This window comes from Panthera leo, chromosome C1 (assembly GCF_018350215.1).
Source record: "Panthera leo isolate Ple1 chromosome C1, P.leo_Ple1_pat1.1, whole genome shotgun sequence".
Taxonomy (NCBI): domain Eukaryota; kingdom Metazoa; phylum Chordata; class Mammalia; order Carnivora; family Felidae; genus Panthera; species Panthera leo.
This window is the reverse complement of record NC_056686.1, coordinates 16,622,389-16,866,181: the sequence shown is the minus strand read 5'-3', so window position 1 is coordinate 16,866,181 and position 243,793 is coordinate 16,622,389. Positions and strand designations below refer to the sequence as shown.

The 243,793-nt window shown below is 53.2% G+C and overlaps 3 protein-coding genes and 1 long non-coding RNA gene across 5 annotated transcripts; 1 reads left to right on the top strand and 3 right to left on the bottom strand.

Annotated features, from left to right (window-relative positions):
* Positions 1 to 1,036: 1,036 nt before the first annotated feature.
* On the bottom strand, positions 1,037 to 127,169 carry EPHB2 (EPH receptor B2). The gene is made up of 15 exons (XM_042951641.1): positions 127,072 to 127,169; positions 123,367 to 124,051; positions 46,289 to 46,444; positions 44,781 to 45,116; positions 26,950 to 27,074; positions 18,041 to 18,203; positions 16,042 to 16,150; positions 15,224 to 15,288; positions 7,858 to 7,980; positions 7,065 to 7,312; positions 5,872 to 6,087; positions 4,835 to 4,984; positions 3,676 to 3,869; positions 1,934 to 2,089; positions 1,037 to 1,425 (listed from the first exon to the last, which is right to left on the bottom strand). The coding sequence occupies exons 1-15, from the start codon at positions 127,126 to 127,128 to the stop codon at positions 1,317 to 1,319; spliced, it is 2,892 nt and encodes a 963-aa protein (XP_042807575.1). The 5' UTR covers positions 127,129 to 127,169; the 3' UTR covers positions 1,037 to 1,316.
* LOC122227275 lies at positions 61,827 to 72,569 on the top strand. 2 transcript variants are annotated; one of them, XR_006205951.1, is made up of 6 exons: positions 61,827 to 62,409; positions 62,655 to 62,771; positions 64,723 to 64,887; positions 67,173 to 67,245; positions 71,866 to 72,013; positions 72,260 to 72,569. It is a non-coding gene; the product is annotated as an uncharacterized LOC122227275 (long non-coding RNA). The 2 variants fall into 2 exon arrangements; XR_006205952.1 differs by lacking the exon at positions 67,173 to 67,245.
* Positions 127,170 to 227,050: 99,881 nt separating the features above from the next.
* C1QB (complement C1q B chain) lies at positions 227,051 to 232,170 on the bottom strand. Its single transcript, XM_042953071.1, has 3 exons — positions 232,048 to 232,170; positions 228,940 to 229,146; positions 227,051 to 227,773 (listed from the first exon to the last, which is right to left on the bottom strand). The coding sequence occupies exons 2-3, from the start codon at positions 229,121 to 229,123 to the stop codon at positions 227,199 to 227,201; spliced, it is 759 nt and encodes a 252-aa protein (XP_042809005.1). The 5' UTR covers positions 229,124 to 229,146; positions 232,048 to 232,170; the 3' UTR covers positions 227,051 to 227,198.
* A 4,036-nt stretch (positions 232,171 to 236,206) lies between these two features.
* On the bottom strand, positions 236,207 to 240,728 carry C1QC (complement C1q C chain). Its single transcript, XM_042951195.1, has 3 exons — positions 240,596 to 240,728; positions 240,114 to 240,307; positions 236,207 to 237,002 (listed from the first exon to the last, which is right to left on the bottom strand). The coding sequence occupies exons 2-3, from the start codon at positions 240,292 to 240,294 to the stop codon at positions 236,446 to 236,448; spliced, it is 738 nt and encodes a 245-aa protein (XP_042807129.1). The 5' UTR covers positions 240,295 to 240,307; positions 240,596 to 240,728; the 3' UTR covers positions 236,207 to 236,445.
* Positions 240,729 to 243,793: the final 3,065 nt, after the last annotated feature.

Here is a 243,793-nt window from a genome sequence, read left to right as displayed (position 1 = left end):
GCAGAGGGCGGGTGGAGAAGTGGGCAAAGTCGTGTGATTCTGCAGCCCTAGGGCTCACTTCTTTCTCAATCTGGTGCTTTCAAAAACAGCCCTGGGTGGGGTGCCCCTCCACCTTGGCCCCTCATCCTCCCAAATCTCACTTGGTCTCTGAACGGCCCAGATGGCCCCGTGGCAGTTGGCTTTGGTGAGGCCTGGCAGCAGGGGGGAGCTCTCTGCAGGGGGAGGAGGGAAGAGTGTCAATGAAAACCATATAAAAAATCCAGAAATGTGCATATAAAATCTCGCCCTTGGTGTATTGCCTAAGTCAGTAAGCAGAAAGCACCTTCTTCTTGGAGAAGGATCAAGTCCTCAAAAGGTAGGAAATGTCAAAGTGTCACTTCATTGTCATAAAAAAAAAAACCAACCCAACAAACAAACCCCCCAAACCAAATCCACCCCTGACCAAAATACCCCCAAGTCCACGAATTGCTGTAAACAAACCCAAATGCAGGAGCAATCCTTCTCAGTGGCAGTCGTCACTGCAGCATCGGGCCTGCAGGCAGGGCTATGCATCCTCAGGAAGGTTGACCTTGCCGATGTCCCCGTGGTCTCCCCGACCGAGGAAGACAACAGCCCCCTTTCGGTCCCATGAGCCGACAGGAGAAACAAGTCTTTTTCACTGGAGTTTCTAAAATATTCTCCAAAGACAGAAAAATTCTTCTGTTTGCCCAGTGGCGGCAGGAGTGGAGTTTCCCCGAGTGGTTCCCGCGGTGGCTGCCTGTCCGCCCGCCTGCCCCGTCTGCCTGCCGTGTGGCTGTTGAGTGAGGCCTGGAAGAACAGCCCAGGGACAGGAGAGAAGGGTGGCCCCTGTCTCCCCCTTCACATTGGTTTTCCTGAAAGTGTTTCTTGGCTCTGGCCAGGTCGCCTTCCCAGAGGGAGTTGGAGAGAAACTGCTTTTGGTCTCCAATTGGGACAAATCGCGTGGATCTCCCAAGCCCTTTTTTTTTTTTCTTTTCTTTTCTTTTTTTTTTTTTTCCCTAAGAACAATGATCACTTTCCTTATGAGAATCCTCTTTAAAAAATATTCCTTGTATTTCCCGCCCCCTCCCTGGATCTATTTTCTTTTGTTCCCGTTCCCTTTTTTCCATCATCTGAGTTGCACATATTCTTGGTGACGTCTCGTGGCTGGAGCGCTGCTCGGTTCTTCCTGCTGCCCGTGGCCTCCTGGCAGGTGGCTGACCCTGCGGTGGACGTGGACGGAGAACCAGGGGGCTGGCGTGTGGGGCGGAGTGGGGGGGGTGGGGCTGGAGGAAGAGGTGAGCCGAGGCGGATGAATGTCAAACCTCCACAGACTGGATCTGGTTCATCTGTGCCCGCATCACCTGGATACTGTTCAGGATTTTTTTCTGGTGGCCAGCCAAGGTGACCCCAACCCGGAGAATGTCCCTTTAGGAGAGAAGCATGTGCGTTAGGAAATGTGGGGATGGAGGGGACTTTGGGCCAGGTAGAGAGCTGTCTGGGCTTCTCCAGGGATGTCCTGCTGAAGAGAGCAAGGGAGGGGGGTGAGTGGGTGGATGTCTGGAGCAGGAGTGATGGGCTGGGGGTGGAAGGAGAGCGTGACTGGGAGTGAGGACACTCAGGGGGCACTGGTCTCCCCTGCTACGGGGAGGGAGGAGGGAACTTGCACTTAGGAAGCGCCCGCTCACTTTATATCCCTTTGATCGTCCTACCAATCTCCCGTTTACAGAAGAAAACTGGGGCTGAGGGAGGTTCTGATTGGCCCATGGTCACAGGCAGACCTGGGTGGTGTTCTGAATATGACCCCAAGCTGGCCATCTTGTCCTACACATCCCTACTGGACACTGTCTGTCCCTCACCCTCCAGAGCCCCCCACTTAGTGGGATGGGTGGGGAGGGGTATTGATGATGGTGGGCGGAGGCAGCCGGGCACTTACTCCATCATCATCTGCGACACGACGTCGAAGGAGGTGAAGCCGGCATTGGCGAAGCTCTCCTTGTACTGCCCCATCTTGATGGCTTCCAGCCACTCATCCACGGTGTTAAAGCTGGTGTAGTCGGGGATCGTGCGGTCCAGCAGCGGCAGGTTGATTCTGGGGGTGGGGTGGGCAACAGAGATGGTCAGGGCATGAGCTGGGAGGGGGGGCGGGGGTAAGCATGGGCGTGGGCACACCCGTGGGCTGTGTACCTGCATCTGTGTATCCATCTGCGTGAACAAAGGTGAACGAACGTATACGTACGCGAGTATTTCTGTGTGATGTGAATGTGATGTGGATGTGAATTTGCACCTATGTAAATGAGTACACGTATATGTGTGGCTATGTGAGAGTGAGTGTGTGTGCAGGACTCCACGCTGAGGCCACCTGGAAAACCCAGGGAAGCCTCTGTGGGGACCCCTGGAAGGCTGGACCACCATAGTGAGGAGGGAGACGCTTCTCCAAGCCTCCTATTTGCAGGAGGAAGGAGTCTAAGTGTGCAGGACTAAGTGTGGCGGGACTAAGTGTGCTACTATTCTGTATTTCCTCCATCCTTCTCCACGCTGGGTGTGCTGTAGGAAGCTATGGGCTGCACCTCCAACGTCCAGACAAGGCTGGTGGCACTCGCGAGAGTGAAATGACTCTCACGGGGCTAAAAGCTCAGAGTGATTTTATCCGGAGAGTCAGGAGTAGCTGACGCAGGGCCACGGTGGGGATCGACAGGCAGACGCAAACACAAATTTTTGGCCACAAAAACTTGGCAGGTGAAGGACTTGGGCCCAAAGAGTCTCTGGATACAGCCAGCCCTGGATCCTGAAGATACCTGGCTGGACACCCCTCAGAAACCCTGTGCGATAGTGTCCTGGAGAGAAAGAGTGTACAAGGCCAGGAGAGACAGGGGTCTGGGACCGCCACACAAGCAAGGCAGTGGTGACCTCAGGTCTGATGGAGCATGCCCTGGACCCCCAGGAGAAGACAAGCCCCGGATCACTGGAGCTGACAGTCTCTCTGATTCAGGGATGGTGACCTGAGTGTGGGCCATGGCATGTGTGTGTGTGTGTGTGCGCGTGTGTGGCTGGGTTGGGGAGGCTGCAAATGTAAGTGAGAGGGTCTAGGTTTGAGCGTGAGGGTAGCTAGGAAGGAAACCTGGTGACCAGTGAATATGTCTACCAACCAAGATTCTGGTAATTTTTCTTCAATGCTGTCCTCTCTGACCATGCTTTAAAAAGTGCTTCCTGGGGCGCCTGGGTGGCTCAGTGGGTGAAGCGGCCGACTTCAGCTCAGGTCACATTCTTGGGGTTCAAGAGTTGGGGTCCCGTGTTGGGCTCTGTGCTGACAGCTCAGAACCTGGAGCCTGCTTTGGATTCTGTGTCTCTGTCTCTCTCTCTGCCCCTCCCATGCTTGTGCTCTCTCTCTCTCTCTCTCTCAAAAATAAATAAATATTAAAAAAAAAAGTGCTTCCTTTACCACCTTTACCACTTCCTTCTCCTTTTCTGTGTCCTGGGCTCCTCCACACCCCCAAGGCAGGGCAAATGCCCAGTGAACATTAGTGCTGGCCTTCCCTGACCCCAAGCTGCAGTGTAGATCATCTGCCCGAGGCAGGTGGAGCTTGAGGGAGTGGAGATTTGGAGACAGGAAGGGCTGGCTGGGGATGGGGTGGAGATATACTGGGAGGAGGGAGTGGGGCCAGACCAGAGCCGTACCCGGAGGAGAGGGGTGCCATGGCTTTGAGGCTGTTGGGGTTTCGGATCATCTTGTCCAGCGTGTTGACGATCTGGCCAAACTTAGGCCGGTGGTTTCGGTCCTTCTGCCAGCAGTCTAGCATGAGCTGATGTAGGGCGCTTGGGCAGTCCATGGGTGGCGGCAGCCGATAGTCCTGCTCTATGGCATTGATTACCTGGGAACAACACAGGGGCAGAGTTGGTGGGGTGGGTGGGGTAAGAGCATCTGCCTCTAACCTGTCCTGTCTTTCCACCCCCCACTCTGTATTGCAGGAAAGACCTATTTGGTTGCCGTGGCAACTGCTTTCACCTCCTGGATACAGCCCCAAGGACGGGCCTCACCTGAGTTCCCACCATCTATGGCCTCAGTCTGACGTGCAACCTGGGTGCCTACCGCCTCTCTCCAATCTGTCCTGCCACTAGGCCCAGAATCACTTTCCCTAGCTGGACCGTGAGTCACCCTCCATGCTCAAGAAGCTTCTTCAAGTCCTTCCCGTTTTGTGTTGCTGCAAATCAGGATTTGCTGGCTTGATTTTCCAAACACCCCATTATTGAGCCTTATCAACCTTTCTGATCATCTTTCCTCTCTACCGATCCCCAGTATGATCCCTTAGTTCCCATCTCGGGGCCTTTGCACGGGTTATCGTTCCCATTTGAAGTCCTCATGTCTCCAAGTCCCACTGCTGTGAGCATCCCACCTGTCCTGTGAAGACTTCCTGATTTTGTTCATGCTGCCCTTGCCTCAACACCTACAGGACTTGACACCTGCCTTCTCCCATTTAACAGCTGATCATAAAGTTCCTGATGACAACATCTTGTTCCTGGAATAAGCGTCCTGTCCCCCAGTTATGTGGAAAACACCTGAGACAGTCTCACTCAGGGCTGACCACAAAGTGAAGGCATCTTGAAGATTTGCTGAATTGTGGATGTGCAGGCCTTTCCTGCTCTTGACCTCTGGAGATTCCAGGGTCCTGTGCAGACATCTGAATCAGCCACCATTGGGCTGGGAGCTGCCTTGGCCCGGTATCTCAGAGACCTTGCTCCCATTCCCTGGGAGATCAGGAAAAGGCCAGAAATTCTGGATCTTCCCCTCCCATCTGGCTGGCCACAGAGGCTCTGCCCAGCCCCCTTGGATACTCACATCCTGGTTGGTCATGTCCCAGTAGGGCCGTTCCCCGTAGGACATCACCTCCCACATGACGATACCATAGCTCCACACGTCACTGGCTGAGGTGAACTTCCGGTACTGGATGGCTTCTGGGGCCGTCCAGCGGATGGGGATCTTCCCACCCTGGGGAACACAATGAGGAAAGTTAATGGGTGAGAGGCTGATCCATCTGGTCTCTGCTCTCAAGATTCCTCACCCTATGCCCTGGGCGTACCAGTCACACGAAGCCCCTCATTCTTCCTCAAACTCACCATGCTACTTTAGGCCTTGAGAATTTGCACGTGCTGTTCCCTCTGCATGAAATGCCTTTCCTCACTCTGCTGTCTGAAAACCCCTTCTTATCCTTTAAGTATCTCTGAAAGTCTCTCCCTAAGTCCCAAGTGCCAAGGAGTTGCTCACTCTTTTTAATCCTCCAATTGGGTCCTCGATCTCTGTCAGGGAGGCACTTCTCATACAGAGCAGTACTGAAATCATTTTGCCTGTGTGCTTGCCTCTTCTTATGCTATAGATTCTGAGTTCTTCGGGCAGGGGCTTCGTCTTGCTCCTTTCTGTTTAAAACCCTTCAGCAGGGGACAGTCCTGAGTTTAGGCATTCCAGGTCTCCAAAATCAGCCCTGCCTGCCTCTCCAGTCTCACTGCCCACCACCTCCCCTCTTAGGGTCTGTGTTCCAGTCACAGCTTGGCTTGAGAACATGGCATCTGACAAACTTTTACTGGCCCTTCAGCTTTCAGCTCGCATCTCACCCCCTCTTAGCAAGCCTTCCTGGGCCTCCCAAGACTGGTGTCCTGACTTAGAGCTCTGTTACCCTATGTTTCTCTGCACATCTGTGTCCCCTGCCAGCCTGTGAGCTCCAAGAGGGCAGAAACTGTGATTTATGCCTCTATGTCTCTTGGGTCCGGCACAGTGCTTGGCATGAGCAGGTGTCGGTGAAAAGGTATTGTAGGGAGAGATGGACACCTATGTCCTCTTTCCTGGCACCATGACCCCGCTGTTCTCTGCCTCCATCTTACCAGCGCACTGGTGTAGGTGGGGTCTGAGGTATCATCCTCCAGAAAGCGTGAGAGCCCAAAGTCAGACACCTTGCAGACTAGGTTGCTGTTGACGAGGATGTTGCGGGCGGCCAGGTCGCGGTGGACGTAGTTCATGTCTGCCAGGTACTTCATGCCAGCCGCGATGCCCCGGAGCATGCCCACCAGCTGGATGACTGTGAACTGCCCATCATTTTGCTTTGGGAGAAGTGGAGAAAACACATAGTGAATGGGAGGGCATCAATCAGAGCTCTGGATCATCGGCACAACAGGAAACCAGAGCAGGACCCTGCTACCCTGGCCTCATGCTCCCTGTGGGAAGAATTCAGATGCTTGGGGGTCTTAGAGAGGCCCACGAGAGGCCAATTTCACGGTGGGGGAAAGAACATGGGCTTTGGAGTAGACGCACCTGGTTTGACTCTGGCTCTGTCCTTTGCTGGGCGTGCAACCTTGGACAAGTGACCTAACCTCTTGAGTCTGTTTCCTCATCTGTGTATTAAATGGGGATAAGTTATATCCATCTCCCAGGGCTGTCTGAGTTAAATCAGAAGGCGCACAGAGGTATGTGCATGGCACATAGGAGGTGCTTAAAAACATTTGTTAAATGGCAACTAGTCTAGCAGCATGTTTCCATGCTTTTTGTCTAGCTGGTTATCTGTGATCTCCTGGGGGGTCTGAAAACTCTCTTCTCTTGGCCTTGTGCTCTGGACTCCTCCCACTAGCCCATATGGCTTTGGAGAAATCCAAAATCTGGTGAAAATCCTGGACTAGGGTTCAAGAGACCTGGTTCCAGTCCTGGCTCTCACCCTGACCCCCTAGGTAATCCTGGGCAAACCGTACCCATCTTTGAACCTCACTTTTCTCTCATGCATAATGAGAAGGTTGGCTAAAAGCATAGATGATAACGGATTTCAGGCTGCGTGCTAACTTTGACGGACTGGCTGTGGTTTCCTAGATTGAAAGGATTCTGAGACCGCTACCTGGTTCAGGGGGACAGAGTTCTGGGGTGATTAGCAATGCCTGCCACTGGTAAGAGGATGGAAAGAGGCAGCATACGAGCCCCTCCTGACACAGATTTTCCCCAAGACCCCGTCAGGCTCTGACAACATGAAGTTATATCCACCACTCCTTTTCCTCCCCACCCATGGGCCCCTGGAACTCTTGGCTTTCCCTACCCGGAGGAAGGAGTCCAGGGAGCCATTCTCCATGAACTCAGTGATGATCATCACAGGCGTGCTCTTGGTGACAACACCCTCCAGGTGGATGACATTGGGGTGGTCGAACTGGCCCATGATGGAGGCCTCGCTCAGGAAGTCCCGGCGCTGCTTCTCAGTATAGCCTGACTTGAGCGTCTTGATGGCCACAAAGATCTCTCTCTTGCCTGGCAGTTTTAGGTGGCCACTGCATACCTCACCAAACTCCCCTGGGACACACACACCAAGAAAGGCAGGATGTCACTTGCCAGCTGGAAATGTCACCTTCCCACTCCCTGTAACCTCTGTTCCTGGGTCCTGAATGAACTTTTTCTCCCCAGTGGTCAGCTCATCCTCTTGACAAAGAACCCCTTTGTAGAATGTGGGCGCCCCTAAGGTCTCAGTAAACTCTCCACAGCTGCCCCATGGTATTTGGCTGGGTATGGGGTAAGGCTGTAGGGGAACCTGGGGGGGATGGAGAGAGGGACAGGAAGGACACAGCACTAGACCGAGTCCAGAGAATTGGGTTCTAGACCTAGCTCAATCTCTGACATGATATGCAAGCTCCTTCCCAGCCCTGTGCCTCAGTTTCCTCATCTATCGATGAGGTAGTTTTCCTGGATGACCCTTGAGGGCTTTTCCACCTTGGCTATTCTGAACCTTCAGGCCTTGGAGGGTCCTCTGAGGCTCCTACCCCACATGCTCCCCTCTGCCCCTAGAGTACTCCCCCCTCATGGCTGAGGCCATGGTACCTGGGAGAGCACCCACCACCTACCTGCTCCAATCACCTGCTCAATTTTGACACAGGAGATGTCAATTTCCTTGGCAAACTCCCGCACTGCCTCATTGGGGTCCTCATAGGTGAAAGGGTCGATGTAGATCTTCATGCCTGGGGTCACTGGGGGACAAGACCAGGCTTGGTCACATGCACAGAATCAAGATGTGGACAAATGGAAAGGCTACAGTTAGTCCCTCTGTAGAGGGAAATACACTCCCATATGGCCCCATAGGAACTGGGCAACCCTTTGCAGGTTACTTGACCTCTCTGAGTCTCGGTGAGCAGATGGGCACTGAGCTGAGTAGAAGGGTGAGGAGAACAGAGAGCTCGGCAGAGAGAGCAAATAGGTTCTAGTTCTTGTTCCAACTCTAATTGATTAGTAATGTCTTCCTGAAGAAGCTAAAAGACTGTCAGTGTTGTTTAGCAATGTCTACTATGGGTGTGGGCATAAAAGGATAGATAGGTTTGTCACTCTTGTGTTAGAGAATCAGGGGGTGCAAAGAAAAGGAAGAGGAAGTCAAGAAGGAAGAGAGAGATTTGGAAGATATAGAGAGAGGAGGCAGGAGTCCATGTTCTTGGGCAGCCGCTAAGGAGCCTTTGCTGTCTTTTAAGGCTTAATTTAAGCATCCTCTCCCTTCAGGGAACTTCCTGGCTGCCTCAGCTCTCCCAGGCACGCCCCAGAGCCTGGAGGGGCTGCCTACTCACTAGGGTCGGAGGACCCATCACTCGGCCCACTTCCCAGGTCCCCCACTAGTTAGTCCTAAACCACGCCGGATCTCAAATTTCCTGGTGATCAGCATGTGGCTGGACATGGGGCATATTAATTTGATTCTTGATTTGGATGTACTTTTTTATTTGATGCAGAAATTAAGGATGTAACTTGGATATCAAAGACCTAATTCTGATCCTAGCACTGAGCCAACAAAACACTTGGAAGGAAGGGAAAGGTGATCAATCCCATATTCTCCCTCCCAGATAACTCGTCTTCTGCTGCCCAGGCCTCCCTCTGGCTTCCCCAGCTCCCTGCCCACATTCTCCATTGCCCCAGGGGCAGCGACTTTGGAGGCAGCAACTCTAGGAGGAGGGAGCTGGAGTCCCTGGACCATAGTAAGGCTTGGCTGGTTGGTGAATGGGGGCATCAATGCTGCTCAGCTGTGTGACCTTGGACACGTTAGTTGATCACTCTGTTTCTGTTGCAGATATTCCAGGAATCTAAAATTGGAACCTCTAACACACAGGTTGGCAAACTGGCCCACTGACCGTTTTGTAAATAAAGTTTTATTGGAACATAGCTGCGTGCATTCCTTTGCCTGGCGCTGCTTTCAGCTACAGCGACCAAGTTGAGTAGTTAACAATAGAGACCCTATGGTATTTTTACTCTCTGGTCCATTACAGAAAAGTTTGCCAACTACTGTTCTAATACATTAGTTGTTTTTTGGATTGTTTATGTAGGTGTTTGTCTAGCCCTTTAGTCAACTAATTAACTTATTTATTTATTTATTTATTTATTTATTTATTTATTAAGATTTTATTTTTAAGCAATCTCCACACTCAACATGGGGCTCAAACTCACAACCCCGAGATCAAGAATTACATGTTTTACCAATTGAGCCAACCAGGGGTCCCTGTCTAGTGCTTTAGGTGAAGGTTTCTTAATTTGGGTCTGTGAACCACTTGACAGACCCAGGATGAGTTTGGTGGGACAGGGGAGTCTGGTAACCTCCCAAATGGAATGCATGTATGTATGTATGTATGTATGTATGTATGTATTTATTTTAGAGAGAGAGCACAAGTGGGGGAGAGGGGCAGAGACAGAGAGAAAGAAAGAGAGGAGAATCTTACTGGCTCCATGGCTCCATGCCCAGAGTGGGGCTCAACGTGGGGCTCAGTCCCACAACTGTGAGATCATAACCTGAGCCAAAGTCAAGAGTGGGACGCTTAACCAACTGGGCTATCCAGGCACCCCTATTATTACCATTTTGAATTAGAAAAGTGACTCATACTCTTTATTTATAGTCTAAAAACTATGGAAATAAATATTGTGAAAGTTGAAGTTCTTCCCAAATCCATCCCTGAGTTTAGATTTTTCTGTTTTATAACTTTATATACACACGTGTATGCATATTTGTGTTTTTCTGGCCATAGGATCTAAAATTTTCAGCTGACTCAGAAGAGCCTGAGACCCCAAAAGAAATTAAGAACCACCACCTATAACTGTGGGAGCCTGGGTGGAGGGGGTGGGTGGGTGCATGGTCTTTCCTCGTTTTTCTCTCCCCTAGAATAATGCGTAAAGTTCTACATGGAATATACACTCAGTGTCTATAGAGCTGAGCAGAATCCATGTGACAGAGACAAAAGAATGACAGCAGCTGCCATTACCCGAACCCTTTGTGTCAGGCACTGGGCAGGCTCTTTATATGGATTATCTCATCTTCTGCACCCAACAACTCTTGGAGGAAAGGATCATTATTTTCATTTCATGCATGAGGGAACTGCAGCTCCGAGAGCCTAAGTAATCTACCGAAGGCCACACAGCTAGAAAATGGTACAGCCAGGACTTGAATCCAGGCCTGTCAGATTTGAGCCAAGGGCCACTACTCTTAATCATCATGCCCGTGGCCTCCCAGATGCAATCCAACCAGATCTGGTCCATGCCTTCTCCTCCTCCTGGACTGTTCAGCCATGACCCCTTCTCTAAGTCAGCCCTCCTCAGACTGGGGACATCAGCTCCTGGGAGATGCTCCCTTTCTTGCTCAAACGCTGAGCCTGGCCTGTGGTTCTTGGTGACTGACTTTCAACCTCCCTCCGACAGAACTGGGGGAAGCCCTTTCCGCCAGGCCAGCTGTGGAGGGAGGACAGGAATGGGTCAGCTCAGGGAGCTAAGGAGAAGCAGAGCAGGAGCTCAAAGCTGACTTGGGCCCTGTCAGCCGATCACATGCCATCCCCAAGCCTTGGCCAGGAGTGTTGGTCAGGAGGGCGGCTCTCTATCGCTTGCAGAACAAAGGCAAGTGCCTTCATCCGGCCTTCCAAACTCTCTGGGTTGGGCTCCAACTTCAGCTCCCTGATCCTCTACAGCAAAAAGGAAGTATTTACCCAGAGGTCCCACACACCTGATCATTTCTGAACTCTGTGCTTTTGTTCATGTGGTTCCCTCCACCAGGAATGCACTTGTCTTCCTCTGTGTGTCTAGATCAAATGCCACCTCCTCCGTGAAGGCTGCCTGGATCCTTCTAGTGGAGATCCATGCTTCCTCTTCAGGTTCCCGAAGCCCTGTCTCTGCACCCACTCCCACGGCCGTGACATCTGTATGGCTCTCCTCTTCTATGGGGTCTGGCAGATATGCATCCTGCCACCCCTTTCTGGAACACTCGGCTGCCTGTGAACGCTCGCTTTACCCTCTCTCCCTCAGGGGGACAGGGGTCATGTCTGTCTAGCTCACGCTAAATGCCAGAGCCTGACCCATAGAGCAGACTCGAGAAATGCTTACTGAAAGAATAATAACATTACCTATTGAAATGTCCTTTTTCTCTTTCCACCTGTTTGCGGTCATGAATACCTTTGAGAATTTGCCAAAAGCTACGGATCTGCTCCTTGGAAAATTATTCACATGTGTGTCACACTCCCATACCCAGCATACAGTTTTGGAATGCTCACCGGCCCTTTTGAAGCTCTTGGGGTTTGTGAACCCCCCATTACGAGCCCTCGCTCTAGAATGTTTTCTCTACAGTACACAAGTGAAGGAGCATTCAGTAGATGCTTAATAAACGCTTATTGATTGTATGGCTCTGAGTAAAACTGTCTCTGCTTCTGTGACCCTTTGGTTTCATCTCACCATTAATAACACAATCTACTCACAGTTCAGTGTGGATTCACCAGGCACTAGGCCCCGTTCTAGGTACTTTACAGGCGCCTATCCGATTAATCCTCCTGACATCTCTGCCAGGTAAATGCTATTATTAGGCTGAGCCGTATGAAATTGTTAGTATTTGGCTGTTTACGACCTACAAACATGGCAACTCCATTGGGTCCAACCTAATATTATCCCCATTGTTTGGATGCGGACATTGAGGCATAAGAAAGTTTAGATGGCCTGCCCAAGGCGACAGCCCGTTGGGGGCTGAATCCAGGTCGTCTGGCTGTGAGTTTACACTTGTAACTGCCCGCCTACTATTTTCTTCCGGGTGCTTCCCCATCCTGTCTCCTGGACTGGAAGGTGATTATTCAAGGCCTGGCTCCCAGGACAGGTATTTGCTGAACTGAAGTTGGATAAGGATCTCTGCAGTCAGAGTCTTCAGAAAATACTGGTCTGCTGTTTGGATGACTTATGACTGTCAGGACCTGCTGTCCTGGACCCAAATGGGAAATTCAAGTGGAAGGAGGAAGAACCAGACATTCAGAGACCAGGTATGAGTTCTGGATCTGCCAGTAATAATAGTCACAAAAAGGCTGCGTTATGAGTTTGAACGGAGGATCAACCACTGTATTGATACAGCTGTGTGCCCTTAGGCAAGTTACTTAACCTCTCTGTGCCTCACTTCTTTTTCACATATAAAACGGAGATCACAAATAGCACCTACCTCATAAGGGGACTGCAAGGGTTAAACAAGAATCTTTTTAAGGGGCTAAGTATGGTTGTTGGCAAATAGAAAGCACTGAATAATTGTTACCTGCTATAAAGAAGAGTTGGCTATTATTAAATATTATTAGGAAGCACTTTAATATCCATTAATTCATTTAATCCTCACAATTCTGTGAAAGAAGCATCATTCTTGCTACTTCCCATATAAAGATGCCAAGGTTCAGAGAGGTTCGATGACTTTCCCAAGGTCACACAGCTGGCCAGGGGTAGAGCAGGGCAGAGAAACCAGGTTGGTCCCTCTGGTCCACATCCAGGTACCATGGACCCTGGTCCTCACTCAGCACCTGCTGGACGAGGGAACACATGAGCCGGTGAGGGTGACTTCAAGCCAGTCACACACATCTCCGGGCCTCAGCTTCCTCCTCTGTCCCGGCGACACACGGTTGCCGGGGGGTGTGGGACCCCAAGGCTGGCAGGGCTTTGAAGAAAACAAAGTCCTTTTTAGATTCAGGGAGCAGGAGTCTGAGCTTTAGAACATGTTGATCCATGAACAAATCCTGGGCTCTATTTTAAAAATAAATCCCTGCTGTCACCTGTTTCCTTGTTACCCACTCACACTCTAAATAGTGAGGCTTCCACATGGCTCCAGGTGACGAAGCATGTGAGCCACCTTAGTCCAGCTTCGTCCACCTTAGTCCACATTTAGTCAGGTGTGGACAGCACGGTGTGGTGAGGAGTGTGGACCTCCGTCCTGGCCCTGAGCTGCTTTGTGACCTCTCTGGGCCTCGATTCCCTCATGCTCAAAGTTGGCAGTTATAAGGATTAAATGGACAAATATATGTACCGCATGAAAACAATTCCTGGGCATACTGTATGCATTTAGCTATATCTACAACCATGATTTTATTACTTGGGGAAGAGGAGGGGGTGATGTAATTTATGGCTTTTATTTTTAATGTACAGGTGAATTTTTTATTTTGGTGTAGCTAAATTTGCCTTTTTTTTTTTTTTTGAGAGCTTTCCATTGCTTTCATGCTTAGAAAGTCCTTTTCTTTTTATAATTTTTTTCATGTTATTTATTTTAGAGAGAGAGTGTGCAAGCAGGGGAGTGGGGCAGAGAAAGAGAGAGAATGTTAAGCAGGCTCCACACTCAGTGCGGAGCCCTGGATGCGGGGCTCGATCCCATGACCCTGGGATCATGACCTGAGCCGAAATCAGGAGTCGGATGCTCAACTGACTGAGCCACCCAGGTGCCCTGAAAGTCCTTTTCTATCCACATATCCATTACATAGTTACCGAAATTGTCTTCTGGAAATTTTAATGGTTTAATTATTTTTTACATTTATGTCTAAAATGATTTTTTAAGCTCAGGAACTTTTCCTTTAAATTGACTGTTACCCAGAGGCTTAATATCTAGAACTGCTCGACTCGGCTCTTTCTTGCACGCTCCACACATCCAATCCTGCAGGAAATCTAGTGCATCCGCTTTTTGGAAAATGTCAGAATCCAACCGCCACTGCTTCCACTCTGGTCTAGGCACCACATATCTTCCCTGGATTATTCCAACAGCCACCTCTCAGGTCTCCCTGCTTCTGTCCTGCTTGGCACCCTCCAGCCCCCTCAGTCCATTCTCCACACAGCAGCTAGAGAGGTCCTGTCAAAACTGTAACTCAGAGCATGTCAGTCTTTGGTTCAGACCCTCCTAGAGGTTCCCTATTTCACTCGGAATAAAAACCAAGGCCCTGCAACGGCGGACAACAATCTGCATGTTGCAACCCCTCGTACCTGCCCCTCCTGCCTCCTCACTCTGCTCCAGTCACACTAACCTCCTGGCTGTTCCTGAAACCTGCCAGGCACATTCCAGCCTCAGGGCCTTTGCACTGACTGTTCCTTCTGCCTGGGAGGCCCTTCCCTCAGGTATATCTACGCAGCTCACGCCCCTAGCTTGTTCGTGTCTTTGCTCACCCGAAACCCTCTTGAGGCCAGCTCTGACTGCCCTGTTTGAAAAGGCAGCCTTGACCCTGCAACTCTGGATCCATCGCCCTGTTCTACTTTGCCTTTTGTTCTAGTGCTTTTTCGTCTCTAGGACACCATGCGCTTTTCTCATTTATTACCTGTGTTTTTTGTTGTTGTTGTTCCCTGTTCCTTCACCAGAGTATAAGTTCCACAAGGGTAGGGATATGTGGTTTGCTTACTTGTGTATCCCCAGCACCTAACACAGTGCCTGAAGTGGCTACCAGAAGAGTCACCTCTTGGGCCAGAGCCTGGGGTCCTCATCATCTCATTTAACTCATGTGTTTATTGTGCAAATATGTATCTAGTGTCTTCTATGTGCTGGGCAGCGTGCTGGTGTTGGGGGGCAGCAGTGAGTGTCAGACACGCTTTCCGGTCTCCAGATGTTCCCGCTATACTGTTGGGGAGACAAGGAAACGGCCATCACGGTGCGGCCAGGTAAGGGAGCGCTGTGCAAACACTGATGGGGCCCTGAAGCCAGGGCGGGATGGGGGGGTGGGGTCCGGGGAGGCCGCTCAGAGCGGTTTGTATGTGCCGCGGCTGAGGAAGAGGGGAGAGTTACACAGGTTAAGAGAAGGCGGGGGATGCCCCAGGCAGAGGGGGCAGCATGTGCAGAGGCTAAGAGGGAAGAGTGAGCTTGGCCCATTCGGGGAACAGCCTAACGTTCAGTCTGGCTGCGGCATGGTGGGAGGCAGTGGAAGGAGGCTGGGAGGCTGCTGGGAGCTAAGAGTGAGGGGCCCAAGGGCGCCGGCCCAGCTGGGGTGTACGTACTGTGGCCACTGGTATAGTGCTGCAGCTTGTCCGTGTACTCCGAGTCAGCACGCTCAAACCCCCGTCTTCTGGAACAAGAGCAAAGGGCTGGAGCCACCTGGAAGCCCCCGGGGAGCTGGGAGCCACAGTAGGTGATAGGAAGAGGGAGGGCAGGCCCTCAAAACCACACCCCTGCCAGGGGGCTCCCTGCCTGCCCCTGGCCTAGCAGCCTCACCCCTCCTGGCCGCCCTCATCCCTTCCCACCTCTCCCACCTCAAATCCAGGCTCATCATTTCCCCATCCCCTCTCCAGCCAAGCCCCTTTCAAAGTTATCGCCCGTGGCCCCAGACATCCCAGGGGCTTCTGTCCATCTGACCTTACAGCCCAGTCTATTCTAAAGTGGGGACCTAAGGAGGAAGAGAGGGTGTTTGCATGGTGCCCTGCAGAAGGCAGGAACAAGTCCCACCTCCTGCCTGGGCACATGTTGTGCCGGCCACCTGGGATGTCCCTTCCCCTTCCCCCACCTCCTCCCATCTACATCCTTTCTGTCTTTCCTGCCACCAAAGCCAGTGGGCCTTATCTGAGCTCCTCAACCTCCCCTCTGACACCCCACTTGTGGCCCTAGTCATGTAGGGGCCTCAACATGTAGTCATGTTCTGAGCCCAGAGGGATGTAGCCAATGGCAGCCATTTAGGTAGGAGGGAGGGTATCCAGGCCTGTGCGAGCCTCTCCCTGGCCCTGGGGATGATGGGAATATCTCCTTGGCTCACAGACGCTATTCAGGAATGGTTGAATAGATGCTCAGCCAGCCCTGAAAGGGGCTGGAGACACCCACCCACCTGTTACACACAATGGCAATGACGACCACAGCAATGAGGAAGACCAGGCCGGCCGCCGAGGAGCCGATGATGAGTGGCAGCTTCTCCTGGATGCTTGTCTGGTACTCGGCTGGGGGAGAAAGCACGTTGTTGTCAGCCTGGCTCTGGGAATCCTAATGTTCCCCACCTGGCTGGGTCTCCTAGGATCCCCAGACTCTCTTCCTGCTCCTGATAGAGCACCTGTCACATGCCCAGATGGAGAACTGGCCGGTACTCGCTCAGAGGTAACCTTGGACAAGTCCGTGGACTGCTCCAACCCTCAGTTTCTCATCTATAAAATGGGCATTATACCTCAATGTTGATATGAAAATCAACAATGATAAGAAGCTGACTTATAACTACAGAGAGGCAGTTATAAGCACGGACTCTGAGGCCAGACTCCCTGGCTTAAGTGGCAGTACCACTTACTATCTGTGACTTCTGGTAAAGTGACTTACCTCTCTGTGGCTTAGTTTCCTCATCTGTAAAGTGGGAAATCCTACTTTACACAAAGTGGCCAAAGCCAGCATTTGAACCGAGGTCTCTTTGACCCAAGGCCACGGGCTTATATGAGATAATGCATAAAATGCCCTCAGCATTGGTCTGGCTTTTGGAAACCACTCAGTACATTTTCAATGCCATCAACACCATCATTGTTTTTAATTTTATTATTATTACTTCTCATTTACTTCCATGACCAGACAGGAGCTCATTAAAGTCAGGGACCAGATAAGTCCTGGGTCCTTAGCACCAGCACATATTTGTTGAGTTAGTAAGGAAAGCATCTCGGGACAGTCCCCCAAGGCTCCAGGTCAATGACACTCATCCAACACGCAAGAGGTCTACAAAGGTGAAAATGCTGGCCACGAGGAAGTGGGGCTTTATAGAGGAGGTACCATTAGCGTCCTGGAAGAGATGGTAAAGCCATTAGGGAGAATTTTTGTGATAAAACAAGAATTCATGGGTCTAAGCCTCTGAGACATTCAGCTAGGCAAAGGCCAAGGCCCATGGCCAGTGATTGAAGCTGATGCTAAGAAGGGATGCTGGAGTCTGGTTATAAGGAAAGCTGCCTTGGGGCTTCATTGGTTGGTGAACTCACAGCAGTGACAACAGACTCACAGCAGTGACAACAGACTCACAGCAGTGACAACTATGACATTAACTATGATTTGGCGAGCGCTAACTACGTGTGAGAGCTACGGCCAACCCTGTGCCAGGTTCCAGATATTTATCCCCCATCTTCACACTAATTTGATAATGATGATGATGTTGACAATGAGATAGCTGTTATCATCCCCATTTATAGATGAGAAAACGGAGACTCAGAGAGGTAAGGTGAGTTGCTCAGGGCCACACAGTTAGGGCTGAATCAGCACTGTAATTTCTCTGTCTGGCTGGCATCAGAGCCCATACTCTTAACTCTGCTGTTCCTCAAAGACTATTAGAATAGGAAGGGTACTTAGAGACCATGTGGTCCCGCAATGGGAGACACACAGCACATGGGCTGCAACCTCCCATTTTCTTGTCCAGGGCAGACATCACTAATCCATCCTAGCACTTCTTGCTGCTGAACTTTAGAATTCTTCTCAATCCAACTGCAAGTCATGGGAGGAGTGTACGGATGAAATAGGTGTGCTCTCAAAGACCGAATATGATGCTTTCATTTTGTGGATGAGAAAAATTTGGACCAGAAGAGGGAAGTGACTTGCTCAGAGTGTGTCTGCAAGTTAGGGCTGAGCTCCTGAGAGTCCTGTGAAAGGGAGTGGCTGACACGATAGCAATGGAGGAGCCCATATGCTTTCCAAATCACAGAAACTAGCACCTCTGTATGATTGGCTCCCAACCGGCAGGGAAGGTTGACATCTAGAAGAGGGGGTGCCTTTTCTAATTTGTGCGAAGGCACTTTGAAGGAGCAGTTGCCTTTAAATGTATTCTGTTTGTGGAGTCAGTGCCCGCCTCTTGCCCTCTGGATGCTGCTTACCTTCTGTCATGGTCTGGAAGTACATCTTGCCACTGTAGCGCCCGTAGCCTGCCACAGTGCGTGCCCGCACCTGGAAGACATAGATGGCGCCGGCTTTGAGGCCCTGCACAGTGACCGTGTTGGTGGGGCTTTTTATGGCTGTGGCGTTGTACTCACTGAGCTCCTGCCGAGGAACAGAGAAGACCATTAGCAAGGTTGTTGCCCACGGTGGGCCCAGAGCCCAGTGCCCACTCCTGCCACTTGTGGTGGGGGGGTTGGTCACTGGATAAACATCTGTGGTTTCCAATTCTTCATTCTCTCCCTGTGACTAAATTGCACACCCACGCTTTTTGCATGTGACTTCCCAACACCTCCCACAAAAGAAGGCAGAGTGTATTTCTCTTCCTTGCGGATGCCAAATTTGTCCATGGTCTTGTTTTGGCCCATGGAACATTCTAGAGGACATGATGCAAGCAGAGGTTTTATATGTGCTTGTTGAGTTGGCTTGGCTTCTTGTGCTCCTGCCTTCTGCCATGATGGGACTTAACCTGGGTAGCGGCTGGTTCCAGAATGAGAAACATGTAGGGAAGATCTTGACCTTATTCCTATGCTGAAACAGGGCCACCTCAGTTGACTTGCAGACTCCAACCAATGACCAAGAAAAATAGCCACTTGGAAGCCATCGTATTTAGGGGATTGTGTATTTTGTAGCATTATCCTCAGTGATAGCTGACTGATACACAGATGCTGAGGGGTCACTATGTGCAGACTCTGAGGTCTAGGTTGTGAGTTCTTGGGAGACAGCAGGAAGAGGGCCTCCCTTACCCACTTCTGCAGCTACTTCCCTGCCCCATGCCTTGATAGGTTAAGTGCAAGGACCCCTGTTCCGCCACAGCACACTCGAGTGAGGCAAGATTTAAGGCCCAGACAGGGAAAATGATGCTCAAAGTCACATATTAGTTGGTGGCTGCTTTGGGACTCAAAAGCAGGTTCGTAGGGGTGCCTGTGTGGCTCAGTCAGTTAAGCATCTGAGTCTTGATTTTGGCTTAGGTCATGATCTCACAGTTTGTAAGCTTGAGCCCTGTGTCAGGCTCTGCATTGATAGTGTGGAACCTACTTAGGATTCTCTCTCTCCCTCTCTTTCTCTGCCCCTACATCCCTCCTCAAAATAAATAAATAAGCTTAAAAAAAAAAAAAAAAAAGAAAACAATGGAGTACACGGAGCTACCTCTAATGTCCAAGGCTTTGAGTACCCAGGACCTAATGTTCTTTCCTTTGAGAGATGCAGAATACCAATTCTTTTTTTTTTTAAGTTTGTTTGTTTATTTATTTATAAAAAAAATCTTTATTTATTTTTGAGAGAGAGACAGACTGCAAGCAGGGAAGGAACAGAGAGAGAGGGAGACACAGAATCCAAAGCAGGCTCCAAGCTGTCAGCACAGAGCCCAACGCGAGGCTCGAACCCACAAACAGTGAGATCATGACCTGAGTTCAAGTCGGCCACTTAACCAACTGAGCCACCCAGGTGCCCCCCTTTTTTAATGTTTATTTATTCTTTGAGAGAGAGAGAGACAGACAGAGTGTGAGGGAGGGAGGGGCAGAGAGACAGGGAGACACAGAATCAGAAGCAGGCTCCAGGCTCTGAGCTGTCAGCACAGAGCCAGACGCAGGGCTGGAAGCCACGAACTGTGAGATCATGACCTGAGCCGAAGTCGGACACTTAACCGACTGAGCCCCCCAGGCACCCCGCAGAATGCCAGTTCTGACCTGAACACTGCCCAGGGTGACCCAAGGAGCACAGGACAAGACACAGATTAGCTGCTGTGGGAATGGGGATGTGGTTGAGTTGGATGCAGCTGTCTGCCAACCTAGATGATGCTCATTCGGGCATCTGTCAGCTACCCTTCAAACTTTCCCCAAACGCCCTCTTTGCACTTGGCCCTGGGGACTCCAAGGGACTAAGGCACAGGCACTGGGTTCACAGAGCTCAGTTCAGGAAAACAGTGTGGAGACTTCAACCTTGAGGACCATGAACCCCTCTGAGAAGTTGATGGAAGGTAGGAGCCTTTGTGCAGAAAAATGCCCACCTGATTGTACGTGCCAATCATACACACGTGCAATGCACAGAGCCCTTGCAAAAACTCTCTCAAAACAATTAAATTCAGTGGGCGCAATGTTATTACAGGAATCATAGCATGGAAGTTAAGATCACAAACTGGGGGGCGCCTGGGGGGCTCATTCGGTTGAACATCCAACTCTCGCTTTCAGCTCAGGTCATGATCTCATGGGTGGTGAGATTGAGCCCCGCATTGGGCTCTGTGCTGACAGTGTGGAGCCTGCTTGGGGTTCTCTCTCTCCCTCTCTCGCTGCCCCTCCCTGGCTCATGCTCTCTTTCCTTCTCTCAGAATAAATAAACTTAAAACAAATGTTAAAAAAAAATCACAAACTGGAGCCAGACTTCCTGGGTTCAAGTCCTGACTCTATTACTTATTATCTTTGTGACCTTGGGCAAGTTTGTTAACCTCTCTTGCCTCCTTTTCTTCATCTGTAAAATGGGGATAATAATAATGGCAGCTACCTCAGAGGATTGTTTAGAGAATAAAATGAATCCATATGTATAAAATGTGGATATTGGTAGTGTAAGCACAATGAGCATGGGACCTCACCTGGGTGGGGGACATCAGGTGAAGTCCAGGAAAGCTATCTGCAGAGTGGGGCTTACGTAATGGAATTTTAAAGAACAAACAGAAGTCACCCACGTCAAAAAGGGGGAGGGCATTCTTGGCCAGGAGCACCAGGTGCAAAGGCAAGGAGGTGAGAAATGGGATGTGGGGCTGGACAAGGGCTGATGTGCAAGTGCCTCCTCCCAACCCCCTCACCCTTCCCAGGGGGCAGCAGCACCTAGGAAGCCTCTTTTCCTGAGTCCGCTCCTCTGCCCCCTCCTCCAGGAAGCCTGTTTGACCTCTCAGCCAGATGTGCCTCCCCTCCTCCGAGCCCTGGAGCACTTGCTGTGGACGCCCCAGGAGGGGTTTCTGTTCCACCCCCTTATCCTGGGCCCAGGCTGATCTCACAGCCTTGACTGTAAACTCTTGAAGGAAGTGGCTGTGTTTTGTTTCCCTGTACTGAGCACAGAGGCCTGCACAAAGAGACCTGGCCCCAGGGTAAAGGCTGTACTCCTTGGCTTGGCTTTCCAGACCCTTCATGACTTGCCCTTTGCCAGTCTTGCCTGCCACCCCCTCCCCCAAATGCTTCCCTTCCCTTTCTTGGTAGGACTGCCAGATTTAGCAAGTAAAAATACAAGATGCTCAGTTAAATCTGAATTTCAGATAAACAATGAATAGGGTGTTTTTTTTGTAAAAGTTTCCCCCATGCAATATTTAAAACATACTTATACTAAAAAATTATTTAAAACAATTTAAATGTAATTGGTGTCCTATATTTTATTTGGCAACCCTACCTTCCCTGGACACTCTGATACTTTGCAAGTGCTGTTTCTTCTATCTGAAATATCCATTCTCCATCTGCCTGGCAGTTCCCTATTCATCAAGACTCAGTGCAAGCACCACATTTGCTGCAGAGACTTCCCAGATGTCCCAGAAAAGATTTGCAGGTCCGTTTTCTCCTCTCCCACCTGTTGTTCCGATATGCACGTGTCTTCTCTAAGGACTGTGGGTTTCCTGAGGGCAGACACCTTGTCCCATCCATCTCCGGGACCCCCAGGCTCAGCACACAGTAGGTGCTCACTAACTACTGCCAGCGACAAATGAAAAACAGGAGAGACCATTCAACACCTACGAACCCAGCTTGCAGTACCAAGATTGCCCACTAGGTGCCACCAGCCAACACGGAATCTGCTCGGATTCTGCAGCCTGAGTGGGTGGGTGTCCACTCAGAGAGGATGGAAGTTTTAAGTTCCAGATTGTAGGATGGCGATGCGAGGTAGCTGCCAGTGGCACAGGTGCCTCAGATTGAGGAAAGAAACTAGCAGATCCCTTCTCTAAAGCGGGAACAGGACAGAGCGGGGGATTGGGAAGTCATTTCAAAGGCAGATTCTTCCACTAGCTTGCATTGTGACCTTGGGAAAGACTCTTCCCTCCCCTGAGCCCCTGTTTTCTACTTCAGGAAAGGAACACTAAATGCCAACCTCCCAGGGCTGTTGTAAAGATGAAATGTGATCAGGCAGTGTCTGGCACAAAGGAGCTGCTCTAGAGCCCCCTACCTCCTCCCTCGTGGCTGGAACACCTTTACCTGAATAAGGACTAAGCACTGACAGGTTAGGAGAAGACATCTAGTATGAAATCTACCGGTCCTCAGCTCAAAAATCCTTACCCCAAGACTATGGGCCAATGAGGCACTGGGAGCATTTCTTAAGCCCTATGAGACTCGGTCTTCTCATCTTTAAAATGGGATAAAATACTATAGGCCACACAGAGTGGGTATGGATATTCAACAGGAAAAAGAAAACGGGCAAAGCTTTTAGTATCGTTTCCGGTACACATAAGGACTTCACAAACATTGGCCATCATAGTTATCGATGCCATGACAGAGAAGCCTTCCTCAATGGTCATTAAATGGATGAATGAATGCAAGAATAAATGAGTGAGTGAATAGATCTCTCCATGTAGGTACCACTCCACGTACACTGGGCAGAGACCTATGCAGCCTGGACTTTCACTGTTCATCCCCGCCTCCCCCACCTTCTCTTCCCCTTTGCTCTGCCAGCTAGAAATTTCTGTTGAACAAACACCAATCGATGAGGCCTATAGGGACCTGTCCGCCATAGGTGGCCTCACAAATGAATCTTCTCCCGGAGCTCTGGGGGAGCCAAAGGGAGCACGAACCTGTGTGCTTTGGTGCAGCTGCCAAAGGAGGCCACCTCCCCCAGGACGCTGGAACCGACGGAAACAGCCGGCCCTGGTCTGGCCAACACCATTTGTCAGCGGCATCCAGGAGCCTTCCAGCAAAGTGGTTTTTTAGCTCCGGGCTCCGGGCAGGCTGGGAAATCCCAGTGGAGCTGGGGAAAGGCCAAATGGAGAGCCCGCTCCAAAAAGAGCCCTTTCTTTTTATTTTTATTTTTATTTTTTTATTTTTTTTATTTTATTTTTTTTAATATATGAAATTTATTGTCAAATTGGTTTCCATACAACACCCAGTGCTCATCCCAAAAGGTGCCCTCCTCAATACCCATCGCCCACCCTCCCCTCCCTCCTACCCCCCATCGACCCTCAGTTTGTTCTCAGTTTTTAACAGTCTCTTAAAAAGAGCCCTTTCTAAAGAAGGAAAGGAGGAGTGGAAAAGATAGTGGCGGTGGGGCCCACACGGGACTGCTCAGTGCCTAACTTCCCTACCTGGGAAGATTTGGAGCATTCATTAAAGAAATCAATTGCAGGTATCAGGAGCGTTCCCAAGTGTTAGGTAAGAGCCGGCTGTGGACTTGTCAGAAGCCATCTTGCGTCCTGGAGGTCCCTCCCTGATGGGACAGCCAGGTTGACCTAGGAAGCCCGAGAGGTTGGGGACCGAGACTGCTCCTACCCCTGTGCTGGCATCCCCTCTGACATTTTCATCAACTCCTTTTTCCTTCTCCCCTTAATTCCGCCACACTCTCCTGATTCTATCCGTCCGTTTCTTTTTCCTCTACACACTCTCCTGTCTGTTCTTGGTTATACCTTTCCACTCCTGGCGAGCACCATACCTACAGCTGCGAATCGCGAACCCACACTGGCCCCAGGAAAAGGCACCACCATCCACTGGGAGTTGTCCTTCGCACTTCCCTGGTCCCCTGAGTTTCAAAAGGTTGTCTGAATCTGTAGGCCTCTCACCACCTGTGCTGCCAGCCCTTACTCCATCATGCCACTATCATTTCTCACTCTGTGTCCCACGAGAGCCCTCAAAAGGGTCTGTGTCTCCGGGACCCCCTTATAGTCTGTTTCCCACATAGCAAGATACAGGGATCTTAAACATAATCTGAGTCAGATCACATCATTCCAGAACCTTCCACCGGCTTCCCAGAGTACTTTAAATTGAATCCAGACTCCAAAGGCATGGAAGGCCCACCACAACCCAGCCCTGCTTCCCTCTCCAACTCTTTCCCCGCTAATCTCTCCCTTGTTCATATTGCTCCTCCACACTTGCCTTCTCCTGCCCCAGGGCCTTTGCGTGTCTTGTTTCTGCTGTCTGGAATGACTTTGCTCTCATCACTTGTCTGTCTGGTGAACTCCTAGCAACTTTTGAGGCTCAGCTCAAATGTCACTGGAATGAAGACTTCCCCTCACTTATATTCAGACCATGGGTCCCTCCTTGGTGCCTTGACAGATCTTTGCCTGCCCTTCTGTGACTGTGTCACGCCCATCTCATGGCTATTTGTGTCTGGAGGTGTCTTTTCCCCTGGACGGTGAAGGCCCTGAGGCCTCTGGGCATGTCTGGCTAATCTCAGTACTCTCAGCGCCCAGCCCAGGGCCCAGCCCAAAGTTGGTGACAGTGAATATTGAATGAACCAGGGTCCATCTCTCCCACTGGCAGATTCCAGGCTGCCCCTCACTGCACCCCAGGCCCAGCAGGAGGGGCTGGCAGGGTAGCGCCATGTCTTATCACAGCTGTACCTGAGGCTTGTCCCTCTCTCGCCATTTGTATCTAAGATCCCCCCTCAGAGCCTGGCCCTGTCTGCCCTTTAACAGTCATCCCAGAAGCACCCCTGGGAGGGTGAAAGGGGAGGGAGGAAGCAGGAGAGCCAGGCAAAGAGTGAGAACGCAGGTCCAAATCCTGTTTTCTCTGCCACTTAGCAGCTGGGTGGTCTCGAACAGGTCACACACCTTCTCCGTGCCTCAGTTTCCACTCCCGTCCAGGGGGGTGAATGGCCTTGCTGCAAGGAGGAACGAGACGACGGAGGTGGCGTGCTTGGCACGTGCTCTGTGCTCATGAAACGCGAACAGGTGGTGGCCGCGGCCGCTGCAGGGCCTGCTGGGCCTGCCACCTCGGCAGGGGCCTGGGGAGGCGGGGCAGCGGCAGAAAGTAGGGCAGAGCCGCCTCCTGGTTCACACCTCCATCAGCCTCCGCAGCCCCTCCCGCCTCGGTAGGAAATGGGTCGTAGGCAGGACCCGCGCCGGGATTCCTCATTTCCGCTCTAGTCTTTGGGGACAAACACTTTCAGTTTCGTTTAATCATAAAGCTTCTTAATTAGTTTTTTTTTCCCCCTTTCTTTCTTGAATTCTGAGGTGCTGAACTGTCCCCACCAGAGGGGGTGGAAATGCTGGCTTCTGTAGGGGCTGGGGCTTCCTGGGCCTGGGAGCAGCTGGTCTGGCTAAGGCTACAGGATGCCTGGCTCCTTCAAGGCCCTCCAGGGCCCAGAGAGGGGTGGGGCTGCTTCCCTCACATTGTCCTCACCTTGGGCCATCCAGCAGCACCTCGTGAGCACCTACTGTGTGCCAGGCTGGGGAAGAGGCAGAGGTAAGGCAAGGTCCCCACTCTGGAGGAACAGGCCATGGGAGGGGATTCATTCACTTATCCATTCAACCAATATTTACCAAGTGTCTCTTTGGTGCTGGGCCCAGGGTATCGGGGAGAAGATGGTGAATGGGACAGATGTGGTCCCTGGCTTCTCAGAATGCACTGCCTAGAGCAAAGGATGAGCGAGGAAACAAGCAATCACAGACCGGCTGGGTGAGGCTGGATAGGTGTTTGAAAACGTCTTGAGGCTCACCAGAGTTTGGCTGAGCCGGCAGTTAACAGAGTGGAAGGGCGGGGCCGGGCCTCCGAAGGCTGGGCTCCAGCAGCGGTGGCTGGTACTGTTTCTACCTCTTTTCCTCTCAACCCTTACGGAGAGACTTTCTATTCATTTCCAGTTCCCAACCCTCAACTAAAGCACTTTCTGTAGTCATTTACACTTTAGTCTGAATGAGGTCCAAATGACACCTTTCCCAGGGGCTCTTCCAGCCTCTGTGGCTGTTTGATGCTTTAGGCCACAGGTAAGAAAAGTCTCCAGTCAAAAAGAGAGTTTTCTGAGCCTCTGATGTCCAGCTGCTGCATCCACCCCCTAGCCCCAACACCGTGCATGCCCCATGTTCAAATGTACTGGCCTCTCCTGGCCTCATGTTGTGTAGCTCTTGCCCACCATGCAAAAGGCAGGGCAGAAGGGAGGAAGGAAAGTACACTCTGTTAGGGCCGGGAGCCATTCCGGGTACTGTCCCTGCCTTTTCTCCTTGACCTGTGCAGCCCCCAGTCTTGCCAACAAGAGAGGCAATCTTGTTTGCATCTGACACAGGAGGCAACTGAGGTTCAGAGAGAGAATGATGGCTGCCCAAGGTCACACAGCTGTTATGGTTGGAGCTGGGACCCGAACCTATGGCTTCTCACTCCCAGTCCAATGCTCCTTCTACAACACCAGTGGCTTCTAACCCTTGGTCCCTGGGTCCTAGGGGTCCCTGAGAGAGAATTAAAGGTCTGAATTAAAAGCTCAAAGAGAAACTGCTCTCTCCCGCTACAAATGGCACCCAGGCAAATGGAAACAAGTGTTTTAGCTGGAATCAGAGCAACATGGGGAGGAGGCTCTACTCCTGCCCTGTACAGAGCTGTCTGGAGCACTTTCAAATCTCTGCTTCAGAGTGGGGGAAGCTTTCTGGGAAACCAGCTCTTTCAGAACATCAGGCCCACTGAAGTCAAGAGGAAGGGGGTCCTGGTGAGGAAAGGGCCCCGACCATTGCATTTTACTGAGATTGCTGGCCTGATGCCCCAGACCAGAAAAGTGCAGCTCGGAGAGGTCAAGGCACCTGCCTGAGGTCTCCCAGCTGGGGAGGACTGGAGTCAGAATTGAGCCAGGCGGCTTGACTCTGAGGCCAGTGCTCTTTCTGCTGTACCAGGGCGTCCAGTCTCGGAGGAGGGTAGAACCGCAGGCCCAGGGGTGTGGAGGTGGGGAGTGGGCCCAGGAGCACAGGTACCTTCTCATAGTACTGCAGCTCATAGTCCAGGATGACGCCGTTGGGCTGGTCAGGCTGGGACCACGACAGGGTGATGCTGTCCACCGTGCGGCTCACCGGGTGCATGATGGACACAGCCGACGGAGCTGGAAGACAGGTCAGAGGCCAAGGGTCAGGAGCAGCAGTGAGAGGGTACATACAGATTCTGTCCCAACTCTAGAGGTGCCCAGACAGAGTGTGGGATCAGAGAGGGGAAGGCATCTGGCTGAGGCCACACAGCCTGCCTAGGGGGCTGACAGGGGCCAGCAGGACTTGTGCAGGGCTGTGGGTGCTGCACCTTCAGATTTCAGACACTGACAGTTCTGGCCATCCCTGGGGAGCTCAAGCCGCACCAAGTGAGAGACAGATGCACTGGGCCCTTCTCTGGCCTGGCTCAAAGTGTTTGGATGAAAGGTGTTCATTCTCTCTTGGAACTTACAGTCTACTGGACTAGGGAACTTACAGACCCAAGACATGGTGATGGGGCTCTGGGAGAGGGGAGCAGAGAGGGTGGGAGATTCATTTGTTCCTCCAGCGAATGTGCACCGAGGGCCTACTATGTGCCCTCAGCACTGAAGAAAAATGACTGCCAAAAATAAATCCATAAAAATAAATCCATAGCTACTATGGAAAGCAGTTTGGCAGTTACTTAAAAAATTAAATGTAGGGGTGCCTGGTGTCTCAGTTGGTTAAGCGTCTGACTCTTGTTTTCAGCTCAGACCACGACCTCACGGTTTGTAGGTCTGAGCCCTGTATCGGGCTCTGTGCTGACAGCATGGAGCCTGCTTGGGATTCTCTCTCTCCCTCTCTCTGCCCCTCCCCCGTGCTCGTGGACGCTCTCTCTCTCTCTCTCTCTCTCTCTCTCAAAATAAATAAATAAGCTTAAAAAAAAAGTTAATGGGGCACCTGGGTGGCTCAGTCGGTTAAGCATCCGACTTTGGCTCAGGTCATGATCTTGCGGTTCGTGGGTTCGAGCTCCGCGTCGGGCTCTGTGCTGACAGCTCAGAGCCTGGAGCCTGTTTCAGATTCTGTGTCTCCCTCTCTCTCTGCCTCTCCCCCGCTCACACTCTGTCTCTCTCTCTCAAAAATAAATAAACATTAAAAAATTTTTTAAAAATAGTTAAATGTAGGGGCGCCTGGGTGGCTCAGTCGGTTAAGCGTCTGACTTCGGCTCAGGTCATGATCTCACGGTTCGTGAGTTCGAGCCCCGCATCGGGCTCTGTGCTGACAGCTCGGAGCCTGGAGCCTGTTTCAGATTCTGTGTCTCCCTCTCTCTGACCCTCCCCCGTTCATGCTCTGTCTCTCTCTGTCTCAAAAATAAATAAATATTAAAAAAAAAATAGTTAAATGTAGAATTACCCAGCATTTGCACTCCTAATTTTACTGAATTGAAATCAGGTACTCAAATGAATACTTACACATGTCAGTACACATAACAGCAGTATTATTCACAACAGCCCAAAGAGGGGAACAACCCAAATGCCCACCGACAGATAAATGGACACACACATGATGGTTTACACATACCATAGAAGAGTATTTAGCCATAAAAACGAAGCAACTACTGACATGTGCTACAATGCGGATGAACTTCAAAAACATGCAAAGTGAAAGACAGGCACAGAGGTCACATATTTTATGATTCCATTTATGTGAAATAATTCAGAACAGGTAAATCCAGAGAGCAAGCAGCTGGCGGTTGCCAGGGCTGAGGGTAGGGGAGAAACAGAGAATGTTGAGCACAGGTTTTCCTCTGGGGCGATGAGAATGTTTTGGGCCTAGACAGAGGCGGTGGTCACACAAGCCTGTGAATGTACTAAACGCCACGGAATTGTACACATTAAAATGGTTAATTGCAGGCGGGCCTGGGGGGTTCAGTCGGTGAAGCATCCAACTGTAGATTTTGGTTCAGGTCATGATCTCATGGGGCATGAGTTCGAGTCCCGCATCGGGCTCTGCGAGGACAGCGCAGAGCCTGCTTGGGATTTTCTATCCCCCCCTCTCTCTATGCCCCTCCCCTGCTTGCACTTTCTCTCTCTCTCAAGATAACAAACTTAAAAAATAAAATAAAATGGTTAACTGTATGTAAACCTCAATAAGATCAATCCCTCCTTCCCTCCCCCTAGTGTTGCTAGAGCCATCACGGAGGGTGGTTAAACGAAGGAGACAGGAAGTCAGGGGCGGCTTGTTTAGTGCTGGAGGCTTCTGAGAAATAACCCCATTCCTGCATCTTACTGATGTGGAAACTGAGGTCCGGAGAAGGGTTGTGAGTTGCCCAAGATCACATGGGGAGTTCACAACACACAGCCCTTTTACTGATTCCTGACTCATGAGGCACCCAGGGCCGTGTCTCTTGCCTCCTTCTCAAATGGACCAAACCTACTATGTGTCAACCACAGCCCTGGGCCCTTCACATGTGTTTCCTGAGCTGACCGTTGGTGAGGGAGCAGTATTAGCCCCACTGACAGGGGAAGAAACCGAAGTTCAGAGGGGCAAGGGGGTCCTGAGATCCCAGCGCCCCCACACCCTCAGTAGGGGAGCTGGGATTTGAACCCAGGTCTGCTAAAGCAGTGTTTGCCCCATGATTGGACAGAGCAGGGGTAGATTCCTGACACAGTCCCTCCCTAGGCGGTCACTCCTCACTGCAGTGAGCCTCCCTGCCTTTCCGGGCTCAATGTTTTCATGGTCTCGGGAGGGGCTGAGGACTCACCAGGGTGAAGGGAGCATCTTGGGCAAGTGTGTGACCAGCAGATGCCCTGTCTCGGCCCACACCAGCGTGTCTGAAGGGTGAGAGGGACCCTTTTCCCCCTCACCCCAATCTTGCTTCTCAGCGGCTTTGTCCCGATCTGAGTGTGGGGTAGCAGCCAGTAGGAGCTCATCGGGACCCGAAGCTCACCTGGTCGCTGTTCTGTTTCTGTCCCTTCCTCCCCAGGGTGTTGGTTAGAAGACCCAGGCTCTGCTCTCTGGCCTGCTGCTCGCTGACTGTGTGACCTTAGGCAAGCTGTCGCCCACCTCTGGACCTGGCCTCTTCCTCTGGACCATGAACAGGCTGGAAGGTCCCTGGGGTCCTGCAGCTCGAACGCTCCCTGCCTGTTCTTCCTGGGCAGCCCTCGGCCTGGAGTTGGGTCAGCCCAGAGGCCAGCGTGAGTCTGAGCGGGTCTGGCTTCCCCCCAGCGCCAAGTACCTGTGGGAAACTGGCCCAAGACACCCGAGACAGGGTGGCAGCACTGTGACCTTTGACTTGGAGCTTGGTCCAGGCATCGCTGACAAGCCTCTGTTCTTTCTGCACCACAAGAGTGCTGTCTGGCTCTCAGCTTGGCCCTAGCCCTGCTGGGGCAGCAGGCCTCTTGGGAAGATCAGGCCCCTGCTCCCTGCAGTTTCTCCCTCAGTCAAACAGGGTACTCTGTCTTCCTTATTGCTTCCCAGAGAATCAGGAGACCCCGACGTGAGCGAAGGGGCCCTACTACACGCTGGGCCCTGTGCTATGCCCTTGTGGACGTGCATATTACCTCATTTAATCCTCACAACAGCCTAGGAAGCAGACCTCCTTCGGCCCATTTTGCAGATGGGAAGCCTGAGAACCAGAGTAAAGTGTCTTGCCCGAGGCTATCCAGATAGTAAGTGGCCGCGCAAAGCAACGCATTCTCACCAGATGCCTGGGGACGGGAAGTGATGTTTCTCCTGCTCCACGAAGTCGCTTGAAGGGCTTTCAGGGCTGTGCAGATGTGTATAATAATAGCGATGATAAAGCCACTAACCTAACACTTATTGAGCCCTTACTCTGTTCCCAGCGCTGTTCCAGGCTCTTTACGCCTATTAACATAGGTGAAGCAGAGAATTCTCACAACTGCCCCATTAGCTAGGGGCTATTAGTATCCCCAGTTTACAGAGGGGGAAACTGAGGCTCAGAGTTGTTGCATAGTCTGCTCAAGGGTCATGCAGCAAGGCCGTGGAGGCTAGACTTGAACCCGGCACCTCAGGCTCTTCACTAGTACAGCACCTGCTACTGAGCCGTCAGCTCGGCTCCAGCCAAATGCTCACCAGAAATTGATGAGGTTAATTGTCAGAGCACAAAGGAGGGGCAGTCAGAGCTCTCAGTGTCCCAGTTTCCTTATCTGTAAAATGGGCCTGAGGGCAACGTGCCCCCTGAGGGCTGTCGTGGGGAGCGGGTGTTTGAGATCCTGTCCAAAGCTCAGCGTGGCTGTGAGCGTTCACCAGGGTCACTGGGGTGTTGCCACTGTGCACTGAGCAGCTGCCCCACGTCACCTGATTCGGTTCTCTCGACAACAATGTGGGATGGGGGTTAAGATCCACAATCTGCAGAAGAGGAGACTGAGGCTAGAGAAGCATGGTGACTTCCCCAAGGTCACACAGCTAGTGACGAGCTCAGTCGGGCCTGGAGCTGAGCTATCCTGCCCCCAGCTATGCTCCCTGCTGGCCCTCAGAGCAGTCCCTGCAACTGTGCCCTCATTCTCTGACCCCGTGTCCAGCCCAGCCCCGTCTCTCCCTTCGGAGCTGCCTCTGTGTGGAGCTGAGCACCCTGTTCTTCAGGACTGCCGGAGGCCCTGGCCCCCCTGTGAGGCCAGGCTGTTCACCCTCCTCTCCCGCCTGCTGCAGCCCGCTTCCACTGACAGAGTGTGCCGTCATTGCACGTCCGTCGTATCTGTGCAGCATCGGACACACACAGCACCCACAAGCCTGGGTGAGCAGTATTGCCATTAAGCCACAACTACGTGAACTCAGTCACCTGGCGCTTTCCGCGGAGACCCGTAGAATCTTCCCTGGTGGGAAGGTTCCAATCCAGCCCCAGGAAGGCGGTCCGGCTTAGTGGTTGGGAGCCGGAGGGTGGAATCAGACTGCCGGCAAATCCTCATCCCTCCCCTCCCCCGTGCTGTGGCCTTCAGCAAGCTCTCTCAACCTCTCTGAGCCTCAGTTTCCACACCTGTCACATGGGGACCCTTACCTGGCAATAATGCTATGAGCATAAAAGGAGAAATACGTGTACAGAGTTGACCACGGTGCCTGGCACCAGCAGGAGGGAGATATCATTAAAAACATTTCCAGGGGCACTTGGCTGGCTCAGTCAGTGGAGCATGCGACTCTTGATCTTGGGGTTGTGAGTTTGAGCCCCACACCGGGCGTAAAACTTCCTTAACAAACAAACAAATAGAAACAAACAAGCGAACATCTCAACTGGGTAGGACGGTACCAGGGGCTGTGGGCCAGGACATGCTGGTCAAAGGGTATAAACTTCTAGCTCTAAGAAGTTCTGGGGAGCTCACGGATAGCTTGGTGATTATAATAAACAGTCCTGTAGTGCGTAACAGTTAAGTCGTAAAGAGAGCAGATCTTAAATGTTATAACCACACACCCGAAGATGGCAGTTACGTGAGCGGTCGGATGGAGGTGCTAACTAACCTTACTGTGGTAATCGTTTTGCAATATATACATGTATCAAGACATCACATCATATACCTTAAACTTTCACATGTTACATGTCAATAATATCTCAATAAAGCTGGAAAAAAGATGTCAATTCACAGAATTGCTATGATGCCAGCATGACGCCGGGTTCTGGGGCCCAAGAGAGGAACCTCTCAGGGTCCCTGCCTTCCAGGTGCTCGCAAGCCTAAGGGGAGAAAGCATATTTGTTTCACACAATGAGTGTCTGCTCCAGGCTGGAGATCCTGGGTCCCAGCCCCGTGTCAGGACTCGGCCAAGGTGATGCAGGCCTGAGAAGGGGCAAGGCTGTTCCCTTCCCCTCTTTCCCTGTGATTTCAACTCCTATCCCTAAAGATGATTGCACTTTTCAAACTTGAGAGGGGATAAGGAGATAACCAGACTTTGTTAAAACCCAATTGCTGGGCACCTCCCCCCCCCCCCCCCCCACCAAGATACATGGTGGGGCCTGAGGATTCGCGGTTCTAACAAGCTCCTCGGGAAGTTGATGCTGCTGGTTTGTGGACCACACTCTGAGTAGTAGATGTAGGACCAGAGAAGGAAAGTGATTTATCCAAGATCACACAGCAGGTAGGGGCTGGCATAAGATCTCAGACCATCTGAATCCCGGTTGAGTACATCTTCCATCCACCAAATTACTTCTCACGGCCTGGCACCTGCAGAGACTGCCCCTCTCATCAGCCCAGGCTAACTCCCTCTGGAGCCTGCAGCTCTGGAGGGTCTTAAAGCAGGGGGACAAGAAGTTGTAGGCTGCCCAGGAGCCTGCCTTGTCCTGAAGGCACTGGGGAGCCACAGAAGGGCTGCAGAAGGAGTGGCAACCTGCTCCTCAAATGACATACGAGCTTGTTATCTCGACAATGCCTGTATGCCCCATGACGCCCAGTGGAAAAACGTAAGGAAGGCCCACACCTGACTCTCACCTGTTCACTCTATGCCAGGTGCTTTTCCAAATGCGTTACATAGTGAACTCCTTTAACACTCATACTAACCCCATGAGGCTGGTATTCTTATTATACCCATTTTATAGAAGAGGAAATGGAGGCATTGCGGTAGGAAGTAACTTGCTTGCCCAAAGTCACACGGTTATCAGGCGGTGACGCTGGGATTTGAACCCAGGCCCACCCAAGTCCAACACACCCTTCCCTTCTATTGGCTGCAGCTGATGCAGACTGAGCAGGGGGGTCTGGAAACCAGGGGACTTCAGAGGGCCTCTGAGGACATCCTGGGCCGGCTCCCATCCTGTTGCTGCAAAGCTAACTCCACTCGGCTCCCGCTGACTCACCTTACCCACCACCGCCCGGCCCTCCTCGGCTCCGGGAGCTCAGCTGTTATGGGGGCGGGTCCCACACGGCCATGGGGGTCTGGGCTTGGGGGGCTTAGCCGGCAGGCTTGGGTTACAGGCAGCTAACTCGGGCTCTGATCCCATAAGTCCCGTAACCCTGGGCGTGGCAAGGAGGCGGCATTTGCTGGGAAGATGATCAAGGCGGGCCAGTGGGGGCCAAGCGGGTCTGGCCTTTCTCCTGGAATCCAGGGGGATTAATGGCGGAGAAGAGGGAACAGCTGGATGTTCTCCCATCCCTCCTGCTGTCCACCGCCCACCCTGGGGTATCAGATTTCCCTGTAAGTTGGTCTTCAGGGAATTCTGGTATTTTCAATTACCAGCAGGGCACACCGGCAGGGGGCTGGGGTCAGTGGTGCCCTGTGACCCCTGCAAGGAGATGGAGCCCCAGGGAGTAAGCACAAAAGAGGCTTGTGGCCGAGAGGGGAAGAGGGGAGCCTGGCCAGGCAGGGCCTGCTTGGCTGGAGCAGGTGGTCAGGGGCCCTGCTGTCCCCAGCGATGCCTGGGGGAGTGTCCAGTCCCTTCATCAGTTGAGACTTGAGGAAGTGCTTTCCGCATGTGCCCCGTCTCCCTCTCAGGGCACGAGGGGGGTTGAGTCAGGTGGCCTCTCAGAGCCTTCTGGGACCAGGAGCCTTTGACGGGCAGGAAGACAGGAGGCCTGTGACCCTGGCTACTTCAAGAGGGAGTGGGTTTGGACCTTGCCCAGCTTGACCTCCGCAGCCCTGAGCTCTGAGGCAGGAAGGAGACCCCCGAGTGTGTTTGGCCTTTCCCCTTTCACCAGTAAGGAGACGACGGGAGCTTAGAGCAGTGGGGAGAAGGCGCTGAGCACTGGCAGTGTGAGACCCCACCCCAAGCCCCAGTAGCAGATCCCGCTGCATCTGTGACGTCTTCACTGCACCTGACTTCCCACCACCCCCTGAATGACGCACGGATGCCCCACGTGGCCTCAGGGCCCACCTGCCCGGCACCTGCCAGCTACCTGCAACTTGCTCCTTTACTCCCAAGTGCCATCCAGACTGGCCGCCTTTCTGTTTCCAATCACACCAAGGTCATCATTTTTCTCTCAGGGCGTTGGCCCCACAGTGTTTCTGCCTGGACACCTCGTCCCCCAGATCTCCATGGCCTCCTCACTCACATCTCAGCTAAACCGCCCCTCCTCGGAGAGCACTCCCTGTCCACCCACCCTGCCCCCTGTCACTTGCCTTCCCCCCCAGCTTTCTTTACTTTGTAGCACTAACACTATCTGAGGGCAGGGATCTCATCTCTCTTATTCAACCCTTTATCCCTCGTGCCTGGAACAGTGTGTGGCTCAGAAGAAGCATTTATCAATATACTGGAGGAAGGAAGGAAGGAGAAAAAGAAGGGCGGCCTCTCACCTTTCCTGGCACCCTCAGGAGGCTGTCTGAGTCACTGACCTTGGGGGCTGGGACCTGGAGTAATGTCTTCCGGCAGCGGCCGCGGGAAGGCAGCACAGCTTCTGTGATGGGCGTCACAGTTGGCTCTCCCTCAGAGCCCCTGCCCACTTGCGATGTCACACGGAGCCTCCTGCCAACCAGTCAGCCAACAATGCCACAACAGTCAATTATTACTGTGCTTGCATTCTCCAGGGTCTCTAGCAGGAACACCTTCCCCGTGACAAGACTCCTAGAGTATTTCCGGTGGATAATGGGAGAGCTGTTTTGACTGTAGCCATACAGTAAACTCCTGACAATCCAACTGCAGTTCTGGGTGGCCTGATCATAACTGTCACAACAGAATTTCCACAAATAAAACACGTCCAGAAAACGGGCCTCGTTTCTCTCTGATGGGACCAAACAGGGCGGTGGACAGAAAAGAAGGAATAGTTGGGAACTGGTGCCAAGGTGGCACTTTTCTACGAAGCAAAGGAGCTCTGTGGCCAAGAAAGTCAGAGAAACACAGAGGTCTAGACCCCTGCTACACTCATACTGCACACTCCTTTGTTCAAGGCTCTGAGATGTCCTGCAGGGGAGAGACCCGGTTAACCGGGTAGTTGAGGTCTCATTTGGCTTTAGAGCCTCTTTTTCACATAACAGCTATTAATGTGTTTTGGAAGTAGCAGTTTGTGAAATATATTTTTGGGGAAAAAAAACCCCATAACAACAAAAATCAGGTCCAGGAGATAATATCTCTTTCCTTGAACCTGAGAAAGGCTCCTGTCTAGGGTGGCTGTTCATCTGCACATTCATTCTTCCCTTGATTCGGCATAGATTTAACAGCACCTGCTGGGTGCTACCCAATCAGATGGAGTGGGGTTCATCACATCCACTTCACAGATGAGGAAAGCGAGAATCAGGTCAAGTCTCCTGCCCATGGTACCTCAGCTGGTGGGATCAGGACCCAGGTGGGATCAGGTGGGATCAGGACCCAGGCCTGCCTGACTCTACAGCCCAGGTTGTTTTTTTTCTCCCTGAGTACTTGTCGGGAGCCATAAGCACGATCCGAGCAGGCTAAGGCCACGCCTTGGGCTTGGTATGGTGGAAACATCCAATGGCCCACTGCCTAGGGGGCTGCTGAACAGCCTTGATCTTACCTCTGGCTGCTGAGTGGGACCCAGTCCTACCCCAGCACCCGGACTAGCAAGATGGTGACAGCCCAAGTTTCAAATCCGGTAGCCAAGGCAGCATATCTCACCCCTCAGTGCCTCAGTTTCTCCTCTATAGAATGGGGACAATGGCATGGATGTTGGGAGGTTAAATGAAAACCAGCATGTAAAGTGCTTAGCATAGGACTTGGTCCAGAGTAAGGGGCCGCGGGACGTCGGCCATATGTCGTTGTCTGGGCTGCTCAGACCCTTTTTTTTTTTTTAATTTTTATTTATTTAATTTAAGTAATCTCTACACCTAACATGGGGCTCGATCTCACCACCCTGAGATCGAGAGCCGCCTGATCCTCCAACTGAGCAAGCCAGGTGCCCCTGGGCTGTTCAGACTCTTAAGCAGCCCTGTGAGTAGCTGAGAGCTCAGAAAGGCTCTTGAATGGTGGTGACGGTGGTCGAAGGGAGAAGAGGCAGCATTCAGGGTTCAGATCCTAGCTCTCTAATGCCCAGGTGACTGTGTGACCTCAGGCAAGTTACTTTTCACTCTGAGTCCAGTTTCCTCACTCATAAAATGGGATGTGGCAGATATGACTTACTGCCTACCAAATACCCATTCTTTCTTTGTCAAATTAACAAAACTTGGTTCTTAGCTAGGCACATTATGCCCAAATAACAGACCACATGTTCCTAAACTCTCTAGTAGCTATAAGTGGCCATGTGACAATATGTGTGCCAATGAGACATAAAGCTAATGTAATATGTGGGACCTCTAGGAAGTTTTTTTCAAAGGGAAGAGCCTTCTCACTCTCTTCCTTCCATCCTGCTGCCTGGAACATGGATGTGATAGCGGGAGCTCTTGTAACCATTTTGGCCTGTAAGGGACAAGAGGCTGTGCGCTGGGGGGCCTGGATCCATCATGATTCCATGGAGTTGCCCAAACTCCTATCTTCTGACATCTTTTACATATAAGAAAAATAAACCTCCGTTTTGTCTAAGCCATGATGGTAGATTGGTTGTATTATTAACCACCTCATTGTATCTATACTCTTTGCCCTATAACTTGTGTAATCCTGCCCCCCAACTCTAGGCTTAGCCATGTGACTTGCTTTGGCCAATGGGATATAAACAAACATGATATAGGCAGAGCTTGAAAAGCCCTTGCATATGTCTGCCGGCTGTCTTGGTTCCCTGTGATTGCCATAAGAACATGCCCAGGCCGACCTGATGAAGAAGAGACACAGAGAACAGAGTTATTGCCCTTGTTGTCCCAGCCAGGACCATCCTGACAGTCTGACAGCAGTCAACCTCAAACATGCCATAATGCCCTGAAAATATCCCAAGAGCTGCCGAATACCCTGGAGTAGAGGGAGTGCAAATGTATGAATATGCCTGCCCACCCCCCCAGCCCGCCCCCCGCAACCCACCTGGCCAATCTGGAGACCTGTGAGCTAGGTGAACGCTTGTTTTTATGCCGTTGGTGTTGTGGTTGATTGTCAAACAGCATCTCTTACTTTTCTTCCTGTTATATGCAGCCAAACTCAATCTTAACTGCTACTCTAGACCAGCAGTGCCTTCCCTGCAGAAAGCTTGGGGGGATCAAAGAGGCCGATGCGTGCAGAGGGCTCGGCCTGGGGAGGGAAGTGCCCTCTCCCTCTCTCTTCATTTCCCCAGGCCTGGGCCTCACTGGGGGCTCTCTTGGCCCATATCTCCTTCTGATCCTCTTGGCCCCCAGGAAGAGAAGTAGGTGAGTACACGCTCGTGCCAGTTCTAGAGACGAAGCCACTGTATGCCCGCCTCCCAGGAGGGCGGGAGGATCAGAGGAGAACACGCTGGCAGAAGGGGCTTTGGAAAGTTGAAAGTCTTTCCATGAGAAAGCCATGTGGAGTGGTGTCACGGGCAGGGGCCGTGACACCGGGCCAGGGTCTGGAGACTGGCTCTGCCACGGACCTGCTGTGTCATCCTGGACAGCTACTTAGGAACCTCTCTGGGCTTCAGTCTTCCTCTCTCTAAAAAAAAAAAAAAGGTTTGCCCTGCAGGGCCCCTGCCGATGCTGATGTGCTTTAATTTGGCTTATGTTACCTTCGACGACAGGCAGACCCCCGAAGATACCCACATCCTAATCCCAGAATCTGTGAATATGTTACCTTACGTGGCAACAGGGACTTTGCCGATGCGATTAAGGTTATGGCCCTTGAGATGGGGAGATTATCCTGGATTATCCAGGTAGACCCAATCTAATCTATTGAGCCCTTAAAGGAGGAGAACGTTTCCCAGCGGAGAGTCAGAGAACCGGAGAGCTGGAGCGTGAAGACACTTGACGCCCTGTTGAAGCTTTTGAGTTGGGGGGGCCACGTGCAGGGGCTGGAGAGAGGGTCTTGCGGGCTAAGGGCAGCTGCCAGCTGGCGAGGAAAGGGAGACCTCGCTCCTACCGTGCCGGGGCACTGAGTTCTGCTGGCACCTGACCGAGCAAGGAAACAGATCATCCCTTAGAGCCGTCAGAAAGGAATGTGGCCCTGCCGACAGCTTGATTTGGGCCTGAAGGGATCCAGACTAGTCTTCCGCCTACAGAGCTGTGAGACAGGAGCTGCGTCTCATTCTAAGCTGCTGAGTTTGTGGTATTTTGTCATAGCACCAGTAGGAAACTGAGACACCTTCCGATTTTGTTTGAGGCCTAGCTGACATGTCTTATCCACGTACTTACCGTGTGCTAGGCGCTCTGTCTACATGATTGCTAATCCGGACACCATCTGGCAAAGCTGCAGTGATAGATCAATACCCATTTTGAAGGTGAGGACACTGAGGCTCGGAGAAGAGACGTCTCCCATGCAGCCTGGTCACACAACTCAGAAAGGGCGGTGTGGGACGAGGGCTGAGCTCAGCACTGAGGACGCATTTTTGCCCACACGACCCGCTAGGATGTGACAACAGGGGAGCTTCCTAACTGGCCAATCTACTGTTGAGTATAGGAGATGCCAAAGACTGCATTTGCCAGCCAGGCTGTGGTGTGAATGGGCCCATGCGCACAGCCTGCCCCACTTCTGCAGAAGCTTCAGTCCGGCCAGCACGGGGCCCCAAATATGCGGTGACGTTAGTCACTGTGCCGCTGCCTGCCTGGTGACTGCAGGCAAGTCCCTATATTCCCGATGCCTTACTGTCCTTACCCATGAGACAGGATAAGAAGAGAGCCCACCTCATGGAGTCGATGTGAAGATTCACCGCCAAGGACTTGGGCCCGTGTCTGGCACACAGTAAACACTCGTTAGATGCGAGCCATTATTATGACCCGGGTGAATAAAAGACGAGCTCTGCTTTCTGCCTGCTGCAGGCAGGCAGCCTGGGAGGCAGCCTGGGAGGCACCTTGAGACATGACCTCAGAACATCCCAGACGTCCCGCAAGGAGGGGCGGTGACACTCACGAGGAGATGCATTCAGATGTGGGCTAAGTGACTCGGCTAAGGCTTTGTGCCAGCGAGCATCCAGGCTTGATCCTAAGCCAGGTTTGTGTGCCAGACTCCCAAACCCAGACCCTTCCCGGCCCGTCTCAAACTGGGCAGGGGCACGGCTGCCCGGAGCTTGCTCCGGGTGAGGTGGTATCCATCACAGCCCCGGAGGGCGGCCAAGAGTACTGGACGCTGTCCCTGAGGACGAGCCCCACGTTACAGAAGTGCCACACGCGCCCCGGGTCTGCAAGGCCGTCACCGCCTTGTGATTTGGATCTCCGCTTAAATACCACCTCCACAGAGAGGCTCTCTTCGGACGCCCGCCCCGATGCCCGTGCTCCTCCCTCTCATCCCCTGGGTTGTCTTGCTTGTTTGTGTCGAGGGCCACAGACTCTGGACAGCAGACTGCATCCTGCGTCTGCCCCTTCCCAGCTGAGTGGCCCTGGGCACATGCTTGGCCTCTCCTCATGCCTGTTTCTTCCTCCTTCAAGTGGGGATGTGCGGCCCAGCCTGGCCTCCTTTCTCCAGGGGGCCCTGAGAGCACGCATGAAAACAGGGTGGAAAGGCGTTCCAGGATGGCGGAGTGTGGTTCGAAGGTGGCATGACGGCTTTATGAAGTCAGAAGGCAGCTCTGGCCCCAGTGAATGCCAAGGGAGTGTGAGCAAGGCCCAGTCACTTGCCCAAAAAGAATACTTTTTCCTTTTAAGGCAATGAGTTAGATATTTATATGTTGAATTTTAGGGTCTGATTAAAACCGACCACTGAATGCATTTGTCTGGAAATCAAGTCCCCAGCCTTGCTTTCCAGCCTATCGTAATTCTCTACACCCCACCTCACTCCATGCTTCCCTGAGCCCTTCTGCAAATGTTCACTGAGCATTCACTGTGGTGTGCCCCTGGCCAGGTGCCGGGAAAACCGTGGTGAGGAAAAGCAGACCCATTGTGTACCATCACGTGCTGATGGCGGGGGAGACAGACAGGAACGCCACGATCAAAGGCATAAGGCTAAAATCTCAACCAGGGAAGCTTGAGGGCCATGGTGCTGGGGGTGTGACCAAGTCAGGAAGGCCAATAAAGATGAGCTAAAGTCTGAAAGAAGAGTGAGGAGAAAAGCAATCCAGGCAGAGGGAACATGTGCAGAGGAACAAAAAGAACTCTCCCTCCGGCTTGCCTCCCGCACTTCCCTCCCCTGGGACACCTTCCTCCCTGCAGGATTCCATCTCTTTTTCTTACAAGCTTCTCCATTCTCCAAAGCCAAGCTCAAATGCCTCTTCTTCCAGGAAGCCTTCCATGACTTGCCCTCCTCCCGTTCTCCAGGAGGAAATGATCTTTCCTGCCTGTGATCTCTCTCACCTCCCCATATACATCCTTGGGCCCTTATTCATTCCATCTTTAATGTAGATGCTGTATCCAGTCTTTCCAACCAGGGCATCAATCCCCAAGGGCAGGAACTCTGTCTTCTCTAGTATAGATTTGCAGTCACATAGTTCTGAGTTTATATCCTAGTTGAGGCCACTTACTCGTGGGACTTCGCATAAATGGCTCTATCTCTCCGGGTCTCTGTTTCCTTATCTGGCAAATGGGGATAATGTGCTGAGGGCATGGTGTGGCTGCACAGGCCCCAGCTGGGCTCTGACCATCTGTGAGAGAGTCAGCTTGTCAAGGGGCTTGAAACAAAGAGGAGGGAGATAGGGTGTTTGTGATCTAGAAAGCCCCAGGGCTTTGAGGGCATACAGGGGCTTAGACCCGCTTAGACCCGGGTTTCCCGAGTTTGTCTCACGGTAAGGAATACTTGAGCCACTTGTTACAAATGCAGATTCCTGGAGCCCGCCCACTCCAGGAATTCTGATTTAGCAGGTCTGAGGTAGGGCCAAGAACTTGTGTTCCGGAAAAGCTCTCGTATAGTTCTGATGCACAATTTGGTGGAAAAATGGAGGCCCTGAGGGAGGCAGTGGTTTTCACGAGTGTGATGGGTTGGATCCGTTATCTCAGCTCTGCCTCTTGGAACAGGATTGTGCACCCACACCCTTTGCCAAGTAACTCTGCAGGGCTCATTTGCTGTTGGTGACTGTGTCCCAAGCAGAGGCATGTGTTTGTGTGGCATGGCTTGGCCCGGCCACTTGTGCTCCCAGCATTCACCATAAGAGAAACGAGCCTGGGTGGCTGCTGGTCCAAGGGGAATGGGAGACATATGGAACAGACTGAATCCAACCCACATTCTGGAGTCCTGCCCAGAATAGAGAGCCCTGCTGCAGAGTAGCTAAACCCTAGCTGCCCCACAGACTAGTGAGTGAGAAAATAAATGTTCATTGTTGTAAACTACTAAGTTTTGGGGTGGTTTTGTTATGCAGCATTGTTACAGCAATAGCTGACTGATACACTGAGGTCATGCAGCAAGTCAATGGCAAAGCTGGGATTCAAACTCAGGTTTGAATCTGGTGCTTGTTTCTCACTGCATCTGTCTTTCAATCCTGAGGGCTCCCCCTTGCACCTTCTCCTCTGGAAGCCTCTCACTTCCACTCTGTTCCATCTCTAATCTCTGGGAACTAGGGTCCAGCTCAAGCAGCCAGACTCTACTCCTTGCAGCTAATAAGCTGAGGCTTCTTGAGTAGGCCTCCCTCAGGGCTCCCAAATAGGTCCAAGAGAGGCTGCTACAGCCAGGGAAAGAACTCCCTCTCCTCTACCTCCATTCCCCCCTCTACCAGGAGGCTGGGCTTCCCTACCTCAGAGCTTTGTCCAGTTGGACAGCCTCACAGCTGAGGCTTCATAATCTGTGAGGTGTCTTTACCAACAGCTGTTGGTTCTCTCAGATTGCCTGCCTTGAGTCAGCTCCATCCGGACCCCCAATCTGAGCGGGGCTTAAATGCACCCATGACCCCACAAGAACTGCAGGCACATGCTCACAAATATGCCCTGTTGGCCACAGCGAGACCGCAACCATTCACAAACAAAACCACACTCCTTCTCATACACAAACACACAGAGAGGCATGGCCACATTCATACGTATAAATTCGTGCTCAAACACACCCCCCTCCAAGCCCCTCACATTCAGACACACCCATGCTCATGAACGCATGTATAAATAAGAAGCCACATGGCCACAGAACATGTAATCACAATCATAAACACATGGTCGCCCAAACACATACAGTAACACACCCACACATTCTCACACATGCACTCGCTCTCACACACCATCAAACCCAATGTCCTCGGACATACCCTGGATTGTGCCCAAGCACCATCTGTTTGTCCTAGTTAATTCCTGTCTCTTACCCTTCCTGCTTTGTGACTCAACTTCTCTGACCATCATCTGTCAAATGGGGGCATGGATGTCTCCTACTCAAGGAAGCTGGGGGTATGCAGTGAGGTCATGTATAGAAAGTACCCCTCAGCCAGGTGGAGCTGGTTGGCCCCTTTCCTTCCATGTCCTTGTTCATGCCTTTCCTCATTCTTTTTTTTTTTTTTAATGTTTTTATTTATTTTTGAGAGAGAGACAGAGCATAAGCAGGGGAGGGGCAGAGAGAGAGAGGGAGACAGAGAATATGAAGCAGGCTCCAGTTTTGGGGTGGGGCTCGAACCCACAAACCATGAGATCATGACCTGAGCCAAAGCTGGACGCTTAACTGATAGAGCCACCCAGGTGCCCCATAAGACATTTCTATCACTCCCTTAAAATTTTTTTTGGTCCTTTAAACTACAGGTCAAATCCTGCCTCTTACAGGAAGCGTCCCTAGACCTATATCTCTGGATCCCTTGTGCACTTACTGTGTGGGTCTCACTTGACATCAGAAGGATAACCTGAGAGATTGTTAGAAATGCAGCTTCTCGAGCCATACCCAGACCTACTGAATGAGAAACTCTAGGGAATGTTTAGCCCACTCACCTTTTCTCCTGGAGCCTGGCCTCCCTTGGCTCTTCCTTGGACAGGGCCCCCCAGACCATGCTCACAGCGGAAGCTGGGCAAGGGTTGTTGACTGAATAACTGAGGGGCACACTCAGTTTTCAGCCTATAGGTCCCATGAGGTCCTTGAAAATCTCATGTGGCCCTTGGTTGGGGGATGAGGCTGGGAAGTGTCTCCTGGACCTGGGCACATGGGGGTCACTGGCGACCCAGAGGACAGTGGTCTTGGTGGAGAGAAGGGGCCAGAAGCCTGCGTGGAGTGGACTGAGGAGGGAATGGCAGCAGTGGTGAGACTGCCTTGTTTGGCAACTTTTTTTTGCTCTGAGGGAAGTAGGGCAGAAGACGGAGTGACGTGGGGTCCCAGAAAGGATTATGAAAGGCGAGCTGAGGGAGGAAAGTTTGCCTGAGTTGAACTGGAGTGGGCGGGAGGCTCACAGAAGACACCTGTGGAAACTGCTAGATGTCTCCTGGCTGTGTCCCCACCGCCCACTGTGAGAGGTCTAAGTTAGGCTTCGAGGGGTCGCATCCCCTGGCCTCCTCCGTGGTTCGGTGAGGCCACATGACCAAGCTCTTTCCGGGGGAAGGTGCACAGAAGTGACAGGTGCCACTCCTGCTTACCCGGCTTGGAACATTACTCTGGCCCTGCGTCCTCTCTCTCCCACCCTCCCCGCAGGCCGGAGCACAGACAGGCCTGCACCTCAGCGTCGGTCGTGCACACAGGCAGGGGGCGTGGGGGGCGCTGACGCACACGGAAGAACCCGGGCCCCCGCGTCTCCAAGTGGATCCGATCTACCCACTAACCTGGATTGCTCACCTGTGGACTCTCACAGGGGAGAAGACTGAATTTCTGTGTTAACTTTAAGCCACTGAACCCTTTTTGTTATAGCAGCTTCACGCATACCTTCAACGACACACATTCACCAAACAACAGCGGTTATCACGAACACCATGACAACGGACAGGTAAACGCTTACCCTCCCAGGTGAGTACAGCCTTGGGAAAGCAGAAGCCACTCCACAGGGGCGAGAGGGTCTTTGATGAGGGCTGGCGGGATACTGGTTTGCACAGCAGGGCGCCGCCCTGCCCCCGGAGCACGCATTTGAAGTGCTTACCTGCCTGGTTGGTGGTGATGTTCACGGAGGCGAACTGAGGCGAGAAGGGGCTCTGGTCGGTGACACCGTTCACGGCCTGGATCTCGAAGGTGTACTGGGTGTGAGCCAGCAGGTCACTGATGTAAATGCGCGGCTCGGTCAGGCCCAGCTGGCGGGGTGCATACTGCACGTTGTCCCCACAGCGGGTGCAGGCGCCCCGGCCTGAACCACAGCTCTTGCAGATGATGTTGTAGACGAGATCCTCACGGCCTCCTGAATCGCGGGGCGGGGTCCACTCTAGCATGAGGGAGGTCTCGTTGACACTGGAGATCACCGCCTGGGGTGCGGAGGGGATGGCTGAGGGTGGGGAGAGGTTTCGGTCAGTGGGGGGCTGTGGAGGTACGTTCCCCAAGAGACGGCTCTCTGCCCACTGCCCTGGCTCCAGCCCAGGCCCCCAAAGGCTTCCTTCGCATCCTTTCTCCCCTCCACCCATCAGAGAGATGCTTCTAGAATATAACTCTCATCTTGCTGCACATCTGCTTAACCCTTTCTCCCTGGACTCCAACCTCCTTGGTGTTTGTTACCGGGACCAGGACCAGTCTTTTTGTGTTGGGGATTACACCCACCTGATATCTATTTCCCCTTCTTCCTTCTAATAGCATCCCGATTTTATTTGGGGGGGGGGGGCAATATGTCCAGCCAGAAGACTATATTTCCCAGCCTCCTGTGATTAAGTGCTGACCACTGAGATACGGCAGAGGTTTTTTGGTTAGGACCTTTTCTTAAAAGGGCACAGCTATAAAATGTGCCTATGTCCCTTTCCTCCTTCCTCCGTCTAGAATGTGTGTGATGGCTGGAGCTTCAGCAGCAATGCTGGACTAGGAAGTGACCCGAAGGAGAGGAGCCACATGCCGAGATTGGCAGAGCAGGAAGAGTGAGCCGGGTCCCAGAGAACTTCGCGGATTTGCCACAATTATCCCAGGGGTACCTATCTTTGGGGTTCTGTGAAGTGAGAGAATAAATCCTTATGGTTTACGTCACTGGGGTCAGCTCTGTCTCTTGTCGCCTGCAGCTGAATGCCATTCCTGTCTGATCCAGGGGTGGGGAGATTGCCCTCGTAGTCATCCCTTTCTTTGAGAACGCTGGCCTGTGATTCAGGCGGCCGCCACCAGGTTAGAACACCGGGCAGCCTCTTCTGTCACAGACACCAGGTTGGCTCTCCTTCTGCCAAGCCTCCCATTTACTGTCCCTTTGTGAATCGAGACCTTGACTTTATCCTCCATGTGACTGGCAGGAGGAGGTAAGGAGCCAGATGCCAGCTCCCTGGTAGCTGCTTGTTGGCAATCCAACCACCCCAGGATGGTCCTTTTCCAAACGGCTTTTCATTTCCCCTCCCACCAGGTGATTGGCTGCTCCCCTCTCGGGAAAGGCTGGCTGCAGCCTGACGGCTGTCCAGCCCTTGCTCTGAGCTTTCTGCACGTGGCCTCGGGACTCGGTCAGGCATTGCTCCCGAGAGGCCCCGAACGTACTTGTGCAGGGCATGTCCAGGGGGTCCAGGTCTGCTCTGTAGTAGCCGTTGCGGCAGACGCAGTTGGTCGCCCCTTCGGAAGTGGTCCGGCTGTTGATGGGGCAGTGGGTGCAGGCCTCGTCCCCTTGGTTGGCCTTGAAGGTTCCAGATGGGCAACCTGGGACAGAAGACAAGGAGAATTGCTGGAGAAACCGGAGGAGGGCTCAGAGGTCACAAGGCATGGAGAGACCCTGCAGTTTCTCGTAGACGCCACACGGCATCATGGAGGGGCCGCAAAGTGCAGTTGTTGGGAAGTCCCGTCTCCTAAAGCTCCTGGGGGCCTCCAGGCTCCAACCTGGCAGTCCCTTCTGTGCCCAGAAGGTTCCAGGCTAGCTGGCGTCTTGTCTCTGAAGCTGTCTATGGGTTCAGCTGGGGCCCCTAGCAATCCTTCTTCAAATACTGCAGGTTGGCTGAGCCACAGCTTCCAGGGTCAATCCTGACTTATTCCGAAGACCCTGAAGGGGTCTGGGGAAGCGCCCATGGCCCAGTCTTGCTCACTAATGTCTGGCTGAACCCTGATTCTTGTAACTAGATTCCTGGCTTCCAGATGATTGAGGATGATTACATTACAGTAGCAAAGTGCGGGGCATGTAGAAAGATGACGTGGGTATAGCAGGAAAGAACACTGACTTTGGAAGTGGACAGGACTGGGTCCTGGGCCTTTTACTAGCTGTGTGGCCATAGACAAGCGGCTTACGCATTCTGAGACTCAGTTTCCTTATTTGTAAAATCATGATCCTAAGACCTATTTCTGAATCTGGCATAGTGTGTAAGGTACATGGCACGAGGCCTTGCACAGTGTGGGTGCCCAATGAGTACTAGCTGTTAGTGCAGCAGGTGTTTGATCAACTTATTTCGCTAAACGGAGCCTGCAATACCGGGGACAGCCTGAGGAGGGAAGTGTTTGCACTTGATGGGCATGTTCATCTAAGAGGGCTCTTCCAGAGGCTTCCGCCTTCTTCCCTGCTCTGGGGGGACTGCTCAGGATCTGGGTTCAGGCCCTGCAGCTCAGGGCTCAGGTTCTACAAGAAATGACCAGTCCTATGTGGACCAGTGTGCAAATCCACCCTACCGTCTTCCTCCTAGCCCTGGGCTGGGAATCGGGAGGCCTGGGGTCCAGGCCCTGTCCCTTTCCTGGCCTGTCTCTTTTCCTGCTTACTGGGGTTCATAATCCCACCTCTGCTGTGATCTTGGGAGGGAGGATCATGGAAGGGGTAACTGAGAAGGCGGATGGGGAAGAGCTTTGCAACAGGCAAGTTCCTCCTTGGAATGAAATGCGGCTACACTGTCCCCGGGCCAGGGACGCTCACATTCCATGCCTGTGTGCTGTGTGACCTTTGGCAAGCCATCTCTGCCTCTCAGAGCATCACTTTCCTCATATGTAAATGGCTAACATAAATTTCCCTCGATTATTTTTCCAGCCCCAGTCTCCAAGCTTATCCTCCAAGTTCCCATCTTAGCAAACTGCCCTCCTCTCAAGTCTTCAACCGGCTCCAGCCTCGGAGACCGCACCCTCTTTGGGGCTTCTGTTACTTGAGATCGGAAAGCTTTACTCCCCTGCCATAATTATTCATCAAGGGGTCCCCTGGCCGTGCTCTTGGCTCCCTCAGGATCGGAGCCCTGTCTGATTCACGGCTCCTTCCCCTGTGCCCAGCACAGAACCCAGCACTCAGCAGATGCTCCATTAACACCGCTTGAAGTTGCCTTGCCTAAGCAGGAAGAGCTTGGGCTTTGGGGATCGTGCGAGCAGGAAGGCAGTGGAGAACGGTGGCTGGTGTGCAGGCTGCTTGGCCAATCCCCAGCAGTATGACCTCGGGCCAGTCGCTTAAGCTATTTCCTTCCTGCAAAATGGGGACAACAGCATCTATGTTCTATAATTGCTGTGAGGATCACACTGGTTAATTTAGGCAAAAATGCCCGGAATAATTCCTGGCGTTATTGAACGGTATCTGGTTCAAATACCAATCTGCTGGGTGACCTCAGACAAGTAGTTCACCTTCTCTGAGCTAAAGTTTTCTCACTGCTGAGAGAGCATCTACCCCATAAAGTGGACTCCATGCGATGGCCAGTGTCTGGCATGGGGGTGGGGAAAGGTTGTGGTTACAATCTCAGGGCTTTGCTGGATGACACAAGCGTGCAGTAAATAAGCCACACACAAGTCCCCCTGGGACACTAGGAAGCAGCACCCTCCCCCTGGGGTCCTAGTTTACCTGCCATTTGGAGGGGGCTTCCAGAAGGTGGCAACCGACTTAACAGACAGCGACACTGGCTGATGTCACCTGGACCAGGCCCTGTGGGGATCCCGAAGAGCCAGCTCCAGTCCAGTCCTTAAGAAACTGCCAGGCAAGGGCCAAGTCAGGACTTTGACATAACCATTCAGGCCACAGTGACACCAAGGAGGATGGCAGTGAGTGCTCTGGGGAGTTTTTAGGGCTTCTGCTGTACAGCTGGGGATACCAGGCCTTCAGAGTGTAAATACGAAGCAGCCAACATTTACCGAGTAGTTTTTGAAAATGTTTATTTATTTTGAGAGAGAGAGAGAGAGAGAGAGAGCAAGCCAGGGTGGGGGTGGGGGGGCAGAGAGAGAGGGAAAGAGAAAGGGAGAGAGAATCCTAAGCAGCCTCCGTGCTCTCAGCACAGTGCCTGATGTGGGGGGCTCGATCCCACAAACCACAAGATCAGGACCTGAGCTGAAATCAAGAGTTGGATGCTCAGCTGACTGAGCCACCCAGGCAGCCCTTACTGAGTACTTACTAAATACTGGCACTGTGCTAAGTACTTAACCCATAGTAACCCATCCAGTCCTTACCCAGCCCTGTGATGGAGGGAGTGTTATCGCCTGCATTTTCAGATGGAGGCACGAAGGCACAGAGGTGGAGGAATTTGCTAGGATGTGAGCTTACCGTGGCACAGTTGAGATTCAATCTTGGGTGGTCTGACTCTAGAGGCTTCCCTAACCACCACACCACACTGCCCTTATGCAACTTGCATTGTTGTCAAAGGTCTGTGAGTGCTGGGCAGGGATTGGCAGCTCCTGGGTGGGTGCCCAGAGCTCTCTCCACTTGACTGCACTGGCTTTGGGGTCCTGAGTCCTCCTGCCCTCCTTCCTTCTTACTTTCCTCTCAGGCACCAGAGTTTCCCTGCTGTCTGGATAAAGAGGGCCATCTTGGCACTATCCAGTCAGCTCTGGCTCTCGTTAAGTGATTGATCTCTCTGAGCCTCAGTTTCCTCTGCTGTAAAGTGGGGGTACAGGGCTCCTGTGAAGGGGGGGGGGTCTAGGACCATCCTAATAGATGCCAAAAGGTTTTGATCCCAAGATCAGGACCCTCCTGGCTCCCTTTCGGGCAAGAGCCGGCCCAGCTTAGCACATCTCTCCCATCTGCTGGTAATTCCCGGGGCCTGGCTGGTGAGTGGCTGCCCACAGTCTCCTCTGTGCCGTGCCAGCCCCTCCATCTGGGCCACCTTCCTGGCTGTCCTTCCCAGTCACCACATCCTGGCCCCATCTCAGACTCCCCAGGCTGCCTCCTTCAGAAGCCTTCCCTCTTTTAGGTGTCCGGCTGGACGCCCCTCCGCCTTCTCACTGGGCGGCTATGGTTTCTGTATCTCTCAGCACCGTGCTTCACAAAACCCACTCTTTCGTCTTGCAAGGTGATGTCACTCTCCACCCAGTCCCCCGGAACCCTGGATGCCTCCTCCCTCCCCTCACCCCCTGCGGCCAATTATCAGGTCTTCCCCCCACTCAGCAGTGCCCCGTCCTGGCTCTTCCCTCCTACTGTTCCACCTATGCGGGCATCCAGAAAGCTCTTCTTACCTACTCCTTAGCCTCTCATGGCCATCTGGCCTCCTCCTGCCCACGCTCCAGAGCCAGCTTTCTAAAGTACAAACCTTTTTGTGCCACTTAAAAATCCACAGTGGCACACAATGGAATATTATTTGGCCGTAAAAAGGAATAAAACACTGATACGTGCTACAACGTGGATGAACCCTGAAAACACTGTGCTTAGTGAAAGAAGCCAGTCACAAAAGGCTACATGTTGTATGCTTCCCTTTATCTAAAAGTGTCCAGAGCAGCGATCTCTAGAGACAGAAGTAGCTTAGTGGTTGCCAGGGACAGGGGAGAGCAGAGAATGGAGAGTGACCGCTAATGGGCAAGAGGGTTTCTTTCTGAGGTGATGAACATGTTCTAAAATTGACTGCAGTGACAGTTGCACAATTCTATGAATACACCAAAAATCACTGAATTGTACAATTTAGCTGAATTCTATGGTATGTGCCTCACGTCACAATAAAACTGCTATTAAAAAAAAAAATCCGCAACAGCTCCCCAAACTGCTCAGGGCCCCCAGGCCCCCAGGGCTGGCACCTGCCTGCCTCTCACTGCCCACCACCCTGAGCTTTGTGCTGTTCTGCACAGTCCGCTACATGTGGTGCCTACCCCAGGCCTGCCTCCACACCTCCGGCCTCTGTCCACCCTGCCCTCATTCCCTGCAATGCCTTCCCCTTGTCATCAAACTCCTACACCCCTTTAAGACCTGGCTTAGGTACTCCTCTTCCAGGAAGCCTTTCCTGGAGGGAAGGCTTCTTTCTCTCTCTCTTTTTTTTTTTTTAATGTTTATTTATTTATTTTGAGAGCGAGAGGGTGTGTGGTGTGGGTGTGTGAGCGGCAAAGAGAAAGGGAGAAAGAGAATCCCTAGCAGGCTCCGCACCGTCAGCACAGAGTGTGTGATGCAGGGCTCGGGCTCATGAACTGTGAGATCACGACCTGAGCTGAAACCAAGAGTCGGAGGCTTAACCGATGGAGCCACCCGGGTGTCCCAGAGGTGCCTGTTTTGCTTACTTAGTCATGAATCTGTAAGTGCCTGGCTGGACTGTGAATTCCCAGTCCGATGCCGGGTGCCTAGCAGGTGACGGGTAGTGATAAAGCTGCAAGAGCGTCCAGTGCAACCCCCTTATCCGACGTTGGGGGAAACTGAGGCCCAAAGAGGGGCAGACACACCTGGCTCTTCAGCAGCAGAGGCAGATTCTGATACCAGGTATACTGTGTGAGCGGGGGAGGCCCTCAGCTCTGGTCCGCCACCTCTTTGCCCACAGAGAGGTCAGGAACCGCGGCCCGCCCTCAGTGCCCAGTGCCCTAGGGGACGTGCTACTCCTAGCTTCTCAGCTGGGAAGGCATTCAGTCCTGCCAACATCCGGGTTTCATGCACAGAACTGGGAAGAAAACGGACCTGGAGGCCGTGCCTCTGACAGGTGCCTTCTCTGAGACTCAGTCCCCTCCTCCGGAAAGGGGGCTGATGATACGTGCAAGGTATGGATGCAGTCAGAGTCTCTGCGTGGCTCTCCCTGACCCACTTCTGCCTCCCCTCTAATCCCCCACACTCACGGGAGAGATCTGAATGAATCGGACCCACCACACTCTGCTTATTTTAAACTCACAGGTGGCTCCCCGTGGCACTGAGAACTACCCCACACCCAGCCCTGGTCCGAGAAGCCCGCCGGGCTGGCTCTGTGGTCTTCCTGGCATTTCTGGACACTTCTCTCACTCAATTGCACTCCAGCCCCTCGGTTGGCAAGAGTGCCCCTGCCTCAGGGCCTTTGGCCGTGCTGTCTCTCTGCCTGGAGCACTGTCTCTGCTTCCTATGGTTGACCTGCTTCTTCTTTCAGGCCCCAGCTTTCTTTTTTTTTTTAATTTTTAAAAAATCTTTATTTATTTTTGAGAGAGAGAGAGAGAGAGCGCAAGTGGGGGAGGAACAGGGAGACACAGAATCCAAAGCAGGCTCCAGGCTCTGAGCTGTCAGCACAGAGCCTGACATGGGGCTTGAACTCACCAACTACGAGTTCATGACCTGAGGTGTAGTTGGATGCTTAACCGACTGAGCCACCCAGGCGCCTCTCAGGCCCCAGCTTTAATGTCACTTCCCAGAGAGGCCCTCCCTGACCACCCTGGCCAGAGTGATTCTCTCATTACACTCTGTCTCAGTCTGTTTCCTTTGTTGACACTCATCTCGAATTGTAATTATATTAGAAAACAGCTTATAAACATGTGTGATGTCTTTTCCCTGCCTGGGAAGTGCCTGCAGAGGGGAAGAGGAACTAGGTTTGTCTGGCTCTCTCGTTGGTTCCCTAACTCCTGGCAAAGTGGTGGGAGCATAGTAGCTGCTCAATACATGTACTTGTCGCATAAACGAATATGCCCTTTACAGGGTGCCATGAGAAAATACTTGGCCAAGCAAATGCCAGGCTCGGTGCCACCGTCACCATGTCAATTTCATCTGGCTCCGTGGCTGCTCAGATCCCACTCCACTTCCCATCTTCTGTCCCCATGGGTCATCCCAGGGGGCTGTCCCCTTATGGTGACAACTCATCCTGCTTTTCAAACTGGAAGTCCCGTGTCCCAGAAACGTCCTCGGTCTCTGGTAACCTGACCCTCTGGTACACTTCTCTGGCCCTATCTGGTCACCTCTCTCGCCTGTTTGCTGTTCCCTAGATGCCCTGGCTGCACGTGCAAGGGCCCCTTTGCTTGAATGTCCTTCTGCCCATCAGGGATGGGGTTCTGAGATGGACGCCTCTGGGAGGCCGGCCTCCACTCTCTACAGCAGACACCTCAGACCCCTACTGTGGCACATCAGACACACTCTCTGGGCAGTGGTGTCCTGCTCAATGGCCCTCTGGGGCAGGGAAGGGGGGCGGGAAGCCCTGATTGGTCACCTTTGTCAATTTCGGTGGCAAAGCTCCCACTAGGACAAATTTCAAGCTACCAGTCTGAGATAACTGAACGTGGAGTTGGGAAGAAATGTGCATGGCTGGCTCTTGAAAGCCAGGCTGGTACCAACCAGCTCCATCCTACCACAGACCTCACCCCTCCGCCACTTATCTGTGTGCTGCTCCCGGGTGGATGGACCCTGGTTGGGGGAGGGGCTGGGTCTTCAGTCTCCACATCCCCAGTGCCAGGTCTGGCACATAATTGGTGCTCAGTCAGCTCAGTTTGCTAGCTGAGGGCAGGTCTGTCTCCCCGAGTGGATGGTGGGGGGCTCAACAGCAGGGGCTGTGGGTTTGGTGGGCTAATATCCACACAGAACACACAGCAAGTTCTGTACCATATACATGTTAGCTATTATTACTCACCCAGAGTGCAAGGGTGGTAATAATTCTCATTTATCATGTGCTTTCCAGGTGCTGAGGCCAGTGCAAGTGATTGGCACGGAATCTCTCATTAAATCCACCTGACCACCCACTGAAGTGGTACCATTATCACCCCCCCCCCCACTTTTACGCACGAGGAAACTGAGGCTTGGCAAGGGGGAAGGTGAAATGGCGATGCCGAGGTCACATAGCTACTAAATGACAGAGCTGAGGTTTGACCCCAGGTCTGTGGGATTCCAAAAACCTTGCGCTCAGGTATTCCTGGACGTAGAAATTATCGCACGGCTTGAACGTCATTACTGGAGACCCTGTCGTCAGGCCTAAGAGGGGACAGGGCTTGCCGGGTCACTCAGCAAGACAGAGGCGAAGCCTGGCCCCACACACCTGGGGACTTGGGACCAAAGCAGCCAGTCAGCGCCCGCCTTCTGCAGACGCCCAGATCCCTTGGCCAGGCAACCCCAGGCAGGGATGGCAGCTGGCCGGGAGAGGGAGGGAGGATTATGGGGAAACAGATTTTCTCCCCACCTGCCCCCTGGGCTCCGGGATAGGTGATAATTGACCGAGTGAGCCCTGAGTCAGGCCGAGGCAGGGCTCCATCTGGACCTGGCACGGCGGGGCCGCTAATTGGTGCTGGGTGATCTTTGCAGCCTCCCTGCCAGGCTTGCAGGTCCTTTGCTGTCTTCCCAGAGACTCCGGTTTAATCCCCAGACGACCGATGCCACGGTGGAGTCAAACGCTCCGTCAGGCCCAGTGTGCCAGGCCTTGGGGGTGGGGAAGGAGCTTCTCCGCCTCCCTGGGGGTCCCGTAGAGCAGAGGGCTCTGTCCGGGCAGAGGCGGCTTCACCTTCTAGCTCCCGAGCGCCCGAGCAGGAGGTCTGATGAAACGGAACCTGGGTGTGGACCGTGGAGCCGGCTGCCCGGGCTGAATCCCAGGCCTGCCTCTGGCTAACAGTGTGACCAGGGACAACGTACCTCACTCTCAGCACCCTTGTCTGTATAATGGGGAGAATGATAACACCGACCTTCTATTTGGTGGGGAGAGGACGTGAGTTAATCTAGAAAAAGCACGGGCAGCAGTGCCTGCCTAGGGCGCACTGAGCCCTCCACAAGTGTCTGCTGTTACTATCTCCGTTCATTCTTGGCCCCCCACTTGCTGTGTGCCAAGCCTTGGGGGTACAGAGACAAAAAAGATGTGGTGGTCCCTGCCCTCAGGAGTCTGTGTCCAGTCGGAGAGATGCTGAGTTACGAATTGATTCAATAGGCATGTATTGAGTCCCTGTTATGTGCCAGGCACGTGACACGGAGACAAAGGCCCAGGCCCTGCCTGTAAGAGGCCATGACTGAGCAGGGGGCCGGCACACCTTCCCCTGACCAGACCTGACTGCTGGCCACTCTGGGCAGAGGGAGCGGGCTCCAGGCTCAGCAGTGCCAGGTTGGAAGGGCAGCCGGCTCACTTTCCTGCCTTGGGGTCTCCAAGAAGTTCTGGGTTTGGGTTGGGGAGAGGAGTTTGAGCGGGCGGCGGAGAGTTCTGGGCCCAGAGAGGGGAGGCTGGGCTAGGCTGCCCCTGTGGCTCCCTGCTCCCCTTGCTCTGTGAGCCTGGGGCCACTTCCTGCCCACTCTGGGCTGGCCTCTACGGCCTCTCCCAGGTGTGGGACTCCGGCTACGGCCAGGCTCAGGCACCCAGTGCTGGGTCCTATGTTCTTCAATTGTGGATCAACCGATCTGTGTATTTTCAGGGCGTTGTGCTGTGACTATGTCTGAGCGGAGCTTGCGGTATTCCCGTGGTGGAGCAAGGGGAGTTTGGGGGGGTCTTCCCCATGCAAAGTGGCTTTTGCATTTTGCACGCTTCCTCCTCTTGTGACTGAGGTTAAACCAGTGGAATCAGTCCCCCTGGACTGAACTGGGCAGGGTGCCTGATCCTTTGTGCCATGGGCACAGCCACGCTGGAAGCCGGTGGCAAGCTTCTGGGCTAGGAGGGACTTCCCACCACTGTGTACCTACCAGGCACCTGCCTGGTGCTGGGCCAGCAGCTTCCTCAGCTCCTAACCTCACTCAGTCTGCACAGTCACCCTGTGCAGTAGGAGGTGTTGTCTCCATTTTAGAGATAAGGAAACTGAGGCTCACAGAGAGGAATGCCTCGTCCAAAGTCAGTCAGAGGCTGTGACCCACAGTTCTTCCTAACTCCTGTCTCTGAGGCTCTCAGTGTTCCAGCTTGACGAAGGGTGCTCCCCGCATCTTCTACCTTTCTCCCTGTCTCCTCCCCTGAGAAGGGGGGCCCTGCCTGGCCAGGTTAAGTCCAGGGAGCGCCTCAGGCTCATTCCCCTGCTGTGGTAGCTCCTACTGGGACCACCCAGGGGATGTCAGTCATCCTGCCTCCGCCGCCCCCCCACCCCAACTCCCCCACATGCCCAGGCTACCCCCGCCTGCCCCTGCCGGGACCTGGGCTCTGTGGATCCCTGCCAGCAGCTGGCAGGATGACAGAAGTCAGAAGGCAGCGGCAGGAACTGTGTTAACACGTCTCCTCTTTCCCTGAGGGGGGGGATCCCAGGGCCTCCCCAAGCCAGCTTCCACACCGGCCATCTGTGGCGTCCCTCCTCTGCTCGAGACCCTTCAATGCATCCCCGTGCCTGTGGCGAGCCCAGCCTGCTTTGGCCTCCCCTCCATGGTCCACCTTGCCAGCCGGAGCTCCTGGCACCTCTTAGCCGCACCCTGGGCCCCAGTTGCAGCCAGCGGCTTCCAGCTCCCCCACCAGCTGTGTTCTGTCCTCCTTCTGGGCCTTTGCTCAGGCCGTTCCCTCTGCCCCAGCACCAGCCTGGCTAACTCCTTTTTATCCTTCCAGCTTGGCTCCACCCAAATCACCTTCTGGCCTTCTTCTAGGATACCATCCCGGACCGGGCCTGGGTTTGGGGCCTCTCTCCCATGCTCCTGAAGCACTGTCACTTTGCCTCTGCTGCCGCATGATTAAATGGTTGTAAGTGTCTGCCTCCTGCACTTGGCCCTGCGCCTGGTGGCAGCAGGCACCCACAATGTCTGGAACCCCCCAGCACCAGTGGCCGAGAGGTGACGGACAGAAGGCCTCAGGAAGTGTGTATTGACTGACTGACTGAGGTTCAGAAATACAGAATCTTATGCTCAAGGTCACTCAACTGGTGGGCGGACTGGAGACTTTGTTCTAGGCCTCCAGAGCTCTCCAGACCATGTCAGAGCCCCCAGAGCTCTTTCCTGTGCCCCAGGGATGGGGTCTCAAGCCATCCCACCTTCCTGCTTCTTGGCACTTGGTTAATACCTGTCTCTATCTCCCACCTTTCCACCTGCCCAACTGTGAGCATCATGAGGCAGCCACACCGTGCCTGCCCTGCTCACTGCCTGGCACAGAGCAGGCCCTCTGGACACCTCACTGAACGACGGGCTAGAAGGCCTGTAGGTCCCACAGCCCCAAAGCCAGAGTAATCAGAACTTCCATGACCATTGTCATGTGTCTTTTGACCTCTCTGCCCTAGTTGTATTTGTGTGTATGTGTGGAGTAGGAGTGGAGCTCACAGTCTCCTGGGGAGCCACGCCCTGAACCCCACATCCTGCAAAGGCAGGTTTCACGCCTGGCCTGTCCAGGCCCTGGATCCTATGTGAGGGCCACAGGTCCCGGCTCTGGCCGCCTCCCTTCGTGCCGTCCCCACACAGGGGCTGAGAGCTCCTGCACGCCCCGCAGGCAGCCCCATTCCTCCAATTTCCTCCCAATTAATCAAGCTCTGAACTTTTTAATTATCTGCCTGCAGGGTGACTCCCCACTCTGGTGAAGCAATTAAGGACATTTTCAAGTGCTGAGTGGCTGCAGGCAGGCAGCTTTGACCAGGCCCTGATGGAGGAGGTGAGCGGAGGGACTGGCTGGTGACAGGAAGGGTGGACAGGAATGCCCCTGAGCCGTGGGGCTGCTGGGAGGCTGTCCTGGAGTCCTGGCCGGGGCCATTCCAGGAATCTGGGGCCACACTGTCCAGGGCCACCCCCATCTTCATTCGACAGCCCAGTCTCTGCAGCTATCTGGCTTCACAGGTCCCGGACAGTGACCACGTGCTGGGCACTGGGTTAGGGGCTTTACATTCTTACTGAATCCTCACCTTGACCTTGGGAGTAGGAAATATAATCTCTGTTTTAAAGATGAGGAGGGGCACCTGGGTGGCTCAGTCGGTTGAGCGTCCGACTTCGGCTCAGGTCACGATCTCCCAGTTCGTGGGTTCGAGCCCCGCATCAGGCTCTGTGCTGACCGCTTGCTCAGAGCCTGGAGCCTGCTTCAGATTCGGTGTCTCTTCTCTCTCTGCCCCTCCCCCGCTCACGCTTTGTCTCACTCTGTTTCTCAAAAATAAATAAATGTAAAAAAAAAGAAATTAAAAAAATAAAGATGAGGAAACAGAGGTTCGATAACATTAGGTGATTTCGGAGACGCAGGTGGCATTTGAAGCCAGCTCTGAGTCCACATCCACTCTATTCTAATGTCTCTCGGAGATCAGGATGGCCCTTCAAAGTGCCCAGGGTCACTGAGGAAGGTGGGGGTGGGTGGGTCGGGGGAAGCCTTTGGAGATGCCACCTGAGCTTGAGATCTGCTGAAGAACATGGCTCTCCACGTGCAGGGTGGATGGCGGGAAAGGGCACTGCAGGCAGAGGGGACAGCCTGTGCACGGGCACGGAGGCATGAAATGGCATGGTGTGTGTGTGGGGGGGACTACAAATATTTCAGGGTCACTGAAGCATGAAGTTCGAGGCTGGGAGAGGTGGGAGATGAGGCTGGAGAGGCAGGTTGGGGTCTGGGTCACTGGAAATCAGGAGAACCTTCACGATCTTCTGGTCCAAGCTCCTCATTTTATGACTACAGAATACACAACCTAGACGGCACCAGTGACTTGCCTAAAGTCACCCAGCAAATTAGTGGCTGACGGAGACTGGGCTGCAGCCCAGGAATCCTGACACGGAGATTGGAAGGGAAGAGAGAGGGGTGGAGGGGTGGTGGCCGTCAGATCACTGCAGGAGCCTCCCACCTGGTTTCCTGGCCTTCCCCCTTGCCCTCTTACCTCTCTACTCGCCTCTGGCTGCAGTCTGTTGTTGACATATCAGCCAGAGGGATCCTGCAGAACAGGAATCTACTGTGTGTTGCTCCTCTGCTCAAAGATCTTCCACAGCTCCCACCTCACTCTGACTAAAAACCAATAGCCTACCAAAGCCCCCTTTACCTCTCTGGTTTAATTTATCCATGGTATTTTATTCTGTGTGATGTCATTGTATCCCTCTCACCTCTCTGAACTTACCTCCTACTACTTTCCCTCCTGTCTACTCCACTCTAGCTGCCCTGGCCTCCTGCCTATCCTGGAAACATCAGGCCTCCTCTGGACTCAGGGCCTTTGCACATGCTGTTTCCTCTGCCTGGTTCAAGTCCTAGCTCAGCTACTTCTTCACTGTGTCCCTCTCTGAGCCCCATATCCCTCATCTATAAATGGGGTTAATGCTGCACACCTCACTTTCCTCCCCAGGCTAACAGGGGATCCTAATGAGAAAGTGGGGAACAGATAGAGCTCCACAAAAGCCCTCCCTCCAGCTCTAGGCTATCACTGCGAGAGGGCTTGTAAAGGTCCTCACTGGGTCCTTGAGGAAACAGGCCCTTTGATGAGCAGTGGACTCCAGGCCCCCAGACCTTAAGCTGGATCGGCACGCTGGAGCCTCCCAGCCTGTAATCCTCGGGACTCACAGATGCTGGAGAAGCAAGTGTTAAATAATAATCACGATGTGCCGGAGGGGAAGCCGGATGTGTTGGAAAGCTTGACACATCTGGCAGGGCCAGCCCCAAGTCCCCCAGCACATCTGGCTGCTGTATTGACAGGTGGTGTAGCGGGTCACTGAGGAAGGGCCTTGTGGGCCCGGTCCTGGTACCATGAGGGGCTGATGGCCGGATGGAGCTGGAGAGCATCTCCCAAGCTGCCCACGGACCACAGCCCCCTTGTGGGTCCCCTTCAGGCCTTCCACTGTACTTCGGTGGCTGTGTTCTAAGAGGCCGACTTAGGTCCCCGAACCTGGTCTGCCAGATTCCAAAACCCCTGCCTCGTTTTGTGGGCCCGGCCGCCCCCGCTGGGGCTTGGGGAGCCGGGAAAGCCCCCTCCCCTCTCCAGCCTGGGGGGTGTATTTTCAGGGTCACCTCATGTAGCACTTCCCTTTCTATGGGATCCAGAAATGCGGTCATCAGCTCCACCTGAGGGAGCCCCCTGGGTTGAGACTGGCCTCCTCCCTCCGCCCACCTGCCCCAAGAAAGCCATGGTCATTAATAAAGGACACAATTAGCTGTCAGCGGAGAACATGTCTGGAATTTTTTACCTGCTCCGTGCGCCCGGTTAAGGCAACAAACCCTGGACCCCCCGGGGAAGCAGCTACCACACACCTTTCGGGGGCCCCCTCGCCTGGGCCCACGGCAGGAGGGGCCTGTGACTTTTCCAGTGTGGGCTCCACAGGCCTGGGCCTGCACTGGGCAGTTTTTTCCAGGCCAGTGGAGAAAGTGACACAGTGAGAGAGATTTCCTGGCACAAGTTGGTTTTTTCAACCCAACAGGCAATACAATTCAATACAATCTTCTCCCCCTTTCTGTGCTCACTTAGAGTCTTTAGGGCTAGAAGGACTTTAGAGAAAAGCTAGTTCAATCTCTCATTTCACACCTCATTTTACAGCTCGGGAAACAGAGGCCCAGGGAGGGGAAGTGACCTTGTTTGTGGCGCAGGGAAATAAATACGCTTCTCTTTAACGCAACCTGGGTTTGTAGCCAAAGTCCAAAGGCATGTTCCAGAGACTCTCACAGTCACTCTCCACACACCGCCAAGTCCCGGCCGTGCTGAGGCCGGGGAGGAAGAGCGGCGAACGAGGAAGACGGGGGCCCTGCCCTCATGATGCTGAGGGTCTAGGACAGCAAGGGGGACAGAAGCACCGGACAAACATAAACACTGTACACGGTTCGTGATGGCCACGAAGGTGACAGCCACAGGCTGAGGCAGGTGTGGGGCGTCTCTGTAGGGAGTGTGGCCTTTCTGAAAAGTGGCGTTTAAAAAGGCAGTCCCTGGGGAGAGAAGCACACTTGGCCGAGCGGGAGCAAAATTTGCAAAGGTGGTACAAGCCCAGTGCCTCAGTTTCTCATTCATTGTAATGGGGGAAGAGCCGGATGTTATTGGGCACTTGGTGCCCACTTGGCCCCAGCTATCTATGACCCCACACAGACACTACTATGCCTGTGAAGGCACTTCCTGCTTGGGCACCTCTGCCCTAACAATGCCACGGGGTTGGGATTTGTCACCCCTATTCCTCAGATCAGCAAGAGGCTCAGAGCAACGAGGGGCCTTCCCTGGGGCATATGGACATCCAGCTCAGGAGCCTGAGCCTCCGATACCTGCCCCTCTCTCCCTGACCTTCTGGGTGTTTTCCCCAGTAACCCAAAGGTTGGTCTGCATGCGCCCTGGTGGCCTGTGACTTGAATGCTAATGAAAATCCCATTCAAGAGGTCCCGGCATTTGATGCCTCAAGGAAAAGGGCTTAGAAACACAAACAGGGAGAGGGGGAGCTTGCCCACGCTCACACTGAGGCTCTTGGGTTGGGGGCCTGCAATCGCTCTCCTTCCTAGGGGTACAGAAACCGTCGCCTCCTCCTGTTGGCTTCTGGGGAGCAGGAGTGGGCCTCAGCTAACCCAAGCCATAAATCAAATGCACAAGATGTGGCTTGGCAGCCATCCCAGTGAAAAAGATCTGGGGGTTTGAGTTGACCACAAGCCAAAAGCTGCTGAAAAAGCCAATGTGGTCTTACACTGTAAGAGTAGAAGTAGAGTGATAGCCCAGCTTCCTCCCTGTTGCTCAGGGAGGGTCAGTCCTGAGTTCCACGTTTTATGGAGGTCCATTGAGTGATAGTGGACAGGTTTCCGGCTTGTTTTCTGACTGCAGCCATCTCTGGGTTGTGCTGGAGGGGTTTGGAGTGGGGTCCCAGGCATGAATTCTCCCAAGCAACATTTTCTAGGCCCACAGCAGAGCTCCCGAGCCCCACTTGCCCCAGAACATTCTCTTGTCTGGATCCCTGGGAAGGATGAGTTCTCTCCCTAATGCTCTAGCTCTCCTGGACACTGGAGATTTGAGATCATGTGTGTGGTTTCACTAGGGTCCGTCCTTGATTTGAGGATGGATTTACTCAGTAAAAAAAGCCCAACAATTTTTTTCTAAGCAGTGACTTTGTGTCCTGCTCTGTGTTGGGCAACAGACACAGTCCCTCGCCTTGAAGTCCACTTCAAGAAGGGGAAGAATGAATATGATCAGCGAGGGGTATTGACGAGGGTTTTTCAGGCCATTTGAACTGGGTATTAAAGGATGAGTAGGAGTCCATCAGGGCCAGGAGAAGCGAAGGGCATTTCAGGCAGATGAATAGTGTGTGCAAAGGTATGGAGGAGTGAAGGGCAGGGCAGGGTGGCTAGGGCATGGGATGTGTTGGGGAAAAGGCGAAATCTAAGACAAGAAAGGTGATCTGGGGTTACACCACAATGGGCTTTGTGTGCTCGGTGATGGGAGTTTGGGCTTTTATTTTCCAAGAGCAGGAAAGCCAGTGGTAGTCTTGTGTTAACCGTTCAGATGGCCACACCAGTGCCCTGGGCTCCTTCCTCCCAGCAGCCTGCCGAGGTCCTCGCCAACTCACGCCCCAGCCCTGCTGCTCTGGCCTCTGTTGGCCCACCCCCCAGTCTCCACTCATTCCCCATCTCCTCTCCTTGTTTCCCCCTAACCTTCCCCTCCCCCAGCTCTCGAGCCCTTCTTCCTGTGTTGTGACCAGTCCCATCTCTTCCATGTAAAAATCAACTAAAAACTGAATGGAGCTATTAACAACTCTCAAGTGACAACAGCAGCCACTCTCTGTATTGAGTACCCACTGTGTGCCAGGCTGAGGGCTTCATGTAAGTTTTTAGGGGCCATGCATCATAGTGGTCATGGGTACGGGCTCTGGAGTCAGGGTCCATCTGGCCTTGAACTCTGGCTTTCCCACTGACCTTAGGCAAGTTACTGAACTTCTCTTTGTGCCTCAGTTTCCCATCTGGAAAATGGGTCTGCCAATAGGACTTAACTTGTGAAGATTCAGAGTTAATGCCATAGAGTGTATTAGTGTTCATCAACAGTTTTTTTTTTTTTTTATTTTTTTCAGTAATCTCTATACCCAACATGGGGCTCAAATGCATGACCCCAAGATCAAGAGTCACATGCTGTAACAACTGAGCCTGCCAGATGCCCCCAACAACAATTCTTAGAGTAATTCTATGAGGTAGGTAAGTACCACTGATAGTCCCATTTATAGAAATAATTAAGGTTCAGTAAGGATACATAACCGGCCCACAGGCAGTGTCAGGGCTGGGGGTGGGGACAGCAGTGGAGAACTCCACGTGAGTCCAAAGGCGGGGTCTTAACTATCACATGGCCTCACGTCTTCCAGGCTCGTGCCTGGGCTAGGCCTAGGGACCCAAAGCTCAATGGGCTCCCAGCCTGGTGGGGAAGGTGCCCAAGTAGACAGGCAGTTTCCACACAGTGTGTGATTAGTGCCAAGGCATGCATGGCGGGGAAGAGGTGCTGGGCCTGAGAGCCCAGAGAAGGGACCTTAACATTGTTTCCTGGAGGTGCTAACACTCGAGCTATCTTAGAAGACAAAGAAGGACAAAAGAGTGAAAAGAGAGGCATGTTGGGCAGAGAAACAGTCTGCAAAAGAGTAGAGATGAGAAACTGCACAGCAAGACTCAGGGCCGTAGGTGGAGCCCTGAATTTGTGAACGCAGGGGTGCAGGAAATGAGGCTGGAGAGGCAAGCAGGGGCAGACAGTGACAAGCCTCCCGCCCAGGACTATGTGTCCATGCCTCCGGGACCACCTGCAGGTCAAGTAGTCCTGCGTGTGGCATGACAGTTTGTGAACCCACAGAGAATCGGGAAGAAGCCTGCCCAGTCCCTGGACTAGAACATTCTTGGACTGTAAAGTACCCCCATGGCAGCACAGGGACCCAGGGATCCTACCTCCTCCGCAGGGTTCCTTCGAGTCCAATCCCAGAGTTTCCTGGGGATAGATGGCTTCTTAAAAAGTTATTATTATTATTATTTTTAAAGATTTTAGTTTTAAGTAATCTCCATACCCGACATGAGGCTCGAACTTACAACCCTGAGACCAAGAGTCGCACGCTCCACTGACTTGAGCCAGCCAGGCGCCCCTTTAAAAAGTAATTTTAAAACCACCGCATCCCCAAAGCTTACAAAAATCCCACACCTCAGTTTTAAAGGGTCAAAAGTTGAAAATGATGAGCCAACAGCAAGATTTGCAGGAAAAAATGATCTCTGGCAACAGCCAGAATACTTCATGACAAATTGCCCAGACGTGGTCATTTTAGAGTGATCACCTTTAAATATGCTCCATCCTCCCCTAAATATGTCCTTTATTCGAACAGTGTGTTTATAGGGCCTGGGGCTGCTGCTCCCAGCTTGCACTTTGGATTTTTAAAAGAGGAGGAAACTGAGAGAGAGAGAGAGAGAGAGAGAGAGACAGACAGACAGACAGACACCAAAGCAGAGGATGATGACAAACCTCTAATCTCATAAACTCTTCGCTCAGTCTTTATAAAAATGGGGAGACCTGGTTGTCTCTGAAAGCTCATAAATTTGACAAACAGCTCTAGCACCCACAGGGAAGGGGTCTCATCCTTGGTGAAGACTGGAGATGTAGAGCAGGGAGGCGACTTCTGCTGAAGGGCAGCCTGCAGAGATAGCCCACGCCGTCACCAAGCGAGGGCTTGAGAGCACAGTTTCCTACCTTAATTTCTCTGACCTCATGGCAACCCTGTTGGAGAGAGTCTCCTTGGTTACAAGAGAGGCCAGAACTAATATTTTAACATTTGTAAGCTTCTGATAAATAACAGCTCACACTTAGAGCTTATTCTAGGCCAGGCACTGTTTTAAGTACCTTATGTGGATTAATTTATGTAATCTCAAATTATACTATAATTATCCTCATTTACGGGGGAGTATAGGCACAGAGAGGTAAATCACTTGCCCAGCACCACTGGTTCAGCGAGTGGTGGCGCAGAGATTTAAGCTGAGGTGGAAATCATGTGCTCTCCTTTGCCCACTGCTTGTTCACTACTTGAGGGGTCGGGCTCCAGACTGGGTGGGGGGCTTTACTCAGCTCTGTCATCTCCTCTCATTACAACATCCTGATGAACTCCTGGCCCCGTTTTACAGCCGAGGGAAGCCACGGCTCTGGGCTGCAGGCTTTGTTTACTCGGCCAGGCTTGGAGTGCTCTTCTTAGCCTTGGAGGGCTCTGGGGTCCTATCCTGCTTTGTCTCCTTGGAGAGGCAGTACAATGCAGTGGTTAGCCGCAACACTTCCTAGCTGAGTGACCCTGGGTAAGTTGCATAACCTGTCTGTGCCTTAGTTGTGTCATCTGCAAAATGGGGGCAATAGAGCTATCTCCCTCCTAAGGTTGTCAAGAAGATGGGTGACACTCCTGAAGCTTTTGGAATGCTTGCACCCCAGCAGTAAATGCTCCATATGTGTTAGATATTGCTTTACTGTCCTCCCCTCCCTAACGGGGTGCTCTGTGCCCTGGATCCTGCTGCCAAACCAGATAGCTCCCGCCTAGTCCAAAAGCCCCTATGTAACAGACAGCGAGTCGGCTGGGTCCGGCCGTCTCTGTCCCTGTAGAGAAGGCAGCATTGGAGTTCAAATCCCAACCTCACTTCTTTCTGGCTGAGGCCTTTAGGTACCATGGGGACATCTCTCAGAGTCTCCGTTATTTTGTCTGTAAAACAGGGGTAATAGCATCTGTTTTATTATTTAAAAAATGTTTTAAGGGGCACCTGGGTGGCTCAGTCGGTTGAGCGACTGACTTCGGCTCAGGTCCTGATCTCACCGTCTGTGAGTTCGAGCCCTACGTCGGGCTCTGTGCTGACAGCTCAGGGCCTGGAGCCTGCTTCGGATTCTGTGTCTCCCTCTTTCTCTGCCCCTCCCCCACTTATGCTCTGTCTCTGTCTCAGAAATAAACATTAAAAAAAAATTTTTTTTTTAGATTAAAATTTTTTTTAAGTTATTTATTTATTTATTTTGAGAGACAGAGAGCATGAGCAGGGGTGGGGCAGAGAGAGAGAGAGAGAGAGAGAGAGAGAGAGAGAGATGGGGAATCCCAGGCAGGCTCCATGCTGTCATTGCAGAGCCTGATGACGTGGGGCTCGAACTCACAAACCATGAAATCACGACCTGAGCTGAAATCAACAGCCACTTACCTGACTAAGCCTCCCAGGTGCCCCACACCTGTTTTAATAACACAGTGGTAAAAGCAGAGACTTAGGCAGATCTGGGCCTCTGCTTGTTGCTCTCTGCATGACCTTGGGACAGTTGCTTAAACCCCTGGGCTCTCAGTTTCCTCAGCTGTAAAATGGGGACACACCCTTGCAGGGTTTTATACTGTGAGGACAAAATGAAGTTACAGCTGGATGACGCCATAGGCCCGGCAGGACTTGTCAGGTGGCTGTTAGTGTGTCTCCTCTAGGGATCATTCAACAGACCTGAAGCCCTACTATGTGCCAGGCACTGTTCTGGCCGCTGGGGACACGACAGCAAACAAGGCAAGCTAGTTCCCTACTCGCAGAGCATCTAATCAAGTGAGGAAGATGGACAATAAACAGATAGCAAATAAATACAGGGTGACGTGCTAGAGGGTGCTGAGCGGGCACTGCTCTAGCCGGGGTGGTAAGGGAGGGCTTGTCTGAGAAGGTGACACATGAGGTGAGACCCAAAGGCAGAGAAGATTTGGTAGTGGGAGTCCATGGGGAAGAGGATTCCAGGCAGACAGCACGTGCAAAGGCCCTTCCTCGGGAGGGACTAAAAAGGCCCTTGTGTCAAGAGCCTCAAGGACGCCTGTGTGGCTGGAAAGGGGAGCGAAGGGCATGGTGGGAGGAGGGAGCTGAACCACAGGAGATGAAGCCAGACTCTGAGTCAACGGAAAGCCATTGCGCCGGGCTCTAAAGGGACCTGTTGTGTGAACAGGTCCCTGCCTGCTGGGTGGAGAGGGGGCCGTGCAGAGGGCGGGGAGTCTGTGCTGTGGTCCAGGCAGAGGTGACACGGGATGGACAGGGTGATGACAGTGTGGGTGGAGGCGTGGTCAGGTGTCATGAGGACCCACGAGCAACCTCTTCTGCCCCCGGGAACACCCCACGCGAATGAGAGGGGCGAGAGGGGAGACACCAGGCTCCGCTTCTGTGAAGGAATATGGTGTTTCCTCCACCATTTCAGCAGTGCCTTGTCCCCAAGGACTCTCAATCAGCGAGCTGACTGCCCACCGAGAGCCAGTAATTAGGCTTCTGGGACAGGTGCCCGGGGGGCTGGCAGAACCTCCTCTCTGGGCCGCGCTGCTCCTTGGCAGAAAGTTGAAAGGGAAGCAAAACAGCTCCCGGCAGTTCCTTGCCCCATTTTAAGGGTCCTCCTGTCGCCTCTCACCCAGCCCCAGGCATGTGACTCCCCAGGCTGCCCCAAGGCCCCAGAGGACCCCTGCTCAAGGTCTCAGGTCTCACCACACCCCGGTGTGTGCCCTCTGCCCCCAGCTGTGTCTCATTCCCGCTCAACTCGGCCCAGGCCGAGAGAGGATGCGTCTTCGCCAGGGAATCAGAATGCTACACTGTGTGTATTCAAACAGGATCCCTCCCGGAGACGCCAGACCTCCATCCCAGGAGTTAGTCAAATGGTGGACATTTCAGGCATCGTGACAGGTATGGGAGGGGTGACCTTGGGGCCGACAGGGCCCCGGGGACGGCCATTCATATTTCCTATGGTTCCCTACTGCTCCCACCTTCAAGACTGACCCACTCGCTCCTGAAACCAGACGATAAATCACAACTTTCCAGAACAACCCCACCTCCTGTCTCCATGGTTCCTGAGCGTGGCCACAGGTGCGCCTCACAAGGACCTGCGAGAGGGACGTTATTTCTATTCCCCCTGGGGCTGAGGAGGACAGTGAGGCTCAGAGAGAGAAGTGACTGCCTAAGGTCACATGGATGGCGGGGGCAGAAAGCGGGCCAGGATGTCCACCTCTGGCTTCGATTTGAGCCTGGTCTCCTTGGCACAAGGCCGTCTGCCAGCCAGGCTCCCCGCTGCTCTCTAAAGACTGACATGATGGCAGGAGGCTCTGGCTGGGATCAGAGGAATAACCGACAAGGCCACACATGGGCAGCAACAGACAGGAATGGGCAGCAGAGTATGTGTCCTAAGCAAGCTTTAAAACGACCATGGCCTTCACTTAGATATGACATAGCCATCTCAGATGATTTAGGCACTAGCCACTGCCCTTTGTCTACTGATCAATAGCACTATGAGAGCCTGTCACAATGCTCTAAGGGTGGGTTGAGTGCAGATTCGTTCATTGTTTTGTTCATTCATTCACTCCATAGACAGTGATTGAGAACCTGCCACTGAGACAGAAAGAGGTCAGACACAATGCCTGTTCTTAGGTACTGCTACCTAGTGTATACTCTGTTTCTTCCACTGGACTGAGAGCTTCTCAACAAGTGGTTAAGAAAGTGGCCTTAGGAGTCAGACCATGTCCTGGCCGTGTGCTTTGGCCCACTTACTCTCTGTGTCTCAGTTTACCCATATGAGAAATGGAGATAATACCAAGGCCTACCACGTAAGGTCATTGCGGGGGTTAAATGAGTTACTATGAGTAGAGCACTTAGAACAGTGTGTCTGCACAGAGTACGTGCTTAAGTCTGTTCTTTCACGTTCTCAGGGACTTGTACGATTTCCCAGCCAAGGTGTTACTGTCCCGATGGGAATCACCGAATTTTATTTCTAACAACTGTTACAAATAATAACTTCAGGCACCCTCCTTTTTTTTTTTTAAAGCATCCTGGCAGAGAGCACATGCAAAATTCATCAGTCAGGATCTATCTGCTGAGATTACCTTTAAAAGCTAATCATTATCCCTTCAATAAATATTTTTTTTGAACACCAAGCACTATTCTAAGGGTTTTAGCTGCATCGTCTTATTGAGTCCTAACAATATCCCTGTGAGGTTGGCACTGTTTCCCCTATTTTGCAGAGGAGAAAACAGGCTTAGAGAGGTTCCATGGTCATCCATCCATTTATCCATCAACCCATCCACCCACCCACTCATCCATCCATCCGCCCACACACTCATCCATCCAACCATCTACCCACCCACACACCCACCCACTCATTCATCCATCCACCCACTCATCCACTCATCCATCCATCCATCCATCCATCCATCCATCCATCCACCCAGCCACCCACTTACCCATCCATCCACCCACCCATCCACTCATCCATCCACCCATCCATCCACTCACTCTCCCATCCATCCACTCATCCATCCACCCATCCATCCACTCACTCTCCCATCCATCCACTCATCCATCCATCCATCCATCCATCCATCCATCCATCCACCCACCTTCCCACTCATCCATCCATCCATCCATCCATCCATCCATCCATCCGCCCACCTGCCCACTCATCCATCCATCCATCCATCCACCCACCCACTCATCCATCCATCCATCCATCCATCCATCCATCCATCCATCCATCCATCCATCCAAGGTTTATTGAGTACTCATTATGAGCCAGGCACGCACTATGCCAGGGCTAGGTTCAAGTCTCAGCTAGTAAGAAATGAGACCCAGTCTTTGTCCTATTAAGGCTCCAGTCTAGCCAGGAAAGACCTACCTCCATTAAATAACAGGCAGTCTGATCAGGGCCACAAGTTAAGGAGTGCACAGGTGAGTTCAATAGGGGCTTGACAGTATATGTTGTTGGTTTTCAGCCTAACTAAGAAAGCAACATAGAAGCTTCCCCTTCTCCCCCCTAAGCCACTCCTCCTAAGCTCCATCTTTGCCCCTTGTCAACATTGCAAACTCCTGTTCATCGGGTCAGTGGCTCCTCCTGCAACACTTTCTTATGATCTCTTAGGCCACAGATGTCACTGATCCCCTAGGAAGCCAAATGTATCTGGACTCTATATTGGACCTCATATTTGTCATGTGTTTGCTGGCTGAGTGCTGCCTACCACGTCCCCACTTTGGGAAGTATTCCTCAATCACCACCTAGCCCCCCAACCCTGTCCCTGGGCCATCAGGTTGCTCTCTTCTCTGAGTTCCCACAGGAATATGTATGTATCTCAACAATCCCCCCATAATTATTTTCCCTTCGGCTTTCTTCCACACTAGACTATGAGCCTGTAAGCAGACCTTACTCGTCTTTGAGTCCAGCGCAAAGCTGGGTACATGGTGGGCACTCAATACAAGTTGGTTTCTGGAATAGATGGAGAGGCAGAGTGGGTGAGAACACCTAGGTCTGAGTCCCTACATGGATGATTCTGGTCAAATGGCCTCAGACCAGTGCAAGATGAGGATTTAGGGTTGGTATGCAAATGATTTGGTTTTGACCTCCAACTTCATCCCGTTGATCAGTAGCTTTCTAGAGTGTTGTGTTGAGAAAGATCCTGAAGTAGCCCTGGATATAGTGGGAAGAGTATAATGATTGAGTCTCAATATCTGGCTTGGAATCAGGTAGGAATGGCAATGGCACTCCCCAGTTCTGATATCCTGGGAAAGCCATTTTCTACTTTAAGGCTTTGTTTTTGTTTTTGTTTTTGTTTTTTCCTGTCTGCAAAATGAGGGGACTAGACTCAATTATATCTGATACTTTAGATCTGAGCCCCACGTCTTCTTCTAGAGTTATTTTTCTTTGGGGACAAGAGCCACATGCCAGCCTAGCCCAGGATTGGTACATAGCAGGTGCTCAGTAAATGCTGGTCGGATGAATAGTCCTCCTTGGTCATTGTGAGACTTTAGGGAGAACAGCCTTTCCATGCAGACAAATATGAGGAAGGTGGGGCTAACAGAGAAGTGAAGTGAAGGTTCATGCCCAGAGTCAACTAGAGACTACTCTAGTCCCTGGGTCTTCTGACTCCCAGGCCTGTTGTTCCTGCCCCTGGTTGGCTGCACGTACCTATCTGAACAGATACTTCCCCTGACGCCCATCAAGTAAGGGTCCCAGTCTCGAGCTGTGTTGCATTTTGACTCCACAAAGCATTTTCACGATCATTATTAGGCTCGAGCTGCATAAGGACTCTGGCAAGAGGGAGGGCTGACCCTCACCCTCAGTCGACAGATGGGGACACTGATGCTCAGAGAGGACATGTGATTTGCTAGGGTCACACAGAGCTGGGTCTCAAACCCAGGTCTTCTGTTGTAAATCTCATGCTCTATCCACCTGCCCCTTCCTAAAACCAGCTCCTCTGTTCCACAGCACTTCTTCCCTCAAGGCCACCTCTGTGTTTTCAGTAAAAATGAAAGAGCAGAGACATAAAGGCGATGTAACAGGAGCCAAGCTCTCCTCTCCATGAGGCCAAACCCCACCTTGGGTCACATCTTTGAGGGAGAGGCCTTGGAGGGGAGAGAGGGGTCATAAGACCTGAGCAGCGGGGCGCCAGCTGGACGACAGGCCTCCCGGGTCTTCCCTGCGACCCCGGCCTGGGCTCACACCAGCTGGGTAAACAGGAGTCAGCCTGTCCAAGGGCGGGGGGCATTCCTGCCCCTCTCACACTGCCTGTCTGTTGCTAAGGATTCTGGGAAGGAGGCGGGGAAGGCTAAGGTGAAAAGCTGCCCGGGAGCAGCCACACGGAAGGACTGATCTGGAATTGTCCTCAGGAAGACAGTGATGACCCGGGAGCAGACAGGAAAATGGCTAGACGTGGTCTGGCATCTACACTCTCCTCTCTCTTCCTGCTCCCTACAAGCTTGGTTTTACCTTATTCTAAATACTCTACAACTCTGGCTATGTCACTTGGCCTCTACTTTCCCATCTGTAAAATAGGCCTAGGGATAAATACTTCAGGACCAGAGATACTTTTTTCTCTCCCATTGCCACCTTCTTGTCAGAGACCCAGACCCTCCAGGCGGTGCAGCTCCTATAAACTTATGGCTCTGTAAACATCACATCGCCCCCATCCCACATAGCAGCCGACCAGACCAGGGAAAGTAGGTGTCTCTGTGTGTCTCTTCCTACCTCCTGCACCCCTTTAGGATTTTGTCTGTATCTCTGAGAACATGAAAAACCTTCTGCCTTTCTTATCAGTGCCCTGGACTACCCACCTCCTGGGACTGTTGGCGTTTAAAGGCAGGGCTCTGTCTTATCCTTCTTAGTGTTCAGCACAGGGCCTAGAGCATAACAGGTACCCACCATGGGGTAGTTCACTGGACAGAAGAAATCAGAAAGAGGGCTCATCACACCCCCTCCCGGGCCCTGAGTGTAATCTACAAGCTGGCACCAGCTCTGAAATCCCCTCATTTTCTTGAAACCTACAGAAATGGTGAGACAAAATGTGAGCCCAGGCAGAGAGGGCTCAGGGCAAGGCAGCCTTCACTCCGTGTCTGGTTCATCCTTGTGCCTCGAGTGCCCGGTGCAGAGCAGGACTTGGCCGAGCTTGGGAACGAGTGGCTGACCCCCACACTGGTATGTGAGCTGAGCATTCAGCATGCCTCCCCTCGGACAACACACGCTCTGTGAGTGTAGACGATCAGAAGGCTTCGGGGAAATCAAAAGCAGCTACTCAGGAAAGGCCAGGGCTCCGCTGGAGAGACCGCTCTCTGCGGGGCTGCTGGGCCCCCGGGCCGGTGATTCATGTCTCGCTTGCTCGGGGTGGGAGCACAGGCCGAGTATGAGCTGAATTCATAAGACCTTCTCTGTTTTATCTCACAGATGTTTCTGGGATGGATGTGTCAAGGAAAAAAAAAAGGCTGAAGTTGAAAAATTCCAACTCAGCACATGTCCTCCAGCCCCTGGAGACGTGACAAGGGATTAAAACGCCTTTCTCCTCATTTGCCCAACATCTCAGGAGAAAGCTAAATTGCATCCCCGTCAGGGCTGTTCTGGGCACCTGCTGGCTACGAAGACGACCTCCTCATTAGCCCAGTTTTCCTCTGGAAACAAGCTCACAAAAACGGCGTTATGGGTACATGTGTGAATGTGTGTGAGCGGGCACGGCGTCACGTACCCGTTTCTCCAGAACCTGTTCCCATGCACAATAAAAGCTAACTTCTGAATGCCTACTACGTGCCAGGCAGCCTCTCATTTTATCCTTACTGCCCAATGAGATTTATGTTATTTTCCCATTTTGTTTTTTTAATGCTTATTCGTTTTTGAGAGAGAGAGAGAGAGAGAGAGAGAGACCGAGTGTGAGCAGGGGAGGGGCAGCGAGAGAGAGGGAGATACAGAATCTGAAGCAGGCTCCAGACTCCAAGCTGTCAGCACAGAGCCCGATGCGGGGCTCGAACCCCTGACCCGTGAGATCATGACCTGAGCCGAAGCTGGACACTTAGCCGACTGAGCCACCCAGGCGCCCTTTATTTTCCCATTTTATAAAAGTCTCGCCTACACGTAAAAACACATGTTCGTGCACATACACGTCTAATTGTGCACAAAATGTGTTCGTACGTGCACCTCACTTTTTATATATCCATATGCAAACAGATCCACACACGGCCATATGCCTTTGTACACACATGTATATGTGTGCACACACCCTCATGTGATGTCCCTCTGAGAGGCTGTCTATTGAGCTCATTCTATAGAAGTTGCTCTGTTTCTATTACTATTCCTTACGTCATCCCTGATCCTGGCAAGGCAAATGGTTTCGTCTAAATCGAGGGTGGACAAACTACGGCCCGCTGGCCAAATTCACCCTGCCACCTGTTTTTGAAAATAAAATTTGTTGGAACCCAGTCATGCCCATTTGGTTATGTATTGTCTATGGATGCTTTTATGCTACAATGGCAGAGTTCGGTTATATATTAACTCTCTGGATCTTTACTATTTGCTGATGGCTAATCCACATTTTTCACATAACGAAACAGACCCAGCTAGGGTGTTTAACTGTCCAAGGTCATGGACCAGGTAAGTGTTTGGCTGGCTAAATACCTGACCATACACCAGACCCCTCCCTCCCACTTTTGGGTGTCTTTGTTGGCATGAGCTGCAATTGTGCCTGTGTACTCGTCGCTTTCTGTCCCTGTGTGCCTAAACATCCAGGGAGAGGTCCATGGGTCTGCATGGCCCTATGTGTGTGTGTCAGGAATAAATGTGCAGTGTTTGTTTGTTGGATTCAAGGTTCTTATATTTAGGTCCTTTGAGCCTAATAATTTGTGTCTACTTAATTTCTGAAAAAGCTATGCTACAATATCTTCCTAAGAATGTGAACTCGACAATTGCTTCTTGCAAATACAACATTTCGTGTGTTTTTAAAAAACCGTTTTGATACTGGGGCACCTGGGTGGCTCAATCGGTTAAGCCTCCGACTCTTGATTCAGCTCAGGTCATGATCTCACGGTTCATGGGTTTGAGCTCCACATCAGGCTCTGTGCTGACAGTGTGGAGCCTGCTTGCGATTCTCTCTCTCCCCCCCTCTCTCTCTACGCTCCTCTGTTCATGCTCTCTCTCTCTCTCTCTCTTGCAAACAAAAAATAAACATTAAAAAAATATATTAAAAACTGTTTTGAAACTATGTTGGGAGTACATGCAAATTCAGGATTATTATATTTTCCTAGTGAATTATTCATTTTGTCATTAGTAATGTCTCTCTGTGTCCCAATAATGCTTCTTAAAGTCTTTTTATTCCCTAATATTTACTTGCTACCAGTTTTATTACAGAGAAAAATTTCTGATGTGTTGTTTTATATCCTTTTACTTATACCCTTTGTGCATCATTATCTTTTAGGTGTGTCTCTTATAAACAGAGATAGAATTTTTCTTCAACTAAACTAAGAATTTCTGGTTTTAAACAATTGAGTTTAATCCATTTTTATTCATTGTGATTACGAATATTCAGTTGACCCTTGAACAACACAGGTTTGAATGTGTGGGGCCCACTTATATGTGTATTTGTTTTAAATACAGTGCAGTATTTTATTTTATTTTTTTTTAATTTTATTTTTATTTTTTAATATATGAAATTTACTGTCAAATTGGTTTCCATACAACACCCAGTGCTCATCCCAAAAGGTGCCCTCCTCAATACCCATCACCCACCCTGCCCTCCCTCCCACCCCCCATCAACCCTCAGTTTGTTCTCGGTTTTTAACAGTCTCTTATGCTTTGGCTCTCTCCCACTCTAACCTCTTTTTTTTTTTTTTTTTTTTTTTTTTTTTTTTTTCCCTTCCCCTCCCCCATGGGTTTCTGTTACGTTTCTCAGGATCCACATAAGAGTGAAACCATATGGTATCTGTCTTTCTCTGTATGGCTTATTTCACTTAGCATCACACTCTCCAGTTCCATCCATGTTGCTACAAAAGGCCATATTTCATTTTTTCTCATTGCCATGTAGTATTCCATTGTGTATATAAACCACAATTTCTTTATCCATTCATCAGTTGATGGACATTTAGGCTCTTTCCATAATTTGGCTATTGTTGAGAGTGCTGCTATAAACATTGGGGTACAAGTGCCCCTATGCATCAGTACTCCTGTATCCCTTGGATAAATTCCTAGCAGTGCTATTGCTGGGTCATAGGGTAGGTCTATTTTTAATTTTCTGAGGAACCTCCACACTGCTTTCCAGAGAGGCTGCACCAATTTGCATTCCCACCAACAGTGCAAGAGGGTTCCCGTTTCTCCACATCCTCTCCAGCATCTATAGTCTCCTGATTTCTTCATTTTGGCCACTCTGACTGGCGTGAGGTGGTATCTGAGTGTGGTTTTGATTTGTATTTCCCTGATAAGGAGCGACGTTGAACATCTTTTCATGTGCCTGTTGGCCATCCGGATGTCTTCTTTAGAGAAGTGTCTATTCATGTTTTCTGCCCATTTCTTCACTGGGTTATTTGTTTTTCGGGTGTGGAGTTTGGTGAGCTCTTTATAGATTTTGGATACTAGCCCTTTGTCCGATGTGTCATTTGCAAATATCTTTTCCCATTCCGTTGGTTGCCTTTTAGTTTTGTTGGTTGTTTCCTTTGCTGTACAGTGCAGTATTTTAAATGAATTTTCTCTTCCTTGTGATTTCCTTAATAATATTTTCCTTTCTCCAGCTTACTTTATTGTAAGAATACAGTATATATTATGTATAACGTACAAAGTATGTGTTAATTGACTATGCTATAGATGAGGTTTCTGGTCAACAGCAGGCTGTTAATAGCAGTTAAGTTTTGGGGGAGTCAAAAGTTATGTGCAGATTTCTGACTGTGTGTCAGGAGGCAGGGTCAGTGCCCCTAACCCTGGTGTTGTTCAAGGGCCAATTGTACTTGACTTTATTTATACTATTTTATGTGTTTTATTCATCATAAATGATGAAATCATTTAAATCTTTTTTAAATCTTTTTAAATTTTTTTTAAATCAGTTTTAATCTTTAAATAAGTTTAAATCTTTTAAAAAATATATTTTATTTATTCATTTTTAGAGGGGGTGGAATCCCAAGCAGGCTCCGTGCTGTCAGTGCAGAGCCCAAGGAGGGGCTCAATCCCACAAACCGTGAGATCATGATTTGAGCCGAAATCAAGAGTTGGACGCTTAACCAACTGAACCACCCAGGCACCCCTATGTATCATCAGTTTAAAACCTTTTTTCCTTTCTTGCTTTCTGTGGAATTGCTTGAATTTCCTTTAGGTCTTTTAATTTCCTCTACTGGTTCAGCAGTTATATATTCTAGTTTTTTATGGCTGCCCTTACATTTTTAAAAAAAAAAATTTTTTTTTAACGTTTATTTATTTTTGAGACAGAGAGAGACAGAGCATGAACAGGGGAGGGTCAGAGAGAGAGGGAGACACAGAATCCGAAGCAGGTTCCAGGCTCTGGGCTGTCCGCACAGAACCCGACGCAGGGCTCGAACTCACGGACCGTGAGATCGTGACCTGAGCCGAAGTCGGACGCTCAACCGACCGAGCCACCCGGGCGCCCCTGCCCTTACATTTTTAACATGCACATTTATCTCAACAAGGTCAAAAGTCACTTGATATTCCTGTCTACTTTCCAAACAATCTTAGCGTGTTTTAATTCCAATCTTATTCCTCCTATCTTCCATTTTATGGTTGTATTTTTGTTCTACCTATTATTTAAAAAAACAAACAAACCTAAATTAAAAAAAGAAAGTCACCCAAGGAATTTCCTTTTTTTCCAAGCTTGCATCAATATCATCTCTGGTACTGTTGTGTGTTTGTATGCATGTGGGGAGACGGGAGGCATCCACATCAGCTCAATCTACCACATTCCAGAAAGTTCATCTTTCATCTGTGCACATGTGTCCTCACCAACCCACACGCATGTAACTGTGTACATGCAGGACTGAATACTTCTATGTGACTCTACGTAGACCTGTATGCCCCTCAGTGTGGGAGCAGCTGCAGTCATTAACAAAATATTTATTGCAGCCCCTTCCCTTCTATAAAAAGCATGGGCTGGGCCCTCAGAGTCTTAGGTGGGAGTACCTAACAACTGTGATAAAACAATGTCTGATAAATGCTCTAATAGAAGAAGCCTGGAAGGCTGTAGGAGAAGAGGAGTACTTAACCAGGCTGTGTGGTCAAGGAAGGCTTCCTGAAGGAAGAGGCACCTGACCTCACTCCTGAGAGGAGTGGCCTGGTGGGGGTGGCCCACTCTATGAACATCAGTGGGTTGCATCCCAGCCCAAGAGTTACAAACTATGTGATTCTGATCAAGTCCCTTAACCTGTCTGGTAAGAATCCTTGCCCGCTTTGAAGAAATATTGTGACTCCAATGAGAAAATGGATGTGAATGTGCCAGACAAGCTGAGAAGAGCTATACCGGGGTCACAATTTTAAAGTCATGGCAATGGTAACAGCCACCATTTCTTGAGTACCTACTATGTGTCTGGCATGGAGCTGCTTCTGCCCAGCATAAAGAGGTGACACTGGTTTGCCCTTACTACTAAGGAAGTACCTAAAGATCAGAGAGGTGATGTGACTTATCCAAGGCCACACAGGAGGCAGGACAGGCACGGCGACTCAGGGCTCTGTGCTTGGATGGCCTCTCCCCTGCCCCTGCTGCTATATTCTAGCCTAGATTCTCTTATCCCTAATTTCTAGCACTTCAACCCTCTCCCCACTCTCTGTTCAAAGAGCCAGGGGCCTCGAAGGTCCTCCCGGACTGCAAGAGAGGAAACTAATGCCATTGGCTGCCTCATTCAGGGCCTGGGGAAGCCCAATTCTTCCCCTCCCTAGTTCCCCACCCTCCTGGGGCTCCCTCTGCAGGTTTATGTGGGGCAGAGAATCAGGTTAATGGAATCCTGGCTGCCTCTGGCTAGGGGGGGGGGGTGGATAGCCCCCCTCCGGAACCCATCATGGTCAGCCCTCAGTCTCCAGCCCAGACATAGACAGCTCCTCCTGAGTCCCTGAAGAGCCCAGGGGATGGTGTCAACATTCCACACCTTCCTGAGGGAGCCCAGATCAGCACCTCCCATCAATAGCTACCATGGGGATTTGATTTCAGCGTTCATTTTGGACATTCCCTTTAAACCTCTCAGTCAGCAATTCTTGGTATCTGTGCCAGCACAGCGTGGTGTAGGGTTAAGGCTCTGGATTCGGAAAGCCTTGGATTCCTGCCTTGCTTTTTGTGACCTCAGGCAAAACCCTTGCTGAACCTCAGTTTCTTCATCTGTAAAGTGGAAATAATAGCGGGTTTGTTCATGAGGTTGTTGGGTTTAAATGAGATGATTCATGCAGAAGGCCCAGTAGGTTTCCTGGCACACAGTAGGAACTCAGTTAACTAGTCAATGAATAGATAAATGTCATTACTCTAAAGAGCGTGCAAAGTGCCTGCAGCTGAGTTTTCGTGCAGAATGCTGCCATTTAGAAGGGGTAGGGTTAGCAGGGGGCAGTCACTCCATCTCAGTTTGTGTTTGTAACTAGTGCTCACTTACCCTGACGATAATCCCTCCCAGGGCCTGAACACCTACCATGTGCAGGACATTCTGGAAGGTGCTTTACAGAAATCGCCTCACTTAATGCCCCTCACTGGCCCTTCAGTGCCCCCCTCTGCCGGCCCGTGGGACTGCTGGACAGAATGGAGACGCTGTCAGTGTGGACCTGTAAAGGCATGGTCAGTGCCTGCTGAGCTCATCCGCGGAGCCCTGGGGCTTTTGCCTGTCTTGTCATCCTGAGTTCAGATTTTGGGCTCACGCTACCCCTCTTCACTCACCTAGCTCCCCTGCTCTGGGCAACCAAATGATTGGCCATTCTACCTCTGAGATGTCTGCTACAGTTTTCCAACCTGTAAAATGGGGCAGTTGGATTAAACGTTTCTTGCCGATTCTAGGACTGCTGGCATAAAGGGAACAGACATGAATCACAAGCCTGTTGGGGGCCAGGCATCCATTCCTTCCTGGCAACCCTGTGGGTGAGGTTCGGTCATCAGCCCTGCACTACAGTCTGGGAAACTGAGGCTTGGGAAGGTAATGTCACTTGCTCAACTAACTCAGCGATGTGAGGCCAGCCTGAGACTCGAGCACAGGGCTGTCTGGCCCTTTTCTGTGTGTGCATGGCCTCCTGCTCTGAGAAAACAACCGCAGAGACTGCCAAGAACTGGAAGAAATCGTGCGGTCCCCGAGTGGGACCTGTTCAATGGCTGAGCACCTCCCCCCCCACCCCCCCTCAGAGTATGGTGTCTGCGGCCGGCCTCCGTGGACAAAAGCTACATAGCCAGCACCCCTCAGCACAGCCCTAGAATTCCCGCTAAAGCCCTTTTTCTGCGTTTTTGGAGCCCAGCCCAGGGTTGGCCCACCAGTCCTGGGAAGGAATGTGTAGTCTCTCATTTCTAAAGAAAGGAAAAGCAAACTGCAAGCTCTGGTCCTCCTTCCCACCAGCCAAACTCAAGCACTGTCATGAACCTGCACAGCCATTTACCATTTACAAGTCCCAAACTCCCTTAGCCCAGCACTCAGAGCCTCCACCCAGTGCCTCAACCTACTTCTCCTGCCGCATTTCCATCATCTGGCACCTTTCAGACTGCCTGAGCAAAAGCTCCCCGATGATTCTTGAACACATCCCACACACAGCTGTCTCTGGGCCTTTGTTCCTTCTGTTTCCTCTGCTTGGAATGCCCTCACCACCATCCCTATATATCCAAATTCCGCCTATTTCTAAGACCCAGGCCCGCCCCCAGGAAGGCCTCCACGAGGCCCTGGCCATTTCTCCCACCTCTGACGCCGCAGCGCTTTCTCTGTTTTTCTAAACAGCCTCCACCATTCTGTTCCTTAGGGCAAGGGGCTATTTTGACTCACATCCATCTCCCCAGTGTCCCAGAATAGGGCCTGGCCCTTAGAAGGTTATTTGAGAAAGGTTATTCGAATGTATGAAAGATGGAGGAAGGGTGTCGGGTGAAGATCAATCTGATCACCTGTGGGCCAGACAGGAAGGTGAGGGTCAGGGCAGGTGGCAGAAGGCCTTTGGGAATCACGCGCCCATGGCTCCTCACACCCTGGCCAGGAATCTGGGTGGGGCCTGCAGAGCTGACCCCATGAGGCTTCAGGCTCCCCGCCCACACACAGGAAGCGGACCCAGCAGGCCTAGACTGCACCGTCCTGTGCTCCCCTGCTCTGGGTATGCGTTGGGGGTTGCGAGGGGCCAAGCACGGGCCCAGGCAACTGCTTCCCCCCATCCCTGCCAAGAGTCTGCACCCGGGAGGCTGGCCCAGCCAGGCTCCTGCCTCCCAGCCCGGCCCTGCCGTCAGGGGTAATGAGTTAGTGGGTGTATGTGCTCTGCATGGGATCTGGCACGATGCACGTAAGATGTTCTCCCAGCTCTCACATTCCCTAATTCTTGAGTGTGACACTTTAACACCTGAAGATTGACATATTCTGCGATTCTCGACCATGCCCTTCTACTACTATAGCATTCTAGAATTCCTAAGACTACAAGTGAATGTTCTACGTGTATCTATGTGTGTGTGTGTGTGTGTGTGTGTGTGTGTGTGTTTACTGTAACAGGCCACAGTTCCATGACTGTAACATTCTAAAAATTCCTGCTTGTAAAGCTGAATTTTTAATATTCTACAGTTGTAAAATTCTATCATTCTAGGATTAGGACCTTTTTACGCCTGCAACGTTCTAAAACTCTTGCCTCTTAGTCTTTTATATGCTTAATTAGTCTTCTTGGTGCTTCTGTGATTACATGATTGTAACATTCTATAATGCTATGATTATAACCTTTCCAGGCCTGTAACATTCTAAAATTCTTGCTTGACTGTGCTTTTAACACCGCACAATTCTGCAGCCGTAGTGGGCAGTGACAGAAACATCCTGGGAGCTTGTGACCCTGGGTTGCCTGACCTCCTACACTCCCCAACTGCCAGCCCCTGGCTGTTTGCATTTCCAGCAGCACTCACGGTCCCTCCGCAAGGTCTCCTGCTTTCTTCCAGAGTCTGGACCCTCTGGCCTCTTCCTGCCAGAACAAGGATCAGGTCAACTAGAAGTTCATCAGTGCAAATGTGAAAGAGTCCTCAGGGGCTCCTGAGGTGGGGCGGGCAGGGCTTGGAGGGTTCTGGAGTAGGCCTGGGTGTCTGGGCTGTTTCCCCGTCCCTGTCTTTGGGAGGGTCCTGGAGCAGTGCAGGCCCTGCTGTCACGTCCCACGAGGGTCCACACACAGGCTTGTGTACCCCCTAGAAGCCCCAAGTCAGAAACAGCCAAGCTACCATGCAGACCCCCAAATCCCTGTGGAGCTAAGACCCTGGTGGCCTTTCCTCTCCAGGTGCCGAGAGGAGATCTCAACAGCTATGACCCCCTGGGGGGTTGGCTCAACCCAGAGAGAACTGAGCAGGTGTGGCTGAAACCCACCTGGGGAGCCAGGGGAAACGGCAGGATGGAGTTGTCTGCCCCCAGCTCCTGCTGTGAAATGTTTGTCTTCGCCTGGCGGTCGTCAAAAGTGGCCTCCTTCTCCTCATTCTGGGTATGTGTGTGCACAAGCACACACGATGGTGGGTGCTTATGTGTGGAGCTCTGGTCCATCTCTGTGGGTATCTCTGTGCATGTCCCTGGCATGGAGGTCTCATGCTATAGCCCCATAGGCCAAGGCCAGGGCCAAGGGTATGGTCACCTTTTGGTGGGTTTGTGCCCACGGTAGCCTGAGCCCTGACCCAGCTGTTTCCTGGCGAGTGAGAGAGGGAAAACGAGGGAAGCAGATCTCACCCAGGGCCAGCCCCTAAACTGAGAACTAGGCTTCTTCTAACTCCACACTGGGTCTATGGGAACCACCGTGCCCCGACATATGGGGGTGCCGGGGCTCCGGCTTGGAGCTATAGTGCTTCCTCATATGCCACCACGTCACGGGCTGGTTTTAATGAACACTTACGACGTCCCGGGCCCTTACGTGGATTTCCTCCATGAAGTCCTCACAGAGATGCCAGGATGTGAGTGTTATCATTACCCATTTTCCAGATGAGAAAACGGAGACTTCAAGAGATGCAGCCCAAACTTGCCAGCACACCGTGGGGAGAGCTGCAGTTGAAACCCGGGCCTGACGGACAGCAGAGCCACCCCCATGGCCGCCACGCTATCAGCCAGGCTGGTGGCCACCTGCCCCTCTGCCAAGAATACGGTTCACAGAGCACGTCCGTCTGCCAGCCTGGGGGTGAGGGATCAGTCTTCTACCTGCTCCGCAGGGCCCTTGCTGTGAGCCAGGTACTGGGTGGGGGAGGGGTGGGAGTCAGGCGGGAGTCAGGGACACAGAGATGTGAGCAATTCCATTCCTGGACACGAATGCAGACAACACAGGACAGGACCGGCGGCCCAGGGAGTAGCACGTGCTCCAAGGAGCTCTAAGATCTGACTGACACCTTTGTCTGGGGAAACCAGGGAGGGCTCTCTGGAGGTGGCACAGTCTGAATTGGACCTGAAGAAATGTGCAGGGTTGCCATGGGGCGGGGGGCAGGAGTAGAGAAAGGTGAGGGCTTTTTTCTCCTTTCATGGGAGTTTTGTGCACCAGTGTGTAGGTGGGGGTCGGCACAGGAACTCTGAATTCCACACTAATTTACTGAGAATTTCAGGAAAAACTGGTTTAGCTCCACTGGACTGAAAACAAAGATCAACTGGAGGTCAAAGGCAGGGGGAGGGGGCCTGTGGGGCATCCAGAGAGAGAATTCACCTCAATTCACAGACCCTCCCTAGGTTCAGACCTGTGTCGGGCCATGGGGACTCAGAGTTAAGCCAGAAATAGATTCGGTGTTGGAAGAGCTTCTGACAGCATTTCTCAGAGCTGGACAAGGCTCAGGCCCTTTGGAAAGGGGAATGTTCTTTTGTGGACCTTGGAGACCATCTCTCCAGACCTCAGATGCCAGGCTGGGTAACAAGGATGCCTTCTATCGCTGCTTTACAAGTGGTCAAAAACAGAAAAAAAAAAAAATTTTTTTTTTGAACAGCATTAAAATCTAAACACAAATTTTAAGTTCTCTTACAATTCCTAGACCCCTGGAAATACATGTGGGGCACCCCATCCTGGGCTCTGCAGACCCAGTGTGAGAAAGCGTGAGATCCAACCTCTGCCACAAAGAAACTCAGAACATATTCATTAAGCCCAAGGCCATAGGGAGAGGGAGGTGCTGCCCGCCTTTTCTAAAGAGCACACACTTCACATACATTAGCTAGCTGCTTCTGGAAGTCTTGAGCCTGCTCGACCCCCTGCAAGACTGCACTGCCTGGTGCAAGACAGCAGTCCCATAGCAGCCCTCTCTGCCTCCTGTCCCCTTATTCTCTCCCCTTCACTCACCCCCTGCCAGCAGCTAATCTCCTGATCATGCCACACTCCTGCTCAAAACCCTGCCATGGCTCCCCAGTACCCTCAGGGTTATAGCTGAACTCCTGAGCTGGCATACCTGCCTCAGAGAGAGCCTCCTCACTCCTTGAGCCTCAGTCCCCACTTCTTGCCCTGCACTCTTAGCTCCTTAGACAAGGTGGATGAGGGGTCCTGACTCAGCTTCTCACTCTTCTCCATATCCTCTGCCACCTGCCAGCCTCCCCTCAGACGATCCTCATTTGTTTAACTATCTTGGCAGATGCTTCTCTGGCTCCCATCACGGGGCAGGCGTGTTGATTTGTTTCCCACCTGCAGCAGGACCTCGTAACCAAGGCAGACACATCCTCCCTGGTGGTGCCTATTTTGCAAGGCAAAGTTCAGAGGCCTCACCCGACCCCCAGGCTGGCCCTAGCACCCAGTTCCCACCTAGATCTCCTGCTCCAGATTTGGGTTCCCTGAGCCAGCTGCACGGCCATTCTTCAACCCTCGTCAGAGCATGAGGGGGCTCAGAGCACCCTATTCTCCCCTCCCCTGCCTCTACCAACTTATGGATGGGAGCGGGGCAGAAGCCCAGAGGTTGAAGTAGCAGAGCTGGGACTGGGACCTGGGCCACCTGACTCCCGCCCCGGTGCTCTCCTCACCCGATGTGGGCTCTAAGTCCCCTCCATTTCTGCTAATGGGTGGCTCTGCCTGGACCACAAGGGTGTTAGGTGTGCAGCTCACCCCCGAAAAACTGCAACCTTGTGGGGAACAGGGTGCGGCAGCTAGGTGATCAGCTCAATTTCACAGAGGCTCAGAGAGGTCAGGTGCTTTTCCCAAGGCCACACAGCTAAAAAGTACCAGAACTAAGATAAGAATCCAGGTCTTTCTGAACGCAGAGCCCATGTCCGGAAAGTGTGGTCAGTTTACGGAGCCTGCTTGAGACTGAGGCATGGTCACAGGCTGTGCTCCTGACTTATGCATGCTCTGGGAGCCACTGGTGACCTGAGAACACTCCCTTGACATGGGGAGGAAAGTGTCCAGTCCTCAGGTTCTCTGCCCCCAGGGCCAGGCTCTCTCTCTTCCCAGCTTAGCCCAACCCTGGGCCACCTAGCAATGCCCCCGGGAACCTGGCTTCGGCTAGCCCACCCTGCCCTGGCCAGAGGAGCCCTGGGACAGAATGCTCACCGGGCTGCCATTCTGGGCAGGAGCTGAAAATTAAATTAAAACCACGACAGGGACAGTTAATTAAAGCAGATTAGCGCGAGACTAATTAGGGACACTGACACTGGAACTATCGCACTCCAAGATGTTAATTAGCTGTTCATTAATGTCAGCTCCCCGTTCAAGAGAGAAATATGAACAGCCCTTCTCCGGGGCTTCATTCGGGAGCTGAGTAAATGGGCGGCTGCCCATTGGCGGCTCAAGCCCCAACCCATGTTCCCTCCCTCCCTCCCTCTGGCCCTGGTGTCTGCCCACTCCCTTTGTCTCCGTCCTCCATCAGCTTGGGTATTGGTGCTGCCGGAGACCCTGAACCCACGGGAAGGAAGAGCTCAGCTGGGGCCCAACATGGAGGCTCTGGAAGAAAGGTGGCTTATGTGTTTCGCAAGCCAGCCTGGAGCACAGGGAACCCCGTGTCCCTGCCTCATCACTCTCTGGTCTCAGTTATACGGAGGCCATTCCCCCTTCCTCCCTCCCTCCTCACCTGCCTTCCTTCCTTCCACACACCGACCCACCCTTTAGGCCCTCCACCAAACATTACCTCCCAGACACACAAATGCACACACATATTCTGTGTACAACTTCCATCCATCTGTCCTTTAGTTTTTCCAATCGTCAGTCTGTCCATCCAACTACCCATCAGTTCTCCCATAATCTCCTATTTGCACACATCAACATTTGGTTACAATTTCCATCCATCCATGTGTGAATCCACTCATCTGTCCATTTGTCCACCATCCATCCACCCTCCCTCCCTCCCTCCCTTCCTTCCATCCATCCATCCTTCTACCTATCCATGCACAAATGCATCTGTGAGCCACTGAGTCACATATTCATCCTTTTCGCCCATGCACTGATCCCCTCATCGAAAACCCACCCACTTATCCTACCCACCCCCAAATATCTAGCCTTCTCTCCGCTGATCCATTCATCTAGACATTGATCCATCCACTCACTCTGTTAACCCATCAACCAGCCAACCTTCCAAGCACTGATGCAGCCATCTAGCCACCAAACGTACCAGGACATCTGCCGAATGTTCACGTAGAGCAGCCACCGCCCCATTCACTCACTCACCGCAATTCATTCGTCTAAATACTGATGCCTCTACCTGCCTACCAAATCACCCACCATCCATTCCTCTCATACATGTCCACTGAACACCTACTGTGTGCCAGGTACTATGCTACACAGTAGGACCAGAGAAGGAATATAGAAATGAGGAAAAGCTGAAGCAGTGGGATCCCTACCCTTATCTCCACTTCACAGATGAGAAAACCAAGGCAGAAAGAGGCCATCCATCAAATTATTCATCCCCCCTGGCAATTACTGTATTGTCTGCCTATTACGTACCACTTGAGGATACAGTGACAGACACGGTTCCTAACTATAAGAGCACAAAGTCTAGAGCAGTGATTCCCCAGAGAACACGGTGAGAGCTGTTACTTCTGCTCCCCAAAATGCACCTAAGCGCACACAGAAAACATTCTGTGGACAATTCTAGTGAGTCCACAAACCTCCTGAAAGCCCATCCACACTCCTCAGGTCAAGATCCACGGTGCTGGTTGGGGTTAGGGGCGCCAATCCTCTGCACAATAGAAAAATCCACGTACAACTTTTGACTCCCCAGAAACTACTAACAGCCTACTGTTGACCGGAATTCTTACTGATAACACAAACAGTCGAATAACACATATCTTGTATGTTATATGTGTCATAGACGTATTCTTCCAATGAAGTAAGCTAAAGAAAATGTTCTTAGGAAAATCATAAGGAGGAGAAAGTGTAAATACTGTACTGTATTTATCAGAAAAAAATCTGCATATATGTGGAGCTGCATGGTTCAAACCCATGTTGTTTAAGGGTCTACTATAATACAGGAGTGAGGAGGGGTCGTTGAGGGCTTCCTGGAGGAGGTGATACCCACGTTGAGCTGGGACAGACGGGCAGGGTTAGCTGAGTGGAGGCTAGCCCAACTCCGTTCGCATGTTCCGTGCACGTGCCAAGCCTGAAGGAGAGAGGCAGTGGAGAGTGCTGTCCAGGACTGGTGGGGGTGCCAGCTGGGGTGTGACCGCACCCTGCCTTGTGCAACCCAGGTCCCCTGCCCAGTTCTTCCCAGGAAACAGTGAGGACCTGCCTCTGGCCCCACTTTCAGCCTTGCTCTGGGACTGGCTGGACTATGTACGGGGCTCAGGGGCTTTCATCTGGGGGATGAGCCTTGACTGTTCCCAGACTGTCTCTCGGAGGCCCCCGGGCCTGCTGTCCTCTGCCAGGCAGAGGGAGCTCTGTTCCAGGCATGAACCTTAGCCATGAGGCCCTGGGGGCTGTATCTGCCCTCATCCCTACCTCCATCTGAAGGTAGGAATTGGGAAGCAGGGGTGGGAGTCTCTGTGGCCCTGGGCCTGGAACTGTGCTGGAACCAGCTGACAGCGGGCCAGAGCAGGGCATGGCGGGCACTCCGGGAGTCAGTCCAGGCTCTGGCCCCGAGGCCACTGCATGTTCTGCCCAGGGCTGGTCCCTCCGGGCCAACTCAGCCTTCCCTTCACTCTTGCCTGCTCCAGCCTTTTACTGTAACGGCAGGCACTTCCAGATCAGTATCCCATCAGGTCAAGGTCACGACACTGGTCGGCTTTATTGGAGGCAACTAGATGTTCCCAAGGAAGTAGGAATTTAGGAGACAGCAAGACCCAGGTTCACATCAAACCTCTGCCATGTAGGGGAGACCTGACTCCAAGTGAGTCACCTTACTGTTCTGAGCCTTCACTGTGAAAGAGGGCTGACAATGATATTGCTACTCCTGCTTTCTTTTCCTGTCTTGATTTTTAATTTGTTTTTGGCATTTGTTTTTGCTTGGGAGGCCTTTTTTCCATCCTTTCACTTTTGATCCTTCATCATTTTGCTTTAGATGTCTTTCAAAAAGAACACGTAGCTGGATTTATTCTATTTTTAGCCCTATGGAAGAGTCATTGTCTATTATTAGGAGATATAACCCATTTGCATTTATTGCAGCACTGTATTGGTGTCCAGTAAATGCCTAACAAAGATTATTCTTTCCTCCCAGCATCATCTGAGGACCTCATCCATTACCCCTCATCCCTCATCTGCTGCCCCTTCCACAAGCACCCCCCCCCCCCCCACACACACGCAAGTACTGCCTCTGGAGCCTCACATGCTGAGGAATATACAGTTCTACTCTCACTAGATTTACATTTGCTAAGCAAAAGCTGCCGTTAGCTTCTGACTATCTCATAAACTGACTGTCAGAGCAGGAAAGATCTTCAAGATCCTCAGAACGCAATACCAAGGGCCAAGGTCAGTCATCTTTGGTACAGATGTTGGGAAGAGAATAAAGTTCTTTGTTACTCAATTCAGGGGTTAAAAGAGGTCCCAAAGTGCTACTGACCAAAGGCCCCAGAAAGGGAGAGGGGAAGATGGGAAAATGAGAGGAACAATCCAAGAACCAGAAGAAAGGTCCCGGAATGTTGACAGACACGGGGTGTTGTGCCAAGAGCATGGGTTTTGTTACTAGGACAGGCTTCTGAATTTGGTTCTGCCACAATTTTCTGCTCAATCCTGGGCAAGTCACACCCCCTCTCTGAGCTTAGACTCCTTTTTGGGGCTACCAGGAAGTTAGGTTTGGTGGCTTTCCAGACTGTGCTATAAAATTCTGTTTATATATCTAGAGGGGCAGTTAGAGTGATGCTAATGGACATCACTAATAATTGTCCCAAATCTGATCTCCTCTCATTCCTTAATCACAAACCCTGATTGTCGTCTGGGCACATGGTCTCCTGGAATCGAGTTTACATTTCCTGCCCGTCTTGCACCTGAGTGTGATCTAGTGCTAGCCAATGAGACGAAACAAAAATGGTAGGTGCAATTTCTAGGAAATGTCCTTAAAAGAAATACGCATGTCTGTCATTACCCTCTGCTCTTTCTTGCTGCCTGGGATGTGGATGTGATGGCTGGAGCTCTAGCAGCCAACTCAGATCATGAGACCAAGACAGAGGGAGCGCGGGACCCTCATGATGGTAGAACAGCCATTCCAGGTTTGAGCTACTTACCGGGGACTTCATTTAGTAGAGAGAGGAATAAACACCTATCTTGTTTAAGTCACTGTTATTTCGCTTTCTGTCATTCACAATCCAAACTGAAACAGCCGGTCAAAAGCACATGTTGTAGATTCCCACAAACCTAGTTTGAATCCTAGTTCTAACACCAACAATCTGAGTGATCTGACGCGAGTCACTTAACCTCTGAGTCTCAGTTTCCCAGTCTGAAATGGTTATAGCGATGCATACTTCTCAGGAGGAAATGAAATACAGATGCCTAGTCTCTGTTTCATAAATAGGGGCTCAGTACATAACAGCTGCTTGTGTCGTTGCCAGTATTATCCTCATCAGCCAGTCTCTTCCGCAGGAATCCCACGAGAGCCGTAACTCCTGTATCTCTGGCTTTCACGGGAACCCTCATCTCTGTATACGTGACACGATGGAAAGGTACAGGTAAGAATGGCAAGATGAAGGCTTTGAGTCCAGAAAGCGCTGGGTTCAAACCTCAACTTTACCATTAGTAGCTGTGGGATCTTAGGCGAGCCTCATCTTTTCCTGGGGATGGTGATGCAGGTCAAGGTCCCAGCTGGCAACCCAGCAGGCCTATGGTGGGGATCACTCCCGGAGAAGTGGGACCTGTGGCGGAGGCTTTAGGAAGCCCTGGATGGACGAGACACCAGCAGTGTGGGTATGATCAGCCCTGTGCCTGGCTCTTCTGGAGAGTAAAGTCATGCCATTACTCATCTTTTGGCCTAACTAGCCCTGAGGGGGTGGTTAGGATGCAGGGAGAAAAACCAAAGCTCCATTAAAAAAAAAAAAAAAAAAAAAAAAAAAAAAAAAAAACAATCAATTTGCAGCAATCCAAATAAAAGCCATTAGATGTGGCTTCCCCACTGGAGACACCCAGGGGCCTCTTCCCCACCAGGATCCCAGGAAATTGATTGGCAATTACTGACACTAATGGGGGCCGGAGAGGCCTGGTGACTTCCCCATCACTCTCTGGGGACAGTGATGACACGTGAAGATCTGTCAGGCCGAGTCCGTCCTGGGGCAGTCGGACCCCAGATCTGGCCTGAGACGGGGCAGCCAGCTGGGCTTGAGACCCCTTGGGAACCTCACCCCTTTACTTATTTATGGCTTCGTTTGACTCCTAGTGAGTTAATGGCCCTACTGGGGCTGTGCAGATGGCAGATCCCACAACGGGAGGCTGGTAGGGGGATCGGGGAGGCTTCCAGGTCTGCCCTTCGACCCAGACTTGGGGGTTGCATGAAGGAGGCCTCAGTCCTCACAGGAAGTCTGGGGGCAGAGAGGGAGAGAAAGGGTCACCAGAGAGGCCGAAACAGAAGTTGTGAGAGGCAGTGGCCAGAGACCAAATGAAAAGGCACACAGAGCAGTGGAGCCAGGAGCATCATGGGAGACCACACTGTGGAACTGTAGAGGAGGCACGGCCCTGAGCGGCCATCTAGTTGAGCCTCACCTTTTTAGTTCCTCAGTGGTGGTCAGGGGAAGGCACTGGCCCCAGGTCTCCCAGCACAGCCCTGGAGGAACTGGGAGGCGAGATTTCCCTGGGACAGGACGCTTGGGGTGAGGAGGATATTCACACTCAGTCACTGGGGCCACCTCTGAGCCTGGGGATGGGGGTCCTATCTAGTGGGCAGAGAGACATGTCAACAGACGATGACAATTCAGAGGGGCAGCGGCTATGACGGGGGTGTGGGAGCTCGGGATGGCCTACTATCCCAGTCTTGGGGAGTGGTGGTTAAGGAAGGTTCCTGGAGGAGGTGAGGATAAGTGGGTGTTAAACGAGTGGGGAGGAGGAGGGAGGAAAAAGAAGAAAATTCTAGGCCAAGAGAACAGCATGTGCGCGCAAAGCCTCAGGGGTAGACCAAAGCACAGCCAGCCGCACAGTGTGGCTGGAGGCAGAGGGGCGCTAAGAGAAGAGGTCAGCGAGGGGGCTGGGGCCAGGACGGTGACAGGCCTTCCGTCTAGGATGGGAAGGAGTTTGAGCTTTATTCTGTGTGCAGTCAGGATGCGTTAGGTAGACACATAACACAACCAGCTTTCCATTTTAAGAAGATGGTTCTGGAACTGCCAGAGGGGAGGTAGGGGGAGGCAGGGAACAGTCAGAAGGCTGCTTGCTGTGGCACAAATCCAGGAGAAAAGACAACCAGGCCTGGACCACAGCAGGGAGGTAGAGGGATCTGAAGGGGAGGGAGCTACGCCAATATTCAGTAGGGAAAATGGACAGGATTTGGTATCGACTGCATAGCTGGAGGAGGACTCGGGTGTGGCCGAGGGAGGAGGCAATGGGGGGCTGGCCAAGGGCACTGGGCTTGAGGGACAGAAGGGGTGAGCACACTGACTCTGAGTGGGGAGGAGCCATGTGGTCTGGGGGAAAGCTGAAAGGGAGGTGACATGAGGCTCAGAGAGGTTAAGTGTATTATCCAAGGTCACACAGCCAGGAGGCGCCCAGCCGGGTTTAACCCAGAAGCCTACAATGTTTCCTACCACTTAGGGAGAAGACTGAAGGGCCAGGCCCTTTCCACTCAGCAGCCCCACATCTTGTGCCCTGACCATCTATCTGTCCCCGCTCCCCGCCTAACCCCAGGAAGCCTAGGGCTGCATTTTCTCCTGCTTCACCTGTGAGGTACGGAGCTGGCAAGCCTCAGGCTGGCCCCTCCTTGGCTACAGGCATGCCCTCCTGGGGCAGATGGGCAGTGAGGCTGAGGTCACTGCAGTTCAAGGGGTTAGGCCTCTGAGAATCCAGGTCGGCCACAGGACCTCTCACGTCCAGAGTGACCTTGGGGGCCAGGCCTGCCTTTAACCCGTCTGCTGTGAGCTCTGGCAGCATGAGGCTGAGTATGGGCATCGGTGGGGTAGGCGCGTCCCTCAACCTGTCAAGGGGAACCTGGCCAAAGCACATTCCAAGCCCTGAAAATGTAGCTCAGGAGCCTAAGTCCCAGTGCCCAGAGTACAGAGGGGGCTGGAGATGAGGCCCCAAGCGGGCATTCTGAGTGAGCAGGGGCCTGGGGTGGGGGTGGGGGGGGTTGGAGGGTGTGGCCACAGAGTGCTCTGTATGACTAAAGAGGCAGAATACCCTTGCAACAGCATGGACTTTGAGCCAAGCAGGTGTGGGTTCTGATCCTGACTGGGATACTTGCGTGCTGTGTGACCCTGGGTAAGTCACTAAATCTTTCTGTGCCACATTATGTCTCTAAAATAGGGATATTAGTACCTGCCACAGAGGGTGGTTGTGAGGGTCTGAGGAGCTAACACACGTTAAACACAAACAAGCTGAGAAAACACCGTGTGGCACAGTCACTTGCTTGCTGTGACAACGCTGAGAATGCCACAGGTAGCACATCAAATCCACACCCTTCTGGTCTGGCCTGGACTGACCCTGTGGAGGGGAAGGGCTGGCTCTATTTATTCTTGGCCCGTTCTCCCCCTCGGGGGCTGGCTGTGGCATCGAGCGAGGCGGCCCGTCCTCCGCAGTATCGATTTTCCCGTCTCCCAGGAAGGCACGATGCATTTCGTGCATCAGTCAGCTGCGAGCGGATCGTCCCAGCTGGGAGCCAGCCTGTCCACTCGCAGCTCCGCAAGTGGGTCAGGGAGTTGGAGAGAAGTAAAGCTTCTCAGAGGGGCCCCGAGGACGGCCCGGGACTCCAGTGGGTAGAAGCTCCCATCGACGTCCTTACAGGAGACCCGGACTGCGGTTCTGCGTTGGCACCTACCTCCCCAGGATGACCTTAGGCAAATCACTCAGCCCCCACCAGCCGCATCACTTCCGAGTTTATAAATTCCGTTCCTATCCGTCACTTCAAGTGACCGGCATAACAACCCTAGGAGTTGAGCAGAGCACGACTTACCATCCCCACTTTACAGAGGGGGAAACTGAGGCTCAGCAGGGCTCAGCCACTGGCTTGCCCAAGGTCGCACCGCACCTAAGAGGCCTACTCAGACCTTGGGCCACACCCAGGCTTACCCCACATGGGTGTAGTGGGGAGTCACCGGCAGTAAAGATTTTAGCCAAGGAGGTGACAGACTCAGAGAGTGGACTGCACCATTGTGGTCAGTGACATGACAGAGGCCATGGGTGCTACTGGGGAAGGAACCAGGGGATCCAGGAGGGCTATGGGGTATGTGTGTGTATGTGCACACGTATCAGGGTGGAAACAGGCATTCGGGGCAGAGGGAATGGCATGAACAAAGTCCTGGACGAAGGTGAAAGCGTATCTGAGACTTCAGGTACAGGTGGGTGGGGATGGGATCATCGGGCCAACGATAACAATTAGAAGGAAGGGGGAGCCTGGGGGGGCTCAGCCGGTTGAGCCTCCGACTTCAGCTCAGGTCATGATCTCGCGGTTTGTGGGTTTGAGCCCCACGTCAGGCTCTGGGTGGACAGCTCGGAGCCTGGAGCCTGCTTCAGATTCTGTGCCTTCCTCTCTCTCTCTCTGCCCCTCCCCACCTGTGCTCTGTCTCTGTCTCTCTCTCTCAAAAATAAATGAACAATAAAAAAAATTTTGTTTTAAAAAGGAAGGAGGAACACGAGGGCTGGCAGTGTGGTATGGGGAGGCCAAGAAGCAGGACAGGGGGCTGTGACCAGAGAGAACCTTCCATGGGGACATGGGCAGGTAGGAGCATTCTGGTCAACCAGGGCCTTCGGCTCAGCCCATGGCCCCTCCCCTGTGGCCGGGCACAGGTGGGCTGGGCCTCAGGGTCAGGAAGGCCTGGTTTGAGGAGGGCTGGTGGTGCAGTTACGGCACATCAGGCTCCCACCCTGGTAGGGACCAGTAAATCCACATCCAGGAGCAAGTGTCAACCGGCCCTGGAGGGGGCTGTGCTCCGACTAATCCCACAAATGCCTGAGACGGGATGGGAGGGGCATAGCCGGGCCTGCGGAACAAGCGGTCTGACCCCCATTTTACAGATGGGAGAAAGGGGGGCCCAGAGAGGTTAAGTAATTGGCCCCAGGTCACGCAGCCTGTGAGTGGCAAAGCTGGATTTGAAACTCCGGCTCCCTGCTGCCAACACCCACACTCCTTCTGTTCCTCAGAACAGCAGATGCTCCAGTGGACTCAGTGGTTTCACGGGATGGGTTCCGGGAGAGAACGCCGGGGTCTCATGCTGCCAGGAGCTCCACCCCCAGTGCCCACCAGGGCTCACGGCATGCCTGCGGCCCCAGACCCCCACACTGTGTCGGGGACCTTCGCCCAGGACCTCAAACCGCACTGCAAACCATGAACAACAGCCTTTGTAAACACAACAGATTCTGGAAACTTTAAATAGTTTTTGGAGCCTCCAAACAGCTTCCAGGACTGACAAATTGCTTCCAAAATGTTCAAATGCCTTTGGAATCTTTGAACAGCCCCTGAGACTTGGACCAAAATTGAGAGCCAAGAAGGGCCCAGGGCCAAGGCAGGACTCCGGCCGTCTTCCCAGCCATCAAGCCCTCCTCCAAATGTGAGCTGGCTGCACCCTGGCCTTGGCCTGCAGCGGGGCCTGGCCACACCTTAGGTCTGACTGAGCAGCTTCATGGTGGCCCGGAACGAGCACTGGACTCAGAGAAGGGGCGACGAGGCTTCATGTGGCGTCTACCTTGCCGGGTGACCTCAATCAAATCACTTCTCTCTGGGCCTTGGTTTCCCCACTTACGGAACAGGGGTGCTGTGGGAGAGTTTTAGGGTGTATAGAAGTGCGGGCCATCTTTGGGATTCGAACCCAGTTCCCTCCCCTCCCCGGCTTTAGCCTGTCCAGAGTCCAAGGGCGGTGGGCTGGGGAAAAAGCACTGCTTCACCAGGGAGAGGAGGCACATGGAACCCGAGAGAGGCGCCCCCCACCCCCCGGCTTCTCCCCCAGCCCACGGGGTTCTACTGCCAATAGAGGGGACCCGACCTTTTCGTTTTTCGTGGGAGCTGGATTCAAACCCCCGCTTCTGGCCCTCAACAAGCATGTCTCAGGAAGGCCTCTGTGGGTGCCCCACCCAGCATGGCGCCGACCCCAGCACCTGGCAGGCAGCCTTTACGTGCGGCCACAGAGGGCGGCCGGTTGCAGCCACCCAGAGCCGTCTCCATGGTGACGGGCATGGAACCGAGCTGGGCTTTTGAAGAACACTCATAAAGACGCAAACTTACCCCAGATGAGCCGACGTTGCGCATCTGCGAGGCAACACATCTCGGGCCAGCCCTGTGCCTTGTAAACCGCGGCTGGCCAGTGGCCGCGGCGGGCCTGGCGAGCACACAGCTTCTGATCTGCCAGGCTTCGGAGTTCCTGTTTCCTCACAGTGCCCTTGGGCCCTGTCTCGGGCCCACCCACCCCACCTTGGTAGGTCTGGAGGTAGATACGCCTCAGCTGCGGTCAGCTTCTTGGCTGTGTGACTCAGAGCAAGTGCCTTCACCTCTCTGAGCCTCCGTGTCCTCGTCTGGAAAATGGGCCTGAGGAGGCTATCACGATGCACCGTAAAGGGCACTGACTGCGAGATGGCTAGAACAGGCACAGCATGGTACAAAGTAGGTGCTGGCTTCCCTCCATTTCCCCCTTCCCTTTCGGCGTCCCCCCTGCAGAGGTGCACGGGGGCCCCTCCTCCTGCTCCAGCGGCCCTCTGTATGTCTACCTGCGTCAGAGCACTCCTCACACTCCGCAATAGTCCATTTACTTGTCCCCCAGACGAGCCGGAGTAACTGACATTGGTGCCCTGCTATGTTCGCCGGGCCACGCTCGAGGTCGGCACTCAACAGGTCTTCAGTCACTATTATAAGAGCAAATGAATAAACAGGGTGACTATGGGTTCTGAACCCCAGATCTAGGGGTGTGGTCTGGGGAGTGCCCGGGGGGCATATCTTACGGTGGAGGCTGGAGGTCATGGCAGTGGAATTTATACTGGTAACTGATGGGGATACAGCCAGGGTGCCCTGAGCGCTTCTGTGCAAAGGGCTCTTGGATGCTAAGCTCCCTGACTTCTGCCGTAGCTTCCATCTCGCAGAGAAAGAAGCCACGTTTCAGAGGGGTGAAGGCACTTGATGGGGTCACGTGGACAGTGGACAATGATGTTGGCACCCATGTGCTTTGTCCAGCATGCCCCCCCATCTCCTGCGGCCTGTAGGGTCTGCTGCTGGCCCACCACCACTCTTTCCCCTCCCTCCACCAACACGCCCTCAAACGGCAGCCTCAGGTCGACCTCCTGCGGCACAGGCCCCTCTTGCCCTCACAGAGACAGATCACACCCTGGAACAGGCCTTGAGCTGCCCCCATCCCCTCAGCCTCTGACCTGTGTTACCTAACTTCACCCCTTTTTTCTTGACCCTGCCCCCAGTGGCTCCCTCTCCCTCCTTTACTCCTTCATGTCAGATCCACACTGCCTGGAATGTCCCATCCAGAATGATCCACTCCAGTAGACAGTGTCCATGAAGACAAAAGACCCAGAGTTTGAATTCTGGCCCTGCCACTTATGAGCTGGGTGACCTGTGACAAGTTACTGAACCTCTCTGAGCCTGGATTTCCCTCCTGGAAAAAGGTGGAGAAGAGGACCTGCCCGATAGGTTGTTGTGAGGGTAAGGTGAGTTCGTGGGTGTGGACATGCTTTATGAACAGAAAGGTACTAGGTGGGTGGGGGCTTTAATTAAAGAAATACAATGGATTATAATATTGAACCAAGACATAAATACATAATATGCCTAATTATAATTAATTACACATGATCACTTAAAAGGGTAGAGATGTCAGCAGCTGGCTAGGGGGTTGTGGGGGAAATAAAAGAAACATACAATGCAGATTTAAGCTCCTACGCCTGCCCAGTAAGTCCGATCTGCAGTCATTCCTTCCTCTCTTTGTCTGTCCATCAGCCTGTCCATCCACCAATCCGGCATCCAACAATCTGGCCATTGTACCAACACTCATCGAACCCTTACTTGCAAAGCTTCATATTGGGTTAGCATCACAAGCTCTCCCACCCACAAAGAAGATCAATACCAGCTGCTGATCATGGAGCCCAGTGACACCAGGCGTGTTCCCTTTAATCTGCATGCCCATTTTACAGATGAGGACACCGAGGCTCAAAGAGGCTGAGGCCAGGATCCAGCGATTTGGGAGGCCCTTCTCATCTCCGTGCCACAACCCTCTCCCTCACTGGCTGGCCCTGTCTTCATTGGCCATGCCATTTCATTGTGACTTACAAGCACCTCACTCTCCACAGCCCCCACTCCCAACTCCCCTCATTCTGAAAGACCCCCCCCAACTTAATTGGGTGGGTTTGGCACCTCTGAGTACCAACCCCGTACCCCTTTCCCCTTGGTTTCCAAGGGCTCATAATTTCCATCCCCTCTGTTCCTTATTAGTTTTCTTACAAAATCTGTTCCATGATTTCACTGACATTACTGCTGCCCACTCTGAGTGGAAGACTTGCAGAAAATCCCCAAGTAGGCCCAAGAGGGCCCCCCAGTGACCCCTCCCTCAGCAGAGTTGCTGCTTCCCAGCTTCCTACAAGGCTGTCTACTCTCCTCTGCCAGGCAGGACATCTGGGGCCAGGAGGCAAGGTGGCGCCTAAATTCGCTGTCATTTCTTGCTCCTCCCAATATCCAGAGAGGTAGGTGCTATGCCTGCATTACGACAAATGTCCAGGGGTGTGGAGATGGGAGAGCTGGTCGGCCCGGGGCTGCACAGTTAAGCAGGGCCGGGGTGGAGCCTAAGCCCAGGCCCGACTCTGCAGGCTTATCCTCCTTGGCCTGGCACACAGGGTTTCTTGCTTTTGTTTTGTTTTAGTGTTTGTGTAGTTTTGAGAGAGCTCGAGTGGGGGAGGGGCAGAGAGAGGGGGAGGGAGGATCCGAAGTAGGCTCTGCGCTGATAGGCTGACAGCAGCAAGCCTGATCCGGGGCTCGAACTCACCAACCGCGAGATCTTGACCTGAGCTGAAGTCGGATACTCAACTGACTGGGCCCCCCAGGTGCTCCAGAGTATACAGGGTTTTTGCCCTCCACTCCCAGTGCCGGGGCAGGGTTATTTTTAGCTCCTTATCTTGGCCAGGCTACTCCTGAGGACAGACTGGCTGGGGGACCAGCCGTACTGAGAGGGAAAGTGAGGCAAAAGACGGCATTCTAGCCTGGACACCCGGAGTGTGGCGGGACTGAAACCACCTTCTCTGTGGTCCTGGTCATCAGGGTGCGAGGGGTCAAAGCTAGGTCAAACGGAGAAGCAGAGTTCCCAAGTGTCCGAGCTGGATTTGGCCCTTCTCCTAGGGAAGCAGTGCACAAAGCACAGGACAGCCGGGCCCTCCCTCAGACCAAGAGCAGCAGAGATGGGCTTGGGGCCTGGGGGGTTCTCACACTCACTTGGGGCTAAGGACCATTCATTGATCCAACCCCCATGATTATATGCATGGGAAAACGGAGGCTCAGAGAGGACAAGGAACTCACCCAGCGTCACACAGCAAGTAGGCTATCAAGCTAAGACCGGACCCTGTTTCTTCGGACTCCCCACTATAGGCCCTTGACCCCTCACCCCAAAGACAGGAAATAGGACATTTTAAAAAAGAGGCCACTCAGGGCTGGGTGGGCCTGGGTGGGACTGGGGAGGGGGACTTGAGGCTGCCAGGCCCCTGCCTAAATATATACCCTCTTTGGTGTGTCAGGATGTCTGAAAGTCCCTCATTTGAGCTTATCCAGCTTTGGGGTGGGATGACAGCGGCTAAGTGACACCTCAGGGGAGATTAGGTGACAAGGAATAAGATGGGGCCCAGATGGGGTAAGTCAGGGAGGCAGAGAGGTTGGAGGACAAACCTCCTGCCTTGACACGTCTGCTGGAGACGGTTGTCACGGGAAGTCCCTAAACTCCCTGCCCCCTTCCCCGCCCACTGGGAAACTCCCAAGAGGCAGAATTTTCGACCCATTTTCTCTAAGAACTCTGGGATCCAGAGGTGTAAGGGTCTCCGGAGACCTCTGGGTCAGTTCCTTCTTTGGCTTTTGGGGAGACTATGGGCCAGAGAGAAGTGACCTGTCCAGGGTCAGAGTGAGTTAGTAGTGGCCTGATTTGGGGAATGAGGGAGGACAGGTGGATCTGTAGCTCCTGGAAGACAGCAAGGAGGAGGTGGCTCAGTGGCCAAGCAGCCAGCTTGTTCCTCCCCCTGGCCACCGTGAGGCCCAGGGAACAGGAGAAAGGCCAGCAGCCCGGGGAAGCAGCTGTGTGGTACTGAGTGGGGAAGTGGGCCCGTCCTGTTGGAGGATGTATCAGCAGCAGCGGGGTTCCTACTCCCAGCCCTGTGCCTCTTCTCTTAGGCTAGTGCCCAGTTCAAACTGCTTAGCCAGGCCTTCAAGGTCCTTAACCATCTGTCCCGCCATCCTCTCTGTGCTCTCTCTCTCTCTCTCTCTCTTTCCTCCTACCCACCCCCCACTCCCACCAAGTGATCTTACCGGACACCAGACCAAACTGGGCGCCACTTTCCCAGCACACGGCCCACCGGAGAGTTCGTGCTGAACTCTGTGCCTGGAATGCTTGTGGCCCATCTTCACCTAGCAGATTGCTATTCAGCCTTCCCAGTCAAAAACAAGGTTTCCTCAGTGAGGCCCTGCCCACCTTCAGGATCCTATTCGAACTGACCAGACTTTCCTGGGCTCATGTATTGTAGAGCATATACTGTATTTCTAACATGGCACTTCCCAGGGTAGGGAAGCGATCTCATATTCATATTCTTCTCTGCACCTGGTGCATATACTCAAAGGCTGGGAAGGAGACCCACTCTACAGTAAGAAGCTGAACCTTGGAGTCAGATGGACCCAGGTTCAAATTCCAGCTCCCCTGTGGGACCTGGAAGATGTCTCCTAACCTTGCTGGGCCTCAAGTTTTCTTATCTGTAAAATGGGAACAATTCTGTCCACCTTGCAGAAAACAGGCAAGGGTTGAATAAAGTAACCCAGGTGAGGAGCCTGGCACATAGAGAATGCTAAGTGAATGAATGTATGTGTGTGCACACACACACACATAAAATATGTTATATGTATTAATATATCATATACTAGGAAGAACGAATAAAGACCCCAGTTCCCTGGAAACTTGTTCTCAGCACTGATCCCTTGGAAAAACATCTTAGGAGGGTTTTGGTCTGATCTGTAGACATCTCTGCACCCCAGCCTAAGCTCTGCTTAATTGTCTTGCTCTGAGGGTGCCGAGTAAATACTCCAGGCCAGCTGGTGCCTGGAAACCGCCAACTGCCGGGGAGCAGCTCGTTAATTCTCCCGTCTCTGCATACAGACCCCGCAGCTTCTGCAACTCATCTTGGGAAATTGAGTGAAGCGGGTCAGGCCCGGGCCAGGGGTCGCAGGAAGTGGGGCTGGAGGTGCCAGGGGACTTGAAAGGGCCTGCGAGAGGCACCGCTGGGAAGCAGTCCAGGCTGGAGGAAGTGGGCCTGAAGCTGCCGAAAGGCGGATGGATCCCAGGCCCGGCCTGGCCCTGCCGGCTCTGACTCAGCTTTCGGGTCTCGACTTGGAGGGGCGGGAAGCCGGGGGCTCACAGCGAGGCTGGACACGCAGCAGCCCTCAGGGTGGCGAGCTCTGGGGTCCAGGAGGTCCCACTGCCAAGAGAGGCAGTGTGGTGTAGTGGTCGAGTGGGGCCCTGCAGCAAGGCTCCTTGGGTTTGAACCCTGGCCCTGCAAATTAGTGACGTGTACTCTTGGGTTGGTTATTCAATGGCTTTGTGCCTCAGCTTCCCCCTCTGCAAAATGAGGAGGAGGACGACGACGAGGACTCAGGTCACTGGGGGCTGTGGGAACCAAACACACCCTAAGAGCTTAGAACTATGTCCAGCATGTGGGAATCACTCTGTAAATGCTAAGCTCTTAGTATTATTATTATCATCATCCCTTCCGCCCCATCTGAAATCATCCTACCTGCAAGTTCTCATCTGTAGACTGTGAGCCTGGGCTTGATTCTGCGGTAACACGGGCGTGTTACCACTCGAGCCAGCTCTGAGGGGTCCGCCTGCAGCCCTTCTGGACAGGGTGGGGGAGTGAGGTGATGGATTTGTGATGTCTGCCCTGCGCCCGAAAGGGAGAGTGGAAGCCCACAGACCCATCACACGCTTTCACTGGGACATTTCATTTACTCAGCAGATACTAAACGGAGCTCCTGCTCGGTACCAGGACTGGGTTAAGCCCTGGGATTCAAAGGTGAGCAAAAACAGACATGGTTTCCCACTGGCATCAAAAATCCAGTGGGGAAAACCCTCATTAAATAGTCTCAAAAGTACATGTCAATTCAGAACTTTGGAAAGCTCCGAGAAAGAGAGGTGGGTGCAGCATTGCATGGGGGTGGGGGACAGGCTCCCCTTCTTGCACTAGTTTTCTGTATGATCTTAGACCAGTCACTCAGCACCCCCTGGGCCTCCGACCCCTCAGCCACAATGGGCACAGTGATCCCTTTCCTTCCTGAATGGCTCATCTTTCTGGAAATTTGCTTTTCTTGTATGGTCCTGCCCCTTGGCTAGGATGCTTTTGCCCACTGTTCTCTGTTTTGGGGGGAGAATAACTATTTATCCCTGAGCATCAGTTCAAATATTCCCACCTCTCCCTGCAAACGGTCAGTCCTACCTCTGTGCTGCCAGAGAATTCTGCAGAGTCCTCTGCTATTAACAGGGCAACACCGTGGCACGGGTCTCTCCTCCATGGCATTTTCCCTTCGACTAAGAGCTCCTGGAGGGTACAGCCATGACTGTGCCCGCTTCAATACCCAGAAAAACCATAGATTGCCTGGCACAAGGCACAGGCTCAGTCCGTGGGGGCCGAGGCAGGTGGGGAGCAGGACCAGATGACCCTTTGACCCCCAAGAGTTTGGGCCTCTAAGTATGCTTAGATCTAACTGGTACACTCAGGTCAGAAGGCCTGGCCTTGCATTCCTGGTTCTGCTACTTCCTTCCTGCTGTGTCTGAGTTACCGAGCCATTTGGAGCCTTGGCATCTCTGCCTATAAAATGGGGATACCTCAGAATTATGCTGTGCTGGCTCAGAGTCCTAGCATACAGCAGGTGTTCCATAGAAGCCACTTCTCCCTTTCCCTTCCTTCTTTAGGTGGCACTCAGGGCCAACATTTGTGCCCTGCAGTGCCCAGATCAGAGACAAGGTTCTGGAAGAAAACACATGGGGAGCTTGTATTCTAAGAAGCAGGGCCCAGAGGACCAAGGAGATTGAGGGGGACAAAGGAAGGTGGCAGGTCCCTGGAAGGCACCCAGCTGGAGTTGGCACCCATAGGCTGTTCCTCATAGAGCAGGCCCATGGCCCATGTGTGACAGGCCACCCCGGATCGTCAGCAATTCCCGCTGCCCAGCCTCTCTAGAAAGTGCTCACATCCTTTCCTTGCGTGAGGCGCCCGCCTCTTGGTGCTGCAGCCCGAGTGCTGATAATAAAGGCACCTCTGTGTGTCTCTGGGGAAGCGGGGCTAGGGGCGGTGGTGAGGGGGGGCCCCACAAAGCTCCCGCAGCTGTGTGTTTGCAAACAGGGGAGCTGAGCTGTGCAGAGGGGCTGAAAGCACTGATTGTCTTTAATTAAAGGAGGTTGGAGGCAGTGCAGGCTTTGACAAAAGAGGTTTCCAGCCTGTTAGCAGCTTCAGCCTACGCAGAGGCTGGGCCGCCCAGGCGCGCCCCCGGCTTTGTCCCCATGGGGCCTGGCCCTGTGGAGGGCACAGCCAACACCTGCCTGGTGGGGGTGGGGGTGGGAGCCAAGCACACGCAGTAGGGCTGTGATGAGAGGGCTGGGCTCCAGGGCCTGGGAAGGTGTCCGTGTGGCGAAGCTGGCTCTCACTCATTCATTCATTCATTCATTCACTCACTCTCTCACTCAACAAGCATCACTGAGTACTTGCCATGTGCCAGGCCGCTGCTCAGAACTGGGGGCACAGAGATGGACAGTCCCTGCGTTTCAAGGACTTCACACTCTGAAGAGGCTGCATGGTATAGGGACTGCAAAGAACAGACTCTGGCACCAGCCGGCCTGGCTTTGAACGCTGGCTCTGCTGCCTACGAGCTGTATGATATTGAGCAAGTCACTTCATCTCTCTCTGCCTCAATTTTCCCATCTGTAGAAGGGGGGTGATAAAAACAGCACAGACTTTATGGGCTGTGCGAGGATTACCGAGGCATCACAAAATGCCCACCAGTGTGCTTTATAAACATCAACTGTCATCATTCACTCCTTCATTTATCCAACTCTTTACCTAGTTGGAGTCCCTGGAGGCAGTCAGCGAAATGAGGAGAACCGTGGTCTAGGAGGCTGGCTGGGTTCTAGTCCCAGCTCTGCCAGGCGCTTGCTGTGTGGCTTCCCTGCCTCAGTTTCCCCACCTGTGCAGTTGCGGCTGGGCAGGATGCTGTGTGAGGGAGGCTCTGCAGACATAGACGTCTCAGTGATCCCTCCAGTGCCCTGGGAATTGAGACTCCTCTGAAGAGCCCGCCTCGTTGGGCTCCTGCTCCTGCTGCATACAAATGGGTTCAGCTTCCCAGCCCAGCGGCTTCTTCAGCTCACTCCATTCTTTTGTCTTCTCTCTCCCAGGCTTGCCTTCCCGGGTCCTCAGACACATCTGCAGCCCCCTCCCCAGCAGGCACACGTGCACTGGCGATCTCTTGCTCTCACACACGCACATGCACACACCTGCCTGATTCTCGCCCTCACCCCCACCCCCACCCGATAGAATCACAGTCTCTGTCCTCCTCCCACACTCCAAGGCTTGCTGATTCCCTGGGTCCAGGGTGGGTGCGGTGGGGTGGGGGGAGGGTTGCTCACAGCCTCTGATGGCCTCCAGCCCAGCTGGCTGGGCTGGGTGGTCGCAGGGAGGTGGAGGGAGGGGGCGGAGGGCGCCAGCGTCCTGGGGCCAGACTCTTCAGGCAGTGGGAGGGGAGGTCAGTTCCTGAAAGAGAGGGGGCTCAAGTCGGGCCACAAGGGGAGGGCAGGTCTGGAATCTGCACACGACGGGCACTGCTGGAGGTTGGGGGTTTACCCAACACCCACTCTGGGCCCGCGGCCCCTTGTTTAATCTATTCAAAGGCCCTGATGAGGAAACTAAGGCTCAGAGAGGACGGATGTGACTCAAGGACCCACAAATGGGGGGTCATGCCAAACCAGGACACTACTCTGACCCTTCAGAACCCGATTTCTGAAGTACCTTCAGAATGAACGGGCCAGCCCCCCTGACACACGTCAGATGATGTGGACTCTCTGGGCAGGGCGACTCGTCCCATACCTGCAGGCGACACCAATCCAAACCTGCGGGAATCTAGCCTTGGTGGGAAGGAGAAGAGCAGACGGATAAACCCCATGCCGACCAGGCCTTAGTCTGCATCCTCAGCAATGGCTCCCACTGAAGCCTCCACCGCAGCATCCCTCAGGACTGAGGCTGACCTCTTCCCTGTGACCCCCGACCCCCACCCCTCAACCTGCTCTCCCGTGTTGACCTCAGGGGCAGAGGGCTGTCCCAGCTTTTCAGAGCCCAAAGGGGTGAATTCTCCAGGTTATCTGCCTTCCACGGGGCTGTGAGAGCCCAGAACTTCTCGCTTGTCTTCCAAGGCCACCCTAGAGCACCTCCTGTGTGTCAGGCAGAGACACGGACTGCTGCGAGCTTCACGCGGCCCTTCCAGGCCGACTCTCTTGTCCTCATCTTACAGACAAGAAAACTGAGATTCAGGGGCGGAGGCACCTGCTCAGGGCATGGAGGAAATCTGAACCAGGGCTTTGTGAATCCTGTGGAGCCTGGGTTGGCTTCCTCCCAGGCCCCACCTGGGCTGGGCATGGGGCTGGGGCTGCTCAGTAAGTGTGTATAGCAAATAAACTGGTGAGTAAGGAGAGTGTGCTCGGCCTGGCCAGGTGATTCCACCAGCTGGCAGGTGAGGAGACTGAGGCAGTCAGGCTCTCTTCCCCCAACGTATACATGTGCACCATGCCCCTCCCCTAAGGGAGAAGGGGGGGCGCTGCTTGACCCCTGAGGGTCTGGGTAGAGGAGGCTCTCCAGCCTCCAGCTCACCAGGCCCTGGCTTCCAGGCAAGGGCAAGAGGTCCCCTTGGCCTGAGGGAAGAAGTGGTGAAGGGCCAGGAGAAGGGGTGAGTCAGGTTGAGAGGAGGCGAGATGGGGAGACGACGATAGTCAGATGGTACAGCAGGAAGGGCAGACGGAGGACTAGACCAGAAGGTGGATCAAGGCAGACCCCAAGAGAGGAGAAGAAGAAAGGAGGAAAACACAGGAGTAGGGGAAAGAGGGACAAATGGGAGGGAGGAGGGAAGAAGAAGGCGGGCAGGGGAGGAGTCAAGTTCAGAGGGAGGGGAGGGGCGGGTGTGCGGCTGCAGGGAAGGGCTGGCAGGCCAGGGCTGAGCCCAGTGAGGCCTACTGGGAGCTGGGGGTGGGGGTGGGATGAGGTCCCCAGAGGGGCTGTCACTGGAGCTGCTGTCCTAGCCTGAGGCACCAGCCGTGAGGGAGGGTGTGAGTGGGTCCGTGTGGCTGCACGTGTGTGTTTCAGGGTGTGCATGTGCATTTCAGGCCCAGGCAGGTGTGGGAAGCAGACGGGGGTGTCTTTTCTTGCTCTCTCGAGTCCACATGCCCTTCTCATTTTGTATTCACCAGAACTGAGCTGAAAGATTAATTCATATTTAATATGGCCTTCCGTGGCAGGATGGGGGTTGGTGTAGTTTGTGATTAAAAAAAAAAAAAAAAAAAAAAAGGTACCAAGTAAGGAAGAATTGATCAACTGATTGATGTTTTATCCATCCACTCAAGCACCCACCACTCGCTCACTGAGCACCTGCCATGTGCTAGCCACTGTGCTGGAGTGAACCAGAATCACCAACCCGACAAACTCATAGCCGCACTGATGGCTGCAGCCTGGAGGGTCTATGGGGTCCTGAGCTTAAGGGTTGGTCCCATAAATTACCATGCTCTGTGAGTTGGGGCAAGTCCCTTTGCCTCTCTGAACTCATTTTCTCACTTGTAAAACAGGGTGGCGATTCCTACTCCCTGGGGATGGTGTGGGATGAGGAGTAGTGCACGTAAGGGGCTTGGCTAAAGAAATGCTGGTTCTCCAACAGTGTGCTCTCAGGCACTGTGGCCTCCTAACCACTACTGCTGGCCAGGGACCACCTTGGGACTCCCCTGGCTCTCCAGTCTCACCCTGTGGTGATTTGTACTGAAGACGCTGAGCATCCAGAAGCTGCCAAGTCTGGCAGGCCAGAGAGGCAGCCACAGCTGTGCAGTCCCACTGGGTCACTAGGGTGGGAGGTGGGTCAGCCCTGCCCAGCCCAGGCAGCTGTGGAATGAGGGTGCGGATGGGGGTGGGCAGGTGCCCCACTCTGGGAAGCCTCACACCTGCCCTGCCTCTCAGGCCTATGACATCCAGGGCTTCCTCACCCTCCAGGTCTTAGCTCAGGTATCCCTTCCTCCAGGAAGACCTCCGGGACTCCCAGACTGAGTGTGGTCTCATACCCACCCTCCAGGCCATCTTATGGGTTCTCACAGTCCTCGGCTCCCCCCTGCACACACTCCATCATCTGGGCATCAGGGTCTCATCTCTCCTGGTCTCTCTCCACTATGAGCTCCTGGGAGCAGAGGCCATGTCGGATCCGCCCCCTGCGTTCAGGCCCAGCACACTATAGGCTCTGGTCATTTCCAGAGGCACTGGGGCATTTGCTGGTCACGGGCAGAGGGTCAGACCATATTCTGTCTGGTGCTCCTGGGGACACGGATGAGGCTGCTGCTTTCCCTGAGGGCCCCAGATCCACTTCCTCAGATACCAGGTATCCCCCCTTGGGGAGGGGACATAGGGACTCTGCTCAATCAAGAGTTTGGGGATGGGGTCGGGGTGACACGGGTTAGGGATAGGGAATGAGGAATCCCAGCTCTGCCCCCGCTGGCCTCATTTTCCTTAGCTGTAAAGCAGGAGGATAGCTTCGTGGTGGCGGTTGGGGAAGGGCAGGGTGTTGCTCTTAGCCTGGTGGCCATGCCAAGGAGAGGCTTGTGGTGGCTGTTTCTTTAGACACCATCTCTCATTGGCTGCCCCCTCCTCGTTACTTGGGATTCCCCCAGCCAATCCTACGGAAAAGAACCTTTAAGACAATAGCCCATCCTTGCAGTCACACTGACCCCCAAATCCCCTCCTACGTGGACATTCTGGTATCATCTCCCACAGTAGGCAGATCCAAGCTTGGTGGCCGGTGCCACTTTACTCTAGCTTTGGGCCTTGATCCTCCAGGCCCCAAACGGGGAACCAAATGACCCAACGGGGCCATCACTTCCCCAAGCACCCCCACTCCTTACCAAGCCAGCCTGCCGCCCATCTCCCTTCCCCCCACTTCCCCCAGCTGGGTTCTGCACTGAGCAGCGGGGCCTCCCTCTACTCTCCGCTGGGCCGTGACGTTCACCAGTGTCACTTCTGGTCCCATCTGCAGAGTGCCCCCCACCCCCACCCCGGCAGCTAATCCCCACAAAGCCCAGCGCAGGGCCCGCATGACAAGCAGGCAGCTCCATCGGGCGTGCTCAGAGGGGCCGAGGCGGGATTCCGCGCGGCTGTCACTCTCTCTGTCCGCTCCTCTAATTGGATTCCCAACACGCAGAGGTCAGCAGAAACGCTGGAGAGAAGAGAATCAAAGGGAAGGGGCATTGGGGAGATAAAGAGAGGCATTCTTCCCGGGCCACAAAGACTGCAGCTCGAGGGGTGGGAGGGGACCCCATCTGGAGGGGGAAGGGGCAGGGAGAGCCGGAGCAGACAGCAGAGACTGCAGGGCCGGCTTTCCTCCAGCCTGGCACTCCTCCCCTCGCTCACATAGCGCCTTGGGCTTGTGTGCCATCCTGCCCTCTGGGGGGGATCTGGGCATCCTTCAAGGCCTGGCCTCCTACTCCTGCCTGGAAGTGTTCTTGGAATGTGGCAGGAAGGCTCAGGAGATGGACAGACCTGGGTCCCAATTCTGGCTTGCCACCTGCTACCCAGAGTGGGGTTCAGGCAAGTCTTTGCAATTTTCTGGCTTCAGTTTCCTCCTTTGCGGGATAAGGGTAACACCAGCCGCCACAGAGGGCAGCAGCTGGTGACATTAGTGACACAGAAGTGACATTAGCCAAGTCCTTGGAGCACAGGGCCAGGGCACAGTAGGGGTGCACAGTTCATGTGTGCCCTTCCCTCTCTCACAGAAGAACCACGGCTCCTCCACCGGCCTGTCCATGACCCCGGCTTTGGGATATTGTGTAGACACCGCCTCTCTCCCAGGAAGAAAGAGAAAGTGCTGCGTAAACATAACACCCGAGACAGATGTGAGAGGAACCACAAGCCCCAGCCTGGGCGGGGACTTCGTCATCAAGCCTTTTCCACCACCAGAAACTCGAGGCTCCAGGAAGTGAAGGGAAATGCCTGAAGCCATCCGACTGGAAAACAGCAGAGCCTGGACGAGGACCCTGACCCCAGCTCAGCACTCTCACTGAATCCCCCCCCAGGGTCCCCCATGCTCGTCCCATGAATGATAAGCAGCGTCTGCATGTACGTGTTGTCTGCACAACCAGCGGGGAGGCGGACAGGCCAGCCTTGCTACAAAACGGTCCCTATTTGCTTTAAGAGCATTGCAACCGCTCACTTTGGTTCATGAAAGAGACATGAAGAGGACCTCAAAGGGAATTTCTAAGAGACAGAAAAATCAATGGCCCTGACATCCCGGCCCCCAGAAACTGTGTGTGTGTGTCTGTATTACACACACACGCACGCACGCGCACACACACACACAGGCACAGTCCACTATCTTCCACAGCATGTACACACACATGCTCACAAATACCTATTTTCAAGGGTATGCATGATACACTCTGGCTGGATCTCCTGTGGGTGGATGTGCCCAAAAGCACACATACCTACCTGACCCGCGGTGCACACAACCAAGGACATAGACAGGGACCCTCACATGCAAGGATGGACGCACTCACTTGTTTCACGTGGCACACGCATTCCTTTACACGTATTGGTCCAGCTGATCTAGCACATGCATGAATATGCTCTCCGCTGCACACACGTGTGCTGACACAGGTCAGAGGGACAGAGGAACACACAAATACAGGGACAGTAATGACATACAGTGGGCTCCAGGGTGACCTGCTCAGACAAAGGCACGTATGTGTCCCACCCCTGAAATGTACACACCTGCTCATTATGTCCAGAAACATTCCAGGCACACACGTGGAGGTTGGGCCAGTGGGCGCACTTGTGCACATACAGACACAAACACACTCCCAGCAGGCCCAGCCAACACTCACACACCCGATGGAGCTAGCGCACACGCACGTGCATGCGTGCACACACTCACACACACACACACGCATGCAGGCAAGCCAGGATGTTCTGCCCTGATGCACGGACCCCGCATGTGTGTATGCATATCCCTCTCAGGCCTCCAGGGAGCTCCCACAGACAGACAGCTCTGACAGCAGGGTGTGGGGGGAGGGCAGCCCAGGGCTAGGGTTGCCAGGGATACGGATGTGGGGCTCCCAAAGCTGCTCGGCCGCCCAGGCAGCGCAAAAAGGCCAGCAACCACTCTTAGGTTTTTTAAATGTTGCTAAACAGATGGCAACACCTTTAAGGGAAGAAACTGGAGTCTGGTTTCCTGGAAGGAGCCAGGTAACATGAGGCTCTGGCCCCAGAATTTGCTGGGGACAGAGGGATAGAGGTGGGCAGAGCTCTGACTGGCCCCCAAGTCCTACCCGGCCCACTAGTCAGATCTACTACACAATAAGGTTATGGGGCCTCCTTGCTGTGTGGCCTGGAGTAAGTCAACTGCCCTCTCTGAACCTCACTTGCTTCCTCTATAGAAGGGGATGGTGAAAACCCTAAGCATTTAGATAGTAAGTTCCAGGCTAGGATCAGCACTGACCACATGCCACCTGCTGGGTGCGGTGCCCAATACTCTCATTATCTGAGTCCTCACAGCTCATCTGTAACACTCCATTTATTGATATACCCACTTTGCAGACGAGGAGATCAAGGCTCTGGAAAGTGAGTCATCTGTTTTGGGTCACATGGGGAGTAAATGTTGCAGCCAGGATCTGCACACAGGCAGCTCGCCCTTAACCGATGTTGCTAAACCTTCCTGGCAGGCAAGGTGGGGTCACGATTCTCATGTCACAGATGTCACAGCTGCCCTGCTGGCCTCACCAGGGGCACCATAAGGACCAGGCCGATAGAATCAGAGTAAGAGTCATTCTGTAGACGGTGACACCGAGCCCCACAGGCAGGAGGGGAGGGAGTTGCTGTGCTAAGATCCCAGAGTAAGGAGGGCAGAGACCAAATTTGGACCCAAGCACCCTGACTCTGTGAGCCGCTCTTGTGCTGCTCAGTAAACGTACCTTATCTAGTCAAAACGCTGCCATTCCACAAGCGCATATTAGGCGCCTGCTGTTTGCCCAGACTTGCTTGTAACTGAGAGGGGATTATCAACCAAGCCTTACCCCCAGAGACATGTATACACAGCCTTGCTCCCCAGGAGCTCTGCCAAGGCACTGACTGTGCCCGCCTGAGAAACATTGCTTTCTGGAGCAGGAGGACCCCCTCCGTTCCCCATCTTCTTCTGTCTTCTGAGCCCTTAACTCCTCTGAACCTCTCCCAAACCCCGTGAAGCTGGGACTGCAGGCCCCACTTCACAATGAGGAAACAGTGGCTCTGACCCAGTGAGTCAGGCAGCAGGGTCAAGATCTGAACCCAAGACCAGGAAACTCGTGAGCACACGGTACACTCCTACAAGCTCCTGGAGAGAGGTGGGCACCCCAGCAGGCTCTGTGCACCAAGTACAAACACTGTCAGGCCCGCACAGGCTGGGGAGCAGGGGCCGGAATTATGTTTAATAATGTATGAACACAAGTAATATGGGAACATGCTCTCTGAGACCCCCAGCTCCAAGAATTTGGGATTGTATGGGAAATGCTGAGTATCAAGAATAAGGACCCTCCATCCATGCCCACAAACACCCGTCCCAACCGCAGAGAGACCTGCTGGACGCCCCGGCCATGTTGGTCCCCCCCCCGAGCCCACTGGAGGTGGTAGGAAGAGGCCCGGCCTCACTGAGGGTCTTTGCTGGTGTCTTCATGAACATCAAGCTTGGCAGGTATGGTCTCTGAGACTGGGGGAGCGGGGCTCTGCAATAAATCTTTATTTAGAATAGACCCTAGTACTCTAGAGACTGCAAATAGCGGTGAAGACAGAAATGCCTGTCCTCAAGGGGCACACATTCCAGCTGGGAAAGACAAGTAGTGAAGTGACAAACAAGTGAACATACAGTATGTCACACGGTGATAAGGGTCACGGAGGGAAATAAAGCAGGGAAGGGGACGGGATGCATGTTTCCATGTGTGTGTACCCATGTGCACTCTTTTCAAAACTGGGGCAATGGGGGGGGGGGGGGGTCTTGGTGAGAAGGTGACTTTTGGGCAGAGACCTGCAGAAGGTGAGAGGGATACCTGACAAAAGAACATTCCAGGCAGAAGAAACCACCAAGGAGACCAGCGTGTCTGGAGTGGAGGAGGCAGGGAAGAAAGACTGGTCGGAGAGAGAGAAGGGAGCGACAGGTCTGTAGGGCCTTGTGGGCCAGTTTTAGGACCCTGGCTTTTGTTCGGTGTAAGAAGAGGGGCCTCAGGGGGTTCTGAGCAGAGGATGGGGGTTGGGAGGGTTATGCCTGGGCATCAGGGTCCAACAGGCCTGGCTGTGGTCCCAGCTCTGACTCTTCCCAGCCATGAGCCTCGGGCAGCTCACTCTACCACCTGAGCCTTAATTTCCTCATCTGAAGAGTGGGGGTAACATCCTTTCACTTCCTAGTTTGTTGAGAACCAAATGAAGTAAGAAGTGGGAGAAAATGTTACTAACAGTGAAACACTGTACAAATATTCCGGGGGAAGAGGACAGCTTTGGATTTCGTTTCCAGCGCACGATCCATTAGCTGTGTGATCCTGGGTTGGTGGTTTTAACCTCTCTGAGCCTCCACTTGCTCCTCTCTAAAATGAGAATATCACCTATAGCCAACCTCTGGGATCTGTAGGATTCAGTAAAGCTGGAGTGCCTGGGTGGCTTAGTTGGTTGAGCATCTGACTCTTAATTTTGGCTCAGGTCAGGATCCTGGGGTTGTGGGATTGAGTCTCACATGGGGCTCTGCACTGGGCATGGAGCCTGCTTAAGACTCCCCACTCCCCTGCCCTGCTCTCTCTCCGCCCTTCTCCCTGCTTGCTCTCTATTTCTTTCTTTGGAAAGATAGAAAGAAAAAGAAAAAGAAAAAGAAAAAGAAAAAGAAAAAGAAAAAGAAAGAAAGAAAGAAAGAAAGAAAGAAAGAAAGAAAGAAAGAAAGAAAGGGAGAAAGAGAGAAAGAGAGAAAGAAAAAGGAGGGAGGGAAGGCAGGAAGGAAGGAAGAAAGAAAAGAAAGAAAAGAAAAGAAGGAAGGAAGGAAGAGAAAGAAAAGTAGTAAAATGCTGTAAAAAACAAAAATGTTAAAAAAAAAACCAACAGGATTCAGCAAAGTATTCTATACGAAGCCTAGGGCATAAGGCCTGGTGACTAGCAGGTGCTTAACCTGCCAATGTGTGTCCCTTCCTCCTTGGGCTTTTGTCTTTGTTATAGATAGCTGGGGTCTGGCAGGAGGTACAGAGAGCTGGGGTAGAATCCTGACTGAATGCTGTGTCCCTGGACAGGCCATTTCATTTGACATCTTTGGGCCTCAGTTTTCATAACCATGAAGTTGCTGATCAGTCATCTTGGGCCCTTCACTTGAGGGAGCAGAGAGGACAGGAGACAAAGTGGGCGTGCTGTTTGGACACCAGTGCAATGGGAGTGAGTGTGCGTTTGTGGGCCTGTTGGTTGGCTGGGCAGACGAGTTACCATGAGCAGGAAACAAGTGCATGTGATGAAAACAATAGCACCATGCAACCTCCACAGGACCCAGTGGGGAAAGGTTGGAAAGGCCTGAGGAAGAAGCAAAGGGCCCGAGATACCAGCCAGAGGAGGAGTCCCAAGGCCGAATGACCTCCAGGGAGACGCTGGTGGGTCCCCCGGCCCTGGGTTGGTTCATCTTCAGGATTCAGGAGCCAGTTCACATCCCACCAAACTCTCCCCCACGTTCCTTTTCACCCAAACCTTGCATCCGAGCTGCGAGCGACTCACCCCTGGGGTGGACCACTGCTTCCCACCCAGATGGAGACTAAGGTCCCCTGTGGAGTTTCAGGGGGGGCCCCGGGGTCTCATGCCTGCAGATACGGAGGCCAAGGGTGGAGGCTGTCTGTCTCTCCAGAGGGAGCCCATGTCATCGAGTTCCGGTTCTGGCCCAAAGTGTAATGAGGCCCTGGGGAAGTCAGGTCCTCTCTTGACTTGAGTTTTCCTCGTCTCTAAAATGCCGATAATAACCTTCGCCTTGCTTCTCTCATGTGGGTATCATGCAGATCAAAGTATCTCATAGGGTGAGACCAAATGCTATACAAAAGCAGCCTCTAATCTCTTCTGGAACAAGGCAGGGTGTAAGTAAATAAATACTGTGCATATGTAAGACATTATAATTACAAATGGCATTTCCCCCCCAAGCTATGGAAAAAACCCCACCAGTTTGGTATAGTGTGAAGAATTCTCATTAGGACTTTAGGAGGCCTGGGTTCTGATTCGAGCTCTGGACCTGACAAGGTGAATGAGTCACCCCACCCCCTCTGCCCAAAGCCTTGGTAGGGCTGGAACACATGGTGGTCTCAGAGGGGCTCTGTCCGTTCTGCCGGTGAGGAATTAACAATATAATGTCCCCCAAGGAAAGCAGTCTGGGGTGGGAGAAAGGACTCGGGCTTTTCCAGGCAGGTCAATTCAAGCCTCTTACCTGTTGTGTGGCCCTGGCCGACAGGCCTGGGAATTCCCCTCTCTGGGCCTGCTCCTCCTCTGAGGTCAAAGTTCATACCTAAAGGTTTGGAGGAGGGGGGAGCAGGGAGAAGCAGCAGGATGGGGGCTGAGGACAAAGGGCCCCGGGGAGGGGGTGCCCCGCAGGGCGGGGTGGAGGCCAGAATGGGGCCTGTGGGGCCTGAGCCAGCTGCCGCAGAGCAATGAAAATCTCTTAACCACACGGAATTGTTAACGGCTCCCAAATCCTGTTGTACCACAGGCTTAGAAAGGCTTAAACTGTTAAATGCATAAACTTCCTCAATAAACGGGCCTCTCTCGCCAGATCCTGAAGCCCAGCCAGATGTAAAGGCAGCGGCTGGAGGGAGGGGAGCTTCCCCAGCTGTTTACGGTCTTGCCAGAGCGCTGTGGAGGCAGCCTGTGACCAAACCATGGGCCTTGGTGCCTTCAGGGTCCCACGCCAGTCTGGGGCCGAGAGAGGACAGCACAGGGGCTCCAGAGTCAGAGGGCCTGCGCTCGTCCTATCCCTCCGTAACCGTGTTACCTCAGACAAGCTGCTTGCTCTCTCTGGGCCTCAGTTTCCCCTCTGTAAAACAGAAATGATGATACCTAACTCCCAGGGGGGACTGAGAGTCATTGAGACCCAGAGTGAGAGCTGCCTGGTCCACAGGAAGCTCCTAACAAACGTGAGCACTGGGTGCCTGCCACAAAGCCTTTTCGTCACCTCCAAGAAGTGGGAGAAATCAGAAGCGGGGGGCATGAGAATGCACACCTACCCTGCCACCTCCGAGGAGTGTGACCGTGGGCCCCAGTCTGCTTCCTAGTCCACTGGGGACATTCAACAAGGTTACCATGCAGCTTGAGAGACGAGGTGAGCATTCGGTAAATGCTGTGTGGGAGCAAACAGACTCTTCTGTTTGGCCAGAGGTTAGATGAGGGGTGGGTGCATGTCCCTCCTGGAGGTCTTCTGTCCCTTGAGCATGAGGAGAAGAGACCCACAAGGGCTTCTCCACCCCTGAATCTCTGCTCTGGGACAGCATTCCATTGTGCCCAGCATCTCGATATGAAACCAACTCGTCCTTCAAGGCCCAGACACAAGCCTCCCTCTCCTACTAGGAAGCCCTTCAGATTGTCCCACCAGGGCGGCCCCACAGTCCTGAGTGTAAGCCCTTCCCCGCCACCACCTCTGGGGCCCCTCAGCAATCTGGGAGGTGGGCAGGACAGAGTATATCCAGGCCTCATCCCATTCTGGTTAATCAGTTGTTCAGCGGTTGCAGAAAGCCAAGTTCACATTCTGCCTCCGCTACTTACTGACTGTGTGGTCTTGGGCACAAGACCCTCCCTGGACCTCAGTCTCATCATTTGTGAAATGGAGCTAATAATGATGTCAACAGAAGATTCGAAAAGATCCTGGCGCGTGTAACACAGCACTGGGCACACAGGAGGGACTGCCTAGCCTTCAGGATTCCTTGCAGCCTCTGCCTCACTCAGCCCTTTGACGGCATGGAGCTAAAAAGCCTGGCAGTCCCTCCACCCTTCTCCTCTGCCCTACATTTCTCCTCTCCCCACCCCCACCCCCAGCTGGCTACACCTTGTTGGGGGCGGGGGGGGGGGGGGGGAGGGGGAGGGGAGGTCAGCAAGAGGCCAGGGTTAAAAAAGTATCATTTCTGACCATCTTTTTCTGGACTAATTCCTGCCTTTCCTTCCTTTCAATCTCCAAAGCCCTGGAAAAATGGCTCCTCCTCCAGGGGGCCTCCCCAGCTTTCCCCAGACTCCTTCCTAAGTGCCCCAAGGCTATAGTAACAGAAGGAGCCATCTCCCCCACCCCCACTGGAAGTTCTAGGAAGGCAAGAAGGGCCTTCATCTTCTCTACAGTCCCCACATCTGGCCCAGGGTCTGGTGCACAATAGGTGCCTGGGGAGCTGTTATGAGTACGGCAGGACAAAATTGTTCAGTATTTCCTGCCCAGACCCCTGAGGGGATATGAAGACCATATTATTCCATGCCCTGATATTCAGTTCCTTCCATATAGTTGACCCAGAGAGGAAATTGGGCTGAAGTGGCCCTCCCTTCCTTTCTAGGAATACCTACTGTAGCTGCCTCAGGGCCTTTGCATCTCTTCCTCCTCACCTGGCTAACTCCTGCTCCTCACTCAGCTTCCACTTAAACAGCTCCTCTTTCCAGAAGCCTTCCTCTGACCACCAAGGCCCTGGTTGATGCTTCCCTAGGTAGGTTGGGTTCCTTTGTCTGCTTCCACCTTCACTACCTACAGGCATGTCTGTCAACATCTCTAGACTGGGTGGTCTGTGAGGGCAGGGCCCATAACTGACCTTTCCAAAAACCCCGATGCCCGACCCAGCACCTGGCACATGACAGGCACTCAATATGTGCTAGCCTCCTGGTCTTCTATGAAGACATCACTGGCCTCTCTAAGAAGCAAAAAAGTCACAAGCTGGTGTTCAGTGAATCTCTGATGGCTGGCTGGCTGGCTGGACAGGTGAACCAGCGTATGGACAGATGGATGGAGGGTTGTAAACAAAGATGCTTTGAGAGCACAAGGGAAGGGGAACTTCGATTTTTAAGAGCAGAGAACTGAATAGCCTGAGTGTGCTGGCCAAGGTCCCCTCCAATCCCCTTTTCAAAAGGCTGGCCTGTGTGGTCTTGGGCCTGGCCTGAGCCTGGGGGTCTGGAGAGGATGCCTATTACCCCTCCCGCTCCCCCAGCTGGGCGTCTCCACCCTGCCCTGGAAGAGATGTAGCAGAACTTTCTGTGTGGGGGTCTGGGCCTCTCCTCCCACCCAGCATTCCAACCCTCACACCCTTTCCCCAGCCAGCACAGGCCCTGCCAGCTGGAGGCCTCCCTCCTCCTCACCCCAAGACGGACCGCACCCTACCCCACAGACTCGCCAGACGCATCTGGGCCACTGGTCCAGCCTCTATGGGAAGGGCTGGAACTGAAAGCAGGGTATGAAGGAGGCCACCCTGAGGTTGGCCCAGGACCCAACCCTGAGGGCCCAGAGATAACCCCTGGCCCCTCCCTACCTTGGCTGAGGGAGCACAGGATTCTGGGAGAAAAACAGAAAATAAAGCAACAGGCATAATATCTCCTACTGGTGAGCATGTGGGGAAACAGGCACTGTGTAAGTCTGCTGCCAGGAGGGTACCTGAGCGGTCCCTCTCTGGAGGGTAACTTGGCCCTGTGTGTCAAGCTCTAAAAAGCATTTGATCCCACAATTCCACATCTGGAAACATACCTACTCAAATATGAGTATTCGTGCACAAAGAGACAGGGACAATGACTTGCATCCCAGCATTCATGAAGAGCAAAAAATGGCCAGCAATTACATGTCGAACAACAGAGGACTGGCAAATAAATTATGACACATCTTTCCTATGGAATTCTAAGAGCCTTCCAAAATGATGCCAGAGATCTAACATGACATGGGAAAGTGTCTGTAAAATATTAATCAGTCAAAAATCCTTGTGTATTTTTAGCGGGAGTCCATTTTTTCTTTAAAATTAATCAATACGGGGGCCTCTGGGTGGCTCAGTCCGTTAAGGGTCCGACTTCGGCTCAGGTCATGGATCTGACAGTTTGTGAGTTCGAGCCCCGCGTCAGGCTCTGTGCTGACAGCTCAGAACCTGGAGCCTGCTTTGGATTCTGTGTCTCCTTCTCTCTCTGCCCCTCCCCTGCTCACGTTCTCTCTTTCTCTCTCTCTCTCAAAAATAAATAAACATCAAAAAATAAATAAATAAAAAATAAATCAATATGTGTAAATACACTTAGAAGGATCTCCGCCAGCCTGTTACAGTGACTATCTCTGGGTGATTTTAATTTTCTCCTTTTTGCTTATCAGTAATTTCTAAAGATTCCACAAATGACCTACATTGCTTTTGTGATAAGGAAACGTTTTTTTTTCCTCAAAATCAAAAGCTCATCAGAGGGGGGAGGAAAACATTCACAGCAGAAGACGGTGTTCATAGAAGTCCCTGTTTTTATTTTTATAACACTTTTCTAGGTATTTTCTCATTTACTCTGCACAGCAGCCTTTCTGTTTATCCTGTTTTGCAGATGAGAAAACAAAGGCTGGGAGAGGGTCAGAGCTGGGGTTTGAAACCAGGTCTCCAAGGCCAAGGTCAAGGAGAGGTCACGGCTGGGGAGGTGGGGGGTGGGGTGGGTGGGTAGCAGGGCTAGGAGCTGCCAAGCAGGGCAGGGTGGAGGAGAGGGAGAGGCTGGGAGAAGCCCAGCAGCTGGGAACTGGGAGTCTGGAGCCAGAGGATCAACATGAACGTGCAACCGCCTGCCACCCCCACCCCCTCCCCGCTGGCTCACAGCCCCTCTCCCTGTCCAAGCTAAATATTAAAAATCCCATTACACCCCGACAGTACACAGCAATCACGATCACTGTGGAACTGCCTCCAGATCCCTTATAGATGCGGGTCTGCTGCTGGGAGAGAGGAGGGCAGGGTCCCCACTAGTGGTTAGGCTGGGGATCTGATGGGCAGGGGCGAGTAGGAGCTGAGGTAGGGAAGGAGAGACCAAGAGAAACTGGGATACAGAGACAAACTTGGAGAAACTGAGGCAGGAGCACATTCACAATCAAGCCCAGGAACATCTGGAAAGAGTCAAGAAACAGACTTGGGAGCTTGGGGGGAGCAGCCGCTGCAGGGAAGGAGTTCCAGGGCCACCCTCCTGCCCCCACCCCAACCCCGCCGGCAGATCTGCTGACGGCAAGCCCCAGTGGAGACCATGATGTTGCGGAGACTGGGGACTTGGGTAGGAGAAGGGGGCAGAGTTCTTGTGAAGGAAGTCCCTAGAGTCCCTCACCTGCCAGCTGTACGCCCAGTGCAGGTCCCGATCAGGTACCCAATAAAAAGTGCACAGAGGAATGAACAGGGAGAAGTCACACCCTAGCACCTGCACCCAGTAGGGCACAGGACACCCCCCAAACACACCCTATACCATCATACCTCAGGGCCTTTATTCATGCAGTGCGTTCCCTGACCTACAATTACCTCCCTCCTTTCTCCCATCCAAATCCTACTCACTCTTCAGGGCCCAGTTCAAATGTCACCTCCTCCTTGAAGCCTTCTTCAGAAAAGATGCTTTCTTTCTCATATTCTCAAAGTGCTTTGACTGGATGGACCTCATTTCTGGAAAGACCGTACTCTGCCTTATTCTCCATGTGTCTGAGTCCCCTGCTCACCCAGGAGCCAGTGAGCCAAACCCTGTGTCTCAGGTGCTCTCTGCCAGCCTTCCCAGGGCGGCCCCTGTCACCTCAAGTGACACCTCTTCCAAGAAGCCTTCTCTGGCCCACCTGGCTAAAGCAAGTCTTCTTTGTTCTCTCTTGCTACAGCTTTTCCCCCCTTTCATTCATCACAGCCCATAACTATTTTATTTATTTGCTCACTAACTTTTCGCCTCCGTCTTCTCCCATCCACCCACTCAGACGAAAAACTCATTCGCTTCTGTGTTTCCCAGCATCGGTGTGGGCTTGGCTCATAGATGGTACCCGATACATACAGATCTGCCTCAACTGACGATGGGGTTACATCCTGACAGACCCACTACAAGTCGAAAATATTGTCAGTGGAAAACTCGCTTAATGCACCCAACCTACCACACAACATTGCTTACTCTCACTTACCTTAAATGTGCTCAGTTGAGCAACATCCTCTAACACGAAGCCTGTTATATCTCAGGCAATTTATTGAATACTGTACTGAAAGCGGGGAAAGAATGGTTGCATGGGTACAGAATGGTTGTTCTTGCATCACTTGTCTGCCCTCATGATCATGTGGCTGGCTGCCCAGCAGAAGGAGAGAGTAGCAAACCAACTATCACCAGCCCAGAAAAAGATCAACATTCAAAATCTGAAGTACAATTTCTGCTGAATATGTCTCACTAGAGCACCAGTGGGAAGTTGAAAAAATTGTAAGTCGGACCATGGTAAGTCGAGCCTTCTATATTTGCTGGAGGGCTAAACGGCACACAGAAGGTACTTAATATATGCTTGTTGAGCGGTTGACTGGCTTCTCCAGGCCCCTCCCTTCTCTACTACGCCCTGCACACAGTAGGCACCAGAGGAGGTTGGTCAGATTGAGTCAGTTTGGCCTTCTGTTTTGTGAAACGCTCAGGGCACTGGAAACTCCCAACCTTTCATTAACCACCACTGTCTGTCCCCCCCACCCCTTCACCCTCCCAGGATGGCTGCCACTCCCCTGAGGACTCATCTACTTACTTGTCATCTGTCAAGGAGACTTTATCCGGCCTTATCTTCTCCAATTGTATTAACAAAGCAATGGATTTTTTTCCTATCAAGTTATGCCTCAATATTAAATGGATCTTCCCAAACCACACTCTCCTGTAGATTCTGCTAATGACCCCTTCCATCCCCGAGGGTGGATGTTCCCGGGCTGGGCCTGCGGTCACCAATCTGGCTTGAAGTCCTGTTTGTCTGACCAAGGGTATGTTACCACACCACGTGTCTGAGCTAATGGTCCTGTTACAGAAACATGAGGGCCGCTTGTTTAAAAATGTTGATTCTTAGGGCGCCTGGATAGCTCAATTGGTTGAGCATCCGACTCTTGATTTTGGCCCAGGTCATGGTCCCAGGGTTGTGGGATCGAGCCCTTGCATCAGGCTCTGCGTTGAGCGTGGACCCTGCTTAAGATTCTCTTCGTCTCTTCCTCTGCCCCTCTCCCCTGCTTGTGTTCTCTCTCTCTCTTTCCTCCAAATAAAAAAAATAATAATACAGTAAATTCTGTGTTATCCATCCATCTGTGGCTCCATCAGAGCCACAGAATCAGACCTGGGGTAGAGGTTTACACCAGACCCAGGAATCTGCATTTTAACTAACTTCCCAGTGGATTCTGAGGCAGAGTCAAGGCCAAGAATCCCTGAATTGGAGACTGGAGACTGAGAAAGCATGCCACCAACCACTCCGATGTGAGCTGTAGCCACCAGCCCTACACATCCCGGGCCAGTGGGACCAGTGCCTCTGGGACTTGCGCTGGAGTAGCCCCACATCTGGGTGGCCACAGCACAGGCCACGGCATCTGCTGGTGTCCTTCTGGCTTCCTGAGCTCATTAATCACACCCTGACTGGCCTCCACTCACACCCAGTGGCTGGCTGGACTAGGCTGGGCCTGGGGCAGGCAGGCTGGCCGTAGGTCTGGGGAGGTGGGCTGGAGGGGGGCGGGGCCTACTTGCACGGAGAAGCTCGGACTTGGAGAACCTGCCTGTGCCAGGTGGCCTCTATGATGGCCTCAGTGACCCCACCTCCTGGCACTCACACCTCACGTAATTCCCTCTCCTGGAGTGTGGGCTGAACTGGGTGACTGGCTTTTAACAAAGAGAATACAGCAGAAGCAATGAGATGTCACTTCTGAGATGAGGTCATAAAAAGACTGTGGTTTCTGTTGTGGGTGCTCTCTCTAACGCTCTCAGGTCAGTCGCTCTGGGGGAAGCCATTGCCCATGTGCATCCCTGTGGCGAGGGACCAAAGCCTGTAATCAACCGTGAGGGTGAATGTGGAAGCAGACCCCTCCCCGGTGATGCCATCAGATAATACCGCAGCCCCCGGCCAAGAGCGTAGCTGCAGTCCCAGGAGAGACCTTGCACCAGAGGAAGCCCCCCGAAGCCATACCTGGATCCCTGAGCCTAAGAAACTGAGAAAAACAAATGCTTTTGTTTTCAGCTGTGATGTTCTGGGGTGACTTGTTATGCAGCAATGGGTGACTAGTGCACCTTTTCATCTGGGCACCTTCCAGTGACAGTTCTTCCTCTGTCCCTCCCCAAACCCCAGCCACAGCCAGGTCAGACGCTGTACCAGTCCCCCCTAACCCGTGGTGCTTCATGTCCCCAGATCCTTGTAGATCCATCCTCCAGAAGGCCCGGGCCACCCAGTCAACATATGCCTCTCCCAAGACTCAGCCCCGATGTCACCTCCTCTGGGAAGCCCTTCTCTTTCTGTGCCCACTGTAACCCAAGCAGTTCCAATCAAAGCAAGTCAAAGGCATGCCCTCCCTTGTTCATTTACAGTCTGCGTCCCCTGCTAGACCGTGAGCTCCTAGACGGCAGGGCCACAGCCGCATTCTTGTCTGTCTCACCCGACGCTCAGCACAAGGTCTTGACACAGAGCAGGCGCGGGCGAGGTTTGATGAGTGAATAAACAATGAGCGAGGAGTGACTGATTCTGCCCTGTGGCCCACATGGCCCGCCACCTCCTGAGGCTGTGCACTTTCAACACTCAAGTATAGAAAGCCAGATCTGTTATCTTCCCCCAGAAACCAGCTTTTTTCCCCAAATGTCCTTTTCCAGGACCGTCACCTCCCTGCAAGCCAGACTTCACTGTTTCCTCCTTTCCTGCACATGCCATCCTTCTCACTCACCCTCCTCACACCCCTTCATTCTAGCCTGGCTCCTTCCCTGCACAGTGGATGCCCACTCCAGAGAGCCACCACCTCTTGTGAACACGGCCGCTGCTTCCCCACAGGCTCCTGCTGCTGTCTCTTGCACCCCACGTGCCCTCCCAGGCACCTTTAAAATGCTGCTTCAGAGCATGGAGGGTAGGAACAGGGACAGTGGATGTGACAGCATTTTATAAACGGGAGGGTCACTGCAGCTACCTCAGGCCACACTTTCACCGGTGCTGCAGGGACCCTGGAATAGGGTCCAGACTCTTTGCCTGGCACATGGGGGACCCCGGGACCCGATTCCAGCAGGAAAGGCAAGAGCAAGTGGCACAAATAGGGCTTTAAATCACCATCACAGCTCACATTGTAGAGTACCTGCACCAGGTCGGGCTTTGTACACGTCTCGTTTAGTCAACATTTATTAAGCTCCTACTGTATACTGCAAGTCATTATAGTTGCTTTACAGTCTTGACTTGTTGAGTCTTCGGAAGTACCCTATGAAAGAGGGTCTCATACTCAGCATAGGACAGACAGCTCATAACAGGGGTGGTATTCGAACGCAGGTCCGTCTACCTTCACAGCCTTCTACCACCGCGCATCGCCTCTTACAAACGTCTTAGGTTTGCAAACCACCTCCACGATTCTTCACCATAATAAACACCACCCGTACCACCGCTGACTTAGAACGTTTCCTTAAGTTAACCAAAGTGGCACGGTGGCTAAGGGTGGGCTTGGAATCACACTGCCTGGGTAAGACTCCTGGCTCCCCCACTCACTCTCTGAGCCTCGATGTCTTCATATAAATGGCACTTTCTCTCACAGGGCTCTTGTGAGCATTAAAGGAGTTAGACCTAGAAGGTGGTCGGCCCACAGGAGAAGTGGTGGTCAGGAGGCCTGGCTCACCTCCCCACCTGCGAGGATCGGAAGTAAGCGCGTGACTTGCCTTGGCCACTGAAGTGGCCAGAGGAGTGTGCACGGCCATTGAGGCAGAACCCTAGAGCCGGCACACAACCCAGCTCACACCGCTTCCTTCCGTCCTCGTGATCACAACATTGCAAATGGCGGCTCCTCTATCCACTTGGCTCCCAGAGGGAGGAATCCTGGAGCCGACCCACGAGGGACAGGTAGCACTGGGCAAGAAATAAACGTCTATTGTTTGGTCACTTCACTCCAACCTGGCCTCTACTGTCCGATCCAGCCAAAGTCCAATAAGTCTGAACTTCCAACTGTTACTTACTGTGACTTATTTCCGCAAAAAGGAAACCACATCACTTTCGCAGATGGAGACATACAGCACCACTTGCCCCTGTTAATAGTCACGTAATAATTAAAACGAGAAACGTCTATCTTGGCACCAACAAAAAGCACCTTGCACGCTCTTGCCATTCAAGAAGCGCTCTTCAAATGTCTCCCTCCAAGACACCGAACAGCGGCTGCACGTTTGGAAACCCGGCCAAAGAGCGCCTCACGGTCGGCTCCAGGCCACTGCCCTTGCCAGCCCGGGACCCCAGGCCCAGGTCCGCAGCCAATACCAACTCCACGCGCTTGCAGGGGCACCTGCCCCACTGCGGCAGTCCTTACCTCTGCAGACCGTGCCGTTCTCCACGGCCTCGAAGCCGGCTTTGCACATGCAGCGCCCGATGGGTACGAGCCACTCGCCGTCCCCGTTACAGTACAGCTTGATGGGCACGTCCACCTCCTCGGCATTGGCGATACAGCTGCCCCGGGCAGCCACCAGCGATGTGCTCTCAGCCCCCGACAGTGTCTCCTGGAAGACGGCGCCATTCTGGATGATGCGGGGGCACTTGCGGTAGAAGACACGCACGGCAATAAGGGACATGCAGCCACCGTAGTCCTGGAAGGCCAGGTAGAAGCCGTTGCGGGACACCGGCCCGAAGCTCCGCACCTCGGTGTTGATCTTCATGACCCGGCCACCCAGGTCCACCTGGGAGAAGCTCTCGTCGGCCGCAATGGTGTCCACCTTCACCCACGGATTCTCCATCCAGTTGGGGAAGGTCTTGGTGGCCGAGTCGAAGTCAGCCTCATAGTAATAGAGGTTGAAGGTCTCCTTGCAGGAGCCGGGCACGCTGGGGATGCTGCTGCAGTCACGCACGGAGAACTTCATCTCCACGTGGATGCGGTGGGCACCACGGCGCCGGATGAACTTGGTCCGTAGCCAGTTGTTCTGGCTCGACTCAAACACATTGCACACCTGGTACGTGCGGATCGTGTTCATGTTCTCATCGTAGCCACTCACCTCTTCCCACTGTGGGTGAAACACTAGTCAGGTGGGGGAGATGGGGCTCAACCCCAGGGATCGTCTGTCTATGGGCGAGACACAGACCCTGCCTTAGGGAACCCTTCAGTCTACTGGGTGCAAATAGGACTCTGGCCACTGGGGGCCTCCTAGTCTAACGGGGGAGGCACAGCCTCTACCTCGGGCATCTTCTAGTCTGATGATGGAGACGTGAGTTGTACCATCAGAGAACTCCCAAGCTGAGGTGGAGACATGGACTTGGCCCCCAGGAATTCCCCACACTGTGAGGGAGACATGCCAGTCTGATGGGAAGGGCACACACGCTGCTCTTGGTTTTCCCCTGATTTATACGGGCGATGTGACCCTCACTCCAGGGCAATAAAGGAGACATGGCCCCCGCTCCTGGGAAGCTCCCACCTGGAAGGAAAATTAGGGAGAGGCCCAGCCTGAGGGGATTCCTCTGCTGAGAGCAGACATCGCTTTGTGTCTGGGGAGTACTAGTCTGATGGGAGAGACAGAACTTCCGCCTACTGGGAGCTCCTATTCCGATCTGGGAGACACAGTCCTTACCCTAGGGGATTCCCAGGCTGACAGAAGAAGAGCTCTCACCGCCATGATGGGGAAGACGGGCGGTCTGTTCTGGGGCCTAACGTGGTTAAGAATGTACCTGGAGGGAGACTCACTCCCTTCCTGCCTGCGGCACGTGCTTCAGCACCTTCCCTGGACCCCAGCCTGGCTCTCGCACACCCAGCTAAGGGATTCCCGAGCCCCACTGCTGGGTGGCACCGGGCAGGGCCACGGAAAGCTGGGGATGAAGGGTGCGGGGCACACGTCTCCTCACAAACCCTCACAGGCCAACCCTCACATGCTGAGCCTTTGTTCACACTTTTGTGCCCTCCTCGAGAACCCTCTCATCTTCTCTGCCCATCCTTCTGGAACCTCTTGTGGTGTTTGCATTCATTGGCTCTCCCTTGGGTCTTTGGGGACAACCGGCCTGGTCTGGGCGGGGGCCGAGTACTCCTGGCCCTCTCGGCCTGGTCTCCCCAGGGGGGCCGAAAGCTTACTGAGAGTAGCCACGCACCCCCCTCTTTGGCACTGGGCTGCCTTTACCCGGGGTAGACCCAAAAGAGCCCCAACAGCAGAGCACCCTCTCCTAGCCATGCCGGCCTGGGGTGGGTGCTGTAAGAGGACCTCATTTCTTTGTCATTATGGTCACACATGGTGCATATTATTATCTCCATGTTACAGATGAGGGAGCAGAGACCAGGGAAGTGAGGTCATCTGACCCAAGCCACACAGACCCAGACCCATTCCTGCACTCGTGCACACAGCCTCGAAACACAAGGACCCACAAGTACCCCGGGAGTCCTGGGTTTTGCCCCTGCCCTGCTAACTTGATGTGTGGCCTGGGGCAAGTCACTTCTCCTTGCTGGGCCTCGATTTCCCCAGCTGGGTGGAGGAGGGGGAGGCAGGTGGCGGTATAGAGGTGTCACCCTGAAGTCGGTGTTCCTTGTCCTTTGGCCTCCCTCGGATATCTGGGCCAAATCTTTGCGGGGCAGTGCAGTGGCCTGGGGAGGGTTGATGTTGTGAAAGGCCAGTGCCCGTGGGGAAGGCCGAGCTGGAGCCTGCTAGCCCAGCCTCTATGTCAGTGGTGGCTCTGAAGCTCCCTACATTGCTTCTTTTTTTTTTTTTTTTTTTTTTTTTTTTTTTTGGTGGCACCATGTGACAAAGTCAGCCCCTTGTTACAACCACTGCTCTTCTTCAGAACTTAATTAGAGCACTTAATTAGAGCACTCTGCCTTTCTCCCCTCTCTCTAATTAACATGCGGAGGCCCTGCAGCCTAAACACCCCAAATAATTGCGTCCGGGGGCCCTGCAGCCCAGCCTGGCCTCATTACTGATAGGGTGGGGCTGTGGGCCCAGCCGCCTTCGCAGATGGAAAATTGGTGACAAGAAAGAGCCACAGAAAGAGGCCTGACCCTAGGGCCCTGCCTATTGAGAACACAGGCCTGGGGTGGGGGGTGGGGGGGATGTAGCTCCTTGGGGCAGCGGCCGAGTCCCAGTGGAGGCGCTGGGATGGCGGGGAGGGAAGAGATGGGCTGTGGGGACCCAGGGGAATGAGGAGGCAATGATATGAAAACCGGTGGCGAGGACAATGGTGATGGTGGGACTACTGTAGCTACTTATCACCGGGACCGTGCAAGACGCCGTGCGGGAAAACCTCACACCAATCCTGCGCAGAGGACATGACCAACATCGTTTTATAGACGAGGAAACTGATGCTCAGACAGGCTGAGGAACTGGCCCCAAATCACATGGCTGGTGAGTGGCAGAGCTGGGACAGAATTTCAGGCATGTCTGACCCCACAGCCTGTATGTAAGCGCTGGGCTGGCTGGTGTGGGAAGAAAGAGGAATCTCAGATTGTGCCTGCTCTTGCTTTTGAGGGGCTCACAGCCTACATGGGCTCAAACCACTGGCCCCAGGAAAGTAGGGGGGCCATGGAAGTGGTCAGAGAGATTTTGGGGGAAGCCTTGTGTTATGGGTACGCAGAAGGCTCGGTCACAGCCCTGGATACAAACCTGAGCCCCATCACTAACTAGGTGTAACGTCCCTGGCAGGCAGCTACACCTCTCTGAGCCTCAGTTTCCTTACCTGTAAAATTGAGGTGTTTCCTCCCCTTATTATTGGAGAAGATGTGTGTAAACGTGCTTCCTTGATACAGTATATGATAAGTGGGTGCTCAGAAAATGACAGTTCACTTTCCTCATCTGTAAAATGGGGGCAATGCGAATTCCTGCTTCTCAGCCTTGCCCCGAGGATGCCATGGGATAAAGGCTGAAAGCATCCAACATGTTGTCATGGTAACCGGCACGCCAAATAGTAGGGGACCAATAGGGTGGGGCAATGAGAGGCAAGCCCTGGGCCCTGAAGGAGGGAAAGGGGATGGAATTTAGGGGCCATCCAGGCCCTGCAGCAAAACCCCAGGTCTTCTGAGGGACTGGGCAGGGCTTGGGGACCACTGACTCACCCCTGATGGAGGATGCACGATCCAGCCCAGCTCTGCCGTCGCTGTGGTCGAGTCCATCAGCGTTTCTGTGAGGAAAGCAAAGGGTCAATGCCGCCCACCTACGGAGTGCTGTCAATCACCCCAAGACCCCACCCCTCAAGGGCCTGCTTTACAGAGCTCCACCCACTTCCATTGCGGCAATCAATCATCTGGCTGTCCCGCCCCATAATCCTACCCACTCCCATGCCCCAGCCAATCGTCTGATGCTGCTCCTCCAGGCTCCACCCCCTTAAAGACCAGCTCCAGGCCCTCTACGCAGGGTCATGCCGTTTGTGAGCCCGTCATGTCCTACCAATCTAGCGACTGCCACTTCCCTCCCTTACTGGTGGATTAGGGTCTTAACCTGGAGTCTCCTGGGTGGGCTTCAGGGAGTCCACCAGGCAACTCTTGAAATTTTATGTAAAACTTAGGGTGTCTGCTTTTCAGCTTGCATCAAGTTCTCAAAAACTGAAATGTGGGCCTTAGAAAGGTCTCCCTTTGGTCCCAGCTGAGCCCTATTAGTTACCCTACCTTGGCTCTCTGGCCCACACTTCCAATCAGGGACATCTTCCCCCTTCTTCAGGTACCTAGAGTCCTCTAGAGGGTCCCCACACTGGGGCTCCCTCCCCTAGGCCTCGGTCAACTGTGCCCCTAGGATAGGGCCCTAGGAGTGGAGGGGTGTTGAGGGTGAGCACTGTGCCAAGTGAGTCTAGTCTATCACCTGCCCTCTGGGGATTCAGGAAACTCAAATCAGCTTCTGAACCAGCCAGGGCCCCACTCGCCCACCCTCCTCTCTCCAGCAGCTGGAAGGAAGGAGCCACATAGCCTATGACAAAGGAGACCCCCGAGGGCTAGAAAGAGCCCTATTCACCCCCAGATAAGGCTTAGGACCCTTTCCCACTCCCCCTTCCCTGCCACAAGGAATTCAAGACACTTTTGGAGCTGAACTGCAAGGCACTGAGCAGATTTAAATTGGCCCCTTTCAAGCATTCATCCAACAAATGTATCCTGATGCCCCTTCTGTGCCAGGCAGTGGGTACCTTGGGAGAGAAAATGGTGAATAGCAAGATCTTACTATGGAGTTGTTCAGTCTAGTAGTGGTGACGAGCCATGTACACATAACGGCCACGAGAGAGTAGGCACAGAGACCTAGAAGCTCACAGCTGGACCTTCCTTACCACCTAGCTCTGCAGGAGTAGGTAAGGTGTGCTGGCCTCTATGCTCCACTTCCGTGCCCAAGCAGACATCACTAATCAATGCCCACACTCTGTGGCCACACGATGCTTCTCACCACAGTGTGCCACGAAGCTGACACCTGCCATTTGAGATGCTATCTCTGGCCCAGCCAACTGCTTCATTTTGGACATAGGGCAACTGAGGCACAGAGAGGGGAAGAGACTTCATAAAAATCACAAAGGAGTTGGTAGCAGAGTGGGAGGTGCAGATCTCCTGCCTCCGACCCTACAAACTTCTAGAGACTTAGTTGGATAACCTGGGCTGGATGAATTAGGGTGAGGATAGTTGGGGCAGGGTGCACACTGCCCAGGTCAAAGGTGCGAAGGTCGAAATGGGAGGAACAAGGTCTTGAACTACGGTGGGGTGGTGTGGATGGGAGGAAGCATTCAGCCAGAGGTGACCCCACTCAGACCCACGAGCTGACAACAGAGGATGCAGCAGTGTCCCCGTGACCGCCTGTGGCTTATGTCTGCGGCCACTATGTCCCTTTGCACTGGGGGCTGGTGAGGGGAGAGGAGGGGTGCCAGGGACGGTGGAGTCCAGTGCCAAGGGTGTCTTTTTGATGGCAAATTGGAGGGAAGTTCTATTGTGCTGCTTTGGAGCTGAAAAAAGGGTTCCTTTTCACACTCCGAATGCTACAGATTTTTCTTCCTGGAGAGAACAAGGGCTGAACTTTTAACCTGTTTTCTCTCATCGGCCTCAGCCAGAGACGCGCCAAGCCGGGCTCTCTGCCTGGGCCTGAGGAACAGCTGCTGGGAGCCGCACGGAACAAGGGAGAGGAGACTCTGCTTGGGACTAGAAAGGGGTCGGGTGGGGGAGGCACGCCTGCCAAGCAGGTGGCCCCACCCCTTGGCTGGATTCTTGGGCTGACCCAGAGGCCAAGCACTAGAGGATTCCACGGCCCAGAGGAGGGGCTGTGAGCTGACATCCTCATTGTACGGGTGGAAACTCAGGCCCAGAGAGGGCAAACGACTTGTGGAAAGTCACAGACTGCAGGCTGGTGTTCACACTCCGGGATCCCAGGGAGCTCAGTCTGGGGTGGGTGTTCTACTGCTCCCCTCTGCCTCCCCCTACACCTAGAAGTAGCAGGGGGGGAGGTGGAAGGATCCCGGAAGGCCAGCAGTCAATTTGCTGGTTGGTTCACAGAGAGGAAGGGGCTGAGAGGGAGTGTGAAGTTTGCAGGTCTCCTGGGACGGAGGCAGGGGGCTCTCATCTCTCCATGCCTGTCCCGGCTTCACCTGGAAGCCTGCCGCTGGGAAAGCTGTTACTCCTCGGGGCTATGGCAGGAGGTGACCCACGGGGGCTCTCCCCCCAGCGTCTCAGCCTCTTGCTTTCCAGTGTTGACATCTCCCTCCGCCCTCTGCACAAAAGGCAGGGAGGCAGAGCAGATAAACTAAGGGTCAGGAGGTCAGAGGGACTTCGATTCCAACACCTGCTCTGTCTCCTACTTGCCTTGTAACCTTGGACCTGTAACCTTCCTAAGCCTCAGTTTCCATACCTGGAAAATGGCCATAGTACCGTCTGAGTGTGGCCGAGGACTGAAGGACAGAGGAGAGGGTTAACTTGGAGTCTAACACAAAGCAGAGCCTCGGTAAGTGCCAGTTAGTCTTTTTTCAGACTGAATGTGGTGCTTTTCTGGCTGACCCCGTGCCTGCACACACGCCATTTCCTTTGGGCTCATGAGGTGGCTCCTGAAAGTGAAGGCGGGTCCGAGAGGCTCCCCCCACACTCCAGACGGTGCTTGCCAACATCTGACAAACATCAGCCTCTTGCAAGCTCCAGCACCACGGCCTCTGGGGAACCCCTCCTGGTTCGTCTGACGCTGCTTTCCTGGGATGCCCTGAGTTTCCTCTTTGTTCCTCTCAAACCAAGCACACAAGTCACATTCAGTTCCCCGGGGAACCTGGAGTTAGTAGTTCCTGCCTCAGGAACCTGGGTGGGTTTAGGAAGCCAGGCCTATTTCTACCACCAGCATTTCCTTCCTTCTCTCCCTTCCTTCTCCCTTCACCTCAGACGTCTCCCCCTCTAATCCAAAAATCTGCAAAGGGAGAGAACTCATATTTACTGAGCCAGAGAACTACCTGTCTGTTAGGAGCCAGAGACCCTCACCAAGGTTCTTCCAACATTGCCAACACAGTTGGGAAATGCCCAACGATGCCCCATTCACAGATGGGAAAACCGGGGCTTACAAAAGCTTAGGAACTTGCCCAAGGTCACACATCTTTCGTTCACAAGCTGTGCTCCAGCTGCATAGACTGGTGTCCTCTCACTCCCCAGACCCCAACCATGTGGTTCCTTCTAGTCATCTCCCCCTCCACACCTTTGCCTGTCCCCAAGAGTCAGCACAGGGCTCGGCACATAGCAGGTTGACAGCCAAAGACTGAAATCACACCCCACCCCCAGGCTAGCGTTCTGCTCCATCAAAACAACATTCATGACATCAGCCATTTCCACCTATAACATGTACTATTACTTAGTTACTATTCTTCCAGATGAGTCTTTTTTTAAGGGCATTTTTTAAAGGGCATTTTAAAGAGGAAAAAGTTATTATTATAAATGGGACACCAATATCACTTGCCATAAAAAGAAGGAAAATAAACACAGGACAATTACAATTAAAAACATTCATCTGCAAACCACCTAACATCATTTCACTTCCCACACTTTGGGGACCGCGGGACTGCACCGAACTGCCTCTAAAGTGCTAGAAATGTCCCCAGCCCATCCCCACTGTGACAATGACAATCCCTCATGCAAGGGGAGGCTGTTTTTCGCTGTACACAGATAATTAATCACCACACAATGTGACAAACATTGCAACAGGGATGTGCATGGGGTAGTGTGGGTAGGGGACTGCATGTGGAAGGAGACGAAGAAAATGCTCAATTTCGGGACGGTTTCCTGGAGAAAGTGACTCTAGATGGAGGCTTGAAGAATGAGTTAGAAGGGAGGCAGGAGGGGTTGCATGGGAGATGGAGGGGCCAGCAGAGGCAAAGGAGGTGAGCGATATGGCATGGTCGGTGGGAATGAACGAGAATGAAGGGTGGACAGCAACAGTCAGCAGCTCTCTGAGGCCCCCTGGCTGGACCACATCCCCTGCCCACGTCCTTGCCAGCCTCTCAGGTGCCACCCTCTCCCCACCCTGCCTAACACTGCCCTTTCACTCGTCTCCAGGCACTCCCATGGATATGTCTGCTTTCCAAGCCCTGAATGCATTCAGTGACCTTTTTTTTTTTTTAATTTCCGATGTTTGTTTATTTTTGAGAGAGAGACAGAGCGTGAATGGGTGAGGTGCAGAGAGAGAGGGAGACACAGAATCCGAAGCAGGCTCCGGGCTCTGAGCTGCCAGCACAGAGCCCAACACGGGGCTCGAACTCACAAAGCGTGAGATCGTGACCTGAGCCGAAGTCAAACACCAAACCGACTGAGCCACCCAGGAGCCCCGCTCAGTGACCATTTAAAAAAATCCCAATGGATAGATGAGAAGACTGAGGCTGGGTGGACAGATACAGGAGGAAGCTGGAACCAAGGCCTGCAGCCACCTACTCGGAGAGCCTTCCTCGGTGGGAAAACAGGGTTCGAGCCATGGCAGCGGCTTTGGCCCTGGCCCCACTGCGCCCACACCCCCTTCCTGGAGACTGCACAGAAGAAAGCAATCAGGAGGCCCTGACTGCACAGGCTGGGGAGGCCCGTTGGCCCCTCTGGCTATGTGTGAACGAGCAGTGTGCATTTCAGAAATATTTGAGCTAAAAGGGGAGACGCACTGAAGTCGTTAGTCTTGAGCCGACGGGAGGGTGGCTGCACGAGGCCCTGGCGGATGCTTCCACCGGCCCGTTTCAGGCTGGGGCAAGTGGTCGCCCTCTGCTCCCCAACCCACCCCCGGTCAGCTCTGTCTGACCCCCCCTTGGATCATAATTCTCTAGGGCCACAGACACTGTTGGTTCGTACCAATGACAATGTGTGAGAGTTCCAAAGACGTGAGGAAGAACTTTCACTAGGTACCTACTGTGTGCCGGGCGCTGAGATGGGCACTCTAAATACGGCTTTAGGCTCTCGACAACCTGTGGGGTATATGCGTTTAACCCCGTTTTATAGATGCAGAAACTGAGGTCAGAGAGGTGAAGCAGGCTTCACAAGGGCACACAGGCAAGGCTAGCATTTGAAACCACATCTGTCTCATTCTACATCTGCATGATTTTTAAGAATGCTTCAAACAAAGACTTAAAAAAACAGACAATGCACACACACACACACACAATTACTGGGGCTCTCTGCATGTGTTTATTCTCTCCCTCTGTGTGGGCTTGAGTGAGGATGGGAGGGGAAAAAGAAAAGGGGGTGGGGCTCAGACTGTCCAGGCTAGAACCTGGGCTCTGGCCCTCTCTAGGTTGTGACTGCAGGCAGGTCTGTGCTCCTCTCTGGCCCTCAGGCTCCCCATCTGTAAAATGGGTCACATGCACATTAGATGACATCATGTAAGTCAATTCTGCCGATCTGCCGTCTCCCAGGGCCCCCATTCTTGGGGGCGTTCTGTGCCTGCCTCCTTCACTACTGTATCCCTAGCACTGAGAACTGTTCTGGCTCGAGGTAGATGTATTCGACCTCCACATGGCAGCTGGGTGATGTTTCTAAAGTCCATGTCTAATTATGCCTTAACTGAGCTTAATGCCCTTTGGAGTTCCCACCTGTTGGTAACAGAAAGTCCTAGCTCCTTGCCCTAAGGCACCCGCTGCTGACCAGGCCAGTTAATTACCTTCCAGCCAGGCTTTCCTATGTCTCTAGTGTCCAGCCATCCATCAGAAGGCACTACGTTTCCGTGGTCCTGGTGCACTGACCACTCTAGGTTTTTCTGCCTGGAATGCCTGACCCTTCCAGCTTGGTTAGCCAGGCTAACTTCTCTTCCAAAACTTAACTCAAAGGCTCTTTCTTCCTGTCCCTGAATTCTCCCGGGTTAAGTAACAAGATCTTGGTCATTCCGTGAATATCTACCCTATCTACTGAGTGCCAGGCCCTGTGCTGGGCACTGGGGATGTTGAAACGGATCAGCAAATCCTTCTCTCAAGGATCTTCTGGATTAGTGCCTGGCACGTGAACTTTCTACAAGAAGAGGCAGGGTGAGAATGCTGGTCCCGGTTGGGGGCCAGGAAACCCAGAGGAAGATGGTGTTAGCTTTGACCAGGGAATTAGCAAAGGTGTCCCTGGGAAAGTGGCATTTGAGCCGGGAGAAGAGGGCAAGGCATGCCATACAGGGCACATAACAGCATCAAAGGCACAGAGGCAGGGGCAGTTTGGACAAGAGTAAAACCTGAGGACTGGTTCTCCACACTGAGCTCTGGGCTAAGGGTTTAGTATTCATGATCTCATTTCATTATAACTATTTGTAAAGTAGGTACTTTATTATCTCCCTTTACAGTTGGGAAAACTGAAGTTAGGAGAGATCGTTCAAGGTTTGCATGGCCAGGAAGTGGTGCATCTGTGTCTGCCTCCAATTAGTACTTAACCCTCAACCATGCTAGGGTGTCTGTCCCATGTGGTAGGAGCAAAATGCTTCATGGAAGGATATGGTAGCTTAGGATGGGGCCAGAACTCATAGGGCCTTGGATACGGGGCTAAGGAGTTGGGAGCTTGTCCCAGAGGCAATGGGGAGCGATGGAAGATTCCTGAGTAAGGTAGTGACGTGGTCTGTCCCGAAAAAACGGACATGAGAATATGGTCTATCCTGAAAATGGACAGACACCTAGTCGTTGTTCCGTGGGGTCTTTGTCCCAGACTGGCCAGTAGACCACAGCCCAGGCAGCAAATCAGCGTGGTGCATGACCCAATCAACAGATGCTGCTCTGGACCCTTTCTGGCAGCTCCACCTGCTCCCTGTCGAGGACTAATAGGGCCGAGGTTACTCGAACACAGGCCTATCTGCCCTGCCATGGGGCCATACCCAGGCAATCAATGGCTGGGAGTTGGAGCATTCTTTCCATGGTCCACATCCATGTTAGAAATTCTAAGAAGAGGCACCAGGCGGGAACTAAGGAATTCAAGGACTTTGACAAACTGGGTGACTTAGGAAAGTCACTTCCCCTCTCTGAGCCTCAGTTCCCTCATCCGTAAAATGGGGATCACAAAATCCTTGCTCTGTGTACCTCACAGGGTTGCTTAGAAGATTCAAGGAGGCGTTGGGTGCAAAAGGTTTTTCGAACATGCGAAGGCCAGGTCATGCAAAGGCAACAGTGAAAATTGCTAACACTCGTGGAGGCTAACGGTGGGCAGGTGCTTCATCAATTCTGTCTGGTTCACTGTTGCCCCAGAGCAACCTTATGGGGAAACCAAGGCTTGGAGAGATCAGGAACTCCCCCAGGCACGATAAGGGGCGGGGCAGGATCTGACCCCTTTGGTGTGACCCAGAAACCACCAGGCTATGCCGCCTCACAAAACGGAGGGAAAAACCACGGGTTCATGTACGATGCCCTGGGTGCCAGACCCTGAGCCCATCACTCTGTACACCCTGCAAAGCTAGCACTGTTGTGCCCATCATACGGATGCGAAAACCGAGTTCAGAAAGGCTGAGAGAACTGCTCAAGGTCACATAGCCAGAAAGCAGAGCTGGATTTGAACCCAGAGCAGCCCATTGGGTTCCCCAGGACCTCTCCTCTGAAAAGCCAGTGAGGATCAGCTGCGAAGAGAGTCTCAGCCCAAAGCAAGGCGAGTGGGGTGGGGGTGGCAATGCCACAGAAGCCCTGAGCCGGTTCCAGGAAGACCGTGGACTTTCTAAGGTGAAACCTGCCAACAGGCAGCACGTTGTTTTTCCAGCTCGCCCCCCTGCTCCGCCCTCAGGCTCACGGAAAGGGGACCGAGTTAATGTAAAATCCTTCTGCCCCAGGACTCTCGCAGCACATACCCCTCCTCGTCCTCCTGCCGCTCAGAGGCCCTTCTCTGCCTCGGTTGCCTGCCTGGAGTCTGCTCTTGTTTTCTCAGGCTCAGGCGGAGGAGTCCCCGCGACGCCGGCTCCTCCACTCTGTCCCCCGCCTGCCCGCTGCTGGCCTGGGCATCCGCCAGCACCGGCCGCCCGGCTGAAACCCAATCCTCCGGGCCAGCCGGGTTGCTCGCTAACAGCGGGCCGCATTGTGCGGCAGGGGCTTCGGGAGAGTTTGGATTCGCTGCTTGGGGACCCACTTAACCTCCGCAAAGGACAGGATGATGGATGGAGGTCTGGGAAGGGGTGGCTGGGGGTGGGGCAGGCGGTAAATGAACACTGGGGCTTGCTGGGGAAGGGGAAGAAGGGAGGCAGGGACGGGAAGGGCCCTGCACACATAAGAGCTTCATTAGTCCTCACGACAACCCTGAGGGATGCCTGTTACTGGTCCCACCGAATGCATAAGGAAACCGAAGCTCTGACAGGTTAGGTGACTTGGCCAAGGCCACACAGCAGACCAGAAATTGAATCCAAATCTATTGCCCTTGAGCCTTCCTGACACACCAGGCTGCCTCAGCATCTACCCAGTGATTTACAATCTTTAAAATAAGCCCTTTTACTTAAATGAATCCACAGACCCTTCCCACCTAATAAGTAGGTAGTAAAAATACAGCGACAGCAGTCGGCATTACTGAGCAACAACGGTGTGCCAGGTGCTGGGCTGAGTGCTTTTAGACTTCATTTCACGAGATCCTAACGGTCACCAATTAGTTGAGGACAACTGTCACGGCCATTTAAAAGAAGAGGAGAGAATGTCGACTAGACCTCAGCAACAAAAATTAAGAAAATAAACAAACAAAAAGAGGAAACTTGTCACCCTGCCCTGCGACCTTTACTCACCAGCTCAACTGGACCGTGAGCACCTTGTGGGTGAGGCTGAGTCTCGCTTGTTATTAAAACCATCGGACCCTCTCCCTCGTCCCTACCCCCAGCCTCCCAGACATCAAATGTTCTTTCCTGCTTCCACCATGAGTCTGGGTGTCTGGATTTTTCCTCTGGGAGATAGTCGCTCGTATCAAGATAACTCCATATACTAGATCATTCCAAGTGCTTACTTAGTGCCAACCACTGTGCTGTCACTCCTCGGAGCCTCACAGCAGTCCATGAGATAGAATTATTATTGTTCCCACTTGCTTGCCCACCCATCATCCATCTATCCACTCATCCATCCACCCTCTCACTTACCCTCTCTGTCTGTCTTCCATTCCACTGTCCCGATAACCCACCCACCCTTACATCTAGCATCCCATGTAGGTATCTACTCATCGTTCACACATTCCTCCGTTAAACCAACTTCCCTTCCTTCCTCCCTGTCTTCCTACAGAGATGGGAAAATGGGCTTCAGAGAGGTGAAGCAACTTACCCAATGTCACACAGTCAGTCAGCAGCAGATCTAGGAGTCGAACGCAGGTATGCTTTTAACCCCTCTGCGAGGCAGCCTCTCGCTTTCTCACTTAATTTTTAACTGTCCTACTGCATGCAGGTTGAGTATTACGTCACCTCAAATCCTTCTGGATGTGTGTGGAGTGTAAATTACAAATCAATAAGACACAGGCCACTGTAAGTCCAAGCCAGGGTCTGTCAGGTTGGAGTCAATTAGCAAGCCGGCTCCAGGACCTGCTGGGACTGGATCTATTTGCCTAATTGGCACTGGTTTCTCCCAGTGAAGGACAATTAACTCAAATCCCAGAATCCAGACCACCCCTCTGCTTCTGGGCAAGATGTCAGGCATTTAGCCACATGAAATTTTACTGTTCATTCATTTACCCACTGACCTACACACCCACTCATCCATCTTTCCAACCATCCAATCCTTGCAATCATCCATAAACTATCTTGCCATCTACTCACCCATCTACCTAATTACCCACCTGCACACCCTTATCCTTCCACCCATCCATCCACGCACTCGCTTACCCAACAATCCACCCACCCATCCATCTATCTACCTACCCATTCTATACACATCCAACCACCGAACCACCAAATCCAAGCAAATATTTATGGAATCATTCTGCCTTCTTGCCATCCACACACTCATTTGCCCGCCCGCCCATCCATCCATCCATCCACCCACCCACCCACCCACCCATTCCTCCATCCATCCATCCATCCATCCATCCATCCACCCACACATTCCTCCATCCATCCATCCATCCATCCCTCCACCCACCCATTCCTCCATCCATCCATCCATCCATCCATCCATCCATCCATCCATCCACCCACCCTCTCACCTACCCCACCCATCAGTCTATTATTCCATTCCCCAATAATCCACCATCCATTTGCTCCCCCATACATCTAGCATCCTACTTAGGTATTCACCCATCCATCTTCCCAATGAACCAACCTCCCTCCCTCTCTGCTTTTCTTTTCATTTGTCTATCCACCTGACTGTTCACTTACCTGTCCTTCCATTCACACCACTTATATCTCTAAAAATCTGCTACTCATCTATCTATCCACCCCTCCCTGTATTTACTGAACACCTACCACGTGTTAGGCCCATGCTAAGTACTGGAGAATTACAATCAGATACTGTCACTGACCTCAAGAAATGTTCTGATGTGAGACAAACTCACAGGAGACTTCCCAAATGGGTAACACCTGGCCTGAACCCCAAATACAGAGGAGACAGCCAGGCTAGAAGGAGGGGAAGAGAGGAGGGAGGGTGTTCCAGGCATAGTTTGTGCAAAAGTTGGGAGGACAGAATGTGCATGGCCCCTACAGGGAACCGCAAGAGGGAGTAGGAAGGCCTAGGAGAAAGAGCACTCCAGACGCCACAAAGAGCCTTGAATGCCAGGCTAAGATCATCCTGAGGGCAGCAGGGTGGCCTGATTCAGTTGTCACTGCATTCTCTTGCGTAACTGATCCATTTTATAGATGAGGAAATTGCAGCCAAGGGGTCAGAGAGATGCAGAGGACTGTCCCAGGCCACACAGCTGGTCGGGGGCAGCGTGCAAATTCCACCCCGTTTTTTGTTTTGTTTTTTTTTAAATTTTTTTTTTAATGTTTATTTTTGAGAGAGAGACAGAGTATGAGTGGGGGAGGAGCAGAGAGAGAGAGGGAGACACGGAATCTGAAGCAGGCTCCAGGCTCCGAGCTGTGAGCATGGAGCCTGATGCGGGGCTCGAACTCATGAACCGCGAAATCATGACCTGAGCCGAAGCCAGACGCTTAACCGACTGAGCCCCCCCAGGCGCCCCGTCCACCCCGCTTTTGATGGCTCCAAAGCTCTTGCTCATTCTGAGAGCAGCTGCTGTCTCAGAGGAGGTGTTTCCAAAATGTCTGCATCCCTCCTGTGTGAACACTCCCCTCCAGCTCTGCTTCTGTGGCCCTGGACAGCTTGGGTGCAGTGACAGGACCCCCAGAGCGCCATCTCTGCTCAGTGTGACTCCACTGCTCCCTCTCGGCCCCCGGGCTCACTTGCCAACCGTGCCTGGCATCTCGGGCGGTTAAGCAGACATGGCTTTGCTGGGGCATTTTCTCACGGGTCAATGTTTCACAGGAGAGCCACCAACAAGTTCCTGTCATTGTCTTTGTGATCAGAGCCTCCGTGTCTTCGTCATCAGTTACTATTCATTCCCCGCGGCCTCTGACACCCTGAGAGATGATGCCAGACAAAGAGCCAGGCCTGGGAGCTTCTGGTATGAGCTGCTGGGGCTCCTGGCATGGCTGTGCACAGAAGGACTGATGACAGAGGAAGGACCTGGAAAGGAATAGGACTTGAAATGAGGGGGTTCTTAGTGTGGAGAAGACACGGGGGGAGGGGCACCCTGGGCCAGATACAGGGAATCCCACTTCCATCACCAGCATCCCCATCACCATGGAGACCATTTACTGAGTATCTACTCTATGCCAGGCACCATGCCAAGCAATGGACTGAGTTCATCCAGGCTTCTCCAAAACCTTCAAGAAAGATTTCATATCCCCATTTTGCACTGAGGCTCAGTGAGGTCAAGTTAGGGGGCCGAGATCTCCTGCAAGTCGGTGAGGAAGTGGACCGATTTCTGACCTGCATGACCCAAACTCCTTTCATGGCTCCAAGGAAACTTGGCCGAGTCTATACAGTCTCAGGTGAGGGCTGAGCAGGAGCGGGGGGTCAGGAAGTGGGGACTTCCAGGCCTGAGGGTGGTGGCATGGAATCGGGGAGTAGGCATCATCTGATCCAGAGGTGGGAAGCCTTTGCCAGGGAGGGTGAATGGGCAGGGGACAAGGCCGCCTAACACTGTGCTCTTCCTACCACAACTCGTGGGTGCCGTTGTAGCCTGCAGAGTATGAGGTGGAGGGCACTGCCTGCTCCAGGCGGTACCCGAGTTGGGCTGTGACTGTCACGTCACCTGCAATGGGCTTTTCTGGGCGTCTGGTAGGGGGTGGTGGCAAAGGAGACTTCTGGTCCATGTGAGAGATCATTTCATTTCACGAAGTCATGGAAGGCTTCCAAGAGGAGTTGGCCACAATGCTGGGAGGGAAGGGCCCCTCTTCCCCACCTACGATTTTACAGGCCTCCAGGCCCACGCTGCCCTGGGAAACTGACCAGGTGCTGATGGGCCAGGCAGGGATGTTTCCACCAACTGCCCTGAAGGGATGATCCAGACCAGTCTGACATTCAAGGCCTTCTATGGGCTGGCCCTGGCCTCTGACCCCAACTGCCCCTCCCTCCGCCCTCCGAGGCCAGCCTGCTCACTGTCGGAGTCCAGGCCTTCAGGTCTCCCACTGCCGAGTCTTTGCTCTTGGTCATACCCCTGTCTGGAACACTTTCTCTGAAAAGATGGGGGCAGGAAGGCAGGCAGGCAGGCAGGCAGGCAGGCCGACAGCAGGAGCGAGGCCCAGGGCAGAAGAGAGGAGTTCCTTAAACATGCTAGACTCTCCTTTTCCTTCCCTCACCTGCTTAAGCCACTTCCTCTGCCTAGGATGCCCACCTCCTTCACCTGGAAAATTCCTCTTTACCCTTTAAGACTTCTCAGGCATCTCTTCTTCCAGGAAGCCTTCCCTGACCATCCTTGACCCCTTCCCCAGTTCGGGTAAGCCTTTCTCTGGGCAACAACTCACCGGAGTTTGTCTGATGCCCTTTCCTAGCTGGTTTATTCGGATGGGGCAGGGGTCCTGCAATGCTGGCTGCTGAGCGGAACATCGTGGTCTTTCGTGTCCGGTGTCACCAGGAGATAGCGGCTGCCCCCCAGGCACACGGAGAGGCGATGTCAGACAGTGAGCAAATGGCCCATGCCAAGCCCACAAACACGACAGGCCAGGCCTGCATCAGAGCTGAGCCAAGGAGCAGCCTTCCCAAGCCGCTGGCTGTGCCGCCTGGCTTGTCCATCTGGGAGCAAGAAACCGCAGGTCTGCTGGCCACACTCCGGCCAGCTCCCTGCCCTGGTCGGCTCTCAATCCCCCAGGCCCACACGGGCCTCCTCCTCCCCGGGAATATCGGGGTGGCGGCAGCTCAGGGCAGCCTGGCAGAGGCGCTGAGGCTGGGAGCGGGCCTAGGAATTCCTGCTCTAAGTGAGAAATTGGATGTGGGACCTCACGTGTCTCCCCACACCGGTGTACACCCTGTTAGGACGGGATACTGACTGGAGCTCCTGATCCTTTCCCTGCTGGCCCACTCCTCCCCACACCCACCCTAGGTCTGCAGCCTCAGTGACCTCATCTGAGAAATGGGAACACGGAACAAGCCTTCCTCGCAGGTGTGGATGCCAAGCTCTTAGCACAAGGCCTAGTACAGTCGCCTTGGCTCGGGAGGGGTCGGTTGCAGTTTTTATCACCCCGCCTTGCCAGGGGCCAACGGCACTGAGAACAGCTCCCAGAGAAACTCTGGGTAGGGTGGGGTGGGCAGCTGCATTTGAACAGGGATAATCATCATAGTCCAGACTTCCGGCTCTTGAGTACCTACCATGTATCAGGCACTATGCTAGCTCCTCCCCATAGGTGATGCTATTTGGTCCCCGTTCAACAGATGAGGAAACTGAGGCCCAGAGAAGGGCGGTGACTCGCCTGTGGTCACTAGGGAGTTGGTGGCAGCATGGGGATTCTGAGCGCTGTCTGCGACTTCCCGCTGCCTCCCATCAACGCTCAGAGAGTCCCCCGTGCTGGGCCTGGCAGGGAGCTTTAACTTGGCCTTATTTAAAGTTGCAATTATCTGTCCCATTTCCCGCTGGTTACAGCTGAGCTCTCCAGGGAGGCGGCAAGACCCTGGTGGAGGATGCCACGAACAGGGAGTTTCTCAGGAACCTTCCTCCCCTGAGCCTGTGACTAAATGAACACAGGGGACACGCGTTCTCTTCCCGCTCCTGGGCCTCCCTCCCTCTGTCCCTTCCTCAGGGCACTGACCAGGCTAGCATGGGGGCTGGGAGGACGGACAGATGCACCTTGTCAGTCCTGCAGAGGCTGCAAAGGGCTCACACCACAGGCTGAGGCACAAGACAGCACCCAATGTAGAGATGGGAAGACTGAGGCTGCAGCATGTGAGGGATACAGACCTAGAGAAGGGCCTCAGAAAGCCCATCGAGAGGTAGAAAGACGGAGCTGGGGAAGGGCCCTGAGGACTGAGTAGAGAGTCACAGGGCTCACAGCACGGATTCAGGCTTTTCAATGGGCTGGAGCCTCCTGAAGGCCTTCCAGGGGACAGAGTGCCACGGCGGCCCCATTCCACAGACAAAAAGCCTCAGAAAGAGAGGTCTGGGCCAAGGCTGCATGTTGGCCACCCAGTGGTGTGGCCAGAATCAAGCTCAGTGAGGACAAGTCAGTCTGTGGGCCAAGACCCCCTGAAAGCTGGTGAGGAAGGCAGACTTTTTTCTGGACCGTGTGGCCCAAACTCCTTTCATGACCCCAATCCTGGATAGTCTGGCTCCTAGTCCTCTACCTCCCACTTGGGCACACAATTATTCAGGGGGCACCAGGGTGACTCAGTGGGTTAAGCCTCCGACTGCGGCTCAGGTCATGATCTCGCGGTCTGTGAGTTCGAGCCCCGCGTCGGGTTCTGTGCTGACAGCTCACAGCCTGGAGCCTGTTTCGGATTCTGTGTCTCCCTCTCTCTCTCTGCCCCTCCCCCACTCATTCTCTCTCTCTCTCTCTCTCTCTCTCTCTCTCTCAAAAATAGACATTAAAAAAAAAAAAAAAGAATTATTCAGGCACACAGCCACTCCCCTTTCCCAACACCCCACCCATCTTCTCTCCTCCCATTTCAACATGGCTCCCTCCCTGAGCACCTGCTGTGTGGCCACAGCCCCTGCCTGGAGTTACCCAGACTGCCTAGAAGGGTACCTGGGCATGCAGTCCTGGTGCTTGTCATCAGGTGAGGAGCACATGCTGGGATGTGGGACCAGAGGGGCAGGAGAGTAGGCGCCTGGTGCAGAACCCAGGTGTTGGGTCCAAACCCAGGGAAGCAGCATATGTGCACATCCCAGGGAGCTGCCAGCACGGACTCGGCAGTCAGATCTACATTTGAACCCCTCTTCCTAACCCAGTGACCCCAGGCAAGCCACTTCCTTCCCTCTCTGAGCTGTGGAACGGGAAGAGCGTTAACACCTTGCAGGTGGCTGTGACAATTAGTGAGATCATGCCTCACACGGGGCATGTTTAGCCCAGTGCCTGGCAATAAATAGTAAGTGCTCAGTAAAATACTGGCTGTCATTACTATAACCCCAATTTCTACACAACTTGGCACAAAGCACTCGCTCAGTAGCTCTCCTGTCAGTGACAGATTCTAGCTTTCCTGTCAGTGGTAGACAGAACTGTGGACCCCCCAAAGGTGTCTACACCCTAATCCCCAGAACCCATGACTGTTACCTCACATAGCAAAAAGGACTTTGCAAACAAGACTAAGTTGAGGATTCTGAGATGGGGAGAGTTTCCTGGATTGTCCAGGCGCCCAAGATTCCCTGTGAGAGAGGCAGGAGGGTCATAGCTAGAGAGGTGGGAGAATATGAGCAGAGGGCGCAGCGATGCACTTTGAAGACGGAGAGAGGGGCTGTAGGCCAACGAAGGAAGTGGCCTCTAGAAGCTGGAAAAGGCAACGAAATGAATTTGCCCCCAGAACCCCTGGGGGAATGCAGCCCCACTGACGCCTTGATTTCAGCCCAGTGAAGCCTGCTGACTTCTGACCTCCGGCACTGTAAGACAGCAAGTTGTGCTGTTTTAAGCCACTAAGATGTGGTTATTTGTTACAGGGACAATAGGAAACTATTACACCATCCTTAATGGAGAAAATGCTCATCTCCTGCACACCAGCCACTGCTCTATCCCTACTCCCACCACTGAGGAAAGGCCCAGGCCCTCCGCTGAGAGAGGGGTGGTGGGGGTGAGGGTTCCTGGCTGGTGGAGGACAGCCCTCCCTCCAGCATTCCCAGTCCTCCCTGGAGAGACCTGAGGCTGTGGCAGAGCAAATGCCGGTCCCATGTGGCTGGGCACTGGTGGGCCCGGCAAGTGTCTGTTCTGGACTAACAGGAGAGCAGGTAGGGATGGGCTATTCTCGGGGCTGCTGCCTTTCTAGTACTTACCACGTGCGAAGCCCTGCCCAGGACCCAATCTTCCCAAAGCCTGGGAACTATTACCTAGCCCCATTTTACGGATGAAGAAACTGAGGCCCAGAGGATGAAGCAACTTGCCCGAGGCCACCTGGCTTCCACAAGTACAGGCACAGGCATGGGCAGCACCGGCCTCCTCTGGATTCGCTGTCTGCACCCAGGCCGTCGGATCTGACAGTCCCACCAGGCAGCGGCCCTCTGCGGCAGGCCAGGCTGCGGAACCCGGGACTACTCCCTGTCCCAGCACCCTCTGGGCCTCCGGGGTACGAACGGTGCTTCCTCGTCTGCCTCACAGAGGTCTGCACAGTAGCTGAGGTCACAGGTGCAGGAGGACCCTCAGAGAGCGGGGCCCCTCTGGGGAGGAAGAGGCGCTCTGAGAATCACGGAACTAGCACTCCTGGACGCGTGCCAGCCCGTCCTCATGGTAAGCAGCTGTGGCTCGTGCAAAGCCCTCTCCCATGTGACCTCACTCAGGCTTCCTACAGCTCACCATCACGTTCCCATTTCACAGAAAATGACAAGGACGAGAACAATACCAGTAATGGCCATCTGCGGAGCCCCTGTCCAAAGCAAGCGCCAAGCTGAGAGCTGTCCTCTTACTCTGTCTTCTGACACATCCCTTCGGAGGACACTCCTGAATCAGGCTCACTCCCAACCAGTACACTGGGCTTCAGGAGCCCCCTCCTGCACCGCTCCCGGGCCTCTGTTAGTATCCTTGCCGTGCAGAGGACAGGATGGGCCCAGAGAGGCTCCTGGCTTGCTCCAGGCCCAGAGAGTCAGTGCAGCGGCGGGGGGTGGGCGGCGAACCCAGGTCTTTGCCCCTCAGGGGAGTCCGCCTTCTTCTCAGCCACAGGGCCTCCCTCGAGGGACATCCGTGGGAGGCAGGGGGTGCCAGCTGAAAGCCCCGGGGACCTGGGGGTGGATGGATCCGGAGTCTGCCCAGGGGATGGCATATGGCTCTAAGTGCATCTTCTGCCTGTAGCAGGACCCCATGATCCTGGACGCCAGCAGCTGAGAGCTGGGAAGCTGGAACTGGGGGTCCCCAGCGACCCTCGGTACTCATGGGGACTCCGCCCGCACCCTGGCCCCTCCTAGAAGACGTTCGCCTCAGATGACTTCCCGATGCTGGTGGTGCCAGGCTGGGAGGGGGGAGGAGGCAGGCTGGGCGTCTCTGTCACAGCCTCAGAGCCCCACTCGGAATCCCAATTGAGCTATTTTTAATGCGCTTCAATTTTCATTTTCTTTTATTGGAAAACACAGATGGTGACTTACTTGCCCCTCACGCACTGAGCAAGGCGCCGGCCGGGAGGGAGGCGTGCAGCAGGCGCGTGCACACCCCCCCCCCACCGCAGGGGGCCTCAGTTTCCCCAGCTGTAAAGCGGGGAGGGCTGAGGCGGCTCCCAGAGCCCCTGCCTGCCCCACAGTCTATGAAGGTCTGGGCTAGAGCAGGGGAGGAGGTCCCAGCTGGACACTGGCAGCAAAGGGTGTCTGTCCAGTGTGAGGGGCACCGTTGCCAGGGAAAGAGAGGTGTAACAGACGGGCGCAGGAAGGACAATTGCTGGCCGTGGAGAACCCCCCTATCGAACACTTCTAGCCACACTTTGAGTGTTTCCTATTCCCATTTTACAGATGAGGACATGGAGGCTCAGGAGATCAAGGCCCCTACCCAAGAGCCCAGTAGCTGGGGAAGGGCAGAGCCGGCCACTGACCCAGGTCTGTGCGGGCACATCTCCGGTTCTCATTCTTGCCCCTCTCCAAACTGCTCCTGTCCAGACGCTGTTATTTATTTTCCTCACTTTACAAACAATACATGCTCATTACACAGACTATCTGGAAAAGGTAGAAAAGTCAGAAGGAAATATAAAGTACAAGATCATAATCTCCCGTGTATTGTCCCTCCACCCCACCCCCACACGACCTACTGCTAACATTTGGGCATGTTCTTTCCGCTCTTCGTTTTTTAACTCGCGTAATTTGTGACGCTTGTAACATCATCTGGTAGCAGCTCAGGGTAGCAGCTGGCTGTGCATCACGGTGGACTCAGGTGCCTTTTAAAAACACCAATCCTGGCTGTCCCTGACCCCATAAGATGGAACGAATTAGAATCTTGGGAGAGGCTGGCAGTTGACGGCTGGGAACCTGTGTTTTTGACCAGCTTCTCAGGTAATGCCGAGGCAGCCAGCTGGATGAGCCCACCGGCCTGCACTTAGGAAGACGGTGGCTTCAGCTCCAGCTGTCTCCTGGAAGGCTTTGGGAAGGATGGGAAGCTGGTCCCCGAGGACAGGGATAGAGCCACCTGGAGCCAGGGAAGAGGGGCACAGGTGGGGCGGGGACCTTTGAGAAGGAAACCCATAATAGACGTTGATCAAGACCCTGCCCCTGCCTCCTCAGAGCATCCCTTTCCACAACACAACTCAGACCCTGTCACTCAAGGACTGCCAGTGGCTCCCCAGTACGATAGATGGCGGTCCAAATGAGACTGGCAGTCATCGCCATTCACTTACTGAGAACTCACTTGGTGCCAGGCTTCCGGAATGAAGCTCCTGCCATTCCCTTCCCTGCTCCTACCTGCCCCTCCTACTCCATGCACCAACCGCTCCTGTCCTTAAAAAGCAGACCCGCACGGCCATGCACGGAATTGACCTTAGCTCAGCCCACCCTACCTGATCATCCTTCGGGACCTGGCTCAGAGTTCACCTCCTGGGCTCCCTCAGCCCCCTTTCTGTGTGTCCCCACCCCTGCACTCCTGCTGGGTTATAATGGTTTCTGAGTGCCCCACCCCCACCAAACTGTGGGGTCTAGGAGGGCAGGGTTGGGTCAAATTCCGTTCTGTCTGAATAAACCAAGCATGAGCTTCTTCAGGTCTCAGTTTACCTAGCTGTAAAATGGGTGAATCGTGCTATTTCTCTCACCTGCCTCAACTTGTCATCTAGAGCAAATCAGAGGATGTGGATGCATTTTGAAAACTGTAAATAAAGCACATAAGCCTTGGGTTGATGGGCAAAGCGAATGTTGCACGGGTGGGACTTAGGGCAGGTCCTGGAAGGGCATCCCCCACCACCCCCCACCCCCTCACCCCCCCGCCCTGCTGCTGACGCACACACCCAGGCCTGCTGTCAGCTGGGCCCAAAGTCTGGCGTTGCAGGCCATGGGCTGCAGGAGCCGTCAGGCAAGCGTGGTTGTGGTGAGGGGGCCCCTCCAGGGGGTGCCACTGTCATCAAGGGAGGTGAGCTCCTAATTACTCCATGTGAGAACAGTATTCCCCACACCTCCCCTAAAGTGCTGTCACAGAACACAGCGGGGGTGGGGGTGGAAAATGCTTTGCATTCCCTGCCCAAATGCTCGGAGGCACATAGCAGGGCAGCCCCTTGAGGCAGAGCCACGGAGGGTGTGTGGTTGGTGCGGCCAGGGGCCAAGACAAGACTCCTTACAGATGATGGCACAACACTTCACAGTTCACAAGGCACTTGCCCCTTCAGAGTCTTGTACTTTTCTCACAACAGTCCTGCAACAGGGACATGCGTTCATTCATCAGGTCTTCACTGAGCATCTATTATGTGCCTGCTTCCTGCCGGAGGAATGTGGTCCAGCCCCTGGGGCAGTGCAGATTCTGAGGAGGTGGGGACAGGAAGAGCATGGGGCAGACAGACCTCCGTTAGGTGCAATAAAGGATAACAGGTACCGCAACCGAGGGGTGCACGGGGGCACACGCCTCGTCTTACAGGCGGCATAACTGATTCAGCGAGACCAAGGGTTTTGCTCAAGGCCCGTGGGGATTAGCGGTTCTGCTGTGCCCTTTCAGGATGCCTTGTGGCAGGTGAGGGAGTGAGCCAGGAAAGTAACGGGAAAAAAAATGTTCCAAGCAGAAGAAAGAGGAAGTGCAAAGGCCCTGAGGAGGGAGTATTCATTATCTGCTTCAATTTTCTGGTGTGTCCACTGGCTACCTAGTGGGTGGGCACCATGGAGTCCTCCCTGAGGATGTCATGTACCCCCCGCCTTTGCGAGGTAGCACCCGCGCAAATGAGTGCCAGCTGCCAGTGGCTACCTGGACCCACAGGGCTCTGATCCGAGGACTGACTGCCCGGTGCTCTCACAAGGTGCAGCCAAGCTCTCTGCCCTCGTCCAGCTGCCTCAGGAAGCCCTTCCTAGAAGGAACTGCCTCCCTTGCATGTTCCTTCACACAGTCCATCCTGACCCTCTGCCTTTCCAGGTCGAGGTGCTTTCAAGCTCTGCAAGGTCATCCCCAGCCTTGGGGATCCCCAGACCTAAAAATAATAGCTTACAGGGGTGCCTGGGTGGCTCAATAAGTTAAGTGACCGACTTCGGCTCAGGTCATGATCTCACAGTTCATGGGTTCAAGCCCCGCGTCAGGCTCTGTGCTGACAGCTCAGAGCCTGGAGCCTGCTTTGGATTCTGGGTCTCCCTCTCTCTCTGCCCCACCCCCACTCATGCTCTCTCTCTCTCTCTCTCTCTCTCTCTCTCTCAAAAATAAATAAACATTAAAAAATTTAAAAAATATATAATACCTTACACATCATGGGCACAGCCTTATTTTAGTAACACTTAGGAGAGGATCCCCATTAGACAGATGAGAAAACTGAGGCTCAGAGAGATGACACAATGTACTCAGGGTCCCACAGCTGGTAAATAAAAGAGGAAGGGTTTGCATTCACACCTGACTCCAGACTCCATTCTGCTCCAGTCCTTCTAGAATACCCTTGCTCTCTTTCCCATCTAGTCAAATCTTACCATACTTCAAGAGCCACTGCCTTTGGGAGAGCTTCCTCGACTGGCTCAACTCACCTCGATGCTCCCTACAGCCTGTCTGCATGTGGGTCAGCAGGGTCTGGTGGCAGGGTGGGGGGAGGGGGTGGTGGTCAGGGGAGGGCTCTCAGCAGAGACAGGATGACCCAAACCCTGAGCACCCTCAGGCCCTGGCAGCAGCAGCCCACCCATCACCCAGAGCCTGGAGAGGGTCCTCCCCTCTCTCTCTGACATCACACCCTACCATGACTCTGAATTTTAAAACCATTTTTTAAGTGAAAGACATATATGCTTATTATAAGACACTGAAACATCATTGAAGAGTAGAAAATGGAAAGTCAAAGCTCTTTCTCCAGAGGGAGTCACAATTAGGTATCATTGAGGCATTTCCTGTGAATCAAATGTATACCGAGAGGCATAAGTGCATATTTATTCCTCTGAAAGTCACAAATGAACTCATACTCAACATACTGTTTGTAACCTGCTCTCAACGTTATCACTGACATCTTCCGACCCTGGTACAGAAGGTTCCAGCACATTCTTTCTATTGGCGACTGGTAACCTAGTGTGGGGCAGCTTCCCTAAGATTTGCATATGCCGCCCCTCTCTACTCACCTCTCAGGGTGTCTGTGAGGAGAAACTGAGGCAATAGGTGGAGGGGGGGTGGAGGAATGGTGGGTGGAACAGCATGGGGTCGTGCCCTGTGCTGGGCCAGCTGGGTTCCGAGGTAGAAGTGGGGTCAGAACACGTCCACAGACTGGAGAACATCCTCCCACTTGCCCCTCTTCCAACAGGCTTGTCTCCCGCGCCCACCACCCCCGCCCACCCGGGCCCACTTCCCCCACACCTCATAAATCTGCAGGCAGCCAGGCCTGCTCGACCCAGCCGGGACACCCTCCAGAGACTCCCAGATAAAGCCGCAAACTGGCAAAGGGAAGGAGGGTTCGGTCTCTAGGGCCCGTTCAGCACCTCGGGCCCAGGCCCTGACTCAGCTGGGCCTTGCCCCCCGCGACCTAGGGGTCGCTCTGACTAAAGGCTGCCTGTGCCTGTCTCAAGGGACCTTTCCAGTCCAGCTGCCCAGCTGAGCTTCCTGCCTCCCCTCTGGACCTTTCCACCACCCATCCATCCTGAAACCGCAGCCACACAGACCTTCCCCGAACACCCCTTTTATCATGTCACTCCCCGCTCACGGCCTGCTGGTGGCTCTCCAGGGCCTGTGGGAGAAAGTGCAAACTTCTTCCCCCGGAATTCCTGAGCCAGCCCTGGGGGCCCTTTCATCCTGCTGTCTCCCCACCCCCACCCCAGGGGCCCTCAACTCAGCTGGTTCCTCCCCCCACCCCCGCTTTCACTGCGTGTTCCCCCCTCCCCATTCTGCCTAAGGCCATGTAGTGAATACCTGTGTACCCAGAGCCAGATGTGGGCTGCACCCACAGTGATGTGACTGTGGGCACATCACTTATGAGGTTGGAGCCCCATCTTCTTATGGGACAAAGAGCTGCCTTTCTAGAGTTGTGTGGATTGTATAGAATGAGCTATGCAAATCAGAGGCATGGTGCTTGGCCCTTCAGAAGGACTAGATGAATGTTAGTCTCCTTCCTGTCTTGCCTGTGCTGCTGGGTCACCAGCATCAGCATCACATCAGCAAACACACATAGCACTTTGTGCCGGGACAGCTGGAAACATTTGCACGTATCACTTAATTTGATCTTAATGCTCCTATAAGACAGGCACTGTCTTCTCCCCATTTTACAGATGGGAAAACTGAGGCACGGCACAGTGAAGTAATTGTCCAAGGTCATGTCACCAATCGGGGGCAGAATGAAAACTTGAACCCAGGGCACCTAGCTCCCCCAGGAAGCCCCTCCTCCAGAAAGCCTTCTGGAAGCTTAATGAGATGGCCCCTTACTCTGTCTTGTGTCCTTTCTCTAACAGCAAGAATTCAGAGTTGCCCTGAGGGCACTAAGCCTGAGTGGAGGGAGGCAGGAGGTGGGGTGTAGGGAGGGGGGACAGATGAGCCTTTCTTTCTGAGGTTCTGTCCTTTCCATAGACCACAGCTTTGCTGAAGGCAGCCTCCTGCCTATTGAATTTTGGGGATCCCCTCTCCTGCATCCATCTAAAAATATCTCCTGTGTTTGTTTTTCAAAAAACTGTAAAAGTGAGCGACTATGAATTTGGCGCAGGCGGGTCAGTGTAGTTGAAAGGAGAACCGAGCTCCTCCAGCTTCCACGTGACTTGGACAAGCCCCCTTTTGCTCCCCTGGACCTGCTTCTCCCAGGCGCAGTCTGCGAGAGGATTCAGTGGGACCCGACACTGCTTCCTGGAACGCTGCACGGTGAGAACATTTCTCCCTGTCCAGCTCCCTTCAATTCCCTGACCTCCAAGAGGAAGTCTCCACTGGGGGTTGCTGAGACTTGAACACCTCCCTGGAACACTGCTGGTCTTTTTAACAGCGAGTAGCAAGTTAGCTTCCCAGTGCCCGTCTGGTCCCCTAAACCCTGCCCCAGGCTCCCCTCCTTTCTGCCAGGGCCCAGCTAGGACAGCGAGCCCCAGACTGGAGCTGGCCCAGAATCATCTTGTCCCATCTCTGCTGTATCGATAGTTAGTTACCTTCTGTTGGTGTCCAGAAATATTGGTGTTTCATTTATCGCAGGGATATGGACTTTCCTTCTAACACATTCACTCCAGTAAACAGAGAAGCGAGTCATTTCAAGAACAGCAGTGAGAACATGGCTCGAGCGGGTAGAAATTGAGACCGACAACTGGGAACCACAGGACTAAAAAGGTGTCTGAGTCCCTTCAAGCCCTCACACTCTGGTTTGGTCTGGGGACATTCCTGCTATCTTTGTGGGTTGCACAAGCTTCCCGGCTGCCCCACCTCTCTCCTGGGGTGTCCACAGTGGGCCCAACATCTCGGGGGGTGCCCCTGAGGAGCCCACCGACGCCCCGGCATACAGAGTGCTCAGGCTCCAACCTGAAGCCCCCACCCTGACCCTGACCCAGTGTCTTAGGCCCGTGTAAGGATGAAGCCAAGGTCAGGGAGCAGACTTAAGTCCTTCCCTCGTCCCCCCAGCCCCAGCACCCTCTGGGCTCGAGGCAGAGATTTGGGGAAGGCCTCCTCACCACATCTGGAGCTCATTATGCCGAGAAGCTGGAGAGTCTGAGGATATAAATGGGTCCGGCAAGGGTTTAGATAAATACGGGGATGATAGATCCGCACCAGGTTATTGAGGGGAAGTAAAAGGATGTTCGAGGAAGATCCTTAACCTTGTCAAGCTCCTCGACAAACTGTCCCCGGGGGGGCCGTCTACTCAGCAGCCTTGTCTCCTGCCTCTCCCCCACACGCAGCCCAAGTGCGGCCCAAGGCAGAGGCAGCTCCCCGTCCAGACGCCAAGTGCTGATCCCTCTGCCTGCTGTGCTCTTGCCTTCCCCCCTCACCGGGCTCCGGGAAGCCTTCCCTGGCCACCCAGGCTGGGTGTGGCGCCCGGGCTTCCTCCACCAGTGCCCGGGACTGATTGACTTGTATGTCTGCCGAGCCACTTGACTCGGCCAGAGTCTAGTGGAGGGCCCAGTGTGTAGTAATTATATGACAACAGGAACTGCCACCATTTAGCGAGTGTCCCCCACGGGCCAGGATGCACACCAAGCTTTCCACACGCATCGACTCATCTAATCCCCACGACGACCTGGTGAGGCAGGTCCTCTGGTCATCCCCATTTTACACACAAAGAACCTGAAGCTCAGAGAGGCAAAGCAACTTGCCCAGGGTCACACAGCCAGAAAGTTGGGCAGCTGGGATGCAAACCCAGGACAGCTGGAGTTTGGAGCTCAGCCTCCTGCTTCCACACCACTAGGTCTCACCCAAGTTGCGGGTGAACCGTGACTGTGGACTGGAAAAATGAATGGGAAACCAAGTATCGTCCCGGATCCAATTCCATTGGTCCCTTTCTGGAGACTCTTACCAAAAGAGGGGGTTTTAATTCCCTTGTATGTCCTGTCTGCTCGGTAGGCATGTTGCACAGTGATTTTTCCGTCCACACAAGGCATGCAGAGTCCCTTGGACATTACAGAGAACATTCATCACATAAGTCTCAAAATAACCCTGTGTGGTAGGTGTCATGTGACAGGTGAGGACACTGAGGCCAAGGAGGAGAAAGACCCACCCAAGGCCACGGCTGGGGTCCACAGCCTGTGAATGGGGCCTCTGCCCACAAGGAGGCATCCAGACCCCTGCCTGATTTGGGGAGAAGCTGGCCCCCACTTGGGGCCTAGGTCTTCTCAGCTCTGTGATGGGGACAGTTAGCCTAATTCATTCCCTTCAGTGGAGCCTTATTTCCCTCAAGGACAGAGGTGGGTGGCCCTGTGGCTCAGTGACTCTGAAAGAGCTGAGCAGTGACAGCCATTCCTGCCTTTCTGTGTGGCAGGCACACTTCACCTCAGGCAATCCCCCCGCTAGCTGTCCTTATCTTGTTCGTCCTCACTTTATATACGAGGATGGTACCGCCCAGGGGGGCTAAGCCTCTGCTAGAAGTGCGTCCCTCGCAGGGCCACCACTGGAACCCAGGTCAGCTATGTCTCCGCAAGGCAGAGGCTGTGGGACCTTCTGGAAAGGTATGAAGGTGGGAAGGTGACACGTAGCTGAGGACAGAGCTCTGCACTCAGGCTGCAACGAGTTCTGGGAAAGAAGGTGGAGAATGTGATGAAAGCCAGCTCAGCGGTGGCCAAGATGCTGAAGGGGTGAGGGCCTGTCTGTGCCGGGAACAGCAGACGTGGGGATTGTGTTACCAGGACACTTCCGGGTAGATGAGTGCACCTTGGCAGTCCCGCCACCTGGTGCCCCATCAGCCCCTGTGCCTGTGTGAGGGAAGCAGGCAGGTGGGAGAGGCAGGTGAGAACCCAACCCCACCTGCCCCAGTGGCTTACAGGCTCACCTGCCGTGTGACCTTGGGCAGATCCTGTCCCCTCTCTGGGCTTCGGCTTCCCCATCCTGGTCTACGAGGGGCTTGGACTAGACCAGACTTTCTCAAACTTTAGTCATTCCTGAACTATCTTGGGGACCTTGGCCATAGCCATGTAACCACTTGAGCTAGGCTTTATTTTGAAATTGATTCACCTATTTTTTTACTGAAAGATGTTCCTTTAGTAAAGGAAAAGGCAGGCTGCTACTGGCACTAGAAGAAAGCCAGCGCTGATTCCTACAACCAGAAGCAGTTGGCGAGGTGCTTGAAAACACGGCCTCCGCCTATTTCATCTGTACGATGCAGATAATAATAATGTTGATCTCATAAAGTTGTTATGAGGATAAGAGGAGTTTATGTTTGCAAAGCACTGGTATTTAGTAAGTGCTGTATACGTGTCTGTTAAATAAAAAGATGTACACAAACTATGCACAGTGGTAACGAGACGACGCCCTAGCATTCCAACCCCCCAGTAGGGTCTGAGCCTGAGGCCTGCTTTTCCCTATTGAAAAGAGAGATTAGGGGCTGTCAGAGAGGTGTTAGAGACATGTTGGCAGGAAACAGAGACTTTCTCTGTGAGTAATCAGCAGGCATGGAGGAGAAAGGAAGGGGAACTTTCTTACCGTGTGATTCAGTGTCATTTAATGCCGTTTCCGTGTTCCCCCTAGAGTCTGTGCTTTTGGACACCCTGGTAAACACGGGACTAAAGCACGTCTGTCCCAAGTCCGGCTCTGATGGAGAGAAGGGTGCAAACCTCTGATGCCACACAAGGGTCCGGGCCACGGCACCCCTCTGCCCCACTCCCCTCCTTATCCTGCCCTGCCCTGCCCGCTGGAGACCCTCCCACCCCGACCGCCACCACCTGCCCTGCATTTGCCCTGCATTTTCTTGGTCGGCCCCATTTAAACCATCCACCGCATTTCTTTTCATGGGGAGGTGGGACCCAGGAGGAGTTAAAGAGTGAGAATTCTGGACTTTGAGCTTCTGACTTGCCGCAGGCTCCCTTGCATTTCTTCATCTGCCAAATAAGGATAAAACTACCTGAGAGGGTTAGTGCAGGTAGCTGAGCAATGCAGATTAGGGGATTAGCAAAGGTCCAGGCACAAAAAGAGCGCCCGGTAAATGGTAGTGACCGTTGTGACAAATAAACTCCAAGTTTGAGAAAAAAGTCCTATGTCCAACCATGTGCCTTGATTATAGCAATTATAATGCTTCACGCATCCCCCTCCTCATACCCTTCCTTCTGTCTTTCTGAATGCTCCATGAGGGCAGGGACCCAGCTGGCTGACTAAATGTTTGTTGAATGAATGAATGAATGGCTCCAGTGGACCTAAGATGCCCCGAGGACAGAGAGAGGTAGTGTCCTTCCTCTCTCCATCCTGGGCCCCATACCTTCCTTTCACCTTCTCTGAACAAAGAACTACAGGGACAACTTTCCTCAGTGGGAGCAGATGTGATGCCAGGATTTGTGATGTCACACAACTAAAAATATCTTCTGTTGTCACCCACAGAATTGAACACCTTGGTTCACACCCGCGTCTCTGCTGGAGGTTTGTGACATGCCCAGCCCTGGGCTCGGAAGTGTGAGGAGGCAGAACTCCAAAGAAAATGCGTGTCCCAGGCTCTGCCCTCCGTTCCTCTTTTTCCAGAGCATAAGTGCTGGTAACCAGCAGTCACAGGCCCCGACAATAAGGGACACACAGACAAGAGGCTCCATGACATGTGTAGCCTAACCTATCGCATTTTATAAAATACTATATACTCAGCTCTTTCTATAAAGAATTTGAGGGAAGTTTATAGTTGAAAAAAAAACTATATAGGGCAGCTAAATTACATTTACGTAAAAAAAAAAAAAAAAAAAAAGCATCCCCAAACCCTTAGAGGTAAGGGCAAAAGAATCGTTCCATGAGTCTGGGATGAGATAGTGACTGTAATCAGGAAACATTGTTTGTCCTGAGCTTCCTGGCAGCCAAAGTGAGAAAGGAAGCAGGTTGAGAAGAGAAGAGGAAGGAAAATAAGAACAATAGTCAAAACTGATCGAGTGGTTACTCTGTGCCAGGCATTAAGAGCTTTATGCATGGAAACAATACAATAATAAAATAACAAAGTGACTCAGTGAAAGAGATGAGATTATCTGCTTATTTTACAGATGGGGAGACTGAGGCAAGAAAGGATCAAGTCACTTGCTCAAGTGGCTAGCAAGTTCTGGAGCAAGGATATGAACTAGGAAATTTAGCTTTGAAGTCACAGCTGTACCTAGCCACTGTGCTGCTCCCCCAGGCCTCTTACTCATGTTTTTTCACTGGCTTTGCTCAAGTCTGCCAAGCAGTGTGATGATCTTCCTCTGCCGAATGATGTAACTGAAGCACAGAGAGGTGAAGTGATTTGCCCAAAGTTACACAGCAGGCCGGTGGCACAGCGGGCCCTGGCCAACCTCCCTGTCCTTCCTCTCCTGAATACTGGCTCAGCTCCACAGCACGACAGGTTTTAGAGCTCATGCCACTGACAATAGGAAGCAAAGGAGTTCATTCCAGGTGATGAGACAGGTCACATCTGACTCCCCTGATGGCAGTGGAATCCCAGCAGCTCGCCTGCCTGCTTGCCTACGGGCCACCCCCACTGGCAGAGGTCCCTGTGACTGGCAATGCCAGTTCAGAGGCCACATGTCATCACTCTGAGGTGTTGGCTTTGCTCCCGTGGGTGGGTGAGTATTCTCAGAGCCCCTGCCCCTTGTGGGGGTGTCCGCAGATGAGATCTGGAGGCTCCCAAACGCCTCCCAATTTGCCCTACCAGGATCACAGAGCCTGTGGAACAGCCTGGTCAGTCCAGAGTCCACAGGCCTTGACAGAGTTTGACCTTGGGCAAGTCCCTTCATTGCTAGGGGGTAACCTCTGACTACAGTAATTCAGTAAAAGAAATTAGCACAGTGCCTGGCACATAGAAAGCGGTTAGAACATTTTAGCTATTATTAATGCAATTAACCTGGCCCGGGCCTATCTGTGATCCACAGCTGCTCCGACCATGATGGACAGACACCGGCCGGCCTCACTGGGGCCCCGGCCCAGTGACCCAGGTCAGAGCAAAAGACAGTTCTTTTCCTGCCTACCTGCTCCACCTGTGTTCCTGGTATAGAGCAGCCGGTGCAGAAACCTGAGTCTCAATCCCAGCCCGGCCTCTAGCTGGCTGTGTGGTTTGGGGCCAGCCCATCCCCCTCTCTGGGCCTCAGTTTCCCCTTCTAAAAATAAGAGGCTTGGACTGAGGGGCTCTCTACCCACGCTGACTGCCCGTCACTTCATCCTTTATTTCATCTGACTGCACGACACCCCCAAGGAGAGGGTTGGTCCTGACCCCCCTCCAGAGAGGAGGAAAGCAAGACTGAGTGAGAAGTGAAGGGATCTACACCCTGAGGCTGTTGTACATCAGAAGGGTGCAGCGGGAAGCGTGTGGACACAGCCTCAGACCCACAGGAGCTGGGTTTGGAGCCCAGCCCCTCCACTCCCGAGCTGGAAGGTGGTGAAGGAAACGCGTGACGCCCTCCTGACCTGACGTCTCCATCTTAAAGGGTAGGGGTGAGACCCCCTTGCAAGAGGGAGCCAGGAATAGGAGTGTAACCGCAGGGTCTAGCATGGTGCACAGCCCACACTACGTGGTCAGTCAGGAGGCCGGTTTCACCAACTCCTCTCTCTCCTGCAGAAAAGTCTGGAATGGCTTCCTGTTGTTACAAGTATGAGGATGTACAGGGTGGGGCTTGACCAAGGGCTACAAGTCTTCCTTCATCCCTTCCACTCCCCCAGGTCCTCTCGGCCACCAATAATCCACACTCCCACTGGGTCTTTTTTAAAATTTTTTCTTTTTGATGTTTATTTATTTTTGAGACAGAGAGAGAGCATGCACAGGGGAGGAGCAGAGAGAGAGGGAGACACAGAATCCGAAACAGGCTCCAGGCCCCGAGCCGTCAGCACAGAGCCCGACGCGGGGCTTGAACTCACGGACCGTGAGATCATGACCTGAGCCGAAGTCGGACGCTTAACCGACCAAGCCACCCAGGCGCCCCCACACTCCCACTGGGTCTTGACCTAAGCTCTGTCCCCTGCTTGGTGCACTCCCCGTCCCGCTGAGCCAGGTCAGCTCCCGCTCATCTTTCTCCGGCACTTGTATGTCACTTCCTCCAGGAAGCCTTCCTTGGCCTCCCTGCCAGATCTACTCTTCCCTTACAACCTCTTCTGGAGTAGCTGTTTTATGTGTGGTTGTCCCACGTCCGTGAGGTTTTTTGATGACTGTCGGCTCTGCCACCTGGCTCTAAGTGGGCAGGCATCTTGCGTGGTCTTCCCACTGCTGTAACTCAGCCCCTGGCTCAAGGCCGGGCCCACAGCAGATGCTCAGTCGTTACTGGATCTTGGTGCATGCAGAACCAATCACTATGTGGCTGGAGGTCCTGTTCCCCAAGCCTTGGTGGCATACAGAGAGGTCAGATTGATCCCACTGTGTCCCTACTTTGTAGGTGATTGGAGGGGTGTGGAAGTGCATGGGGGGGGGACATGCTTAGAAAGATAAGCCACATATTGTCACAGAAACCAGATGAACACCAACTAGCCACACCAGTCAACATCCAGGGGCAGATGCCAGGCCCCTCCCGGGCTCACGGCTGCTGACCCATTCTGGCCCAGCCTGGGCCCCACCAAGGCCCCACTGCTGAGCACCGCCATGGGGCAGGCCCCTGCATGGACTGTAATTATCTCATTAAATTCTCACAACCCCATCAAGTACGGATTGTCACCCTCTTTTATTTTTTTTGTTTTTATTTATTTTTGAGAGAGGGAGCAGGAGCAGGAGAAGGGGGGGGGGGGTTGCAAAGTATCCGAGGCAAACTCTGCTCTAACAGCAGAGAGCCAGATGCGGGCCTGGAACTCACGAACCGAGTTCACAACCTGAGCCGAAGTCGGACGCTCAACTGAGCCACCCAGGCGCCCCTGTCACCCTCTTTTAGAGACGAAGGGAACGGAGGCTCAGAGAGATGGAGTCATTTGCACAAAGTTACAATATCAGAAAGTAGAGAGGAGCACTGTTTGGATTTTTTATCTTTTAATTGAGGTATAATTTGTACACACTAAAGTGCAGATTTTACACGTACAGCTTGATGAATTTCTCAAACGTCTATACCCACATTACTGCTACCTAGAACATTCCTCACGTCCCCTTCCCCACACTGACCCCTGCAAATAGTCACTATCCTGACTTCTATCACCATTGATTAGCTCTGCCTGTTTTTGAAGTTCCTATAAATGAATCACTCAGATTGTATTCTTCGGTGCCTTTTTTCTCAGCATAAAGATTTTAAGATTTATCCACGATGCTGTGTGTTACCAATAGTTTGTTCTTTCCTTACTGCTGTGTGGTATCCTCTTGTGTGGACACACCACGGTTTATTTACCCGGCCGATGGGCATTTGGGTCTCTTCCAGTTTGGGGCTATTATGAGCAAAACCCTCAACGAACATTCTAGTCCAATACCTGTCTTGGTGAACACGTGCATGCATTTCCTTTAGGCATACAATAGATAGGGAACAGGGCTGCCAGGCCACAGGGAAGGCATGAGTCTAGCTTTATCAGAAACTGCAAAACTATTTTCCAAAGGCATATATGACTGATTTTATTCACATCATTGCCCCAGTCTGTTTCTTGGGGAAATCATGGTGTGGGGTGACCTTGTTATTTTGGATAAAAGTGATTTATTGGGTTAACAATAACAGGTGATTTGACTCTTCTCAATCCTACTGGTGATTTCCATTAGAAATAAACTTACAAATCAATTATAAACCCTTTGTCAGACCTCCTGTGTGCAATTTGGGGGTTCGGATAAATGTGGCTGCATTGAGAGCTGACCCGGACACCCGGTCAGGTTTTCTGACTCAGAGCCGGGGGCCCTGGTCCAGAAACAGATGAAATTGCCATTTGTAGAGGTGTAAGAAAAGGCCTACTACATGCTAGGCACTGTATGAAGGGCTTTTATTCTTTTCCCTTCATCCCTGCAAATGTATTGTGAGGCAGTAAGGACTACCCCATTTTACAGAGGAAGAAACTGAGGCTCAGAGGGCTGAAGTGCCTTAGCCTGTGTCTCACAGGAAAGAAATGTGTGGAAAGGGTGGCCTCCGGGTGTTGCAGGTCAGAAGCCTATCAGAACATTAGGAAGAGCCCAGGCATTACCGAGCCCTGGGTTAACGTGGTCATTGACAGCCACTGCCTCCCCAAGCATGCAATGCCCAGCACAGAGTCTGTGCTCAGTAAAGGCTTCCTGGTAGCTGAAGGAGCAAATGACTGTAGCTAATGTCAAGATGGAAACAGAACAAGGACTCTGGGGCAAAGTCGGGGTTTAACTTCTCTGTCCAGACAAACGGTATCTAAGTACTTGGAATAGAGGGTCAATAAACACTGTTCCCCTTTTGCTCTGGGGGATGCCTGGGAGCTGGGGCCACTGTTCAGAGCTCCAGCTCCCAGGGTTGCCCCTGCCCCAAGCCCTTCCACTGACATTCCACCCACTACTGCTGACTGGCCCTTTGCCTACCCTGAATGCAGAAATGGCCGTCTGTCTCCAACATGTCTTGTCCCAGGTGCCCTCCTATATCAGCCAAGCAGTCTCGATGTCAGGGACTCTGGGACATGACCACACCACAAGGCCAGAGCCATGCGAGCCAGTAGAGTCTCTGGGCTCATCCAAGCCAAGAGGGTGATATGCTTGGACCCCAGGAGCAGGGGCCCTGGGTCTGGCCCTGGCGTGGCCCCCACCACCCACTCACCCGAGGGCTCTCGGCAAGTCTTCCTGTCTGAGCCTGTTTTCCCATCTGTAACAGGAGTTTTTGAGGAAAAACAGTGCGGAGGAGATAGGAGACAGTGATGACGTGCCTGGGCCATGGATGCCCACCCGGGGTGAAATCCCGACTCTACCATTTCCCTTTTGGAGCAGGTGCCTTACCCACACGGAGCTTCAACTTTCTCATCTCTAAAACTGGTAGAAAAATAGAGCCCAGCTCACAGATGGGCAAGAAAGGCAATTGCCCCATGCATGACACATTTTAAGCGCTCGTGCAGGTTAACTATTCCTGTCGCTCTTGTCATTACTGTTATTACACCGGCTGGGGCTGACATGAGAAACTGATCAAGTTTTTCGCTGGGAAGAAAACCAGGCTGTCAGAGCAAATACATCCTGCCTTCCCTGAGGCTTTTAGATTTCATTCCAAATCTCCAAACAGGAGGCACAGATGGGGTCACACGGCCCATTCACTCACTCAACAAGTATTTAAGTGCCTACTACGTGCCAGGAGCTATTCCAAGTGTCAGGCAGTGAGTCCCTAGCGTGTAACTGAGGCGCGGTATCTGTTGGGGAGACGGGGAGAAGGGGGGCAGAGAGAGGGAATCCCCTTATCTCTCAAGGAGAGACAAGACGGCTTGGGATTTAGATAAGAGGGAGACTGGGGGGCGTGGACTGGGGGAGAGCAGCCAGGTGTCAGGAAGGGAGGGAAAACAGACAGCTCTAGGAAGTCAGTTTTAAGGAGTTTTACTTAGAAAGAGGATAAAGCAGAGGGGACAGACTCTCGCGGTGTCAGTTTAGGGAGACCCGTCCCAGCAGCCCCGAGGTGAGTGAGGAGACGTCTCCCAAGGCTGCTTCTGGAGGGAGAGCTTGCAGGGGGGCGGGGGGGGGGGTGAGGGCCGCAACTGGATGGAATAAGAGGATCAGGTGGGGGCCTCTGAAGCCATCGACAGTCCCACTGGCCACCTTCAGCCCAAACCCACTGGTCCACATAGCACCCCACGCAGCCAGGCTGTTGTTGCTGGGTAGGAGGAGCCCCTGGGGGGGCGGGGACTGCCCCCTCCACCACCAAAGGGCAGGCAGGCAGCTGCGAGCTCTGTACATAAGCCGGGGTGCCAGTCCCCGCCTTCAGTGAGGGAAGGCCCGGCCATGGTGGGAGCCGCTCACCCTCACCAGGTGCTTACTTGACTAGGCACCAAATTAAGAGCTTTGCACAAACCCCGCCCCACAAGCAAGGGAAGAAAGTTCTACTCTGCTCCTCATCGGTAAGACGAGGCTCAGTGAGCTGAAGACAAAGTCGAAGGCCACACATCAGGAACGGTGGAGGAACCAGGATGCAGCTGACTGGTCTGAACAGGGGCTTCTGGGGCTAAGGAGGTGGGGCTCTGGAAGGGAATGGAGGGGGCCGGGAAGGGCATTCCAGGGGAGGGAACAGCAGGAGCAAAGGGGCAAGGCCACGTGAAAAGGCAGGCTGAGTAAAAGGAACAGCAAGACATGAAGGGGGGCAGGACACAAGGCCGTGGCGAGGGCAGTGGGTCTCAACTGGGCACCGTGCCCCCTGGTTGAAGGATGATAGGTGGGCGCCCTTGCTCTTCCTGATTCCACAGCAGGGCCACTGGCCACCGGCTAGCTTGCAGGACCCCGGGGCCACGGGGCCACCATTTAAGAACTGTGGAGCTGGGCGCCTGGGTGGCGCAGTCGGTTAAGCGTCCGACTTCAGCCAGGTCACGATCTCGCGGTCCGTGAGTTCGAGCCCCGCGTCAGGCTCTGGGCTGATGGCTCGGAGCCTGGAGCCTGTTTCCGATTCTGTGTCTCCCTCTCTCTCTGCCCCTCCCCCGTTCATGCTCTGTCTCTCTCTGTCCCAAAAATAAATAAAAAACGTTGAAAAAAAAAAAAAAAGAACTGTGGAGGCACAAGGAGGGCTGCTATTGGCATTTACACGGGGGAGCCTGGGGTTCTAAATATTCTGCAGTGGGCAGCACAGTCCCACAAAAGAACTGTCCTGACCAAAATATGAATAGCAACCTTGTTTAAAAAATAAAAGTAGACTAATCATGACACCTATGCCTGCCCCCCCCCCAAAAAAAACCCATACCCCAGTAACCCTATTCGAAGAGAATTATAGTGAGGCCAAATGATGGGGGCATCACCCAGATGGAAAGGACCTGGATGCATTGGTACCATTGAAAAAGATCTCAGGGTCCCTGGGGACCTCACGCTGAGTACAAGGAAACAACAAAAGGCTCAGGCAGATCGTTTGGGCCTGAGGCTTCAAAAACGGGGTTTATTTAGATAATCCCTCCCCAGGCCTCCCTGCCTCAGCGCCTGGTTTCTCTAAGGATTTATTTTGTGAAAATGTCTCTCTCAACAAGTAAGTTATCCTACCCTGAGCCGATGAGGGAATTCTTCTCTGCGTTCAAAACCACAAACCCCGGGCAGCCCTTTTGCGGCCCAGCAAACTTTCTGCAGCGTCAGGTTATGAATCACTCATCAAATCCAAGTCTGATTCCAGGCCAGGCTGGGCGTGGGGGCAGGGAGCCCGCACTCCGCTCCCAGCTCTGGGGCTGGGCTGCTGTGCCGGGTGGGCTCACACAAGTCTCTCTGATGCTGACTCCCCAGGGGCCATCCATATGTGACAGCACACATGCCCAGACTGGCGTGGGTGGGACCCACGGGGCCAGGCCCTCCATCCAGATGGGCTCTTTGGGGCATTGGAATAGCCAGGTGAGCCGGGCAGTTCAGCTCATTTCAGAAACGAGGCTTAGGGAGGGGGGGACGTAGTGAAAAGGAAAAGGTGGCAGCTAAGACTAGAAGCCATGGGGGCCGATTCAAAACTCTGAAAATGCCTCAGGATGCCAGCCAAGACTCCCACATGTTCTCTCACTCCTGATATGTCGGGGGCATGATCCCCAAACTGTCAGACTGTGGGGATGCCTTGCCCGAGGGATTCCTCCAACAGGGCTTGAGAATACCTCTCCTCCTCTCTACCAATCACCAGGTCTCACTCTAATCTCCTCTCCCCTGGAAACCTCTGCAGCAGAGCCCTGGCACATAGTAGATCCTCAGTAGACATCTGTTGAATGCAAGGCATGATTATAGGATCAAAGTGACTGATAACAGGGGGCACCTGGGCGGTACAGTTGGTTAAGCATCCGACTTTGGCTCAGGTCATCTCTCGGTTCGTGAGTTCGAGCCCTGTTATCAGGTGAACTCGAGCTCCCCCCCCCCTCAATCAGGCTCCATACTCTCTCCCTCTCCCTCTGTCTCTCCCTCTCCCTCCCCACTGCCCCTCGTGGAATTCTCTCTCTCTCCTTCTCTCTCTGCCCCTTGCTCACTCGTGCTCTCTCTTTCAAAAAAACAAACAAAAAAGCCCCAAAGTGATTGATGATGGCACACAGACTCCCTCAATCGCTACTGCATGAATAAACGCATGGGTTGGTAGCTGCAGTGTAGTCCCCGAACAGGAAAGTGCAAGGAACTCATACGGAGATTTGAACCCCGGCTCTGCACTTACTAGCTGGGCAACTTCAGGAAAATGACTTTGCTTCTGTAAACCCTGGTTTTCTCAGCCGCAATACGGGGATGATGGCAGCCCCCACTCCCAGGAGCTGCGAGGGGGGTGCAATGGGATAGGGTACCGGCAGAGCTCAGCACAGCACCTGGCACCCAGCATGCTCAGAGATGGAAACTATTACTCTAGTGACCATTATCATTATTCACCACTGATGCTTGAGGGCTTGAGACCAAGAACATTTGAGGTTTCCTGGCTTTGGAAAGATCATCGGCACAGACATGGATAGAGACAGACATATTTAGGAACAAGAAAATGATAAAGGGAAGAGAGGAAGGAAAGCTAAGACCAGACTCCCAAGTGAATAAAGCCATCTGTGCTTCTGTGAAAATCATCCCCGAAGAGGGGGCTGGGCCCGGGTGGGCTCCCAAGAAGCCCTCCAGCCCCAAAGTGGGGATTTCTCATCTCTGAGACAAGTTGGTGTTTTTCACCTGTAAATGGGTTCATTAGGTCCTGCTGAAGGCAGGGCATGAACTCAAGGAGCTTTTGAAGGGCTGGGCTGATAAAAAAGCCACCTTGTTCTGGCCCAAGACCCAGCTCCAGTATCATTCTGGGTTCCGCCTAGTTGTTGATGCATTGGGAACAGCCTGTGTATTATGATCACTTCCTCCCACTTGCAAGGTCTTGAGAGGGCGTCACGCTGAGTTGTAAAAGCTTCTAGGATAGAGGAGGAAGTTATTTTTATGGGCAGACAGTGTCTTCATTCATTCCCTCATTCATAAAGCATCAGTTTAAGAGCCCGCTGGTAACAGACCCTGTGCTGGGCATTGGCAGCCCAATGATGAAGACTGGAAAGTGTCTACATTCCAGCCTAACAGGGGAGGCCGATGTGGACAAAATTAGCTACACTCTGGCGTTACAAGGTCACCTATAAAGGAGCTGTGAATAAAGAACCGAGGGTGAGTGCAAAGCAGGATATACTAAGGAGGGGACATTTGAGTTGGGCCTTGAAGGATGACTAGGAGTTTGCTAGACAGAGAAAGGCATTCATTCTAGGCAACAGCTAGGGCCTGAACAAAGGTCTAGGGGCACAGTTTATGACATATACGTATGAAACCTAGACTTTACGGATGAAAATGACATAGGACAGACAGGGAGGTTGGCTAGAGCCAGGTCACCAAGCAGCTGGGTTAGCAAAATCAGGAGAAAGTGTTTAACTTTGCTTTTTTAGACAACGAAGGACCCGAGGTCTGAGCAGGGGAGTGAATGGTCTGAGCTGCAGTTTTGAAGGCTCAGTGGTGATGCTCTGTGGGGTCCAGAGATCACTGACACGGTCCAGGAGAAGAAGGGTGAGCTCAGGTGGTGGCTGTAGGGATGGAGTGTCAGGGAGTTTTGGGAATGGCCAGGGAGAAAGGCAAGCACAGGTGAAAAGGACTGGCTGGCTCTGGCCTGGGTACTATCCCAAGATCCAGAAGCCAGCCAAGTAAGGAAACTGAGGCTTGCATGACCGGCCCGAGATTCCTAGTCCGGCCAATGGCTGGATTCACAGATACCCAGAGGCCTCTAGGGGGAGTCTCCCTTAGAGAAGAACCATTGCCAAGGTGGCAGCTGACATTTCTAAGCCAACCAGACGCCCCCAGCCCCCCCTCTCCCAGCTCTGATGAGGGGCAGTGAGGGGGCAGGCTGGGTCCTGTGTCTCCATCAACGAAGTTCCATTATCCTCTGAGTCTGGGTGACCCCCTGCCGCCGCCCCACAGTGTGCTGGGAAGAAAAGCTCCTCTCTGACAAGAAAGCCCCATTCCAGGCTGGGCCCGGGGTCTGGGCAGCGCCTTTATCCACGGTGACCCTGCCACAGTGTCAGCGGCACAGACGTGTCGGGCTGCAGAGGCTGCCCCCACCCCCAAAGGGCCTTGCGCTGAAGCTGTGAAGGGGCCTCCTATGGGAACCAGACCGCGTCCTGTAGGGCCCCCCTGATGCTCCCAGGCCCCGTCCCACCCCCTAGGGAATCACGCTGCGGCCAGCACGGTGACCAAGGCGGGTTGGTGGGGGGGGGGGGGGGCGCTAGACAGAGCCCCTCCTTATGCACTGGGAAGAGGGCCCCGAGGAACTCTTTGTCCAGCCTCCAGAATTATTTGGGAGGGAAGCTGAAGGGAAGAGTCTTTTGTGCCTCGGGCCCGGCCCCTGGGCCTCACTCCCCACACCAGCCAGGCAAGAGGGGCCTCCTCTTCCCCAACCCTCCGCCCTCCCCACTGGCCTGCTTGCTCCTCACTCAACCCCCTCCAGGTACAGTCTTGCCAAGGAGGAAAGGGGGGGGCCTAGCCCTGACCAGCCTCCTGCAGACACCGATCTGGCCAGCACGATCCCTTACACACACACACATACACACGCCCTCTGCTTATGACAACAATAATGATGACCAACTCATTAGCCTTATCGAGCACTTCCTCTGGGCCAGACATGGTGCTACGTGCCTCTCTGTGCGATATTCTCACCCTCATTTTACTGTCGGGGAACTGAGGCTCAGAGAGGGAAAGCGGCTGTCTAAGGTAACAGAGCTCACAAGTGGCTGAGCCAGGATTCGAACCCAGGTCCACCAGACTCCAGAGCCCACACTCTTCACCACCACACAAGACTCCCGTGGCTGCTCTGCTAACGAGGGGCTCTGCTCTAAGTCCAGTGACCTTGTCACCTCCCTGGCCTTCAGGCAGACTCCTTTCCCAAGAGCTGTCTGAGTGCCCTGGAAGAATGAGTAGGCTGTCCCGGGGCGGGAGGGGCAGTTTCGGGGAAGACGGGCTTCCCAAATTAGATAAACCACCGTCTGGATAACTCCAAATGAGTCCAGCATAAACTGCAGATATTCCAGTCCTATAGAACCAAGAGGGGCCATCCCCAAATCAGATCCTTTGGAAGCAGAAGAAGAGACACCATGTTGGGAGCTCCCAGGGAGGTAGAGAGGAGCCGGTCCCCGACCGAGCCCCTGTTCTCGAGTAAGCCAGCACTCGTCTGCAAAGGCAGAGGAAGCTAACCGTGAACTCTGAACTTCCTCAGCGCCTCTGGTTCTTGCCAGGAGCCTCGGGAGGATGCCGTAGCACTGCACCCCCCAGGCCAGAGGTAAGACGGTACAACCCGCAGGATGGGGCAGAGCTGGTTCAAATCCCTGCTGCGAGTGCTACCCTCTCTGAGCCTCAGTTTCCCATCTTGCAGGGCTGTCATGAGGACCAGATGAAAAGATGTGTAGATGGGGTCAAACACTCTGCCTGCCGCGAAGCAGGTACGCAGCAAAAGGACACCACCGTCATTATCATTGGCACCACAGGGCACTACAATGGAAGCTTCGCATCTGAGTTCCCTGAAGTTTTCTGGGAGGTGGGAAGTTCACAGCTGCTTAAGGTGCTTCATGACCCCAAAGAAGTTAAGACCTACAATCAAAGAACATTGATGTTTCCATTGCACCCTCCCGGGGTGCACATACATCTCTGGGCCTCAGTTTCTCTATCTGAAGACTTGGGGAGCCCTGCCCTGCTTGTCTCAAGAGGAGGTTAGGAGGGGGCACCTGGGTGGCTTAGTCGGTTAGGTATCTGACTTCAGCTCAGGTCATGATCTCACAGTTTGTGAGTTCAAGCCCCACATGGGGCTCTCTGCTGTTAGCACAGAGCCTGCTTCTGATACTCTGTCCCCCTCTCTCTCTTCCTCTCCTCCGCTCGCTCTCTCTCTCTCTCAGAAATAAACATTAAAAAAAATCCAAGAAAAGAGGATGTTAGGGGGCTCAGTCGAGACTGGAGGTGAAGGGACCCTGCAAACTGTTGGGGCTGCTCCCAAGCCCCACACAAAGAGGCCTGAGAGAGACACCAGCCCCCTGCCCCACCCCAGGCTGAACTCCAGTGGGGGGACCAGGGCACAGCTCTGTCCTTCCTACTCAGGAGCTCCTAATGGGGGTTGCCTTTTGGGTGGAGTTTTGTTTTTGGAAACCAGGAGGCCAAGAGTCCAGAGTCCTGAGTTCACCTTTTGGCTCTGTCCCCACCAAGTCCCACCAGCGTGATATAGTAGCTTTGAGCACGGGCTGTGGAGTCAGAAGATCATGGGTTCAAATCCCAACTCTGCTACTTACTGGCTGCGTGGCCTTGGGCAGGTACCAAAGTTACCAGAGATTCAGTTTTCTTATCTTGAAGGCAGAGGTAATAATAGTCCTGCTCACAGCTGATTCAACAAGGCAATGCACTAAGCACAGAGTGAGGCTGCACGATGTACTCAAGCCTATTAAGTGAACCTACTGTGTAAAGTCCACACCGTGTTAACACTTGCTGTCATTCCCATCATTACCCATCTCCCTGCGACCTTGCACAATAAACCCTTTGTCCTCGCTGGGTCTCGCTCTCCCCATCCGAAAATGAAGGGGCTGACTAGAAAGGCACACAGAGAAGGTGGACGGTCCTGGGTTTGAATCTGAGCAAAAATCCACTTGGGCAAGGGCTTTCACTTCTGAGCCTTGGTTTCTCCACCGGTATCATGGGCTTCATTCTTCATGTGCATTCCACAGACACTGGCTGAGTTTGAGTGTGGAATGTGCCAGGGCCAGGGCCAGACGCTGGCTAGTAAAAAAATGCAGATGGTGTGGCGCCCCCTCCCGCTGTGGGTCACAGTGACACCCTCCCCCACCCAGGACCGCACCCAGGGAGAGCCACTCAGACAGGACCTGTGAGCACCTCTTTTAAATTGCAGAGAGCTGCAGTTGTCAGTTTTGGTTAAAGGCCCCTCAAGAGCCTCTGATTGTAAATTAGAAAATAGAGAGGAAGTCCCCTAAATATTTACCTGCTAGGCAAAACAAAAACAAAAACAAAAACAAACAAGACATACACACACACACACACACACACACACACACACTCTAGCAGAGGCACAAAAGGCAGCTTTAACTTCTGGTCGTGTGTGTGTGTGTGTGTGTGTGTGTGTGTGTGTGGTGGGGGGCGTGGAATGAAATGAGGTCATATGGAAATGGACTATTTTTGTTTCAACACAGCATTTTAAAAATACTCTTAATTATATGAAGATGGGGGAAAGGTTTTCTCAAAAATTAAAGAGAACTGTTAGATCCGCCCTCTGGCTGCCCCCGAGCCCTCCCCAAGTCCTCCTGCCTCTCATCTCCAGGCATCTGCCCACCACCTTCCCCGTGCCCCCCTCACCTTTCCCAGGGCCCCGCAGCCCTCAGCTCCCACTCCTGGGAGGCAACTGGCCCACACATCTGGGCAGAAGGGAGCCAGAATGCACTGAGCCCCACCCTCTGAGCCCTTTCCAAATTTCATCCCCACAGCAACTCTGGGAGGCAGCTCTTTTTATTATCCCCACCTCACAGATGGGGACACTCATCACCCCTGGAGCTCAGAGAGGCTCTGTCCCCAGCCTGGGGTTACACAGCTGGCGAATGTCTCTCAGGCCCTGAAATGGAGCCCTTTCCTCTAGATGGCGCTGGCTCCCGGGCCACTGCTGCTGGGCTCTGCAAGGTCTGAGACCCAGGGGCAAACCCTGAGACTATGGCGGGGCCCGAGGATCAGGCAAAATCTCCTTGGATGTGGACTGGGACCGGGCACAGCCTGGACAGAGGCATCCTCTGGCTTCTGTGTCCTGCCCTCTACGCAGTGATGATGATCATTTACAGAGCACTTACTATGTGTCACAACTGAATAAAGGTATGTGTAGACTCTCATTATCCCCCTTCGTCAGGCAAGGAAAGTGGGGTTCTGAGAGGCAAAGCAACTTGTCCTGGGTCACATCTAATAAGAGCTGGGAGCCCCCCAGTCAGCTGCCCTCCACTGCAGCACACAGCCTGGCTTTCTTTAACCATCTAGGACCTAGGTCTATTGTTTAACTCGGTCTTCTCGCTGAGACTGACCTCCCTGGGCTGGGCGGGGCGGGGTGGGGGGAGGCGGTGCGGGCCACAAGGCTTAGTCCTCTATGTACTGCTTCAAGGATCTCAGCACATGGCAGGTGCTTAATGGGCCTCGGTCCCAGGATGCGGGCCACGCGGTCATGCTGGCCAGGGCAGAAGGTACCAAGTCACATCCTCTCATCCTAGATAGATGAGCCACGGTCCAAAGAGGGAAAGGCACCGGGCAGTCGCCCTGTGGGTCCTGATCAAGGCTGGGCCGGCACCCATGCCAGGCCTGTCCCCTGCCTTCCAGTCCCCACAACAGCCCAGCACGTGCTGGAGTCGCCAGTGCAGCTGCCAGGGGATCGAGTTGTCAATAAATTATTAATTTGTGTTACAAACAAGAAGACAGATACTTTTGCATCACAAATGCCAATAGAGCCTCCTGGGGCGGGGGGAGGGGTAAAGGGTCAGGGCGAGAAGAGAAGAAACGTACTGTGCTTCCTCTCTTCCCCTCCCTTACCCCAAATTGAATGAAGCAGCTCAGGGAGCAAAACCAAGGCGGTCTATCGACAAGTCCCCACCCCGCCACCTGACAGTGGCCCCTGTCCCTTCTGATGTCATCTCCTCCTACTCTCCTCCCCTGCCTCTCCCCCATCCTTCCTGCTCCAGTGCACTAGCCTCTTCATATGTTCCTGCCTCAGGGCCTTTGCACTAACTCTCCCATTGCCTGGAACAGCCTCCTCTAGGTCTCCACAGAGCTCCATCCCTTGCTTCATTCAGCAAGGCAGCACCCGGCTGAGTGTTGGTCAAACACTCAAACATCGCCTCCTCTGAAAGACCTCTGCTCTGCTCTAATTTTCTTCTCAGCATCCTTACCACCCATCAGCAGGACAGCCCATACTGCCTACAGGCACGGGTAAGAGGCTTGGATGTCAAGACACCGGGCTGCAGACCCTCAGAGGCCAGGGACCTATTGGCCACACCCATCCGCGTGCCAGAGAGAAGCAAGGGAAGGGTCAGCAGGCTGTCCCCATTTACCCCCTGTACGGCCCCACCAAGTTTCTTCCCTTCTCTGAGTATCCGAAGCCTCCTCCATCCATCTAGAACAATCCCAGTGGGCTCTTCCTCCCAGGGGGCTGTGCACATCCAGTGTGTGAGCTCCTGAAGACAAGGCCCATGATGCCTGATTCACTCTGGGTCCCCCACCCCCACCCTGGGGCCTGGCCCTGTGCCAAGCCCCTGCAGACTTCAATACCAGTCTGTTCAATTAAAGAGATGACGGATGTCACAGCACTTTGCCAACTGTCACCCAAAAGAACAAACAGAAGCACATCCTCCTTTCGTTTAACCCAAGAACCGTTCGTTCGTTCATTCGTTCATTCTTCCAATCAGTGCATATTTACTGAGCACCTACTATGGGCCAGGCACTATGTTAGGCCTGGGGACTCTAGTGATAAAGCAATTCAATAACGGCCCCTCTCTTATGGAATTTACAGTCCGGTGGGAGAGGCAGATGAGCACAGAAACACACTAATTATTTGAAAATAATGACTTTGACAAACACTACGAAACATCAACCTGTGGAGCTATCAGGGAACTCAGGGAAACTTCCCTGGAAAAGTGGAGGATGGGTGAGAATTATCCAGGTGATTAGTGAAGGGAACAGCATTCCATACAAAGGGACCAGTCACTGCAAAGGAAATGCTGGAAGGGAATCTAAGGAATCAAAAAGCCAGAGTGGCTGGAACTCCTAGATGAGTGGGTGACAGAGACAAGACAGGGAACGGGCAGCAGCCAGACCAAGCAGGGCCTCTGGACCCTGACAATGGTGGGTCTTTATCCTAAAAGAAATAGGAAGTCACAGGAATGTTTTAGAGAAACATTCTGGGATTCAAAACCCAATTCCAGGTGATATTCTCCTAACATAGGTCCATATGTTTCTGTGTCTGTGTCCCAGTGTGGCCAGGGTTGGGGGCGGGGGGGGGGGGGGTGTCAGACTCAGGTCCCCCAATTTGGAAACTTCCAGGCAAAATATCCTCTCCTCCCAGCATCTCAGGCAAAGGTGAGAATTCCCAGCACCCTCAGGACTGAGCCTTCCAAAGGTATCTAGGTGTCTCCTGCCTGAGGTCTACTCGCTGGCCAAGGTCTGCCCAACAGAACAGTTGTTACAGAGAATTAAAATCCGCCCAGAAACTCAGGAAACTCGGCGCGGCTCCCCCTGTGATCCTAACTGGGAGGCATTACCCCGAGTGAGCAGATTATCAGGATGTGTAATTTCTGGAATAAACACAGCTGTGTTTGTTTCTCTGAGCAGTGCTCCAGACAGAGCAGCAGCTCGGCCGCCGCGTGCAGCTGAAGCCTCGCACCTTGGGACGGACGCCATCAGGGAGAAAACGCCCCTCCCGAAGGCCACCGGGTGCTGCCATCCAGGTGGATCCGTCTAGAGGCCAACTGGGGCCCCTCAGGAAGCCAGCAGAGGTGCTAGCATCCCAGGAGGGGAAGTGAGTGTTGAACAACCTCCAGAGGCCTTTCCTCTTTGGATTGGGAGTTGGTCACGACCAGCAGGACAACTGGCCAGAGAGGTGTCAGCTGGGATGGTGGATGGAAGGGGAAGGTCCTCCTTAGTGTGAGAGGTCCCCGTGGAAGGACACTGAGGGGGCCAGGGTGCAGCCCCGAAACTTTCCACATAGGACAACTGAGGTCCAGGGAAGGGTAATGAGAGAGAAGAGAGCAAGGGACACCATTCATCCAGCTCTGCTTTGTGCCAGGCCCTGAAACAGGTCCAGTAACACCATGGCGTAGGGTCACACAGAGCAGGGTTCAATCCCAGCAATATCGCTCGGGAGACCTGTGACCACGGGCAAGTCATACGCGACCTCTCTGAGCCTCAGTTTCCTCACCTGTAAAGTGGAGATAATCATACCCACTCAGTGGGGTTGTTCTGAGATTAAGCAAGAATCTGCACATAAAAGGCTTTGTGCAGGGTCTGGCACACTGCAAGGAGTCCATAAATGATGGCTATTTCTCATTCATTCATTCATTTGCTGATGACTGATGCTATGTCCCAGGCACCATGCTGGACACTCGTAAATAAGAGACAACAATCCTTGCCTTGGTGAAGCTTACACTCTTACAGGGAGAAAAATGACCAACCGATGCTTTGTTTTTGTTGTTGTTATTATTCCCATTTTACAGCAGGGTAAACTGAAGGTCAGAACGGTTAAGTCATTTTTGAAATCTCCACTATTTACTTTTGTTCCACCTCATTTTCAAAACGGTTAGAGGCAGATATTAAGTAATTTATCCAAGTCTCTATGGCTAGGAAAGGTCTTAATGACTTTAAAGGTCTTAATCTCCCTCATGAAGAATTTTAGGGCTACGGATCTAGCCCCAAGTTCTAGGCCTGCAGCTGACTTTCTGTGACCTCAGGCAGGTGCTGTCTCTTTCTGGGCCTAAGTTTCCCAGCTGTAGTATTTTGAATGCTGGATGGTTCCCAGTGTGCTGCTTGGGTTGCCTGGGCTCTATGGAAGGGCTGAGCCCCAGCAGCATGCCCACAACCCTTCCCTGGCATGGAGGGGTGAAGTGAGGGGGGGGCGGTGCGCAGGGGAAGGACAGGACCCCAAAGAGCACTCTGGGAGCTGGAGGGCTCCGGTTGAGGAAGAAGGGGCCAGGTAGCTGCCCTCCTCTGACATGCTCACTCTTTCAGGGTCCCCACCATTCTGGCCCACCTTCCCAGTACATTCTGGGCCCTCCCACAGCCAGAGTAACTGGCTGCACGGGATTGCCCCGCACCCAGGGTCTGGCTTATTTGAGGGCAGACCTACACGGCCCCTTTCAGCCTTGAGCCTGCCTCTCTTTGCTCTGGATCCTTCCCCTGATGCCAGCCTCCACAGCCATCTTCCTGAACCTTTCCCTGCCTTTGCTTTCTTTCAGTGACTGCCTACTGCCTCCAGCACCGAGTCCAAATGCCCTAGCTTGTCACTCGAGGCCTCTCTTCCCTGGTGTAGACTTCTTCTGCCAGCCTCACCTCCCATTTCTCTCACACACTTATGTTCACTGTGGCTTCTGCACACCTGTGCTTTTCCAGCCTCTAGGGCTGTGCTCAGGCTGTGCCCTCTGCTAAGAATGCCCTTCATTCCATTCCTTGTGTGTCAAAAATCCTATGTAGCCAAATACCCCTTCTCCAACAGCCCAGGCTAGAAGACAGTTCCCCTTAGCGCTCAATACATTCCATCATCTCTGAACCTGCTTTTTCATCTGCAAAGCAAATGTTAGTCACTATTATGCACAGTTGTTGAGGGGATTCAGTGAGAACACATCCGAAAAGCAGCCAGTATGGTGCCCAGCGTGTAATAGGGACCCAGTAGGGAGAGTCTGCTATGATGATGCTGTTGAAGGAAGAGAAGAAAGAGAACAAGAAAGGGAAGAGAGAGAAGAGATAGAAAAGGAAGAAGAGGGAGGAGAGCTGTCCTAACCTTCTACTGGGATATAACTCATTGACATCACAGTGTCATTTCTGTTTGATTCCTTTCTGTGTCCTTTAGCATTCCATAGGCTTTCATAAACGACTGTTAAATGGATAGATGATGGATGGATGGATGGATGGATGGATGGAGGTATGGATGGATGGATGGATGGATAGAAGGAAGGTGGAATATGGAAAAGAAGGAAGTTTGTATGGACAGATGAACAGAAACAGATAAGTCTGGAGGAGACTGTGCGTGCCATCCCAGAAGCCCAGCAGCTTAGCATCCCACTGGCAGATGAGGCTTCTGGGACCAGATGCCAAATCTGTTCCCCCTGGCTCCAAGCTCCTGTGCCCCTGGCCAGTATCAGTTGTGCTCTCAAGGTTGAGTGAGTGGAAGCTCAGGGCAGTTGATGCCCAGGGGAGTTCCAGCTCTGCCTCCACCTGTCACCAGCCTCCGAGAGTACCAGCCCCTGACAGCAGGAACATATCTCCAAAAGTACGAGCCAAGTCAATGGGAAAATAGGATTTACTTTACAGAAATTCAGTGTGGGGGCCAACTTCTCCAGAACTCCTCCATGCAGAAAGTTTGGCAAATCCACAGTCAATGGCTCAGAAGGTTTCCTCAAACCTGGAGATTTCTGCTGTTGGCCAGCTCTTTCCAGGGCCAGAAACTAGAGAATAAGGAAATATCGCAGTCCAGATACCAAAGGGCATCTAGAGAGGTGGAGAACTGAACTCTGCTTTTGGCGCTTGTTCATTCCTCCATCCATTTATTCACCCAACTATTTAAAACACGGAACTATCCTACCCGTTATCCAGCCAGCCATTCAGCTGTCCAGCCACCCAGCCATCCAACCACCCGGTCTTCATGAAACCATCTTGTCCACCATCCATCCATCCATCCATCCATCGAATCATCCAACCAACCTTCAAATTGCCCATTATTCATCCAACCATCCAATCCATGCAACTGTCCATTCATTTATCCTTTATCTATCCAGACACTCACCCCCTCCAACTGTCAATCACTCAAGCACTACTCCAAATGTTCAGCTGCTCTCCACTTATCCAGCTGTACACTATTCAACCAGTATGGTTGAGGACCTCCCAGTATGGTCGGGGGGAAGCCAGACGTGTTGATATAGGACACAGTACTATATCATAGTACACAGTATGGTCTAATGTATGCATTATAAAATAGGTAATATGTTCAAGTTACCACCAGGGCGCCTGAGTGGCTTAGTCAGTTGGGCATCCAATTTTGGCTCAGGTCATGATCCCACAGTTTGTGAGTTCTCTCTCTCACAAATAAATAAACATTAAAAAAAATGTTTTTTTAAAAAAAGGTGCCATCAAGAACACAGAGGCCACCAAGGATAGATGGCTCAAGACTGTCCACAGAAGCAGGAGGGACCAGAGAGACAGGTCAGGGCAAGCTTCAAACAAGAGGAAATGCTCAAGTTTGGTCTTTATAAGCAGCAGAAATTAGCCAGAGAGAAGTAATGGGGGTGCCCAGGCAAGGGGGAAACATGAAATAGCATGGTGGATTCTAGAAGTCCAAAGGCCTGAGACCTCATAACCACCTGGTTAACTGTGGACTATGCGCCAGTCCCCAGTTTTTCTGAGCCCGCTGGACTCTATAATTTCCCCTTGATTTCTATAAAGAAAGGACTACATCCCCCTGCGGGGAGCCAAGCTGCCATCTGCTGACCTGGGTTGTGTTCTGGTGGTTATAAGAGGGGTACATCTGGAAGGGAGAAAAGCGGGCCCCCCAAAGTTTTGTGGGACAGGCTTTGCCATCAAGCAGACATAGGTATAAATCCCAACCCCATATTTTGCTGCAAGTTACTTAACCTCTGAGTCTTTCTTTCCATTCTGAAAATGATAAAGGCCCTGGTAGCTCCCTCCTAGGCCCGGGAAGACTAGGACTGAATGAGGCAACCCAGGGGGAAGTACGCTTCCCAATTGCTGCCGATGTTCAACATGTGATCTAAAAGAATGGTTAACAGTGTGGGCTTCAGACATCACCGGATCAATTCTCAGTAAACACTAGGTCTTTGTCCACGTCTATAACGTATGGTCAGACGCCCATACATGTGTACACGTACCCGTGCAAAAGGAGATGCAGATGTGGCAAAAATGTTCACAACTGTTGAATCTAGGTGGAGGACACACAGGTGTTTATTCTACGATACCGTCAGCTTCCCTGTATGTTTGAAATATTAAAGGGAACAAGAAAAGAAATCAGCTCTTTGTTGATCTGTCTTGAAGTCAGGCTCCCTGACTTTGGATTCTAGCTCCATTACCGACCGAATGGCTGTAGGCAAATTATCTAATGTCTCCAAGCCTTGATTTTTTTCATCTGTAGGATACAGGTAATAATAACACCTAAACACAGTGCCTGGTCTCTAGCAAACCCTCCATAAATGTTAGCTGCTGATTTCATTATTATTACTATGCTCATGGAACAGCTGAGAAACTGAAGCTAGGAAAGGTTTGGTAAACACCTACTTTTCATACGTTATCTCTCTTTTTTTTTTAATTTTTTTTTTTAACGTTTATTTATTTTTGAGACGGAGACAGAGCATGAACGGGGGAGGGTCAGAGAGAGGGAGACACAGAATCTGAAACAGGCTCCAGGCTCTGAGCTGTCAGCACAGAGCCCAATGCGGGGCTCGAACTCACGAACCGCGAGATCATGACCTGAGCCGAAGTCGGCCGCTTAACCGACTGAGCCACCCAGGCGCCCCCATACATTATCTCTTTTAATTCCCCAAACGGCACCACAGGGTAGGTGCTATCGCCCTCATTGTACAGATGAGGAACCAAGGCTGAGGACGATGAAGTGACTCACCCAAGGTGTCACAGCTGGCAAGTGGAGAAGCCGGGATTTGAGCAGTCTGCCTATCTCCCAAGTCTGGGATCTTCCCCCTGCGTCTCCTGCTTCTTCCACATCCCTGGACCCAGGCCAAGGGGACATCAGAACCCTTTCAGCTCCAGAAGGGAGTCCCAAGCTTTGCTGGCACGGCTGGGCTTCCGGGCCAGCTCGGGGACACCCAGCGTCAGGGCCTCCTTGGCAGCTCAGGAGCCCTTTCGGCTGTCCTCCCGAGAGCCACAGGAGCTGCCATCTGAGGCCATGGGGAATGACAGCTGACACTGATGGGGCAGGCAAGAGGACGTACCGGCCGGGGCCCTGACTCAAACAGACTCCCTGGGCCACGGTCTTTCGTGGGTTCCAGAAAGGCCCTGCGGGCTCTGGCCGAGGCTGTTCCCAGGCTCTGCCTCCCCGTGAGAGGCGGAGAAGCCCCATTCAAGCGGGACACATCCCACTGTGCGCTAAGCCGCTTTCTCCCCACTTACACGTTTCAGATGCTTTTTGTCCTTCCGGCTTCCCATGGACTCAGGCCAAGTGACAAGTTGGTGCTGTGGACATATGTCGTCGCCATAATGGGAATGCTGACCCCACGCTCTCTCCCTGCTGCGGCCAGGCAGCTTGCACCCCGCCCCGGTGCTTGGCATGCCCTGCTCTCAGCCACACGGGACTCCCTCCAGCTCCCTGGAGCATCACACACTCAGAGGCCTCCCACCCGGACCTTTGCAGATGCCGTCCCATTGCCTGGGAAGCTTGCCTTGTCGCTTCTTTCCTGGCTCTTCCTTCAGAATCCTCTAAGAACTTTCTTCCTAGAAGACTGTCCTAGCCCCGTTTCACAGAGGAAGAAACAGAGGCTCAAAGAGGTAAGTTAAAAGAGCCATGGTGATGCCGTGAGTCAGAGCCAAAGGTCCACCGTGGCATGGTTCTATTGTAAGACCATGTACTTTCAGTTCAGCAACTCTGCCCCAAAGAAGAAGCCCGGTGGAAGACATGCCCTCTGCCTTCGAACATGGCAGACACCTGCAAGAAGGAGCTTCTGCTTCTGCATTATTCTGGAAGGCAGGAAACAGGGACTGTGGAGGGAGTTACAGGAAAAGAAATGCCCCCAATTCAAGGTTAAGAGGCATTTCTAACAACCTCACTACCTACCAGCTGTGTGACCTTGGGTAAGTCACTTCGGCTCTTAGAAACCCAGTTTCTCATCTACAGAATGGAGATAACAACGCCCTTGCTATTTCACTCTCCCCAACACACCTAACCTAGAGCTTGTAAGCTGCCCGCCAGTGAACCAGACCCAGCCAGCAAACGTGGTTTGCTTTGGCCAGGACTATTATTTTAGGATAAACTGAGCAAACGTGTAAGAAACTCATTTTTCCATAAACATCAAAACTTTGAAAATCAGAAGATCTGGCAAAACTGAACCCCGATTCTGGCACGGCAACACGGTCAGGAGTGGGTAGCACCTGCCTTCTTTCGAGAGGTCGTGTGCTGTCTCTGGGGTGTTACCGTCTAATACCCAGCTCACCTCACTCATTCACAACCAGGGCCAGCTTGTGAGTCTGGGGTCCTCTGGCCGCTACTCCTAGAATTTATTATCTGTATTATGTTGGGCTTGATTCTCTGTTCAGTCAGCAAAGAGAAGCCCCATTTCTTTCCTTTTCTTTTTAAGTTTATTTATTTTGAGAGAGAGAGAGAGAGAGAGAGAGAGAGAGGGAGCGTGCACGCAAGAGCCTGTGAGTGGGGGAGGGGCAGAGAGCGAGGGAGAGAGAGAATCCCAAGCAGGCTCCACGCTCCGCGCAGAGCCCTATACGGGGCTCCATCCCACAAACCTTATGAGATCAGGACCTGAGCCGAAATCAAGGGCCGGATGGGTAACCGACTGAGCCACCCTGGTGCCCGAGGGAAGCCCCATTTCCTGCTCAATGCTTTAACACATAAAATCTGGATTCTGTGTTGCTCATTGTGTTCAGCAGGTCTTTGGAGGGGATGCTCAGAGCTCAGTGTCCCCCACCCACCCACTTCACCCCGGCACGTATCTCCAAGTGCTCTGAGCCAACCTGCGGTCCTAACTTAGATTTGCTAGCAACAGGCCAATGCCCCTGGACTTTGTAGTTTCCTCCAATGCTTCCCTACTCCTATGGTGGCCCCCGGCCAAGGTGGGAGCGACAAACCACAGTCACACCGTTATGGGTTCTTTGGCAATTGAATGGAGAACACAGTAGCTTCTTGCGATGGCCGTCTGAGGTGGGTGAAATCACGATCCTCAATGTATTGATGAGGAAACTGAGGCCTCAAGGGGTGATGTGTCCTGCCCTGGGCCACAGGGGCACCTTGGCCCCATTCTCCAAATTCGGTCCCACCAGACCAGGGCCTCCTTCTCTGGCCTCTAGCCTCACGCCAGATCTTGAAGATCTGTGATTTCCGGCTGCTGTTTTCAATTCTTTGTAATTGACTGCATAAATATCTATTTCGTGCCTATCACGAGCTTTGTGCTGGGCGTGGGATAAGGTGAAGCGGAGAGTCCTGTGCCGTCTCAGGGGAGACAGGTAACACTGGAAGCCAATGCAGGGAGGCGGTGCTGGGGTGGAGGGAGGGAACAAGGTTTCTGGCTTCCTGTTACCCGCACCCCTGCACCAGACTATAAACTCCCTGTGGCAGATCGTCTCCAAATATGGCCACCAACAATGCCTTCCATTGCTAAACACAAAGCCACTCCTCCCATTGAGGGGGGTCTGAACCTAAGTCTGGACCACAGGTTGGCTGAGGGCGCACGGAGACGTGTGCCGCCGTGAATAGGTGGGCAGGGGACACCGAGCTCTGAGCATCGACTCCAAAGACGTGTTGAACACTACGAGTAGCACAGACTCAAATTTTATGTGTCAAACCTTGGCCAAGAAATGGGGCTTTCCTGGGGGTGCCCAGCTGGCTCAGTCAGTATAGCATGTGACTGTTGATCTCAGAGCGGTGAGTTTAAGCCCCACATTGGACATAGAGCTAAAAGGAAGGAGTAAGGGAAGAAGGCAGGGAGGGGGTGGGGAGGAGGGAAGGAGTGGGGCTTTCCTTTAACAATTGAGCAGAAAATCAAGTCCAGTGTCTTTTCCTGTACACTGAACCTGATGAGGAAGCCTGGGATGAATCCAAGATGCTTTGTGACTTTTTCGGCAGCAAGGGCGATGTTTCGTGATGTTAGAGCCCGGGTCTTTAGAAGACCGGGAAGTTTCTGCTTCTCCATCCTGGAAGCCAGCCACCAAGGAAAGCAAGCCAGTCTGGGCTACTAACGGTGAGAGATCCTGAGGAATGGGGCCAGCCCCTGCCATCCCTGCCAGGGCCTCAGAGAGGGCATGTGAAGCCAGGATGGGCCTTCCCCCACAACCCAGCTGAGCGTGGGCTTGTGAGTGATCCCAGCTGACACCAATGAACGCCCAGCGGAACCCAGCCAGTCCACTGAATCAGGAGAAAGAACAGATCTCTGTTTCAAGCCAGTCAGTAAGTTTTGGGGTGACTTGTTATGCAGCAAAAGATAACTGATACACTTTCCAGGAGCAAAGCCCTGTTACTTTTTATAGGTCTCCCCTCCATTGCCTGGAGCCTGGCACTGGACATTGAATCCCGGAGCTGGAAGGGCCCCAAAACCACCGAGTCCCACCCCCTCGCTTTATGGAAGAGGCAGCTGAGGCCCAGAGAGAAGAAGGAATTTACTCCAAATCACACAGAGAGAGGGGGGCAGATCTGGCAGGAAAACTCGCACCCACAAGGGTAAGAAGAGTCACACAAATGTGTGACGCAAGCTGGTAGCAAGTTACCCCTGGCACTCACATGCTGTCTGAAGAGGCAGCCACGATTCGGCTCCAGCCAACTGTGGCCCCGTGGGACGTGGGCCCAGCGAAGCCAGATTGTCTGACTTTTCACAGAAGCCAGAAAGAGGATTTCTCTCTAAAACCTCTTGATTTCTAAATGTTGGCCAGGAATTCAAGTTGGGTGGATGATCTCTGGGCCATTGAGACTGGCCTTGGGCTTCAGGCTTGGTCTGGCCGCTGACCTTGGGCAAGTAGCGTTATCCCCTCAGGCCTCAGTTTCCTCATCTCTACAATGGGCCCCATGGCTCCTGCCCACTTACTGGGTTGCTATGAAAACCCGATGAACGAATGGATTTGGAAGTACGAGCTACAAATGGCCCTGTCGCTGTTCCATAGCCTCAGTTCTCTGTGGAGGCGCCCCTCACAATGTAACGAGTTAACACCCGATTTGTCTAAGTTAGAACAACATTATTCTGGCCATTATGACAGAGATTGCATTTTTATGGCAGGTTTGTGAGTTCCAGAACCCTCCCGCTTGCATTATCTCAGGATGTTGATGGAGTCAGAGGCTGGACGGCTGCCCTGGAGACCCTCGCCAGAGCCAAGCCCTTCCTCTGAGCCGGGAGGTACATTCCAGAAGCGGCTTGAGTGGCAGTGCAGAGCCAAGAGCTTTGGAGTCGCCCAGACCTGGGTTTGAATCCCGGACTCCCACTGCCTCGCTTTGTGTCCTTGGGCCAAAACTCTGAGCTTCGGTTTTCTCATCTGTAAAATGGGCATAATAATAAAACCGCCTGGTGGGGCTCTTGGGGCAAGTGTATCAGATGTGACATACTCGATGCCCTTAATCGAGCGTCTGGCACAAGAATTGATGGCTGATGTCATTAACACGGTATGGAAGTTGGTGCCAAGAAGGAAAGCATAGCTGTAGAAGATCTTACCCCCTTCCTAAGATTAGGGAGGCAGAACTGGGCCAGGGATGGGGCCTTTGAGGAAAACCTGGATGGGTCCCAGACAGAGAGGCTGGAGGGGCCTCGCAACTATCCAGGAAGAGTCAGACCCTTGCCCTATAAGGCTCGGAACTTAACTCTGTGTCTGGTCTCCCCCAAAGTTGAGTGAAGAGGCGTGAGGGAAAGCCAGAGACAGAGTCCCCCCAGTAAAACAGCACCCACATTCCCCTACTCTGAATCCAGTTTCTGGCTGGTCTCGAGTAATACCAACCAGCTCATATTTACTGAATGAGCATCACACTTGAGGCATGGACTCGGCTTTATCTTTTTAGGGATCAACACATCCATTCCTCACAACCATCTCAAGAGCTGGAAACTGCTGTTATCCCCATTTTAGAGATGACAGGTTAAGTAATCAACCAGAGGACACACAGTAAAGGACAGTCTGACTCCAGAAGGCCTTCTTGTAGCCCCCAGGCTATGCTGTTTATAGAGCAAGAGAAAAAGGGGTCAGGGCTAAGCTAGAGGACTGTGGGAAGTGCTCTGGTGGGGAGCAAAGGTACTGACATTCCATAGTAATGACAACTCATGAGTATCAGTCCGGCCACGGGTCAGGTTGCACTGCTGGTCACTGTATATAGCATCTCATTTAATCCTTGCCGGGAGCTTTTGACAAGCAGATGCATTTACATCTCCAGTCACAGATAGGGGAGTTAAGGCTCTACGCATCACTTGTTCAAGGCCACGGAGCAGGGAAGGTCTCCTCCCTGAGGACACCCGCACCCCCAGGGGGCTGGAGCAAGGGGACAGATGGTTCCAGGAAGCTCACCTAGCATGGCCCAGACTAAGGTGGCCTGGGCAAGCTCCCCAGGTGACACAGGGGCGCCAAAGAGACAGGTGTCTCTTCTCCCACCCTCCAGGAGGCAGCTGCCTTAAGAGGCCCTAAAGGGCTTTCAAGCAGCCTTATCAGACTGAGCTGATCCCAATCAGGAAGCTTCCAGGTGCTGTGGCACAACGGCCCGCCCCACCCCTGGGAGCTGTGCAAACATTCTTCCCTGCCCTCCCCCAGCGCAGGCTCTCTGTTCACCAGCAGGCAGGCGGCCCGGGCAGGTGGCGCTAACTCTGATTGATTTCACTTCATTTCAGTCTTTTCCAGTTTACCGCTGAGGTTTCTCTTCCTCTGTCCCAGGAGTCCTGTGTTTTATCTTAGGCCTCTGGGGGACAAATCTGCCTGCCCAATGGAAAAGACCAGGGGAGTATACTGAAGGTACAGATTCCCTGGCCTTGTTCCTGATCTATTGACTCCCCAGCTAAGTCAGGCAAGCAGGCCAGGCCCACCTCGGCCAGGATGTCCTGATCTCACCCCTCCACCCAGGGAGGGAGCAAGGGCTCCCCTGCCTTGCCCAGTCCAGGCCTCCTATCAAGCCAGCTCCATCCACACCTTTCTGCAGGGGTCTCTCTGTGTGAAGGGGTCTGACCAGTGGCCTGAGCCCATAGGTGAGCCCTGGGTGGCCGAGTTGCCCAGCACAGCTGCCCAGAGAACCTCACCACACCCCTGCTCTGAGGCTGATGCAAAACCTTGATGAAGGGGTGGGGTGGGGGTGCAAAAGCCTCAGGAAGGACAACCCCTGGGAGGCACTGGGGCCACAGCAGGGCAGAAGGGCTGGCCAGGGGTGGGAGCGAATCTGGAACTCCAGAGTTAGGGGTAGCCAGCCCCCCACTGTGTGCCCAGGTGTAGGCTGGTGTTTTCACCATTACTGAGAAACTTCTGAAACTAAGGCCTCTCTTCCTAGGAAAATCTGCATTAACATCCAGTGTTCAATTACAATTTCAGGGTGATCACAGATTCCCAGACCTAAGGAGGCCTCTGGACCCATGTTGAGCGCTCCCTTGGTATAAGAACCCAAGTATTTGTCCACAACAAGGCCCTGGAGGGGGAGGCAGCGATGGAGCTCTGGGCCCACCCACATTTGTGTGGTTGCCATCCCAAGACTGGGGGACTTTGGGAGCCTGAGTGATGGGTTGAGAGAGACACTGAGGGTTGACTTGTTGCCTGGACAATCCAAATGCCAAAAAGGGGGCCAAATTAGGACACAGCCATCACTGACTATGCCCACGGGTGCTCTAAGGGAGGGGAAGTCAAAGGGCCAAGAAGAACATCTCATGTTCATGGCCATGTGCTTGAGTGCCTGGCACTTTATGTGGGTACCCACAGAAACCCCTGGGGAAACAAAAGTCCAGGGAATCTGAGTTCTTTGCTCAGGGCACACAGCATGCTGGGATTTAAACCCAGGTCTGACTGCCCTCAAACGTTTCGTTTCTTCTCTACCCCACACTATCTATTAGTTGGCTGGCCCTGTTCCCCACCAGAGCTAGAATCCCTTCTCCCTGCCCAGCCCCTGACATGGAATAGGTGCCCGTGGATGGATGGGGGAATGAATGAATAAGTCAACTTGCTTCTGAATTCTACCGCATTTGGGCTTTAAATCTAAGCCCAGATTTCCTGGCTAAGACGGATACATGAAAGCAGCCTCCTTTAGAAATGAAAAGCAGAAGAAACAAGCATAAAAGGAAAACCAATTCCAAATTAATCCCACTGAAGGTCGCCGGGTCTTAGATAGGTAATGCTCAAGAGGTGGACCCAGTAGAGAGCTGGGATGGGGGTGGGAGAGACAAGAAGTGTATTGGGGGGGTTGGGGGAGGGCAGGCTCGTGTCTAGAACATAGCTCCACCCATTTGAATCCTCAGCTCTGGCTGAACTGCATCCTGTGTCCCTGTTCAAGCCAGCCCGTCTGCTTCTCCCTCCAGGAAGACTTCCTTCATCTCCCTGGCCAGGCGGACACACTCCTTCACCTCTGTATCATTCTCCTGATATTTATCACATAACACAATGTGATAGATTCGTTCATACGTTCACTCAACACATATTCATTCAATGTTCCGTAGCTGACCGTGTCATTCAGTGACTGGGGACCCACGGGGCTGGGCACAGTTCCAGGCGCTGGGGACGCTGTAGCAAACGCGGCTGATAAAACCCTCGCCCCTACCGGAGTCTACAGTCTAGCAGGAATGGTGGACACACACAAGGAAACTAACAAAGCTCTGATACTTTTTCGGGTGGCCATGGGTGTTATGAAGCAAAACAAAGAAGGTGGGTTAAAAAGTGGCTGAACTAAGCCTGTTTTAGATGAGGTAATCAGGGAAGGCCTCTGGGGAAGTGGCATTTGAATCGAGCTCTTTTTACCACAGCTGTGGACATAAAAATAAGCCAGGTGAGCTCCCTCAGGGAGCTCACAGTCTAGTAGGGAACAGATAAGCTGGCCTTTTAACTGTGTGGGACCAGGTTTGGCTCATCAGAACAGCCCACACCCTGGAAGTCAGTGATTTTTCCAAAAGACAAATCTAGCCAGGTCCCTCAATGGCTCAAGAACGTTCAATGGCTCCCCACTGCCCTCAGCATCAAGTTCAAATTCCTCAGCCTTCCATCCCAGCCTTTCAGGATTTGCTCTGCCCTCCATTTTCAGCCTGGTCTCCCACGGCTGCCCTCAACACCCATCCCCCTCAGGTGCACCCAAGCAAGTTCCCAGTCATCATGCATCCACGTCCCTTACACAGGCTGCTTCTCTTTCCAGGTAAAACTCTCCTCATCCTCTACAGTCCCGAAGGCAACCTCCTTAACTTTTGAGAACACGGTTCTTCAGTGTGATGGGTGGCTGTGAAAGCTTCATGGCAGGGAGAAGGAAGCAGTGAGAAAATGAAGCAAAGAATAAAGCCGTAAAAGACAAAATAGCCCTCTTCCATCCTAAACCGCCTCTGCTGCCCCAGGTGGCACACAACTTCCTCCTGGCAGCACTCTGGGACGCACTTATCACATTATATAGTGCCAACTGTTTTCTGTATCAGCTTGTCCCCCTCTCCCTGCTGGCCCCAGGGTCCAGCACCACTCCAGCCAAAGAGGAAGCTCCATAAATATTTGGAGATCAAATGAGCAAATGCACGGAGACCGATTTTCTCTCCACTTCAACCTCTGGATTCCATCTAGTGGCTGGTCTGTCATTGGCCTCTTCTCTTGTTGGATGTGTCCCCCCAGGGCACTTCCATCCCTCTCTAAGCCCCCATTCCAGATGCTCCAGGCTTGTGTTTCCCTCTTGGGGGGGTAGGGGTGTCTCGTGGTTTAGGGGGGAGATACTCAGCTCACCATACTAACCCAGGAACCCCGCAGCCCCAATTCACATACCCTCTCCCTCCCCTCTCTCATTCCAAAGGCTAGGGCTTTCCCAGGATCTTAATGCTTGGGATAGCCTTGGTACTACGGGGTATGAGGAGAAGGGAGGGAAGGGTACGCCAGCCACGTGGCTCAGGGGATCGGGAACTGCAGGGGCAGCCCTCAACCGCCCCAAGCTTCAGACCTGTCTCCGCAGACTGTGCTGCTCGCAGGTGGACCCCGTCTCTTCTGGGAGGTGCCACAAGTAGCACTGTCCATCCTCATGGTCCACCCCCCGAAGGCCACACGCACTTCAGCATGGCCTTTTCTCATCGGTTATGTCGTCTGAATCTCACAAACACCCCTGTGAGACAGGGAGGATGGGCACTATGGTAACCGTCATCTAACAATGGAGAAACCGAGGCTCAGAGACAGGAAGTGAGTGGGTGCATGTCATGGAATCCCAAGAGATCACCCAGACCATTTTACACCCAGGGAAACCGAGGCCCCTATAAGGGAAGGAGCTGGCCCAAAATCTGATAGTAAATTCGAAGAAGGGCCCTAGACCTCCACCTCATACCGTATCCCCATCCATTGGCCAACTCCTCGTTAACCCCTAACAGACTAGACGCCTTAGTGTTGGGGGGAGGGGCAAAGAAAGAGCCTGAAGCAAGGCTTGGGGTGCCCTCCTCCCACCCTGCCCCCAAGTGGCAGCCCAAGCAGCCATCTCCTCCTGTGATGTCAGCAGCTGATCAGCCCAGTGTCTGGGGCTCACACTGCCACCGGGCCACAGCTCACCCGATCCCAACCATCCCCAGCCAGGGCCGTGGCCGGACAGACGTGGGCCTTCCATCTACCCCACGGTAATTAAAAACACACCCAGGCCTCTTCCAACGTGAAGAGGGGCCAATTTTCTTCCCCTCCAGCACCGCTGACTGCAACCTAAATAGCAATATTTATGCCAAGCTCCCCATAATACTGTAAACATCCCAATGTATAGCGGGCCAACACATGAGTCATTTCCCCAAAGCCATAGTTAATAAGTGGTACCTCAGCCATATTCCAGGGAGCTCCCGCCAGCAGCCAGGCCCCAGGGCTGCCCTCCACACCCAGGGCCCCGTGGCACCCTCGCTGCCCCAGCGGCCCCACTCTGGGAAACCACAGGCAGCCGCCAAATCCTCCAGGAGCCGGAGGACAGCTGCCTCCGTTCAAGAAACTGGCTGCCATCTAGGGACACCCCTCCAAACTGTGGTCACTAGAAGAACTAAAGTTACAACACAGGGTCCCCTGTCACACGGCTTGCAGAGCCCCATGCCCGGTCTGATCAGGTTTTTGTTTTGGTGGTTTTTTTTGAGCTGCCTGAGAATGGGCTTCCCACCAGCCCAAAGTGGCCTGAGATGAGGAAACATACGCTTCACTCCTCAGCCCATGGTGGCAGAATCCTAGAAGGGGTCACCCTGTTGAGGGGCAAGAAAACCCAGCAGTATGAACAGAGCCCAGGCTCGGGAGACCTCAGACCTGGGTTCTACTTTTATCGCCCAATGGCTATGAGTGAGCCACTGACTTTTCTGAGCCTTGGTCTCCCTTTCTACTAAAAGGGAGTAAGAATCATACCCACCTGGCTTCGGTGGAAGACTTATTTTGGGGAATCCAACGAAATTGTGGGTGGGAAAGCACTTTGTAAAGCTCAAAGTACCTTGTCAACTGTGCAGCACGTTGTAAACCACAGAGAGCTGCCTGCAGTGGGAAGTACTTCATAAACTGTAAAGTGCAGTACACATGAGAACCATTATTCGTGTTCGTTTCTTGCCCTACAAGCTTGGCCATTTGTGGTGGACACACCCAGACCCCTCTAACTTTCCCTGCAGAGCAAGCCGGCTCGGGGGACCTGGCAGCCACCCTGAGCCCTTGGGGGTCGGGTGGTACCAACACGCGAAAGCCGCGGGGAGAGGGACCAGCGACCCTGGCCAAGGCCAACACATGGCAAGAGCATCTGGTCCGGCCCTGGCGGCAGCTGGAGAGTTCCCGGGGCTCCGGCGGCCACGCTGAGCTCTGCCGCCAGCGGGGCGGTGGCCGGCAGGGGTGCCCGGAGACCCCGCGCAGCGGAGAGATGCCCACGGACCCATCCCCCCCTCCCCGTAGTCCTCCCGGGGAGGGGACCCCATTGTACGCCGCGGGCGATGGGCAGGCACCCGCGCGGGGGGCTGGCGCGTTCACTTCCACTCTGCCAGTCCTCCGCTCTTCGGGGCGCCGGCTGCATCCCGGGGGCGCAGACCGCGCGGGCCCCCACCCCGGCCAGCCGCGGTGCCTCCCTCCCTCTGCTCCCTGCCAAACTTTCCGGCCCCGACTGCGCGCCGGGCCCCGGGGCCGGCGCCCCTCCACCCCGTGCCGAGCCAGGCCAGGCCCGCGCGAAGGGGGTGCCCGGGCCGGGGGCGGCGAACGCGCGTGGGCAGCCCCCCGGCCCTGGGCGGCGCTCGCCGGGCTGGCTACAAAGCCTCGGCAAGATGGTCCCTTCGCCTCCTCCTGGCACAGTCAATCAGCGCCCGCCGCTCCCCGGGCGCCCGCGGGGCCCGCGCCTCCCGGCGCGGCCGGACACACCTCCCCGCGGCCACCTGCGCCCGGCGCGAGCCCCCGGGCAAACTTTGCGGGCCGCGGGGCGGAGGTGGGCGCCGGCGGCCGCCCGTGCCCGGCCGCTCCCCGCCCCCATCGCCCGCCCGCCCGCCCGCCCGCCCGCCCGCTCACCTTCCACCGCGGCGAGCAGCGGCAGCAGCAGCAGCGCGGCCCCCAGCCTCCGCAGGGCCATGGCTGCGCTTCCCGGGGCCTCGGGCCGCGGCGCCGCGGGGCCCGGGCGGCAGCGCGCGCCCCGGGCTCGGGGGGCCGGGGGGAGCGGCGAGGCGCGGCGCACACACAGCCGCCGCCACCGCGCAGCCAGCAGAATGAGCCATCCAGCCCGGGCAGAACGGGGACCCGGGCTCCGCCAGCGCTGGGCACGGCCCACCTGAGCCGCGGGCGCGGGGGGAGCCCGGCCGGGCCGCCGCCCCCCGCGCGCGCCGGGGACCCCAGCCGGCCGCGCGCGACCACCGAGCCCCAGCCCCCTGCGTCCGCGGGGCCGCCCGGGGGGCGGCGCGGGCGCTGATGCGCGGAGACCTCGCGCGTCCGGGCGACGGAGACCCCGAGCTCCCCCCGCGCAGCAGTGGTCTCTCCCGGCGCTGTGGCTCCTCCAGATAAAGCAGCGATTTCAGCCCAAATGTTTCTGAATTTTTATTGAATGCTGCAAAGCCGGAGAGCGTCTGGCGCGGCTGACAGGGGCAGGGAGAGGGGACTCGGGGCGGGGGGTGTTGGGGGGGGGGCGGTGAGGGCGGGGAAGGGGCTGCCCAAAGCGGGGACTGGCCCTACCTGTCAGGGCCTGGAGTGCCACCCCCTTGCCTCAGCCCTGCCACCCAGGTCTCTGCGGCTCCGAAAGGGACCAAACAGCAATGAATGAAAAAAAAAAAAAAAAAAAAAAGAGAGAGAGAGAGAGAGAGAGAAAGAGAGAGAGAGAGAGGAGGGGGGTTGGAGATGGGAACAAAACAGGCGGCTTTCCCAGGCGCTGGGGCTGGGCTGGGGCCTCTGCCTGGGAGCGTGGGCCTTGGCGCTAACGCGAGGGCCTGGGGGGGTGGGGTGGGGGGGTCACTCCTGCAGGGGTGGGCCGGGCCTGGCAGACAGACCCCAGGCCTACCCTCCCCGCCTTGTTCTGAGCGAGCCCATGAGCCCCTCCCTGCAGACCCTTCTATCTGTACATTAGGTTTCTCTTTCTCTGTACATCTTGTTCTTAATGCAGTTTGGGGGTGGAAAAGGCAGATGGGGGTATCTGGGGAAGTCTTCTTCCCCCCATGGGATGGACCTCTCTGTGCACCATGGTTTTGTGCATGGCTGTCCCTTCAGGGAGAACGCAACCCCTTTCCCATCCCTGTGGGCCCAGCCCTTCTCTGACAGCCTTCATCACCATCATCATTAACAGGCTTTGCGGAGGCCGGATGGTGGGCCGGCTGCAGGGGGCCTGCGGGAATCACCCAGGCAGGGCCCCTGGCCTTTGCTAGCTGCCTCCTGACAAACAAAACTTAACCAGGAGCTTCCTGCTCTGTGGAGTGGGTGTCAATGCCCAGTAGAGGTACAGATGGTTTAAATTCAGTCTACACCACCCAGACCTCTCCTGTCCCTTTGTCCCACAAACTAGCAAAATGTCCCAGCAATCCCTTCCCTTCAGAGCCCATCCTACAGTCCATACCAAGAAAAGGGCACCACGGACTCTGAGACCCCATCTAAGGTTTGGAAAATTGGGTCATCTTTTGAAGCCTCAGGAGTCCAACTGAAAAGGGCATCATCCTGGAAGGTCACCAGGAGGAAGTGGGCCCTGAAGCCTGGGAGAGGCTGCTTGGGAAGGAGACAGAGGAAGAAGGAATTGGGGGGTGGGGATTTCCCCCTCCCAAGCCTGTAGACTCCTCCTTGACCAGGGTCAAGATCCGCTGGGGTAGGGCTGGCCTTTATTTTCAGTTCTCGCTTGGCAGACTTTCCAGGGGACCCAGGGTTTGACAGACCCTGAGCTTGGCCCATCCTGGGGCAAGACTCCCTCTTCTGGGCAGAGCTGCCCCGAACTACTGCCCTCACCCATGCCAACACCCAGGTGCCCTGTCCCTTCCCAACTCAACTAATGTTTCTTGAGCACCTGTTACCTTGTGCTGGGTGGATGAAGCTCTTTTGCTGTGTCTGTCCCCTGGGGGCCCTTGTCACGCCTACCCACCCCGTGGTACCTCCCTCTTTGACCCAAAATAGGAGCAGCTGTGGCATTAATTGTGAATCTTGTACCAGGCACTAGGCTAAGCTTTGTTTATACATTGTTCCCTTAATCTCTCAACCTTATGAGATAGGTGCTGACCTTTCTGGAGGACGAAACTGAGGACCAGATAACTCGTCCAAGGTCATACAGCAAGTTAGAGTGAGGATCCAACCCCAGGCTTTCTGACCCCAGCTCAGTTCCGTCTGGAGCCTTTCCTGGATGCATAGAACTCAGGGAAGCATTTATCAACTTCCCCCATCCCCTCTACATAGATAAGGAGACCGAGGCCTAAAGAGACTTCTTCACCATTATATAATTAAATACACATCAGTCCAGGGGCTTTAACTGACTACAAAGAAAAATAGCGATAATAATAAAATGAAGCTCCCTTCTCTCCCATCTCCCTAAACATTATCTTATTCCCCATTTGGGATCCTGGCTGGCTGGGACTCTCCTCACTGGTCTCCAGCAACTGCCTTCAGTGGCACCTTTGTCCCAGCTGTGCACCTCCTCCACTCTAATGGCTGAGATTTGACCCCACCCCACCCCCCACAGAGCTTTAATTGACCTTGGCCTCCAACCCCCTCACTGAGGGTTTGCTCTTTTCTGTTTCCTGAAGGATGATGGTCAGCCCCACGCAGCCCACAGCCCATAGCTGGTGTCTCAGATTGTTTGTTTCTGATTTACATCTTATCTCTGCAACCCCTGCAGACTGTGAGCTGCCTGAAGGCAGTGCCCGGACTCAGAACAATACACTCGCAGAGCAGGAGGCCCCAGAGAGCCTCTGACCCGACCCCCTCAGCAGCAGAGGAAGAGACGGCTTAACTTCATTTGTCTAATGACAACAGCTACTCACATTTGCAATCACGGCTTTAACAGTTTACAAAGCAGTGTTCACACCCATCAGCTCGACTGATGCTAATTCAACCAGCCTATCCTGCCAGCCAGCCTGGCAGCAGGGGAAGCTCCATTCTTCCGAAGGGGAAACTGGGGCCCAGAGAGGGAAAAAAGTACTTACCCAAGGACACACAGCAGACTTTAGGGGTGGGGGTGCCGCTGGAACTAGCCTTCGGTGACCTGATTTGTCCATGTCTCTTTCAATCAAATTTGATTAATAAACATTAATTGGGCACTTCCTATATGCCAGACATTGGGGAGGTAGGGACTGCCATGAACTTCTAGAACCTACCTTCTGATGTATAAGACATACATATGGGCAAGATAATTAAGATAATGATTAATGCCAGGAAGACACTAAACCAGGATGGGACCTCGGGTGACTGAGGGAAGGGGGCTACTCTAGCCAGGGGAATCAGAGAAGTCCTCTTTGAAGACTGAAACATAAACATGACAGCTGAAACCGGGATGATGAGGGGTCTACCAGGTGGGAACTGCACATGCAAAGGCTCTGAGGTGAGAATATACTGGGTACCTTCTAGGAAGAGTAGCTGAAGCATGGCAAGCAACTGGAGTGTGGAGGAGATTAGGTCAGGGAGAAAGAATATAGATTGTATTTTAAGCGCGATGGGGCACCATTGAGGATTATGAGGACAGAATCTCTGTGTGACCTTGGTCAACGCACTTGCCCTCTCTGGGCCCCACTTGCCAGGAATGCAGAATGAGAGCACTGGCTGAGGTGCGTTTTCTGAGGCCGCTTTCAGCTATGATCCTCCATTGTTGTGGATTGACTGTGGATTCCCTTCTCTTTAGGGAAGAGCAAGTCCTGTGTCCTCATCTCCCCGATACCAGGGGATGCCACTGAGTTCTGGGCCCCTCAGTTCTCCCTGAGGCTTTCTGAAAAGAAAATGTGTTATGCTGAGTGACAGAGATAGAGGTTATCTGACAGTATAACTGGGTCTCTGACTCCCATCCTAATGCCCCTTCTCTGCCGAGATGCAGGACCAATGGGAGACATGGCCAGTTGTGGGTCAGACCACAGCTGGAGCGAGTGCCGGGGGGTGGGGGCGGGCAGGGAGTTCAAGTTTTGGTTCTGCCCCTAGTTTGAGACCTTGGACAGGGCCTTTCCCCTCTCTGGGCCTGAGCCGACAGAGTCACAGATCTTTCCTCATGAAACTCACAGACCAGTACAGTCCAACAGGGTATAATACAAGCCCCATATGTAATTTTTATTTGCTAGTAGACACATTAAAAAAAAAAAAAGAAACAGGTGAAGTTTATTTTCATATACTTATTTAATCCAGTATATCCAAAATATTATCGTTTCAACATGCAATTAATGAACTATTTTACTTTGTTTTTTCATACATCATAACTGCAGTATCTCTCAGTTTGCACCAGCCGCATTTCAAGTGCCCTGCTCTTAGCCACATGTGGCTCGTGGTTCGTGGTTACCATATTGGATAGCATAGATTTAGACCCTGATGTCAATAATAACCCTATGGAGTAAAAAGTGCTCCTTAATACAGGCTGCCCAAACACTCAAGGGGCATAGAGGAGGAAGTCACTACCTCTTCCCAGAGAAGGAAGACTTCCTGTAGGAGGTGCCAATTGAAAGACAAAAAAAAAAAAAAATCTTACTGATGGCTAATGTCTTTCCTCTCTCTTTTAAGAACACTTTTTCTACCTCATGATAAAAGTGGAACATACCCATTGGTAAAAATAAAGAAGACGTGAAAGAGTTAAGAAGGAAAACAAAGAACCACCCATTATTTTCCCAGCCTGAGAGCCACTGATAATGTTTTCAGGGGTTTTTCTAGACACAAGTATTTTGCACATAACTATAATCTTACTGTATGCACAGTGCTGTGTCCTAATTTTTACCCACTCGGTACTGTGCAGCGAGCATTTCCCTGGGTTGTGAGAAAGGCTCGTGCAACAGTATTGCTATCAGCTGTGTACTATTCCAGGGAAGGGATTGGCCATCAGTCTAGCAACCTTTTGTGTCTTTCCGCATCACCTAAAGCAGACCCAGCTCCGCTTTGGATGCCCCTCTGAGCACAGAGGCTGCAGCTTTGTGGCGAGGAGCAACCAGGAGGGCAGGGTCCCCTGAAAGTCTCGCTGTGTTTCCCTCCTCACCGCCTGCCCGAGGGTCTTTGTGACTTGGAGCTGGAGGAGGCTGGGCTGGGCTGAGGCTCCCAGCAGCCAGTCCCTCCACTGCCACCTGGCGGCCTTGGAAGTTAATGCACCTTCCAGGAGCACCAGCAGAGGGTAGGGCCCAGGCAGGAGGTGCGGGGGTCCTGGGGGGTCCCCTTCTGGCTCCTGGGTCTCCACCAGACTTTATGACCAACCTTCCACAGTACAGGGCATCTGATTATCTATTCTGGAGAAGAACCTCCGTCTTGCTCTCATTCTGAAGGGCCGTAGTTTTGGGAGAGGGACGGCCAGTGTTCGAAGCCAGCTCCCCCTTTGATGAGCCCTGTGACCCCGGGCTAGCCACTCCACTTTTCTGTGCCTCAGTTTCCTCATCTGTAGCATATGCTAATAATAGTATGTATCTCTTAGAGTTGTGAAATGAGACATCACACGAAATGCCACAGAGCCTAGTCCACAGAAAGAAGTCAGTGTTTTAAATTATTTGACATCAGGGGCACCTGGGTGGCTCAGTCAGCTAAGCGTCCGACTCTAGATTTCGGCTCAGGTCATGATCTCATGGTTCATGAGTTTGAACCCCGCACTGGGCTCTGGGCTGGCAGCATGGAGCTTTCTTGGGATTCTTTCGCTCCCTCTCTCTGCCCCTCCCCAGCTCTCTCTCTCACAGTAAATAAATAAACTGAAAAGTCAATAAATAAATATTTGACATCAGAGGGAAGCTAAATGCAAAGTATAGGGGGCGGGGCTTATTTAGCATCATCCTCTCTCTCTAGGTCTCGGGCCTCCGGCCCCTGGAAGGCTTTCCTAAAACTCTAAGTTTTCAGTGGAGCCACTTTCCTGCTCAAAAGTCCTCAAACGTTCCCCATTGCTTCCTGAAGTAAACACAAACTCTGCAGCTTGATATTTAAGGTCCCTGAGAGACAGGACCCAGCCCACCTCCCCAGTCTTGTCTCCCACTGTTCACACCATAGGTCGGCAGTGCTCCAGGATCACCCTCCATTTGCCCCCCTCCGGGCTCTTCTCATACACAGCTTCGCACCGGACCACGTTCTCTCCATCCTGTCTTCCGAATCTTAGTCGTCTTCCAAAGGCCTGGTCACACACCACCTCCTCCAGGAACCCTTCCACAGGTCAACTCCCCCCAGTGTGTATGCTGATCGCACACACCCCAGTTTGCGTTCATCCTTGCAGCCTCATGGGCTAGGAAGAGTCTGGACTTTGGAGCTGGGGGAGGTATGTGTTCAAACACTGTGTAATCTTAACCCCTTTGAGCCTCAGTATCTTTATTTGCAACGTGGGCCTAATCCTTACAGGGCTGTTATGAGGACAGAATGAGAGGGCGTAATGCAAAATGCCTGCCACTGGCAGGTACCTGTAGGACATTACTTTCCTTCCCCTGTTAATTCATACTACCTCTAGGCAGGAAGCCCCTTGGGGGTGGACTGCATTCTGTTCACCTTTGAACCCCAGAGGGCCTGGCACACGAGTACTGAGTAATTTTGCTTGCTATGGTGAGTTGAAACTTCTCTCCCAGCAGCAGAAAGAACCTGCTTGGCCTTGGGAGCAGGTGGTAAAATGCTACTCAGTGCCCACGAGCCTCAGGAGTTACTGCTTAGAGCCAGAGACATTTCATCCTGGGAGCTGGGGGGTGGGGGGAGGAATCGCCCAGTTCATCCAGTTCATAGCCCAGGATACTGGTACGGGTGGGTGGCTATGGCTTGCAGTGGTCAGCCTGTCCCAGCAAGCCTGTTCCCACCCATCATCTTCTTTGATCCCCACGACAATCTGGTAAGCCTGGCAACCTTCCCCATTTCATGGTAGAGGAAACAGCAGCCAGGAGAGGAAGTGACTTAGCTACGGTCACTCAACAGATTCACGAATGCTGGGCTGGGAGCCAGGTTTCCTGACCCCCAGATTAAGGCCCTTTTGAAGCCCTTTTGAAGAGGCATCACGTTAAATATTAGGAGACCTGAGTTCAAGTCCTGGTGCCGCCGTTTACTTTCTGCATGACTTCGGGTGGTTGTCACATCCTGGGCCTCAGTGTCCTTGTGGCAGGGGCCCTGTTGGGACATAAAAGGCTCCAGGAGATGGAAACCGCCTTCACCTGGATGCCATATCCAGGCAAAAGGCTGTTACAGTTGCCCATCGTGCCTGATATAGGACGCTTTGATCTCTGCGCCACTCAAGACTACACAGGGTTTTTATCGCTGCTCACCTGGCCGGCCGTTTCCCAATTTACCTTTTTCTTAGAGTTTGAAAGGGCTGTTTGGGTGGGTGCCTGGAAACAGAGGTGTAGCAGGGTGGGGTTGCTGGGCTGGTGAGCTGGGCGCTGGGCATGGAGCCACTGAAGGCCAGGAGAGCTGCTCTCCTCCAGGTAGAATCAGAAAAGACCCAGACTGGGCTGTGAGCTAGGGTTGGGGGAGCACAGAGAAGGCTCAGGCATTCTTTAAGAACCATTGTACATGAACAGAAAAAGTCATAGAACCAAGGTGTAGCCCAGCTCTCTGGAAAGGTTCCTGGGGAAGAGTAGAGCCCCAGCAGGGCAAAGATTATACTTGGTTCACAGTGAAACAGGACCAGGCACAAGGAGGTGTTATAGAAGTATTTACCAACCAAGAGAGTGGATGGATGGATGGATGGATGGATGGATGGACGTGTGGATGGGTGGGTGGCTGGCTGGCTGGCTGGCTGAAGAGGAGGGAGGATGATGACAAGCAGGTATGCTTCCAGGAGGTGGTGACGACATATGAGCTGTGACAATTCCGTGGATTGCAAGAAATTGACTCAGGACACATCTGGCAATCAAAAACCAGGCATCTCTCCTCTGTGATCAGGATTTAATAGAACCTAGCAAAAGCCTCAGGAGGCCTGAACATGATTTGTGATTATTCAGAATCTAAGGTGTCTCTAACCATTGAGATAATGAGAACAATGACAATAGCTGTCAAGGGCTGTGCTGGGCATTTTGCAAATGTTATCCCATTCACCCCTCAAAGAATTCTCTCAGGGTGCTTGCCTGAGGCTTCTGTGCCCTTCCTTCTCTCTGCAAGTTGTCCCCCTCTACAACTGACTGCCCGACTCCACGCTTCTTGGGAGAGTCTGAGATTGGCCCAGCCAGCCCTCCAGCCCAGTATGGGCAGAGTACCCATGCCACCTCACAGGCCCCTGGCCAGTTCAAAGTCCTGCTGCCCTTGGGTCTCGTGCTGTCCAGGGTCTCAGGTGGGTTGGAGCAGGGTCAGGACCAGAACTTGGATCTCCCGGTGCTTTTCTCTGAGCCCAAATAGGAACAGGCATCTGGGGCCCAAACTTCTCAGCCTTCCCAGACTTCCCATGGACAGACACTGAGACACGGTTCTCATGATGGGCCTCAGGACAAGCAGGGATGAGGATAGAACCAGAGAATTTCTTTTTTTTTTTTGTTTGTTTAATTTATTTTTTGAGAGAGAGACAGAGAGCAAGCTGGGGAGGGGTAGAGAGAGAGGGAGACACAGAATCCAAAGCAGGCTCCAGGCTCTGAGCTTTTAGCACAGGGCCCGACACGAGGCTTAGACCCCTGAGCCGTGAGATCATGACCTGGGTCAAAGTCGGACGCTTAACCAACTGAGCCACCCAAGCACCCCTAGAACTGGAGAATTTCTAAATTCAGGAGAGCCTGGCATCAGCCTCTCCACCCCTCTCATTTTATAAATGAAGGAACTGAATCTCAGAGAAGGAGAGTGATTCACTCAAGGTCACACAGCAAGTTAGTGATAAGATGTTCCCTGGGTTATGGAATAGAATTAGCAATTGGCTTCAGACTTCCAACTACGGGGCCGGGACAAGGAGCTCAAGGCGGGGGGGTGGGGGGGGGTTGGGGGGGGGGTGGGCAAGGAGACCAGGCAGGTGATTCTCATCTTTCTAGGACCATTGTGAAGGCTGAGTGAAGTTCAGCACTGTAACTGCCCAAGATAGCATTGGAAAGCAGCCAGCTTGTCAATTCTACCTATTAACTAATAGTCTATTATTTTCCTCTGGGATTAATTTTTAAATGCAAACGGTATGTTTTATCACACATTTGAACATTTAACATCCACCGATCGCTGATCTTTGAGCGGGGGCCAGGCCTTCCTTCCTCCAGTGGCTCCATAGGCCCAAGCAGCCCCAGGGGAACACACAATTAAGGGACACATGGCTGCAGGTTCAAACCTCTTGTTCCTGAATTCCGATTCTGCACCATACCCATGGCACATTTGGGAGGGGCGAGCATACGGGGACAATGGTTGAAAGTCAGGAGCCAGTCCTCCCTGCCCAGGACATTTTCCTCCACATAATTAATATCACAAAGAGAAGCTGAGTCTGCATTGGATTGTGGGGATTATGCAAATGAGGCCATAGAAAGGGAGCTTTCTGAGCTCCTGGTGGTTCTGGCTGCAGTAAAGTCCTGTCCAGAAAACACCCAACTCAGCCACGGCTGGGACTGGGACCCTGGGGAGGCAGTTGGAGGGACCCTGACTTAACAGGGCCCAGCCAAGGGCCAGAAATTCTAGAGGGAGTCTGGAGGCAGGTTTTCCCAGCAGACAGGAGTTTGGACTGATCATCCTTACAGGAGCACAGCCAGAGAAGTCAGAGCTTAGTTCTTCTTCAAGCAGACAGAGGCAGAGGAGAAAGGGTGAAGCCCTTGGAGTCAGAACTGGGTTCGAATCCCTGCTCTGCACCCTGCTGGCGGTGTGGCCCTGGCTGTGCCTTTTCACTCCTCAAAGTCTAGCATCATCTATGCAATGGGGGCAGGGACAGCACCATCGTGGAGTTCATGTGCGCATCGAAAGATATAAAGTGCATTAAATAGTGCCAGTTCTGCCTCTCCTCTTCCACCTGCTCCCTGTGGAGTGAATGCCACAATAATTCTTGTAATATAATAACAGCAATAGTATAAATAATACAATAACATGACATCAAACTATATGCACACACATACACACACGTAACAGTGATCGATAATGTAACGGTGAATGCTTGAAGAGTACTTATAGGAGCTTGAGACTGTTCTGAGCTCTTTACATACATTAGCTCATTTAAAGGTCACAGCAGTCCTGTGAGGGAAGTCTTAATGCACCACTAGTGTGTTAATGCACCCATTTTATGGATAAGGAAACTGAGGCAAGTTAAGAAACTTGCTAAAATCACGTAGCTGGTGAGTGGCCAAACTGAAATGACCGGCAGATTTCTGAGTGTGGGCCGTGCAATCATGTTTCTCTCACCCTCCTCAGTCAAGGGAGGGGGTGGCAAATACCATGAGGTCAGGAGACCTGGGGTCTGGGCTCGGCTTTCCCTCAGAGTGCAGGGACTGGGTGTCCTAATCTGGCATCCCCAGGAGTGTATATGTAAGGAAGGACACATCTGTTATCCTCTCACCTCTGAGGAGAGCTTGGCTGGTCAGGGGCCCTCATTACCAACTGTTTAGATGCCACAGAAGGGCCCTAACAGTCATCAGGTTTGAACTGCCCGTTTTACAGTTGAGAAACTGAGGCCCAGGGAGAGAAAATAACCCATCCAAGGTAGCAGTTGGGGTTACCAGCAGGTCTCGTGTCTGCCAGCCCAGAACTTTCTTCCCTCCCAGCCCCCACTCACACAGGGGAACATATTTCCGAACCACTAACTGTCTCACGGGCTGAGAATGTTTGCTGAGCTTGAGTCATGAGCTCCGAGCTAGACCCTGGGGTGGGGACAGGCACGAAAGCCGAACGGCCTTCACACTTGTCTGACCACGGAGAGAGGCCCAGACAGAGAGGGGAGCTCTGGGTCAGGTGCCGGGACAAGGGGTAGGCTGTTGGGGGCTGGGGGGGTGGGGAGGGAGGCTGAACAGACCCTGGGTCCTGCCCTCCAGCAACACGTAGCCTGGGGGGGATAGTCAGAACTGTGACAGTATCCCCACCACCGCCACAAGTGGCATTTATCAAAAGCTTACGCTGTAGCGTGCATTGTGCTACAGGCTTTATGCTCTTCAACAGTCTTCCCAACAATCACTGGCTGGTGTAATAATAATAATAATATAGATATAATAATGATATAATATAATGATATAGTGATATAATAATGATATAATAATATAATGATGATATAATGATATAATAATAATGTAATAGTATCACATATAGAATATAATATCACCCATGTAATAATATCACATATAGAATATCACCGCCGTTTTACAGATGAAGGCATTGAGGCCCAGAGAGACTGAATTACTTGCCCAAGGTCACCCAGCACTGCAGCAGATTCTTCTGCAGGTCCCCAGGGCCTGTGTCCTCCTACTACTTTGTCCAATGTGGTGGCCACAGGCCACATGAACTATTTTTGCAAAATTTCTTTTAATGTTTATTTATTTTTGAGAGAGAAAGAGAGAGAGAGAGAGAGAGAGCGAGCATGTGCATGCAAGCCGGGGAGGGGCAGAGAGAAGGAGACACAGAATCCAAAGCAGGCTCCAGGCTCCGAGCCGTCAGCACAGAGCCCGACGCGGGGGTCGAACCCATGAACCGCAAGATCCTGACCTGAGCCGAAGTCACACGCTTAACCGACTGAGCCCCCCAGGTGACCCGAGCTATTGAGCAATTGATATGTGGCTGGTATGAATTCAGATAGGCCATAAAGGTAAATATACACTGAATCTCAAAGAGTTGGTAAGAAAGAAAGAAAGAATGTAAGATATCTCATTGATTAATAGTTTTTTAAAATTTTGGTGACATGTTGCAATAATATTCAAGATATACTGGTTTAAATAAAATGTTACTAGAATTCGGTTTCACCTGCTTGAACTTTTTTTTTTAACGTGGGCACCAGAAAATTTAAAATCACATACGTGGCGTGGACACTGATGCTCTAGACCTATCCCGATAGAACTTTCTGCAGTAACGAAAATGTCCCGTTCTGCACGGTCCAGTATGGTACTAAGTCACATCTGGCTATCAAGAGTTTGAAGTAGGACGATTGCGACGGAGAAAGTGAATTTTTAATTTTATTTCACCGAATTTATATTTGAATTTAAGTAGCCCTATGTGGCTAGTAGCTACCTACAGACAGCGCGGCTCCAGAAAATTAGGCTTTCCTGCCCCATGAAAACAAGCATCACAGTGTGTTACAGGCTTCCTGATAGATGTGTTTATTCTGGGGATGGGGCACCAGGAGGGGCTCAGGGGATGTCACTGTCTCCACGGAGTTGTGGAAATGGAGTCTCAGGGAGGTTTAGAGGTTGCCCAAGGGCACACAGCTCCGGTGAGCCTCACTCCAAGCCCCAGGCTTGTCCTCAAGGTCTGTCCCCTCCTTTGCTGGGAGGACTGTCTCCTAGGGCAGTGGCCTGGACCTCCCCACCCCAGAGCCTGCCCAGCCTCCCATCAGCCTGCTGCAAACCCTCACATGTGATCACTTGCATCCGTCTGCCCTCAAGTGCTGCTGACACCTGCCAAGATCTCTCTTGGTCACCCCTTCCCGCCCGCATCCCTCAGCACCTCATGCTCTAATGGCAGCTTCTCTGTGCCAGCCACACCCTGTCTCGTCCTGTTCCTCCTTGCGTGCTCACCAGACCCTTTCCATCCTGTGCCATCCTCTTCTCCTTGGAAGAGTTGCTGCCTTGCCCGCAGCTGGCCAGATTTCTGTGGCTTCTCAAACATCCCCACGTACTTCAGAATACAGACCTCGAACTCTGTCCTGTGGGGAAGCAGTAACAGAAGCAGCAGCCGGGCTTGCTGCTGTCCTCCCAGGCTGACCGTGGGCTGGGTTCCAACCCCAGCTCTGCCGCAGAAGTCTGTGTGGCTCTAGGCAAATCACGTCTCTCTGAGCCTCGGTTTCCTCACCTGTAAAATGGAAATAACGGCACCAAAGGTTCTTCTGAACATTAACTATCGTAAGGGATGCGAGGAACCCTGTCGTTAACCATAAAATGAAATATAAACATGGCAAAGGATTATGGCATTCACGGCGAACAACTCACAGATCCCCTGCTAAGCATTTTCACGCTGTTGTGGTTTAGAAATATGTCCCCAGATTCCTAGGTCTTCCTCCCTTCAGGAGGTGGAGGCTAATTCCCTCCCCTTGAGGGTGGTTTAGGACTTAGCGATCAGCTTCTAACTCCTAGAACAAAGCAGAAGTGATGCCCGGTGACTCTGGAGACTGGGCCATTGGCTTTCTCCTCCTGCTCGGATCACTCATTCTGGGGGAAGGTAGCTGCCATGTCCGAGGATACTCAGGTACGTATCAGGGACCCGGGTGGTGAGGAACTGAGGGTCCAGCCATCGGCCCCCTGAGGGAGGCATCTGGTGATACCACCCTCGCTGCCGATGTTCTGACCTTGACCTGGTGAGACCCTGAGATGGAACCACACAGCAAAACCACTCCTGAGTTCCTGACCCGCAGAAACTGCCATATATTAACTGTTTGTTATCTTCAGCCATGAAGATTGGGGGATAATTTGTCACACAGTAATAATGAAAACACGTAGAATCTCATCTAACTTTTGTAACTTAAGGATGTAGGTGTCATTATCCCCATTTTACAGAGGAGAGAACTGAAGCTCAGAGAGGAGGAGACGCTGGCCTAAGGCCACTCAGCAAGGAGGTGATGGACTTGACCTCAGCCCTGGTCCATTTGAATGAAAATCTGCTGTGTGTGGAACCATATGCCATATACCTCCTACAGGTGCTCCAATGACTGAATGTCTTTCTGGGCTCCACGATAGGCCACCGTACTCCCGAGAACAGGGGCTAGAACCTGCACACCTTGGCCTAATCACCCTACCTAGCAACAAGCAGGTGCTCATTAAATGCACGTTTGAGTGAGAGACGAGGCATTTGGCTCACGTGTGGGCCAGACCCTTCCCTTGGCTGAACTCATCCAGATATTCGTGGGGTCCAGGGCAAGATACCAGTGGAGTTCCTCCTACCATATATCTGAACATTTAAAAGCTGGAAATCAAACCAATCAACTGTAAATGAGTTATGACAAACATACCTTCATTACAACAAAATATAAAATATGTGTAAAGCTATATGACTGAAAGTCAGCAAAATCTCAAAGATTACTGGATTGATTTATTACCGCACATGTCTGGGTTGTCCCTCGAGGAGGGGCTGATGATATTTGAATGAGTGATAACAAAAAAAATACATGATTCATAAATTATATATTTATTCTATCAGTTTTGCTTTTCTTGCCTTTATTTCAGAAAAGTCAGTAACTGTGTTGTTATAATCAAGATTTTCACATGATTTCTGTTCTGTCGATAGTCCTGTGAAATTAGACAACTTTTCTCAAGTCATTATCTTTCTTAGATGGTTTTTAATTAATTTCAGTTGGGAAACACTTGCTCCATTGAGAAGGTAGCAATGAATTGTCATAGTCAATACTATTCTTAAAGCAATATTTAGATTAGGAAATGAGCCGTGAGTTTTACATGGCAAGCTTAAATGTTGTAATGGGCTTGCCTAAGTTATGATTATTGTGGAAAATATTACAAACAGTTGAAGTTCTTCATATAAATCCTACCAAGTGCATCTTGATTTTTACTATCTGTCAAAGCAACATCTAGACCCAATAATCATGTAAAGCAATTGATGTCATGCTTTAAGCATGTTACATCTGGACCTGCAGATATCCAAATTTAAGAGTATCATGAATCGGGGCGCCTGAGTGGCTCAGTCGGTTAAGCGTCCGACTTCGGCTCAGGTCATGGTCTCATGGCTCGTGAGTCTGAGCCCCGCATCCGGCTCTGTGCTGACGCTCGGAGCCTGGAGCCTGCTTCGGATTCTGTGTCTCCTTCTCTCCCTCTTTGTCCCTCTCCTGCTCACTCTCTGTCTCTCTCTCAAAAATAAACATTAAAAAAAAGAGTATTAGGAATTACGTAATATTGTGATATTGTAAAATGTTCTTCAGCTGCCCTGTGCAACTCTGGCAGATACCAGGCCCCTTCTTGACTACCTCTTGAACCACAAATGGGAACACGAAGAGAAGCAAGGAAATCATGCTTGGTCCCACTGAAAGTTGATGGCATCTGTGCTAAGAGGAAGGACTTAACGAGTTAATTGTTTGATCTTTTCTCTTCCCTAAGAGCAAAGGCTTTCCTCACACTGCCGAAAGCCTCCCGCACTCCACCGTAGCATCCCCCTGCAACGTCGGCCGCCCCACAACCCACAAGTGTTGGTAGCATCTGGATGCCTCCATCCTTTGTGTCGAGGACAGAGAGCGAGAGACGAGCAGAGAGCGTTTCTCTCACCTCCCTGGGGCCTGAGCGGCATCAGTCACCAGAGCGGATGTGGATGGCGATGGGGGGCGCTGAGTGCCAAGTGGCCCAGGCTCCACGTGCTCCTTAATCAATCGTTTGCATTTGTGACATAGGGGACTCTGTGCTACTCCCGTGTGGTCTGGTAGACTGTGGCTGGTGCAGACGCCGGGCAGAAGCCCGGACTGTTTAAAAACTTCCCTAGCCATGTAGCAGGGGATGGTTCACGTTGATGGTTCTACTAATCCCTCTTCTTATAATTATCTTATAAAATGTTCCAAGACAGATATGTTTCTTTCATTTCTTGCCCAATTTTAGTGCCATAGCTTTGTGAAGCATCGACTGTCATTTCTTTTTCTTTTTTTTTAATTTTTAAAAAATGTTTATTTGTTTTTGAGAGAGAGAAAGAGACAGAGCGTGAGCAGGGGAGGCGCACAGAGAGAGGGAGATACAGAATCTGAAGCAGGTTCCAGGTTCTGGATGTCAGCACAGACCCCAGCGTGGGGATCAAGCCCATGAACCGCGAGATCATGACCTGAACTGACGGTGGATGCTTAACCGACTGAGCCACCCAGGCTCCCCTTGTCATTTCAAAAAGAGCACTTTATATATCTATATAAAGTGCATCTATATCATTGAGATTTATAAAACATTTTTTTGTGTGTGGTAGAAAACACATAACATAAAATTGACCATCTTGGGGCGCATGGGTGGCTCAGTCAGTTTTGCATCTGACTCTTGATCTCGGCTCAGATCATGATCTCACAGTGAGTTCCAGCCCCACATCAGGCTCTGTGCTGACAGTGCAGAGCCTGCTTGGGATTCTCTCTCTCTCCCTCTCTCTCTGCCCCTCCCCTGCCCCTGCTTGTGCTCTCTCTCTCTTTCTCTCAAAATAAATAAAATTTAAAAAAATATTAAAAGAATCATTAAAAAGCGAAACGGTCCTTTGTAATAGTAGTTTGAGGAACACTGCTCACAGGGTGTAGGACGGGGCCCCTCTTGCCCAGGCAGGTCGAAAGGTATCTCAGACTTACTTTACTGTACCTCGGTTTCCCGAGTGCAAAAAAATGGGTGCTGAACAGCAGTGCTCTGAAGCCCTTACAGCCAAATCACCCCAGGATGCTCTGGACATTGGAATTCCCCCTCTTGGACTGGCTGACTAGATGGGCGGCCCCCCTCCGATCCCTCCCAGTGGGCTTTGTGCCAAGTCCCATTTCACTCACTGAAGACTCCTTTGTCTCCGCTGACACCTGGTTTCCTGCCTCTGGCGTCACAGAAGGGCCTTCTCATGGGTGACACACACCACAGCCTCCACTGCTCACGTCCAGGCCAAAGGTTCACAGCATTCCCTTCACCAAATCCACATTCCTCTTTGGTCGACTCTGACTTCTGTTGGCCTGATTCACAGGAGGGCTGGAAGGGAGGAGTTGAGGTTAATGAGGGTGCAGCCAAGGAGGGGCCCCCATCCTAGAATTTCGGAGGTGAAAGGGACACGATTCTATTTTTTCTCTTATTTCACAACTAATACACAACCACTGCAAAACAACTCCGAAAGACAGTATATGTATACATATATTTTTAAAAAATAATTATTTATTTATTTGGGAGGAAGAGCATGTGTGCATGTGTGAGAGGGAGAGGGACAGAGAGAGAGAGAGAGAGAGAGAGAGAGAGAGAGAGAATCCCAAGCAGGCTCTGAGCTGTCAGCGCAGAGCCCGATGTGGGGCTTGAACTCACAAACTGAGATCATGACCTGAGCCATCAAGAGCAGACACTTAGCTGACTGAGCCACCCACATGCCCCCCAGTATACATATATTTTTAAAAACCACCCAGACTCCCAGAATCCAATGATAACCACCTTTAACATTTTAGTGAATATTTTGCCTGTTGTTTTCAAACATACATTTTAAAACAACAACATTAACAGCAATGTGTTACCTGTGTTGTTTATAATCTGCTTTTTCCATTCGACATTTTTTCCACATCCATATATGCATTGCTACATCATCAGTGCAAGTGGCTGGAAAGTATTCCATGGTGTATGTGTTTGGCGATTGACAGGACCAATGTCCTTTGATTGGACACTTATTCTCTCTCTCTTATTTGCCGCCTCACCGTTATAAACAATAAACGACATTCTTGAAGTCAATTTTTTCATCATGTCCTCAGAATAAACTTCAAGAAGTGAAGTCTCGAGGCCAAAGGATATGCAGACCATATTTAAAAGACTATGGCTACAGGATTCGACGGTATTGACGAACACCACTTTCAAAATATCAAGAGTGCCAGTTTCAGCTCATGCCTGCCAACACTAGGTGTTACTGCTTTTTGTTTCATTGTTGTTTTAGTTGGTATCTCTTTGTAGGATGTTGGACATGTTATCAGGCTTCTTGGTCAGTTCTACTGGAAAATATTTTGGAGCTTATCTATCCAGCCCTTTATTGTGCACAGAGGTGGGGAGCTTCTTCCCCAAGCAAGTTAGGGACAGCCAAGAATGGACACCAAATTTTCTGATGTTCAAGTGAGGGGGGTTTCCCATGATCCTGGGGTCCCCTGAGTCGACAGAGAGAGACGCAGGGTTATGAGTCAAGAATAAAAAGGCTCCTTGTGTTTCATGCCACCATGTGACACGAAGTAAGTAACTCCTCCTGTCTGAGCCTCAGTTTCTCACCTGTGAAATGGGGAGGCTGGATGCGTCACTTATGCAGCTCTTCTCAGCTCTGAGATTAAGTCTATCCTATCATCTCCACGTTCCTTCCCATTGCTAATAGTTATAATGACTTTACAGGTTTAGAAAATCTGAATCCACCGATATCTATCCACCTGACTCTGCTATTCATTCAGCTGCAGGCTTCACTGAGAACCCACTGAGTGCCAGGCCAGGTGCCAGGGGTTAGGGGTACGGAGATGAGCAAGGAGCTCGTAATCTGGGGAGCGAGACTGCACTGAAACAGACCCTTTCTTTCTTTTTATTATTTTTTTTAATGTTTACTTATTTATCTTGAGAGAGGGGGGAGAGAGGGAGAGAGTGTGCACGTGTGAGTGGGGGAGGGGCAGAGAGCGAGGGAGAGAGAGAATCCCAAGCAGGCTCTACGCTCAGCCCAGAGCCCGACTCGGGGCTTGATCCCACCACCGTGAGATCACAACCGGAGCCAAAATCGAGAGTTGGACGCTCAACTGACTGAGCCACCCAGGTGCCCCCAAAACAGACCCTTTCAATAAAGGGTGACAGGTAACTTGAAAGAAGGCAGCGTGATGGGAATGCAAGCTGGTACAGCCACTCTGGAAAACAGTCTGGAGGTTCCTCAAAAAACTAAAAATAGAACTACCCTACGACCCAGCAATTGCACTACTAGGCATTTATCCAAGGGATGCCGGTGTGCTGTTTCGAAGGGGCACATGCACCCCCATGTTTATAGCCGCACTATCAACAATAGCCAAAGTATGGAAAGAGACCAAATGTCCATCGATGGATGAATGGATAAAGACGATGTGGGATATACATACAATGGAGTATTACTCATCAGTCAAAAAGAATTAAATCTTACCATTTGCAACTATGTGGATGGAACTGGAGGGTATTATGCTAAGTGAAATTAGTCAGAGAAAGACAAAAATCATAGGACTTCACTCATATGAGGGCTTTAAGAGGCAAAACAGATGAACATAAGGGAAGGGAAACAAAAATAATATAAAAACAGGGAGGGGGACAAAACAAGAGAGACTCATAAATATGGAGGACAAACAGGGTTGCTGGAGGGGATGTGGGAGGGGGGATGGGCTAAATGGCTAAGGGGAACTAAGGAACTATTCCCAAAATCATTGTTGCACTATATGCTAACTAATTTGGATGTAAATTTTAAAAAAGAAAAAAGAAAATTAAAAAAGAAAAAGAAAAAGAAAAAAAAGAAAGAAGGCAGCGTGAGGGTAGTGGAAGCCCACCAGCGGAGATGAGAGATATCAGGGCAGCCTTCCTGGAGGAAGTGATGGCTGACTCTCATCTTGAAGAGGGAGTAGGTGATAGCCAGATGAAAGACAAAGAGGGTACTGGGGGCAGAGAGAATAGTGTGGGCAGAGATCTAAAGAGAAAAGAGGGAATGGTACCTTTGAGGAATTTTAAAAAGGTCAGGGGGCTTGGGTCAACCTAGTAACTGAGAAAACTTAGAAATATTTACTTATTCATCCACTTCAAAGTAGCAATAACAAACCCATTACACATTAAAATAAATAATATGTATATTTAAGGTTTCTTTATTTGGGGGGGGGGGCAGAGAGAAAGGGGGAGAGAATCCCAAGCAGGTTCCATGCTGAGAGTGCAGAGCCTTGACGTGGGGCTTGAACCCACGAACCGTGAGATCGCGACCTGAGCCGAAACCAAGAGCCAGACACTTAACCCACTGAGCCACCCAGGAGTCCCAATAATATATATATTTTAATTAAAAGTAACTGTCCTTTCCAATATAAAAGTATTTAGTGGGCAGAGCGGCATTGTTTTACATTCTTGCGGATCTCTTTGATGTCTGGCTTATTATCATGAAAAGCTTTTGATCTCACAAACTCCCTGAAGGGGTCTTGGGGATCCACACTCTGAGGCAGATGAATGGATGAGGGCATCCTGGAGGCAGAGGGGCCAGTGACGAGGAGGCTTTTGTATCCGATCCCCCCACTCCCGGGAGCTGAGGCAGAGCAGTGGCTGAGGGCCCCGGGGGACAGGGAGGAGGAGGTGGGGCTGACAGGTGTTCCTGGGGCTGGCATGCATAGTCTGGGCGCCTGCTTAGGTGCTGGGGTGCTGGCTGCTGAGCCGGGCTCTGGTGGACAAGCAAGTTTGGGGAGGAGATGATAAATCGTGTTTGGAACTTTTGGGGCTCCGAGTGTGGTTCCCCACGTGCAGTATCCACAGACTGGCACCTGGGCCTTGGAGGGGATGGGTTTGTGTGGGAGCAAAAGTGTCACCGAAGACCAGGGGGACGGTCTCCAAGCTGGGATGCACCCACTGCTGTTTTGGGACCAAGGGGAGGGCGTGGTAAGGGGGTGTGTGGCCTGGATCCTGTTCCCCAGCCAGCCAGCACCACCATGGGGGGTGGCTGTGGGGGTCTGTCTCCTCCCAGCTTTGCTGAGCAAACAATGCATAATCCAAACCAACTCCACCCCCCGGGACAGCCAAGGAGAGGCTTAGTGAGGGCTCAGAGGGGACACAGTGAGGGGTGAGCTGGGGGCCCAGAAGCTGGGTGGGGGTTCTGAGGGGGTGCCCGATGTATCCAGGGATGGGGGAGATTCAGGAGAGGAGCACGTTCAGGCCTTCAGTGATGAAGAGACTAGAGACGGTTCTCCTCATCTTTGAATCGCTGCTGTGTTTTGAGAATGTGGACACCTTGCCAGGTGGAGGCAGGAGCTGGGCCAGCTTCCCCCCAGCGTGGGCCCTTCCAGCATGAAGCTGTGCGCCTGACCTCAGCTCTCCGCTCGGATACTGTTCTGTGGGGTCTCTTACGGTTGCGTTGGCTCATAAGAATGCCAACCCCAGGCTGCCCTGGTCCTTCCTCAGGCAACGGGGCACGCTCTGCCCGTGCGCTAGCCCCACGCTGACGCAGCTGGACCCAGGCCCTCACGTGACGTCAGCACCCACCTTGCCTCAATTTTCCTCCCCGAGGGCTTAGTCCTCACACAATGTCTTCCCATGTGTTGGCAAGATGGAGTCCTCCCTAGTGAGCCAAGTGAAAAGAGGACTCCCTTTTCTCAATATTTGTGCACAAAACTCTGGACAGACTGTTGTTGTTGCCTTGACGTGAGTCAAGTCTTGAACAGGAGAGCGTGGCCCAAGAATAATGGACTGTGCTGATTGGCCCGGCCCGGGATGCGCGCTCAGTCTTGGAGCAGGAGGGGGGATGGGTGGGGGCAGCAATGTCAGCCCCTCCCAAACTACATGGACTGCCAGTAGGGACAGGAGTTCCCCCAAGGAAAACCCGGAGGCTGCTGCCAGGAGAGGGGCTAGACCCCAGGCGGGTGGCAGCCGTTCCCTCAGGCTGAAGCCCGTGGAGCCCAAGGCCTTCCCCGCCCGGAAGTAACAAATGTCCATCCCCCTGACACGTAGGGTAGAGCCGGGGTACCCACGTTGCACTTGGGGATCCATCGGACCTGGCTTCCACCTTGGCCCCAATCTCCCGGCTGTGTGACCCAGAGTGAGTCATTTCTTCTCTCTGAGCCTCAGTTTCCTCCTCTGTGAAAGGGAGTGAATCTTTATAAGAAGAGGCGAGGACACCGAGAAGAGGCCGTGTGGAGACAGAGGCGGACGTTTGAGGGATGGCTTGGAGAGAGATGAAGGGATTGGCTGTCACAAGCCAAGAAAGGCCAGGAGCCTTCCACAAGCTGGAAGGGGCAAGGAGGGCTTCCTCCCTGGTCTTCAGAGGGAGCACGACCCGCCACACTTCAGTTCCAGACTCTGGGCCTTGGGGACCGGGGCTTGATATGCTCTGGCTGTTCAAAGTCACCCCGTCAGCAGCAGTTTGTTGAGGCAGCTCTAGGAGATCAATCCAGTATCTGAAGTGGTTTTACTTGTGTGTTCATTCTCCATGCTTCTCTCCAAGGGGTCAGCTCCGTGAGGCCAGGCATCATCTGTTTTTGTCACTGCTGTGTCCCTAGGATCTGGAACAGTGCCTGTTGCATACTAGATGTTCATGAAACATGTGGTCAAATCAAAGAACGGGTGAATGCACAAATCCCCCACCTGGCATTCTCGGAGAACATTTTCTCAGCCTGGCACCAACCTGCCATTCCAGCCAGGCCCTTCCCAGGCATTTTGCGTTGACAAATTGCTGCGGTGACAGGCCATGTTCCCGTCCCCTTCTCATCCTTAGATGCACCCACCATGCCCACACGGGCAGCACAGTCTAGTGGTGACAGCTCAAAAGTGTGGGGGACCCCAGACCTGTTTTAAAGTCTGGCCCTGGCTTGCCCAATGATGTCACTCAGACTAATTCCTCAGCTCTCAGTGCTTTCCTCTGCAAATGTGGATAGGCTCCACATCCTTTCAGTGCTTAGAACACAGTAGGTGTTCAATAAATGGTGGCTCTAGTCACCTCTTCTCATACATCCTGTTTTCCCCATGAGGCTGGCCTGAGTCTTTTCCTCCTGCAGGAAGCCCTCCCAGACCACCCCCACCCTGACCCTGGCTCTCCGTGGCTCAGACTCTCTGAATGGCTCCCTTGCCGCTCAGCACGGGCTGCCTGGGATCATTAATTCTCTTTTTGTGCATACGTGGCCCGTCTCCCTGGCTGCCTCAGCCGTTGGCCATGTTTTAATGAGGATTTCTCTTTGTGAATAAAGAAGTAGGCCTTTGATCTCCCTTCTGGAATTGGCTGTCTTTGATAGTCTGCACTGAGTAACTGCTAAGAGCCAGGCCAGGATTCAAGTCTGGGCACTGCTGTTGCTCACTGTTGGACCCTTGGCAGGTGGCCTTCCTTCTCCCAGCCTCAGTTTCTCCATAAGTATAAAGGGTTCATGCTAAGCAGACACTCTGTTGTATGTAAATTAGCGAATCTGTGGAGTCAGCGAAGTGTCCCCTTAGCCCCAGCTTCTTTTGTAATATCTGCTCCTTAAATTTCAGCTACAAATCAGCAATTATCCCCAGCTTACTGAGGAGGAACAATGAGGCCAGGAGACTTAAGTATCTTGTCTAATCCCCTTAACCAGGTATGGGATAGAGGCGGGATTTGAACCTCGGTTGCTTAATTCTTAGTCTCCCTTATTCCTGTGACCCCCAAGGCCAAGGTTAACGGAGAATGCTGTGGTCAGCTGGTGACATCTTGGGGTGAATCAGAGTGAGGACCCAAAGGCTCACCGTACTCTGGGAAGGGGAAGTCTGAGAGCTTTGGGCAGGAGGTCAGGTTGGGTGAGTGAGATGGGCATTCCTGGGGGCACAGGGCATGGGAGGTTTGTCCAGAGAGGGCTGGAAGAGACACCAGGATTTGGAGGAAGAACCATTGCCAAGGGTGAATAGAGCTCTTATCCAACGTCTCAAATGACTCAGTGGCCCCAGTTGTTGGGGACAAAATGTTTGCGAGGCCATGCACTCCAGCTGGGTGCTCAGAGGAAGAGAGCCTATGAGAAGAGCAAAGAGCTGCCTGGGGCTGGTGGCAGGCTGGAACTGGCCTCAAACCATGACCCAGAGGGACACGACCAGTCTGGGGAGCTCTCAGGAGAGCCCCTGGTGCAGGGAAAGCGACACACAGCCAGGTTCCCTGGGGAAAGTGTGCCATGGGTAGGCGTGGGGCAGGGCGAGAAAGAGAGAGGACAACAGCGTGAGAGCCAGGAGAGACGGTGTGCGAGAGGAGAAAGAGAAGTGGAAAGCAAGCCGCAAAATGGTAGGAAAGAAGGGGCGCTTGGGTGGCTGACTCGGTTGAGCGTCTGACTTCGGCTCAGGTCATGACCTCACAGTCCGTGAGTTCGAGCCCCACGTCAGGCTCTGTGCTGACAGCTCAGAGCCCGGAGCCTGCTTTGGATTCTGTGTTTCCTTCTCTCTCTGCCCCTCCCCCACTTGTGCTCTGTCTCTCTCTCTCTCTCTCTCTCTCTCTCTCAAAAATAAATAAATGTAAAAAAATTTTAAAAAAATGGTAGGAAAGAAAGCAGGAGGGGAGGCAGAGAGGAGAGAGAGAGAGGAGAGAACCATGGACTTGGTTCCATCTCTAGGGAGCCCATTTCTGGAGCTGGAGAGTGGACAGGCTCGGACAGCGTACTCAGCCAGTTTTAACCGGAGCCCCGGGTGGCTCCCCAGTGGGCAAGGCATGGAGGGAGGCTTGCGGATCCAGAGCCAGATCCCCTCTGGGAGGGGAGAGGCTGGCTGGAGGCCTGGGCTGCGCTCAGGAGCTGCGTGATCTTCCAAGAGGCATGGCCCCTTCCCTGAGCCTCAGTTTTAGCATCTGTAAAACGGTCAGAGTGGGGCTGGGGGTGTGCGTTTGTGTAGAGGATAGCATCTGGCCTCTGATATCCTGGAGTCCACTGCTTCTGGGCTCAGGGCCTCACCCGGGTGGGAAGTGGGACGTGGGGGCATCTGGTCCACAGGCTCCTCCCTGGAAGGGATTCAGTCTGGGCCTCAGCGGCTGCCTCCTTCCCCCTCGCCCGGCTCTGCCCTCACTGCCGCAGACAAATCCCAACCGTGGGAAAGATGAATGTTTGGGGCCAGCCATCAACAGGCAGAAGCTCGTTTTCTTTTCTTCCCATTCTGGGATCCATCCTGCTCTGGGCCGTTTAATACCCACAGCGGCTGCCAGTATTGAGCACCTACTGTGTGCCAGGCCTGGAACTAAAATCTTGAAGACACCGTCTCACCGAGCCCTCAGACCGACCCTCTCCGCAGGTGCCCACTTCCCGTTTGAGGAGAGCCAGGCTGGCTGAGTGCAGCGACCAGCCTGAGGATGTAAGCCAGAGACAGCAGGGCCGGGCCGAGTCTGGAGCCGGGGCTCCCCCCAGCACCACCCCAACTCTGGGACTACAGGGGTTCTGCACAAGCAGCCAGAGAGGTGACCTCGGGTCCGGGTTTTGTTTCTACCCTCAAGTTCATCCCCCTCCCCCTCTGAAGCTCAACTGCTTCATCAACAAAACGGGGCAAATGATAACAGCTGTCCATTCCTCAAAACTGTTGCGAACAGTTCCACAACCAATAATAGCTAACACCGTGGGACACTTAACCGTGAACCAGACACTATCCTAAGTGACTAACTAACAGTTTAATTAATTTAAGGCTCGGAACAGCCCTATGAGGCGGTTAACCCTATCCCCGCTTTATGGGTAAGGCTCATGGATGCCAACCTGCCCAAGGTTGCACATGGAGTTATGGGGGCTGAGACCAGAGGGCAGGGCAGAGCCAGGACTGCATCAGGTCTGTTGACGCTGGGCAAATCACCTTCCTCCCCTGGGCCTCAGTTTCCCCGTCTGTCTAAGGGTTGCCGTGAGAACCGGAGGTGGTTGGAGAGCTCTGGCTGAGCCCCTGTTGGAGAGCCCGTATAATTGCAGCGAATTTAGAATCCGCCCCGAGCTGAGATCGCAGCTCCGGCGCGTAGCAGCCGGGTGACGTGGGGCAAGCGCAGCCTTGCTGAGGCCAGGGTGCTGCAAGGAAAACGTGAGGGATGCATTTAAAGGCCCCCACTGGGAGCCTGGCACGGGAGGGAGGACCTCGGATCGCAGCCCCTCCCCCCACCCCTGTCCCTGGCCGCAGCGCGGTGCGCGGGTGTGGGAAGGGAAGGCACAGGGCAGGCGGGGATTAGCCCGGGGTCCCCCTCCTGGGGCGGTGCTTTTAAGCACGTTCTCCTCTCAGCTCGGCCCTGCCCCCTCCCAGGCCCCCGGCCAGGCCTGTGTTTGCCGTGGGGATCTGGGCCGCCCAGGCCCGTCTTTCATTCCTGGGCAGCTTTTGCTTGCTTTCTGCCGTGGGGCCGGCAGGCTCTGCCCGGCTCCCCGGGAGCAGATGGGCCGCAGTGGGAAAGCGCAGCGCCGGCCTTAAGAGGATTGGCGTCTTTCTTCCCACCCTTTGTGCGGCTCCCTGCGACCGCCGGCGCCCGGACCACAAAGGCGGCTTGTTTGACTGCCTCTCGGGGCGCAGGGGTCACAGCTGACAGCGGCGCCCTTGGAGACGGCGGCGGCACCCCATGTGCGCCGGAGCACCCAGGCTCTGGGAAGGACCAGAAGTCCTGGGCTACACCCCGCAGTTAGCGGAAAGCACTCTCCCACGCAGGGAGTACGGAGATGCCTAGGGCAGGTCCAGAGAGGGCCCGCGTCCCCTCTCGTCCCCTCGCTGAGAGTTTGAGGCCCGGAGCGGTTAGGACTTAGCCAAGTCACTGCAGCAAGCCAGTGCCCTACCGGTTCTTGCTCCCAGGGCCCCCAGCACCCAGCAAAGCTCCCTTCTGTCACGGAAATGGGCTCTCCCTTTTCCGCAGGCTCATTCCTCCTGGGTGTGGCGATCAGGGGAACCTCAGAAAAGAAAGACTGGGGCCAGCAGAGGCTGGAGGCACTTGGGAAGCTGAAGCCTGGAGACCAGGGAGGGGCCCCAGAAAGGGGCATCTGACCACCGCGTTTGAGACCAGGCTCCACGCGAGAGGTGGCAGCTGGAGAGAGGAAAGGGACAGGAAGTATCTCACTGAGGAGAGAACGTATTTAAAATTTTTATTTAAGAAAGTTGTTGAGCCCCTACTTTCTGGTGGATGCTGAGGAAACAGAGAAAATAAGATCAGATTCCCCCTCAAGGGCCCTCCGTGTGCAAGGGGGACAGATTGGAATGTAACAGGCTCCAGACTAGAGTTTCTTGGTCTCAACACTACTGACGCTTTGGGGCAGATAATGCCTTGTTGTGGGGGCCGTCCTGTGCATTGTGGGAGGACTAACCATATCCTTGGCCTCTCCCCACTAGATCTCAGCAGCACCCGCCGCCCCCAACTGCTGTGACAAAAGTGTCTCCAGACATTGCCAAATGGCCCCTGGGGGGGGGGGGCAAAATCACCTCAGTTGAAAATCATTGGTCTAGACTATAATTCTGTCATTTGTCTGGTCGTTTGTTTGACATAAGTTTCCTGAGCCCCGAGTGTGTGCCGGGCAGTCTTCTAGGGCCTGGGGGTTCAGCTGTGGAGTTATAGGTGTTGAGTTCATGCCTCTTGCCTCTGCCTGCTGGAGGAGGGAGTAAAATATTCCACGCGGGGATAAAATTGTGGACCAGGGTTACCAAAAGGCTCTGGGAGGTAACGTTCAGCCAGGCCCGGGGGGGATGAACAGAAGGTACTAGGACAGAGAAAATGGGAAAGAGGACATTTTAGGTTGAATAGGATGGGTTGGCCATCCTGGGCTTGTTCCCCCGAGTTTCACGGAGGGCCTGCTGTGTGCAGGGCATGTCCGAGGGCACAGATGGACTAAGACGGGCCCTTTCTGGCAGGCAGACAGGTCAGGACAGGCAAAGAAGTGTCTTCACCCTGTCTGGAGGCTGCAGAGGGATCAGGAAAGACTGCCCAGAGAAGCAGAGAGAGGAGCCAGGTCTTGAAGTTGAGCGAGCAGGGGAGAGAGAGAAAAGATGGGGAAAGAGGGAGCCGCGCCTGCATAGGCTGCAGAGCTGGAGAGAGCCTGAGGCTTTGGGAGACTGCAAGGAGGCTGCTGGAACAGGAGCACAGCAAAGGGAGGCAGATGAGGCTGGAATGGGAAGGGGAGTAGAACGAGACTTAGCTACAGAGCCTGGACTTTTATTCTTGAGGTGCTGGGGAGCCATGCAAGGTATTTGAGCAGGGGAGTACTTTTATTTTAGAAAAATCACTGTGGCCACAGTGAGGAGGTAGGGTTCTGCACGGAGCAGGGCGAGAGGCAGGGGGTGGTGGCAGAGGTTCGGGAGTGAGATTAGGGTGTCAATGAGTCTGGAGTGGACAGGCCAGGTCTCACAGACACCTCGGAGGTGAAAGCATTAGGCTATGGTCTTGAATGTGGGGCTGAGCCAGCTGGAGGCAGGATCCAGGCAGAGTGTGGACGCCTGGGAGTGCCGCCCTGCAACAAATCACCAGATAAAAGACCGAATAGAGAACGATATGCCTATGAATCTCAGAATACAAATTATTTTTGAAACTTTGCTCTCATGCATCATCTTTAAATATTAACAGCCAACGTTTTTTAAGAGTTTAATGCGGTGCCAGGCACTGTTCTAAGCGCTTCGTGCATTAACTTGTTAACTCCTCACAACAACCCTATGAGGGAGATACTTTTTATCATCTGCATTTTGCAGAGAAAGATGCTGAGGCACAGAGAGAGTAAGCAACTTGACCAAGCACACAGCTAACAAGTGGCTGAGCCAGGGTTGGAAGTCAGGCAGTCTGGTTCCTGAGTCTGTGCTCTCTGCTGTTAAATGCCAAAATGTAGTTTGTTTAAAGTCTGCTTCACTTCGGCTACTTATAAAATCCTGTAACCTTAATATAAAGGTTAAAAAAAAAAAAGCAACAGCATTATATTTTATAGGTTGCGGTGGAGGAATATAAACTGGAAAATCACCTTCTGGAATCCCAGGGAAACCTTACACCTCGGCAGTGACTACTGCCACCTGGTGGCGGTGTACCCCGAAACGAGGAGCTGTGATACAGGCCAAAGCCCAATTTTATTTGGGTGTCGAATTTATGAAACCCTAAGCCGGGGTGATGAGAACTTGCTGATACAGGTGCTACTATTATGAAAATATGTCTTCTGCTGGACAGGAAGAAAGAGGTGAGGCTCCCAATGGCCAGGCCGCAGGGTGTGTGCTCTACGGGACTATGACTGTGGTACTTGGGTTGGGGTTGCCAGGCCCCATCCACACCCCTTCGCCAGTTCCCTAGACAACCAGCATCAGGCATTTCTGAAACAGCTGGTGGGAGCTAGGGGTGGGGTGGGGTGTTACTTTGCAAACATGGGCTGTACCCATGACCCCGACCTTCTAATCCCAGGGCTTAACTGACTTCATTAACTCCAGGGGGCTCGAAAGAGACCCCCCAAATCATTCTCTGTCAAACCACATTCATAAAAGTCCCATTCCTGAGGGCTGTGCAGGAAAACCTCCCGCCTAAAGGCAGAGGACTGGAGGTGGTGACCCTGGGATGTGAACCCTCCGTAGGCTGGTGACAGGGCAGGATTGACCCCACCCCTCTGCCTGCCGAAGGGCAGCGAGGGAGAAAACTGGGTGAAAGCAGAGCATGCTGGGTAGCCTGGCCAGGAGATGAGCGGTCCAGCCTCCCACCCCCCACGGTGGTTGCCATGACAACCGAGTGGGGGAGGGAGGAGAAGAGGCGAGACCACTTGCCCCTCAGACAATGGGAACCTATTCTAGGTCACCCTTGGCCTTGCCTTGAGGGACTTGGGGTGGTCAGGAGTTTGGGGTCTTCATACCCTTCAGTATGAGGATTTGGGGGAGCGGCCTGTTCAGGCCAGGCCTGGGGAACCCAGAATGAGGGTCACAGACGGGATTCCAGCCCCTGAAAATTCCCAGCCCTGCCAGAGCCTCCTCCCTCCCAGGCTCCCCAATTTCCCAGCATAGACTGATTCTGCGTGACGTTCGGTTCATATTCTGAGCCTCCTCCCCACACTGAAGAACTTGACCTGGTCGGGTGGGGGGCGGTGAGTGGCAGGCGTAGGGAGGAGGCAGCAGCCACTTTGGGGACAGGCCAAATATTTTATGAGTAATTTAATATCTGGAGCGCGAACCACTGAGCAGAGAACCCATCAGCTGCCGGGAGCAAGGAGCTGGTCTGGTCCTCATAATGCAGGGGGAGAGGACGGGTCTGACAGGGATGATGAGGGGCTGTAGGGAAGTTAACCCTTTGACGGCCCTGGGAGAGAGCCAGAAGGGGGCAGGACGGGCTCCCACATTGTTGGATACTGGCCATGCCCCAGATTCTTTGCGCTTTTGATGAACACTTGAACTTGGGAGGGAAGATTTGCCCTGTTGAAACACACTGGCTTTGTGACACAGGGACCTGTGTTTGCTTTCTGCTGAGGGTGTGCCCCTGGACTAATGACTCCACCTACGCCTCAGTTTTCTTACCCATAAAATGGGGATGATAATACATCACAGATAAGAACTCAGTGACAACAAATACAAAGAATGTAGTGTGATCCCAGGACACAGCAGGCACTCAATGAAGACACCTGGCATCATGACTCTGATGCTGTGTGAACCTCACAGCAGCTCTTCAAAGTTCCCAACTTCCTTTGTGGGGGTCTCCCCATCACCTGGCTGTGCCCTGGGCCCCTCCTCTCTGGCCCTGGGGTAAGGCTTGAAGGGCATTCATCACATTCTACACAGCCATGGCTGTGTCTCTCCTGATACCTGCTTTAGCACCCCCTCAGGCTTTCTGGGGAGGCGTCTTGTCCAGCCTGGTGGCGTAGAAGGGGCACAGGCCCTGGACACAAACAGATCTGGGTCAGAATCCCGGTTCAGCCACATTCCAGCTTGTTGATGAGGGGCAGACACTTCATCGCTCTCGGCCTTCATTTCCTCGTCTGCAAAATTTGATTAACGGAACGCCATCTTCATAAGGATGCTCTTACAATTACAATGACTAGAGATCATTCTATGACGATGAATATTTACAGCCTGTTACACAGTAGGTGCTCATTAAATGATTCATCATCAATACTTCTGGAGAGCAGCTCAGGGGCCACACTGTTTTAGTCCATGTCGCAGCTCTGCCATGTACTAGCTATGAGGTCTTGGCCAAGTTACATAGCCTCCCTCTACCTCAGTTTCCGTAGCTGCAAAATGGACACAATACCAGTAAGTGCCGCATGAGAATGAAATAAGCAAAGATATAGAAAGTGTTGAAAACAGAGCCTGGAACAAAGGAGGAGCCAGACAATGCTAGCTGTCTCTTCTGAAATTAAGAAGCAGTTTGTGAATGGAATCTTCACTCCCCTCCCCTCCCCTCATCCCGCCATTCCTGGGTCTGGGATACAGGTTTCTTCTTTCATCTGGAGCTTTTTTCCTCCTTTATCTGGAACTTGGGCTTGTACCACAGGGAGCTCACTCCTTGCTCTGGGTGTATCTTTCAGCGCTGCTGGGGGAACTCCAAACACATCCAGGGGCTTCTCCTGCCACAGATTTCTGCCCTTTTGTTAATCATTAAACTGCCTTTTCCCCATAGCCCGATCCCAACCATAATTTCACGTCCTGGAAGAAATTTGATGTGCCCAAGCTCAGGTGACCTAGAGATCATCTGGGCTAGCCTCCTTGTGTTGCAGATAGGGTAACTGGGGCTCGAGAGGGGAAGGGTGGTTCACAAAGCCACATGCCAAGTAGATGCCCAGGTCAGAACTTGAACCCAGGTCTCTGACTGCCAGTCTAGTGCTCTTTTTCTACACCAGGCTGTCTCTGGGGGCCTGGCAATATCTAAATGCCCAGTCCTGCTGATGCAAATATGGAGGCCCAGAGATGTGAGGGGACTGGCTCATAGTCCCGTGGCCCATGGAAGGGGGTCAGGATTCAAACCCAGACCTGGGGAGCACCAAAATCCAAGCACGCTCTATGCCCTGTTCATCAGGGCCAGGAAGGACCTGGCAGGCCAGTCTTTGGCTTAATCACAGTGCTCCAAAAGAGTCCAGCGGGCCAGGGATAAGCTCCCCATTTTACAGATGAGGAAGCTGAGTCCCAGAGGGTAGAGTCACTTACCAGAGGTCACACAGCATGTCAATGACTCTGGGACCAGTGCTTCTGAACCTTATCTGCCCCCATTACCTGTTTTTTTTAAGTTTATTTATTTATTTTGAGAGAGAAAGATAGAGAGCATGAGCAGGGGAGGAACAGAGAGAGGGAGAGAGAGAATCCCAAGCAGGCTCCATGCTGTCAGCACAGAGCCCAACTGAGGGCTCAATCTCACAAACCATGAGATCATGACCTGAGCCTAAATCAAGAGTCCGATGCTCGACCATCTGAGCCACCCAGGAGCCCCCTCCCTCCCATGACCTGTTTTTAATGTCATTTCATGAGGATCTCAAAGTCCTTACTAGTTTGGATCCAATTAAACGGATATTCACTGAGCACCTCTGCATACAAAGCGTGCAGCTTCGTTTCCCAGCGTCCGTGTTTTTGTTTTCCTGATTCGCAGTGAGCCCTTCCTTTGTGCCAGGCACTACCCTGGGTACCTTATAACTGTGATTTTTATCTTCTTAATTTCTTTTATCTTTTTAATTGTCCCCATTTGAGCGGTGAGGACCTAGGCTCTCAGGGCAGAGGTGACTCCAACTCATGCTATTATCTCCTGGCTGGAGGCAGACCGCCCTGCTCGCTGCTCCTCACAGGCTCTGCACCAGCTCCTCTCCCTACAAACCGCTGTGTCCGAGCTGTCCACGGCTTAAGCCATGACGGACTTAGGAACGAAGACCTATCTTTCAGGTCTCCTTCCCCGGGAAACCAGCCGGGGTGGGTCCCGGCAGAGCTGACATTTATGTACTGTCTTTAGTCACATTAGCGGCCGTGTTCCTAACAACGTGTGCAGACTCCTTTTTAACAAGGGCGCAGCTGTTTCTCTCAGGGACACCCGGGCCTGTAGGGAGAGTGGCCCCAGAGGTGCTGACTCAGGAACCGGAGGCCACAGACAGGCCTGCACCACGGCGGGTGCAGCCCACACTCCCTAGCCACCAGCCGACTCAGAACCTTCCCGTTTGCGGAGCTTTTTGTTTCTTGCAGCTCACCCACAGGAGCCTCACAAAAACCACCAGTCTCACTTTACAGGTGACCGTGCTAACGTTTGTTGAGGACCTACTATGTATTAGGTGTGGCACGTGGTTCTTTGTCACAGCCCCTCTTGGCTGTGTGCCTACTAATGTGCCAGGTAGGCACTTTACAAACGTTGGCTCATTAGTGCTCACACCAATATTAGCTAATCCGGCTCCATTTTACAGCTGAGGAAGCAACAACTCGGAACTCGGGTAACTTCCGTGCCCAAGGTCCATCAGCAAGGCTGGGTTTGAACCTGGTGGGGCCCCCGTGAGAAGCCAGTGAGGGAAGCTGCACAGAGCACAGGGCCTGAGGCCCGGCACACGGCAGGTGGTTTGGTTCTTCTGCCCTCATTCTGCCGTCAGCCTGTTTACGTCCCTCCTGCTCCCCAGATGCTGTGAGAGCTCACAGGGGTCAACACATGACAGGATGGCACAGAGGAGGAGACTCTGGGACAGACAGCGGGAACACAAGGTGGGGGAGGCAGGAAGGTCAAGAACGGAAGCGAGGAAGGAGGCTCTCAGGAAACTGTGTTCCATACAGACCTGCATGCCTGCGGCAGGTGCATCCCTCTGGAGGTTTCTCAAGCCTCAGTTTGCTGCCTCGGGGTTGGGGAATAAGCCGTAGTCTCCTTGTCTCTGAATGGGGGCAACGGCACCCATGTCGGGGTGGGGGTCGTTGTGAGAATTTAATGGGCCTGTTCATGACCTCGGTTACTTTTCTCCCTGCCTGCCTTTGCTTCCCCTGGAGATGCCAAGCCTTCCCATCCAAATTGCGCCAAGGGCCCACGAAACATTATTGCATGGCCTCTCCTTCCAGGCAGGACGAAATTTTGACATTCCTCCCATTTTCCCTTTCTTCCTTCCACTGAACTATTTACTGAACATATATTATGTATATCTGTCTTCGAGTCCTGTATGCTCTGGAGTAAGAAAGATTCATCAATCAATTAATGAATCCATACGCCCATGCTTTTCATTCACCCATCCGATAAACATGAATCTCCTGGGCTCTCTGGGCTGTGACATGTCCCTGTCTGGCCTCCTCTGTTCCCTCCTGTGTCCTCGCTGTGTTCTGCGTAGGTGGGGCTGTCGGATAAGTGAGGTGTGTTGGGGGACGTGGCCCCAGCTTCCTCCCTGGGCGTGACCCTGTCAGAGCTCTTCCCCCTTTTCCTAAGGGTATCACGAGCTCCCCTAGGTTTCTGATCAATAGGTTTGGGGCGGGGGGCCTGAGAAGCTGTGTTGTCCCAAGCGAGCCTCATGCCGCTGATCTAGTTCAACCTCCTCTTTCTGTGGGGAAGTCTGAGCCTCAGAGAGGGGTAGCAACTCATCTGAGGTCGCACAGTAAGTCAGGTTCTGAGGCCAGCCCAGAAGTGGGAGCTCTTGACTAGCCATCCGGGATGCTTCCAGCTCTACCGGGTCCCCTCGCTGTGGGTGTCCCTCTGTGGGTGGGCCCTGCCGGATTTCTTGAATAAACACCCCCCTTTTCTCTTGCATCTGGCCAACAGGGTTGTCTCTGAGAACGCCTCCTGGCTACGTGCAAAAATAAACGCAGCTTGCAGCTTGCTCTATAAGGAGGGCACGTGTTTGTGTGTGCGTTGGGTGAGGGGTGGTTTAAGGCAGGGCACCTGGTGCCCTGTTGCCAGCAGGAGACCAGAGGGGCGAGGATGTGGAGGAGAAACGGGGCGAGGCCCGCAGCGCTCGGTGGCAGGAAGCCGACTGCCCGCCCTTTGTCCTTTCCTTTGTCTGCCTGTGAACTCGCTCACCATCGCCATCAGAACATAATCACCACGACCACAGTGGCAGCAATAACCGTAAGAGGTTAATCACCAAGTGCTTGGCCACGTGTGAAAGAATTCCAGTTCGTGGCTATCAGCAAGCTGAACCAGGGTTCCGAGCCCTGGCAACTTCCAGAGTGCTCCCGGGACTCCCGAATTAGAATACGCGTTTTACCGCCTCCAGGCGCGCATTAAAGTTTGAGGAAACCCTGCCCCTTCCAGCACCTCAGTTCCCATCACAACCCACCAGGAGCTAATACTTGTGCAGGACTTCCTGTGTGCCGTGGGCTTTGCACATAGAATCCCATTTCAACCCTTATCAGCTTTTTGGGGTGGATGTGATGATCGCCCCCATGTTACAGATGAGGAAACTGTACCCAGAAAGGTTAAGTAATTCGCCGGAGAACAGGGGTTTGCAGTGCACATTTTACAGGCAAGGGCAAGAAGACCCAGAGAGTTTTTCTGTCAATGTCGCAAGGCTGGAATTCTGCAGACTAGCCTCACGGAAGGTGCCCCGGCTTGGGAGTCAGGGAGTTGTGGGTTCGAGTTTCTGTTCCTCTTCTTCTAAGCCTAGAACCATACCTGGGTCTAGAGCAGGTTGGCAAATCTAGCCCACAGACTGTGTGCAATTTGCTACCGAAGAATGGCTTTTGCATCTCTAAACGGATGAAGAGAAATCAGAAGATTGTGACATGTGAAAATAATGTAAAATTCTAATGCCAGTGTCTGTAACGATTTATTGGAACGTAGCCGCCCTCATTTGTTTATATATTATCTGTGGCCGTTTCCAGGCAGAAGCAGGGCTGAGTAGTTGCAACAGAGACTATATGGCCCACAAAGCTTGGGATAGTGCCTGTGCGACTCTTTACAGAAAAAGTTTGGCCACCCCTGGTCTGCAGCAGTAATTCTCACGCTTTAGCGCCATCAAGATCACCCGGAGGGCTGTGGAAACACAGACTGCAAGCCTCATCCCCGGAGTTTCCGAGTCAGCCGGCTTGGGGCTCGGGAATCTGCATGTCTCACAAGCCCCCAGCTGACGCTGATGCTGGAACCACTTTGAGGACGCGGGTCTTCAAAGCCGACCTTCTGCCCCACCTTGGAAACCCATAGCCCAGGCTGAGAGCGGGGTGCGCCTGTCCTCTTCCAGGCTGCCCCTCTCTCGGTGTCTGCTCCCCCCTGGTGGCAGCAGGCCTGAAGCCGGCCTGGCATGTTCAGCCTTAACTGCCTGCCCCTCCCTCCATTTGGAAACACATTTCAAAGCTTTCAAAGTTTGCACAGCCTTGCCCTTAGGGAGTCCACTTCTAGGAATTTAATCTGAGAAAAGAATCAAGGATGCGTGTGAGGATGCTCTCGGCTACATTGTTTGTTTGTAAGAGCGTAAAATAGGAAACTGGGGCAATCACTTGGCGGGGTCACCTAGCTGTAAGCCCAGGCGGGACTTGAACTTGCGTCTGTCCGATTCAAGAGCTGGCTCTCCTGCTATTCTACACAACCCGCCAGGATGCTTCCCACCTGCTGCGGCAGAGCAGCGACCGAGACCGTGGCCTCTGGGGCTGAATTGCCCTGCGTTGAATCCTGGTTCTATCACTTACTAGCTGTGCCATGTGGGGAAAGTCACTTACCTGCTGTGTGTGTCAGTGTTCTTATCTGTGAAAGGGGAACATAATTGTAAAGGTTACAAGAGTTGACGTGAGTGTGCCGCGTGGGTGGTGATTACTGTTGCTCGCAAAGCCCCCACCTTCCTTCTTCTTTGCCCGTTACCCCCTCCCCCTTTCCTCTTGGCCGGCTCAGAGCATTGTGGCTCACGTTTGGGTGAAGTAAGGTATGGCTGGCTAACATGTCCTCGGCTGGACTTGCAGGAGCCCTGGATTTCTGGCAGATCTGGGAGCAGGAGGGCACAAAAGGGGCCCCTGTTAAAAGGGTCCTGCCTGGGGAGGGGGTGGCTCTGGTGGGGGAAAGGCGGCAGGGTCAGGAGTCAGAGGAGAGTAGGTGCTGCAGGAGGGCCAGCTGGCTTGAGGCACCACTGGAGACAGACGCTTATTTCTTGGCCATGGCCGGCTTTGCCTGGGTCGTCCGCCCGTGGGGTGAAGCAAGGGCCGTACAGACAGAGCCAACTGCCAAGGCTCGAGAATCCCTAAGGTCCGATGGGTTTGGGCGAGGGCCATGGGGGACTGCGGAGGAGGCTTCACTCCGTGAAGGGGATCCCAACAGCTGCGGGTCGTCAAGGAGGCGGGGTGTCTACAGGTCCCGCAAGAGCTTTGAGACAAACAGAAGCAGACTCCAGTCCCGGCTGTGTACCTGCGGCTACTGACCCTGAGCAAGTCACTTGCTCTCTCTGTGAGATTCCCACCTGTGAAATGGGGATAATACTTTGTACCTCCCAGGGTTTGCGGCGGAAGCTGGATGAATTGATGGACGCGACGCAGCAGGGCACGGTTACTCGGCTGCGGTGTGGTTATTACAGAGTCGAGTCAGAGGCCAAGATGATGGTTTGTACTGAAAGGATTGAACAGCAGAAAGAAGGCCCAGGCCCTGGAGTAGAGGCTCCTGGTCCCTGTTGGAGAGTCTGGGGTTGGAACGAGTCATCAAGGCCAAGCCTGAGGCCCAGGAGATGGGCTGGAGCTGCACCCAGTGATCGGAGTCCTGAGAAACAGGCCAGCCTCCGAGCCGGCTGGTTGCCATGACCCTGTGTGATAGGCCAGAGTGCCTTAAATCCCTCCTACCCCAGGTCAGGATTGGTCTTGGTGGATTAGGGCTAGTAGGAGGGGCTGCAGCGAGCAGGTGGGGGTTGGAACTCTGGAGCGGCCCCTGCCCGTGTACTTGGCCAATGAGGCACCGTTTATTTATAGAGCGGCCGCTGTGCACATCGGGCTCTGTGAGGTTGAGAGGTGGACAGGGTGAGGAGCCTACCGCCTAGCTGGGCAGAAGGCGTGGGCACGCGTGAAAACCAGACACAGGCCGTATGTGCTCAGACCTGCACACATAAGGAATGGGGTTGGGTGAGGTCAGAGGAGAGATAAGAGTGAGGGCAGGGATGGCCCGGCTTCAGGGAGATGATGTGGCTTGAGTGAGACTGTGGAGGACGGTAAGATAGGCAGAGGAGAATGGAACCGTGGAGTGTAAGGGCACTGAGGTGGGACGACACGGGACTTTCCTGGGAGACAGAGGGCCCAGGGGTCAGGAGTCAGATTGTCCAGGAGAGGGAATGAGACTGGAAAGCCAGTCCGTGGAGAGCCTCGAAGGCCAGGCTCAGGGGCTAGGGGCTGGGACTATATCCGGTTGGCAGTGGAGACCCGCTGAAGGTTACTGAGCGGGTTATTGAAAGTTAGGGCGTTGGTTCTAACGGGATGGTGACTCATGCCAGGCTGGGAAGGTTTGGGGGGGGGTGCATGTGGGGAGGATCAAGAGGGAAGGGCCTTGGTTTCACGGTGAGTTAAGACATTGGAGGAAGACCCCTGGATCCCTTGGCGGGGGCAAGGTATGTGACGTTGTAAGCAGGAAGCTTATAGTGGCTGACTCGATACGTTGCCTCGAAAGAGGTCTCGGGTCATCAGTGGACAGAGCCAGGTCTGCTTGTGCGATTGAGGACGGTCCCTTCATCCCTCCGGTGCTCAGTTTTCTCCTCCGTAAACTGGGTGCAATGCAACCTGTCTCCCGGGATGAGGGTGAGGATTCATGAGAGAGTGAAAAGGTCTAGCCCAGTGCTTGGAGCATAGAAGTTGCTCCCTAGCTGGTGTTCCCTCCCCGTCTCCCACTATGTGGCTGTCACAGAGCTGGGCACAGAGTCTGGCTCTCCAGTCACCTCCAATCAGATACAGTTTCTGTTTTCAGAGGTCATTCATTCATTCATTCGTTCATTATTGGTTGTTCAGTCGTCCAACCAGCATTTAAGCAGCATTTCTGGGCACCTACTATGTGCCAGCTGCTGGGACGCAGAGTTGAATTAGACCACTTCCTTGGCCTTTGAAAATTTTATTTACTCATTCTTTCAGGAACATCCATGGAGCCCTTCCGTGTGTTTTGGCTGGGTGGGGGAGTGGTGGGGATAACGTGAGCATTGCTGGTGGGGGCGGGGTTGGGGAGGGAGGCAGTCAGCCCCACAGCTCATGCCTCCACATCTGGGAAGAGCAGGAACCCAGAGAAGATGCTGTTGGCACCTTCTATGCCCACCAGGGAGTTCTTGTCAGTGGCCTGCAGGAAGACGTTCTCCCCCTGCTTCAGCTTGAGGACCATGCTGCCCGTGGTGACCTGGAAGGTGTTGTAGACGTAGTCGCAGAAGGTAACCACCTTCTGCATTTGCTCCCGGCCCCGCATGAGGTTCACGCAGAGGTTTCCTCGCGAGCTGGCATGGTAGGTGAAGTAGTAAATGCCGGGCACCCTGCAGGTGAACTTGCCGCTTCGAGATTCATAGTTGTTGTTCAGGTTGGTGATCACCTGGTCGAAGCGGATGGCCTGGTCCCGCCGAATGGCACTGTTGATGGTCCTCTTGGCAGAGAAGGCGATTTTCTGTGTGGCCTTGTAGTCTCCTGATTCACCCTTGGGGCCGCGGGCTCCGGGGGGCCCTGGGGCACCTTTGGGGCCAACGGGGCCCTTGGGGCCTACTTTTCCTGGATTCCCAGGAATCCCTGGGTCTCCCTTCTCCCCAAACTCGCCATGGTCTCCAGCCAGCCCTGGCATCCCTGGAAAAGGAGAGATGGGAGAAATGATGGGACAGAGAACCACGGAAGGAGCCCCGGGCTGGGAGGCAGGGAGCCTGGCCGTGTAACTTCTGACATGTCCCTGCTTCTCTCTGGGCCTCAGCTTCCCTGGCAGTGGGGGTTCTCCTTCCAGCCCAGCTTTCTGAGTCTGCGATGTACCTGGCAGCAATGGGAACTGACGCCCGAGGTGTGGAGGGTGGTGTCTCCTTAGGGAAGGTGCTGGGCCTGCCCTCCTCACCAGCTCATCCAGGCTCCCTTGTTCGGGCTTAATGCCTGGAGCGGGGATAATGAATTCTTGGCACAAGGGCTATCCCTCTCCACTCGCTCCCCCAGGGCAGACATCTTTAATCAATCCCAGCATTCTTTCCTGCGCAGTGGGCTTCCAGGGGGCCTTGGAAGCCTTCTCACGGCCACTCCAAGCAGCCGCTGCCCCTTGGTTCGGCACAGCACGAGATAAAACCTCTTTTCCAGTAAAGTGGTGGAGTATAGTGGCTGAGAGCACAGGCCCAGGGGACAGACGGATGTCCTCCTGCCCCACCTGCCATTATTCATCGGGTCACCTTGACGGAGGCACGTTCTCCGGGACTCAGCGTCCTCCTCTGTACAATGGGGATGATTAGTTTGCGAGATTGTGTGGGTTACACGCGGTTATGTGAGGACGGTGGTTGGTTTTGGTTAAATGAACGGATGAACGGCATTTTCTGGGGGTGGGGGTGGGGTCTCATGGCGGGAAGTCTCCTTTGAACCCTGTGACAACCCCACAAAGTATCTGCCTGCATTGTATGGGTGAGGAAATAGTTGAGAGCTGGGAAGCCACTTCCCGGGGAGACAGCCACTGCAGTGGTTTTCCGTCTCTCTACCCGGAGTTAAGGGTAAGAGAGCCATGGCCTGATCTCAGCCTCAACATTTACTGGGCTCCCTTGGGCAAGTTGGTAGCCTTCCTGGGCATCAGTTTTTCTGGCTGTAAAATGGGAATCAGAATCCCCTCCTTGCAGAGTCATTGCACGGGTCGGGGTGGGGGGTGGGCCTTGGCAAGCCGATGGATTTGTGGGGGCTTGTGCGATCTCTCAGGTAGGCAGCTGTGACTGGGGGGGCAGGAGACAGGGCCTGGCTCGATGACATGGGAGTAACCCCAAAGCCTGCAGTACCTTTCTCTCCTTTTATCCCTGGGGTCCCGGGTGTGCCAGGAGAGCCCGGTGCCCCGGGAATGCCCGGGATGCCGGGGATGGCCGGGTGCCCGGTGCAGCTGCTTTGGGCCCAGGAGACCTCAAGCAGAAACAGGAACAGCAGCAGCAGCAGGGATGCTAAGACGCCATCCCTCACGGTCTTCATCACTGGCCCGGCTCAGCTACCTCCTGCAGGGGTGGGGGGAGAAGGTGGAGTGAGTTTTACCACCATGGAGACTCCTCGTGTTTCTTCACTCATGCATCCGCTCATCCGTGCGTTCACCGAGCGTGTCCCAGCTACCAGACCGGACCCCGCACTGGGTGCTGGGGTAAGACGGATACGGCCCCTGCCTTCACGGAGCTGGCCTTCGAGGGGAAGGCAGGCAGTAAACAGGTCAACATTCAAGTAAATGGAAAGAGAGACAGTGCAGAGCGATCTGTGAGAAACGTAGGGGTGCCTGCAGGCAGAGTAACCAGGCTTGAGGGGCAGGTGGATGGTTTTCTGGGAGAAGAAGTCCTCCCATTAGGAAAGTCTTCTAGATGGGGGCAGCGTCTCCAAGAAATGGTGTTCAGGCCAGGACCCAGAGGTTCAGAAAGGGCTGGGGCAAGAATGTTCTGGGAGGAAAGGAAGTGGGGGCAAAGGCCTAGAGGGAGGACAGAGAGCCTGGAGTGTCGAGGGCCAGCTGGGAGGCCAGTGAGGCTGGAGGGGTGTGAGGGGTCAGAGGGATAGGAGGTCAAGGCTGTGATTTGCGGGCTTTGGGCCACTTGACATCCTCGGAGCGGCCCTGCCTGGAAAAAGCTATTATTTTCATACCGACAAGGACCCTGAAGCTCAAAGAGGCCAAGACACTGGCTCACGGTCACACGGGAAGGACTGTAGCCAGGATTCAAACCCAAGCCCGTCTGGCTCTGAAGCAGGTATCCCTGCCAGCACCCCAGGCCATCTCTGCTGATGGGATGTTCTCAGGTCCCTCCGCAGGCCCCGGCGAGTGGGAAGGGCCGGCCCTGCCAAATACCAGGGAACTAGGAAGAACCGAGCTGGTCGGCACAGCCAGAGCCCCTCAGCATGGATTCTCAAGACGGAAGGGCCCTTAACATTCTAGTCCAAAGTTTTTTGAAAAATTGAGGTGACATTCACATAATATAAATTTAACCTAAAACGATTATCTTTGCATAAGTACCCGTTCCTGGAGGTTTTACAAAATGACAGATTTGACAACTTCAGTAATCCATGCATCGGGCACTTAGCCAGGCTCTGGGCCAAATACTTTATGTGCTACTATCTCATTTAATGTGGTCTTTACAACAGCCCCTCCCGCCCCAATAAAGCCCCCAGCTCTCTCCTTCTACAGATGGGGAAACTGGGCACTGGAGAGGGCAGGAACCTCCATCAAGGTCACACAGCTGCCTTGTGGCTGGGATTCCAACCAGCCTTTCTGAGCACCTACTACGTCCACTAGACCTTAAAACTCACCGGGTGTTCTGCTAGGAGGCTGTTAAGCCTGGTGGCTTAAAACGTGGGCTTTGGAGCCAGACAGCCTGACGGGGGCTAATGAGTGGCTGTGTTTTGAGCAGCACTGGGTACGGGGCTGGTGCTCGGTGAAGGAGGCTATTTTATGGTTACTGTTCCTGCTGCTGTTGCTGCCCAGAGAGCAGGATGTGTCAGAGGCGGTGGTGAGAGGTCTCCGGGGTCAGAAGGACAGCCGCGCTTCCAGGGTCCAAATCAGGGTCCACTCGCAGGGGAGGGCCCCAGGCAAATCGCTTCTCCTCTCTGGCGAGTTTCCCCTTCCATGAAATGGGGATAATACTAATCCTTGCCACATAGGGTTGGTGGGAGGATAGATGATGTAGGCCCTGGCACGCCAGAAATGCTAAAGGAATATTCGCTATTTTTGTATTATCCCTGCCATCCAGGAATCCCCGAGCGTTGGGATATGACGGAGGATGGTTGGAAAAGTAAAGCAGGAGCCAGCCCCTTTGGGAGATAGGGCTCAGGGAGAGGAGATCTCAGGTGGGTACAGCCTAAGGGTGGAGAGCAGCAAACAGGGGGTCGGGGCGATGGGGACAGCGGGTCCAGACCCACAGTGAGACTCAGGCTTCCTAGGGAAGCAGAAGGTGGCAGGGGGAGTGGGAAGATGCATCTCAGGAGCCGCTGAGTCTCAGAGTTGGGCATCTGGTCCGAGCCCTGCCCTCGCCATCCATCACCACCGTCGGCCTTGCCCCTCACATCTTTCCCATGTCGCCAACCCTCCCCTCTCCTTCCAGCCCCGACAGCTCCTTTTCCCCGACTTGGAGTCAGACCGATGAGACTTCAAACTGCCACCTCGCTGTATGGCCTGAGACAAGTGCCTTAACCTCTCTGGGCCTCTTTGGCAGAGTTAACTGCTACCCACAGGACCGCCAGAGGATGGAAAGAGATGGCATCTGAGAGGAATGAGGTCTCCAGTGTGGTGTCTGATCCCACGCCCTCCTTTATAAACATGCAATTAGTTATCAGACCAACTAACCACTAATCGCAGCTCCACCTACGAGGCAAATTCGTTCCTTGAAAGAGTCAAGCTGAGCTATTCTCAGCAGACGGAGAGGGAATGAGAGAAGGCAGGTGCTGGAAAAATGCCGGGCTGGGTGAAGGGGGGCCTGGGTTCTAATTCCACCTCAGCCTCTGACATATCTTGAACCAGGTAGTTCGCTAAGCGCTGGGTGAGCTTCATCTCCTTCAGGGCTCCTAGGGCCCCTAGAACGTTCCATCATTCCCAGAGAGGGTCTAGGCCGAGAGAGGTTACATGACTTGCCCCAGGTCACCAGCATCTAAGACACAGAAGCAGGACTCAGCTTGAGTCTTGGTGATTCCAAAGCCCTTATGTTGGTGGCTCCCATTTTAGGCTGCTCCCATCACCTGGGGTCCCGGGCAATAGTAGATACCCAAGTGCACCCACGGGAAGTTTGGTTCCCCAGGTCTGGGGTTGGGCCTGGGGGTCCACACCGTTAATCGCCCAAGGCAGAGATTCAAAGTCTACACTTTGGGAATCATCACCCTCCGCCATATCGTCCGGCTGGCCAGTCCCCCCAGGTCCCGAGCCCCGTCCTCACCTGGGAACCTCGTGTCCTGTGGGGCCGCTCGGCTGGGCAGCAGTGGGGCTGGGAGCCAGGAGCCTGCTGCTCTCGGTCCAAAGGGGAAGTTCCATTCCCCAGAGACAGGAAGGGCCTTCCCCTGAGGGCCCCCTCCCATGGGCCCAGCAGGACGGCCCCCTCCACTCTCAGCCCATCCGGCAGTTTCAGGCCGCATTTCTGCAATCCGGAGGGGTTTACTGTAAATGCGGTGGGTAGGTGGCCACTTTGGTTTCGCCAGCTCAGCAGCTGTTGGGGGAACAGTCTGTCCTGGGAGAATGTCCACAACCGGTGGCTTGCGTGCCAAGGCCCCTGACCTTGTGATCCCCTACAGCAGACGTAGCTGTTCCTCACTGAAACGAGAACATGGCTGGCCTGGTGCCTGAGCACTGGATTTGGAGTCAGGAACCTGGATCCGTGATCTGGCTCTGCCACTCATCAGAGTGTGATTCCTAAGGTCTCAAACGGGGGTCTAAATGTTCTCAGCCAAGAGAACCCAAGGGAGCCCCCATTTCCTCTGCTCTGTGGTGGGACTATACCTGCTCTATAGACGGCATGGGGCACTGGGGAGCTCATCTGGGATCGTGGAGGGTAAAGTGCAGCACACATGTCAGTTGTTAATATCACACCACGTCTCAGGCTTCCCTTTTCTGGGTTCGTCTTCCCATTCTGTACTTCTGCTCTTGCCCTGTTCTCAGAAAATTATCTAATAATGAATTTTAAATGTGGTTATTATTTATTTATAGCCCTTCCTCTGCTTCCAGCAGGGCTCGATGCTGATGACAATAATGGACAGAGGCAGGGGCTTATTGCTTGTTGATCCTGGAATCACACCACGTCAGGGCTGGAGAGGGGCTTGGAGGTCACCCAGCTCCTTCCCCTCACCTTATGTATGGGAAACTGAGGCTCGGAGGGGAGAAAGAATAAATATTTACCACGAGCCTCTCTGTGCTAGGTGCTGGAGACAGACCCACAAGCAAACCAGCCATGGCTCCCGTCCCCAGGGGGAATTGCTTCTACTTGGGAAGACTGGTGTTCAACATTGAATGACACAGTGGTTTCATGGCTTCTGTGACAAATGTCAGAAAAAGGAGGGGACTGCTGGAGCCCACACCTCATACAAGGGGCAGGTGCAGGCCTCAGAGCAAGGCATCCCTGGCCCCAGACTCTCAGCCTGTTTGCGGAGGCTGCATCTAAGGCACCGTGATGCCCCTCACAGGGATGGTTGCCCAGCTGGCACCAGGAGCTGCCATAGGTCAGGAGGGCCCTACTTGTGCTTGGAGATAGAATATCTTTGGGCTTGTGGATGCTGATTGATGGAAATTAAGTGTTACCTGCAGTGGGTGTTAGGGAAGGAAAACACTTATTTTATAAAACCAAAGGGTCTCCGGGCTCAGCCAACTATAGACGGGAAGGGACTCGGGCTGGATGAGGAGGGAAAGGCAGTGTATTCGGGGCAGGGAGAAGGGTGGAGCTCTGTACCAGCTGGTCTCTGAACCTAGAAAATTGTAGATTCGTACGTTGTGGGTCTGGGGTCCTTCTGTGGGTTCCCAATGGCAATGGGAATAGGTGAGCTTGAACTTGGGGTAGACAGTTTGAGACTAAGAACAGAAAGAAGCAGGGAGCAGAGTATGGGCATGGGCTTTTGGAATCAGCCCCTGCCAAGTTTAAATCCCAGCTTTGCCTTTTTCCAGCTGTGTGGCCTCAGGCACATTTATTGGCCTCAGTTTCCCAAATATGAATGTGGGGGCATGGGTTGTGGGGGGCCAGTGAGGTAACCTGGCATGTCCAGGGCCCAGCTTTTGGTAGGCCCCCGATGCAAACCTGGGGACAGTGCTATATTTATGAAGAGAAGGCCGAGTTCTTGGAGCCTGGGAGCATGGGGAGCCAAGTGTGGATCAGGGATCAGGCACAGAGGGGTCCCTGGACCGTGGCCCCTGAGTAGGAGCCAGCTGGTCTCTGTATCTGTGAAATCATTGCTCGCATCCCTGATATAGGGGGGATGATCCCTACCCAGGGTGGGAGAAGAAACTTATAAACCCTCCACATCTTGTGGTCAAAAAGGCATTCCTTGCAGCTTGGCGTGTCTTTTTCCTGTCCCTGTCCCAACCTCCCTTGCCTGCCCCCCCTTAGAAACCCTCGCCAGGTTTCCCTCAGCCCAGCAGACAAGCTGGCATTTTCAAAGGCCTGTCTCTCCTGACAAAGAGAGAACAACAAGGAAACAAGTATGGAAAACAAAAATGGCAAAAAAAAAAAAAAAATTGTCGCTTCCAAAGTACAGGTTTCTGATCTGACACTGTGGCCCGCATAAACGGTGTATTGATTTTTTAAACAAAAGAGAAATGAGAAGAAATATGTATCACTCGGGGCACTGCTGGGCAGACTGCTAAGTGGTTGATGGAGGAGAGTCACGAAGAGAGTGGCCCTGCGACCCGGCCAGAGGCACCCCGTGAACCAGGCTGAGTTCCTAGGCCTTTGCCTCTGTTCCCTCTCGTGTGTGTGAGTGTGTGTGTGTGTGTGTGTGTGTGTGTGTAGCCCTCCTTCCTTCCCATCTGGGGTATTTCCCATGCCCCTCCTATGTGCTAGGCGTCTATCAAAGTGGCCTCAGGGATACTCACCGTCCAGCGGAGAGGGCAGACGTGTCAGTGAGTGAGTGTATGAAAACCAGCTAGAGGACCATGTGCTTTATTTTTTTTTAATGTTTATTTATTTTTGAGAGTGGGGGAGGGGCAGGGAGAGGAGGACAGAGGATCCAAAGCAGGCTCTGCGTTGACAGCCGAGAGCCCATGTGGGACTCGAACTCACAAACCCAGAGATGATGACCTGAGCCAAAGTGGGATGCTTAATTGACTGAGCCACCCAGGCGCCCCGAGAACTATGTGCTTTGACTTCACCTGGCCAACGACCTACTCACCCATATCCCCGTCCTCTGCAAACTTTTATGAAAAAAAGCCTTGATTCCAGAAATCTTTTTTTTTTTTTTCCTTGTAAACAAATCTGCAGATGATTTTGCTGTGCCACCAGATGGGGGAACCGAGGCTCTAAAAAGGCAGGAGTTTGTGATCCAAGGCTCTGGAGGTCACTGTGGGGACACAAATGGGAAATTGGGGAAGGTTCCGTGGAGGAGGGGTGATCTTTGTGTTGAACCCTGACAGTTGAGTGTGTATTATCCAGGTGGATGAGGGTTCGTGTGAGTGGGAGGGGGGCTGTGCAGGATCATGGCAAAGGCGTGGAGGGTGTGAAATGTCTCCTCTCACGAGCAAAGGAGCCAAAGTGGATGGAGGTAGTCGTGGAATGTTGTTCAGCCCACCTCAGTGGGCTGGTGCCTCTGTGAGCTCCATGGGGCCTTGTGGAAGCAAGCTGAGATCCCAGCTAGGCCCAGGCAGGTTCTCCTACGCCTGAGCGAACTTTGGGTCTCCCTGGGCTCCGAGGCTGGACTGGCAGTCTGCACAGGAACGTTATGCTTTTTATCATTTTTGAATTTGAACTGTCAGCCCTTCTCATGGTCACCACAGTGAAAGTGCATGATGAATATTAATGACTTAATAGATCGGTTAGCATCATGCCTGGGGTATAGTAAGTGCTCAATAAATACAAGCTATTAAGATTTTTTAAATTCACTCATTCATTTACTCTACTTTTAGTCACTCATTTACCCACTGTTCATTCATTCATTCACCCCCATTAACTCATTAATTGGGCACAAATCCATTACAGATCTGTTCTTTGTCTACACTGGGCTTACCTGAGCCCACAGGTGCTTCCAAACTTCAGCATAGGTCAACATAGGCCTGGGAATTCAAACACCCCTGTTTGCCTGTGAGCACAGATACCTTTAATGACAGTAGCACCTCTCAGCCAAACAAGTGACAACAGATGGCACATTGGGGACCTCTTGCAGCCTATAATCACACTGGAGCATCCCTCTCTGAAATGGCCACAGGACGCTGAGTGTCTTAACACTGGCACCAACCTTTAACTGAACACCAACTGGATGCCCTGTCTGAGTCTAGAGCCCATGGGTGGCTGTGACAGGTGCAAAGCTGAGGATGAAGAGGCCTGCTCCTTTGAGGACTTGGCAGTGAGAAGCCTGAACCGTGCCACATTTTTCCATTTATTTATTTATTTATATATCACCTTGCCTTTCCAGAGACTTGGAAAAAAAAAAACCATTGACAGTGTTAGAGGGTGCTGGTTAAGTCTCAAAGCGGTGACTCCTGAAGGAGTTCGGAGGAGGGAGAGAAGTTGGGGCAAGGGCGTCAGGGCGGGCTTCCTGGAGGAGGAGTCCATCAGGTGGGGAGAAGGGCCTGGGCACAGCGGTTCTTGCAGGGAAGCTGAGGGGAGCGGGGCGGCCCCGGGCCTGGAGCGGGCCTGGCTGCCCTAGTCAGGAAAGAGCAGGAAGCCAGAGAAGACGCTGTCCGAGCCTTCGGTGCCCACCATGCCGTTGTAGTCATTGACCCCCAGCCACACCTGCTCACCCGCCTGCAGCTGCAGCAGCACACCGCCCGAGCTGACCTGCTTCTTGTTGGACAGGTGGTCACAGAAGGTGGTCACCCTGACGCCACTCCGGTACAGCAGCACGCACAGGTTGGCCGTCTGCGACGTGTGGTACACAAAGTAGTAAAGACCTGGGACTTTGCAGGTGAACTTGCCAGTGCTTGTGTCATAATCGCCCTGCGGGTTGGTGATGGCTACGTTGAACTTGACCAGGCTGTTGGGCGTGGGGTACTGGGATGTCTGCCGTGTGACCGTGAAGACAGACTGGTACTTCTGCTTGTATCTGCCCTCCTCGCCCGGCTCCCCAGGGGGGCCCATGAGGCCGGGAACCCCTGGACTACCGGCCGTTCCCGTGGGGCCATTTTTCCCGGGATGCCCAGGTGTGCCGCGTTCTCCCTTCTGACCCTTGGGTCCTTGAGTTCCAGGGATAGCTGGGATTCCTGGGGAGAGAGTAGGTGGGAAGGAAGTGATGGGGCAGGGGACAGGAACAGGGACCCTGGGTGTCCTCCAGGGGACATTCCACCAGAGTTTGGTCTCCGGAACGCCCTTCCCCAGATGGACTGGATCACCTGGGGGTAAGCGTGCAGAGAGTTGGAGGGAGGCCCTGGTTGGAGTCCGGCCTCCCCCATGGACTTGTTCCCCGAGCGCTAAGACGCTCCCCTGTCTCTTGGCTTCAGTTTCCACATTTACGGTGGAGAGGGTGGGACTCGCCAGCCTCAGGAGGTGTCAGAACCGGGCAGGGTCTCAGAGAGCACGTCAGAGGCCTTGACTGTCAACCCACAGCCAGCGTGTGGCCTCAGAGAGCTTCTGTGTGGCCTGCGCGGTGTTCTCTTAAACGTTTTATTTAGAGCCCAACATTAACAAATCCAAACCTCACCTGAAAGTTTTGCTTCTGAGTGTCTCTTGACAAAAATCAGAAGATTGGTCGGAGGCCCATTTCCTGGAAAGCTCATGAAACTTATTCTTTAGGCCCCATTAACTTGCGCTGGCCCCTTCAAGGCCCTTTGCCTAACATTACTCTTAAAATTTTGTCAACTTTTTATGTTGAAGTAATTACAGATTCACAGGAAGTTGCCAAGAAAAAGGGGGGGGGGGGGACAAGAAGAGCCCATGTATTCTTTGCTTAGTTTTCCCCAGCGGCACATCTTGCATAACTAAAGTATGACATCAAAACGGGAAAACTCACCTTTGGACGATCCACTTTGCACGTGCATTCATTTGCGTGTGTGTGTGTATAGTTCTAGTACAATCTTGTAGCACGTGTAGACCCCCTTCCCCGCAGTCAAATGTACCTATAATTTTGTATTGTTTTTTAAAGAGAGGCCTCAATATTTTATAAGGTTCAGAGCCCCACAAAACCTGTATCCTTTCCTGAGATGGAACCACCCCGGGCCGGCTTAGAACATGGGAATCACTGAATGGAGCCCAAACAGAAGAGGCCCCCCACCAAGGGGGTTGATTTCTCCAGCTCCCCCGGCCCCACTCAGCCCACTGGAGCCCCTATGACTCCTGGGCTGGTTCCATTTCTCTCATATTACAGATGAGGAAACTGAGGCCAAAGACTTGCTCAAGGCCATGCAGCCAGTAGGAGGTGGAGTCAGGATCGAAAATCAAGTCTGGCTGAGTCCCAGTCAGAGGATGTGATTCTTGTGACAGCCCTGATTATCTGAGCCTCTGTGAGATTTTTCTTCCCTTTCCAAACTGTACTCATGTTTTAGGGCCTGGCTCTAGTCTCCTCTTCCAGGAAGCCCTCTTTGGCCAACTCTGCCAGCCCTCATGGCCGCTTCCTACTCCCTTAGGGTTGGGTGTCTGTGCAGACCTATTTGTGACAGATCCTCTATGGCTTGTGAGCCTGTTCGGTCCCGGGGTTAGGAGAGGGGGTTGAGGATCCAACAGATCCAGGCTAAAGCTGTGTGACCCTGGGCAGGTGACCTCCCCTCCCCAAGCCTCTGCTTGCCTAATTGAGGAAAGGATATAATAGAGATCCCAGAGAGCTTCTGGGGGCTTGGAGTGGGAGAAGGCATGTGCTGGGCACCTCATAGGAAGTGCTCCATAGGGTCAGCTCCTGGTGACGGTTGTCAGTGATGCAGGGCCATGTCTCATCCCTCCAGATATCTTCCAGCAACTGATTGGGAGGGGGAGGACATGCACTGGGGAGGGGCTTGAGAGGCAGGGGAAGGTAGTGACTAAAGGCACTTTGGAGCTGGGCAGGATTCCACAGTGTGACTTGGGCAAGTTCCTCCAACTCTCTGAACCTCAGGTTTGACATTTGTAAAATGGCAGTCAGGCACTTTTAAAAAGGATTTTGGCCTCAGTTTTCTCACTTGCAAAACAGAGTTAACAATTTTATCTACCCTGTAAGGTAAGCATATGCTGAGCATTTGGAACGATGGCTGGTATGTAGTAGGCGCTCAATAATTGGTGGCCATCAGCCACTGAGCTGTGAGATGGCCAGAGGCAGCGTGCGGTATAGGATCTCAAACGACGGCAGAACCGAGAGCCTTATTCGGCTCACCTTGAATTAGAGAATTCCTTCTGGAATGTTGGCAAAATCCCATTCTATTGCCAGGAGAGAAGATGACGGTGGGGAAATTCCTAAGGGTGTTCCTTGCCACCGGCCTCCCACACCCCTACTGCCTCTGCCAACCCCCCCCCCCCCCATCACTTCTGCTCAACCTCACCCCAGTCTCACCCACGCTGGCTCCAGACATGCTGCATCCCGGATACGCACCTTCTGACAAACAAGTCGTCCCCGGACTCTGGTGCTTGCTCAGCACCAGGGCCCCTTCATGTTCTCAGCCCCCTTTGCTCATGCTAGGGCTTGCCCGTCAATCTGCAATCCTGACTTCTCACTCCCCATGGCCCAACTACCCAGGATCCCAGGGAGACGGGTGAGCACAGACCTCCCATAAAAACAGTGAGGACAACAGCTATACCACGCATAGCCTACACTTACCTGGGACCTACCATGTGCTGGATGCTGCTTTAGTAGCAACTTGCTTAATCCTCCCCTTACAGCACCCCGTGCAGTAGGTACTACCTCCCCATTTTATAGATGAGGAGACTGAGGCACTCTGCACAGGGAAGTGGAAGGGCTGGGAACTGAAGCCCGGCCCTCTGTGCATCGTGGACGTTCCCTACATGGGCCCCGCCCCCCCCCAGGGGTCCGTGTTGCAGGGCAGGTGATGGATGGAGGAGCTGTAATAAACAGCACAGCACTTTAGAGTTTGTCAAAGGTCTTCAGGTGGGTCATCTCCTGTGATCCTCCCTGCCACCTTCTGGGGCAGGTGCTTTTGTTCCCTCCCTGTTGTCAGATGAGAAACTGAGGCACAGAGAGGGGAATATGGAGGACCAAGGCCTGGGCTCTGAGAAAAGAGGGGTTACACCTGCTGGGAAAGCTGGACTCTGTCCTGGGAGCAAGTGCGTCCGTAGGGACTGTACTTGTTGCCAACAAGTCGCTGCCCTTCTCCCCCAGGTTAGCGCCAGATGCACACTGTGCCTGCTGCCCCCAGGTCTTAGGTGACCCCTCCCCAGAAGCCCAGCAGACTCACCTGGCTCACCCTTGGGCCCCGGCAGGCCATCGTGTCCGTCCTTCCCTGGGGCCCCCGGCAGGCCTGGCATCCCGGGGATCCCGTAGCAGCCTGTGCTGGCCTGGCCCCCAAGTGGCAGCACCAGCAAGAGCACCAGCAGGTTTAGTCCAAGGGGGAGCCGGGAGCTGGACACCGTGTCCATCCTGGGGAAGGATCTGGGTAGGGAGAGAGCTGAGTTGGCCCCCTGGCCCCTCACTCACCCTCCTCGCTGGTCTTTTGACAGCCCTCAGGAGCCTATAGGTCCCTTCCCCAGGCCCCTTGCCCCTTGGGTCCTGGGACCACAGGATGGATGGAGGATGGGGCCTCTTCTTTGAGCCGGGACCTTTAGCTCAGCAGTGATGGGGACCCTCCTTCCTCTCACAAATCAAGCTGTCCCCATGTTTCAGGGAGGTAGCAGGGAGAAACTGCCATTTGCTCCCTCTCAGCCGGGGTCTTGGCCTCACCTGGGGGTGAAAGGATTCTGGTCTGGTCACAGAGGTATCCTCAAATCTGCTTCCCCTCTCCCCGACTGGAGGACACGGTGTCAGAGCGGACACAGCAGAGAGGGCCCAGAGCAGGCTGGGCGGCCCCCTCCCCTCTGCTCACCCTGCCCCCAGTCCCACATCCCCTTTCCCATCATTTTTCCTGACTCAATACTTTCTTTTCGGTACTGAGCCAGGCTGACCCTGTGTCCCCCCCGCCCCGGATCATGAGCGTCTGAAAAGAGGAAATGTCCCCTCCCCCGGATCTGCTGAAGCGTGTGTGTGTGTGTATGTGTGTGTGTGTCCAGTTCAACCCATCCCTATATGTTGGCATTTACTGTGCTTGAGACTCAGCTATTTTACAATATTCCTAGGAGGAAGTTATAATTCCCCCTTTACAGATGAGGAAACTGAGGCCCAGGGAGGTGAAAGCCCTTACCAAAAGTCACACAGCAAATCCATTCTTGGGGTCCAAAGTCTTGCTCTGCTTAGCCTCTGCTTAGCCTCATATGCACTTGTCAAGTGGCAGGCCTTATTCTAGAAACTTCCATTTGCCCCTCCCATTGGTTATACTTGGAGGTGGACACCCAGGATGGACAAGCTTTGATGGCAAGCAGCCTGCTGTGGTGGGACTCTGGCTACAGAGTCAGTGGCCTCAGATCTTCCAGCCCTGCCACTCCCTTGCTCGGAGGCCCTCAGCAAACCACTGGCTCCTCCAGGCCTCAGCCTTCCCATCTGTATACTGGGTGGTGGGGGAGGCCCAGGCTTCGCATGTCGGTGCCTCTTCCTTTGCTGGGGCCCTTGACGATCCCAGCCTCCCTGCCCGCACCACCTCTGGCACCCCTGCATCTGGTCTTGGAGCCTGTGGGAGCTGGTGAGGCGTTGCTGGTTGGGGCCAGTTTGGGCAGAGCCGAGAGAGGCTCCTCTCCTCTCTTCCTCTTCTCCTCCTATGAGATTCGGAAGAGGAAGGGGCTGTCGAGAAGTAGAGGGCTCCAGCCCTGACCCCACACTTGCCACCCGTGTCACTCGGGGTGAGGGGTTTGACCTTCCTGATGACCTTCCTTCCATCAGGTCCCCCTCTGTGAATGAGGGGTTCCAATAGCTCCCATGCAGGGCAGTGGTGAGGACCCAGTGCATGATGCATGTACAGGGCTTAGGCTGGTGCCGGGCATGAGCAGGAGTTCAGAGCTCTGTCCCTGCCTCACCAACTGACCCTTAGGGCCTCAGTTTCCCAGTCTGTCCCTCTACCCTGTGGCACAGGGCTGCAGAGTGTGGGATGAGCGCAAGGATGTGAATGTCCTTGACCCTGAAAGTCCCCAGCAGGTGTAGGGCTGGGAAAAGCATAAATGATAGACACAGCACTGGCAGGGGGGCGGGGAGGGGGACCCGAATGGCACCTGGGGCTCCCATCTTCAGTTCTCATCTCGTTTGCGCCTGGGTCTGTCTTGTCCAGCAGGTGGCAGCCTCAGCCCATGCTCAGCCCGCCCTTGCCCCAGCAGCCAGGCCCAGCCTAGCTCTGCCCGTTCCTCCATCCAGCCTGGCCAGTGATTTGCCCAGTGAGGGGGAGGGCGGGCAGGGTGTGGAGTGTGTGGGTGGAATTTAGAATAAGGAGCAGCCAGACTCCCTGCACTCACATTTCTGTAGCCGGGTCTCTTCCACCACTTACGGGGCCCGCACTCCTGACATCTCGAGTCCCATTGCAAGGAAAGGAGGTCTCCACTTTGGGGTCAGGCAGAGCTGGTTCAAATCTAGGTCCTGCCGCTTTCTGGCAGTGTGACCTTGGATAGGGATCTCCTTTCTCTGAACCAGTTAAGAGGGATTGCTGAGATTAAATGCATCAATGGCTAGGAAATGTCCAGCCCATCGTAGATACACAAAGATGGGTTTCTTTTCCCAGTCTGTGGGAGAGTGTGTTCTGGGCAAGGAGGCAGAGAGCTGGGGCAGAGTGGAGGCCTGAAGGAGGCAGAGAGGCAGGAGTCCAGCACTATGCTGGGGCTACAGAGGGGTCACTCTCTTCTCCCCAAACCCCAGAGGCTGTTGGTGGGGGCAGGGCAGGGCAGCCCCAGGGGAGGGTCTTGGGTGTATGTCAGAGGCCAGGGTGCTGGGGAGGGGGTGGTATGTGAGGACTCCCAGGCTGCTTGTGTGTCACTTAGTGGGTGGGAGAGTGAGGAGGACGTGCACACCTGCGTGTCACCTGTATCCCAAGTACGACTGTGGGTTTGAGGGTGTAACTAGCGTGCACGTCCAGGGGTGTGCACGGTGTATCTAAGGGCCTGGGTTGGTGTGCCCGAAGAAGGGGATTCCTGTGCCCGTGTTTCAGTGGGAAGTAGACAGGTCTCCATGGGGGAATGTGGGTCACGTGCAACCTCAGGAAGACGGGTGTGTCTGCGTGGCGTGCAGGTGTGTGATGTGCGCACAGCACAAAGCACAGACGGCTTCCTTTGAGAAAATGTGCAGGGCATTGGACAGCCTAGGACTGAACTCCCGGTCTCCTTATTGTCTTCACATACAGAGGACATAGCGAGGCTTCTTGCTTCCGAGTGTTCCTGGACAGGCTAAGTGGGACCCTGGGAAGGCACCATGAGAATTCCAGACCTCAGTTGCAGCCCGGGAGGGATGCCCAGCGAGCAGCAGCCCCAGCCTCACATGCCTGCCTGAGTGGAAGCCCAGGGCCGGACTCAGGAAGCCTGGCTTTGGGGAGGACTGCTGGCTGCCCTTGGGCCGATTACCACCCCTCTCTGAGTCTTGCCCATGTTTTTCTGGTTCAAGGTTGGAAAGCATGTGTCAGGCCGTGGCTGTGGAGGCTGGCAAGGGTCGCGGTTAAACACGCAGGCTTGGGTAAGTAAGCCTTACTAGCCTCACTTGGCTAGTAAGATTTGGGTTCAGACCCCAGCTCCTCTACCTAAACGCTGACCTTGGGCCTTATATCCAGCCCCAGACTCCAACCTGCTTCGTTATCTGTAAAATAGGGTCGTGATACCCACCTCACCCCTCAGCTGTACAGATTAAACAAAACATAATAATACCTAGGACTTACTCAGCCCTTACTCTGACTCAGGAACGGCTCTGCAATTTTCATATATTAAGTCACTCAATCCTCTCAACAACCCTTTGAAGTAGGTGCCGTTGTTATTCCCATTTTACAGATAAGGGAACTGAGTTCACCGAAGTTATATAATA

Coding starts and splice junctions, on each gene's coding strand:
- EPHB2 (XM_042951641.1), bottom strand. CDS start 127,128: ATGGACTCGACCACAGCGACGGCAGAGCTGGGCTGGATCGTGCATCCT. Junction 16,151..18,040: donor CTTCCAGACCATGACAGAAG/GTAAGCAGCATC, acceptor TTTCTCCCCCAG/CCGAGTACCAGACAAGCATC. Junction 3,870..4,834: donor GGGACATGACCAACCAGGAT/GTGAGTATCCAA, acceptor TGTTGTTCCCAG/GTAATCAATGCCATAGAGCA.
- C1QB (XM_042953071.1), bottom strand. CDS start 229,123: ATGAAGACCGTGAGGGATGGCGTCTTAGCATCCCTGCTGCTGCTGCTG. Junction 227,774..228,939: donor AGGGATAAAAGGAGAGAAAG/GTACTGCAGGCT, acceptor CTCCTTTTCCAG/GGATGCCAGGGCTGGCTGGA.
- C1QC (XM_042951195.1), bottom strand. CDS start 240,294: ATGGACACGGTGTCCAGCTCCCGGCTCCCCCTTGGACTAAACCTGCTG. Junction 237,003..240,113: donor GGGGCCCAAGGGTGAGCCAG/GTGAGTCTGCTG, acceptor CTCTCTCCCCAG/GAATCCCAGCTATCCCTGGA.